Source organism: Clytia hemisphaerica, unplaced genomic scaffold (assembly GCF_902728285.1).
Source record: "Clytia hemisphaerica strain Z4C2 unplaced genomic scaffold, Clytia hemisphaerica genome assembly, whole genome shotgun sequence".
Taxonomy (NCBI): Eukaryota; Metazoa; Cnidaria; class Hydrozoa; order Leptothecata; family Clytiidae; genus Clytia; species Clytia hemisphaerica.
The window spans coordinates 1862063-2101349 of record NW_027104356.1 but is presented as its reverse complement, the minus strand read 5'-3'; the positions used below and the strand labels follow the sequence as shown (position 1 = coordinate 2101349).

Sequence of the window (239287 nt, the reverse complement as noted above, 5' to 3'; positions counted from 1 at the left end):
ACTCCTAGTTAAGAGTTTATTAATGATATCAAGAATTAAAATGCAACAAAAATAAGTACTTTTCTTTCGTAACATAAACAAAATTATTGTTTACTAGTAACTATAATAGAATACACTTTAACCATGCATGGATAGGGGCCGCGGCTCCACTTTGAAAGTAGTAGGTGTTAGGGTGATAGGGTGATAGGGGCGTAGTTTAGTGTCCCTTAATTAGTGTCTAAGGTTGGCGCCGACGGGAGAAAATTTTTGAAAATTAGCCCTTCTAGACAGGTTAAAACACTTATGGCTAAATCTTCATGATGCACCGACAAGCACGGAGACTTAGAAAAAATTTTGAAACTTTTCAATACTTTACCACGGTTCGAACCTACATGTTTCCAATTACAAAACACGTAATCTATACCACTAGGCCACGACGGCTGCTGATTTTCCGAAATTCAAGGTTATTTATAGAGTGACATATATAGTATATATGGGTGAACAGACCTCACGAGTTAGGAGGCTAACTGTTATGATCGCCACTCCTCCAGGAAGACCCCACACACGGGTGCACCACCGGAAGGGTGCACAGCCGTCTGGGTGCATGTTAGGGATGAGCCTGCTGCCTATCCCTAACAAAACGCTGCGCTCGCCTAAAAAGTGAATATAAAGGAAAAATTGATCAGAAAATGGGACATATTTCTAGCGGCCTTCTTAGTAAATAAATATAAAACGGTTAATAATTCTACTCTACAATAGAATAAAAAATAAAACTGTAGGTATATAACAATAAAAAGAACGGCCCTAAAAAAACAAATGTTTTGATATTTTTCTAATGAGCCTTCGATTCGAATGTTTTGATGTTGATTTCATCAAAAGAATGGCAAAAGAGAAAAACACACAAAGAGAGAAGAAAAAATATTATATTGCTGAAAGATATAATATAAAGAATGAGAGAAATTGAGCTTACCTTTGATTATAGAGTAAATAACTTTGACTATTGTTTACTAAGGTTTACTGTCGATATTTTTCCGACTTTTTATGACTCAAAAAATTTTTTTCTTCAAATATTGAGTTTCAAAACTCAATTTAAAATTGAGTTTTCTGGCCGTATAACGGCCACAGAAAAGTGCTTGGAATTTTCACTGTGATGACATCATCAGCTGTAGCGGGGAAACAGATAGTTTTAAGGAAAAGGTCTTTCCTAGGAAATCTGATCTATTTCCCCATTTTTCAAAAAAAAGCTCTCTCCTGGAAAAGGGAAACAGATATTTTGGGGAAAATGGGCTCGTTGGCTGCTTCTGACATGCTATGACAAAAAGTATGATTGATAAACTTGGTGGAGTTATCAAAACAAATTTGTTGTCAAAGAGATTTAACAGTAAGTTAAAATACAGGCCAGATATCAACAGTCCCATGTTCCAATCGTCCCAAGTTAGAGCAGTTGACGGTATATTAAAAAATGCTCTGGGATAGCATTGAACTGCAACCTGCTAAGTGAGGTAATATTATCTTAAAAGGGCAAGAAATTCTCCAATTGGTTGCAGTCTTTTCCATAATGTTCTAGTTCTATTGAATTATCACATAATACATTCAGTGAAGTCAAGTTTGAAGATATTCTTTATTAGAAAAACAGTTAAAAGCAGTCAAAACGCAATTTACCTTACCTCCTGAGTTTGTCTTTGTTATGCTAAGATATAACAAACCTTTGTCATGCTGTCTAATTACAAAAACCTCCAATCACAACTTCTCCGCCATCTTGTTTCACTTTAAATGCCTTGTTTTAAAATTCCTTAGCTACATTATATGTACGGAAAAGGTTTTCTCCAGGTTTTTTCAATCCCGGGATTAAACTACGAGGGCGGTTCCACCCGCTTATTTTTCTTTCGGCGTTGAGCGCCCCGGGGATACTTAACAATAAAAGAGATTTTAAGATTAATGTTGAAAAGCAATTTTTTCGATAATTTAGGCGATATTCAACAAAAAATAAGGTGGTTTTAAATCTTTGACAAATTGGCGTTTCTTTCTGTTCTAAATATGCAAATCACGTTGAAAAAAGAAATATTTCCGCCTTTACTTTCACTTTGCTTTCGTGTTACGCGATTCCAATTGGAGAAAGACTGCTCGCTAACAATTCTGATTGCTGTAAGTCTTTAGCTTCGGGATTCCGATTGGATCATTTACCGCGTCCGGTTAAATTTGATTGGTGAATTGTTTCTGAGCGTGAATTCTGATTGGATGAATACCTGAAAAGTAAACAATAGTATGTAAGTATTTTGCTTATCAAAACCTAAAGATTTCCAGGGGGTTTTATTTACTTTGCATGACAATAATTAAGCCTACAAAATACCAAGAAAAAAACCCAACACAGAACAGGTGTATTTTGTAATGTAAAATATGATAGCGTGAATCTTTTTGAAATTCTATGTCAGGATTTTTTCTCAATGCCCCGTAACTATGCCTGGGGTACCCGTTGCTAAGACCTTATGTTAAAAACGAAAGCAATTACGGCAAAAAGTAGCGATTTTCGTAATACCTCAAATATTGATACTTGACTGTACTGACATTATGTAAATTATTGTGATTTTAAACATAAAGGATAGAATAAAATAAATAAGTTAAAAACATTAGCGCAGATGTTGTATTGAAAAGGTTGAAGCATATAAGTAGGTGTGGACTCAAAATATCAAAGAGCTCTTCCAGAAAATGTTGTACATGAGGGGTTGAGGATATCCGGGGGATAGTAAAAAATCTACAAAACTTGCCTTGACTAGGGGGTAAACTTGCTCTGTTTGACGATAATTTTTTTTGTTTGAGCTGGTTTGAGGGTAATTTTGACTATCCAGGTGGTCAACTGATGCATTCCGGATGGGTTAGAACTGCTGTCCCTGGCTTCAAAGTCACAATGCTCAGGGGTGAATTTTGAATATTTATTTCGTTTTCTGGAAAAACCCAGTAATTCATAGCTATAATTTAATTAGTTAAGGATGTGTTACAAGTTTTTTACTCAAACTTTTATTCAAAGACTTGGATTAGGAGATATAGTATATAATCTACAGACAACTTTTCACATACTGTGAAAAAAACCCATAACTTTCTGGATCTGTAGACTAAAATTGAGGAATTTATGTTCAGTTATTTATATAGTACTGTCATGTTTTTTTCTCTGCATGTGAATTCGGTTCGGTTGAATTTGGGACTTGTTTTCTATCATGTTTTCAAGGACATTGCTAATTTCAAATACCTAATATTTAGATTATTTATAAGATAACAATCATTATGCAAGTTTTTGACTTTGATGACAAAAATCTTTTGATATGTGCATTGGTTACGATTGGAATGCAACTTACCTTCTTCATCGTTGCAGCAACGTTCAAATTTGATAAAGTCACTGACTTTGCTGGTGGCTCAAATTTCTTAGTCGTTGCAATATTGACTTTCGTCTTATCAGAGGTAAAATCTCTCAAATTGTTCATCTACAACAGTATTCTTAGAGTATCAGGGAGGTCAGTACTAAAATGTAAGACATACATTCGAGTACTAAAAGGATTTTCACAAATTTTTAATATACCCCCACCTATTTTTCGAAAATGTTATTTTAGTACACAACTAAAATTATTTTAAGCAATTTAACGTAGATACCACCTATTTTTTGCCCTTTTACGGCTTTAAATTTACCAAAATGGGGTCATTGTTACAAACCTAGTCGAATTTAGTGCATCAATCTGCAAAATAATATAATTTTATTACTAAACTGTGCTGAACTGTACATGAAAATATATTTAAAAAATATTTAAAAATCGGAAAAATTGAAAGATTTCTGAAGATTTTTTCGAAAATTGAAAAAAAATCAAATTTTTTTCCAAATTGTTAAAAATGCTCCTTTTTTGCTGACAAAGGCTAAGATTTTCAAAAAGGGTAAACGTACTTGAGCAGTACCACCACGTCACTGTCTGGTTTAGCCTAGAGTATTGCTCTTACACTCAATCATAAAGAGTTTGCAAAGTAAAATACAATACTTTTTCATTGTTGTTTTAGACTTACCACAAACGGCAGATTGCTATAACCGTACTTGTAGGATGCTGGGGTCTCCGTTTAACTGGTTACCTGTTTTATCGCATACTGAAAATCGGGGAAGACAAGCGATTTGATGATCGTAGAGAAAACCTTTTAAAATTCGCAGCATTCTGGATCTTTCAAGCCTTATGGGTGTTTATTGTCAGCTTACCTGTTATGTATATCAACTCTCCATATGCTACTATGATACCAGACGAGCTGAAAATCAGTGATTATGTTGGGATCGCTTTATTTGCTGTTGGGCTTATCATCGAAACTATCGCCGATCAACAGAAATTCAATTATAGAAATAATCCTGTGAGTTAAAGAAATATTAATATACAATACTCTGATACTCTTCTACTAAGATGTTTGGGACTTTTCAATAACTTTCTTATTATTACAGTTGCAACTGAGCGGATCAATATTTTAATTCAAATTACAGAAATGTCCTAATAATAGAGGTTCGAATTAGTGACTTGATGTAATTGGCTGTTCTATTGACATTAATGTGCTTTTTTATTCTTAGGATAACAAAGGACATTGGTGCGATACTGGTCTTTGGTCTTGGTCACGTCATCCCAATTACTATGGAGAGATCCTTGTTTGGTGGGGTGCTTTTGCTGTCAGTGCTGAAATTGCTGTCTATGACAGTAAACTATGGACGTCAGTTATCAGCCCCTTGTTTTTAATGTCAATTCTGTTGTTTTTGAGTGGAATTCCACTGTTGGAAACTAAAGCTGATGAGAAATATGGCAGGTAAGACAGCATTCATTTTTAAACTTTGGGAAAGTACATCGATGATATGGAAGACATGTTCAAAACTGCTGGAAATATGTTTGTAGCCTATTGTTGACGTTTTTCAAAACAGTCCTAACCCCAACTGGGGATGTAAAAGAAAACGAGAAATGTTAATAATAGTTTATCATCTGTTGGAGGTTCTCTGTATTGATTATTTCCCCTTCATTTCTCTCATTTTCCAGCAAGGAAGAATATATCATATACAAGAAGCGAACAAGCCCCTTGTTATTGTTACCACCCTACCTCTATCAACGTATGGGCAAAATCATCAAAGTGATGTTCTGTTGTGAATTCCCGATGTACAACAATGTTTCGCCTACTGAAGAGTACGACCAAATGAACAACGCTTGAATAGATTTGTTCACTGTATGGTGGCGAAAAGTAAGGTTTTTTGAACCTTTCCCACCTTGTATGATCTCTTGTTCTTTGTTTTATGACCCATGGTTTTTCAATTCGTACTATTTTGAAAGGACGAGCTGAACGAAACTTGCTAAATTTATCTATTGGATTCAACATTTTTGGAATGAACATTAGCTGGTGCTAGACGTGTAGCATGTGTTGCGTTGTAGCTTAAGTTCTCAGTGATATATATAGAATTTTTTCTGATTGAAATTGGCTCTCGTAAATTGTGATTTTTTCTTATATATTCGAAATTCGAAAATTTATGCACGAAAGAGATATGTATGAAACTTTCGATCCAAATTTGCAAATATGCAAATCTCGATGCGCATCTCAGAATCTTTTCAACAAATCAAGTTGTTCTTCTTTTTATTTTACCCTAACTATACTTATTTTATCCTACATTTTCTATCCTTTTATCCATATTTTAACGTATTTATCCTAATTTGCAATAGGACTTGACTGCACAATATTCTAATTAACAAAATGTCATAAACTTTTCAGTTCTTTTTACCACTGAAGATATCGTGTGTACGCTTTTTCTTTTATAAGAATAACTTCAGGGTGAGATTTCGGGTTTAAAACAATAGGCCTATTGTTTAGTTTAGAACAATAGAAAAATAATAATAATAATGCTCACCCCCAACCAAAGTACGCCATAGCTTCAGCCCCACCCCTTTACTTTAAGAAATATTTTGGCCTTTAAAGAACCTGGGGGCTAAAATTACTAAATTGTTAGGGGGGCTAGATGATCTGACTGAGACTATGGGGGCTGTTCAGCTAATTTCAAAAGATCTCTTATCTTACTATTAAATCAAATATAAAAAGCAAAAGATTTGTAAACATAAATATTAATACAAGTAAAATTTAGTTTTCATTTATCAGTACTGTACTCGCATATATTTTTTATTGACTCTGTACTGGGGCGGGAGAACATAATTTTTGGGGGGGACCTGAAGTGTTAGGGGACCTAGCACAAGGCAAATTGTTGGGGGGACCTTACTTTGTTGGAGGGAGTTAGAAACCTGGGTGAAGCTATGTAACACAATTCTTATAAATAAAAAAGCGTGTATTAATTTTGGTGTGTATAGTAGTTAATTTGGTGGTTGCCCAAAATGGGATTTTTGGTGGGTATTTAATTTGGCGGATGGCAGAATTTGTAAAATTTGGCGGGTGGGGAAATTTTTAGGCACTTGTAAATAAAGATACTTGGTATTTTAATAGCTTTTACCTAAAAATACTAATTTTAGATTTTTAAATTTTCATCCTAAATAAATTTGCCGGGTATCTAATTTAGCGGTTTTACCAAATACCGCCAAATCCGCCTAATTTAATCCCCGTCCATTCAGTTACCATGCTTCTATGCATTTTCAACGGCCTCAAAATCACATTTTCATGTTATATACTGTTTGTATATTCGATGATATTTTCTGTTAATATTTTCTTATTCATAGTATTTTAGGGGTCTTAGTTCAGTTGGTTTCTGTACACCTATTTTTATACACCTAACAATACCTTGTACATTGTAGCACTATATACAATATAAATTGATTTTAGTCTTAGCGAAGAAATAAAAAATTCTACCCAAATCAACTCAGGACGTTACAAAAACATGTTTTCAATGCTCATGACCTTAGGACATTTTTTTAGAAGTCACCTTAACTCTTTTATTCCCATGCACCCAAATAGAGGGTACCCAACTTTGACGGGCTATATCTCCTGAACTCTCATTTGAAAGAGAATGGAATTTATTAGAAAATAGGTTGATTTTCGGTTCCCCCTCTCCCTGATACTTTTGATTTTTTTTTCAAAAAGTGCAAAGTTCTTGAACTGAAAGGGTAAAATTATATCCAGGTATATCTTACATTTCAAGTCTACTTTATCAACACTAATTCAAGAAAATCGTTCAGATATCAACTCTTACACTATCAGAAGAAATGCGACGTCTAATGTATATATATTTTGTAAGCGCTCAGGGACTCGGATGTAAACACTTTTGACATTTGACATCATTTCACCTTGGTAATTTTGAACAATTTTCGTTTTTGCCACCCTTACTATTTCCCTAAAATTTCAGCCAAAATTTTCAAATTTTAGTCCAAATTTCAAGAATTTATGACCCTTAGAGGGAGTCGATTTTTGATTTTCGTAATTTTGAAATCCTTACATGTTACAGAGACATGTGAAAAAGGGACCCTTACCGCACATACCCGGCAATCCATTTGCTTAAGTACTCCCCGGATGTTTGATTTGCTTGCAAGTTCCCAAACAAATCCTTAAAATATAACAAATTATATATCGTTGAAAAGATAATTCAGAGCACTATGATAGTTGAGAAAAGTTATTTTAACAACTTTAGAAAATGAAGATTAAAAGCGATAAGGAGAAAAGGAACTTTTTATTCTTTAGTGCTAAAAACTCCATTTTTGATATTGAAGCCTCTCGATTTCAGCTATATATTTAATTTTCCCTTAAAGATCTTTCATTAAAGCCTACAGCCTCTGAAAAGTAGCTCGTTGGAGCCAAACAACCCCGTTTTTAATGTTTATTCACTCCAGTAGGCAACCTTCTAAGATATAATTTTCTATGGTATAATTTTATGTGAAAAATAATTGTACATCTGAAATCAGGAAGCTTCGAATGTTCTTATGTTCTTTGATTTAAAGAAAATGTTATGAACTCAAAATTTGAGTCTTATAGATCTTCAATCTCTTTTTTACAGAAATTTTCTGTTCGAAACTACCTTAAGTGGATAAATTTTGGCGGAGATTAAATTTGGCGAATTTGGCGAACTGTGCCAAAATTCGGCAAATTAAATCCTCGCCAAAATTTCCAAATTCGGCAATTCGCCAAATTAAATTCCCGCCAAATTTAACAAAAAGAGAATTATGTGAAAAATCACAACTTTTTAGTATATTTTTGAGTAATTTTCACCCATTTTAGTGTGACAAAATTTCCAATTCACCAAATTATATCCACGCCAAAATTTATCCAATTAAGGTATGTACGTTTTAAACGGTTTACAAAATTAAAAAAGTGATGTAAATGGCTCTGGGTACGAGCATAGAATTACTATCAAATAGAATAAATACAAGCTTTTTTCCTTAAAATGAAGCGTGTCTGTGTGAGGTCCCTTAGTTGCAATGGGAATGCTATTGCACGTGTTAAATGATAATGTGTTTTCTTTGTTCTAATCGTGTTTTAATTGCATATTTTCTCATGGTTGGTTGAATTCTTTTGAATTTTAGAAAATTATGCACATAATTCGACTATTTTCAAATGAAAATTGGGGACACTGCGGTCCCCTAAAAACATATAAGAGTTATATAGTTGAAATCAGCTCCTTACAAAGATTCACCAGTGTTGAAAACTATTTGAAAACGCATTTCTAAGTAGAGATCATTTTGTGTCAAGGTTTCACCTAAATTAGTTATTCCTTTCATGTAGACTAAAATTTAATTTTTAAATTTTGGAGTGAAAATAGATTGAGTCACTAAATTTCAGATCCTAAAATTTCAGATCGAAAGTGAAAATGGATTTGTAAATATCAAAAAATTTTCAAAATTTAAAGTTTGTGTTCTGAGAAAAAATACCGTGCAAACATAGCCTTATAGAGAGATTTCTATCCACGCTCATGTTTTTGAGAAACTGTCTTTACGACCAATAATCACTTTTAACAAAAGAAATTTGAATAGATGACGAAGTAGCCCAAGGTAGATGATATTCTATCCGATAACATTTCACTGGTACGAGATTGTCAAAAGACCTTTTCACAGATTATTTTGAGCGCAACGACTGCTTCGCTTTGAAACTATTACCATGTTAACTACTTTAGGCGTTCATACTTTCGCGAGCAGAAACTTTCGCGAGGACTAAAAATCGCGAAATTCACGACATTTACTTTAGCGAATTTAACGGAAAAATATTTTTCGCGAGCATAAACTTTCGCGAATCAAGACGTAAATTTGAGAGTTTTCACATGAAAAAATGGCCTAGAGGGACAAATACTTCTTGCATTGGCTTGAAAATTTTTATCATTTGACTTATTAGTTTTTTAGCAGGCTAAAAAGTGCCATAAAAGTTACATTTTATTCAAAGTTTGAAGTTTTGCAGATTTTCTACTTTATCAAGAATTTTTCGCGAGCAGAAACTTTCGCGAATGGTCCTTCCTAGAACTTTTAAGACATTTACTTTCGCGAAAAGGGCCAAAATTCGCGAAAATCGCAAAATTTTCGGCTCGCCAAAGTTTGTACGCCTAAAGTATATTCCTTGAATTTTCAAGTTTTACTCTCATAAATAGAGTAAATTTCTTCTTAACCCCTCTGGGGGATCAATTAACATATAGCAATATTTTGAAAACGAGACGCTCCATAAGCATAATTTAATGGTTAAGGGGCGAAAATCGATACGTAGTTTTACCTCATTAAAATACGGGTCTCATTCGAAAAGTTGATAAACTGAGTATACCTCCCCTCCCTCAACAACCCTTAAAATCTTGTTTAAACCAAAATATCATCCCCACCACTTTACACACATGAATACAGCTCATGAATAAAACGAGTCAAATTTTGATTTTTTTGGCTTTAATATAATTTCCTTATCTTTTCTCAGTAGAGGTTTTATTTACAATAATGTTTGCCAAAAAGGGACAGAGTTACACATGCGATAGCAGAAAATGGATGTCTACCATTGCAAGAGAGATAAATCTATAAAAATTTTACAATGATGATTTTGAAGCCATTCTCGAATGGTTTATGTCCATATTCAAACAGAAATAAAATATTTTTAATGAAAAGCTTTTTGCTATAACCAAATCCTTAAAGTAGTTCATTATCTTAAAAGTTAAAAGTTCAATTCAGAAGAGCTTCATAAATCAAAAGTACAAAATAAGCAACCCGAAAAAAACGAGATATAAAAAAATTCGATAATAAACAAAAAGGACAAAAATCACAAAATATCTAAAAACAATGTTCAAGCAACCATACTCGGTGCTATGTTGTGATTTGCAATTAGCTGAGAGAGCACTGAGAGTTTGAAATTGCCCAAAATTTTAAGATAAGATTTTGATAGTTAATTTCATTTTCCCGACCAACCAAAAAGGTTGGTAAAAATTATCTCGGCCACATCTGTGTAATAATTTCTAGGACTACGATACTCTGAAAATATTGTGAAGAAAAAATCTCTATCAAAGATGAAAACGTGAAGCAGGCTATCAGTGGGATTGAAGGGATTGGTTGCTTGAACTGTGGTCTGATGAAATGAGAAAGAAAATTGGTTCAAATTTACGGTTAGACAGCGTACACCGCTAAACAAAGAAGTGGTGAAAATCTTGTTTCATTCTCCTCGTTTACAGTTCCAATTTTCTTTGTCACATCATCACTACACGCGTATTATAAAAAATAATTCTTTTTAAAACTTAACTTAAATTATTCTCATTATTTAAACTATTTTCTCTAACTTTAGAATAAGTGTCATACAGATTTTTAGCATCAATAGCTAGTGCATGCGCAGCAGCAAGCATAAGGCGTTTATTTTCTTGCCCCAACGTCGTTTCTGCGTATTTTTGTGCCAATTTCATTTTTGCAACGAGTTCTGCCATATCACTCGATAATACTTTATGTGCCATCTCGATCTGAAAGGGTAGGTTTTAAAATATAATAATATGATGTAGAGCTAAAGCTCTGAAAATCTGGAAAATTTTCAATCTACAAGAATTGTATTACAGAATTTCACCCGACCGTAGATTTACCCACGTTTTGGGGATTGTCTATATCTAACTATGCTGTCTAAACGGGTAGGAGCAGCTGAACCCGACAGAATATCAGATAGTTTCAATTTATTATAAATTCTTTACAGCAATTACTTATAACTAATGTTTACTTACCTCTTTTTGTGCTGACTCAGGGATATTTTGGACACCATTATCGACTTCAGCAAGAAGGTCACGTAAATTTAATCCAACAACCTGAATATTCAAAAGTCATGTTTATATTAGTTGTTCAATCATTGCTCGTAACATTGAAAATTTACGAGGCCCTCTAGACTATCTTAATCAAAATTCCATATAATGAGCTTGAAAGCATACGCCAAGTTTTTATACAAGCAAATTCTCTGAGAATGAAGAAGCTAAATACCTTGACGAGGTCGACAAATTCTTCAGGTTGCGCATGTTGGACGCCCGTATTGAACTCGATAACGGATTTGACAACGCTCGTCGTGTGTTGATAAACGATATCATTTGCAGGTAAGACTTCTTTCGCTCGAGATGAACGTGCCGTCTCCGTATTTCTACGCAGCATGCCGGGCGAGTCTCGTGATTTAGGCCGGTCAACAGCACTTATCGTTTTGGAGCGTCTCATTGCTGCCGGGTCCATGTCGTCGTTTTTATGTTTTTGAGGGCGCGCATATTCGTCGTCGGAATTTGAGGCCTTCGCTTCGCTTGATAAAGATCGTTCGGGTTTTGGTGGTGGCGGGTTATCGTTTTTCGTTTTGAGCGGAGGCGCAGGTTGTGTTGGGCGTTCAACTTCGGTTGGTGACGAGGGAACGGGCGGCAGTGGACGCCCTTCTTGTGTTTTTGGGCGTTGCTCGTCTGTTGAAGCCATCGGTGCCTGATGAAAAATTAAGATGCACGTTCGATTTTAGCAAACTTTCTGGGGCAGACAGTCGAAAAATCACTTTCGTAAATTCGAAGAAAACATATTTTATGAATAACTCTCGCGAAACATTGGATAAAAATGAGAATTTTCAAACAAAAATGACAAATATTCATTCAGCCCTACCAAAACGGTTGTTTATTAACTAGGAGAAGGTATTATCGGCCAAAAAATATCTTTCACGATTTCCAAATATTATAGATTTTTATTTTTTACCGAATTTTGATGGAGCCCGAAATTTATTGGACTTTATATTTGAAATTCAAAGAACCGGACGAGAGAGCAAAATACACTTACCCATAGCGGCATACTGGCTCTGAAGGGTGCTGAAAATGGAAAATAAAAGTGTCAAGGTTGGTTCATAGATTGTAGTGTGAATGCAAAGTGTGTATGTGCTGCGTGAAATGAGTTTGGATGTTTAAGACAGGGAAGTACAGCATGTGAAGTGGGTTCAGGTTAGTATGTAGCATGATAATGGAGGGTGGAAGCATGCTGATGATGAGGTAAGAGGAGTTGAAGGGTAGGAGGGAAGGTGACGAAGAAGGGTGGGAGTAGGACACTTACTGTTTCTTCGAAGGTGGTTAGTCGATTGTCGTAGGTTCAGTGCTATAGTTATAAGGTGATGAAGATGGTTAAAGTGTTGGAGCTTTCTATTTCACATACACACGTTAAAATGGTCCAGAATTAAAATTTGGCCTATTTAATCGAAATTTAATCCAGATTTAAGCTTAATTTTTTGCGCTAATCGAGATTTAATAAAAAATTAAGCTAATCGGCCGCTAATCCACTTTTGAACAACCCCAAGTTGGCTTCTGCTAATCCTCAATTGACAATTTTCTTATAGAATGAAGTATAACCATAGAGGTCTGCGAATCAGGCTAAAGCTTAAAGATGGAAAAATGAGAAAATTAATTTCGTTTGTTCTGAATAGGAAACGAAAAAAACCCGGTGTTTGTAATTACTGACTGAGTCTCGCAAACGACCATAAAGAAATCGAAATTTTCTATAGCTGGCAAAATGTTCATCAGAAACTTTAAAGAATACATGTTAAGACTTCTATAAAAAGAATATTCCAAACTCTTACATTTTGCGTTTTTGGTTTGTTCCATTTTTCGATCCCATACTTCGGAAAGTCTGTCTTTGTCATATTCTGTTTTCTCCTAAAATGAAGCGAGGAGATGCGCTATAGAATTCCGGGTTGTTGTTAGATTATAGGAAAGTCAGAACCAACCAAAAAAACCTTCATCCTTGATTGATGAAGTAAGAAACACTTATTCTTCTACTTGTGCCAAAGTGGAGAAATAAAAAGTTAGGATAAAATTGGGAAAAATTTTGCGGAAAAAAAAACTAAATTGTCCATACAAATCTTTAAAATCTATAGGAGCTGGTTATCAAGATCGCGGTAAACTCAAGATTGGCTAATTCTTATCTGCAAGTTGATATAGCGCGCATGCGTTGCATCCTCAATGTTGAATACGAGCGTTCTAGGTAAGACCGCGAACCGTAAACATCAAAATTAGAAGTCTACGCTCTGAATACCCAATCTTAAGTGAAAAACGTGAAATTTAGCGTAGAGTAGGCTTATAAAGTAAACGAATTTGTTGCGGACACGGATCAAATTTTGTGGGAAATTTTGGAGAAGGAAACTGATAAACAAACATAAGAAAATGTTTCTGCGGTTTGCGGTGTTTTTACTGCCAAGTGAACTTCAAAAATAAACATCTGTGCCGTTTATAGAAGAGGAGGGTCAATATCTTTCGAGTTTTCAAGATGTTGGTTAGAAACTAGAAGTGTTGCTCAACTCTGTTTTGATCGTATTTTTCACAATATTGGGTATTGTTTATCATGGGTATAAATATTCATTCATACGCCCACTAGATAGCATTTTTTTGCATTTCGATTTGCGTTTATTCTGATGAAAAGTTAGGAATCAGACAAGGGCTTGTTTATGCATTTCATACATAATTGATTTCGATGAAACCATGGAGGTAATAAAAATATAGATGGAGATACCACGCCTACTATTCTATTGTATTGTATCGTTGATAGCAAACTGTTGCTTTGTTGCTTTGGGAAAAAGCCATTAATTTTACTTTCACTCATGGGAATACTTGAGTCGAAGAGAATTTGAATAAAATCACGCTACATTTTTAATTTGTTCATTGTGTGATGACAGTTTCGTTGATAAAACATAAGAAACCCTTGCAAGAATAAGCACAGAACATCGAATTTGAAATGTTCGCTGCTCAGGGAATCCTCGGTAAATTTTGTCAATTTTTACATATTTACTAATGCCAATCTTTCAACTATATTCTATAAAAATTTTGAGGCAGCTGCTATTTTAAATCTAAAGATATTTATAGCAAAGAACCTTCCACAAACAACAAAGAATTCGCAAAATTTGAAGAAGTTTACCTCTCGTAAGTTTCCCGATAAAATAAAAACTTCTTTTAAAACTATAAAGAAATCATTACTCGAAAAAAACTCGCATTTTACCTAAAAATACGAGGTTTCGTTGGGCAGAATAACTTTACTTTAGTTCTTATAATCTATATCTTGACTGATTTTTGCTATCAAGGATTGGTAATAAAAGGAGGCCGATTTGAAAGAAATTTCTGAAGGGTTTTATGACTTCTCTGGCTATTACAGAAAAGTTGTTACTCCATCTAACTTTTATTACCTCTATGATGCAACTTACCCCATTATAGGAATGTCGTTTTGATAGCCTCGTTTTGGAGTCCACTTCATCAGTAGTAGAAGGATCAGTAGTAGAAGGATCAGTCGGTGAAGAAGGATCGCCTTGTGAAGCCGTTTCAACGTACGCTTTCTCGTCTTCACTCTTCAACCATTCGTTGTCAGCGTCCGATTCCTCTTTCTGCTGACGTAAGCGTTCTTGAAGATGCTCTTGTTCTTGAAGTGTTTTTCGAATTTGTTTGACTTTTTCTTCAGCATCGCGTTTTTGCTTCTCCTGGTGTGCGAGAAAGACATTTGAAATGATGGTTACAAAGGGTATTTTGAAAGGCCTTAATCAACTTCAAGACAAACGTGGACTTTTATTACAAATTTCTGAGGTACACAATATACTTTATAAGAATATTTACAATGAAACTGGCCAACAAATTATTATACCGAGCAATGTACCAATGCTCAACAAATGTGCCAAATTTTTGCCTGAGTTTTGGTTTGATCAAACCTAAGAATACCGATAGGATATTTCAGGATGATTCTCCCCAAAAAGTTAAGATATTCTTTAAAAAACATCATTGTTATAGGAAAAAAAGCCTGTAGGGTGAACCTTCGCCAAGGTACATTTATCTAGATGTCATTCAAATCATTGCAACGCTTTATTTGATGGTGGCAAAATGAATGTGACCGAGTATCAATTCAGCCACACCCCTCAAACTTATTAAGATAAATTGGTAATTAAAAAAGATTTTATCCAGAAATGAACAAACTAACGAGCTATAATGTCCCATTGTTTTGATGGAGGAGGAAAACGAAAGAAAGAATCGCCTCCTTCTTCCATAGAAAATAAATGGAGAAAGAGAGGAAATGAACAATTAGTTTCATGCTATTTTCGATGCCAATTTTAAAACGTTATGGATGTTCTGAAACAGTTACGATATCATTCATGTTAGTAAATTGTTTGTTAGCTCATTTCATGCGAGCCCACAAGGGAAAGAAAAGAAGAAAAAATTCTTTCCATAAAAGTCTTTCATAAACTTTATCAACCATCGTTTTGAGACCTTTTCGCTTCCTGTAAAACCATTATATGCTTGCATTCTGAGGTTTTTTATTGTTCAGGGTATTCATAGAATATATATTTGCCAACCCGTTACCATTTCGAAGTCTCGGGACGGCTTCATGAAGGTTATTTACAATAAACATAAAATAAAACCCGCAGAGGCTAGATAGCCAACTATTACTTTATGACTTATCGTTCATTTGTATGTGTGAGAAAGTTGTGATTTAAAAATCTGAGAGTTAATCTCATAATAAATCAAAAGACTACTTACGTAGAGCGCGTATAAACAATACACACAACCCGAAACATTCATTTCGCGCATGCGTTTTACAATAACTGAATGCAACTGCTTTTTCAACGTCAACCCAAAACTCGCTTCCAAAGTTTTCAAACGTCGACAAAGTGTCGAGTGTTGGCTTATGTTATGCAACATCCCTTCTCCACTGTCGGAAGATGATGACGAATTTCTCGTTTGTTGTCGGTGAAAGTCGTTCAAACGAGAATCAGACATTCGACGAGGAGGTTTTATCGGTTTTAGAGAGTCCTTCGATCGAAGGGAATATTTGCGATAAAGGTATTGACTGAAATTATCCAGCACGTATTTTTGCGATGGTGAGGTGGCCACTTCGAAGGCTTCATCATTTTCAGCGTCTGAACTATCGGTGTCTAAGGAAACGTTCGATTTCAAAAGGGATGAGAAACTTGTCTCTAAATCATCCATCAAACTGTTCAAACGCCCCACCACTTCATCACTGTCCGCACTGCTTGAGCGACCGTTTCGCCCACGTGTCGGCAGCGTGAAATTGTAATCTGTGATGTTGATCCGTGTTTTCTTTTTGACCGCTCGTATAATAGGAGCGGTGTTAGTTCGTGGGAATTTCATACGACCGGTAGATGAGTCAAAGTTGTTGTTATTATTATTAGCAGAAGTCATTTTATTCATTTTCTCCACCGAGATCAAGTTGTTTTTCAGTTCCAAGAAAAGCTGATTTAAATTCATCAACCCAGTCGTGGTATCTTTGGTCAGTGATGTTGTATGTAATGTATCCACCATGTTATATCGTGTTGTATGTTATCCTGTAATGTTTTATTGCGTTGAAATCACATGTAGATACTCTAACAACCCCACCATCAGACAAACAAGTGTAAGATGGTACAAGAGTTACAGACAATCTTCTTTGAACACCAATACAATTAGAGGAGACGTTAGCAACGTTAATTCTCTCCTTTTCAATAATTCCTTTTTATAGATCAGTCATAAATCTTTCTTGCTTTCTCTTAAAAAAATCAATATACACGACGTCTAAAAAACACAGTAATAGGAAAGTGGGGAATGTTATGAGTTTTTTTGAACTGATTGAACAACGGTATAAATCTCTTTTTCCTTTTATTAATAATACCACTACTATATAAAACAACAACCCCTATGAGAAAGATTATACAATACTAAACCAAAACAACTAAATTTTCTTGGCTACAACTCGCTTCCTTTTCCTACCCAATCAGAAAGAAAACTAAGTAACATAAACGAAAACGAATTGAAATTGATGCTGCTTTATACCGCAGGGAAAGTTAATGAAACCGCACTGAAATTACTTCGTCAAAAGCTAATGGCTTTCTTAGGGTAGGATTGATGTCACAAACTTAACCATCATGAATAAGCAGTTTAGTAATTCGGCAACAAAAATCATTGTTTATCTTTCAGTTCATTCAAAAGACCTTCTTCCTTTCTGGAAACCACAGCACATGATCTGACCTGTAAAACGTCCGCTATCAAACGAAAGGAAAATTCAAACAGGATACAGTACTCCCATTAGATGGTTTCAAAATGTATTTTCAACTGTAAGTTTCGACAAAAATCCTTGGGAATTGGTCGAATTATACTAACATCTACGTTAACACCAATAAGAGCACCTAACTTATCGCGAACAAAATTCATAACATTTCGGTGTCACGTAAAATGTTTCCATATTCAAGGTCGATCTCTAAACTATATCTATTGCATTGTAACTTACAATTTTAGTTTAGCACCCATTGATAGCAATCGATACGCTTTAGCGTGGAGTGGGAATGGTGCGAAAACCACACGAATAAACAACAACTTGAAACTCCTTTAAGTAGTAAGTCATCTATCTCAATATATTTTTAAGCAAAAAAATTTAAAACGCAACATGGACAATTGAAGACTTTTGAAAGGAGACTATTATTTGTGATACTTCAAAATGCGAAAACACCATTTCTGTATACAGCTGTATATCAAAAAGCCACAAGTCAAAGCTTTTTTGGAATTCTAAAGACCACGGAAAACGAATCTTGTCAGAAAAATATACGAGAAGATCGACTTCAATCTAAAATCTATTTGTGTAAACCAACCACTGAACAAGTTCTATATGTGATATTGCTATTGCCAATTGAAGGAAGCTTGAAGATCGTGGAAAATGAGACTCGTTACTGAATGAAATGTTCAATTAAAAGACTACAATGAAGTTCAACCACTAGTAAATTATTCAATTACTTAAGTAACAAGAATGAAGAGAGCTACATAGTAAACTCTGCACCAATATCATAAAAACATTACTTTTAAATATAGGCAATCTTTTATAATCAACAAATTATATACTGTAGAAAATTGATCGAAATCAGCTAATCACCGAATAAACACAAGACCGATATACCATATCATCACATCAAGTAAGTAATAAAAGTTTAAATGGATTTCGCCCAACTCTTTTTACTCTCTTCAATCTGTCTCATTTTCCCAACTTCTAATCTAGATGTGATCAGTGATGCACAAAATGAAGTTTTGTCTACCAAGTATAAAAACAACTCAGTTTTACTTTTGCTCATGTTTTTTTAATTAAAAGGCGGTGAAAGAGCTTTTTTAAATACCTGTGTATTAAAGAGTATAGAAAAGACATTCCAATTGACAAAGAATGACACATAGAGAGCAGTGCGGTACACTGATGAATATGAACAGTCTGTGAACTCACTGACAAAACAATGATAACGGTCTCAACCAACAAAATCACTGATCATCTATTTGAGTCACTGATGGTAAAAAAGCTGTGAGAACAGACTGGTTATCTTTAGGATAATTCAAAGTCGACAAGCTACTAAGCTACTTTAGGGGTACTGGGCCGAGCGCAACTTTTCACCCAACTTAAAGTGATATGACAGTATGAGCCTAAAATGGCAAAAATGAGCAAAATATTTGAATGGATGACTTTACTTGAGTAAATTAAAGGGTCAAATGAGTTGATAGGCTGTCCAGGCTGAAATAAATTCAGTTTAAAAGCATTGAAAGGATAAATAGTCATATTAAAGTAAACGAGTTCTAAATTGTTAAATGAAAGGTGGTCTAAAAAACAGATCCCCCAAGAGGAAAACGTCATTTCCAAAAATCTCGAAAACGATACCTTTGATGCGATAAACACCATAAAATATAAATACCCTCCAACTTTCTAAAATCATAATTTACAGTGTACAAATCAAGCTCAAGTCAGATTATCAGGACTCTACGTTATGAAATCTCTCAAAGTAACAAATCAAAATAGAAACTTCTGTAAGTATCAGAATGAAACTGCCACAATAAAAATGCTACGGTTGATAATTACTATGGAAACTCTTAAAATAAATGGAAGCAATGACTTCTTATGTAATTGTCAACTTATTGAAAATTAATAAATTAGGCGCAGGAAATTGGAACTGATATTTTAATGTCTTGCAAATAATGTTACAGATGGTGATTTGGAAATAGTCCAGCGATTATGTGCCAAAAAAATACTCACGAAAAAGCTACATCATCATCTCAAAAATCTTCCCTCGAAAACGAGCTCAACAGGGACGAAGCTAGACTACTTATCCAATCTGAGCATTCATAATCAAATCACTTCTAATTCATTTGAGCCCCTGAATAGTGAGAAACAATTGATACAGATTGCCATTTAATTTTTTATAACAAAATCACGTTCAAAACCAGGAAACACCGACTATCAGTAGTACTCTTACCAAACTATTTTAAAACCACCAACTCAAAGCCAGGAATATCCTACAGAGTTCGTAGATCACCAGAAACGAAGTTCTAAAAAAAAGGAGTCTGTCGTGTTGTGAATACATCCTTCGATTCAATATGTAACATCATTATATGTATTTATAATACAAAACATTATACAGGAATACTGATACCGACATCTGTTGGTCTATTTCTCTTCATACTAAATTCAAACTCACGATACGAGAGAACAACAATAAAAGGAAATCAAAAAGACAGAATCAGATTAAAATCTGTTACCATTCAACTGTATAAGAAGCTAAATACGAGAGAATGTATACTATAACACTGTTTCTTGTTTTCCGTTAGACTAGAGTCTATAAAAAAAAGCTTTAAGTAGACCCGGGCTAGTTCACTACCGACCTGGTCTTCCTAAGTCAATTTGGATTCTAAAATAAGAAGGCAGCGAGTGTGTACTTTGTCAGTTCAAATATCACTAACAACTAAGAATATGCAAAGCCTCAAAACCATAAAAACAAGTTTACAGCTAGGATATCCGGGCTACAGTTTCATACATGTCTCCATAAATAAAACTGTTTCAATCTCCTGCTGGTTTAACAAGATCAATGCAACATGAAATTCTGATCACCGCCACTTTCTTGCAGAGAGCATGAATGAAATTAATAACATGCCATGTATCAAAATTGCTTATTTTTTTTCTTCCCACTTAATTACACTCAATTAAATTATGATCAGTCACACTCCCAAATGAATCGAGGAAAAGAAAAAAATGGCGAAGACGCAAAAAAGTCATTTTGTCATCATCATCATAATTATATAGATCGCGAAAAACAAAAATTTCGTGGGCTGTCTATCCAGTCAAACCAATTATCTTTTTTGGAAAATCAAATTTAAGTAGTTAGTATTCAGGGGAAAATGTCAATCAGGAAAGTCAAAAGACACATCAGAGTCATTCGGTCAACAATACGCAATTGTCTCCAAAACAAGGTTACGAAAAAAACAACTAGATTTAGCTTCTCATTTTTTTTGGAGAAATACCCAAAATATCTCCAACAACCAAAATGATAAAGTATTCTAAAAATATAATTTCGAATGTGAAAACAACATGTATTAAACATGTAACAATATTTCAGCCAAAAAACAATAACAACAACCATCAATTATCATCGGTTACTTTTGAAGTTCATTGGCTGTAAAGAAACATCGGTACAGGTTTGGAATTCCTTAAAGATCTCCTTTTTGATCAGCAGTGAAAAGTTGGAAATGCGAAGCGATAATTATCTTCACACAAGTTTATGTTCGTCTCTGAAGTAGAGGGAATGGAGTAACGAAACTGTCCAAAAAAACTTCAAACGAGATCGAAATTCAGACATCTTGTCCTTTAGTAGAACAGTGAATATAATTTAGAATCATAAGTATTACAGTATTAAGAGGACCAAGAAAGGAAACCAATTCAATGCGCAAGCCAAAATTTTCAAAAGATTTTACTTTGATTCATCACTTTGATCAAGTATATATCATTCTTTACATTGAACACTACAACAATTTTGAATTTCTCAGTGATGTGTTTGGCATCATAAGGTAAGATACAGAGAAGCACAATCGAAAGCATTACACAAAATCAACATCACAGAATCATGTTCACAAGCCAATAAGTTAATTGGATAAATATAATGGAAGAAAATTATACCAGGAAACTATATGATCATTAGTAAGATTATGACGAAGTTCTGTTCCAAAGTAGTAACAATGGCGTAGAAACAATGAACATCGAAAACTTGTAAATCTTGATCACAATGCACTGACAATCGCAGAAGGAAATGTTATATTGACCACTAGACTAGATTGAACGTGAGTGAGAAAATCATTCAGATGTAGGATCGGGGTAGGAGAGGTGTTTGAATTTTTAGAGGAAAGATGGTTGTCTACTTTAACAAAGAAATGAGAACCATCAATAGCCCTCGCAACAATAATTCTAAACCATCTTAAGAAATCATTGCATTGAGTTTTAAACATTTTGAAGTTAAAGTCTGGTATAGACTGACTGATCGTTTGTGCGTTAACTCGCGCCATTCAAACATGGCAAGGTAAGATAGTTCTTACATACACTTTTTTTATAAGAACAACTGTTAAATTAACGAGTCTCAAAATCGCCAAAAAATAGAAACAAATTAAGAACAATGCTGAGCCTGAAATTACTCAATTTGAAGCAATTTAGGGGTCAAAGTGGTAAAAATTGGGCATAACGCCTAAAATACCACAAATTACACCTTTCAAAATAAGAACAGGATAAGAACAATTTAAGCCTCTAAAAACTTCAAAAAAATAAGAACAGCCGAGTCTCAGCTAAATTTTACTGGCTCTTATAAAACAAAGTGTACCTCAATAAAGTGGACACTCAGGGAGTAGTGAGCCTCGTGATTTTCTCTACAGAGGTACGAGCTGACCTTATGACAGGGAAGCTTTTTCGAAAACAAACAAACCCACACTCGAAGGATTCGCAATACAAACATCATAATCGATCTTTACACAACAACAAGATCAATACAAAGTAATCATAAAACTATCGATAGAACGGTAAGAAAATACCATACAAAGTACATACTCAACTTGAAATATCAAATTATCCCCGAGCTTATAAACAAGTCCTTGAACTTCACCTGAAAGGATGTGTCGCCTGACTAGATCTTCTCATAAGAAACATCTTTAGGCTGTTATGCATCATTTACTGTTTTCCTTTAGGTTGAACAGCGACCTACCAGCCCGAATCAATTGAACAAAACCAAATTCCTCAATAATACTTGTCGATTTTCCATCAAAAAACGATTTCCATTTTCATGGATGACAACTTTGATCAAACTCTGGCACTTGAATGCGAATACAAAAAGTCTGAAAAACATTTTTTTCAAGAGCCTTTGATTTTAAATATACAGAAAGGAAAAAAGGCTTGACAAAAAGCTGCAGGTGAAATTCCAGTAATTCCACAGGTAGTCGGGAAAAATCAAAGTCCCTCCATAGTAAGATGATTGCATGTAAGCAACAATGCTCTACAATAAAAAATCACAGAACCACTGCTCTCATACAAAAGCCAACTGTCGCTATCAAGCAACCAGTATAGATTAATATTGTCAGATTTGAATTTTGTTTGACAAAACGAAATGCGATAAAATACACAAAACAAAATAGCCATGTAATAACAAAACATTACATTTGAAAGAAAAATCATTTTTATCTGATTTCTAGTGTTACTACAGTTACAGTTATAATACGGTGATTTGGTTCGTTCGTTATCGTGTTGCTCGTTTTGACCATGATAAGATGTCTACAAATTAATAACTGATCATTGAGAACCAGGTCATATCTAAAAATCAAATAAGCCGATAATCCCCGTTTTTCCCTCGATCGGAGAACCGGAAAAGATTTTGAACCAAACAACCAAAACATGCAGTCAGCCTTGAACTGAAAGTCCACTGAAAGTCATAAAACTCAAACTAAAGAAAAATTAATTTAGGCTCGTAAGTTTTGTTGTTTGTATAAAAAAGAGCGATGGCGATAAAATTACATTATGACTTTGACTTGACAAATATATAAGCTAGAAAAGGAAAGGCATTTCACAAGTGTTACAAAACCCTCGATACCGTTAGAATATTATTTATCCATACATCACAAACAGTTATCTGGCTTCAAATTTCCATCCATCATATGTAGACAAATCATCGGATAGATTTTTTTTCTTTCTAACCCACTCAATTTGTTCTCGCGCGTTTAAGCACAAATCCATCCAAACATTAAAATTTTCTAAAGTCACACGTATATGTGTCTCAATGTGCAAATAAAAACCGAATACTTTATCTTCTAGAGCCTTCAAAATATAGAGGGTAGTCTTTTATTGAAAGGGATTTGGAAATACGAAACTCGGTATACGAGATAGCAGATCAGAAGTTTCATTTTTTCTATTTTTTGTTGTGCGAAAAAACGACATCAAAACGAGGAAGGGCGAAAATGATTTTTCTCATTATTTCAATTTCTTTTGATAACTGAAACTGTATCTGCGTCAACTTTTATGGAATGGTATCTGTGTGTACACCAACCTATTTGACACACATGTCATTCGAGCAATGAGAGGAAAAGTAATCAACAGAAAACGAGTGAAGACACGTTCGATGACAATCTATACCATGATGATAGAAATACACAAGGGGGAAACTATTCATCAATTTCTCCCACAACAACACAGAGAATTCCAAACAAATTGAAGTTTCAACGACCATAAAACCCATTAAAATTTGTTCTTGAGTCTTGACAACGTTGAACTTCTTCCATAACTTGTTTTTTTCGGTACACTTTTTTTTATAAGAACAAACTATATAAGAACATAAGGCTTCGCTGGCCAAAATGTTTAGAGCAAGTTAAGAATATTTTAAGGCTTTGTGGACTCAAAAACACCCTATTTCTTAGGAAAATGGTCAAAATAAGAACATGTTAAGAAAATTTTTAGGCTTAGAACTAAAAAAGTTAAGAACATCCGAAGGCTTCAAAACTTTTTGATTTTCTTATAAAAAAACGTGTATTGACTTCTATAACCCTTCGAAGCCGAACGTTTATACGATCAACAGAAAAGGTCGATTTACCATATACCCGAAAATTTTGCCGGTGGAAAAAGTTATTTCGAACGAAGGAAAGTACTCCCTGGCTCCCAAGTATTTGGACTCAACTTAACCTTTACATAGTCTAGGTAAACGCAACAAATAATATGAATATAAAACAATTGAAAACATTGCAAGAAGGGTAAATTTTGCAGAGGACCAGACAAAACCAGCAAACAAAGATCTTAACACCATTTTCACAAATACATTCAAAAACTTTCTTCCATTTTAAAAACCAAACCAGTGAACATTTCTTCCTTTCTGTGAAAAAAATTCATGTCTAATAGAGAACAAAACAAAAAGTAAATTAAACTAAACAACCTCCCAAAAATAATTAGAAATATGAAAATTAGACTGCACTGAAGCGAAAGTTTATTTGAGAACCTGCTCATACATATAGCGTCAGTAATTCAAACATAGTTGAAGTTCAAAATTTACTCTCAAGTTAGATAGAGAGGGAGGTCTTTCACCCGCTCTACAAAGTAGCCCTTTTTCTATTCACAGTAGAAAACTTTTTTCAAACAACTCGTAAAATATAGAAATATCGTTTGACACCTTTTGAAATATGGTCGTCAGATGAAAAAAAAAATAACAAATAAGTATCCATCTTCCAATATCTTCCCTTCGAAAAAACATATGGTCCCTTTTCATTCAATCACTGACCATATTACAGGTTTAAAAAAGTTTTCAGCTACGGTTTAGAACTTCCTCAGCCTTTATTTATGGTAAAATTTTACGCAACCTTCAACCATAGTATTGCACTCTTCAACTAAACAACGAAAAACGAATAATCTTTCAGTATCCCCTTTTATACATTCATCAATGTCAAAATGGAAGTAAAAAAATCAAAAGTGACACACATGTCAAAAACTGATAGTTCTCAATAACCGAAGTAAAAAACTGAATAGGAGTTCAGAGGCTGAAAAATACAACAAAGGATGCATATTGATCATTTGAGCCAACAAATACCAAAACAAAATTGATCTAACGGTTATCTCTTTAACATCTTGCATAAAGACTGAGCAAGCACAGAATGCTGAGAGCGCTTACTATTAAGGTCTTTGAGAGCAGTCTGTTCCTCTAAAGGATCCTGCATTGTAACACGCATGCGTAATTTGTCGTTCTTTTAGACCACATGTAGTTATTTCCCGTGATAAACGAATGGGAATGAATCGCTAGGGGTGGTACAGTCACTTTCGGTCGGGGTTGTGGACGGCGAAATATGTCGTTTTTTATGAAATTTGTCGTTCTTTTTGTCTATTTTTAGAAATGCAGGATTCTTTAGTTAAACCCCCTCTTGAGAGACAATCTCGTTATGAAATATAAACACGTTTGGACAGCAGGGTTTTTAAATCTTCTAAATACTTGCAAAGAACTTTTGGGGTCCTGTAAAAGAATGAGCTTCTTAATTCTGTGACTTTTGCATAAAACGTTACGTAGGTGTTTAAGAGGTTTTGACAAGATTAGAAGTTTAGAGTTGACTTGACGTTAAAAATTTTCGCTTTAGAAATTTTAAATGATGAATTGTACATTTTTAGGGTAACGAAGAGTCAACTACAAAATAAACGGTTCTATACCACGAGGTTTATAAAAACGAGGAAGATACTGATGACCCCGAAACATGGTAAAACATTGGGTATTTATTAGAAAAACGGTGTCAGTGTATCTTTTATGAAAACTTAAAACACAATAATGATTCTTATTCTTACAACTCTGTAAAATAATTCAAATTCCAGCAAAGATTTTGAGAGAAAGAAAACCATACTAAAATACCACAAAAAAAATCCAAAAATTAATACCACTTAAAAAGACCACCAGAAAGAAAACTAGGTATGTCACAGAATACAAAAAATCTGCTAAGTTGAAATATCATACACATGAAAAAAAAAACACGTAGGCAGCAAGAAAAAACAATAATGGCGACAAACCGAAAAAATTATAAATTCATAAATTCATATTTCTTTCGAGAACTTGTCAACACAAAGTTTTGGACAAGAAGCAATTCCTCAGCAGAAATTGGATGATATCCAGTTACATGTGAACACACCCCAATTTTTTGGATTAGGATACGAATCAAAAGAAAAACGAAGCTTGTATTACTAATTGCATGAAAGTTGGACAGATTATAATATTAATAACGAAGTTTTTCTTTCAAAAAAGCAATTAAGTTGAAAGATGTACAATGTATGATTTTACGATCAAGACAAACTCGCACAGCGTTTCTAAATCAATTTAGCAAGAATAGCCTCGTCCTTTTCATACCTTTAAAATACACCACCCGAAAATTGATTTGAATTGTAATGATATGTATCATTAATCCCATTAAGAATCGTGACGATTTCGAGTGAGGACCGACAGCAGGATAATGTGTCCAGGGCACACAATAATATTTTTAAGAGATTGAAAATGGCCTCATCATTGATGTAAAAATAGAACTTCCAAAGACTTTCAAATTTTAAGCAAAAAAGCTGAAACCTTTCTAAACCTAATCTTTCCAACAGTTTTTATCTGAAATATTTTGAAAAGTCGAAAACAGGCTAATTTACGCTGCCTTAAAAAATCTTTCATCCAATTGTATCCATTTCTTTAGATTTGATTGAAAAAGTTTTGTACACATGGAATGATCCAGGAGGTGTTGTCGTGTATGAGTAAACAAAACCTAGCTAATGACAAACGCTTCATGCAGATGATATTTCTACCATGGAATGAGATGCAAGATGATTACAAGTAAACAAGCAAACGACAAGAAGAGATGTTTCGATGGAATCTCAAGAGAGCATCTAGACAAATAAGTCAATCACGATCGCGATTAAATCGGTTTCCATGCATGGTTTGTACAGGCAGTTGTTAATATTAAAAAAAATTAATCGTTTTGGCAATCTTGTTGGTATCCCAAGGGGGGGGGGCTCATATGGTCCGACCCACGGCATGTGCGGCCCTTAAGGGTAGGTTTTTCGAAACCCTCTAAATGTAAGGGTGTACTTTTGATAGAGTGCACTACAAGGGTCTTCTTTTAGCAGGATCAACGTAAGGGTGTTTGGGGACTGTTGAATTGCAAGTCTAACAATAAAATCTGATATATCTTCATAGTGTCAAAGGGGGGGGGACCAATTTTCCAATTTTGAATGGGTGAGGGGGGAAAATGAAAATTTGAATAGTAAAGGGGGGAAAAAAAAGAGGGGGAAAACATCGATAGTTGGCAAATTTGGTGGGGGGAAGTGTGAAGTCACTTCAACTTTATCTCAGCAACCAAGGTCAGTCCACATGATATCATGTGATTAGATCATGATTGAAAAATTAACCAATTTTCGTTCTATTTTGTCTAGTATTCCTTTTGCAGCAAAATTTTACGTTTGTGTCAGGTTGAAATTTGAGAAATTTATATCGGTATATGGGGGGAACTGATATTTTCAGAATTTTCTGGGGGGAAAGCAAATAAGAGGGGGGAACTAAAAAACCGAAAAGTCATAGGGGGGGGGGAAAGAGGGGGGAGATTAAAAAAAATCAAGAATTTGGTGGGGGGAACAAACCCTGGAGGACACTATGATCTTTATGGTTTTGACTCGCACCTATTTTGATTTGTTTTGCACATTGTGTCGACATCTCAGGCTCATTTTCAGGTGGCTCCAGCAAGACAATATATGAAATCAAACTACAAGGGTCTTTGGTAAAATGCACTGTAAGGATACCTTTTCACTGCTCAAGGATCCGATTTTGAAAGCTATTTTTTTGGCGGCACATGCCGTCGTTTATCAGTCGAGTGCCCCCCCGGGTTGGTACCTTAAACTGAGGCATGTTCCTTTGTTTCTTTATAAAAGAAGCCCAAAGAAACACGAACAAACAGCACTTACTTGTATGTTATTAAACCTTGAGCTTGCCCAAGACATCCTTTGTTTATGAGGGTCCAATAGATTTTTATTGAAAGGTCTGGGGAGAGAACTTGTACAAATCGTTTTAGTGGTGTCGAAAGCTTGCGGCGATTGGTTCAAACTCCTTGGAAGTGTCACTGATTTCGCGTCTGAAACATCGAGAGTGAAAAAACTGTAAACTCAAACACACATTTTTGTTTTTGTAAATTGGTTAATTTGATCATGTTTGCTTAAAATGCAGCATTGTGTGTTAAAATGTCTTGTGAGTCAGTTGACATCCTTTTAAAAAGTTCTTTTCCACATACAGTATTCTTCAGAAACTATACTCTACAACAAGAAGAGAGGGTAGCACAATGACTTATCTATCCTAAGGTAGGTAGCTTCTTTGCCAAGAAAAACGACTCGATCTCTCAATACATTTGTTTAAAACAAGGCTCGAAAATGAGATGGTTTGGTAAAAAATAAAGGGGCTACGTACCTGTGTTAAAGGGAGTCGGTCTTGAAGGCTATAACAAGATAAAATCAAAGACCAAAACGTATAATATTTTTAATTTCGGTTACAACCATAGAGTTCAGAACTAAATAAATCGTGCAAATTGAGATTCCATCGATCTATGAAAGCTCATTCAAGATGAGATGATTTTTAACAGAAGTTTTGTAGTTAAGGAATTAAAAGTCGTTAGACCTTAACAGGATCATTCCGTGTTTATTTTCTTAGAGTAAAGACTCTAAACGTTATCTAAAGATTTTCATGCAAAACATCCAATCCACAGAAATGATTTTAAATATCAATTATAGAATATTCATTCAAGGATTCCAAGATCTAATATAATGTCTATATAGAGCCGTGCATGATACCAGTCTAACTGAAAGATAATACAAATTCTTAAATGCTGATTATTTTCAGTTATCTGAAATTCTTCACGAATTTTGTTTAGTGCACGTGAAAACGAACTGCTGCATAAGAGATAGAATGACATGTTGGAATTATTTACAAAAGATTGGAAGAATTGTTGAAAAAAGCCCATTGTTGAAATGGCTGAAAACGCCAGCATTAATATATGTACCAAACACAATCAAGGAAACAGTAATCCAACAACGTTTCGAACCATTCTAACAGAATTCTGCGAAAAATAATGCAGTGAAAATATTACCTTTGGTGGAGCAAGTGATTCATCTTGACCTGAAGGAAAAGAAGGAAACATTTCATCAGATAAGGATAACACTAAGAAGGCTGAAAATTTGATACAAGGCTTTGTCAAGGGCTGAGATAACGTATCGTAAATACAGTGGAGTCTTCATAACTCGGATGTCTCCTTAGCTCAAACAAGTTTAATGGCCCCTTCAGTTAATAATGTCTTATAAACCAATCTCCATAATTCGAACAAAATTTGTGTTCCCCGTGCGTGTTCGAGTTATGGAGACTCCACAGTATTAACTATTCTTTAAGACTTGAACCAAACAAAAAGGTGACCAATAAATCAAAACAAAACAAAACCACCAAAATATACGACTTTAGAAACTGTTTTTGCTTACATTATCACATGTTATATGGCTAGCAGTAAAAAAAATTAAAGTCTAAATCAATCAACGACTTTGATAAAGTCCGAAGAAAAAGCTTTAAGAAAAGAGATAAGCTGAAGTAATTTGAAGAAATAATAAAAAACTAAATTGGTAATCAGTGACACCTCATTAGTTCTTTAAATGCGATTATAAAGAGACAAAGAAACTCTTCTTAATTCTACAACTTTCCCAAAAACAACTACTATCATTTCAAGAAGTTTTAGTAGGAGCCATTCCTTGACCAACTATGGTCGAGCTAACTATTGTAGGCTAATAAGACTTCCAAAGACAGGTAAATAAAACTACTAAATACAATAAAGTATAGGGAGAAGGTTCCTTTGGGTCATCGTAAATTATAACAATCTGAATTATCGTAAATTATAACAAAATAAGACGTACCAGGAAGTTTTGCCCTTCGTTCGTCGTGCTTCTTCTTCTTCTGTTGTCCTGAAAATCTCTCTTCATGGACAATCGACCTACAAAATTATGGAAATGAAAGTTGAAGGTACAGATGCATATTGAGATTGTTCAGCTAATTCCGCATATTATATGTCAATTCTTCGATTATAATAAATTTATTTCCTATTTCAAGCTACAGAGTTTGTTCAAATAGTTGAAACGCTGTTGAATTTTCCAAACCATAAATAATAATCTTAAACTATAAAGGTGTGTGAAGTAGTCTCGCCACAAGGAATAAAGTAAAATCTTCATACCCTAGTTTAGTTTTCAATTCTTGAAATGTGGGTCGTTTGGACGGTTCGTAATTCCACGCATCAGTCATAATATGATACAAATTAATCGGACAAGTCTGTGGTAGGGGTAACCGTTCCCCGTTCTCAATTTTCCCGATCACTTTTTCGTTCGGTACACCTTGAAAGGGCTTGACCCCGTACATGAGAATCTCCCAACAACATACACCAAACATCCAAACATCTGATGCCGATGAGAACCGCCGAAAATTAATGGATTCGGGTGCCATCCATTTGATTGGAAGCTTTCCCTTAGAAGCTTTGTAATAAGAATGATGGTCTTCGATACTCCTGGAGAGACCAAAATCTCCGAGTTTTATGGTGTTGATGTCTGATACCAAGATATTCCTGGCTGCTACATCTCTGGGAAAGAAGAAAATGTAACCAAGTGTTAATTCATCTTCATGTTGAAAATTTTTGCTACATGGTGGTAGCTGGTTTAAATAAGGGGTAACATGGATTTGACTTTCAAGATCTCTAAAGTTAAATTTACTGAAAACAAAAATACAGAGACACGGGACTGAAGTGAAGCTTTTTTAGCGACCAGAAAACTGCCATCGCGCGACCGTGATTGATGGCCTCACAGAGTCGATTCAATTGTCTTTCGAATGTTGACGAAATCAAAAATGACGATGGAGTGCAATTTGGAAAGTGAGTTAGGTTAGCCATTGTTTACAAAAAGGTTTCGATCAAATAACACGATTATTTACCTGTGGACGAAGTTCCTGCTTTCCAGATAAGAGAGTGCAGTACATAATTGAAAGATATAAGTGACAAGTTTTTCGATGTCTGTTTGTAAACGATAGTGTTGAAGGTATGACCGTAACTGTAAATAAAATTACAAAATTATGAAACAGTTACGAGTTATAAATATTTCGCGTAAATCAAGGGTGAAAAGTATGGGCCTGTTTTGAGAGTCGTTAAATCCACCGAGCATCAACTCACAGGCTCGGCTTCGTCTTCGTAAGAGTAATAAAAGCTTTTAAACAGACCGGTGCTTAGTTGTCAGCCTAGAATAGTCTCTACTCTGGTCTGAAGACAAGTAATAGGCCGTTTCACGGTCGAAAGGAAGTTTATTATTTTTGAGTCTAGCTACGGGAAGGCGTTAATCAGTCCTGATTGATTACCCTGATGACCTTATGAATGTTCAACCTCAACATAAAATTCTAAATTTTATCACGTGCAGAATTTTAACCGTTGATTGATATAAATCTACAATTGATAACCTTTTACATAGCACTTTCATCTCTCAACATAAGAAGACTATTACCTCGCCATGGGGTGCCAGCTCCATGATGATTCGTATAGGATTCGAGGAGACTATCCCAATCAATTTGATAATATGTGGATGGTCAAATTGTTTCATTAAATCTGGAAAAAAATCACCATTGCTTCTTGGTTAGACTTAAAGATGTTCTTTTTCGTTTATTATTCGTAGTTTGAGAGAATGAGCGGAATTTGAACTTCGAATTGGGCATAGATAATGGTTTAACAAAAATCTCTTTCCTCGACGCCTTAATGGACCAATAATTCCAGTGGAATAAGACATATACATGTTCCATCAGATTAGAATATGTTTGTTTCATGGGAAAATGTCTGAAGTCAGTACTTACATGCTTCTTCTAGGAACTTTTCAGATCTGGTGGCATCTTCATTTTCCTTTTCACGATCTTCACGATATGTTTTGATGGCCACTGATGTAGTGGTTTTCGTTTTCTAAAGAGAACCAAATAGAAGATGAGATTGAAGAGTTTAGTAGTTGGGTTTCTCATTGAAGTAAAATATCAGAAGCATCCCCACCTTTAACAGAGCTCAACACATAAACATCAATAGTCTACTTTCAAAATATTGTACGGCAACTAAATAGAGCATTCCCACAGCACAAAAGAAATCTTTATATTATTTGGAATTAATCACTCACTGGTGAAGTGTACATTCCTTTATAAACATCTCCAAATTGTCCCTGTCCTATGATGTCTTCCAATTCTAAGGAATCTCCTGCCACTTCATAATCCTTTGCTACGAGAAGAAAAGAAAAAAAGAATATTTACATAATATTCAACCAAAGACTTGCAAGTTAATTGATTAGATTCTCTACATTTCTTAAAGATAAATATGTAACATTTTGGAGAAAGATGCTAATCGTTGGATTGAAAAGTAGACTACTAATTTGCACAAAGTTCTCGATTAATCAACAGTGCTTAGTAGAAGAAACACTTCAAGAAATCCTTTTTAAAGAAAACGTTTCCATACCTGCCATAGGATGTGCATAATCAGCATCCTCATCGTCATCGGGAATTTCTGCATAGTCAGCATCTGTAGATGAATAAGAACATAAAACACTTCGTACGGTTACCTCACCACCATTCATTAACATCATTTTTCATTTGATCATACAACCACAATCATCTGCAATCTTTCACTCACTCTCTTACACTTTCACTTTTGATAGAAATTTCTTGTGTTTTGTTATGTTCCTCCTTTTTTCTCATTTTTCTCTTTAATGTTTATGATGGTTACTCGCAAACCAAAAATGTCATTCCCATTTCTTTTCAACTCTCTCCACACACATATAATCTCGACTAAACATTAAATCAAATTATTATTTCTTCGATTTTTTTTCTTAAAGTCTTACAAGATTCTTGAATGAAGGGTGAAGAAGAACATCAAAATTGAAAAAGAAGAGAAAAGAGAAATAATAAAAATATAGGAAAAGCGAAATTGAGATTATTTCTCTGTATGGATCCTCATTTCTAAAAAAAATCATAGGAAAAATAGAATGAAGAAATTTAAAAATTCATAAAACCTATAACAACAAAACACAGGCCTTTCCTTCATTATAAAAGGAAAATGATTAATAAGAAACGATCTTTTTCACCTTAATATGAAACAGAAGACAGGACAAAATTGTAAACATAAAAAATTAAACAACATATTGTTGTCTTGGAAGTGTTGGTTTATCGTTTGTGTCGTTTCAACGATGACGTGTTTTTTGTTTGTTTTGTTCAACAAAAATTCCTCGTTGAGGAAAAGTCGGAAAGCAGTTTCAAATTATTTTGACTGATATGGTTGAATTTACATTCAATTTACATGAATTTATCTGTCAATAATTAAAACTTAATCGAAACATTGACATCATGAAAAGTTTTGCAAGTGATCCATTAACACTTAGTTAATTTTAGGGAGTTTTTATAATCATGCTCAATAGTAGTAGATGATTCCACCAAAGAATGCTCGATGACCAAGACAGAGCTTTATAATATGTGCAAGAAAAAGAGAAGATGTATGTATCATAATTCAAATTTTGTTTTTTCTTACACATTATATTCATGCTTAAAATTCTTTAGAAAATACTAAACTAAATCAAAAGAAGAATAGTTTGGAGTCCACAAAAAAATATTAACTTACTTGAATTGTTGAAAGAATTGTATAGTGCGGAGCCACCAGAGGCTCTATGGTTGATGATACTGACAGAACTTGAATCTGTCGTCCTGAAATGTGAAGAAAGTAGCTAAAAAATGCCAATGTGATTATCTAATGGTCCTTGACATAGGGATAAGGACTATCCTGAATTCGCAACATCGATGATAAAGAGTACTTTTCAATAACTTTTTATTCTTAAAAAATTAGTTCATAAAATAAATCACATTGGTCCTACCTTAAATTATAATTATGAGAAAAAAAATCTTACGGTCTTGCAGGTATCGACGGCAGTGTCCTGTAACTATCTAAAAGTGGAAAAAACAAATACCGATTTGCATGAACAAATCAAAAATAAACATATTGACCAAAAGTGAAAAGTAATAAAGTAATTATGAAGGATAGAGAATCCATGTTGTATTCGTCAGTGGAGTGAAAGCAAATACAATCAGTGCCAAAATATATTGGCCATTTCGGGTATTTTAACGTTTTTCAGAATTCAAAGCTCAGGCAAGAATTACAATTTCAGTACTTCCACTTTGTTTCAGGGGATTTTTCGATTTGGGAGGGGTTAAGTGGCTTCCAAGCTATGTTCTCAGCCATATTGGAATATTTTTGAGCTTTTAGATCCTGAGATCCTATGTAATGTGAAAACTCTACTTTCTAACCATACTTACCGGAACTCCCCTTTTGTGCCAGATATTTTGGCACCAATTGTAGACACGTACCTGCTCTTTTGGTGATCAGAGTTTGTGGTTGTTGCATATTAAGAAGCATACAATAACCATCGATAAGATCTGCAAGCTCTGTTGCTTTATTCACATTATCCACTGTAAATATCAAAGGCTAAGGAAGAAAAGAAGAGAAATTCAGGAAGATCTGATTCTGGAAGTTTGATAATAACCTAGCATTGAATAGAACTTAGTGTAAAACTCCTAAAATGTAACCAATGGTTCTAAAAAGCCAAGGGAAATGTCACACTATGTTTTAACAGTATCAAAGCATACTTTTTCACTGAAATCAATGGTAAATTCGGAATTGTAACAGTAATTGCTGCTAAAATTTGGAACATACCTCAGTACTACCTTCAACTTTAATATTGAGTGTAGCTTTTCCTGCAACTGAACCCATCTTTGAAGTATAAATAGACTGGATTTGGTTGAAGTTCGCCATGTGGGTAATCTGTAAAAAAATGGTTTGATATACCGGGTGCGCCACAAAAAAGTTTCTCTCTTTAAAACTAATTTTCTCGAAATCTAAAAATTTTAAAAGAACCATTCCTATCCCATTGGAAAGAAGAAAAATAAACTTAAATTTTGATGGGTCATTATTATTAAATTTGGTTCATTAGATCGAAAGTTATGCTCAATCGAATAAAAAAGTTACTTTCTGAATGTGCTCAAAAACGTTAAAAATTGACCTATCAAATCAAAAAGAAGCATAATTACATGATGCATCAGTAGTTTCGTTTTAGTCATCAAAAATTATAATTAGTTGTCTAAATGACCTTTTGTTAAATAAAGGATAGTTGAATTACATTAAAAGGAAGAAAATTTGTCGAAAAAAGCCAAAAAATCTTGTAAAATTCATCAAATACATCAAATATTGGTTTCGAGGTACATCCAGCCTTCATAGACTTTATCCAGTCTACAACCAAAAATCTGAAGAAAATCTCGGTAAAAGTAAATTATAATGATTTTGATGAAGACTCTAAACCCTTTTGACCCATCAGTTTCAAAATTTATGTGTTTAATTACTGAAAAATGTTCTTAATCATGTAAAGCCTATTGCGATTGCTAGTTTTAAAATAAAACTTTGATAGGTCGATTTTTAACGTTTTCGGGCACTTTCTGAAAGTAACTTTGTTTTTCAATTGAGCATAACTTTTGATCTAATGAACCGAATTTATTAAATGACCCCTCAAAATTTAAGTTTATCTTTCTTCTTTCCAATGGAATAGGAATGATTCTTTTAAAATTTTTCGATTTCGAGAAAATCAGTTTCAAAGAGAGAAACTTTTTTGTGGCGCACCCGGTATCTTTTAAACAAACTTAGAAGTAAAACCAGGAGAAAGTGCCTAAAATACAGACAATGTATAAAAAGTTAGACTATTCAATTAAAAGTGTGAGAATATATGTACACCTCCGCATATCAAAATTGCCTATGTAGAACATAGCTCTCCTTTTATACATGACTTCGCTTACCTTTGAAGCTTGTTCTGGTCTGTAACTTATTCCATCACTTGGACCGACAAGAACTTCGACAGGTATTGACCAAGCACCCTTAAAACAATGTTTAGTAAAATTTATCAAATATGTCAATTTTAGGTGCACAAAGAAAAACAAAATCATATAAAAGTGTAAGGTAAATATTTGGTGATTTGGTCTAAGTTCAATTTTATTTCAGTACAGTACTTAAAAACTTTTTTAATTTAACAAGTCTTACCCCAAGTGAGCATTTATAAACCTCCAAATCAAATCTGTAAACACTTTTCAACAGTGTATAAAACTCAAAGCAGCACGTGTCCTCTTTAAATTCAGCATATTGTTTGAATAGTTTTTGTATTCCTTTCCTGATGTCTTTACTCTAGAAATAAACAGACAGACGATGATTACATTTTCCAGCAAGGGACCTGACTAGCTGAATAGATCCACACTACAAAGTACCAAAATTTAGTGTATTTCATAAAGTAATTGACATCAATAATATCATAATAAATAATTACCTTCATCGTATCAAGTACTTTGTTTGGTAAAAATCTTTGCAGACCAATTTCTTTCCTGTAAGAAATTCAAATGAAACATATTAATCTTTAAAATATATCATTATGAAACACATTAACAACAGGTTTCTCAAAGAAAAAGAAAATTCATTAGAAAAATTCTTACTCGATAAAATCGAGATTTGATTTCTTATCCAAAGCCACTTGTGGCATGTTATTGAAGAATCGTTTCATTTCCAAAACACCAAGTTGAAATGCCAGATCAATGTCCACACTATTAGCAATTTCATTCATATAATCATGGCGCACCTAAAAATATATATCAAACTGCGTTAAGAAAGAACAATCTGATGCAATTATTCATCTGGCTGTCCTAAAAAGGGACGTGAGTATACTAATTTGATTTTATTTCATTTATAACTTACAATTCAAATTATAATCCCAGGGTAATATTCTACATTTATTGTCCTATGCTAATAAACAGTTAAGAACTTGACCTAAAAATGCTACAGTCATCTCAGGACAGTAAATACTCCATGTGTACAAAGCGTAAAATGATGAACATTTTATTGTTTTGTTAACTTACTTGATCATAGAGGAAATAGAAAGTCGTTTTGTCAACACCATACAAGTCTTTGATTACGACTGGCAAATATCGGATTCTTAGCTTGTATCTAAAATGGGGAATTCAAAATCAATTAATGTTACAAATGAATATATCAAAATTTACAAGTAAGAGGGGTATAAAATTGTCTGGAAGCACCTTAAACAGAAATAAAAGAATACCTTTCAGAAGCCAAGTCAAGGCTTTGTTATAGTTCTGCAATGAGAATTCCTTTTAAGTCTTCAATTTAATACAACTTACTTCCATGTATCATCTGTGTTTTCATGGCGATGTTTGGATTTGATTTCAATCATGGTCAATGAAGGATTAAGCCAGTGGAAATTTTTTGTTTCTGAGTTTTGTAATTTGATGCCATAATATTTTGAAGTCAATGGAATATTAGCACCTAGTCTTCTGATGACAATTTCAATAATACTCTGAAAGAAAAAGTTGCAAGTAATCTTACATATAGAAATGCCCACCACATCATCACAATGTTTTTAATTCCTTTCATTACAGTGCAATACAAACCTGGTCATATTCATGAAAGGTCAGACAGCGTTAACTATGCCAAAGAGGGAATGTAATTCAGCTGTTATTTTACCATATTCCATGAAGAGGGTGTTTGGCTGGTGCTTAGAATGGTGTGAAAAGTGGTCTGCAGAGAAATATGAAATAACATACTAAAGCAAGGATACAATGTTACCTTGAGATCTGATTGATCACCAAACTTGACAGCTCTGAATTCTCCATTTGGTAAAAAAACATGCAGAGATTGACGTTGTGTTTGATCAATCCTAGTTGGGCTGATCGGGGCACCAATGCCGTTATTATTGTCTGGCATTCTGTCAATTAATCATTTACAAACATCTTTCAATATATTTTTTATAATAGTTATAAATTTGTAATCACTATAAAGAAAAATAACATTCTATCAATTTTGTGAAAAAGACAACTGACATTCTAACAAATTAGAAATATTTTGATACATTTTGGCCCTTTATTGAATTCCAATCAAATATCAATTACTTTCTGGGTGCATTTCTTTCTTAGTTTAAAGATTTCTATCATCATAAATCTCTAATAAAAATTGTCTACATTTGCTACACGTTGATAAAATCAGCAGTAAGCAGAAAAAAAAAGTTAATACAATTTTAATAATAAGGCTATTATGACTTCTTTTGCAATGGGAAGTATATAAATCAATGTTAATATAAAAGTATTTATTTGCTTAACAGCCCTGTTAGCAATTTGCAGAAATAGAGTTTTGATATCTTCATAAGCCTTTACGATTATTCAATATTTTTATGTAGAACCCCATTGTTCCATTAGAAAAAGATAAATATACATTCTTGGTGAAACATAAACTTCATGATTTAAACTGTAACTTGAATAATCATACCAAGGATAATCTTTTTGAATAAAAAGCCATTTAAAATGAATTAAATTGTAAAAAGGCACTAGTTATAAATTTTAAAAATGTTATACTGCCTTAAAATTTATCAGGACATAAAATCGCCTTTTTTACAAAAATAGTGAACAGACAACAACAAACTAATGCTTTTTAGGTCTGGGTTATCAGTAAAGTGAGGTCTACTGGCACATAAAAACGTAAGAATACTTCAGATGGTAAATAAAAGCATGAAATTTGGCACAGATAATCCTTAGAGGGTCTAAAACTTAATTTCAAGCAGTAACACCAAATTTTGTCATTGGGCCACCTACCAGGATGAGGTCATCAGGTGGCCGGGCAAAAAAATATTTTTTTGAGAATAGTCAAAATCTGATAGTATCATCAGAAAGAACATAGAGCTCTGATAAAAATTGAGGTATAAAAGATACCTTGCAAACATTCCAATCAATAGTTATGAAGGTTAAAAGTTATGTGATGACGTCATCATAAGCCTTTCGAGGCAAAACTTAAGAACCTCATAATTTCAACAAGTTGACCAAATTTGATGTTTTATATTTGAATTCATATCAACATACATACTTTTTCTTATTATGATGCTCAAATTGAATTAAAAGCTTTAAATCCTACAGAATACTAAAACATAGATTTTGAGATTTACAAGGCAAATCAACGCACTGTTCTCCCTACAGGAACACAGTGTACAACCAATTAATTTTTTTGGATGTTTTAAGCTTTCCTATGTCATTTAGATCCAACCATCAGAAGGAATATCGAATCGAATTCTGACAGGGATCCATGTATAAAATGTGAAATTTGGTTAACTTGTTCCAAAATTACAAGGATTTCAATTTTTGCCTGGAAAGGCTTATGATGATGTCATCACAAAACTTTCAACTTTCATAACTTTTGATAGGAACATTTTCAAGGCATCTTTTATACCTCAATTCTCATCAGAATTTTCTGATCTTTCTACTGGGACAGTCAGATTTTGAATATTTTCAAAAAAAATAATTTTTTCGCAGTCACCTGAACGTCATCTGACAGGTGACCAGGGGATAAAATTTGGTGTTACTCTAAGGGTCATCTGTGCCAAATCTTATGCTTTTATAATCATCTGATATATTTTTGTGCTAATAGACCTCACTAGTAGCTTAAAATTCAGTTTCAAACAAGTGATACTTTTATGAACCTACCCAAATAATCTACAGAACATTGAACATTGAACATAAACGTGAACCTATTAGAGCATAAAACCCTAAAAACCTTAAGAATTAAATTTGCAATCTAAGAAGGCTTGATATCTATGATACCAATCCCCCATGATCTGACAAAAATAAGTAACAAACAAATTTTAAAAATTCATATTTAAATTGCAAAAATCATCTCCTAAGAGTCCAGCTAAGTTTTCCAGTATTTGATTTCTAGTAAAAGATTTTATTTTTTGAGAAAAGGAGGTAAGTCACTTACTTCTTTTACTTACTTCTTTTTATAGCCTGAAAAAATTTCTTGCAATATTTTGGAGTTTATTTTTTGACAAAAAGTAGTAACTGTAGAAGTTTTTGAGTCTGGATACCCAGGCTAGGTTTTGATCAAAATATTTGTAAATTAAGCAATTCTGAGGATATCACTACCTTACTGTGTCTTTATCTCACAGAAAATGACTCTTTAAGTCATACCTTTTCATGGAATAAGGTATGATTGACAAAGATTTACCTTTTTTAACAACTTTAAGCAAAATCGAACCATAAGTAAAGAAATTTACAGATATTATTATATATCTTGAAATTTTTTGTATAAACCTTTTCTTGAGAACAACGTTATAATAATGGAATAATTAAAACTCAAGCATTTAAACAATAACAACACACTGATGGAAGATTTAGCAAGAGTGTGTACTAAAATTTTCATGTCAGTTTATTTAAATAAAAAAATTAACATGAGCATGACATTGCCTTTAAAGAGGACGTCAGCCCAAATTTTTACACCAAATTTTTTATTACATTTCAAAAAATTTAGAACAAGGCAATCAAAACGAGCTATATTATGGACAGTTTTTTTCTCAATGTGTAATAATAGACCTTTGAAAATTTCCCTTCTTTTCAAATCTGTGATGTAATGAATGTGCTTTTCAAAAGATAAAACTTTTGTTAATCAAGATTTTTGGTAAAAGGAGAGAGCTTTCATAATTATTAAAAACGTTGGAATCGAAAAAGACCAAATTCAAGGTATCAGATGGATCAAGTGATACTTTATCGACCAACAACCAATTACTATTTTTAGGTGCAATGTTTATTTTTTAACATTGCAAATTGTTTAGTGGTCCCTGCAGATTACAGAAAACATAATTAAGCTGGAAAAGTAACATTGTAAATTCAAGAAAATGAGTAAAAAGTACAATTTTGTGAGTGTTTGTACTCAGTTACCCATTTTCTTGGGCAACTCCCCCTTAAAATGAGCTAGAAGACCCAGTTTTCAGTATTGCAAAGGTATACTCTTTATGCTCACCATGATTTTTGTAACCTTTGAGATTTTCTTTGAAAATTCCTATTATGAAAATTATGGGGTCCTGATATTTAAGGATTTTCAGTCCAAATTTGAAAAATTGAATGAGAAAGCAATTTCAAGAAGCATTATCTCACTATTGAAGGCCTCAGCTGATTTGCTTTTTTCTTTGTAATAGAATATGGAACAAATAATTGATACTTAATGAAAATTCAAGCCCTAAAGTCTTTCAGCTGTCAAAAAATCATGGCCTGTATGGGAAGCTTGGTCAATTTTAAACAAAATTTTATGCAGATTCAAATTCAAAAATCAGTTTTACTGTAATAGTCTGTTTGACCAAGGTTGCATCCGTTTTCAAAATAACTGAAACCCACTATTTTACTCAAGCTTCTTCAAACAGGGCAGGAAATTAAGTTGCATGTGGGCATACTCTGGTGGACAATGATAAGCAGGCATTTACAAGTTTAAGCCCATAGAGTTAAGTGTGCAATTAGAGGGATTCCAGACTGGAAATGGTGCACAGTACGCCAAATATATTCGGAGTGAGGCAGTAATTACTTTTGACGTATTGGCCTAAGGAACAGATATAAAGTAAGATATTGACGTAAGCCAAAGCTTTTCAAGATGAGATCCTAATCGCCATCCTAACACCAGATTATCTTATGCCAGGATTATTAAGCTCTGCCTCTCTGTCGAACGCCTTTATAACGACGTATAGTGTAAATAGAATATCAAGCTTATTTGGAGCAATTTTTAAGCATGAGAAAATCAAATATCTCAGGGTTTTCGGTTTTTGGCATGGATATCAATTTAAAATAATAACAATTCGGCGTGGACTTTGCATTGTTTCTACACTGGGAAGTATTTCATTCTCAGTCAGACTGAATATATCTTAGTTCTTTTTCGCGTTTAGTTTTTAAGTCTTTAAAAATGCCTACCTCACTTCAGATTCAAGCTTCTGTTGTCCATCTTTTAGAAACTTAAAAAAACTAAACACAAAAAAGAACTAAGATCATTATTGAAAAAGAAATATCAGTTTCTTTTAAGTTGAGTCTCGTCACCAACCTTTTCGTAGTAAAAAACATATATAGCAATTTGGTACCATGGTACAGACCATCACTAACCTTTTCACAGGCAAAAGAACAGAGATTTGGTACGTATCGTATCTAACAGTCAATATTTTTAGCCAAATTAGGAACATTTTTCTTACTTTTACCAGGATTCCTAATTAGGAAGAAAAAAATTCCTAATACACCTCATCGGAAATTCCACCTCCTCGCGTTGTTGCTACGCAACACTTTTTGGGAGGAAAACAAAGCTGGATATTGCGGTTTTAAGGCAAAAAGCCTTACAAAGCACCCAAAATATTGATGCCAAAAGAGCCTCCAAATCAACTGAAGAACCACCGAAGTTGTTGTTTTTCTCTTTCTTATAGCTTCTGCTAGCATCTTGAAAGCTTTGTTTTGTTTGTTTTTACAAATTCAGAGTATTTTTAGGAACATATTATAAACAAGCCAGATATAATATAAGCAAATGAGTTCTTGTTTTACGCGGGAACTTTTAGCGCTTCTCGCGCTACCATTTATGTTTACCTCCCAATTTCAACCGATCCATTTTAGCCCGATTGTTTTTGTGGAATTTCCGATAAGGTGTATTAGGAAGAAATATTTAAAAGTTTAATATCTCTGAAACGAGCTACATTCGCAAATTCCAAGTATGACCAATAGATTTGGTATACCAAATATGATAACTGTGCAAAAAATTGAAAAATTTCATTTGCGGATGGTGGAATTATTAACGCCCCAAAAAAATAATTCCAAATTAGGAATTAAACGAACTGCCATTTTTATTATCAAGAAGAAAAACAGAAAGTGAGTTTTCCAGGTTTTATATATAAGATGTCGATTTACCGGGAGAAGTGAAGTTTTTTCTAGGAATCATAGCTCGGTCCCCCGAGCATGTCAAGAGCTCAATCTTTCTTTCCCACCTAAATGGTAAGAATCTTATGAAGTACTTTTTAACGTGCGATTTTTTCTATTTTTGGAGAAAATCTAGGTATTTGCTTAATATTCCTAATTAGGAATTTTTTTCTTCCTAATTAGGAATAAGATTCCTGATTAGGAATACTAGTAAAAGTAAGAAAAATATTCCTAATTTGGCTAAAGGTATTGACTGTCTAACCTTTTTATAGGCAAAAAATTGCAATTCAGTACGCACCGTCCGGTACTCAACTTAAAGAAGGCCGCTGCCAGTGTTTTTTCCAAGCACCCAAATGCCCCTGTTAGACGGTGGCATTAAACTCAATTCAAATTTTGTGCAGTTCTTCAAAAATGGTTGAAATTTAGCAAAATCAAAAACATGAACGAAAAAACCGACAAAAAGCAAGAAAAACAACCATTTGAAGAAGCTAAACAAAACCAAACATGCACTCTCACCTCCTGCTCAGATGACGATGACCAAAACCGTCTAAAATGCCGAAAATGCCACCGCATGGTACACTACGAGTGCACACAATTACCGCTTTATCAGCTGCAAATTTTTGCCAACACTTATAACGAACAATATCTATGTCAGAATTGCGTGCGGATAACACGATCTCTAATGAGTAAAATAGGTGAGAACTCGTATCATATGATGCAGAGGGAGATTGAGAAGAAGGACGACGTCATTAAAAAGCTCAACAACCAGCTAGCCAAGAACCGCAGCCTTAAGAACGATATCGAAAACATCTTAACCAATAAGATGGCTGACTTTGAAATAAAAACCAAGCAGATTATAAAAGAAGAAATAAAACTAACGACGAATTACATAGAAAAATCATCAGAAAAAACATACGCTGAAATAACTAAGAAACACAAGGATAATATCAAATCAGCAGTGAGAGAACACCAACAAGAAAACAAGAATGAAGACAGAGACATCGAATCAAGAAAACGAAATATTATTATACATGGAATGATGGAATTAGAGGTAGATAACAAAGAGGAACAACAGGAACAAGACAGAATAGATATTGAAGGTATACTAGGTAACATTGGCGTCCAAGATATCAAACCGTCCCACCATCATCGCATTGGACAAAACAAAAAAGGGCTAAATTGGCGTCCAATCAAGTTGATCTTAAAAAGTATAGAGGAAAAAGAACGGATAATGCAAAATCTGCATAAGCTGAAACGATTCAATGAAATTGGTGGCTTTAGCATTACAGACGACTTCACCATCAACGAAAGAAAAATTATTAAAGATATGTGCCAAAAGGCGAATAAGATGAATTTAAAAAATGATGATTTCGTTTGGCATGTAAGAGGAAGCCCTAGAACAAACCTTCGCCTAGTTCGAAAACCTAGGACAAAGACCAAAACAACGTCTTCTCTTCTGTCCATATCTTCTGACGACTGGACGACAGATGAAGAATTAGACAATTTATAAATCTAAAATTATTTCGTAGAGGTCGATAGACCTGTGAAATATAATTCTATGAATGAATAATAAAATTGAGTTCATTGATAAATTCTATAAATTCATTCAATTTTAACCGTTTTAAAGTGCTAGTTAAGACAAAAATATGCTCAGCTTTCTGAACCCCCCAGCAGGGCTAGCCCTGAACCCACAGGGCCAGACGTAATTAATTTTAAAATGACCTCCTTTGGGTACCAGCTCCTGTGGGACCAATCGAGGCCTCTACGGCCCTCCATAGCCCTTCGGACCGCTTCGGATACCCTCTGCCTTGCTTTCCCTCAAAGCCAGCACCCTTCATCAGTCATCCGAAGCCTTTAAAAGGCTTGGAAAGGGGGAAAGGCTTGAAAATTGGTCAAAATTGGGAAAAAATGACCTCCTTTGGGTACCACCGCGGACGGCCCCTGGGGGTCCCGGCCGGTATGCCAGGGGGTCCGATCAGTGCTCACTGGTCAGGGGGGATGTGAGAGTACACGCCTGCACCGTTGGGGGTCCTTCAAAGTTTCTCACAAATGCCGGCAAAAATTGCCAAAAATTACCTTCTCAATTGAGGCTGCTACACCCCCTTCTCACCAGGAAAAATTGCCGGTGAGACCAATTGAGGCCTCTACAACCCTCCACTGCCCCCCATAGCCCTTTGGACCCCTTTGGATACCCTCTGCCTTACTCTCCCTCAAAGCCAGCACCCTCCATCAGTGCTCCGTAGCCTTTAAAAGGCTTGGATAGGCTTGAAAATTGGTGAAAATTGGTCAAAATTGGAAAAAATGACCTCCTATGGGTACCACCGTGAACGGCCCCTGGGGGTCCCGGCCGGGAGGTTCCGGGGAGTTTGATCGGTGCCCACTGGTCAGGGGGATGTGAGGGTACACGCCTGCACCAGCGGGGGTGCTTTAAAGTTCCTCAAAGTGTTGTCAAAGGCCGGCATAAAGTGTGATCGAATTACACGCAAGTGGAGCAGCCTAAAGTACGTTGCCCGGGTTTTTTCAAATTTTTGTTCGATTAAACTTGACAAAGTTCGATCAATTAGTTCGATTAATGTAATCAAACTAAGGCGGTCATCGAAGAATTGTTCTATTCGCGTCACCCGCCCGCATTAAATTTTCCGCTGATTTTCCGGTGCGGAGATGCAGAAAAAAATCTGGGAAAAGCAATTTGTTCTTTTAAAGTATAGCTTTTTCTCAATTGCTCTGACGACCATCGAAAAATTGTTTTGCTCGCGTTACCACCCGCCCTGAGTTACTGGCGTGATTAAAAAAAACCCGGGAATGTTTTTGACCGCCCGTCCGCCCGCATGCATTTTTAACACCCGTTGCACGCGAACAGAGCATTTTTTCGATGACCGCCTAATCAATTAGTTTGATTAAGCTTTCAGCAATGATTGAACAAACTGTTACAATGGAAATTATCCAGCGCATTTTTTATCTTCTTATCTTCTTAATATTCAATGAAGCACTCAAAGTTTACTGAATTTAAGCACATAAGATATTCTTATAATTATTGATGTTCACTAAAACACCGTTCGTTGTGCGCTGCGGTGGAGTGTATGACGTAAATCGCGCGGTAACTAACTCGCTTTTTGTTGGAAGATCATGTTGGGTGTTTTGGCGTTACCACCCTCGAAGCTAGCGGGCGCCCCTGTCTTTCCGCAACTCTTTCCACCATTTTAGATGGCCATAACAATAGATCCAAAAGGGCGCCATAATCTTGGAAGATAATTTGTTTTGGTCTCCAGCTTTGGGAAGTAGCAATGTTTTTGGTTGTTATTGATGGAAAATAGTAAGAAACTTAAGTTTACAAGTGGCATTTAGTTTTTGCTGGCTTATAGAATGGCAGGATCCTGGATGGTTTCCCTAACTGTTGGTTGAACATTAATCGACCAACAAAGTTCGATTAAGCTCGACAAAGTTCGATTATAAAAATACCGTTCGATTGGTTCGATTAATTACGTCTGGACAGGCGCGGGGGCTCAAAAAGGCACCCCCAGCCTCTGATTGCGGCTTACGCCTTTGTTAAAAACTCAATTTGAAAGTACAAACGGAGGCAATGCTTGGTGCTTGGAAAAATTACCTGGCTGCTACCAACTAGCAACTTGCAAATTGAAGTGCGAATTGTGAGGTAGGTTGAGTCACTTAATCATCTTTGAAGCAATTTTGTTTTGACGTCACTTGCCTACCTACCAAAAATATTTTTACTTTAGCTATGTCTCTTTATTGGGGGGGGGGGGCGTACGGTTTCACGGTATCCGGGATAAGGCTTTTTTAAACACGGGATGACGGTATTTGTGAAAAAAAACTACGGGATGACGGGATTTCAGATGACCCACGGTGACGGTATTTGTCAGATTTCAATCTCGGGATACGGTATTTTGAGTAAAAATCTACGGTATTTCGGTGAAAATCATAGAAGGACGGTACATCCGGTACGCAATTCTCACCACAACCAGAGAGTTAAAGTGTAAACGGGGCTTTAAGTATTCGAATACTTGTTTGACAATGTTCTTTATATTGCATTGAGGACTACAAACGTCTTGTATAAAGATCCGGGGGGGTACTAGGGTTGGCGAATGAGGGGTATGTGCGGACGGGACCTCCGAAAACCGACCCTTAGAGAGACTGATTTTTGAAAAAAGTCATACCCTTAGAGAGACTTTATTACAATTTTTTCTCTGGAAATCAAAAAATTTCCTAAAGATCCTGAATTTTCCGACCCTTAGAGAGACTAATTTAAAATTTTCTGAGAGAGACTTTGAAAGGTGAAAAAACCGACCCTTACCGTCCGCACATACCCATCATCCATTTTTGCCTAAGTACCCCCCCCCCCCCGGATAAAGATAGCATCAACAATAGTCCACACAGCAACGTTTTTGGAGGCAATTGGCAAATTATTGAGAGCATTCTCTATTCATGAGAAGAAAGGTATGACGTGTTTGTTTGTGCCATCTTAAACCTCCTCTTTTAAATCTTCAGTGTGAACTACCCTATTACAAAGGGGGAGGGGTAAAGCCAACCTCGTTCCCTGCGCATTATCAGCTTTTTTATGCTTACTGATAGCGCTAGATAATACCCTGGCATTGGCTGGTGTCAATCAGTAACGTAAATAAAGCCTGGGATACACGGGGACGAGGTTGGGGTAAAGCTTTCCCAAAAATGTAACCCAGCTGGCAAATAACGTTGTTTCAACCCGGGGGGCACTCTAGGTAAGTGACCTACCGGACGTGCGGCCCTTAAGGGTAGGTTTTTTGGACTTTGGAAAGTGCACTGTAAGGGTTGATTTGTGAGCAAGTCGGAAAAAGTGCACTCTAAGGGTGTAAAATACCAGATTTTGAGGTAAAATTTGAGAAATTTCAAAAAAAATTTCCCTGAAAAGGGCAAAGAAATTCGAAAAATTGTACTGTAAGGGTCGATTTTCAGCCAATTTTTCCGGCACTGTAAGGACGATTTTAGAGACATGATTTTTGGCCGAACGTACAGTCGCTTTCAAAATCGAGTTCCCTCCCCCCGGGTGTTTCAACGTCCATCTAACGTTCATAACGTCCATATATAACGTTAACAAACGTAGCACGTTGTGCCAGCTGGGAAGGTATAAAAATAAGGCAGGTAGATTTTTATAAAGATGCGGGTAAAGGGTTTTTAAGGGAATTTGTAACGATGGGAGACAGAACTTGTAATTTGGTAAGTATTTAAAACATTACCCAAATTAGGGAGCAACTTGCATAATTATATGTACACAATTTGTTTTGGCGAAAGTTCTTGAAAAAAGGTATTTTTCTTGGGACAGGTACATCCGTACATTTTATGATTTACCATTCCATGCACGTATCGTTTAGTCGAATATTTTTAAAGCATTTTTTTCTAAGAAGTATAATCGTTTAATGCTGAAAACACCACATATTCTAGGTGATTACGAACTCAAAGCTCTTCCGAATGATTAAAACTTATTTCACAGTCACGTCATATCATTTCTGGATTCGAGCAAGTTATTCAGACCAGCGGAAACAATGTTCCAGCTGTATTAACTGGTCTCAGGGTTCGTGTCTACAAAGTCGTTCGTGTCATTGCAGCTGACGGAATGGTCCATTACGAGACTGATTGAGAATCTTTCGTCGTTTAAATTCAACAACGCCAACATTCTGAGCATGATGAGCATTTTCATTCCACCACACACGTGAAACATGTTCTAATGAGTCAGCATCAATATGCAAGAGAATTCATGCGTGCAAGAAAGAATCTCTCAAGCGAACAAACCTTGGTCGGCTCATTATTTTACCAGTAGAAAGGGGAGTTGGTATCCTCCTCCAGAAGGAAGTTTCACTTCAAAACGTTGGCAGCGCTCCTTCCGAAAAAGAAATCTCTTATCCCAATGGAAAACAGAAAGTAAAAAATGGGCTAACAATTTATACGAAAGCAGTCGACAAGAACGGTACGTCAAGAAACAACCATGGCGAAATGGGGGACATTACCACACATTTACACAACAAAACGAGTGAAGTGGTTGAGTCAACAAAATCTTATCAAGAGTCGACCAATCAAAATTAACTCTAAATTGTTGTCTCAGGATATTGTCTTTAAGATACTGTCTGTATATAATATTCGTCTATGGTCCGGAAAAACCTCTAAATTTTTTGGTACACAGCCCAAACATTTTGAAAAGTTGAGAACCTTAAGGAACTAATTTTGCCGGGAAACTTTTTCACTTTTTTCGTTGTTTTTTTTTCGGCAAAATCATAATCATACGGTTGCGAGTGAGCTAAAACTCTTTTACCAGATAAAGGGTCATGATTTAAATCTTTGGAGTTCATATTACCAAACTATCAAGTTTGACCAAGGAACTTTCTTGGTTTTACGAAAATTCTTCACGGGATCGGTATTTTCGGAAAAAAACCACGGGATGACGGGATTTCCTCGAAAAATTTACGGGATGACGGGATTCCAGATTGCCGTACGCCCCCCACTTTATTTCTAGTTAGTTTATTAATCTTTTTAGCACAATGCTGGTTTATTTTAAAATATACGGCTTGTTGAAAATATTTTACAATACGGCTTGTTGAAACCCCATCCCAACTGGTCGGTAGCTTGAGATTAGAGCCCATCTAAAAGCTCCAATACAACTGGTTGAGCATAGCAAATGGCTTAAGAAAGATTTGTGGGCGGTGGTGGTGATTTTCTTTGCGGCTGGATATCTCTCTTTATTTTTTCACAAGCATAGCATAGGAGAAGAATAAAAGGGAAGCATCATCTTAAATCTGGTATTGGAAAGACACAGGTAGTATATAATTATGAATCCGAGTATACCTGTGTGAGGCCGATTGTGTTATTGCTTTTGTTGTATTCGTCAGTCAAGCACTTGAGCACTCGTTTCCCCGTTTCCAGCAGCAGTAAAAAAGCAAGCGGATTTCGATTGATACAACCTCTCACAGCAAAGCTACCATTTTTGTTTATTCGATCAGCCATTCGGCTCTGACTTTTTGGTCAGCGGTTTCAGGACAAGCTTTCCTATTAATTACGGCAGACTGAAGAAAATGCTAAACATTGGTACTATTTTTTTAACAGTCTGCAATTTTTCATGAATTTCCTGGTTCTCAGCTCATTAATTTAGTGCATTCGGTCATGTTTTCATTTTGATGTAAACATCCAAAATGGTAGAAAAATTTCTTAAGAAGAGAAAAGTGATCAGGCTGACATCAGACAAGGAAGGGTGAGTGTGATGTGATTGACGAAGCAACCATAATCAATCAATCAATATTGAAGCTATGAAAGTTACCCCTTGAAAGTGTGCCCCCTGCCCCCCTCACTACAAACACAAAAAATATTCAAAATCTAATAAAATTTAATCAAGTAAATCTTGCTATAGACTAAATGAGTTAATGAAAAATTTCTGTAACGCAAAGCTGCGGTTTCGAGCGCCTGCAGAGAGATTTTTCCCTGCAATACAGGTTCTGCCTGATTGGCCAGCTTTCGGCGTATTAATACTTAGCAGTACTTTCGCGCGCATTTTGATAATTTCGATATAGGTACTGCAATTGCAGTAGTTTTCATTTGTGCTTAGCCTACAAAGGCTTATAACGGTACATATAGTGCTGGTTGACAAAGATAAACAAACATTGACTGTAAAAAATCATATACGAGAAGAGAGTTTGTCTTTATTAAAAGAAAAATATTTTGCCTGTGCGTTAAAAAGATATGGTCAATTAGTACAAAGATTGCCTGTTTTCTCCTTGAATCTCGAATTCTGTTTTTTGAATAATCTGCAATTGCAGTATATGAAAAATGTAAAAGTGACGTTTATGCTGCAATTGCAGTATACCGCAATTGAGGGATATCCCTGACTATTCTGTGTCAGACTAATCTACCTGCACCAAGCTCTATAATCTTAGAACTTTGTGAGGTGAGGTATTTTTTGTTTTTTCTAAGATTATGAGCTTGGATTCCCAGGCTACTATGAAATTAGCACTACCTTCCAATAAAACCCCATCCAAAAAAGGATTTTACGTTCGAATCAAAGAAGTCCCTACAGTTACTTTCGACTTTTTAACAAAAATAATTCTGACGTCAATTATTCAAAAGATCGTGTGACATAAATTTTCGAATTTTAGAAGGTGTGGCACTTTCTACGAAAAAGTTAGTAAAAATTAAGTTTTTAAATAGTCAATGCGCAGGTAAAAAGCGGAGGTCATTCGTGCAAGAAGTGGATATAAGTTTAATATAAGTTATTGTCCCGTAGGTTTGGATAATCACATGATTGTTGTGAAATCAAAGCATTTATTATTTGGTCTTTTAAGGTGCACTATTTGTCGACCTCAAATTTGTAAATACAGTAACATTTTTTATATATTTTTCATTCTTATACAGTGATGATACATTTGACGCTCTCAATTTGACGTTTTACTGCTCAATAAGTTCCCGTTTTCAATTAAATTGAAATCGCCTTCCAAACTTCTTGAAGAAACTCTCATGATCGACATTTTATTGTTTAATAAGCTAATTTTATTCTGAAGATTTCAAATCATATTCTCACATTTGATTTGAAGCGTAAAAAGGTATTAATGAGAAATCTTCCAAACTACTCGATGTACTCCAAGAACTGATTCAAATTCCCCTTAAAATAAAGTTATAGAGCATCAACAATACCATCTTTATCATCCTAAAGGATTTTGATGCGCAAGCTAAACCGGCGTTTGCGACCCATCAAGGTGAAAATATTCACTTCTCCCTCCAGGGCAAAAGTTGATTTCCCCCATCTTCCTGGGGGGATGAGCCCATGCAATTTAATAGGTAATATTTGATTGACTTTGATTGTGTTCGAATAACGTTCGATTGGTTCAATTGATAGTTGATTAGCTATGTTCGATACCGTCTAACTTGGGACTATCTGACAAAACATGGGATGGCAATTCAGCCACCATTTCACCGAACCTCCAAAGTCATTTGATTTGTAATAATAATAATAATAATGTTTTACAGATTTCCAGGCCACCGTGCAAGCACATGGGCCTCTATAAATCGCTCATACATTGGTTTGGTTTATTACAAAGGTTAACTTCAAACAGATATGCAACAATAGTGACAGTTTCAATCATACTCAAACATTTTCTCTTTCCAAGCTAGACTGAGGTTTTCTTTAAACTCTTGTATTTGAGTAATGAACGGCGTATTAAAAGATACATGATTTCTCTTTCGCACCGAGTAGGCTTTTAAATCAAAATATGAAAAAAATCCGTAGTGGAACACACACAAATGTCTGAACGAAGAAGGCCATATTAGTGGCAAAACGATGGAGCCTTTGACAGCACTCGTGCGGCAAGTTATACACTCATTATTTGTTAATCCAAAGAAATATAAGAGTACTTCTTTGGTTAATCCCATATGGCGATAGGCGGTTAGGGGGTTAGGCGGGGTGCGTTCTCTAATTCTCCAATCTGCGTCCGGTCATTTTGAATGAAAACAAAAAAGTTAAAAAGAGCGCGCCATCAGTGAAAGCTATCGTGACATGTTATGACAGAAAGTATGATTGATAAACTTGGTGGAGTTATCAAAACAAATTTGTTGTCAAAGAGATTTAACAGTATATAAGTGAAAATACAGGCCAGATATCAACAGTCCCATGTTTCAACCAACCGTCCCAAGTTAGAGTAGTTGACGGTAAGTTTTATTGTAATTAAATATCCCACACTCCTTTAGAGCTTTAGCGTGGACGCAGCCACTGGAAAATCAGATAGCAGTGGGCAAGTATAGAATTAGTGCCTTGGAAATTGGAGGATCGATCGGTTCTAAAAATCACAATATTTACGTCACAAATTTACTCTCCTTCGTTTATTTTCTCCATCGTAGAGTCAAAACAATAAAAATAAAAATTTGAATACAGTTACTCAGCCAAAAAAGGTTTTTTATTCGTTCTTTTTAATAATAATGCTATACAAGTTCGCAGGCCACCGTGCGAGCACATGGGCCTCTATGAACTGCTCTTTGTTTGGTTTACAATTTTCTTAAGATAGAGTTTTTTCCTAGGGCTCCCCCTGACTTTGAATTTAAAGTTTGCGTCCTTTAGTGAAGTATTCATTTCTTGGGCTTTCATACACCACTCTCTGATTGTCTTCCTTTCACTGTTCGTAAGATTTTCTGTCACCCGGAAGGGCAATCTTTCTCCTTTAGTGATTGCTCTTAACACTGTATTTTTGTCTTCTTCGTTTGCAAATCAGACTTTTATTGGTCGATAGCGTTTTTCATCTTCCTTTTCCTTCGAAAATTTCCCGATTCTTTGAGTTTCTTCAATCTTTATATTCCTTAAGCGTAGTTTCAAAGGTAAGACTTTTTCATTTAGATATTCTTCGTCGTAGATTTTGGTTGACTCCTCTGAATCTTCAGTGGATTCGTCAACACCATGAAGAATTAGATTGCAGGCCGTGGATTGAAGCTGTCGCTCCTCCTGTTTTTCCCTTTGAAGTACGTTTTCTATGTTCTTCTCGATTTGCCTCGACGTGACTGCTGCATAGCTTTGTGATCTATTTTCTCCTTTCTTCTCAATGATGTCTTCCATCTTCTTTTCGATCGTTGCCATTCTGGTCTCAAAGTTATCCTTTATTTCTCTGATCATTGTACTAACGTCTTTGGACTTTAGTTGAGTGATTTCTACGTCCTGGGCTTTCATTATATTTTCGCAAGCTTTTATCTCCTTTCGGAATCCTGAAACTGTTGATGTTTCACATGAATTGACCCGTTCCAATAGATCAGGAGTGATCACGACACAATTTTGACAAATAAAAGCTCTCGATTTGTATGTTAGACATAACTGGATTTGATAGACGGGGAGCTTTGAACAAATGTAGTGTACAATTCGATTGCACTTTTTACATTCAAGTGTGTCTTTGGATCTTCCTTCTTCACTTGTAACACATTCAGATGGGCTGCAAAGGTCGTAAATTGATGCTGAATTTGGTTGTTTTCGTAGATTTTCCTGAATTTTCTCAACCATATTTACATCTTTTTTGCAATCACTTTTTTTTCATGGTAGGTATTTTCTCTAAAAAAATGGTAAAAATGGTATCCCAAAGCTGACGTCCCCTTTAAAGGCTTCCTGAAGACTTCAATGGAAGAACTTTAATCATTATTCCTTATCTATGTTTTGGGTTCTTGGTTCAGTGTACTGATAATTCCTAAATAAGCAGTATGCTCTTTTTAAATTATTGCGTTCAATCACTTATGTCTCTTATATTTAACAAAAACATTTAACATCATAGAATAATAATCAAAGGAATGAGTAAAGGAGATTTCGGAATCAGCTCAAACAACTATGGAGCAGTCTACCATAGATCATCTGCTGTCCGAGACAAAGGTACCTTTTGAGAAAAAGGCTTAAACGTAGTGGTCTAAGAAAACGGCTATTCTTTTTTAGAATCAACCTTACAATCTAGTTTTTATATTTATAAAAACTAGATTGCTGACGTGTGGAAAGGAATGTCGGCGTGACTGATCCTTTTGTTTCGATAATAACATCAAAGCGGGAACTAATTTTCTTCTTGTTTCTTTCTTTCCTTTTTCTTTCTCGTAAGTTCGCGCTTTCCCTCCAAGTCTTCAAGTGTGGTTAGCTCAATCGGTTAGAGCGTCTATCTCACAAGCATGGGCTTCCGAGTTCGATCCCACTGGGTGTCAAATTTTTCAATTTTTCAAATTTCTTTTTTTAATTCTCTTTCTATTATAATGAAGGTCAATCAAACAAGTAACTAGCATATATTACCTCCGCTCTCTGTGTAAGGTTTAGATAAGCTATGATAGCATCACTTAATAAGAACTTTTTGAAGTTTTTTTTTTCTTCAATCTTTTTTTTACCACAAGCGATTATTCAAGGCTGAGATATAGAAGAACGGGAATAGGTGTTTGCGCCTGCGTTTGGTGACTGACAGTTTCAGTTTCAGTTTCACTACTTTCACTTTCACTTTCAGCCAGCGAGTGAGCGAGCGATTCTTTGTAAGAGAATCGTCAAATAACTTCTTTCAGAATCATTCTCGTTTTATACTTTAAAGACAGAATGATAATTGATTTCCGGGTCAAAATGTTTGACACTTGATCCAATCGTTTGCTTATCTTTCTTGCGTGGTCGTCATTTGAATTTCAGTATTCAAGTCTTATAAAATACGGTTGTTATAAGGGTATTAAACTCCTCACTAGGAGGGAACAGATCATAAATTCGAATTGAACGCGTAATTAGTAATAGCAATTAACATTACATAACGCGTCGATATCTCTCCACTCTCATGAATTGTGATTCAAAATTAAAGTGATGAGCACAAAAACAAAATCAAGAATTGGAAAATTTGTCACCCGGCGGGATCGAACTCGGAAGCCCATGCTTGTGAGATAGACGCTCTAACCAATTGAGCTAACCACACTTGATGACTTGGAGGGAAAGCGCGAACTTACGAGAAAGAAAAAGGAAAGAAAGAAACGAGAAGAAAATTAGTTCCCGCTTTGATGTTATTATCGAAACAAAAGGATCAGTCACGCCGACATTCCTTTCCACACGTCAGCAATCTAGTTTTTATAAATATAAAAACTAGATTGTAAGGTTGATTCTAAAAAAGAATAGCCGTTTTCTTAGACCACTACGTTCTTAATTCTTTAAAAATGATATCAAGTTATTTAAGCCTCACAGGCTCTAAATTTTGTTTTATAATTAAATCACTAGCGAGATTGTTGTTTCTGAACCAGATCTGTGAAAGTTATTCTTGTCTTTCTCTTTTAGATAACTTCAATGGCTTGTGTGATACGGTTAGCGGAAAGATATTTGTAATTAACAAGAACAGTAAGTAGAATAAAAATTGCCTGAAGATTTCAAATAATGTTACTTTTGCTAAGTATATTTTCATTTTATCAGTTTCTGATATAAGTCAGTCTGAGAAATCCTTCTAATTGCACGCTTAAAATTCCGAGATTTAAACGCGTAATTGCACGGCTATCAAATTGTAAGGTTTTTAAAAGTGTTTTTACCTATCAATTTCATGTTCCAAATAATCTAAATCAGTATTATAATCATTGCTTACATTGAGATACATCATTTACAAGTTATTAGAAAAGAAATGAAAACACTTTTCGTTTGTGCGAGTTCAAAATAGACGAGTTTTCTCGGAAAAAAATCTGGTTTGCTTGGTCAATTTTACGCAAAATTTTACGAAGATTCCAATTCAAAAATCAGTTTTTGTCCGTTTGACCATGGTTCCATCCGTTTTAAAAAAAAGTAAGCCCCACTATATTGCTCAAGCTTCTTCAAGCAGGGCGGAAAATTAAGCATGCAATTGCACATGGGTGGACTCGGGCGGACTATGATAAGCGCGCATTTACAAGTTTACGCCCGCGGAAGTTAAGCTTGCAATTAGAAGGATTTCTCAGACTGTAAGTTAGTGATAGGACAGGATAGGAGAAATTGAAATCCTCACTATCACATACCAAACTTAGGAGCCAAACTAGAGTATTTTGTCACAGATAATAATTATGCAATGTCAAATAAAGTTTCCTCTTCATTCAACTCTCTTCAATTTTTTTATCTATTTAGTTTCCAAATTAGAAAATATATCAAGAACTATTGATGTCATTGATAAAGAAAATGAGAAGAAAATGTAAGATTTTTAAAAGTCATCCAATTACATGTACATACATCCTTAGGAAGGTTGTTTTAAATTCCGAAAACCCCAAAATGACAGCATATAATGTATATTCCCTAAGGGCAGTTTTTCCAAGGACTTGAAAATTAATTGTAATGATCAACAAAAATAATTGATGAAAATTAAATGACCTAAATGACACAAATCTGTATGACACCAATATGAAATGGTTGGTTTGCAAACTCAGTGATTTCTATTGTATCTTAAGATAGAGGATTTCTTTTTGATTTCAGACACAATTTATCACAAGATACAAACAAACTTGCAAATGAAACTAAAGAATGTTTTCAGAACATTTCAGAATACACAAGAGCAGGTCGTTTTGAGCACTTGGATCATAGACAAGTATGACTTATTTACTTTTGTTAGTGTTAAATTAAAACTAGACTAAATGACATGTGTAATCACTTTGAGTGAGATTCTTGATTTGTAATTTACCGAATGTTAAATTGTTTATCTAAAATTAAAGGATTATTTTGTTGATTCTTTAGTAACATTTCCAATATGAAACAGTCTGTTAATTATTATGATGATTTTTTGATCGCTGTTATCATAAAATAATCATGAAATAACCTTATCTTCTTTGAAAATTATTTTTCTCAGCAACAATACAATCTACTTCAAGATAAACTTGTACGGGAGTTTGAAAATTCTCTGTCAAGATATCATGCAATTCAAAATGTAAGCCTTATTGTTTTCATACCTTGCATTTAAAATTTTTTTTTAAAGAAAAGGCAGAGAATTTATTATCTTACCACTTCTCATATTTTTCTCAGACTCTAAGTAAGAACATGATTCAAACGGTTAATTTTTTAAATTTTTTCTTACGTTTTATAGGTTCTATCCCTAAAAATGAAAGAAGTTATCGAAAAAGAAGTCAGCGTAAATAAGGTAAAGATCATTTTTTAACTCCCAAAATTTTTATGAGAAAAGTTTTTAAAGCGTCAAACTAATGAATTTTTATTTTACTAATGAATATTGTAGTTTAGCATGTGGGTATCTAAATTTAAGAAAAAGTAGGGTGTGGCAAGAGAAACTGTAACATCACGTAGCTGTTATCCCATCATCATTTAACGCCTATATATTGCTATAACACTTATTATCCTATTATAGACGACTCCAGTCTAATAAAATTGACAAGAAAGGGTTAAGTTTGGTACGTACCTATCATGAGGTATCCAGTTCAGAATAACTCTGCAATGATAGTAAAGTAAAAATAATAAAAAAATGTTCAATGATGTAAATAACCGAAATTCTATTAATAGATGTTTTTAAATTATTCTATTCCGCAGGATACATCAACACTGATTGACATTTCAACGAACGAAGGTGGATTCGATGATGATGATGATGACGAAGAATTACTAATAGACCATCAGCAAGAACGGTATGAATTAACAACACTAAATTACACTTAATGTATTAAACGTTTTTTTATAAGAACAAACTATATAAGAACATAAGAACAATTTTAGGCTTCACGGACTCTTAAACACCCAATTTCTTAGGAAAATGGACAAAAATATTCAAAAAGGGCGAAAACATGTTAGGAACATTTTAGGCTTAAAACTCAAAAAGTTAGGCTTCAAAAATGTTGGATGTTCTTATAAAAAGAAAACGTGTATGTATTTAAATCGAATAAATCAGCAAGTATTTATTACAGACCTCAGGTTTATTTACGTTTTAGCTATAGAAAGTGTCCAGTGATCAGTTGGATGTACTTCTAGAACGATTTAAGATTGAAATTCAATGTTTATTTTAGAATACCTTACTACACGAATATTACTAGGCAAGTATTCAACGGTCTTGAAATTAACACGCAAAAAATTAACACAAATTTTGTTAGCTTTTTTCAAGGACACCACGGCTGGTTTTAATTGAGGTGGTTTTTATTAACACAAAATTTTTCAATTCTTGTTAATAAAATGACTAGTAATATTCGTGTAATAAGGTATTACTAAAGCTAAGGCTTAACTGATATGTTTTCTAAGTGTCTACGGTGAGATTTACATTGCATTGAAAGCACGCAACTAATTGCAAAATGTAACACGTCGTTTTTTTCCTGCAATCCTTCTTCAACGCAATAAAGCAATTGTGCAGAAAATTGCATGTAGATGTTTTAAAACATTTGAATATACAACCATTTTCAAGCGCCTGATACAATTGCATTGCAGCTTCCTAGAAAACACATCAGGTAAATAAGGAAGCTATCAAAAGAAGTACATTTTTACCCTTTTATCATGGTTTTTCTTTAGAACTCAACAGATTTTGCAGCACGAAGAAGAATTAGAACAAGTCAGAGATCGAAATCAACGAATACAGCAAATTGAGGTGAGTGCTTTAGCTCTAGTTTAGACGGCCCACTTTTTGCCCTGCCTATTCTAATTGTGAATTAAAGAGGGCATAAAGTGGACTGTCTAAAGTGATGCATAGCCCTCTTTTGGCGTCAATGCAATGTCTTCTTTCAATGTTTTCTAAGCAAAAGTTTTAACTGCCAACTTTGTGCCCACTTTCTGCCTACTCTAACAATTAGAATAGGCAGGGCAGAAAGTCGGCCGTCTAAACTAGAGCTTAATTTATTTACTAAATGAATTTTTTTTTTTAAAGCTCGTTGAAAGTTTATGAAAAATTAATCGTCCAGTTCAGCCCATAGAAATCAATTTCAACTTCTAAGGGTCAATGAAAGTTACGTGGATAGCATGATCCTGATTTTTAATGGTATATTTCTTTCAGGAAGATATATTGAATGTGAACGAGATATTCCGTGACTTGGCCACCATTGTCCATGAACAAGGGGAAACTATCGGTATGAGGTATTCTTTAAAATTACAAAAAATTACAAAAACAAAGTAATTAAATTCGTCACCAGCCGCGTAAAAATAAAAAGATTTTTAAAAGTTTTGACCACCAATGATCGTATAGTTCAGCCATAAATAAAGGCTCATGATAAGTAAGATAACCTTTTCCCGGAAACCAGTGTATTGATATCAATATGAAAAGAAAACATGCGCATTCCAGCATAATGAAAAAAGCAATGAATAAATCCAGTACACTTGCGTCATAAAACAAATAAAACGATGCGAACCCAAAAAGAATAAGAGTCAGGTTAACATGAAGAAAAAGGAAATTCATATAAAAACGTTTTCGATCATTTTCTTCTTCGCGATTGTCCATGTCAAAACCATCACGAATCTTCCACAGATATGTATCATTTTCTTTAATTATCTCCCATTGTTGAAGATGCAACGTCTCCATCGAAAAGTTTCCTCTCTGCAACATATTTATAATATTTTCTTTACATTTTTCAACATAAAACTCATTAAATTTGATGCCGTCGAAAGGGATAATGATGATTTCTTTTAGATATTTCATTAAATCTTTGAGCATACCGCAAGAATGCGAACTTATTATGTACGTCACGAATTGAACTGTTCTCAAGCGGAAATTCGGCAATGACCTACCATTTACAAGACCATCCCTAAATATTGACATTACTCTATGACATTGAAACGACTGTAGAATCAATTTATCAATATTGTAAAGTTTCTCTATAGCACGTTTCAGGGGTTTCTCGGCTTCAACTCCATACCTGATCAAAATTTTTTGCACTTTTTGCTCTGTACAACCTAGTAATTTTGATATGATTTTATCCAAAGATTCAGAATCATAAGTTTGTGAATGTAGCAGATGGATATTTTCGACTTGACACAGATGATGCAATATACTATCGATTTTGTCCGAATGATCTACTTTAGATAATGCTACAAGTAGAATTTTTTCTTTGAATGCATTTCCGTATGATTCGAAAAAATGATTGATTCGCGATATGCTGCGACTGTTTGTTCCTTGTCTTATAAATAAATATGCATTTTCATAGCAATGATTTACATCTGCAGAACACCTTCCTGAAACCGTTTCATTCATCTTCTTTTCAATTGGGGCTTCTAACTTTATATACTCATAGGTCAAAGCAATTTTACGTAAATCTCTAAAATGATTTGAATTAGTTACATTTTGACACGGCTTAAAAATTTTTGTAGCTTTAATCATTGTTTTTGTAAAGGTTTCTAACACCTTTTGATGTGTTCGATCAGAAGATAGACACGAGCTTGACAATTCTTTTAATGGTATACCAAATTTACAAACACCACTTTTCTTCATCATGAAAGCCAGTTTTTCCACGAACGTCAAGCTGCATAATTTATTGACAATATATCGATGCAAATAATGTTTCGGAGCCCAGTTGAAAGAATTACAAATGTAATAATGGATAGGCAGCTCCAAATACGATAAATATTTCCGTAGCTCAATGTATATTTGTCCCGTCCTTATGCATAGCTCTTCAAATTGAATAGTGGATTGCTTAAATCTGTTGAAATCGTATGGTAATTCCAGTAAATAGTGTCTGACATCAGTTTTATTTTTGAGATCGCAACGTGCCAAATAAACTGTATAGCTTTCGTTGGATTGGAGAGGGTTACAGTGGTCTAATATACTATTTAATATGTAAAATTTCGGAGATTTTGTACACAGCACGTATGTTAGATTTGCATTTCGATAATGTCCGATTGGAAGAGCTTTAAAATATTTTAGATAAAACAACGAAAGTGCTTTTTGGAGTAAATCAGGGTTGCAGACACCAACCATGGGAGGATCCAAGTTATTTCGGTATTCAAATAAAATTTCCAGAAACGAATCATTCCTCAATGATCGGTCCGCAAATGATAGCTTCGAGACATTTTTTATGCATAGGTTCATATATTTCATAAAGGCGATGACGTTTTTGGAAGAGTTGGAAGGGGATAAACATCCTCCACTTAATCCTGCATAAAGAGGTGCTACCCCAGAGTAAATAGTTTTTGATAAAAGTTCATTATCATCTAGTCCAGGTTTGAAATAAAAAACAGCCGTTAGAAACTCCTGCATCATAATGTGGTAAAATTGAAGTTTCTCTCCCATACTGGTCTTTACTCTGTTGATGAATCCAGAGTTTTCCATCAATTGAACGACTGATGCGTTCTTAAACTCAGACACGTCAATTAGTACCTCTTCTTTCTCTAATGTAGTCTTAGCTACTTTCGACAATTCTTTGATTAGCCCTTGTACGATAGAGTTTTTGAATAGTTCGATTTTTTCACTTGGGAAGAGACTTCCATTGACTGGGCGAAGATGTTCTTGTATAAACAGGCTCAACTGTAAGATAAATAGAGGAGTGACAGTTTCTATTTCTTCAAAGCCATCTGTATTTTGGTGTAGTTCACATAGAGACCACAAAAATGCTGGTGTTTTTGCCATCAACTTTAAGTTTTCATGTTTTTGTATCGCAACAATCAAATTTTCAGCTTTACTTTCATTTAAATTGAAATAGTTTTTGATGTATTGATTCATTTGTGATGTATTGAACCCAAGACCATTCAAACTTTTGATGGATAATTCCTTAAATTTGCTTCTCAATTGGTCACATGAAGACGTTCTACCCGTGATGATCAGATTCCTTCCAGGTAAATAGTTTGATTTGATCAATTCATAAAAACCAGATGCAACAGAGCTATCTCCACTTTGATGTTCATGGGAAAGTGTTTCGTTCAGCTTTGCAAATTCATCCACACCATCCATCAAAAAGACCGTCTGATCGCCAATACTATCAAGATCAGATATTTCCAAGCCTTTGAAGATCATTTTGAATTTCTTTGATAGAACCTCTTTAAAAGATGTGTTTGTATAAAGATTGAGCTCTCGAAAAGTCAATAAAAAGACAAACTTGATGTCTGGCCATATCTTTCCTTCTGCCCAATGTAGAGCAGCTGTTTCAAGCATAAAACTTTTCCCAACGCCTCCTGCCCCCTGTATAAGAACCATGTTATTTTCTCTGCTTGAATCCAACAGTTGATCTATGGTGACTTTCTGATGGTGATCCTTAGCCTCAGAATCTCGATTGCTCTTTGAGAAAACATCATCAGAGTTTTCTTTGGTTGCAATCATAAGCTCAACGTAAAATCTTTTCTTGTTTCGATAGACATTGTTTATTGTTTTTAGGTTTTGTCGACCAATGGTTTCAATGTAATGCTTCTTCAGGATTTTTGAAGATTTGTTCATTTTCCTCTCTAGAGTTACCGAAGACTCGTTTTCGAAAGCTGAAAAAAAATTATAATCAATAATGTTTAAAGCCACTATTTTTCATTCTATTTTATTTTCTCACTGTCCACAGTCAGAATGATACCTTATTATAAGTTGTTTACCGTAAAGATTAATTCCATTATTATTGGTAAACTAAACTGAATACTTTTTAAATTTCTAAACCACTTTGTAACTGCAGTTTCAATCTATAAATACTCAAATAACCAAATTGATGATATCGAAGCTCGAGAAAACTTACTTTGATCTTGATAATAAACTGCGAAAACGATGGTAATAAGGATGGCCAAAAATATCCAGTACATCAGTGATTGGAGCTTGTTTACATCTAAAAATCAATCACAAAAGATGATTAAACTCTATTCACTTCAAGTGTGCAATAAAGTGAACTTGTTATATCCTTTAGTGTTAGAAACTCTATCTTTTGTACAAAGGTAATTAATTTGAAGCCACCGGAGTGTCCATCCGTTCGTCTGTTAACAGCTTTTCTCGGGATCGGCTGATTAGTTTTTTCAGATTTTTTGCACAAAGATACAAAACGACAGTAGCCAAAAAGTGACGGAGCCCGATTTTAGAAAATATGAAATATGCCGGAATAAATTTTTTTTTGGCATTTTCTTGAGATTTCATCATTAGTGTTTTCGATTTTTTGCACAAGGGTGCGTATTAACAATGCCCAAGGGTGCGTATTAACAATGCCCAAAATGTGGCCGAGTCGGATTTGTCAAAAATAGCCGTTTTTGAAAAACATTATTGACAACAATGCCCACCATCAAGCATGATTCAATTGTCAACAAAACTGATTTTTTAAAGCTAGAACTTTCTAAAAAATTGCCGGAACAGCCGATTACCGCCGGAAAAACAGGTTTTTCTTGAATTTCTCGAGCTATACTTTATATTTTCCCATGAAATTTTGGACACTGATGCAAAATAGCAATACATAAAATGTGACGGAGCCTGATTTTCGAGAAAAACCGCTTTTTGGCATTTTCTCGATATTTCAGGATATTTTACAATTAGTTTTTTCTGAATTTTTGCTCATAGATGTAAATTAGCAATGCCTAGGATATGACCGTGTGTCGGCCGTTTTTGCAGATTTTCATTTGATTTTTTCGTTTTATATCTTTGTTTTTTTCAAACAAAAACATTATTTGTAAGAATGTCCACGATTAAGCATGATTTAATTTTCAATGAAAAGTACATGGTTGTTAGTGTTTGTAATTTCAAGGTTGTTAATGTTTGCTTTTAAGTTGTTAGTGTTTGCAATTAAGTTGTTAGTGTTTGCATTTTAGTTGAAAGTGTTTGCAATTTTAGTTAAAAGTGTTTGCATTTTAAGTTGTTAGTGTTTGTAATTTGAGTTGAAAGTGCTTGCAATTTAGTTGAAAGTGTTTGCATTTAAGTTGATAGTGTTTGTAATTTAGTTGAAAGTGTTTGCATTTAAGTTGTTAGTGTTTGCATTTTAAGTTGATAGTGTTTGTAATTTAGTTGAAAGTGTTTGCATTTAAGTTGTTAGTGTTTGCATTTTAGTTGATAGTGTTTGTAATTTAGTTGAAAGTGTTTGCATTTAAGTTGTTAGTGTTTGCAATTTAAGTTGTTAGTGTTTGCATTTAAGTTGTTAGTGTTTGCATTTTAAGTTGATAGTGTTTGTAATTTAGTTGAAAGTGTTTGCATTTAAGTTGTTAGTGTTTGCATTTTAGTTGATAGTGTTTGTAATTTAGTTGAAAGTGTTTGCATTTAAGTTGTTAGTGTTTGCAATTTAAGTTGTTAGTGTTTGCATTTAAGTTGTTAGTGTTTGCATTTTAGTTGACAGTGTTTGTAATTTAGTTGAAAGTGTTTGCATTTAAGTTGTTAGTGTTTGTAATTTTTGTTTGTGTTTGTATATTTTAATATGTTTGCATATGTGGGCCACCGTATCTTTAGGAAAAGTGGAATTTGGACTTCATCAACAGATCTGTTTTACTTTTTTCATATTCTTCTTAATCTTTCATCTTCATATTCTAAAGTTTTTTGAAGTATTTTTCAAAATATTATAGTGCTCTCAATTATCTTTTTAACGTGTTAGGATTGAAGCATTCTTCGAAAAATTACAAGCAAAACAAATATTAGTATAAACGGACTGTAGATATAAAGTAAGATATATTTATCAGTATTATTATCGAGTAAAACGGAATTGCCAAGAACTATTCTTTCGAATGAAAAATATTTTAGCTGAAAGAAAGCTGTAAGAAGGATTATGTACTATGTAAGGATTGAAAAGGACTTTAAAGAAAATTTAAGGTTCAAGGCTACCATTAGCCATAATCTTCACGGTAATTTTTCGGGGCTATTAAAATTTCCGTGTGTAAAATTGTCTTGGAAGACGCCAGCTCATATTTATAGTAAACTCTCGTATTCGAAATTCCAGGGCAGCTACCAATTTACTTTGGAAACTGTATAATCCCAAATAGGCGTTATTTGAATTTTTCGAAAATCTCAAATATTTTAGTTCTTAATTTCTAAAATTTTTCTATCAAAGGTTTATTTTTTATGTGGATGTTTAAAACAAGTAAAGTTATAACCTACCTTTCTTTTGCTCTATTCGGTTTCTTTCAATCTCTGCTAATATATACCTAAAAATTTTAAGAAATAAAGTAAAGTTTCTCGAATCATGGTGGAAAATAATATGAGCTTCCAATGGCAACTTTTGGAAATTCAAAAATCAGTTCACAACTTGATTTTAGTGAACCTCGAGTGATTGGGTAAGCGTAAAAGGGTACAACAAGACTGACCTATTATTCAACTGTGAAAGTCTATCCAATGAACATGTCTTCAGGTTGACGTATTTCCCGGTGTTGATACCACAGCTAACAACAAATTGTATAAACGATGCCCATTTCTGATTAAAATCGTTATCACTCATTGGTCTTTGTCCTTGGTGTGAGATCTCGTTTCGCCATTGTCTAAGCCCCTCAACTTCCTTTTTATATTTCTGTTGAAACATGACTTGGATAACACACGCATATAAGGTGATATCAAAATTCGAAATATCAGTGGCATGATTTTGAGGAAAGATCAATCCATATTGCTTTCTGCTCAATACAGGTTTTTTTCCTTTTTGTGGTTTCATTAGTTTTTGGAACTCTACCTGTTTAACCTGTAAATCTTTGTAGAGTTGTGCACCATTTTTCGGTAAATTTTCTCGATGATATAAGATATCTTCACAAATTTCTAAGCCAGCTGTTTTGATGAAGATATTTAGGCGGATGGAGTTTTCCGCATCTGCAGCTATTCTCTCAGCAGACATTTTCTTGGACTTGAAACCTATTTGAATACTGATGTTTTCTTTCTCTGTACCAATATCTTTTGGAATACAGTAGTAGATTGAAAATTTCAAATACCAAATGTCAATTTTTTGATTTTATTCGATGATTGATTTTCTCTTCCATTAATATTTCAGATGGCATTGACGGTATTGAATAAGAACATTCGAACAATTGATGTTCATCTCATTTATTTATTCTGCGGTTCAGCATTATCACAACTAAATTTTTAGCGTTTCTGTTATGAATGAGATGAATTATACAGTGCTTAATTCTACATGTTTTTTATAAGAACAAACCATTCTAAGCAAACTTGAATTACTGTAAAGCAAATTGCGTATCTTTTTTCTGAAAATTGAACAAACTATATAAGAACATACCCAGCTGGCACACAACGTTGTTTCAACGTTTATCTAACGTTATATGGATGTTGTGAATGTTAGAAAAACGTTGAAACAATGTTGTGTGCCAGCTGGGTAAGGCTGGTAAGGCTGTGATGGCAAATATATTAAGAACCTGTTAAGAACTAGGCATACCAAGACTTTAAAACACCCAATTTCTCAAGAAATCGCACAAAATTACACACAAAATGGTGAAAAAAGAACATTTTGATAACATTATTGGAAAGCATATAGCTGAAATCAATGAAGTATAAGACCGAAGGGTTAGAAGCCAATCTCCTTGGTAGGATTTGAAACCACTATAGTAAATCTTACCATATACAAATTCCAGATTGAAAGTAAAAATTTCCGCTAGATTCAAAAAATATTAGACCACTCGAAAACAAAGAAACCGCTAAATTCAATCCGTCGTCAAAAATACAACGTATATTCTAAGGCTTCACTTTTTCTTGCCTGAGGAAAGTTTAAGATTCGCTTCTAGCCCTTCGGCTTATACTTCATTGGTTGAAATACGATTGACAATATTTTTCACACCAAACTATACTTTTTCTATTATACAGATTCGATTGAAAGTCATGTGGAGTTAGCCTCCGTTCAAGTACACGAAGGAAATAAACAATTGCAGCGGGCTAAAAATTATCAGGTAATTATTGTACAGTTTGTCACGAAAGAAGCGGACAGGTTTTTATTCTCATTCTCAACTTCAGTTGAGCTAGAATCTGACAATGTATGTGTGTGTGTATGTATGTGTGTCTGTCCGAAAACTTTGGGGCAGGCTGGAGACTTCAAAAATGATCGGATTTGGCTGAAATTTGGCACACTTGTTCCTTGGGTGAATATCTGGGGGTCTACAATTGGGCCTATGAATAATTTGAAGCCACTGAAGTTGAGCCCAGTGCGTTGCGCACGTTCGACTATATAAAGCAAGATCTTAATAATCCATGCCAAATTTTATGACTTGCATACTTAATATTTCAATTTCAAAAACCTATTCAATCATCTTGGAAATTGAATATATTTTAGGGATACACTGTATTAGTGCCCTTCACGTAGTAAAGAAAAACAAACTTCAGCTAAAAAAAACTAGGGGAGTTTGGTTGGTGTGTTATTTTTCATTTGATTATCAATGGGATACTAAATAATTTAAAGATATCTAATCCAATTAAAAGATACTTTCAATCAATTATAATTTTTAATTAATTTGTTTTGTCTAATAATGTCATCTGTTTACAAAATTTTACCCAATGGAGTCCGAAGGGCTAGAAGCGAAGTGATTATTGGTCGTAAAAACAGTTTCTCAAAATCTGAAGCGTGGATAAATCCATTGTAAGGGCATATTTGAACTGTATTTTTCCTCAGTCCAGAAAGATTTCATTTTGAAAAATGTTTGATATTTACAAATCCATTTCAGCTTCGAATATGAAATCTTAAGAGTTGAAATTCAGTGCATTCATTAACTTTCACTTCAAAAATTATAATCTTAGTTTCAATCTATACGGAAGGAATGACTAATTTAGGTGAAAACTTGACACCCAAATTTCTTTCCTTAGAAGTGCGTTTCCGAATAGTTTTCACCATGAATCTATGAAAGTAGCTGATTTTTATTTGTATTGATGGGACCGATGTGCCCTAAATTTCCATTTGAAAATAATTAAATTGTGTTCATGATTTTTCGAGAATTCAAAAGAATCTGATCAAGCATGCAAAAAAAAATGAAATTATTATTACACACGTATAATGAATTCCCATTGCAACTAAAGGGACCCCTTATTACAGACACGCTTCATTTTGAGAAAAAAAAGCTTGTATACATTCTATCTGATAATAATTGATAATTCTATGGTTTTACCAACGGATTTGACATATTTTCTTTCCTTTTTTCTATAGAAAAGTGCACGAAAAAGACTATGTTGTATATTGGGCGTGTCTTTAGTGGCTGCAATAATATTAATTCTTATAATATATTATTCTGTAAAATAGCTCATTTAGGATTTCAATTATTTTTTAATTTCATGATTCTTAGGATTATTTAAAATTTTCTATCTTTTTTTTTTCATTTACGGGACCGATAGATTGGTAATCTAGGTAGTCTATAACATCGAGTTATTAAAGCGAAGGGGGTTGGAGATAAAACTCTGGGAAATGAAGCCACCTATTTCCCATCCGAATCACGTGACTAAAAGTAGCGCAAATCCAAGTGATTCAATTTTTCTTGTTTGAGAAAGATTGAAAATTTCATTAAAGTCTCTCGGACTTTTACCTTCTTAAACTATAGCGTACTTTTCAACGGCTTCAGAAAATCTTTTATGATTTATGTCCTTAGTGAATCTAGCCCTGGTCCATTTGAACAATAATTCATTTACGGGGTAGAAGTGGGAATAAATATTTTTCTTATACCGTTATTAATTTTGTAAATTTGTTATAAATTTATAAATAAAAAGAAAATTCTTATTTTTATCGTATATAAGTGATAACTGGTCAATTTTAATTTATAGGTAAATTAGCTTTCCTACTAAAATCCCTTAAAAATCCCCATACCAATTGAAAATTTGGTCAAAATATAAAAAGTTGTTCCAAGATTCATATCATAATTCCAGTTTTTTTGTACAGTAAAACCTTCAATTAACGGACACCTCTGATTAGCGGACAATATTTTCCCGGCCATTTCCTTGTCAAATCCTCAATAAAAAAGTTTCCAAAAGGCGGACACTTAATTAGTTAGTGGACAAAGTTTTTTGCACGAAATGGCCAAAAGATCTTCTTTTTCCTCTCTAATTAGCTGACATCGACGATCAAACTTGGTCACAGTGAAAAAGAATTGATTTATCCTTACTCTTTATTTCTTAAACAGTTCAAAGTTTCATTGAAAAATTGCTTATAGACCTTTGGAGCGCTCCCTTTATCCAGTCGGCGAAATTGCTTACATCAGTCATAACGATAATAAATTACAGGGACCTCAAGAGTACTATGATTTTCATAAAAGCTAAATTATTGCATTAGAATAATCATTCTTGTTTTTCCATGTCCTCTAGTGTCCCTAGAAAAGCACTTCGGATCAAAAGTTTACATACTCAACTCCTATAGTACCTTATACTAAAATTGGAGCACAGAATTGAAAAGTTTCTAAAAAGCGGACACTTCTAATTAGCAGACACTCACTCTTTTCCCCGATGGTGTCCGCTTATTGGAGGTTCCATTGTGCATGTTTTTTTTAAAGGTGGCGTTTTCCATTGCATCATGGTTATTCTTAACTTAACTTTTGGGGAAAATATCCTAAAACAATCATCCTAAAAATATTCTTACTCTCTTACGGTATTCTTAGGTTAGGATTCAAATTCAAATTTCAACTAAATTTAATATGTAATACCATGAACATATAAACGACTGGACATTCATCTCCTTTGTTTTTTTTTTCACTGCTAGCTTCGTTGCCGCCTCGTTAAAAACATAAAATGAAACAGTAAATTTTGATGATATACCTCTTGGGAATACCTCGCTAACAACGTCAAAACTTCGACAAAAGTCTCTGTCTTTTATCTATATCATAACCAAAGATTAACAGAGGCAAAATCCCCGGGGGGGGGGGGGTACTAGGGCAAAATGGGTTACGGGGATGCTCCGCTGGTCAGGGTACCTTTTTTAACCTCCACGAGTCCCAGGTAGGGTCGCAAAAACACCAAAATATAAAAATTAGTCCCTCGTAGGGTGCCTATTTTTTAGATAATTTGGGGAAAAAGTAGAAAATTTGAGAAAATTTTGGAATTTCAGTCCCATTCAGGGTCACTTTTTTCGCAAATTTCGAGTCCCACGTAGGGTCCATTTTTCGAAACTCAGCGGAGCACCCCCGTCGGTCGACAAGGGTAGTACCCCCCCCCCCCCCGGGGCAAAATCATTGCATAGAGGTTAGTTTGATAGAGGTATAAAGAAAGACAGGAGATGAATTTGTCGGTAATTGGTCGTTAAAGTCTTTTGATTTCTTTTATGTAATAAATCAAAAGAAATTCTAGGCTCGCCCGAAGAAATACGACTTTTTAGTAGAACTCAAGTTTGCTCTGAACATTCTTACTATCAGCATCGAAGATTTCTAGCCTTCTAATATACGAGAATAAAATAAAATTTAGCTCCACGAAATAAGTTTGCGTTCAATTTTGTCATCCATTAAATTTTGTTTTGAAAAGATATTTTCTCCAGCCAGAAAATAAAAAGTTATGTATAAGCACACAAAATTTCAGACCCAATTTGTAGACAAAAAGTCGCTGGAGAATTTTGGAGGAAAGTATTAAGCAATAGAGTTCACCTTGAAGAAATTGTTGATCGAAAAATCTTGTCATTTGATGAAGGATTGCAAAGTTTACAGGCCTTTTTTTAATCCAAATATTTTCTTACACCAATGTCAGAAACAATGAATCTCGTCTCATCTTATTTCCAACACTTAAGTTAGCCAATAAGATTTCACCTATCAACAAAAGAGCTCATTAAAAATGCACGATATATGAGATTATGAGCATGCATACCTCGTATTTTTTTTAATCGTAGGGCGAGCATGGTTACAATAGCATACTTCTCCTGTTTCTTTATACCTCTATGATCATTGTCAGCTTGTCAAAACTCCGACTAATATTTCTAAATTTTGACTTAGAAGTGTCGAATAATTTTAGAGAGTGTCACATTCAAATTTTGATATTCTTATGACACAGGCTTTTAACTTTAATAAGCTATTTTTTTCAAGTCATCAAAAAAATTATTGGAGTGACAAAAGTGATTCAAAAGTATACACGCAGTTGAAATTCTGCATTTCAGAGGTGAAAGTGTTGATAAAATATATTGTAAACTTGTGAAAAAATTCAATAATATTTTTTTCGTGAATTGGAACTAATGTTCAAGCTCTATTAATCCTTTTACCTGAATAATTCAAAGAAATAAAATTATGACGGAATATTGTCGGATTTTTCAAATCAATTTTGAAATACAGGCGGCAACGAAGCTCGCTTCAAAGAGACAATGAAAGATAGCTGTCCAGTCGTTTATATGTTCACGGTAATACTTAAAATGAAGAAAAAAATTGCATTTCTAAATTTTATAATTGGTTATTTAACATTTAACAGTTAAGAATCCTCTAAAATTGGCATTCATAGGTTCAGTTACCAAATTCTATGATGGTTAAAGATCATAGGCCCAATTTTCAGGATTTCTTTTCATAGTATTTTTGAAGGAACTGTCAGTCATATATGTACGCCTTTTTTTCTACATCTGCAGTCGAAAACTTCTTCACAATGAAAAGAGTTTAATGCTAGTTTTTTTGTTCAAATTCCGTTGTCCTTTTTTCCAATCAAAATATTTCTACTAGTCAATAAATAAATGATTAAATAAGTACCAAAATATTAAAAATTTACTAAAAATTTACTGTTAAATCTGAAACTGATAATAGGACCAAATAGGACCATATACACGTTTTTTTTTTTATAAGGAACACGTTTATAAGGAACTCGAGGCTGAAAGTAGTCCAAAAAATAAGGAATTGTTAAGGAACTGCTCAGGCTAAGAATAAGAAAACAAGTTCTAAGGAACAGTAAAAGTAAGAGTTTTCACTTGAACTAGCTATGTAAATAAGGAACTCAAAAGGAACTTTGAGGCTGAAATTTTCTGTAAAAATAAGGAACTCCAGGCTCAGAGCAAAGTTAAGGTTCCTTATATAAAAAAAAACGTGTACCATACCAAACACCAGTGTCCGAAACATGTGTATGTATTTATAAAAGATGTATGATCTATGTATCTTCAGTATGAAAAATAATTGTAAAAAAATTACTTATTTTCTATCTTCTTACCAGAACCAAATAAAGCAAAAACGAAAGTTCCTAAAAATGAAACTAAAGAAATAGTGAAGTAAACGTTACTCCATGCTTTGGTCGCTTCTAAAATGTGTCCAACGAAATATACTCCGATCATCCCTGCAAAAAAGAGAAGATATATTATTGTGTGATTTTTGAAAATGGGTCATGCAACGTAACAAAATCTTAGATATCTGCAAATTCTCGTAGGTGAACGAATCTCGCCTTACAACCCTGTCTCAGTAACTGAGAGGGTTTGTAATTCAAAGACTCTTTCTTTTTTCTTATACTCATATATATACTTCTTATAATCTAGCAGAGAGTGGTATTATGGCAACACCTGAATGACATTATGCTAGTTTACACAAACCAATATTATCCCGTAACAATTATCGCATCAATATTTCTGTATTGCACAGATTATAAACGACTCCTAATGGTACTTATGCTGATACTCATCGTTCAGTGAAAAGAAACTCACAAGGGAAAGAAATAATACATGTTAATAAAAGTACCTGTCAGAGCAGCTATAGTGTTCATGAATCCAAACAAAGAGCCAGCTTGTTCGGGAGCTAGATCTTGAGGGTTCATTGCCAACCCGACACTATTGGTTCCTAAGCAACCAATCATTAGCGTCATATGAAGCAACGCTGATTCGAACGTCGTAACTCCCGTTGCGAAACGAAAGCATATCAAACCTGCTACTGCACCAGCCAGTGTCTGTAAAATAGAATTTTAAATGTTGCAAATTCTAAGGATGACTTGCGAAACTACTCTCTTTTCAAGACGCCCTGTTTTCATTTTGAAGTGAATATGAGGATTTGTAAGTTCTAGTTTAGTACTGCACATTTTTTACCCTGCCTGTTCTAATTATCAATGAAAGCTGGCAGAAAGTTGGCTTGTGACGTTAATGGAATGGACTTTTCATTGCTAGCTTTTTGCCCACTTTTTCCACCTCTAACAAATCGAAACTAGAGCTGAAGGGTATTTTCATACGTTTGATGGAAAAAGATTAGATGGAGTTCTAAATTTGGAAAGCATAATAGCTAAAATAATTAGCTCAATCTGCTTAATAATCTCTCAAGTATGCTGACTGCCTTGTGGCCTCTGCAAGCGTGGGGTCTACTTTAAGAAGTTAGCCCGGGGATGATTATGGCTTTTTGATTCAGTCTATTGAGTTTCAAGCCCGAAGGGCTAGATGCGAAACTTTAATCCTTCTCAGGCAAGAGAAATTGAAGCTACTTATTTCCCATCCAAAACGCGCATAGAACGCGCCGTAATCATGACGACGGATTGTATCTAGCGGTTTTTTTGTTTTGGAAGACTACATTTTTTGAAATCTAGCGATAGATTTTAGTTTCAATCCGGCGTTTGTGTAAAAACTACGCGCGGGCGTTCAGGATGTGAAATAAGTAGCTTCATTTCCTATCCAGGAATCTCGCCTCTGGCCCTTCGGGCTTGAAACTCATGATTCAGTCAGAATTAGACTCTAGTTTAATAAGAAGTCGACTCTCTCTCTTTATATTTGAGGTGAGGAGAGTTAACTTTTTCATTCATCAATAGTATGAAAATCTCATTCGATTTAATCTACTTAACTTATTAATTCGATCATTAGTTTGAAAGAAAACTGAAGAATTACGTTAAGAAGTTTAAAAAAAAATACGAAACTTTAGAGAGTAAGAAAAGTGCAAAGATATAACAATGATTGAAAGCAAATACGATATACGTTATGGCGAGAAACTTCTTATTTGTTTAAGTCAACACTTACGAACTAGAGTTTGCGAAACCCGTTGCTAAGGAGACTATGGAATGTTCACCATGTAGCAAACCTTAAAAAAATGTGTTGTTTTGGAAATGGTTTACAAGATGACGAATAAGAGGGAAGTTGATTTGAAGAGACCAGAAAATCGACAAAGTCAACGCTCAAAAGGAAAACAAAAATTAGAAATACGGCCAGTGGATCGAGCTTATTACGAATCGTTGATCTTGCACGATCGTTGGAACGTCGGTAAACTTTACGCAGATAACATGTTCGAAGGACAGAAATTTCGTAAACAAGTGAAAAACATGGCTCACCATCGAGCCAACGAATTATATGGTATTGATCAAGAAATCGAAGAGATGAAGAAACGCATCGAAGACATCCTCTTACAGAAAGACAATTTGAAATATTTACCCACTGAACAAGAGATTAAGGAAATGAGACAAGAGAAACAGCGGAAGAAGCGGGTTCGTGTTATACCGGATCCACGTCATCAATCAGTGGTCATTCTACCACCTATACACAAAACAGTCCCTGGTCGTAAAAAGAAATCACATGAGAAGAAAAATAAAAAACAGAATACCAAGAAAAGGAAGCCTTTGCACGCTCCAAAACATGTAAAGACACGAATGCTTGAAACTCCTAGACAGCGTCGTTATAAGAAAGAATACGTGGAACACGACACGCCGTCACTAGCCTCTGCACCGACTTCCGTTCTGTCTAATTACCCGGCTAGCGTGCGTATGTACTACCCTTCGTCATCAACTGTATCTATAGACGACACGTCGGCATTAACAAAACAGACACCTTTTAAATACGGCTTGTTGTACGGCAAAAGCTCCTTTGATATTCACGAAAAACAAGACAATAAGAAAGCCAGTTACAGTAAAAACTTTTATAACGAGAAAGACTTTGATTCGACGAAAGCGAGGTACATTTCAAGGGGACTGAGAAGCAGTAATCGTTCACTTGCTTCTTAAAGAAAATGAATTAAAAAAAGTTTAATTTAATACCATAAACTTACCACGAAAAGTTTCCGCAGTTTTGTTGTAGACCAACCTACGAAAGTAAAAGACAATGGACGGTACATTCTTTCTACTTGTAAAACTTTTTGTAATTTTTAAACATAATTTTCTTTGAATAAACATTCATTTCATTTCCAATGAATCTTAAATCTTTTTACTAGTCATGGCCGATTCAAAGAAATTTAGCTTTAAAGCAGGGGGGGGTCAAGCAGTTAGTACAAGACATCATGCCTACTAAGTGATTCTTTGGAGGAAAGAGGCCACACCACCACCCTTTGACAGTTAGTATGAAATATACTAAGTGATTTCAAAGGAAATTCACTAAGGACCACCCCTTAAAACCTATCAAACGAGAGTGTGATATTTACTTTTTGTCAAACCATGTTCCCAAAATTGTTTTGAAACAATTTGATTTGGTATGATGAATTAAAATGAATCAAAAATTTTATTTTAACACAACGCTGTACAGCGATATATGTACAAGAGTTTCAAATAACGAAGTACTTCTCAATTGATACAATAATGAAACACCGTAAACCAAAAACATAAACATAATATGTAGCGTTCAATCAAGGCAGAAAAAAATACTTTTTCATGATTTATAAAGAACAAGATTACGAACTTTTACAATTTCAAAATCGATCTAAGTCAAGAAAATAGTAGCTTCAATGTTCTACAGATTTAACTTAGCTTATCAAATCTAAACAGATAAAAAGGACAATTTCAGCGTCATTACTTTTTGTAAGTTTCATATGAATTGTTTTATAAACTACATTATACGATTTCAAAATATATGAACTCCCATACACGCCGTAAAACTAAAAGAAAAAAGTAAAACCAAAATAATTGTGTCTTGGACATCAGAACCAGTTACATTTTCATTATTATTTTCATTTTCATTATCATTTTTGTTCTCGTTTTTGTTTTCGGTTTTATTTTCGTTTTTATTTTTATCCATTTCCTTTGTCTTATTTTTTTCAAATATCATAAATTCCTAATATCGGACTCTCACAGAGGTTTGGCAAAAGCAAAACATTCGAACATTTCTAAGAAAAAGATGCATATTAGACAAAATAATCATTTCATTAAAAATTATCACTACAACATCAAGCTTTATTCCAACACCGCGTCTATTCTACTAATAACACAAATATCAAACCAATAAGTGTGACATCATTTAAACACAAAACTTTTCTTAAGTACAGGGAATTACCCTACGAACATTAGGGGAAAATCAACTGACTTTTTTCTTTTATTTATCAATCTATAGTTAGGGAATTCCCCTGATATAGTGTTTAACTAAAGGGTAATACCAAACAAACTCCAAAGGGGAAGACTTAAATGTCTTAGGTTCTTTGATTTCTCTTATGGAGGGGGATTTCCCTGATTGCTTTTAGTATTTATTTTTAATATTTTTCTAGAAAAGGTAAAAAAGTAGCACTTAGTATTCATTTGTACTAACTGTTTTCCTAGATTTTTTACTTGACACCACCCTAGCAGTCACTTAGTACCATCAAGTACTAACTGATTTTTGAAAATTTTGTAGGTATACCACCACGGTACTAACCGGCATGATGTCTTGTACTAACTGCTTGACCCCCCCCTGTTTAAAGAAGTAACTCACCTTTTTGCAAGGCATGGTCAGAAAACAAACCAGCCGCATTTTGAAAGATGAAACTCGCTACCCAGGGTACCACATTAAATAACCATCCCTATAAACAATACAGACAATTCAACCTTGAAAATTACACAAAAAAAATATTTCTCCGATTCTTCTTTTTTATAAAATTATATTTTCGATTTCAAGATGGCATTTTATTCTTGGTAAAGATTTGAAAATTTAACAAAAAGTTTACGAAGCGAACAAACTAACCTTTCCATCAGGGAAATGCTCGGAGAAATACGTGGGTGACCACGACATCAAACTGGTGAAAACAAACGACTCTGTGCCAGTAGTAAACGCCAGTGCCCTAAGTAAATAAGAGGAAATCAACGTTACACATTTTTGAAACCCAAGTGATTTTATTTGATGAGAATTTCTATTAGAAACATCTAACCAGAACACCTCTATCGATTTTTCAAGTGAGACTAACCCGATAGATAGCAGGGTTAGTGAGGAATAAACTGTTATGATAATATCGGAAAATTCCGAGGGAAATGAATGGGAAGTATATTCTTACCAAAAAGCTTTAGATTGTACGAAAATTCTCCATGAGGTTTTCCCTTGTTTGCCAGCTGATGAGCTACTGATACTACTGATCTTCCTGTTGATGACATTTTCTTTCGTATTTGCAAGCCGTAAAACCATCACCCATAACACGCTCAATCCACCCAAAAGATAAAATACTGATCGCCATCCGTAGAATTCAAGGAGGAGTGAACCAGCAACTCCGTTCAAAACGTTTCTAGATAGAGAATAACATAAAGTTTTGACGAATAAATCAAATAAGCATCATAAAACTGCCAATAATAGTCTTTTAACTTTAGCAGTTCTTTAGCCTTGGTAAAAAAAATTGACGGGAGGAAAATCAGTTAGACAGTGTGTAACGTGTTTTTTGCTGAAAAAAATACTAACAAAAATGACCTTCAATGTTTTCCTTTCTTACCCAAAAGCGGAGCCAGAAGCGGCGATAGCAAAGACAGAATTTCGATGAGATGGATGAACACGACGTGATAACAAACTTGCAAGTGCTGGGAAGTGGATTCCTGAAACATAAGACAAGACATTGTTGGTTTAGAGCTTGACATCTCACGCTTTTAAGGATAATATATTATAGCTCCCGACACTACTCTACACAAGTGAAAATTGGTTGAATCATTGCATCCCTGTTTCACTGGGACCTGTTGATTTCCTTAAAAGCATGAGATGTCAAGCTCTAAACCAACCTTAGTGAGAACACAGAAATTTGGTCACAGATAGCAAAGAGTTTAGTATTCAGAAAATGCAATTTAAGGTTCAAAAAACTCAAATCTAACATCATTGAAGTGTTTATTAAAACAACGATTCAGTCCTCGGGTTCCACATGGATCCGTAGCTCAATCGTAGAGCAAATGCCCGCGAAAGGCATGTTTTTGAGTTCGAGTCTCGCCAGGATCCGTTGATTTTCCAACGGTTCTGATGGCTGGTCAGAAGACAACATGAGAGCGACTGTATTCACTTCATTGTAATACAAAGGTTAGATTTCATGATAAAAGAACGTATGATATACCTTGTGCGACACCAGAGAGGGCACGTAGGACGATGATACTCATAGTATATGGCATGTGAAAGACACCTCCAATGACGGGAATGAGGAATGTGCAGATGGACCATACAAAGGCTGAGTAGAACAACATTCGATCACCTCCATAACGGTCGGCGAGTATCCCGCCTGCTATTTGTGTGATGATGTAACCAAAAAAGAATGTGGACATCACAAAACCCTAAGGTATAAATTTGATGCGGTGGTAATAATTATTCCCTGATTTTATAAAATTATTCTTTAAAATTAATTGGAGTTTTCGATAAGATTTTATTCGAAAGACAGTTAAATTTAATAAAGTGGCTCCCCTTCCTAACTTTTTACACCATCTGTCATCAGTAGATATTCAATTGTAAATGTGAAGAAAAACTAAATCTTACAGAGACTTGTTTATCCCAGCCCAATTCTTTGCTCATATCAACCACACAAATACCAACACTTGAACGAGTTGCATAAACCAGCAAGCAACCAAAAAATAACAGAAATGTCCATGTTTGACGTCGTCTACCCACCCAATGATTTGGGTCATACTCCATTTTCGTTTCGTTTGTTGACAACAAATTAGTCCTTTCTATATGTACTGCTTCATTGTAATCTAACAGTTCAAAATCTTCCTCCATTGATTCTTTCATTTCAGAAATATTTCAGCAAGGTTCCAATATTTATAATTTTTCCTGAAGCTATTTTTTTGAAAGTCTCTCTTCAAATCATCAACAAGATAAAGTGTATTATCTTCCGATGGTTATTGCAAAATGTTGTTTAGCATTATCATCGAGTTTCATCAACAAATTAACTCAATCAAATAAAGCTCATACAAGTGAATTGTAATTATGATTTTCATCGTCATAAATAACAACTTGTGTTTTAAATGATACTAATAATCACTATGAGAAGAAAAATAAGACAAGTTACTTTATTATCTTTACCATGAAAAAGGAACTAAGTCATTATCAGAAAACAATTTTTCCAAAAGAATGCTGCGAGATTTAATTAGAATTCATGTTATATTTAACCAAAACAATTTGTGGCATCAACTGTCTACTCAAAGAAAAATAGGGAATCTGATAAATTTAGTATCAAGGGGGTATACAGGTGCAAAACTTTTTAAAAGAGAAAGCTATCAAATTGTCATTGAAAAAAAGGTAGCTAGAACGTGTTATATTTGACTGCTATGGTGTGAAATATCTATCACAAAGCATTCGATTATCAAAACGTAAATCACATCTTTTCACATCTAAATTTTTTTCACTCTAACAATATAATGAACAAAAATAAAAATTTTTCTATAACAATAAACATTTCCCTAAATTAGATATTTACACCGTTTTTAACATTTTTACATAATTACTATGAACAGCCTATCAGATGTTATTGCTCGATTAGCCCTGTGACTGCTATATATCAATTTGAAGATATTTTCAGAATTATGTCACTTAAGCTTTTGTGTTAAAGAATTCATCAAGATAAAATTATTTCAGTTCAATACTTATTATGAATGGATAGTCCGCCCACCAGCAAGTTCAACCCTGCAACATCTTTAAACAGCAAATCATCATCATCATCATTATTATTTTCATCTTCAGAGTCACTTTCATCTTCAGAGGAAGAACTGTCATCAGTTGATGTGTCTCCTGACAAATAATCATCACTACTGGAAATATCGTGACCGCTGTCTGAAGAATCAGTCAACTCAACTTCACCTTCATCATTGTCACTACTTAAGGTGCTGCCTTCATCACTGCTATCAGAATCTATTTCTTGTGCTTCTTTTAATGCACTTGCAAACTGGATATAAGTCTCGTTGTTTGGTTCCAACATCAACAAAGCTTGACATAATACAAGAGCATCATGATAATCTTTACGCATGACAGCTGCGATAAATTCACCTGCTAGCTCTATTGGAGCCTGCTGTAAATAACCATTTGGCGCAGCCGCCGCCATGTTTGGGATTGAAATATAAAGTAAATCTTGTCTCACATTAGTTTTCTAAATGAATCTCAAATAAAAAGCGTTATTTCCTTAAGCTATTGGTGTTGTATAGTTTCTTTCTAAAAAGTCTGTAATGGAAATTAAAAAGATGTAACTTTTAAAAGTTAAACAAAACTTGAATCTAAATTATAAAATTTTGCTTATGAGTTCGTTCAAAAGACAATAGTGCAAGTATGTGAATAAAAACAAAAAAGCTGGACCTTTGAAATAAAACATTTTGGTAAAAATACTGTGCTATATACAGTGTTGTTGACCGGTTACTTTTTCGAAGCGGGCTACACGACTTTTTGCGCAATGCAATTGGTTCTTTTCGCATGACGACGGGCCTACATTGTCCAGAGTTGCCCGTCGTCAGGAAAATTCATTGTGACGTCACTTTTTCAAAGGAAAATGAACAATGCGTTGACATCATTTCTCTCATTTTTTATCTCTTTTCGCTTGTTTTTTTTCGCTTTATTTCCCTATTTTTCCTGGACATAAAGCGCTAAAAATCAATCGAAGCTGAAGGAAACGGTTAACAAATACAATAATGACCGGTTTTTTCGGGCTGTACTGAAAATATTGCCCTTGGTCAAGTAACAACCTCGCAAGCTCGGTCGTTACTTGACCTCGGGCAATATTTCTCAGTACAGCCCTCACTAACCGGTCATTATTGTATTAGAATCTCTCTATCTCAACTACCCCTATCTCACATTTCAGGGGGTACAAAGTTGGGATAATGGACCAGTGCTGAAAATGTGTACTTTCTTCTTTTTTTGAATCTAAAATACATTTCAAAATCTACTTTTATTCTAAAAAGTGTTAGTAAAATGATAATTAACAAAAGAGTGCCAATTGTAAAAAACAAAACAAACAACAAACACGGTCTCTTCTAATGATTGCTTAACCCTTCTTGCTGACAGCTAATCAAATTTTCACCAATTAGAATGCATTTTATATTATATGGTCCTTCTTTTGAGCCACTAAAAATGTCACTAACGCTAAAATTAAAAACATTTATTGTCAAAAAATTTGAAAAGATGTGAGATCTAACATTAAACTGCATTGGATGTTTTATAGGACAAAGCAATAAACAATGACAAAGGGCTTCAGATGAATAACCTTATTTCACAGTTGGAAAGTTTTTGTGAAATATGAAAAACTTTGATCTCTGCAAAAGGGAGATAATCCTGGATAATCAAAGGATTTTTCACAACCTATTATCTAATAGACCAGAATACACCTAAAATATGATTTTTAAATGCAACTTTCGAAATCTCCAACAAAGCATTTGGTTCCTTGGAAGGTTAAGATAGTAAATTTCCACTGAATAAAAGACTTCACACCATCGATACTGCTGTTGAGAAGAATTATTCTACTATCAGTCTCCTCCAAAGCGCTAAGGGTTAATAGGTGTATTAAAAACTCCAGTTAAACAACAACACATTACATTATAATCCGGGGGCAATCATATGATCTGGCCTACGTTATGTGCCGCGCTTAGGGGTGGAGTTTTTCAGCATACTAAAATGCACTGTAAGGGTGTGTGTTTCCGTGAGATTGCATTGCAAGGGTCAAATTTTAAAACAAATTCAAAATGATTCTTAAAAAGAAAGGTTTTTACTTCTTGTTTGTTTGAAAAAGTTTCTATTGTCTGATAATTACAGCTGACAAGAATAATTTTCTCAGTTTTTCTTTGAAACAGAAAATTTCCCAAGCTTCTTCTTTCACGCAGATTTACAGCTGAGAAATATAGTGCACAATAAGGGTTGGGTAAATTAAGAGAAAATGCACTGAAAGGGTACCTTTTCCGCCATATTGAACTGCACTGTAAAGGGTACCATTTTGAAAAGCAGATTTTGCGCGGCACATACCGTCGTTTCGAAATCGAGTGCCCCCCCCGGGATTATAATGGATAATTCTTACAAAATGTGCATTGAGTCGATTGAGTTTTTCTTATCATTGTTTTGATGCTCGGTCAGGGTTTTTAAGTTAGTAGGAAAGTTAGTACCGTAGTACAGTGGTAGAGCATCCGGCTACGGTTCGTAAGGTTGTGGGTTCAACCCCCAGCCGGGTCATACCAAAGATTTCAAAAATGGTACTTGATGCCTCTCTGCTTGATGCTCAGCAATTAAGAGAAAGGATCAAGGGTAAGTGGAGAAATCCAGGGAGAAAGAGTGGCGCCCTCCCCTACCTTTGGGTAGATAGCTATCGAAAGAGGAGCCTTCGGGTCGCCTCCGACTGCGGTCGCAGACTTACTACTACTTAGGAAAGTTATTATATCATTTTCCTACTCTTAAGTGCCAAATAAACGGGGGGGGAGGTTTGAATAAACGGGGGGGTTAGAAAAAATTTTCAAATTAAATAAACCGGGGAGGGGGGACCTAATAACCGGGGGGTTAACCCTAAAAAGGGTCAAAATAGTCTATATTTAGGCTTTTTTGAGTAAAACAAGAAACTTTCCTTTTGGTAGCAGGAAATTTTTTCAAAAATTAATAAACGAGGGGGTCCTAATAAGGTCCGGTGGGTTGGAAAAAAATCGAAAAATTAAAAAAAAAGCGGGGGGGGGGGGCGTTTATTTGGCACCTAAGAGTAACTTTCCTAATTAAGAGAGAAGAGAGACTTTCCAATTCAGAAAAGAAAAATTTTCAAGTAAATACGTCCTTGAGGAAAATTTCAAATGCAATAGGGGAGCCTTCCAAACTCAAACTTCCCACAGAAAATGTCAAATGGACGTTTAGCTTAGGGGGAGGGTATAATTTGGTGACATTCTTTTGTGGAAAAGAAATTTTCACCAGAAAAATCAATTTTAGAGAAGTTCATTCCATCCCAAACGTTACTTTGCTATGTTTGTTTTTGATCGCTTCAGCTGTTTTGAAAACCAAAACAAACAGCCATATGTTTATGCCTCAGGTTCTCTTTGTTTGACGACCCGCAGGGCCCACAAATTTTTGCAGGCAGCCAGTTTTTTCTGCCGCTTTATATTATGGAGATAAAAAGTTCCAAGATTATAGGCATTACAGTCAAGTATCAATATTTGAGGTATTACTATTCTTGATATGCGTAAGTCATTTTTCTAGCGGAAACACCCTAAAAAAGCCGGGATTTGACCTCTCATTGTTACTAAAATAGTCCAGGAAAAAATGGCCAAAAACCCACCTTGAACGGAACTTTGTGAACCATGGTTTTTTAGCTTCCTATGTACCTATAGATTACGGTTTGGGATGGTTTTCAGGCTGAATAGGTGATAAAACCCTAAAATTTGACCTAAAACGGGGTCTTTTGCTCAATCAAGGGTCCCCCCTTTACTAGTCGATTTTTCAAAGTGCTCAAATGAACAAACTTTTGTGCTAATCTGATAGGGCTCGCGAAGTGCTGAGCAAGAAAATGGGGTCATATGTTTGGTTTTGAACATCCGTTGCGGAGCTAGGGCCCGCCAAAGTCGTCAAAATGGCCGTTTTAGCCCTTTTTCTACTGACGTCAGCATTTTTCCTTCGAATTTTTAGGCATTTCTGACACTTTCGCTGGATAGCCCTGAAAGAGTACTTCAAGAAAATGGTATGGTTTGTTGGGTTACAAATTGTAGATCTCGAGATAATTCCATTTATAGATCTTACAAATCCCATAAAAAGTGCTGAGTCAGCAAAAAATTGCACTTTTCAAAGAACTTCCAACTGAATTATCTCGAGATCTACAATTTGTAACCCAACAAACCATACCATTTTCTTGAAGTACTCTTTCAGGGCTATCCAGCGAAAGTGTCAGAAATGCCTAAAAATTCGAAGGAAAAATGCTGACGTCAGCAGAAAAAGGGCTAAAACGGCCATTTTGACGACTTTGGCGGGCCCTAGCTCCGCAACGGATGTTCAAAACCAAACATATGACCCCATTTTCTTGCTCAGCACTTCGAGCCCTATCAGATTAGCACAAAAGTTTGTTCATTTGAGCACTTTGAAAATCGACTAGTAAAGGGGGGACCCTTGATTGAGCAAAAGACCCCGTTTTAGGTCAAATTTTAGGGTTTTATCACCTATTCAGCCTGAAAACCATCCCAAACCGTAATCTATAGATACATAGGAAGCTAAAAAACCATGGTTCACAAAGTTCCGTTCAAGGTGGGTTTTTGGCCATTTTTTCCTGGACTAAAAATAGAAACACAGAGGTCAAAAAGCGGCTTTTTTGGGCGCTTCCGTTAAAAAATATGACGTCATCTTGACTTACGCATATCAAGAATTACAAAAATTGCTATTTGTGAGGAATTTTTGTAGTAACCAGTTTCGTTTTTAACATAAGGTCTTAACAACGGGTACCTCGGGCATAATTACAGGTCATCGAGAAAAAATCCTAAAACATAGAATTTCAAAAAGATTTACACTATCACATTCTGCATTACAAAATACACCTGTTCAATATTGGGTTTTTTTCTTGATGCTTTGAAGGCTTAAAATTATTGCCATACAAAGTAAATAAAACCCCTTTAAAACAGCCAATCAGAATTTGTTAGAGAGTGGCAGGGATTTTTCCAAGAAGCACCAAGCAATGCCTCCGTTTGTACTTTCAAATTGAGTTTTTAACAAAGGTGTAAGCCGCGATATCAGAGGCTGGGGGCGCCTTGAGCCCCCCTGTGGGTCCAGGGCTAGCCCTGGTGGGGGGTTCAGAAAGCTGAGCATATTTTTGTCTTAACTAGCACCTTAAAACGGTTAAAATTGAATGAATTTATAGAATTTATCAATGAACTCAATTTGAATTGAGTTTAACAGTTTAATGCCACTGTCTAACGGGGGCATTTGGGGTGCTTGGAAAAAACACTGAGTGGTGGTGTCAGATTCGCGTAAGGGGTCACTCACATATCGATTCTTCCCACGACTAACGTCAAATTGACGCGAAGGGGTGGGTGGGTTAGAGTCTTTGACGCTAAGAAATTTCACCAGAAATATCGATTTTTAATACCTTTTATTCCGTGACAAAAGTTACTTTCCATATTTCTTTTCCTCCTTTTACATACCTAAATATTCGTTCGCTTCGCCATTTTACAGAAATTTTAACCAAAACAAACGGCCCGATGTTTATGTCTAATTTCCTTTTGTTCAGACGGTCCGCACTGCCTGAGCAAGCCGTAGCGAAAATAAAGATGGCTGACGAAACAACAACAATGAAAGTGAAGCAGAAAATTTAGAGTTTCATCGATTTTTGATAATTTTTGAACTTTGACGTTAAGAGGTGGGGGTGGGGGGGGTTTTCAAATTAGCGTCAATTTGACGTTAGTCGTGGGAAGAATCGATATGTGAGTGACCCTAACAGGAAAGCGAAAGTAAAGGCGGAAGCGTATCTTTCTTCGACGTGATTTGCATATATTATATTAGAACAGAAAGAAAAGTCAATTTGTCATAGATTTGTTTAAAACCACCTTACTTTTTGTTGAGTATCCCCTAAATTTATCAAGCAGGCGGAACCTCCCTTGCAGTTTTATCCCGGGAATGAAAAAACCTGGAGAAAACCTTTTTTCATACATATAATGCACCAGCTTTAGGGATTTTAAAACACGGCATTTAAAGTGAAACAAGATGGCAGAGGTACCGTGAGATCAGATAACTTGCATCAGTAGAGGCAAACATGCATAGCCCTCAAATGAATGACCTTGAGTTGAATGACCTGTCTGGTGATTAAAATACAAAGTTAAATCAAAACAAAAATGGTAGAGTAGAGTTGCGAGTGGAGCTGCATGGTTCAGTTGTTTTGAAATTTTGCTGCTTTGATTGGTCTGTCATTTGATGGCTATGCAAGTTTCTCGGAATGTTTTACAGCAAGAAAGGTAAGAAAAACGGGAAATTGACCAATTTTTAATGAATTTGTTCAATGATCTGTATGCAGCTCAGTACAGTAGCCAATTTCATTTCAGATAATATAAAAAAAGACCTCCTATACTGAAAATTGAAATGCAAAAATATAAATTTATAGTATGACCTAGATATACAATCATATTTCTTATCTGGGTACTGAAAACACGAACTACCTTCAAAATATCGATTAGTAGATCAGTACAGTCGGCTTCTATCAGAGAAAAGTCTAGCATACAATTACGAAATATAATATTACAATATGATATGCATTCACAGAATCATGCTTTGATCAGACGTAATACATAATATGTATAATAAGACAACATCTCAAGAATATAATAATGATGAGCCCGACTGACTACTGTATGAATGTTTTCTTCGCAATTCTACCAGATTCTACCATTTTCTAATTTCCCACGGACGTTTAGTCGTTTTCACGATTTATCATTCTTACTAGCTAATAGCCAAGGCCATGATGCGCCCGTTGCAATGTTTTTCTGGGAAACTGACGTCGGTTAGTGATAACCAAGGAAACAAAAAGCAGGAGGCCCAAATAATTACAGTTTCTGTAAACCATTTCAATGACATGTTAAATGAGTCAGAAAGTTGAAATAAAATTTGCTTTTTTAAGTTTTATTTATAAGAACTGCAAGGAAAATGTGTAAAAACAAAACAATATATAGTTTTCTTAAAAATCACACAAGAAGTTTTCTTTGCCACTCCTTTATGGTCCTTGTACAGGAAAAAATAAATTTAGCAGCTTCCAAGTGTAGAACACCTAAAATCAATATACAACAACAGAACAAAAATCAATATTTTTTTAAAACATAATTCACTCAAAGTCATCTAGAAGAAATTTAGTTCAGTAAAACATAAATAAAATATAAAAAAAATATAAAATCGATTATCGATTGCAATCAATGAGTAATCTATAAAATATTGATTGCATTAATACATAGTTTATTGAAACAATTGTGAGTATATATTAATTATCTATCGATTGCGTTAATGTATCAATTAGTTATTAAGTCAGTAAAAATCAATAGGTAATCGATGTAATGTACTTAAATTGATACTGATCGACTGCAATCGATATTTAATCATAATTGATTATTTATCAATCATAATCAATAATCGCACCATCTGGATTTTTGTCCATAATTTGTTGAAAAATACTTTGGTCTTACTTAAATCAAATTCCAGTAACACTTTATCATAATAAATGATCAATAGCAAATCGCAGTGGTGAAAAACTCAAACCCATGCATCAATCGCAATCGCAATTAATAACCACAAGAACTGGATTTTGTCCATAATTTGTTGAAAAATACTTTGGTCTTACTTAATCAAATTCCAGTAACACTTTATCATCGGCCTTATCATAATAAATGATCCAAAAGTTCATCAAATCATCCATCGTCTTCAATATCAAATCGCAGTTTGGTGAAAAACTCCAAGGCGACAATCAAAAATATGTTCCGTTCGCGTCAGCCGACTGACCAACTTGGCAGCTTGGCAGACAAAAATTCCTAGTCAGACGAGTCAGAAAATTTTCGGAATTTTTCATCAAGCGAACGAATAAATATTAAAAACTATACTTTGAAACCATTTTCCAAAAAACCCTTACGACTAAATTTACTACCGACCGACCGACTCAATTTTAAGAAGATTTTTGACGCGAACGGAACATATTTTCGATTGCCGCCCATCCCATGCATCAATCAATCACAATAATTAATAATCGCAACGTCTGGATTTTTGTCCATAATTTGTTGAAAAATACTTTGGTCTTACTTAATCAAATCCCAGTAACACTTTATGATAATAAATGATCTAAAAGTTCATCAAATCATCCATCGCATCATCGTCTTAAATATCAAATCGCAGCAGTGGTGAAAAAACTCCAATGCATCAATTGCAAATCGATAATCGCACCGTCTGGATTTTTGTCCATAATTTTTTGAAAGATACTTTCATCTTACTTAATGAAATTCCAGTATACGATCTAAAAGTTCATCGAATATTGTTCATCACATTATCGTCTTCAATCGAATTGCAGTGAAAGCCGCCATAATTTGGTGAAAATTACTTCTCTCTTCTTCTTCATTACATTTACATAGGAAATGTATACGTTAGGATACTTCATCCAATAATCCATCCATAACTTTCTCCAAGCCCAACAGGAAAATATGTTTTTTATTGCAATCAACCGCATCATCATGGAATCCATAACAACAAACCAAAACAAAGCAAAAAATAAGTCTCACTTTTGGTAAAAAATAGTTCATAAAAATCAACGAAAACTAAAGCAAATAAAGTCTTTACACGATGCAAAAAGGCATGTCCCTGATGCAAGAATTAATTTGCCAAGTTAGAGGTAATTCAAAAAGATGAAACTTGCAATGCCAGCATGCAAATGATCAAAAACACTATCGCTTCGGTAGCCATCTTGAATAACCTTTTAATGAATCCGATCGGAAGAAAGATAGGAAATCGGGGAAATACTACGAAAAGTAGTTTAATCGAGCAAGGTCTTGTCTCTGTTAACATTAACATGCGTCAAAAAAACACAAAATAAAAAATGAATGATCGAGAACAAACATGAATAATCGAGCCGGAAAACTGAATCGTGAGATTTTCCCTAGCTACTCCTCATTAAGGCGCCCTTGACGGGCGCAATAAAAAAACGTGTACGAAAAACCGAAAAACCGCGAAAAACGCTAAAATTAAAACCCGCGAAAATTAGTTCCAATAAGGTCGAAAAAAGAAAATGAAATTGAAGACATCGAAGAACCCGGGGGAGGCGGGTAGTAGTCTTGACGACCGACTGAGTTGTTTCACTGAGGTTCAAAAAATGGACCCTGGACACGTTTTTTTTTTTAATTTTGTCAAAAATGACCCTGAATGAAATGAAATGACCCAAAATTTTCAACTGTTTTCCCCAAAATCTTCCGCATCGATTTAATGTTTTTGCGACCCTACCTATGACTCATGGAGGTGAAAAAGGTTCTTAACATAAAACACATTTTCAAATCAAAATTTCTCTTCCCGAGTCCCGAAAATTTTTTCATATTTGTGTAAAAGAAGGGGGGGGGGTCAAAAAACGAGTTTCTAGTTTTTTAGCTAAATAATATTATCTAAAGAAATCGACAAATTTTAACATTTTCTCGATTCTCCTTTCAACCAATTGCTTTGTGCTTAAGGGCCATAGTGAATTTTAATATTTGTCACGTACAAAATATAAATTTCTGCCTGATGTAGTAGCTAAATAAACTTTGACATGTACTAGTCATTTTCTTTTAGGCCAACTATCTTTGAGGTCTTTGAGTCTGAAAATGTAAGAATCGCAAAGAAAAGACTTTTGCGACTAAGAGTATTTCAACTTTGAAGAGCTTATTGAAAAAGCTTTTGTGGTAGATGGTGTACCGAACTAAAAATTTATTTTCGGAAAATTTTTCTAAAAGCTTACTTGTCTCAAAATCTTGAAAAAAGTGCTTTTTGACCAAGAAAATTTTACCGAAAATTTTAAAATAGTTCAATTTTTTGCAGACAGTTTGAAAAGATTAATTACCCATTAAAACTTTTTATAAAAGAGTGTGATGCAACATATTATTAACGTCCTTTTAAAGTTCATAACGTAATTTTTGCAATTGAATTCTTAATTACTTCTAAGGGATTTGATTAAAAAGCAATTTGTAAGGGCAATTCTTGGTTAAAAGTGTAAAGGAACCTGAAACATAACTTTTATGCTCAAAATACCAAAATCAATTTTTTGACCCGGGGGTGGGGGGGGTACTAGGGTTGGTGAATGAGGGGTATGTGCGGACGGGACCTCCGAAAACCGACCCTTAGAGAGACCAAATTTTAGTGAAAAAGTGACCCTTAGAGAGACTTTTTCGAAAAATTTTCCCTGATTTTCAAAAATTTCCTACCCTTAGTGAGACTTTTTTGTAATTTTTTCTCTCAAAATCAAGATTTTTCCCACCCTTAAGCTACGGGGACACGGAAACAATTTTTATGCGATTGCAACAAAAATATTTTTTTGTTGCAATCGCATAAATATGTTTCACTGTGTCCCCACGTTAAATCTCCTTGATTGGCAACTTTTTTCACTCAAAGTTTTTGTTGCTGAAACAAAAATAAAATTCAAATCGATTTTTTCACTCAAAGTTTTTGTTGCTGAAACAAAAATAAAATTCAAATCGATTTGAATTTTATTTTTGTTTCTGCAACAAAATTTTCATGTTGCAAACGAGAATCATACAAAAACCCTCGTGTCCCCTCACCTTAAGAAGATTCCTTGAAACATTTTTTTCATTTAGCCAATCAAATTCGTTTATACAACTCAAAACAAATTATACGGAAACAATTTTTATGCGATTGCAACAAAAACATTTTTTTGTTGCAATCGCATAAATATGTTTCACTGTGTCCCCACATTAAATCTCCTTGATTGGCAACTTTTTTCACTCAAAGTTTTTGTTGCTGAAACAAAAATAAAATTCAAATCGATTTGAATTTTATTTTTGTTTCAGCAACAAAAGTTTCATTCTCATAAATTTTGTTTCACGTTCTGGAACCCATGCGACATGGAAACAAATTTTCATGCGATTGCAACAAAAAAAATTTGTTGCGATTGCATTACTTTGAAATTTCCTGATTTTTGTAACCCTTAGAGAGACTTTGAAAGGTGAAAAACCCGACCCTTACCGTCCGCACATACCCAGCACCTATTTTTGCCTAAGTACCCCCCCCCTCCCCCGGGTTTTTTTACTATAGTCCGAGGCCTTAATTTGGTTAAAAAAGTACCAGCTTTGAGGCTGAAAGGGTTGAAGGTTTTAACACAAAAGGTTTTGTTGAACACAATGCTATCAAGGAAATTAATGAAAGATAAAAACAAGAACAAATATAGGATTATACCTTATTTCAACACAAACACCAACCTCTTTATGTAAAAATATATTTACAGTTATGTTATGAAAAGTTTTCTAAGGATAGTTCGAATTCTGATACATTTATCTTCTGAATTTTTTAGTAAATTATCTAATATATTGAAATTTAAAAGACACAGCTGGGCCCCGAGGGATAGAAAGAATGGGATGGTAGTATATCACGCTGAATTTTTTAGTAAATTATCTAATATATTGAAATTTAAAAGACACAGCTGGGCCCCGAGGGATAGAAAGAATGGGATAGTAGTATATCACGCCGATCGGAAATCATTATTGCATGTTTTTGCAACAAATTTTTGAATATTGTAACGATTTATTATAAAACGAGAGCCCCATTTTCCCAGTGAACTTCAAGGATGAGTAATATTATCACTATAAAATACTGCCCGATAATATATCTGATAAAGCACCTTATTGTGTATGAATAAAAATGTTATGCAAATAAAAAATCTAATGTTATAGTAAACCAATAGCCCTAATCTCCTTCTCGTCCTTTTTCCATCAATACGTCGTCAACATGTGTAGGGTGTAACACCTTCATCCTAAAAAAAGAATAAATTATCAGTTGATTTTCTACTTTTAAACCCTGTCTATAAAAGTCATTCCTGAAATAGGTTGACCTAACACAATATATCGTATTGGAAATTCGGATACATTTGTACATGACCAGTGTACTCTTATACAATCGTTTGTTGTTTGTAACAGTGTTGAACGAGACAAAAAGAAAAAAGAATTGGCCAATAAAATTCAATAACAACAATATATCTTAAATATATTAAAAGAAAACGAACTCACATGCAAAACCAAAATGAAAAGGTTAATCAAAAATGTTTGTAATCGGTAGCGGTCAAATCTGACGTGCATGGGAAACAGTGCAATAAGATAATGAAATGAAATTTGGTTAATCAAATTATTAGATGATAAGTATTCCATTAAATTATATACTATAAAAATATGTTATCTAAAAAATACTACCCCAGACTATCCCTCTAAGAAAATTAATATACTTGACTCTCGCTTATTAGAACTTTCTTGATATGAACTAATTTTCTCGTCCATGTCAAGGAAAAGCGCTCAATTTGTGATTTGAGCAATTAAGATTTCCCGTGTTCAAATTACCGAGAGTCGACCGTATCACAAAATGATGCATAATATCAAATTTGTATAGAAATGTTAATTTTCCCTATAAATTTCCCTAATTCAAAACGAGAAGGCAATCAGAAGTTAAAAGTTAAAAAACCCTTCAGGTCATTCAAAAAGAACAAAATAACCTATGTGTCTAATTTCGCGTTCGAATATTAATTGTGAAAATGGATCCTGAAGACGATCAAAAAACTGAAATGACTAAGCAAATCATTAGTGTATGAATGTGTATGGATGGAGTGAAGATTCCCAAAAAGTTAAGAACGCAAATACCCCGAGTGTTTCAGATCAAGGCCGAAAACACAGATAATAATATAAGATATAAAAAAAAGAGAATGGTACGATGAAAGAAGATGCAATAAAATCAATCAATCAATCGGTATCATTTAGCAAAGAAGTTTTTACTTTTTGTCAGCCTCGTCTGGATAACCAGCAGCGCCGCCATCTTTGCGAAGGATGCGGTTAATCTGTGCAATGGACAACCCTTTAGTTTCAGGGACCACAAGGTAAGTGAAGGCGAAGAAGATGACCAGTAACACGATGAAAGGGATGAATGTGTACGGGTGGACCTTGTCCTATGGAGATGTTAACAAGTTTAAGATAAAACCAGTGGATATTGAAATTTATTTACCGGTATAATATGAGGAGAATTTTGGTTAAGAGAATGACGGATAAATAATACACCTTTTCATAAATTACGTTACAAATCACTTGACTCGTTTTGAAATTTTTGCCATGGTAATTGACTCCCAGCGGATTTGATTGACTCCCAGCGGATTTTATTAAAACTACTTCCTATTCATAAAAAAATCATTTATTGTCTCAAGAGACATAATCACCATGGTAATTGTTTGAATACGAGGCAAGTGATGTTCGTGACGTAATTTATGAAAAGGTCTATTTGCCTTACATTTTTCTCCGCAAAAAAATAATATTCCATAGGTCAAATTGTCCAAATTGTCAATAGACAATTTGAGTGTTTGAATAATTAACTCTTAATAAAAGGCTGCATAAAGATTGAAGAAATGGTCTAATATATGTATTTCTAATCAACTGACGAATGCTTAAGCAGAAAACAATCTTAATGTGGTAAACTCGACTCAAGTATCGAGCACTTATCTTAGTGTGCAGAGAAGAATGAATATGATGATATCCATGATTCTAAACTCAACAGACGATCAGAGTGAAAGAAAATAATTTCTATAGTACAGAATGGTCAGAATGGTCAGAATGGTTGAAAAACAAGATGGCTTACCTTAATGACAGGGAAAAGTAGACCAACCACGAAATTTCCAAGCCAATTCATTGGTCCAGCAACACTAACAGCAGCTGATAGAGAATTCTGGGAGAACAATTCTGCTACAATGAACCATGGGATAGCTCCAGGTCCCGCTTGGAAGAACACCACAGCTCCGAGTGTGCACACCACTCCCAAGATTGGAGCCCAATCTTTTTTATCCTAAAATTGAGAAGTTTAGGGAGGATCTAAAATGATTATTCCTAAAGTTAAAATAACTTACTTTGGTTTACTCATTTTTGAGAACCAAAATCTTCAGGCTTTGTGGTAGAGAAGTAATGCGATAATGGTCATAAAAGGCCCGGTTAAGTATGAATTTCATTATTGATTTTCAGTTTTGCCCGAGGTTGTAGCAAACCTGTAAAACAGATTTTGGTGAAAAATAACCAGCAATGACCAAAAGATTTAATGGGATTTTTAGTCGTCGTTTTACGGGGAAAAAAATAAAATTTTTGCAGCCGTTCGGTAGTCTGTATTATCGAAATCACAAGAAAATAGAAAATATCAGTCAGCATTCGACTGTAGTAAAAACTATCCACGTGCTCAACATCGTTATGTAATCAAAATCTGCATAAATTATCATCGTTACCATAGTTTTATAAGTTTATTTTGAAAGAAGTCACGATAAATAAAATAAATTGACGTCAAATCAAAAGATATTCGATTCTGACGTAACGTAAGTTAATAATTCCTTAAAAAAGCAAGGAAGAATCTGACAAATTCATTCGACGAACGTTTTTTCTTCGCAAGTGGTGCGCATAAGCAAATAAAAATGGATTCAAAAATCGATAGTAAGATGAACTTAGCGAGGGATTCCGGTTTAGAGCGCTCGATATCAAGTAAAGTGTTTCGTAAGAATGGCGAGAAGAAGAAGAAGGAAGAGACGGAGGATACAGAAAAAGAGTATTTGGTCAAAGTGGAAGGAGGGCCAGTTAGTGCTTTGCGCCAGGTTAAAATTCTTATTAGTTTCGGATACTTTAACATAATTATCAGTCTATTCGAGTCTATTATCCTTCTTGGCTACTTTCTAGGTGGCGTACGCTCGATTCCCACCATGTTCTAAGATTCACTTAGTACGTTGATTTACTTTAGCCCGACTCAACCCATGCCATGTAAGGGAAATTGGGTACTATAATTTTAATACAAGAGTGCCTGTAGATAATCAAAGTAACAAACAACTTGAAAAGTGGGGAGGCTCGAGGCTCAAAATGAGATAAAACTTGCTAGGAATTTGAAAACAAAATCTCATTTGCTTAAAAGTAGGGAGGCTATCTTCCTGCGCTTTCGCCAGGCCTGAAATTAACAAACGAAGCTAGCCACAGGTTAAGGCTACAGATATAAATTAGTATTTCTAGTAATATACAGTTAGAGAGATTCAGAATCGAGTTTTTGCTAAACAAATCAGTCAACCGAAACGCTAGGTCTCCGTGCCAATCAAACTATTTTTCACCGATTACTTACTTTGAGTTCAATGAGATCTTAAGTAGGTGGGTTCCAATCACTTGAAAATTTTTTACATGTGCAAGAAACCTTCCGTTATATTAATGATTTCCAAATAATACAACTAGAAAATTCTTTACAACACTTCAATTTTATAAATTGCGTAATAACTCACCAAAGCCAGACAGTTGATTGTCTATTTCTACGTGAAGCAAAAAAAAATCTTTTATTTGAAACAACAACCCATTTCCTTCTAGGAGGCTAACGCCGAAACTTCAACCGACCAATCAAACGATTTTGGCGAGGGAAAGAGTTCTCATGCTAGAGAATGTACCGCCGAGAAAATAGAGCATTTGATGAAAGAATTGAGTGAGCTTAAGAATGCTCAAACGACTGGCGAGGCTCCTTTCGAAGATGTCAGCGAGCGAGTAGTGGCTTTTTTAGAAGAAGCAAAAAAGCAAGATAACATTGCTAAACCAAGAGCGAGTAGGTGTGATAAGGAACTTGTGGTAGCAAAAGAATGTATTCTGGTTGCAAAGAACTTCATCGCAAACCAGAAAACCAAGTTGAGCTACTTTGAGGAAGCGGTCAAAGACAAAGATGTCTTCCAAGAATTTATCAAAGAGCAGCACACGAAATTGCACGAGAAACATTTACAAAGTGCAAGAGACTGGAGAGATTTGCACAGAAAATATTTTTACAGTCATCAAAAATTACGCAACCAATGCGATGACTACAAAATCACAATAGAGTTAATTGAGAAGGCTGCTGCCGAAAAAATCGCAAACCTCCACCTCGCATATGAAAGTGATGTCATGATGTTGCAAGAAATGTGCACGAACAGAGACGTAGTAATTTCTCAACTCGAAGAAAAGAGCCTGGAGGACTATAAAAATGTGGACGCTTACGTTGCCGAAAAAGTCTTGGCTTTCAAACGTAATTTTGAGGACGATGTGAAAAAATGGGTAGTCGATCGACTTATCGGTGAGACGGACTCAGATGAAGATCCGCAACTCCATTCCCAAATCAGTGAGATGAAAGAACTCTTGCTGATGACAGAACGTAAAAACTCGACGTATAAAGAGGAAAACTCTAATTACAAAGAAGAGCTGTCACAGCTGGAAGAAGCATTTGAAAAAATAAATTCACGCAACGAGGAGCTGGAAATGAGACTTAACTTGGTAGAAGCTACTAATAAAGCCTTAGAATATAAAATATCTGATCAGCACGCCAAAGCAGCACTTATTGAATTTAAAAATGCTGAGTGCAAATCAAAGATTTATAAACTAAAAACGAAGTTGAAAGCTTACGAGAAGGAGAAAGAGCAGCACGAAGAAATTCTCAAGAGCGTAGATGACGATCGACACATTGAACGAACGATATCAATCGAACAAGAGCTCAAAGAGAACAATAACAAGATTAAGGAGATCATCTACGATTTTCAAAAGGAGTCCAAATGCTCCGGCGTAGAAAAGGTGCAAAAGCAAAGCGAATCCCCAGATCGGAAGGATGTGCTCTCTACCAAAATTGCCCCATTTGAAACAGCATTAAAGGGAAAATCAATAAACATGGGTAAGTTTGAGAGTTTTCAAAATTTTCTTTTTGCATTCTTATCATTCATTTGACAACTGTAACCAGTTTTAGTTAGTTTTATATTTACATAACTTTCCGGTTATGTATCATTACAATTCCTATAATTCATCACAAATGGACGTGCTAAAAATTTAAAACTTAATTTTTTCTCAATTTTTGACAGCTACAACCGAGAAAATAGATGACGATAAGTACTGCCAAGGACGCACAAAACAGAACCTAAAAAACAATGTCTTAGAAAAATCAGGATTATCGGACAAATGTGAAGGTATTTCTACTTCAGAAGCTGATGTTCAGATGGTTAGTAAATCGACTGAAAAGTCCAACGAGGAGGGGCAAGTTGAGTTGTTGGAAGAAAAAATTACATTGTTAGAGCGAGAACTCAATGTTGCACACGCAAAGATCTTCGAGTACGAACGAACACAAGGCTCGGGCTTACCTTCCTTACAAAGCAAACCGTACGATGAGTTTCTGGACGGAGTTCCACTTGACGTCAGGCAACAAGAGAAAAAAGTGAATGTCGAAACTGAAAACACAGATTCAGATAGCGAAAGCACAAAGAGTATCGATGATACCGATGGAGAATCAAACCTTGATTCCGAGTTCGACCACTGTTTGGCCGTGATCAAAGACAGTTTTAGCTGGATCGCGGTTAGCTCGTCAGAAGACGAAAACTCTGACGACGAATGGGAAAACGAAAGTCGCATCTTTTACAGGTTCGTCAGATTCATATTATTGTGATTTTTTAGGCTTGTCTATAAACACAAACAACTGCTACTATGCTTATCAAAAATTTTATAGGATCAATAATTGTTCTTAATTTTAATATCATTTTTTCTTTGAAATTTCAGTGACAACTTAGATCTCGCTAATCTCTCAGAAGACCATCCCGAAGAGATGGATAGCAAAGAAAACGATGTCAACGACAGTGTTCCGGTAACAATTTTGAAACGTGACAAAACCGAGGAAAAAGATTAGAGAATGGGTCGAATTTCAAATATTTTCAAATTTAATAGTTACCTTATACATTACTTTATTATTGATAAATAAATTTTTTTCCAAAGAATATAAGAATTGCATCATCCTTATTTGAATATATACCGTTTTGTACCAATTTACAATGTTGTAATGTTTCGGTTAATTCTTCAAGTATCTTTTATATACATAAAAGCCCCCTCTCGTAACTCTAGATTTAGACCAGTGATAGAAGTGATAAACGAAGACTAGCAAGATTTTAGACTAGCCACCTGTTTAGTTGGCATTTCACAGAAGAGAGTGTCAAAATGGTTAACTTGGTTGTTGTTGTTGAAAATGGGTCCATTTGTCAAATATAAGCGAAAGAAGAGCTGAAAATGGTTTAAGGGTGAGTCTTGGTACTTACAATCTGTAAAATACACACCCCTTTTCTGGAACATAGAGGAGCTACCCGGGGTACCTTTTTTGGATTTCCTATGTCCCGCTAAGGGTCGGAAAAATCATAAAATCAAATTTCAGTCCCACTAAGGGTCGGAGAAATAAGATAATTTCAACTTTTATCCCTGGAACGATCGAAATTTGGTCAAAATTGATCAAATTAGTCTAAATAAGGATCGTTAAATCGCAAAATTTTCCTATTTTTTCTCGTTTTTAGTCTCGCTAAGAAGGGTCCGAGAGTCGAAAGTCGGGCGGGAGTTACTGGAGCTTGTGAGTATAAAATAGGACCAGTGATCGCTCTTAACAATCTGAAGAAGTTTACCAGAATTCAAGTCTGTCACCATCGGTCACCTTCGCCGTTGGTATTTTACAGACTCGTTAGTATTTGACCTAAAAAGCTCGACATAACTGCTGGTTCAAATTCATTACAACAGTAAGCAGTAAGCTTCTTTTATTCATCAATACCTAACACTGGTCTAAAACTATCGTCCGAGTATCTTAAAACCAAAGATAGAGCAAAGTTTGATAATAAGAAAAGTTGTGCAATATGAAATAGCATACCTCAACGTATTTGAAAGCAACAGTGGTGACAGCATAGAGGACAATCATTCCACCAAGACCAACCAACAATAAAAAGCGTCGACCTTTCTTATCGACAAGTACCATCTGAAAAGAAAAGAAAAGTAACGAGTCTAGTTAATTTAAATTTTAAGGGAAAATAATTTGATTTGGGTTAAACAAGTCTTTTATTGTATAAGAAAGAGTGTGATCCCGCCAAAACTTTCTCCAATTATTCTGCTATTTGCCGACATAATTTCTCAAAAAAAAATTTTTTTCAAGGACTTTTGCTGCTTGCCAAAATTACATTCCTAAAAGTATATCATATATCACGAGCACTCGAAAAATTTTTAAAACTTTTCAAAAATAAAATATCCAGTAGATTGAACACCTAAGGGAAGGCCAGTAAGAGAATGTGAATCAGCGAGCGTGGATATGTAAGAAATTTAAGATTTCTATGAAATATCATGAATTTTCATGAAAAGCATTTTGATTGGAGTGAACTCAGGTGATAAGGGAATTTCAAAAGATACTCACACAAACTAGAGTCATGATAACACTCAAAGCACCCACTCCACAGGATGCTTTCTGACTTTCTGGAATACTTAAACCAATTTCCTTGAACAATTCTGTCGAGTAATACAAAATCTAAGAGAAAACAGATATTCGAAATGAATTGTTTGTTGTTAGCGAACGGGTACTGATACTCAAGATAAGCTCATTTTGCACGCATGGATTCGTTAATTCAATTCTTAAAATATGTTAAAAATCGATAATGGGTTCAGAAAATTTTTGGCATGGGGCTGGAGGATATAGTGTCCGGGGGATATTGAAAAACTTTTTCCAGGGGGTAAACTTGCTCGGTTTTGGGGTGATTTTGCTGTTTTAGGGTAATTTGAATGTCCAGGGGGTCAACTGATGCTTGTCCGGAGGGTAAGACCGGGGGGGGGGGGGGCGTCAAAAGTGTGAATGTCCGTGAGGTAAATTTCCAAAAAATGTTATATTCAAATTTTTTTCTGGAAAAGCCCAATTCGCCGGCTGACTAGGCAAGAATAAACACCCCTCCGAAAGATTGTCTAATCAACAAAAGATACTGTTGATTTTTGGTGATTAGGACAATAGATTTAATTAAATTGGCTTCGGAAAACCCCTCCCCCGAAAATTGCCCCCCAGAAAATTGCCCCCCAGAAAATTGTTGAAAGCCAGCTCGCAAAACAACACTAATCAAAACAAAGGTTTATGATTAACGCTTTTTATGAATTTTTGAAGATAGTCTCAATGATGCTGACTGTTTCTTGTGATGCTTCCTTCTCAGCGTCCATCTAAATAGTTAAACATACAAAATGTAGATGGATATTGCAGATAAGTATACAGGGGGCATGGGGCAATAGGGGGCATGGGGGGCAAGGGGGCAATTTTCTATTTAAACTTCTTATGAGTTTTAATCGCTGAAAACTTCAACCTGAAATGCGGGAACCTTCCTTCTAAATACGAGGGCAAGCAATGTAAGCAGGGTTTCACAGAAAAAGTTCTCCAGTAAAACGTGCTTTAAAAAGTACCTTTATCTCTTGAATTTCTGCTTGGACATCATCACTACCTCGCAACTTCTGCAAATCTAAAAGTATAGGATGTCGAAGGAAAATACAATCGATCCAGAAAACACTAATCGACTACATCGGTTGATTCAATAAAAAGGTCCCCATTTCCAGAAAACATGGTTAAAATGCCTTTGGTAAACTACAGATTTCCTTTAAGTTAACGGTGAAAACAAAAGGATACTATTACCCTTTCGAACTAATTGACGGCAGCATTCAAACTTAGGTCAAGGAGAAAGTTACTGCTTACTAATGATAGCATTGGCTTCATCTTTCTTGATGGCGAGAAGATATCGTGGACTTTCTGAGCAAAACGGTAACACGCAGAGCTGCAAGACACCGATTACTCCAGTGATTGCAAACAAATAAGGCCAACCGTTTTCATTACCAAGAATCTAGAAAACGAAGCAAAATAGGTTGACATTCCCCTTTTTGTTCAACCTCCAGATGGAGTATGAGTACAAAGAATAGCCCATTCGATGCAAATTTAAGTGCTTTGTAAGAATATAATTTAGTCTGATCCAATGAAATAATATAAGAAGTCTGAGAAGTTCTTACCTCTCCAAGACCAAGAATATTTCCTAGTAAAAGACCAGACACGATTCCAAATTGGTTCAAAGTACCAAGCGAGCCACGCAGATTTATAGGTGCAATTTCAGAAAGATACATAGGTGCAACGACAGTGTTCACACCTGAAAGTTGAGAACAAATACATCAGTATTGAACATTACCGCAGAATTCTGTTATTCTCTATGATCATTTTCTAACAATATCCTCCCAATAATAACTGAATTTTCAGCAGAGTGCAAACCTCTACAAACATTCAAATCATTTTCGTGGCTCGGGTAGATAAAGAGTTTTCGCAGAGGTGCACCATAAAAAGTATGAAAATTGAATACGATAAATACACAACAAGGATATCATGACACTAACCAGCATTAATACCAACCAAAAATCTTCCAATCACCAGTATGGTAACTGAGTCAGCCATCTTTGTCACACCAAGGAAAATGCCTCCAGATATTGCCAGTGCATTGTTAAGCATCAATGTTCTCTTTCTGGGGGTGGAGAAAATTTTATGCAATAAGGATAGAATAATATTTGTGACTCATTGGTCTGAACATATACTTAACTTTTAAAAAAGAAAATTGAAAAAAAAATCAAATCTAAATTATCTGGTCCACAGGTCAAAATTGATGCAAAGTTTGACATTCTAAATAGAACTGACTAATCACTTATGAAAAAGGCACTTCCTGACCCTGTCTGATTTTTAAAGACAGTGGCTTTTAGTAAGTGTAACCACATCTATATGACCAGATATGAAATCTTTTAACCCATTTCTTAGTAAATTGGTAGTTAAAATTAGCGGTTTTCATGATTTTTTGAATCTTTTTCAGAATTTTTGCAATTTTTTAAAAAGAAATTTAAATTTTCTCATTTAAAGAAAATTTCCCAGCACTCTTGAGAAAAAAGGTCCTAAAAAAACTAAAATTGGTTGGTCTCTGCTGTGTCTAAATGTCCCTAAAAATTTTAGTACATGGCTACTAAAATACCACTTCTCTAAAATGGGGTAGTGGTATGCAAAAAAATCTATAAAACGGTTTTAGTAATTCATATATATGTCTGAGATTTTAGTACCAACGGGGGGGGGGGGGGTATGGATAATTTGGGATCATTTGTAAAATGTTCTTTGATAACATTGATATTGATGCAGAAGTTTTTACCAAAGATACAAGTTTATGTATTTTTACAAAACTTCAAGTCAATTGGATAACTATTCCGAATCTATAAAAAGTTTTTATTTAGCTAGAGTCCCTTCCCAAAGTTGAAGGATGAAGCTGCATGAAGTGTTCTAGGGTCTCGATATTTTTTTAGGTTAGATAAATCATTATTAATAGATTTAATTTGTCTATTATTTACTGATACTTTAATTTAAAAGGAAAGAAGTGTGAAATACCTGCCAATAGCTTTTGCGATGTAAGGTCCAATAAATGCACCTCCCATGCCACCAACAGCAAATATTGCCACTGCAAAAGGCCAAAGAAACTCCTTAAACCTCTTGACATTTTCAAAATGTTTCTCAATCACCTAAAATTTGAAAATGAGTTTTCAGCGTTATGCATTATCCAAATGTTTTTAATGCTTATTATATTAAATCATTATATGATGAAAATCAGAGATCTGACCTCAAGAAGAGCAAGTGTTGAAAATACTAAATAAAATAAAACTAATATTCTTTATAGTTACACAGATATACAGATTTAAAACCTTGCACCTAAGCTCATCTGAGCTCATATGCAAAAGCTTAAATTTACCAGAGACTAAATTTGGCCAATTACACTACAGCATTGAGAGAACATTATTTCTATGGTTAACGCATCTATTACCAATAAATGTATTGATTGTATGCTTTATTTTGATGTAAATGGAAATTCTAGAACAATTTTTGGATTTTTTTCAAGAATATTAGCACAAACAATTTTTGTCGTACACATAACAGGTACAACCCCTTTATTCTATTTTTTGAATTTTCATGGCCTCTGTTGTGGAAAGAATAACAAGGTACTTCATGCTTACTGATTGTGGTGCATTGATGACAGAGAGATTGTAACCAAATTGAAGCGAAGAACCAGCAAAACAAACAATCGCTCCTAATGCCAAGTGAAATGTCAGTTTCCCTTTATTACCAGTAGATGAATTTGACGGTTCCACCAGCACTAGAGAAGAAAAAAGATTAATAAATCACAAATAAAATTTTATAAACTTGATTGTAAGCCCTGAATCCAGCTTAATTTAAGATGTATATGTATGTAATAGTTTATTTCAAGTTAACAAACAGGTAGCAACAAGGACTAATAAAAGTTTATACGCTACTTTACAATTTGTAGGTTAATTACAAAAAGCCAAGCCAACCAAATATATTCTGCATGGGCATGATGTAGGCCTCCACTGCTTCATCTTTTCCTTAAAAATACTAAGATCTTAACTATATCTTTATACTCATCCTGGATTAATTCCCAAATTTTTGGCCCAAAAAGTGAAAGGGACTAAATAAACAGACTTTATTTCTCTTGATCTGAAGTAAAGTGTTTTGCAATTTACTTTAATATTTTTATCATGTATGAAATTGGCTTTAGTTATATCTAATATATTATTTTTACATTTGAAAAGTTCTATTGCTAACAACTGAAGATTTTTATGATGGAATTTGATGGCACCGTCTTCCTCTAAAAGCTGCTCAAAAGTACCGTAGAATAGTCTAATATTAACACCCCTCCTTTAAAGTCGACATCAGACCTGTAAAATAATCAAAATAAACCTTGAATGAAATTCTTGGTATTATTCTTATCAAACAAGTTCATCCATCAAACTAAAAGTTCAGTAAACATTGCAATTCTTTCAATTAAAAAAGCAGCCAAATTATACAGTAAGCAATTTTACACAACGTATGAAACATAAAACGCATGCAAACTTTAATAAACTTTCTTGTGCCCATCATTAAAATTGTACAACTTTATTACGCTTCAAGTGACATGAATAATTTGCACCCTTAGTCAGCCTGGTTTCCTCTTCCTTGTTTATCACAAACACACGCTCTAGGCGCTAAGAGGCCCACGCTAATGGCCAGTATGGCAGTCATATCAGGGGGGGTTGGTAGTAAAATCTCAGACATAATAACATTTACTACGGTGGTGGTGTGATAAAAAATCGAAAGAAATTTTTACTACCAGGGTAGTTAAATACTAAAATGGGTGGTATCTTTGTGTTAAGTGTTGAAAAAATTTTACTACCTGGGTAGTTAAAACTGGTAAAATTAGCAAATTTTCGCTATTTTTGTAATTCTTTTAATTTTTTGGATGACTTTTCTGAAAAAATCTGAAAATTTTAATAATTTAAAAAAATTTTCTGTTGGAAAGTTGTTTGCTGCAAACAAAAAATGTGACTCCCCAAGCGATTTGAAGTACACAAAAGTCCGATCGGCTAAAGCGGGTAAAAGACCGGTCTCATAGCGGGCGAAGTGAAATTTCAAGCGGCCTAACATTTTAGAAGATCGGCCATGAAGCGGCCAATGGAATTTTTCCAAGAACGGCCTCAAGGCCTCTATTAGAGGCTTTTTCTTGATCGAGAGACCGGCCAAGCGGCCAGCGACCTATTTAGCGGCCAACGGCCTATTTAGCGGTCAGCGTCCTATTTGGCGGCCAGCGGTCTATTTAGCGGCCAGCGTCCTATTTAGCGGCTTTCTTTAGGGATCTTCTCAAAGATATAATCGATTTTCGTTTATGTAGTTTGATTAATGACTCGACTATTTATTCTCCTATATTCAATTATTTTTAATCTCCCATATTCGATTATTTAATCCTTGTTGTATTCAACTAAATAATCCTTTTTCGCTTATATCTTAGGGATCTTCTAAAAAATATAACCGAATTTCGGTAAAATCGGCTGTTTAACCGAATCGCTTCGGTAAAAAGTTTAACTAATTCGGTAAAAGTAATTATTGAATTTGGCTTAAGCTTGTGGAATTCGGTTAAAGTTTTACCGAATTTCGGCTATAAAGAATTTTACACTGTCTAGAATAATAATAGAGAATTCCACTGACTGAGACGGGGATATTAACAAAAGGATCGTTCGTGGTGAGACAGGGTTGTCTTGAAAATTGTTCTTTTAACTACTTACATATTCTGAATTTGTTTATCTAGTATTTTTGAATAGCGAAATACTTTGCTCTCTTACATTTATTTTCAAATCATAACAACGAACGAAGCAGAGTGCAGACTTTTACTAAATGTTTGTTTACATTGAGCTCCCTCTGCGTGTTTTCCTTCCTGTTATCACTTTTACCAAAAATAGTGATGAAATACACTCCTTCTGAGTGTGTCTCTTTCTTTTCACGTGATTTTCACTTTTTCTCTCTCGCATTCTAAAAGTTGCATCAAGCATTCGAAACATCACAGATCAGGAGCTTGTGACAAATCAGGAGCTTATAAGAAAGCAAAGCCTGCAAGATGCCCTTTTGGAAGCTTTCCCCCTTCTCTACTGGGGAAGCAATCATTTCATTTTATTTTACAACATTTGATGGCTTCTTAGGTCCTTCTTTATTTTGAGCGCCCTCCCTTTTATCTTTTTTTTGTTTTGCCCTTTTTGATTTCTGAAAAAATCTTTCTTTGTTCCAAATGTACTTGAAAATGTAAGTAAATTAAAAAACAAAGCTAAGGGCCGCTAATGGCCGCTAAGGGTCGCTAATGGCCGCTAATGACCGCTAATGGCCGCTAATGGCCGCTGGTGGCCGCTATGTCCGATAAGGGCCGCTGTTAGCGGCTTAAAACTTACTATGTGGCCGCTTCACTGTGGCCGCTTTTAATAAACGGCCTCGCATCGGCCTTCTTCAATATCCGAGCGGCCCAAAAGGTAAAAAGACCGGTCAAGTAGAGGCCAAAGAAGATCGGTCTTTTTACCGATCGGACTTTTATGTACTTCAAATCGCTTGGGGAGTCACAAATACTCAAAAATTTTTGTCAATATAAAAAAGACTAATTCTAAGGGCAAAACATTAATTTTTGCACTAAGTGAAAAATGTGTCACAGAAATAATCATTTTTGATGACTCTGTTGGTCGTTAAATGTTGAGACAAACGATTTTATTACTTTTTCTAAAGAACGCGTCATCCCTATTGTTAAAAAATAACCAATCAGTTAAGCATCTTGTAAGAACTCCAGCTCATCTCCTTCCAAGAGTCTGGGTGGTGGTATGTAAAAAATCGTAAAAATCCTTTTACTACTCATATATGTCTACCGACTCCCCCTGGTCATATTGAAAATTCAAAAGGAAACCGGGTTCTTTTTTAAATTTTCGGTTCACGGTAAAAAATTCTACTAAAAAATTCCTTGCGTGCAAAATGTTGTTTTGATTTGGATATCTTTGTTGAAAGCATGCTAATTAGTTTTTTAGTGATGACTACATTGTTAAAGTTTTCTTTTCAAACATCAGTAATAACACTTCACGTTTCTCATATATCAACAATCTGTGACATGATAGGGAAAGTTCAATTTAGTGGCATAGATTTACAAAGCTCAAAGGGCTAGATACTGTGCTTTTGCTGAAAAGTGTACCAAGATTAGGTAGGAAATCCTACCTCAGTCATGCGACATTACAATAGAATTTCAGCGCTTGACCAATCAGAAGCTTTGCAGGTTTTTGAAAACAATAGCAGCAACATATTTTTGCAATATTCACCTAATAAATCTATGGATTATTTACTTGTGTTACTTGTGTAGGAGTTCGAGCAAAGTGCTCAGGTAAGATTCTTGATGAACCACGCCTCTGTTTGATCAATCTGTTGAGGGAAAAATAATCTCAGCAGATATTTTTCATGTCAAGTATAGTTTAAATTAGCTCTCATGCACCAGTATATCCATGAATTTGGGGTTCCCCTGGGATCAACTTTAAATGAGTGTCAAGGGCATTTTTAAATTTTTCAGTTGGAGTGTTTTTTAAGTTTCTTATGCTCTTTGGCATTGCATTGAATAGTTTTGTACCTTGTACAGAAAGAGTGCAATCTCTAAGCTTGGATGTTTGATTCTTGGAGATAGACAGTTGGCACAGCCGACCGAGCAGGGGGATTTTCGTAAGCTTTTATACTGCTATTCACGTTAGGTACTATCCCTTCTAACACCTTCCAAACATAGATGATGCAATAGCGTTCCCTTCTCCTTTGAAGGGAAAAGATTTTGGATTGCTTGAGACACTCCTAATAATTGTTTGAGGTGCCTTTTATCCTTCTAGAAAGGATTTTTGAATGTCTTCAAGTCTCTGAATGAGACCAACATACATTCAAATGACCGCAATGAAAAAGTTCGCAGTATCCATGAGGTAAATTTTTTGCTTTTTGAATGGTTGAAATTACTTGTTCTTTAAACAAGCAATCGTTACTTATCAGGATTCCCAAATCTTTTACAATAATTTTTCTTTCAATGATATTGCCTGATGGTGATGTTTAGTTTGTTTGGTCCTTGATTATTTGATTTTGACCATATCCCAAGAGTTCAAATTTTATGTCGTTAAGTATCATATTATTGTCGTCTGTCCATTTGTAAATTTGTAAATTTTCTCAGATCTCAAAGTCAGATTGCAGTAAGGCAACATCTTCAATTGTCTTGACTTGTTTTGTTGCACGGGTGTCATCAGCAAAGGACTTCACAAAGCTGTTTAAGATATCTTTGTCAATATCGCCAATGAGTATAAGAAATAGTATAGGACCCAGGACACTTCCTTGAGGAACTCCTGATAAGACATCTTGTGGTTTTGACTTCACACCATTTACAAGCACTGACTGCTTGAATTGAGCCATTGTAGTATTTTTCCATCAATTCCTAGTTGCTTCATCTTGTGTAGGACAATTGCATGGTCAACTTTATCGAAGGCTTTCAAGAAATCCAGGTAGACAACATCTGCATTTGCTTCTTCTTCAAGTACCTTAAGTGGATAAAATTTCGCGTGGATTAATTTTCGCGACTTTCGCGAATTTTGGCCATTTTCGCGAAATTTAGTCCTCGCGAAAAGTTTAAAATCAGAGTTTTTGCAAAAACCCCTAGGAAAATGAAAGAAATTAGATAAAAAAGTGGCCGATTCGCGAAATTTTGTCCACGCGAAAATTTTAGATTCTCGATTCGCGAAAAAAAGTCCACGCGAAAATTAATCCACTTAAGGTATATTCAATATCAAGTCATATTGTTCAAGTAATTGACTTAGACATATGAGCGCCCACTTCTAAAGGCTTGGAGGAGAGTGGATAATTCTTCTTTACATTGTTTTAAGAGAATTGCAGGAAGGCCGTCAGGACCAGGAGCTGCACATTGAGATAACTCATTTATTGCTTTGAGAAGATCATTCTCTGTGACTTGAAGGTCTGGGATGTTGTTTACATTGATTCCATTATCTTGGCGTTGTGTTGTTTTATCTGGTTTTGGAACACTGAAGACTTTAACATATTGCTTTGATAGGATTTCAGCCATTTTTTTATTACTTTGTGTCAGTTTACCATTCTCATTCATGAGAGGGCCAACTTTTGCTTTTATCTCTGATTTCTTTTTTGCATAGGAGAAGAAATACTTTGAATTTTTCTTTATTGAGTTTATTGCTTTAGTTTCCCTATAGCGCTTGGAATCTTTGAAAGACTTTTGCAGGTCCTTTTCTATTTGAAGAAGTTCCTTTGTTATTTTGCCTTTCTTTAATTATTGTGATGTGCATTTTGTTAGTCGTTTTGTGATTTTCCTTCTCCTTTTTGTGAGTGAACGGCGATATCTATCAAATTTAGACTTTTTCTTGGTATCCTTGGTTGTTCGAGCTGGAATATGGCTTTCACATTTGTCCAGGCAAATTTGGTTGAATATCTCTAGGATTTCTTGTGGATCATCACTGCTTAATTTGTCATTCCAGTTAATTTGATTCATGTCATTTTTCAGCTTTTTCCATTCAATTTCATCTGAGAAAAAATTCAATGCGTTGAATTCTGAACGAGGTTCTGGTTTGTCATCATTATTTTGTGGAAAATTCTGAACATTAAGGTTGGTTGATACCATAACAATACGGTGAAGGCTTATTCATAAACGCGAGAGACATATATCTATTTTTCGGATCCGGCATGCGGGAATAGTGTCAGGACCTGCAGGCGACCTGGTGGGGTTGGATATGGGTGTAGTATGGGTGTAGTTTGGGTGTGGTTACGTATCAGATTGGCTAGGAATTGGGTTATTATCATTTAGGGTTAAGGTTGGAGCTTGATAAAAAGCACTCTTTTGTGGTTTTCTCTTAATATAGTCTGGTCTGTAGTTTGTACAATATAAATAGCCTTCAGAAACACTTTCCTGGCACAAGTCTGTGGCGCAGTGTATAGGGCATTGGGTTACCAAATGATGGAACTTTGCATTTAGTGGGTTTGAATCCCACCGGTGATGATCATTCGGTAAATTCATTCAGTCAGTTAGAAAACATAGAAAATAACTCACATAGAACAAGGAAGTCAGAAAAAGTATGAATAAGAGACTGGAAAGTACGAAATAAGTCCAGATATGTCTTTTGCCTTTGTGAAGAAGCCACGACCTAACAATACTATGATGTGATTAACTCTGTAATACTGGTATAACTGTGTAGTCATCAGTCAGGATTAACCGCCTAAATAGAAACAAATTTCTTGATTTCTAAAATACTCCTAAGACATTTTTTATTCTAAGCTAGGAACATTTTCTTTCCTCTCCAAATTTTTCATTTCAAAACAAAGTCGTAAGTTCAAGTTATGACTAATAGATGTAATAATACAAAGTGGTTTCTTTTTCCAAAAATCAGCACTGGTCCAGACTGGTCAACATCAGGGTGGAAGGTTGGAAAATCTTATCTTTTGTAAAAAATATCTTAAATAGGAACATTTTAAGGCTCTCTTTACTAAAAAACGGGATTTGATGTGTAAATAGACCATTAATATAATAAGCAGTGGAATCTGCCTGGAAACTTTAATAAAATGCAATAATTCAATACTGCATTGACGAATCTTTCTGAAATTTAGAACACAGTTAGAAAAATACTGAATGAAAACATTAGATAATAATTGATACATGCGACTTTTTTTAGTTTTAGTGTAAAATAAAAATCTCTAAAATATTCTAACCTTAGAATAAAAAATATGCCTAAATAAGTACCTATATCCTAGATAAGAGTATTTTTGAAATCGAAAAATTTGTTCCTATTATTTTAGGCAGTTAATCCTGACTGGTCATGAATATGATTTTCATTGGTGGCTCAAAAGTCAGACAGTTGTCAAAAGTTAATCATAGGATCTTACTTGACAGTATAACTCTTACAGATGTTATAATGTCTTAAGTACCGTGAGATCAGGTAACTTGCATGAGTGGAGGCTAACATGCATAGCCCTCAAATGAATAACCTGGCATAGTTTCTACCCCCCTACATTTAGGGGGAGGGTCTTGGGTTTTGATGAATCAAAAGCAAGGGGGGTGTTAAAATTATGACTTTCCTAAGGGGGGTTACCAGTTAAGGGGGGTCTTCTTACCTAACGGGGGGGGGTCTTCTTAGATACCGTAGGATCGTCTAATATCAACATGCGTCTTCTAATTTCGTCATAGCTGTAGGCTGGTCTTCGAAATAAAAAATCAAACATAAACAAATACATACCAAAGTTATCAATCAATCACTAAATTGTACTCTCCCTGGGGGGTCTTGACCCCTCTAGAAACTATGGACTGGATGGTCATTAAAATACAACTATTATGCAGCTTCATTTGCAGTTCTACTCTAACATTTTTGTTTTGATTTAACTTTGTATTTTAATGACCAGCCAGGTCATTTATTTGAGGGCTATGCATGTTAGCCTCCACTGATGCAAGTGACACAATCTCACGATATGCTTATGGATTAAACACGACTGCTTTCCCCAATCTCTTGCCTTGAAAAATAGTGGAAAATCCAGGAAAAGTAAGTTGAATCTTAGGCGGCAATCAAAAATATGTTTATGTACAAGAAAACCTGATTCGGAAAGTTGGTAAAATTGTCTAAGTTTTTTTACAGGTTCGCAGGTTCGGATCTTTCCCATATTTTGGCGGGAATGGGCAAACGAAGCATGTCTTTGAATCATTATTTTTTGTTTACTTAACCCACATTGAGTCCCGTTCAAGTTTTTTTTATATGTACCCTTGTTGAAATTTTCATGTCAAAATTCAGCAATGCGGTAAGGCCAATAAGGACCCCTGTTAAGTCCGGTGTAAAATGAGAATTTGTTTTTACCACCGGACAATCTCTACACCAGACTTAAGGAAGTTGGATGTCCGGTGTCGGAGAAGGATATTTCTTTCCTCTCGACCGACAATCAGAAGACAGGACATGACCAGTCCGGTGCGCCCGGGTGTTTCTTAATTTATTTTTTCATAAATGACTGGCATCCAAAATTCCCTGTATGCAACACCGGACTTAACGGAAAGTCCGGTGTAAAATAAGAATTTGTTTTTACCACCGGACGACAATCTCTACACCAGACTTAAGGAAGTTGGATGTCCGGTGTCGGAGAAGGATATTTCTTTCCTCTCGACGGACAATCAGAAGACAGGACATGACCAGTCCGGTGCGCCCGGGTGTTTCTTAATTTATTTTTTCATAAATGTCTGGCATCCAAAATTCCCTGTATGCAACACCGGACGGACACTGGACTCAGTGTGCGTCCGGTACGTAGCGAAAGGCAAGGATACTTTTTGCCACCGGATAAATACACCGGACAGTCCGGTGCGTCGGCAGGGTCCTGGCCAATACCCTGGGGGCCGAAAATAAGGGCCGCTTTAAGGTTAACACATGCGCGCGCACATTTGTTTAGCAAATTATAGATGGCGGCACAAGATTCTGTTGATTGCCGACTTGATTCATCTGGATTTACTAGATCTTAAAAATCCGACAAAATTTACTACCGACCGACCGACCAAGTGACCGACTGGATTTGAAGATGTTTAGGAAAAGGGAATCTTATGCAAACTTTACATGACTGAGCAAAATAATAGAGCTAGCTACAAAATATCAAAAAAGCAAGAAGCTTCAGGCTTCACAACATGGTCGTGGCTTCTTCATAAAGACGAAAGACAGATCTGGACTTATTTCGTACTTTCCAGTCTCTTGTTCGTAGTTTTTCTGACTTTCTGTTTTTTTGTGAGTTATTTTCTATGTTTTCTAACTGACTGAATTACTTACCGACAGATCGGCACCGGTGGGATTCGAACCCACTAAATGCAAAGTTCCAATGTTTTGAAACCCATTGCCTTATACACTGCGCCAAGGATTCATGCCAGGATAATGCTTCTGACGGCTATTTATATTGTACAAACTGCAGACCAGACTGTATTAAGAGAAAATCACTAAAGAGTGCTTGTTTCGAGCTCCAACCCTAACCTAACCCTAAGCTGGCTTGTAGACCTAACTCTTCATACAAAAACTACGGGAAATGCATATTTGGACTTTGTACCCTATGCTGCACACAAGCACTTAAGCCAAAGTCTCGCAAAGGCGGGACAAAATCAGTTTTTTTAAGTTTGCAAAAAAATGCCACATAGGAGAACTTTCAAATTCAGTATGTGAATAGAGCAGTAAAAAATACAACTTTTCTATTTTTCCTTTTTTTTGCAAAAGTTCTAGGAATGAAAATAAAGGGATAATGATAATTGAATACTATCCATTGATGATCCACGGCACTATTGTAAAGCTAGAATCGCTTTGAGTACTCTTTGCTTGAGAAGTGATTGACAGATTGAAGTTTTTCACCCGTGAGGGAGATCGCGGGCGTTCTGCGGGCGTTCTGCGAGCGTTCTCAGCTCAATCCTCGGACCGTGTTGAAAATGGTAGACTCAGCAGTGACAGATCATTTCGATGGAAGTTGTTGGAATGATTACAAGACTCTTGACAGAAAATTCTTTGTTTTATTGTCAATGATGACAGTGTCGTATTAATTTTGTTAGATCTGACATATTGATGTTTGTAAGTGCATTTTATAGTTTTGATTTCCATCAAAGAATCATTTTCTGGTTTTCATGTTATTAGATGAGGACCCTGCCGACGCACCGGACTGTCCGGTGTATTTGTCCGGTGGCAAAAAGTATCCTTTCGTTACACCGGACGCAATAAATCCGGTGTCAGTCCGGTGTTGCATACAGGGAATTTTGGACGCCGGACATTTATGAAACAAAAAATTAAGAAACACCGGACGCACCAGACTGGTCACGTCCGGTGTTTTGATTGTCCGGTGGAAAAAAATATCCTTCTCCGACACCGGACATCCGACTTCCTTAAGTCCGGTGTAAAGATTGTCCGGTGGTAAAAAAAATTCTCATTTTACACCGGACTTTCGCGTGTCCGGTGTTCGTTAAGTCCGGTGCGTCGGCAGGGTCCTATTAGATGCTGTTTTAGAGCTTTAGGTCTACACTGTAAGCCTAACTGATAATAACCCAATTCCTAGCCAATCTGATACGTAACCACACCCAACTTACACCCATACCCAACCCTACCAGGTTGCCTGTAGGTCCTGACACTATTCCTGCATACCGGATCTGAAAAATAGACACATGTCTTTCGTCTTTTAATATGAAGAAGCCTTCACCTCACAACATAACACACATTTTTGTTTGAAAGTGTAAACCTCGTCAAAAATAACTTACTTGGAACAGCTTGGGACTGTTCAGTGGACAATTCTATATCTGATTCATCCATCATGGATTCAATTATGATATTGATAAAGGATGACAATCCCTTTTTACATTTTCTAAATATCTGACAGACCTGCCTGATCGCTGTTTATAAGGATCAGCTTGCCTTTTGCAGACTTTCGGTGGTTCAGTCGCTGTCAGCCAAAGCAAACTACGAGATCCGTTAATAACATACTATAGTCTTAGAATTCTTGAAAACCCTCCCTTCTTTATGTTATAACATAATAGGGATCCCAACATAATACACACTTTATACAATTTTGAATTTAATAGTACATTCATGCGGAACACGATGGAAAATTGTTTTTATAAGATCGGACTCTATAGGCCATTTCACAGTCGCAAAGCGTAATGGGTAATCAGGACCACTGCGCGCTAATAACGACTTACTATTGGTCCAAAGTTTTGAAAAAAATTGAAGATTTTTGCGTCTAGCCAACGGGAAGCCGTAATGGAGGCGCAATCAGTCCTGATTACCCATGATCCATTTCGACCGTGAAAGTGTTATCTCCGAGCAGATTCTGATTACTCCGCGCTAGTGGCACACTTTATACTCATATGGGATAAAATTTCGCGGATTTCGCGGATTTTGGGCATCATATCATCCGCGAAATTAATCGAATTAAGTCCCAATGAAAACTTAGAAAGGCCTTATCCTTATTTTTAAACAAAAAAAAAATCAAGTGAACTACTCTTTGAATGTTTACTGGCATTAAAGGAGCGCTTAACCCTAACCCTAACCGCTTACAATAATAATGCGTTATTTAAACAACCAACATGTAGACTATTCGAAGTGAGGTGGCTGGCGTTGGTTCCCTTAAATCTAAAGTAAATTCTTATCCCCCTTTGGCACTTTGAATAACCGGTCATGATGTGACAGTAAAAAGCACAAAACTGCAGAATCAAGTCCCCACGAAATCTTAAATTTCACGGATGGGCTCAACCGCGAAATTCGATCCCGCGAAGTTTTATCATATCAGAGTAACCTAACAAAGGCAATGACCAATATAATGGTAAAATGGTCTAGCTTCGTAAGAGGATCTATCCAGGCATCTATCTAAGCAGTTCAGATCTTCTTTTATCCAGATTCATCCAGATAATTATCAAATGAGGTTGATTGGTCGAAGCAAAACAAACGTAAATAATAGACATAACAAGACGACTTGAAGTCGAAAATTTCGCCTAGAATTTGAACTGCATGGAAAAAACAAGAAGTAGAGATTGAAGCTAATCTGAAATCTACTTTGCATCGAGCCTTAATGAAACAATTTTACACGAACAACGAGGCTTAAAATTGCTAAAAAAATTAAGTCCGATTTAAGAACAATTGTTGTTTAATTTTTAAGAACTCTTATAAAGTATATGCTTATAAGAAAAATAAAATATGTACATATTGTGCGCCATCCCTTGTGTACTTTGTAAGAACTAATTACCGAAAGGTATATCACCGTCTATCAAGAGTTATTGATTTGATTCTTATAAAGTAAATGCTTATAAGAAAAATAAATATGCTCATATTGTGCACCGTCCCTTGTTTACTTTGTAAGAACTTATTACCGAAAGGTATGTCACCGTCTATCAAGACTTATTGATTTGATTCTTATAAAGTAAATGCTTATAAAAAAATAAATATACTCATATTGTGCGCCAACTCTTGTTTACTTTGTGAAAACTAATTACCGAAAGATATATGGCTGTTTATCAAGAGTTATTGATTTGATTCTTATAAAGTATATGCTTGTAAGAAAAATAAATATGCTCATATTGTGGGTCATCCCTTGTTTACTTTGTAAGAACTAATTACCAAAGGGTATATCCCGTATATAAAGAGTTATTGATTTGATTCTTATAAAGTATATGCTTGTAAGAAAAATATATGTGCTCATATTGTGCGCCGTCCCTTGTTTACTTTGTAAGAACTAATTACCGAAAATTATGTCACTGTCTATCAAGAGTTATTGATTTGATTCTTATAAAGTATATGCTTATAAGAAAAATAAATATGCTCATATTGTGGGCCATCCCTTGTTTACTTTGTAAGAACTAATTACCGAAAGGTATATCCCCGTATATAAAGAGTTATTGATTTGATTCTTATAAAGTATATGCTTATAAGAAAATAAAGAAAAAATCCAAACTGTGAAGCTAAAGACACAAAGATATATGACGTAATCCAAAGAAAACGCGCGAAAATCGTCCGTGGTTATACGAGCGTGTAATTTGTAAATTAAATTTAGTGAGTTCGTCCACCGTATCAATAGTCCAGGGAAAGTGTGCTAAAAATGAATACAATTGTGCACTTTTGACTAGAAAGCATGAAATTTGGTACAGTGGTACCTTAGGGGGTAAGAAACATTTTAAGCCTCTGACCCCCTTCCGAAACACCTGTTTGTGTATTTTACAGACCAGAATGCCTCTCAGGCACGAAAAAATTTTTAGTCTTCAAAACATGTCATATGATATATCGTTGTAAAGGTTTTCTCACACTGATTCTAAAAATCATCAAGATATGTATCTCAAAATGGACTGGGTCCGAGTTATGAGCTACAGAAGTAATTTACAGACCAGTCTGCATGCCCAAAAAAAAATTTTATTTTTGTTCCAAAACATGTCATATCATATACCGTTGGAAAGGTTTTTTCATATTGATTCTAAAAATCATCATGATATGTATCTCAAAATGGACTGGGTCCGTGAAATAAGCCATAGGAGTAATTTACAGACCAGAACGGCTCCCGGGCATACAAAAAATATTTTTATCTCCAAAACATGTCATGTTATATACCGTTTGAAGGGCTTTTTCAGATTCTAAAAAACATCACAACATGTATCGGAAAATGGACTAGGTCCGAGTTGTGGGCCAGGAGCCATTCTGGTCTGTAAAATACTCCCATGGCCTATAACTCGGACCCAGTCCATTTTGAGATACATATCTTGATGATTTTTAGAATCAGTGTGAAAAAACCTTTCCAACGGTATATAATATGACATGTTTTGGAGATAAAAATATTTTTTGTATGCCCGGGAGCCGTTCTGGTCTGTAAATTACTCCTATGGCTTATTTCACGGACCCAGTCCGTTTTGAGATACATATCATGATGATTTTTAGAATCAGTATGAAAAAACCTTTCCAACGGTATATGATATGACATGTTTTAGGACAAAAATAAAAAAAAATTTTCGGGCATGCAGACTGGTCTGTAAATTACTTCCGTAGCTCATAACTCGGACCCAGTCCATTTTCAGATATATGTTGTGATGTTTTTTAGAATCAGTGTGAGAAAACCTTTCAAACGATATATCATATGACATGCTTTGAAGATAAAAAATTTTGTTCTTGCCTGGGAGGCATTTTGGTCTGTAAAATACACTAACAGGTGTTCCGGAAGTGGGTCAGAGGCATCAAATGTTTCTTACCTCCTAATGTACCGCTGTACCAAATTTCATGCTTTCTAGTCAAAAACGCACAATTGATGCACACTTTCCCTGGACTACAAGTACTTTCGTTTTCTAATTTTTCGTCCGATGACACCGCCACTGAATGCCTATCGTAATACTTTCGCTAAGGCGAAATTAATAAAATAGACTAACTTCTCATTGATTAAAAAAGAGGGCATAGGGACGAGGTTGTGCTATACCCTTTCAACCAAGCGCTCAGGCCTTTATTATAGAGGGAGGTGTTTGTAGGGGTTCGAAATACCGTTTTCCCGTCAAAATTTTGGCCAAATTCCGAAATCTCGAAAATTGAAAGAAAAAAAATAACACCGTCACTAATAACACCGGTGTGTAGAGGTTAAAATACTGGAATATCCCGTAATACCGTACCAAACAAGGGATACTTTTATGGACCTACCTGGTTATGCATTTAACACATATATAATTGATATCTACGTGAGCGTGACCATTAAACAATCATTCAGGAACACAAATAGTGACGATCTATCAAAATTAGTCGTTTGTTTCTTATAAAAAAACGTTTAGAAACCAAAATTTCATGCTCTTGAAATATTCTTTCATATTCAAGACTTTATGAGCAAAAAAAACATTTATCTCATAAAAAAATTGAGTAATTTGGCTAAGAACATTGATGTATGCTTAATAATAGTGGTTCTTATAGATAGACATGCGTTTTTAGGCAAACAAAATTTTTTTGAAAAAATCTGCTTGAGCCATATTTTACCTATGATGGTACCCTACTTTCATGCAAAAAATCAGTAAAAGTTAATGATCCAATTTTTCAAAAAGTCCAAAAACCTGTCTTTTAGCCGTTTTTTGGCCCAAATTTGCCCAATTTTTTTTTTTCGAAAATCGGGCTCCGTCACATTCGAGGGTTTATAGTTACACATCTTTGTGCAAAAAATCAGAAAAAATTAATGAGCCAATCACGAGGAAAGCTAATAACGAACGAACGAACGGACGAACGGACAAAGGTTAATTTATAGGACCTCCATCCCACCGGGGTAGGTCCAAAAAGGGGCGATCCCGTCACACCGTAAAAGTACAACCCCCTTTATATTGTAAAACCACCAAATTTTACCAAATCATGAAATATTTCTTACACAATGCAATGATTTATTTGTGAAAGTCTAGAAGAAGAGTGTAGGAGGAAGCTTACCCTTACTTTCTTGGGATGCATCAATAATGGTGGAATAATTGGGGAACGGGGATGTCTCCTCGGCAAAGTTTTGACTTTCTCCCTCACTCATGTTAATAATGTTGAAAAAATATTAAAAACAGTAACGAGAATGAATTCTGTCAGACGCACAAGACATAAACAAGATTATGTCGACATTATTTCTTATGTTCCATTGTACTATTTTTTTTCTCAATTTGTTTTGATAAGTTGCAAAAGAAGTCAAGAATGCTCCCGCTCGAGCCACCACACTTATGTAATTTTGAACATTCTGGAAGTTTGTCGAGAAAGAAACAACAAAAAACAAAACACTGTGCTTCAACTACACGCTTCAACTACATGCTTTTTCGTTCATTAGACTATTTATGACTGAAATTAGGCAAAACATTAATAGTGAGGTATGTTAGTACAAAAATACTTCAGATAGTGATAAAAGCATGAAATTTGGCACAGACAATCCTTAGAGAGTTGTGGTGTAGTTTTTCCCAAGAGGAGTATTTGGTAACGTGATCAAAAACTGAGAACATCGATTTTTATAATCGCTATTAACAAAGGAAAAAGTTAACAAAAAGTTACAACAATAGGCTTCCAGACCAGGGTTTCTATGTGGACTATGATGGAACACATCAGTCAAACTAAAGCTTTGTGTGAGTAAATTTTGCCCTTATACGAAGAATTGCATCCAACAGTGCCGTAGGAAGTAATTTGATATCAGGGGGCTAAAGTTTTGTGACACTTCGAGAACCAACCATGGTTTGGCCCGAAGTGAGAACTTTTTGAATTTGGTATATCTAGAATGCCTAATAATGCACTCAAAAAAGCAACAATAAAAAATTTCTGTATAAGACAAAAAGGCAAAACTTATCCTTGAAAATTTTATTGGGGGCCTTGCCAACCTGGTAGCTACAGCATTGAACAATAAGTAAAATCAAGCCTTCTCCGAATCTTCAGAGTCGGATTCAGTTATTATGACGCAATTAAGGAAAAGCTGTTTTAGCCGCCCTTCTTTGCAGTAAAAAAATTCAGATAAGAAAATCATTTTTGGAAAACTTGAAAATTTCTCACCGACAGTACTGTTTGTCTTTGAAGAATATGAAGCTTCGAGTGATTTGGAATTCTCCATCTCAGTCTGCTGATTAAATTGATCCCAAAAATGCTCCCCCTTCAATCTTAACTAAATCCAAACACCTTTGAAAGGTATGCAATCCTTGATGTTTAGTGCTATCTGATAGTAAAAAAAGAAGAAGACCCTAAATTTTGTAACTTAATAATCGCAAAATGTTATGTAAACTTTGATATGGATTTGAACATGGCTTTTTCTCTTCTTTTAACAATAGTAAAGTAGGAAAATATGATATCTGAACGTTGAAATTGACTTAGCGCGTGATTTGACTAATGTTTCGAAGAGAAAATCAACATTTTGGGACATGATTGATGATTAGTCGAGTATAAGCCAAAGTAAACATGAGATGGCAAATCGTTGAATATTGCAAAGGTAGCACTTTCTCTATGATAGCTTTCATCATTTTGTTATTTTTAAACAAACTCTAGACTTGCCCGTGAATAGTTGGAGGGAAATTGAAATTATTCTTGCTTTTAGGTGCTTAAGACCGCTTTGACGAGAAACTGTAAACTTAGGATTAAAAGTCACACTGGGGTTAAATCATGCACTCTTTTTTGTAAGCATAACGTTTATAAGCATACTTGTGCTCAAACTCGGTAAAAAATAAGCATAATACTAAGCGTACCTCCAAGCTGAAATGCAAAAAAAATTGTGTAACTTTTCTAAAACAATGACCTTCTTAGGGTTACGTTTAAAGCTGTTTTAGCTTTCTTAAACCAAAAGATTTTCGCCTGCAGCGCCAAATTACAAAAAAACTGTAATTCTTTGAGCCGAATCAATGTTCCGACTTAAAAATCTCCATAAACCCAAAGAAAATTAACAAATTGAGGTCTAAGCATATAAATAAGCATAAATTAAAGCTGAAAATAAGGTTTTTCTAAGTATATCGAGCCTGGACCCGATTTTCCTGTATGCTTATAAAAAAGAGTGTATTAGTCAATCAAAATTTTATTATTACTTGAATATAAACAGTGAGCAAAATTTGATAGTTTATCACTCCTTTCAAAGGAAATCGATATAATGGTATGGTGAATCAATTATTAAAAAAGAATGAACTCAAGAACTTTACCTCTCAATGCCCACAACTTATTGATGCCACAATCATTCTCGAAATACATAGCATGGCTCGCCCCCTCCCCACTTATTTGGGGGGGGGGGGTGTAAATCTAAAATTGGCCTAAAAGTGGGTGGGAGCTGTCTCATTTTTTAAATTCAGGGGGGGCCTAAAAAAGTGGGGGGACCTGAAGGGCTGCACTAAAGTTCTGGGGGCTAACTACACTAATTAAGAAATTGTAAAAATATTTTTTTGTTTGGTTTTAATGTTCTGTTTTTAAATATTCTACCGTTTTATTTTTATCTGCGTGCGAGAGGGGGTGGTACACAGATTTCAACTGGGACCTGAAGCTTACTGAAAAGTGAGGGGACCTAAAACTTAGGGGGGACCTAAATTTGTTGGGGGGACCTAGAACCCCATTCGGAGCCATGTTTAATTTTAGTGTATTTTAATGTTTTTCAGAATTTAGAGTTCGGGCGAGAATTGCTATTTTAGCACTTCCACTTTCTTCCATTGAATATTTCGATTTTAGAGGGGTTTGGTGGCTTCTAGGCTATATTCCAAGCCTCATTCGAGCAAATTTAAAAATTTATATTTACCACAGGATCTTACTAAAGTAATTTGCATTCCAAAATTCGAAGACAGCGCACGCGTACTTGATCTATTCAATGATTAAGCGTCACCGATATTTGACTACCGGGGTTTACAAGCATCTAGATAGACCTAACCGTAAAAAGCAAAACCATCAAAATAAAAGGATGAATGATTTTACATATTAAGTTTGACAACCCTAAAGGGCTAGAGTAGAACCTTTTTCAAGCAACGAAAAGTGAAGCCTTAAGTTTGCCCCGCATTTTGGATCACTTGTTTGGGATGGAAAATAAATGGTTCATTTCCCATCCAGGAGTTTCGGATCCAGCCCCTTCGGTGCTAAGAAATTAATGATTTTACAGCTTGTATGTTCAGGCTAAGTATGAAGGAGATCAACCATCTTGGAGAAATATTCAAACTCTTTAAGAAGGTCCAAAATATTGTAAACCATCCAGGAAAAAGCATTCAGAATAAATGGCTGAGATTGACAGTAAATGATTGGGAAGGGCTCCGGCAAATTAATGTTTGGTGTTTCTAGACTTTTTGGGTATCTTTTATTCGTCTAATATCTCCTCAAGGAGTAGTGTTGAATGAGATGTTGGAATCTTACGATTTAAAAAGCACTTTTCAAAATACACCCAAAAGAAACTATTAAATACACATCTGTTCTAAACACGGTTTACTTCTCAGTCGAGACTTGCTTGTTAAAATGACACCTCTGTCGCAGTGGCAATCAGAATGTTTTTGCCATGGGAGGTAAAATACGAAAGAGCTATATTTAATGTCAATGCTGATGGACAATGCCATATTTGAATGGTTTGGGGGTTTTTATATTCTTTTGTATACAGCTTGCAATCCAGTGGGATTCTCGAATTATAATCATAAGTGGGAGCCCGGGGGGAGGGGTACTTAGGCAAAAATGGGTGCTGCAATCTTGCTCGAAATATATTGAGACTTTAGTGTATTTAAACGTTTTTCAGAATTTAAAGTCGAGCGAGAAATACTAATTTAACACTTCCACTTTCTTCCATCGAATACGGCCAAAAAAAATTTTCCGAAAGAAACTGCTTCGGCCACTTTTTAGAGAACCTTGCCCTCCATCTTTATGCATAAAAACAGAAAAAACTAATGAAGTCTAAAAAACCCCATTTTAAGGCACTTTTTGGCCCAAATTTGCCCCAAAATTTTTTTTTTCGAAAATCGGGCTCCGTCACATTTTGGGAATCACCACTTTGCATCACTGTGCAAAAAATAAAATAAAACTACTTTAATCGTATAAATTTTAGCGAGACTAATTTTAGCGTATATTAGCGAGCCAGGAAAATCTTGATTTTTTTGGATTTATTTTAGCGAATCACGATTTCAAAAAATTTCGCGTGGATAAATTTTAGCGAATACTTATTGATTGAATTCGTTTTGTAGCATTTCTTTGCACTTTCTATTTCTATTGATAAAAATGTATCAAGGCAATATAACCAGTAATTTCGCGTGGATAAATTTTAGCGATCTGGCGATTCGGCGTGTTTTAGCGAGATTTATTTTAGCGAAAACAGGGAAAACTCGTTAAAACGCTAAAATTAGTCTCGCTAAAATTTCTACGATTAAAGTAATGAGCCGATCCCGAGAAAAGCTTGTAACAGACGAACGGACAACGGTCAAATTAAAGGACCTCCAGGTAGGTCCAAAAATCTCTCTAGGGTGTGTAAACCATTTTACATACCCCTAAATAACATACATAGATACCCATAAAGTCGAAGAAAATTTTAAGGGGCACCTTTCTACTAAAAATTTGGTCTCTATAAGGGCTGTAAAGGTCGGCTTTCGGAGGCCCACTCCGCTCATACCCCTCATCCGCCAACCCTCGCCCCCCCTCGGGGTGGGGAGGACATTTTAGTGCAGCTTTCCAACGGGAATAACATTTCAGGGTCTCACAAGGTTTTAGACACGAAGATGAGTAAATATAAGAATTAATTTCCTTTTAAATGGAACTGACCTGCTGTAATTCTTAGTCGTAGAAAATGTTTTAAGTCTGCGTTAAGCGTGAAGGCCGGACTCCACTTTCCCGCGAAATGGGTGACAGTTTTTTCTTAACCTTTTTGCCTGAAGAAAAGATTACGTCATAAAAAAGTTTCGCGCAAACAAAAAGAAAGTTGAAGGAAGTTCTACTTTTTTATCCGTTACGTCAATTTCGACCAATGGAATTTCTCCATTTTTCAACCAACCAATGATCTTACAAAAACATCAAAAAGTTTTCGCTCATGTCGCGCGAAAGTGGAGATCGGCCTTGAGTTTGACAATAAGAGAAAATGTTCATTTTCCGAAACCAATACAAGGTGTCCTGAATGTAACAATGAAACGCAAAACGCAAAAATATGAATTTTATTGACGTAATAAAAGACACAAAGATTTGATTCTGTGAATTTCCTTTTTTTAACAAGACATTAAAGAACGTCTCGTATCAAAGAATGAAAAAGTGATACCACAAGATTTTTTTCCACTGTAGCAATACTCAAACACAGTACTTTTGATCAAAACACACTGTAAAATGAATGAATAAAGTCTTTGTGAGGAAATCTTTTTAATGAAGTGTTGACTTTAGACCGAGTTTACATCATGAAAAAAACTTTCTGAATAAGATAAGTCATCATGCGTCTGTGCAAGTGTAAAAAGAGCCTAAAATAGCCAGCTAGTAGGATCTAGACAATGAAATCATTCACGTACTTAAAATTAAATGATGTCTGATCCGTGTAGAAAAAATATCAATACATCATCGCTTTTTAAACAAAAGTTTTTGAAAGAAAGACAAAATTTAACTTTTGGGTCCTAACCCAAAATTTTATTTAAGATCCTCTCATTTTCATTATTTTGGAAGTATTCCGAAAGTATTTTCTTATTCCTGAAAGGCTGAGAATGTTCTTGTAATCCTTATATTTTGGCCCTCGAGGCAAATAAATGTTCTAACATGCGATGTTCTTTTTAAAAACATTTAGTTGAATGATAGATGCTTTCCAGAAGTACTGTCATTCATAAAGTAGGCAGCTTATTGACGTTTTACCGTGACCTGTTCCAACCTTGACACCTATTTAAAGTATTAAAATAACAGAAGAAAATATGATAACGCACATAATCAAAACAATGAACTTTGGCGATATAAACTTATGACTTTTCAAAGCAAGAATATAAGAAACATCAGCAGAGTGCACTGAAAAACTTTTGAGAAATATATGAACTAAAGTACGAGATGAAGTTGTTGAAATTCGCTTTCGTGTTTTTGTTGGTTGTCTGTTTATTGACAACAGAGGCTGATGCTAAGAAGAAGAAAAAGAAGAAAACGAAGAAAAACAAGAAGATCATTATTGACAATTTCAACCGAAGAACTACAACGACAACGACAACAACTGCAACTACACAAAACCTCCCTACAGAGCTTCCAATAACAGAGTCACCAGAACTTCCCAAAGATGAAGGACCACAAATCTACGTATCTACTATTATTGTTATTATTATTATTCAATCTATATATGCCTTCCCATTCTAATTGTTAGAGTAGGTAAAAAGTCAACAAAACAAAATTTTGCCCTGGAACTTTTTGCAAAGAAATCATCAAGTATTCATAACTAGAATAGGCAGGATTATCGACGGTCTAACTAGAGCTAAGTTACATCAACGAGCAACACTTTCCTCAAATCCTATCTCACTCAAGACAATCAAGAACTGAGATCACATTTCAATAGTGCGTTAAGGCAGCTTGTAAGAGTATTTTATGTAAAACCCTGTCCCAATATTTTCGAGCGGCATGTAAGTATTACCTTAATATTTATTCATGTTTAGGTTCCAGGAGATATTCTCGATAAATTATCCAATGCTCAAAACGATGTTACAAGTTTTGTCAAAAGTTTCAAACCAGTTGGAGTCCAGCAAAAAGGTACAACGACTTATTTAATCTCAAACTTTCGTCAAAAAACGCAAAAATAAACTTTCATAAACCAGTCATTTTGGTTACCATTTTAATGATTTTTATTATAATTATTTAAAAGTTTCTATCTCGCCTTTTCGAGATGTTGACGTACAGGGATTAATTTTCCTTCCCTTGTAGGAAACGTGTTGAGTTACATTACTGGTGGTGAAAGCAATGAAGTTATCAAATGGGCCAGTACCAGTAAATATTCAAAAATTCATGATATTCATGACCTAATCTTTTCTACGGAAACACTTTGGTTTTGGCCAGTAATGGCCAAAGAAACTTAAGAAACTTAAGCTAAAGAAAAATTTGCCACTAATGGTAAAAACCGGGCTGTTTTTATAGAAAACGTTAGGTAATGAATATCATGAATAGAAAAATACGATTAAGCAAAAGTCAGTCTTTGTTACGAAAGAATGACACAATAGTTTGTTGTTGTATTTTACCACGAAAAGTATGCAAACCCACAAAGACAATAAATTAGTCAAGGTGGATCTTTATCTAATTATCAGCTTGTAAATAATCATACTATATGGCTAAAATAGTCGAGTCACTGATCTCTTAAATATCTGACTTCACATTCCAAATATTTGACAATTTATCACAGGTGATACAGGGTGTAAACCAAGAGAAAAACTTGAATGCATCGAAGAAAATAGTTACCTGGTATGGCCTGGAATTCAAAAAGTGATGCGATGTGGAGAGTGCTGTGTTTTACCAGGACAAGTATGCAAACCTACAAAGAAAAGAAAAGAATACCAATACTTCTTCAAAATCCCAAGTGATGGTAAATAAGCTATTTGGGTGATTTTAAGTTCGGAAAATTCACCAAGAATCATTCATTTAATTAATGTTAATGTTATAAAAGTAAAAATTAAACTTGCAAAGAAACTCTTCGAAAAAAAATATTTTAAATATCTGGACGAACTAAGATCAGCCCCCCTCCTTGAAAAATGAAAAAACACTCCATTAGACCCCTGGAAATGTTCGTCCACCCCCACCCCCTGTATGGATATAAAATGGAATGGCCTATTGTCACTCTAAAATTCAGGAGAAATTTTTCTCGCAATGCCTAAAGAGGTATTTCTTAAAGAATGTTATAACAACTGAAAATCATTTCTGACCTTCTTTGTCTCGTCAGGTTCGCCTTGCGTCCCTATCAAACGTGAATTGACCCATCATGAAGCATGTGAATGCCAATGCAGAATTTCACCAAAAAACTGTACACAAGAACAAACATTCAATAAACATCATTGCCAATGTGAATGCAATCTCAAGCCACAACCATGTCCACCAGGAAAAAGTGTAAGTCATTGTTTTGTAATTATTGTTATCCTTTGAAACATTTAAAGTTGAATTGTTTAAAGTTGGAATCAAATATCATAAAAATGTAAATACCGGGTGTCCCAGAAAAAAGTCCCCCTATTTGAAGTGAATTTTCTCGCGTTCTATGAACTGTTGAAGAAACGATTCATTTGCATTGAAAAGAGGAAGGATAGACTTAAAGTTTGAGGGGTCATTTTGTTAAATTTGGTCAACTAGATAAAAAGTTGTGGCCTAAATGCTAAAAATTTACTTAAAAAAAAAAAGTTAAAAAAAAGCGAAATTTGACAGACAAACCCTCAAAATTTATTTTTATCCTTCCTCCTTCCAATGCAAAAGGATCGATTCTTTAACAGTTTACCGAACTCAAAATAATTCACCTCAAAGAGGGGACTTTTTTCTGAGACACCCGGCACCTTTTTAATACACATAATTCTTTCACATGTTTCTCGCAAGGCTAGTTGAACAGGTTTTAGGAATTTTAAAGGATCTTGCAAATTTCGTTGCACTTTCGGAGGCTCAATTCGGTTTTAATGGCATCCTACTATCAGTTCTGTTTTTTTTCTAAAGATTCAATGGAATTATTGTTTAAAAATTTGAGCATGTCTTACAAGCCCTCATTTCTTTGCAGTGGTCATATCATACATGTGGCTGTGCTTGCAATGATAAAGAAAGAGCCTGTCTAAAGCTATCAAGAAAGATGATCTGGGATGACCGCAATTGTGAATGTGTTTGTAACAAAGAAAAAGAAGCTTGCACAGAACGTGGAAAATTACTGGATATGTCTGATTGCAGGTGCAAATGATATAACGGAATGACAAGGCACTACCATTGCACTATTCGAAAGAAGATTCTTTGAAACTTAGTATCCAGAGATTGAGAACGAGATTTTATGACACAGTCGGTAAAAATGTAATATTGTTTAAATGAGATATTTCACTCAAATTATATTTACATTGAATTTGAAATATTTTCTATAAAAAAATCATCACATAAATTTCTAAGGAACATACTTTTTTCATCGATTGTTTCATTCAAACCATTTCCTTTCCCTCCATTCTAACATAAAATCTTCGATCTGTTGAAAATAGAAAGAAAAGAGATCAATAGTAAAAAGGTCGCAGTTTCTTTCAAAGCAAAAGGTTCAGTAACTATCCCAAAAATCATTTTCTTATGTTTCTATAACTAATCATTGAAGGTCACCGAACTATAAACGACATAATTTATTCATGGTCAATATTCTCCCTACTCTGTAACATAGTGTAACTCGCGTTTATTGCTTTGTAGTACACTCTGTGTGCATTGTCTGCTTGATAAAGAAATTCCCGTACGGAGACCTCGGTGATGAAGTATGATTTACAAATAGCAACATTTCTCTCGTCGTCTCCTCTCTTCCACCAACACTCGATCGCAGCAGTCGGTTTGAAAAAATCTCAAATGGGAAAAGACAATGACAACAAACTCTCTACGGCAATGAATTTTGAAATTAGCCGTAGATACTGGGTCTGTATACAGACAATATTCTCCCAGGGAAACAAACAAAGCAAGACACTACAGGGGGTCCTGAAAAAAGTACAGTGTCACTTTGCTCATTTGAACAACCCATGTTTGGAAATTTCTTACTCTGTTTAAGACTTACTTTATCCAAAAGGTCGTCATCGAACTCGATCTTTTGTGATTCTGACATTCTCCAAACAGCATCTACTGCCCTCCTAAATATAAAGTTGTGATCATGATGAAAAATGTTTCATCCCTTGATTCCCAAACAAAAAAATGACTGGATTTCAGTACAAACTAATGAAGCAAGTTCAAAAAACCCATTTTTTAGAAATTCTCATTTTGGGTATCATTCTGTACCATTTTGTAAAAAATAAGACGAACGAACCGACAAACGAAAGGGCACGAGTTAAATTATAGGACCTCCGAAAAAGAGATTCAAAATCTATCAAGAGCAATAGCAATAATAAAACGACCTCTAATACTGCCTTACTACAAAAGTATTTGAAGTTAGTCGTTTGAGCTATCCTGGTAATACAAATATACTCGAACCCTAAGACATTTTAAGTTTCTGTTTGAACTTTGTAAGGCTTTCTTTTTTCTTAGAAACAGAGATAACATACTTACCAATCATCATATTTCATTAACAGATGGAATGCTTCTTCAAAAAATTCTTTGCCAGGTTCTGAAGGGGGTTTGGCATAGTAAACTGCCTGTATCTATAATAGAAAGTTACATGTTCTAGCTTAAAAAGTTACTTTATCTTATTTTGTCTTACTTTTTGGTGATTTTCCAGTTACCTTAAGAGATAAATTTTTGGTGGGAAGAAATTTGGGTGAATGAGCCTATTCTCCAATTTTGGTGCAATTTGGCAGAATTTATTTTGGCGATTTAATAAAATTGCAAAAATTGGCGAGAATCAATTTTGGCTAACGACCCATTTTTTGTTGAATATTTAAGCTTAAAAGGATGAAAAATAAGGACTAGTGTGAAAGAAATTTAAATTTGGCGAGAATTGATTTTGGCCAATGGCCTATAAATCTAAATTTCTTTATGCCAAAATTTCTTCTTTTGAGGTAAATTCTAAAACTGTACTTTATGAGCTTTATAGTTTCATATCCCTTGAATTCACAGGCTTATTTTGAATAAGCACCACAGACATTTATTTAATTTTTTGAGGGTCGTTTTTCATAGGGGCATTTATTAAATAATTTATAATTAAGGTTGCTTTAATAAAGTGAAAGGGATGTAGATGCAGGTCGAAATCAGTTTGGATAATAAAAGATAAGAATTATCATATCCAAGTTTTCCTTCATAACATACAACCTTAAAGCCCCTCCAGAGGGTAGCGATTTATTTGAGGGGGCAGAACAGAATAACTTTAATCAAAAATCCTCACAGTTACTTGATTTCTTTTCAAAAACCCATTCAAATTATTTTTGGGATTTAGTTTCTATTCCATTCTATTTCAATTATGCTAAGCTCCAGAAGGTAGTAAGATCTGTTCCACTTTTTCAAGGCACACTGTATGTATTCTATGAAAAGAGGTTCTTTAGGGAGAGGATGTATATCTTATGGAGTTATTTTTTGAAAACCTCAAGAATCACTGAATCTCAATTGACCCCTGTGAATCAAATTATTCTAATAAAATTGTAAAGCACTGGAATCTTGACAGAATACAAACTATGAACTTACTCTCTCTAATAATTCTGCTCTTTCCAATTTTTCCTGGTCGCTAACAATCTAGAATGAAAAGGAAATGAACATTCGGCATATAACAATGTTTTCTATCAAGGAACTTTAATAAAAATGACAGATATTACATATCTTCACTATATATATTTCTAAAGTTTCTTGATTCAATCAAGTGATTTATTGTGTCACGTACATCATGGAGGTATAAAGAAAAACAGGAGTTGAATTTGTCGGTTATTGGTCATTAAAATCTTTTGATTTCTTTTATGAAATATATCAAAAGAAATTCTAAAGCTCACCCAGTGAAATAAAATTTTCTAGTAGAATTCAAGTTTGCTCTGAACATTCTAACTATCAGTATTGAAGATTTCTAGCCTTCTTATATATGAGAATTAAATAAAACTTAGCCCCAGTATCAAGCAAGAGTTCACTTAGAAGAAAATATTGATCAAAAAATCTTGTCATTTGACGAGGGATTGCCAAGCATACGGGCCTTTTTTAGTTCAAATATTTTCTTACACCAATGTCAGAAACAATGGATCTCGTTTCATCTAATTTCTAACACTGAAACGAGTCTATAAGATTTCACCAATGGACAAAAGAGCTTATTAAAAATGCACAATATATGAGATTATGAGCATGCAAACCTCGTAACTTTTTTAATCTTAGGGCGAGCTTGGTTATAATAACATACATCTCCTGTTTTTCTTTATACCTCCATGCTTACATGTAGTCATTTTTCATAAAACTTAATGAAGTAAACTTATATCTCCAGGCATTCAAAATCGGCATGATTGATTTAAAAAAGGTTAAACTTTTAAAACAAAAAACATAATTTTAGAAGACAAATAATTACACTACAGGTTATTTTTCATGCCTTTTATTAATCCAAATTAATCCATTAAGCCAGAATTATGCTGAAAAAAAAACTTTAAATCACTGGCAAATCACTCAGAAAAATGCCCTTTTCGAGTGCCAGTAAACCCAGGTCAGTAAAAGATATGTGCATATTCAGTACCTATGTTGTTCAATTAATGGGCAGTAAAAGTAATGGGCAACTGGTACAAATTTCTTTGTGACTTGACGTTAATTCAATAATTGATCATAATACAAACGGCAATGTTTTTTGGATATAATCTGGCTGAATTTATTTTCTAAATGAATGTATACAACACAGCCTGAGTAATTCAAACAATAACATGGCTAGTTATTTTTGTGTAATAAAATAGGATATTTTTACCTTAACAGGTGTTGAGGGGAAAAGCCATTCAAACCAAGACTGTTTAGCTTCTTCTTCTTTTAAAATTTCTTCAGTGACTTCTGATGCATATCGCTTTTGCATAGATGAAACAAGTGATGTTCTGACAAAATCTGGAAAAAGAAGAAAAAAGTCTGAAAGAGAAATGTAGAAACATTGAATAATGTACAGTAATGTAAGTACTTTCAATTAATTTTCTTGGGATCGTCAACTTGATTCAGGTAACTCTCATCCTTGATATTGCAAAGACATCCTGTATGACTGATGTTGTTTTTTCTGAAAGTTGATTTCCTAGTGTGACTAACTGTCATGGGTCCTAATTATTAAGTTATAGGATGTGGTGCAAAGCAGGAAAATTAAAGATGTACTACCCCTCTGCAAAAATCCAACCAATCGAGAGGCCCTCTACGCAACCTTCAAGGTCAGAAGAAGCTGGTCATAATTTTCTTATGGGTATTGCAAACCTCTGAAGGCCCTTGAAAATTAACCATCTGAGAAAAATAGTTCTCCCCTGGAAAATTCTACAACATGTATCTTGTTGTGCAACGGAAAGTCAAAAACCAAATTTTCCTGATACAACCCCCTATTTCAACTGTCTTGCTAGTCTGTTGTCGTTCCCAGCCCACTCAATCTTGTTAACCATAGCATACTAAAATCTTGTCATAATCTTAGTATACTAAGATATAACATTGTTAACATCTTTGTAAGGTTCAATTCACATACAAAAGTTTCCAGAGGCTTCTCAACAATGGAAAATGCTCCTCAACAAATTCTTATTCTTTTAAGGGTAAAAACAGCCATAAATCTAAAAAATAACCGTTTCGTTAGAAAAATTCACCGTCCTGTACTGTACTGTAATTAAAAAGGCTTCTCAATCAACTCCAAAAAATTCTTTGTCGCTTAGAAAATCATCACGCTCTTAGCACACTAAGACATCAATCTCTTAACCTACTATGACCTCTTACTGTACTTACCTGTATAACAATCCAAACATTCCCTTAACAATCAAAAGTGCCAAGATTGCAAAAAAGTGGTTTTACTGCATCAATTTCTGAATTTTTGCTATTTTGGCGCTTTTGGATTGTTCTAGGTAAGTACAGTAGAATAGTACCTACAAGCTAATACGAGTCAAATATCCTAGTATATCAGAGAAGATCAGAGATCTGACCTCAGGCAACTACTTTTTTATTTTCTGGTTTACGGGCTTTTTGAGGTAAAATTTTGGAGAGGAGGATGGAAAAAAAATAAAAATAAAATTGACCTTTTTATTTTTTTTATTTTCTTTTTTAGAATCTAAAATCGGAGGAAATAAAAAAATAAAATTTTATGAAATTTCCTATCGATTTTAAATGAAGACAAAAGAAGTAAAGTGATTAATAAAGTCTATAGATAAAATATGACTAAAAATAAACTAAAAATTTCTCTTGAAAAAAAAATCTGATCTGTTCAAAACAGTACAAAGAAAAATCGTTATAATAGCAATTTTATAGGAAAAAGAAAGAGACTTTTAAAAAAGAATAGCAGAAATGGTTTATTATTTGTTCTCTACTTTCATTTTAACAATGGTTTTCAGTTAAACAATTTAATTAGCCTTTCATCTTTCATCTTTTTATACCTACTCTCAAATTTCAACAGTAAAATCAGAGAAAGGATTTTAAATAAAAGAGATTATAAAAAAAGAAAGAAATGAAAAAAAAAGGAAATGGGAAGAAAATCCATTGGGGAAATTCCATTAAAATAATGGGGAAGTTCCCTGGCATTGGGGGAAGGATCAAAAGTATCTTCACAGCTGTGTTATATCATTAGGATATCTAAACCCTCTCTCTCATTCTCTTCTTTTCTGTTTAAAGAAAAGTCTTCTTTTCTGTTTAAAGTAAAGTTTTTTTATTTCTTTCCTCATTTTTGCATGTCGGAGGAGAAAAAATAAATAAAGGTTTTTGAAATCTCTATTTTATTTTTATTTCATTTAAGCAAAAATAACATCGGCGGGCCCGTAAACCAATAAATAAAAAAGTTTTTGCCTCAAGGAGAGAAAATGTTGAAAATACTAAATAAAATAAAGATGAAACATAAATTTAGAGGTCGTTATATACTCCGTGGTCCTAGTATGTTATGGTTAAACGTGACTGCACTCTTGAAGATGCAAGGACCTTAAGAAAATGAGATTGCATATTCGTCAGGTCGTTTGTTTTCACCCATCCCTTTAAAGCTTCAGCGTGGTGAGCAGGAAAAAATCACAATCTGATCTGAGGTTAGCTTATACTTATGATGCTTGCTGTATGCTGTATAATTTTTTTATGAGCGATGTTAAGATTTTTTTGATTGCAATTTTTTTGATTGCAGCTATATTACATTACAGGGACTAGCCGAATGTTCCTAACTGCCTTAATGAGTATAATAATGTCTCTTCTGTTAAGATACGTTGATGGGTTTATAATCTTTGTGTAAACTTGCATATATTCGATTATTTGATCTCCTATATTCGATTATTTAATCCTTGTATTCGATTAATTAATCCTTTTTCGCTTATATCTTAGGGATCCTCTCAAAAAATATACCCGAAGCAAATTTCGGTAAAATGGTTTCGGTTAAATTTGGCTGTTTAAGCGAATCGTTTCTGCAAAAAGTTAAACTAATTCAGTAAAGTAGTTATTGAATTCGCTTGTGGAATTCGGTTAAAGTTTTACCGAAATTCAGCTATAAAGAATTTTACATTGTCTAAAATTATAAATAGAGAATTCCACTGACTGAGACATATTGTAAAACATCTTGTGTTATTACTGACTTCGACGCACGCTCCACCAAAGGAGCTTTTCTTTGTGTTTAATTGCTGCTGAACTGACGTCATTTTCCCAAATGACATGCGGAATTTTGTTTACATTTAAAATGAATAGTTTATTTGATACACGTATTAATTCCCAAATGACTTACAAGAATTTGTTTGTAATTTATCTAGTCATTAGGGATTTCTAGCTTATCTAGAAATCCCTCCTATTTCTTTTGTATGATTGTATTCCCTAATGACATTGTTAGATATTTTGACATGTTGATATGCTATAAAAGCTGTGGAAATTTTCATTTAATCAGAGAAGGTTGTGAGGGTAGCTCACGCCACATTTTGAAATGGTTTTTTAACAGAAGAAACTTATATCAAATCATTGAACAACCTCACAACACTCATTCTCTACATAAAGATTTCAAAATTAGTAGCTGCATAATGATGAAAGAAGAATGCTGCTTTCTTGTTAAAGTGTAAGATCATATTTTCTTATTCTTTGGTTGGTTCGAGTCAAGCCACGTTACCTTGGTCCAGACCGCTGCTTGCACGTCGGGACAACTGCTTCGACTCTTAGTTTGGATCAATAAGGAGATCTGGTTGTTGGATCAACGGAGATTGCTGGCTGGTGGATCGAGGGGATTGCTGGCTGGTGGATCGAGGGGATTGCTGGCTGGTGGATCGAGGTGATTGCTGGTTTGGTCAACGGAGATTGGTTGGATTCGAGTCGAGCCACGCTACCTTGGTACAGACCGCTGCTTGCACGTCGGTACAACTGCTTCGACTCTATCTGCAAAGACTTCGATTGCAACAGTAAGACTCTATCTACATCCGAATACCTTTGAAATCTGCTTCAAGTTTTGCGACTGAGGACAACCTGGTGTTCCCAGTTCGAGTCAAGCCACGCTACCTTGGTACAGACCGCTGCTTTCACGTCGGTACAACTGCTTCGACTCTATCTGCAAAGACTTCGATTGCAACAGTAAGACTCTATCTACATCCGAATACCTTTGAAATCTGCTTCAAGTTTTGCGACTGAGGACAACCTGGTGTTCCCAGTTCGAGTCAAGCCACGCTACCTTGGTACAGACCGCTGCTTGCACGTCGGTACAACTGCTTCGACTCTATCTGCAAAGACTTCGATTGCAACAGTAAGACTCTATCTACATCCGAATACCTTTGAAATCTGCTTCAAGTTTTGCGACTGAGGACAACCTGGTGTTTTCAGTTTGAGTCAAGCCACGCTACCTTGGTACAGACCGCTGCTTGCACGTCGGTACAACTGCTTCGACTCTAACTGCAAAAACTCAACTGCTTCGACGCTGTCTATCAAACGTCACGTCGTCAACATCAACTGAGCCTCGTTGGTAAGGCTCTGTTCACACTTTCAACTTTGTTTTGTGAAGTGTTCAACTCATCTGCTTCGACGCTGTCTATCAAAAGTCACGTCGTCAACATCAACTGAGCTTCGTTGGTAAGGCTCTTTTCACACTTTAACTTTGTTTGTGAAGTGTTCAACTCATCTGCTTCGACGCTGTCTGTCAAACGTCACGTCGTCAACTCAACTGCTTCGACGCTGTCTGTCAAAAGTCACGTCGTCAACTCTACTGCTTCGACGCTGTCTGTCAACGTCACGTCGTCAACCTCAACTGAGCTTCATTGGTAAGGCTCTGTTCACACTTTCAACTTTGTTTTGTGAAGTGTTCAACTCATCTGCTTCGACGCTGTCTATCAAAAGTCACGTCGTCAACATCAACTGAGCTTCGTTGGTAAGGCTCTTTTCACACTTTAACTTTGTTTGTGAAGTGTTCAACTCATCTGCTTCGACGCTGTCTGTCAAACGTCACGTCGTCAACTCAACTGCTTCGACGCTGTCTGTCAAAAGTCACGTCGTCAACTCTACTGCTTCGACGCTGTCTATCAAACGTCACGTCGCCAACCTCAACTGAGCTTCATTGGTAAGGCTCTGTTCACACTTTCAACTTACTTTGTGAAGTGTTTAACTCAACTGCTTCGACGCTGTCTATCAAAAGTCACGTCGTCAACTCAACTGCTTCGACACTGTCTGTCAAAAGTCACGTCATCAACTCTACTGCTTCGACGCTGTCTGTCAAACGTCACGTCGTCAACCTCAACTGAGCTTCATTGGTAAGGCTCTGTTCACACTTTCAACTTTGTTTTGTGAAGTGTTCAACTCATCTGCTTCGACGCTGTCTATCAAAAGTCACGTCGTCAACATCAACTGAGCTTCGTTGGTAAGGCTCTTTTCACACTTTAACTTTGTTTGTGAAGTGTTCAACTCATCTGCTTCGACGCTGTCTGTCAAACGTCACGTCGTCAACTCAACTGCTTCGACGCTGTCTGTCAAAAGTCACGTCGTCAACTCTACTGCTTCGACGCTGTCTATCAAACGTCACGTCGCCAACCTCAACTGAGCTTCATTGGTAAGGCTCTGTTCACACTTTCAACTTACTTTGTGAAGTGTTTAACTCAACTGCTTCGACGCTGTCTATCAAAAGTCACGTCGTCAACTCAACTGCTTCGACACTGTCTGTCAAAAGTCACGTCATCAACTCTACTGCTTCGACGCTGTCTGTCAAACGTCACGTCGTCAACCTCAACTGAGCTTCATTGGTAAGGCTCTGTTCACACTTTCAACTTTGTTTTGTGAAGTGTCCAACTCAACTGCTTCGACGCTGTCTGTCACACGTCACGCCGTCAACTCTACTGCTTCGACGCTGTCTGTCACACGTCACGTCGTCAACTCTACTGCTTCGACGCTGTCTGTCACACGTCACGTCGTCAACTCAACTGAGCTTCATTGGTAAGGCTCTTTTCACACTTTCAACTTTGTTTTGTGAAGTGTCCAACTCAACTGCTTCGACGCTGTCTGTCACACGTCACGCCGTCAACTCTACTGCTTCGACGCTGTCTGTCACACGTCACGTCGTCAACTCTACTGCTTCGACGCTGTCTGTCACACGTCACGTCGTCAACTCTACTGCTTCGACGCTGTCTATCAAACGTCACGTCGTCAACCTCACCAGAGAGCTTGTTGGTTAGGCTCTATTCACACCTCAACTTCGAGCTGTCAAGTCAACAACTGGAAACAATCTGGTGTTTTCAGTTCGAGTCAAGCTAACGTTACCTTGGTACAGACCGCTGCTTGCACGTCGGTACAACTGCTTCGACTCTAGCTGTCAAGTCAACACATCAACAGAGAGCTTGTTGGTCAGGCTTCATTCACATTTTCAACTTCGAGCTGTCAAGTCAACAACTGGAAACAATCTGGTGTTTTCAGTTCGAGTCAAGCTTAACCGCTTCGACTCTAGCTGTCAAGTCAACACATCAACAGAGAGCTTGTTGGTTAGGCTCTATTCACACCTCAACTTCGAGCTGTCAAGTCAACAACTGGAAACAATCTGGTGTTTTCAGTTCGAGTCAAGCTAACGTTACCTTGGTACAGACCGCTGCTTGCACGTCGGTACAACTGCTTCGACTCTAGCTGTCAAGTCAACACATCAACAGAGAGCTTGTTGGTTAGGCTCTATTCACACCTCAACTTCGAGCTGTCAAGTCAACAACTGGAAACAATCTGGTGTTTTCAGTTCGAGTCAAGCTAACGTTACCTTGGTACAGACCACTGCTTGCACATCGGTACAACCGCTTCGACTCTAGCTATCAAGTCAACACATCAACAGAGAGCTTGTAGGTTAGGCTCCATTCACATTTACAACTTCGATCGTCGCTGACAAAATCAACTGCTCACATTCAAACACCAAACGATGTCTGTCACTAGTGAAACTGGAGACCAGATGTCTGTGGATCTGAAGATATCGAGTCTTCGCAGAAAACGAGGAGGAAAGAAAGGCTCAATAACCAAACGAATCAACTTGATTGAGGAAATCATGAAGATGAATGGCAGTCGTACCAGAATTCGCTCATTGTACGACTCGATGATTCTTGTTTTGGAAGAAGCTCACGTCATCAACCAAAAACTTGAAGATCTTGGTGATGATACAGAAGGATGGATGGATGACATGAAGTTTCAAACCGACAACATCAAATCAAAGATCGATGATTATCTTGAACTGCTAAAAGATAATCCCCCGTCGGAAGCTGGTGGATCAGATTGGCTACTTGGGAAATTCCTCCGAATGGACGAAGCACAAAAGGAAATCACCAAGGAGCTTGAAAATTTGGCTCCAATAACAACACAACCTGCAAGCACACTAAACGTATCTGCACCAGGATTTCAACCCAATCCAACATTGCCACTAACAACTATGGTTAATCCATTCGTGACTACCATAGCTCCTACTTGCACAACATTTTCCAATGCATTCGACAAATCGACGTATGTTCAACCACAACGTAGAAGAGTGGATCCATCACCATTCCAGATTATCAGTACCCCAAAAAAACATGCAGCAAAGGATACAGTACCAAAGAATCAAACAACTACAGATCACTCATCTATACCAATCAACTCTAACAAGGTCGATGCATGGATAGATGAGCTCGACATCAACAAACCACCGTATCAACTGGCTGGTAATAAAATGGAAGATACACTCGCCACATGGTTTGTACAGCAAGGTCTACCAAGGATCAGAATACCATGGTTTGATGGCACTCCATCAAGCTACGTAGAATTCATAACCAGTTTTAGAGATCTTGTCCACAACCAAGGATATTTGACCACGCTTCAGAAATGCATCTATCTACATCAAGCTGTACGAGGGGAAGTCAAGAGGTCGATCCAAGGCTTCAGAAATGACCATGAAGGCTACGTCCTTGCACTCAGAAGAATAAAGTACATGTTTGGTCAACGATCAAGAATTGCAGAGTCCGTCATCACAAAGATTGTCGACTATAAACCAATTGGCAACAGAGATCAAACTTCGCTCACCGAGTTCTACTACACACTAAGTGATTGCTTGGTGACGCTACGAAAACTAAACTATGTTTCCGACCTATACAGCACAGACATACTCCGACAAGCCTGCACCAAACTTCCGCAGTACCTGCTACATAAATGGGCTGATTATTGTCTTACCCTGAGAAGATCCTGTGAACCAAATCTCACCCACTTGGAAGCCTGGCTTCAAGAAAGGATTCTTGCATCCAAAGACTCTTATCTACCAAGAAAGAATGACGATAGAAAGGATCACAGGGACCATAAAGATCAAGAGATTCAAGAAATGGACAAGGACAAGGGAAGCAAAATCAATCAAATGACAATGGCCATCGATCAAATTGGTCTGGCAAAATTGGAGATGGAAAAGGAACAGGGCAACAAGGAACAAAAACAAAATCCAAAGACAACAAGTCAAGCAACAAATGCTACTTATGCAAGGATGAGCATCAAATTCACAAATGTCCAAAATACGTATCACTGGATCAACCAGAACGCTTTGAAATGGCAAAGAAGTTGAATCTTTGCTACAACTGCTTGAAGAAGGATCACTTTACTTCAAAATGCAAATCAAAGAACAATTGTTTTAACGCTGGTTGCGATGAACGTCATCATACCACGCTACATGAATACTTCACTGAACATGTAAAAGAATCATTCTCAGGAAACACTCAAGTTGTTGAACCATCTGGTACAGTGTATCTATCGGTCGTTCCAGTAAAGCTTCAAGGACTGGATTCTTCATCTATCACTACCTACGCACTTTTGGACACAGGTAGTCAAAGCACTTTGGTCAGAGATGACGTTGCCAAGAAACTCAAACTGAAGAAAAAGGACAAGAAGATCACCATAACAACAATCAATGACATTGGGACAAAAACTAAAGTCAAAGAAACGTCAATGCGTGTCGAAAACAGAGACGATGGAATCGGTGTCAACATTGACCACTGCTATATTGTGCCAAAATCAAGCTTCCACATGCCAAAGCAGCAATATCCTTCAACAATGATGAAAAAGATGAAGGAGGAGAAAGGCATAAAACTACACAATGCTCTTTATGAAGAAATTGGAATTCTCATAGGAGCAAACGTTCCATCCGTCCACATACCCTTGGAAGTCAAGGAAGGAGAAAATTCCGAACCACTGGCTATCAAAACAATCTTTGGATGGACCCTCTTCGGTGCCAGTGGACAACCAGAGACGGTATCAATGAACAGAATTGTTATCGAACCAGAAGCTGATCTCCATCACTGTGTACAAAGAATATGGGATCAAGACTTTATTACAAACCCATCAGACCGTGACGAAGCCCTATCGATAGAGGATAAACGGTGTCACGAAAAGCTGGAATCGGAAACTGTTCTCGCTGATGGAAAGTATCAAGTACCAATGCTTTGGAAGAAAGATGTAACACTTTCAAACAACCGTACTGTGGCCGAGAAAAGATTCCACCAACTTCAAAACAAGCTGAGAAGAGAACCAAACCTTCGAAAGCTTTACGACCAAAGTATGACCAAATATCTTGAGATTGGTTATGCGAGAAAGATGACGTCAGAAGAGGCAGCTACCGAACACCCAAGAACATGGTATCTGCCGCATTATGGCGTCTTCAACCCAAACAAACCAGGCAAAATTCGTCTTGTGTTTGATGCAGCTGCAAAGTTTCAAGGAACAAGCTTAAACGATGCTCTATACACTGGACCAGACCTGCTTAACAATATGCTTGGAGTACTGATGAGATTCAGAACACACCACTTTGCATTTTCCGCAGACATTGAAGGAATGTTCAATCAAGTGAAAGTCAACCAAGAGGACACACAATCATTGAGGTTCCTTTGGAAAGAAGATATTGACTCACCTGATCAACCAGACACCTACCAAATGTTGGTTCATATCATGGGTGCAACATGCTCACCAACGTGTGCCAATTATGCTCTAAAAAGATGTGCAAGGGATCACTTAGGAGACTTCGACCCAAGCACCATTGAAACAATCTTACGATCGTTCTATGTGGATGACCTATTAAAATCTACAGAAAACATCGAAACTGGTCAACAACTTATCAAAGAAGTTATCGACATCACAAAGCTGGGCGGAAATCGCTTAACCAAATTCGTTAGCAACGACCCAGAACTACTCAAGAATGTACCAGAAGAATTGATATCACCTTCAGTAAACATTCAGATGGAAGATGGACAAAATCATTCTACTAAAGCACTTGGCATCACTTGGAATACCAAAGAAGATGTGCTAACATTCCTGCCAAACATTGTGAACGCTTCTTCAACCAAGAGGGGAATCCTTAGCGTTGTTAGCTCACTGTATGACCCACTGGGGTTTCTTTCACCTTTCACCACTACTGCAAAGATGATACTACAAGATGTATGGAAAGATGGCACAAATTGGGATGAACCAGTCAACTACGAAATTCAAAGAAAGTGGAACAAATGGCAATCTGGCCTATCCACTATCGACATGTTCAAGTTGGAGAGATGCTACAACATTCCAATATCATCCAAGATTCAACTACATATCTTTGGCGATGCATCAGAAAACGCCTATGGTGCAGTTGCTTATCTCAGAACAACCACAGAACCGATCAACGTTAGCTTTGTATCAGCCAAAGGAAGAGTTGCACCAACAAAACAAGTTCCTCTACCAAGATTGGAATTAAGTGCAGCAACAATTGCAGTACGATTATACAGATTAATCATCAAAGAAATTGACTTGCCAATCGAGGACAGTCATTTTTGGAGTGACTCGACACTGACCCTCCAATACATAACAAATGAAAGGAATCGTTTCAAGACCTTCGTAGCAAACAGAGTCTCAGAAATTCGAGAAGTGACACAACCTACACAATGGCATCACGTTAATGGTGAAGAAAATCCTGGTGACATTACCACAAGAGGAGTCTTCAGCGTAGAAGAACTACTTCATGGAAACAAAAAACGAAGTTGGCTCAAAGGACCATCATTCTTAATGGCAGACGAATCAACTTGGAAGGACAAGAAAATTGAAGAAATCGACCCTGGTGATACCGAAATCAGAAAAACCTTCATTTCAATGATTAGACAGGACAATTCAACCTGGTTACCTTACACAGATTACTCAAACTTTAACAAGATTGTACGTTACATGGCTTGGGTTCTTCGTTATACCCGTAACCTTCGAGCAGAAGCTAAAAGGAAACGTGAGAATTCCAAGAAGAAACGTGACAAAGGAAAACCTTACCTAACACCAGAAGAAATCAAAGCTGCAACAATTATCGTCATCAAGGATGTTCAGCTATCAGAATTCGATGAAGAAATCGATGACCTTACAAAGAAACAGGAAGTTGAAAAGGAGAGCAAACTCTATCAATTCAAACCATTCCTGGACAAAAATGGCATCTTGAGAATCGGCGGTAGACTTAAGAATGCCCCTGTCTCATTTGAAGCAAAACATCAAATTGTTATCCCCAAAGGACATGTTGCGTCACTTATTGCTGAGAAATATCACAAAGAGAATGGTCACAGTGGTGTAAATCAAACCTTATCCGAAGTTAGACAGAAATATTGGATATTATGTGGAAGGCAAGTAATCAAAACAGTCATCAAAGCATGCGTGGAATGTCAAAGATTTAAAAACAAACCTGAGATTCCAATGATGGCTGACTTACCTAACAGCAGAATGCAACTCAACCAACCACCATTCACCAACACTGGTGTGGATTTCTTTGGACCAATCCTCGTTAAACAAGGTCGCAAACGTCTGAAGCGCTGGGTTTCACTATTTACATGCATGACGGTCCGATGCGTCCATCTTGAAGTTGTAGAAAGTATGGAAACTGACGATTTTTTAAACGCACTCCAACGCTTCATCAGTCGCAGACAGAAACCAAGGAAGCTGCTCTCGGATTGTGGCTCAAACTTTAAAGGTGCGGTAAACGAGCTCAAAGAAGAACTAAGAAAATTGAACCAGCACAAGATTGGGGAATTTTGTTCACTCAGGGAGATTGAATGGCAATTCAACCCTCCATCGGCGCCACACATGGGTGGAGCCTGGGAACGACTAGTTCGAACCGTCAAAACAAGCATGAAATTCACCTTGAAAAATCTAATATTAACCGAATTTCAACTTATGACATTCATAACTGAAGTGGAAAATATCGTGAACAGTCGTCCACTAACTCCAATCAGTGAAGATCCTAAAGACTTAGAGGCACTAACACCGAACCACCTGCTAAAAGGATTCAACAACGCAGAAGTCCTACTCAATACAGACAAAGATTTGGACATAACAAAATGCTATCGCAAACGATGGAAGCACATTCAGATGTGCTTAGAACACTTCTGGAATAGATGGAGATCTGAATATCTCCCAACACTGACAACAAGAGGCAAATGGGTCGAAGAAAGGAGAAACCTGCAAGTTGGTGATATGGTCCTCCTGCACATGGATGCACCAAGAGGACAATGGCCACTTGGTATTATTGTGGAAACAATACCCGGACGAGACAATCGAATTCGAATGGCGTATGTAAAGACGAATGCTGGTACATACCTACGACCCGCTTCGAAGATTTACAGACTTGAACTTCCCAACGTTCGTTAAGGGGAGGGGTATATTGTAAAACATCTTGTGTTATTACTGACTTCGACGCACGCTCCACCAAAGGAGCTTTTCTTTGTGTTTAATTGCTGCTGAACTGACGTCATTTTCCCAAATGACATGCGGAATTTTGTTTACATTTAAAATGAATAGTTTATTTGATACACGTATTAATTCCCAAATGACTTACAAGAATTTGTTTGTAATTTATCTAGTCATTAGGGATTTCTAGCTTATCTAGAAATCCCTCCTATTTCTTTTGTATGATTGTATTCCCTAATGACATTGTTAGATATTTTGACATGTTGATATGCTATAAAAGCTGTGGAAATTTTCATTTAATCAGAGAAGGTTGTGAGGGTAGCTCACGCCACATTTTGAAATGGTTTTTTAACAGAAGAAACTTATATCAAATCATTGAACAACCTCACAACACTCATTCTCTACAAGACAGGAATATTAACAAAAGGATCGTTCGTGGTGAGACAGGGTTATCTTGAAAATTGTTCTTTTAACTACTTACAGATTCTGAATTTGTTTATCAAGTATTTTTGAATAGCGAAATAGTTTACTCTCTTACATTTCTTTTCAAATCATAATACAGAATTGGAAAGCAAGAAAAATGTCTAGAGAGACTGAATAGCGAAATAGTTTACTCTCTTACATTTCTTTTCAAATCATAATACAGAATTGGAAAGCAAGAAAAATGTCTAGAGAGACCAAATATCTTGAGGTTCAGCCAAGCCCACAATGACCCACAACGAACGAAGCAGAGTGCAGACTTTTACGAAATGTTTGTTTACATTGAGCTCCCTCTGCGTGCTTTCTTTCGTGTTATCACGTGAACTTTTACCAAAAATAGTGATGAAATACACTCCTTCTGAGTGTGTTCTCTTTCTTTTCACTTGATTTTCACTTTTTCTCTCTCTCTTTCTTTGAAAAACATTGTACCATTCTAAAAGTTGCATCACATTCGAAACGTCACAGATCAGGAGCTTATAAGAAAGCAAAGCCTGTAAGATGCCCTTTTGGAAGCTTTCCCTCTCTTCTACTGGGGAAGCAATCACTTTATTTTATTTTACTTTACAACATTTGATGGCTTCTTAGGTCGTTCTTTATTTTGATTATCCAATTTTGTTTTGGTAAAAACAATGTTTGACTTGAGAGAAAAGTTCTATGATAATGACGGTGTAAATCGTGAAGGATGTCTTTGTGTATAAGAAATCCAAGGAAGAGTTAATCTTTTAGAATATTTAACAATTCAAACTTTTCCAAACAAAACATTCAATCTCTTATCTAGCCATTTAAAAAAAAACCCGGATGTAAAATTTGAGTCCATTTTTGCAAACAGAACAATAGAGCAGAATGTAACTTGTAAGAAAAAAATGTTGCATTGACCAATCAAAACGCCATGATTGACGTTTGCGAACAGAACAATAGAGATAGAGCAAAGAATGTTTTCTTCCTGCTTTTATATGACGTAATGACGTATTCTTGTGGGCGCTCTCCCTTTTATCCTTTTATCTTTTTTTTGTTTTGCCCTTTTTGATTTGAACATGAACACAACGATGTTTTTGAATGAAAAAAACAACCAGTTATATGGAAAAAGTCCAATGAAAATCCAGAAAAACGGCGATTTCCGGCATATTTCCGGCATTTCCAGCCGGAAAAATTTTTTTCTCAAAAATCGGACTAGGCCATGTTTTGGGCATTGTTAATACGCATCTTTGAGCAAAAAATCAGAAAAAACTAATGATAAAATCTCGAGAAAATGCCAAAAAACCAGTTTTTTCCGGCATTTCGGCCGGAAAAAGATGTTTTTCGAAAATCGGGCTCCGTCACAATTTAGGTATTGACATTTTGCATCATTGTGCAAAATTTCATGAAAGAATATAAAGTACAGCTCAAGAAATTCAAGAAATACCGTTTTTCCGGCGAAAATCGGCTGTTCCGGCGATTTTTAGAAAGTTCCGGCTTCAAAAATCTATTTTATTGAAAATTGAAACATGCTTGATGGTGGGCATTGCTATTAATAATGTTTTTGAATGAAAAAAACAACCAATTATATGGAAAAAGTCCAATAAAAATCCAGAAAAACAGCGATTTCCGGCATATTTCCAGCATTTCCGGCCGGAAAAAAATTTTTCTCAAAAATCGGACTAGGCCATGTTTTGGGCATTGTTAATACGCATCTTTGAGCAAAAAATCAGAAAAAACTAATGATAAAATCTCGAGAAAATGCCAAAAAACCAGTTTTTCCGGCATTTCGGCCGGAAAAAGATGTTTTTCGAAAATCGGGCTCCGTCACAATTTAGGTATTGATATTTTGCATCATTGTGCAAAATTTCATGAAAGAATATAAAGTACAGCTCAAGAAATTCAAGAAATACTGTTTTTCCGGCGAAAATCGGCTGTTCCGGCGATTTTTAGAAAGTTCCGGCTTCAAAAATCTATTTTATTGAAAATTGAAACATGCTTGATGGTGGGCATTGCTATAAATAATGTTTTTGAATGAAAAAAACAACCAATTATATGGAAAAAGTCCAATGAAAATCCAGAAAAACAGTGATTTCCGGCATATTTCCGGCATTCCCGGCTGGAAAAATTTTTTTCTCAAAAATCGGACTCGGCCAAGTTTTGGGCATTGCTAATACGCATCTTTGTGCAAAAAATCAGAAAAAACTAATGATGAAATCTTGAGAAAATGCCAAAAAAACGGTTTTTCCGGCATATTTCCGGCATTTTCGGCCGGAAATGATTTTTTTTCGAAAATCGGGCTCCGTCACATTTTGGCCATTGCCATTTTGCATCTTTGTGCAAAAAATCAGAAAAAACTAATGAGCCAATCTCGAGAAAAGCTGGTAACAGACGAACGAACGAACGAACGAACAGACAGAGGTTAATTCATAGGACCTCCACCGGGGCACCCGGAGGTAGGTCCAAAAAGCAACTGTGTTGAGAGGTTGATAACAGAGGAAAGTGAGTGGAAATTAAATTAAAAAGATGTGCGATAGAAGTACTTTATCGTGGAGAGATCGTGGAATTGTTACTCAAACTAAGAAACTTTAAGATGATGCGATAATGTGATTCACAAAAGGATTATTCTATCATTTCATAATTTATGATGCCCCTTGGTTGATCAAAAATCCTTAAAGGTAAGAAGAATTATGCAGACATTAGTTGATTTGACTACAGCTTTTTTTAAATATTTGTTCTTTTGTCTTTCAAATCTACAGTAGACAAAGGCTTGTTTTCGCTATTTTTGGTCTACGTAAGAATAAATAACCGATATTCGACTATGTTTTGGAAAAAATTTGATTATATTTTGGAATACCTTCCGGCGGTTGAATAATCGAATCAAAAGGATTAATTAATCGAATAATAGGATTAAAATTAATAGTCGAACCGAGGTGACTAAATAATCGAACTGAGGAGACTAAATTTTTCGCCTAAATTCGATTATTTAAGCGAATTTATTTTTGAGAAGATCCCTTAATGATATCTTTTTGCATAGGTTTTGCATATTTTTCAATGACAATGTAATCTTGCCACGGCAGTTCAACCACCATAATTTTTGCATAAAATTCAATTATCAGTCAGGACTTCCTTTCAATTTATCGATATTACGTATGCGGCAGTGCGGTGCTAAATATTTTGGCTTTCGATTTCAAAAGTTTTCTGACATTATTGCGACTGGGACGACTCGGGATTTATGTTTTGAAGGTGAGTCGGTCGGGCGATGCAAACAGAACATATCATTGATGGTCGCCTGAATTAAAAACTGCAAAAAAAACTGGAATTTCCAACGCATAAAAAATCACTTTTATGATTTGCAGCCAGGTTATTCATTTGAGGGCTATGCATGTTAGCCTCCACTGATGATGCAAAAGTCCAGATGGTACTAATCAAACGTTCGATTGTGATTGAAGTAATCAATAATGATCGATAATAATCGAAGGTTGTCAGTGACCACCTATCGATTTTATTGGATCGAATACTCACTCGACTCCAGATTATGGCATTTTCTTCGACCATTTTCGATTTGTTCCATCATTTCGATTACTTTTCGCTTACTTTCGATCATATTGAATACCTTCGATTGTATTGAGTACTTTCCAGCCTTCGATTTTATCAAATATGTTTCCAGTAGCAGCGCGTCAAAATAATCTGAAACCAAGTTTACTTTGACAATTAAAACACACAATTCGCACGCAAAAATTACTTTCGTTTTCTTCGACCAATCAGAATGCGCGATGGCACAAAAGGCACAAAAAGAGGCGGGGAAAATGGCTGGACAATAAGAGGGTCAATTTTTGACGGGGCTTCTTTTTATGCTTTGGTTTTAGGTCAGTTTTTTTGTTTTTTCTTAAGATATATCATAGTAATTGCTTATCGAAGTAATCAATTGGTTATCGAAGTTATTGAAAGTACAATCAAAGTATCGAAGTCTTCGAGTCTTCGAAGGGTTGTTAAGAAAGTGATCAAATACTCACAAATTTTTTGAAATTTTGGTACTCAAGATTCGATTGTTAATCCATAAGTGGTTGTTCGATTACTTCGATCATTATCGATTACTTTGATAATCAAATTTATCAATTAGTACCGTCTGGAAGAGTTACCGTCAACTGCTCTAACTTGGGACTATCTGACAAAACATGGGACGGCAATTCGGCTACCATTTCACCCAACCTCCTAAGTCATTTGATTTGAGTTGATGAACGGCGTATTAAAAAATACACGATTTCTCTTTCGCACCAAGCAGTCAGGATCTCCTTTCACTTTATCGATATTACGCAAACGGCAGTGCGAGCTAAATTATTTTGGTTTCGCTTTCGATTTCAAGCAAAGGAAAAATACCAATCTTCGTACAGTGTAGCTCTAAAGCTCTAAAACAGCATCTAATAACATGAAACCCAGAATATGATTCTTCAATGGGAATCAAAACTATAAAGTGCACTTACAAACATCAATATATATCAGATCTAACAAAATTAATAACGGCACTGTCATCATTGACAATAAAACAAAAGATTTTCTGTCAAGAGTCTTCTAAACATTCCAACAACTTCCATCGAAATGATCTGTCACAACTGAGTCTACCTTTTTTAACACGGTCCGAGGATTGAGCCGAGAACGCAGAACGCCCACAAACTCCCGCGCGGATGAAAATCTAATCTGTCGATCATTTTCTCAAGCGAAGAGTACGCAAAGCGATTCTAGCTTTGCGATAGCGCCTCGGATCATCAGTGGATAGTATTCAATTATCATTATCCTTTTATTTTATTTTCTAGAACTTTTGCAAAAAAAAGGAAAAATAGAAAAGTTATTTTTTTTACTGCTCTATTCACATACTGAATTTGAAAGATCTTCTATGTGGTGTTCTTTTGCAAACTGCAAAAAACTGATTTTTATCCCGCTTTTCCGGGACTTCAGCTTAAGTGCTGGCGTGCAGCATAGGGTACAAAGTCCAAATATGTGTTTCCCGTAATTTTTGTATGTCGTATAGAGCACTAAAAAATACCCCCTTTCTATGTTTAGTTTCTTCTACCTTGGATTATAACTGAATATATCTTCAAATAACCTTTGTCCGCTACCAGCCTGCGTGGTAATCTTTGCTCGCTTCAATTCCGCGTGTTAAAAATGTATGCAGGCAGGCGGGCGGGCGGGCGGGCGAGCGAGCGGGCGGGCAGATAAATTCCCGTTTTTTTTTTAATTACGCAAGTAATTCGGGGTTGGGTGGTGATGCGAAAAAAACAATTTTTCTATGGCCGTCAGAGCGATTAAGAAAAAAGCTATACTTTAAAAGAACAAATTGCTTTTCCTGGATTTTTTTCCGCTTCTCCGCACCGGAAAATCAGCGCAAAATATGATGAGGGCAGGTTACGCGAATAGAACAATTTTTTGATGGCCGCCTAAAAGCTATGCAATTTATGTTTGGATTTCTAGAACAGCCTAGACTAATGTTAAATTTCGTTTCCGCGCAAATTTGTCACATTTTGTCTCGATAACCTCATAACTACGGAACTTATCATTAGAGGCAATCGAGCAAGAACAATAGAAAAAATCGTTATTTGGATCTGTAGAAAAATTGCAAAATAGAAACTCGCTTAAATTCACAATACTGATTCTTTACCCCGAAACGAAACTTTTCTATTTTGTAAATCTTTCTTACACTTCCCCATACGTAAAATATAGAGTACTTTCGTTTTTCCCCCAAACTTGCGAGGAAAAAATGTTAAGACCGCATGTTGTCCTCGCGGACTTTCCCAGCGTAATTAATTTGTGTGATGTCATTATGTTATTGTTCTCTTCTCAGATTATTACTGACGGCACTTCAATCGCTTACGGGATTGGACAATGGTTGACAATAGATCGTGACGTATACAACAATTCGATGACGCGGACGAATGAAAGTTCATTTTGGGTGGCTTGATAACACTCGTAAATTCTTTATTTTTCTAGTGTATTTTGTTTTTTTCGTTTTAGAAGAAATACTATGCGGTAGAAAATAAGGTTTTATACTATTATTCTTAAATTTGATATTTTGCATGCCTATTATAAAGAAAAATTCGTAAGTGGGCGGAAAAATAAAAACGCCTTTGTTTTGAACGCCCGACTGCAAAAATCTTGGGATTCTGGGACTTCTTTTGAGACGGGGGTTAGACATGAAAACAAAGAGTTAGGTAGAATAGTAGAATCGACTTTTCAAACTTTAAATACAGTGTAAAGTATTTTTGTAATCAAACATTATATTTAGCAAATATATTGAAAAGTAATATTTCGTTATAAGCAAAGATAACTTGTTCGGAAATAAAAAGTCTTCATTCTTCGACCCCCGGATTTTTCATCGCATAATTTCTACGGGAAATCGAAAGTAATTTCATTCGGCTTGTGATGTTTGAGAGCTTGGATGTTGGGAAGCTGCAGGAATAAAGGTAAACAAATTATAGTCTTTTTTTTTGAAAGAAAAATTAACATTAGTCTAGGCTGTAGAAAGCTTACCCATTCATTGTCAATATATTTTTTATTTGAAAGTAATCTCTTCATGGAATAAAAAGATATAGTCCAATCTTGTAGGGTCATTTTTCAAAAAAATTTGCCAAAATCGATTTTTGCATTTCGCCATTTTACCCTACGCAAACGCACGTGGCGGCCTGTATGCATGGCGGATGGAAAGGCGAAATAAAAGGTCTTTTGTTGGAATAAGAAAGATAAAAGAGGTAAGTCTAGCTTAGCCTAATTAGCAGCTGCCACACTGGTGTTAAAGAATATTAATTAGAGCTTAGTTATATTGAAAACAAAACACACATGCAGTTAGGGAAACCATCCAGGATCCTGCCATTCTATAAGCGAGCAAAAACTAAATGACACTTGTAACTTAAGTTTTTTACCATTTTCCATCGAAAACAACCAAAAACATTGCTACTTCCCAAAGCCGGAGACCAAAACAAATTATCTTCCAAGATTATGGCGCCCTTTTGGATCTATTGTTAAGGCCATCTAAAATGGTGGAAAGAGTTGCGGGTGGTTGCGCCAAAACGCCCAATATGATCTTCCAACAGAAGGCGAGTTAATTGCCGCGCGAGTTACGTCATGCACTCCACCGCAGCGCACAACGAAGCGTGTTTCAATGAATATCATTAATTATAAGAATATCTTATGTCAGTGTAGACCTAAAGCTCTAAAACAGCATCTAATAACATGAAAACCAGAATATGATTCTTCCATGGGAATCAAAACTATAAAGTGCACTTACAAACATCAATTTGTCAGATCTAACAAGATTAATAACCGCACTCAGACACTATTTGAAAAAGTCAATGCAGCGTCCGGTGGTGGTCCAAAAAGACACGTTTTCTAGTGTTTTCCATTAAAAAGGCTGTTTTTAGCTAGATTTTAGTGATTTCAGGAGGGGCAGCATCCGATAACCGGACGCCAAAAGGGCATGAAAAATGGCCTGGCACTGTCATCATTGACAATAAAACAAACAATTTTCTGTCAAGAGCCTTGTAAACATTCCAACAACTTCCATCGAAATGATCTATCACAGCTCAGTCTACCATTTTTAGCGCGGTCAGAGGATTGAGCCGAGAACGCTCCGCGAACTCCTGCGCGGGTGAACAACTTCAATCTGTCAATCATTTTCTGAAGCAAAGAGTATGCGAAGCGCTTCTAGCTTTACGATAGTGCCGCGGGTCATCAATGGATAGTATTCAATTATCATTATCCCTTTATTTTCATTCATAGAACTTTTGCAAAAAAAAGGAAAAATAGAAAAGTTGTATTTTTTACTGCTCTATTCACATACTGAATTTGAAAGATCTTCTATGTGGCGTTTTTTTGCAAACTTCAAAAAACTGATTTTTGTCCCGCCTTTGCGGAACTTTGGCTTAAGTGCTTGAGTGCAGCATAGGCAAAGACTAAACATGTGTTTCCCTTAATTTTTGTGTTAAGAGTTAGGTCTATACTGTATGTGCTTACCTTCTCAGTAAACTTTGAGTGCTTCATTGAAAATGAAGAAGGTAAGAAGATAAAAAATGCGCTGGATAATTTTCATTGTAACTGTTTGGAGGACCCTGCCGACGCACCGGACTGTCCGGTGTATTTGTCCGGTGGCAAAAAGTATCCTTTCGCTACACCGGACGCAATAAGTCCGGTGTCATTCCGGTGTTGCATACAGGGAATTTTGGACGCCGGACATTTATGAAACAAAAAATTAAGAAACACCGGACGCACCGGACTGGTCATGTCCGGTGTTTTGATTGTCCGGTGGAAAAAATATCCTTTTCCGACACCGGACAACCAAATTCCTTAAGTCCGGTGTAGAGATTGTCCGGTGGTAAAAAAAATTCTTATTTTACACCGGACTTTCGCGTGTCCGGTGTTCGTTAAGTCCGGTGCGTCGGCAGGGTCCTCTGTTTGGTCAATCATCGCTGAAAGTTTGAAAAAGTTTTTCCGACGCAAAAAAAAATCTCAGCCAATTAAAAGCACAGTTGTGCTTATACTTACTACCGTGAGAGGTCCTAAAGCCGACAGCCCAGCCTAATTCCGACCCCCCAAATAACTGTTATGAAAAAAAATTCTATGTTTACAAACATTCCCTCTCCAAGTTGAACGATAAACTATTGCTAGAACTCTCGAAACAAAACATCTAACAAGATAGCTGTAATGTCAAGATGTCAATTAGTAATTAAAAAGTGCAAGTTGTAAAAATAATTACCTTTTATTCTGGATCAGTTGCTCATGTTTAAAACGATAACAGTTTTGTAATAAAAGTGACTTGTGCGGGAAGAATACGAAACAACTTGGACTGGTTTCCATCAAGAAACAAACAGACTAAATTGTAAAAATGGCGCGAAGTTGAAAAAAGGGCGGATGCGGTAGCACTAATTTGAATAACAAACATCGAATCAATGAGGCGGCAACTATCAACGCCCTCTTTACCACCTATAAGTCCGGATGTTTATTTACGAAAGGCCCGCAATCGGACAGCTCGTCATTTAAGTGTACTCTTTGACGACATATATTATCTTTACTTGCAAGGTGTCATGTAATACATAATAATTGTAATATACGTCATCTATTTGTATTCTTATCCTGTAATATATAATATAATGTAATATACGTCGTCTATATGTATCCTTACACAAAGTCCCAGCCCCGCAATCAAGCCAAGTGCCAGTGTAAAGTAATAGAAACCAGGCTTGATTACGTAACGTTTCAAAATGAGCACGCTCGTACACAGACCCCTTTTATATTTTTGTGTGCTTTGGAAAATCAAAACATCTCGTTACTTTCTATGATGCTGTTACTACTGTTGTCATTTATGACGTTGTGCATATTGCAATAAAAAAAATATGTTTTGTTATAAGAAGCAATTATTGTTATTTGGTTCAATTGGTTCAATGTATCAAATCTCTCAGTTTAGTTGACACTTTGGTATCTTCGTTGCGTCACAGCGAAAGGTTTGTTTTTATTTTAGTTTGTATCTTTGAAAGACCCCATCGGCTTTAGGCTGGGCTGTCGGCTTTAGGACCTCTCACGGTATGTTTGCTACATCGTCTAAGCTAAAAAAAATGCGAAAAGACACGAACGCCATTTTTTTATGAGTGATGTTATGATTTTTTTGATTGCGGCTGCGTACAGGAACTCGCCAAATGTTCCTGCCTAACTGACATGATTCTGTCCAAAGTTGACAACACCCTCACCCCAGCCCAGTCTGGAAAGGAGGAAAATGTTACGCCAAAGCTGCGCCAACTTAACTGGTAAAAGTTGAGGGCAGCAGATCTCAAACCTCAAATCTACGCCGGATATCTCCGGCGCACAAGCCGCAATAGACCTTTTTTGAAAGAGGCCACCTTGTTGAATAATTATGTAGTCCAGCAGAAAAACAATGATAAAACCATGCATAATTATTACAATATGCATGATACAGTATGGCTCTATCATTGTTTTTATAGCTGGACTACATAATTATTCAACAGGACGTCCTCTTTGAAAAAAGGTCTATTTCCAGACTGGCCCTCTCACCACACACACACACAAAACAGTTAGTCACACTAGGAAATTAAGCTTTCAGAAAAAACAACATCAGTCATCTACAGGATACATTTCAACAACAAGGATGAGAGTTACCTGAATCAAGTTTGCAAGACAATATTAATTAAAACTTGAAAGTCGGAAACAAAATAAACCGTGCAACAGCCAAAATCAACCAACCAAAATTTGTCATTCAATTCCCGAGACAGCGCTTCGATTTTTAAGGCCTTGTTTATACGCTAAAGTAAAAACAATTCCGCACATGTAAATGGGTCATTGCTGAGGTCCGGCAAAATTTCCGGGAGATAGCCTATCCGGCGGTGCGCGGATCTAGGTGGGTTCCGCCTCCCCCGTAGATCTTTTTCTTGGGAAGTTGATCTTCAAATTAGTTTTCAAGGTTGGCTTGGCTCAAATTTTTTCATCTATGGCTCAAATTTTAGGCAATTTCTCAAAGTTTTTGAAAATGTTAATTTCATTAAAAAGCGCCGGGTTATTTTTTCACGAACCCCTTTAGAAGTTTTGCGGCGCATTTTTTTGCTTGAGAGTCAAGTAAACGATATAGCGCTTTCGCAGCATTAATCATTGATACGCATTTTGGCGGGACCCTAGTGTGACTAACTGCAAAATAGCTCTTACTTAGTACACAATTTCACTAATGAAAAACATATACCTGGCTTATTAAGCTGCCTAGCAAAATGCCTCGCATTGCCCAGTCTTTGAAGAACTAAGGTCAGTTTTGTTGCCATGATTGGCAGAAGGTTCGAGTTTCGACCGTTCGGGACGAACCGCTGATGTTCAACTTTGTTGGGAGAGGATAATTACAAGGTCTCAAAAGAAGGTTGTCTACTGCTCATTCCGACATCGACTTATAACCTGACTGAAATTCGAGCCGTTACTAGCAACCCTGCGGGGCCCAAGGCGCCGAGTATGCACCCGGCACAGTGACAAGCCGTTACTAGCAACCCTGACCCTACCTAACTGTTAGTTAATCAATTCCAAACAACAAAACCCCTGGAAAATTTAAAATGTCGGAATGAGCAGTAGACAACCTTCTTTTGAGACCTTGTAATTATCCTTTTCCAACTTTTGTTTTGGTTAAAAGGCTACTTTATAGTCGGGTTCAGCTTTGGTATACTCCGACATCTAAGATCTATAAAATTGCATTACCCGCTGATATAGGTATATAAAGCTGATATAATAGCATATGGAATTACTGGAAGATATAACAACATCAATATTTGATTATAAGGCATAGTATCTACAATCTAGCCTCGGATAGCTAAAAGTTGAACCCGGCTGTTTCAGAGCGTCCGTAAAATTCATCGATTTCTAAAATAAAACTTGGAATGGACACCTAACATTCGTCCTTGTGAAGTAAAACTCCAGTCTTTATTTTAGAGTTCGCTGGTAAAATAATTCTATCCCATTTTCTATCCTCACAATCGGTCTCGGTATTTCAGTGCAAGGACTTTCAGTAAAATCTAGACTATAAAACTAAAGATTTTAAGTATTGAATATTCAATTTATATAAATTTAGTCAAATAATACAAAATTAAAACAAATATTGTTTTGATTCAAGTTATTATGAGATAAAGTTTTAGCCTTAAAATGATGTTTATTATAAAATTTAATTTAATGCTACAGTCCTTAATTTAAGTAATGGAAGATATCTAAATGTCCGGTAGCGACGCATGTAAATAATCAAGAAGAACATGGCAGCATGCTTTTCACGTTGCGAAAGCATTGGAAAAAATCTCTATTTGCTGCATGCTCGATAACCTATGCTTTCCACTACGGCTCACAGAGATTTAGGTATTTTCGTTTTCTTGATTTTATTTTTTTCCTTCTCTCGTTGCCATTCCCGTCTTTCAGTTACATCAATATGCCTTCTTACCTGTCTTTAAAAATATAAATAAAAGTAATCACGGAAAAGGACGCGAAAAAAAAGACATAAGTGTGAGAACAGAGTAATCAAACTCGTTAGAAAAAGTACCATTAGAAGTCATTAAAAATCAACCTGAATGAATGCAATCGAAATTCCAGAGAACTTCAAAATTCCCAAACAACATTACATTACATTACATTACTCCTCCCATCACATAAGTTTTACAATACACCTTTCCCGTAATTCGTAAAACTAATGCGCGCGCATTATTCATAGTGTCCTCCCCCCCCCCCCCTTTATAAAGGGGGGGGAAATCAATTTTCCAGTTTTGAATGGGTGAGGGGGGAAAATGAAAATTTGAATAGTAAAGGGGGGAAAAAAAAGAGGGGGGAAAACATCGATAGTTGGCAAATTTGGTGGGGGGAAGTGTGAAATCACTTCAATTTTATCTCAGCAACCAAGGTCAGTCCACATGATATCATGTGATTAGATCATGATTGAAAATTAACCAATTTTCGTCTATTCTGTCTAGTATTCCTTTTGCAGCAAAATTTTACGTCTGTGTCAGGTTGAAATTTGAGAAATTTATACGGGTATATGGGGGGGAAATGATATTTTCAGAATTTTCTGGGGGGAAAGCAAAAAAGAGGGGGGACTCCATGGGATTAAGGCGGGGTCAAAATGCTTGCAACGTTACAAATCATTTTCAGAAGCTCATTTTGGGCTCAAACGAAGCGTATGACTAAGTAGAATAGGATTCAGTCTAGGCAGATGTTTTTTCATTTTGAAATTTTGCGTAATTCGTAAAAATCCTCAATTTTGCGCTATTTTGATGACGTCATAAAAATTGAAATTCTAATAACTTTTGATAGAATCATCGAAATAATTTCAAACTTTCACCAAAGATGCATTTAAATGCAAATTTTCAAAAGATTTCAAAATATTTTCAAAATGTTGATGACGTCAGCATTTTTTAAGGATTTTAGTTTTTTGGCTAAAAAGTGATGACGTCATCAAATTTTATTAAATTTTTTTCTAAATCCTAAAAACATTAATAATATGCATCTTTGGTCAAAATTTGAAATTATTTTGATAATTCTATCAGAAGTTATTGAGATTTCAATTTTTATGACGTCATCAACATAGCGCAAAATCGAGGATTTTTGCGAATTACGCAAAATTTCAAAATGAAAAAACATCTGCCTGGACTGAATCCTATTCTACTTAGTCATACGCTTCGTTTGAGCCCAAAATGAGCTTCTGAAAATGATTTGTAACGTTGCAAGCATTTTGACCCCGCCTTAATCCAGTGGAGGAAACTAAAAAACTGAAAAGTCATAGGGGGAAAAAAAAGAGGGGGGAGATTTAAAAAAATCAACAATTTGGTGGGGGGAACAAACCCTGGAGGACACTATGATTATTTTGATGCTCTCCACCGTTTGGTCTCTGGAGGTAAACAAACCCGTTTTTGCCTGCGTTCCCTTAGGGAAAGTTGGTTTTTTGAGCTTTTCTTAAGTTCTGTCGAACAAAATTCCCTCAAATTTTAGTATGTTCAATCTATTCATGATATTATACTACCCTGAAAATATTTTGCCAAAAGAAGATTGCTGTCAAAAGTTAAAGGCTGAAATCCCACTTTCCCTAACCCCTCGCAGGCAAAAACGCGTTTTTTACCTCCCAAACAATTTTATACACAACGGTGGAGCGCATATTTTCCCGGGTCATTTCTGAGAACTTTGAATTACGGGAAAGGTGTATTACGTCAGAGTAGACTACGCTCGCCACCGAAGAGGTTTATTTGGAAAGGGTAATTATATTTTATTGTTATTTTATTGAAAGTTTGTGTCAGCCTTTTTATAATGAGTGAGACATACGTTCTCTGATTAGGCCGATGAAATTTATATATGAGTTTACCGTCGGCCGCCCGCATCTCTAAAAAGCACCCGCATGAAAATTTCATTATTTTCAAAATTCATAAATTTTTCATTATTTCCATATTTCTTTACAACTACAACCTCTATCTTTGGTTAAAATCGTCTCTACGCATGTTTACACGGGTAAACAAAGAAGATTTATTACAGAAAATGCTGCCGCCCTCAATCCTACAACTGCAGTGGGCGTCCATATATCTGCCAAACCGCCCTGACCGCCATTTTAGTTTTTTGCAAAATCTAGCGCCACTCTAGCAATCGATCTTTATTTTTCGTTCGCAAAAGATGCGAAGGGTTGAAGCGAAGCAAAATTTTTTATTTTGAGAGAGCACGATTGGCAGAAATGGTGGATAAGGTGCTGTTGGGAAAATAATGAATAATGAATAATGAAATCATGCCGCATCTATTTTTGGGTAAGTTAACGACGGTAAACTCATATGTAAATTTCATCGGCCTTACGCAATTTTCATATTGACATTTTCAACGCATTTTGATGTAACTGTCTTTGGGACATTCCGGAAAACCCATCAGTCTAAACTTAAACTCCTAGCTACATTGCTATATCAGGATTAGAAACTATAGCCAGACGATCTCAATCGAACAGAATCGACGATCGAACCAGTCAAACCAAATCGAACGCAATCGACCGATTGAAATTCGATTGTCGAACGTAATCGAATCTCAATCGAATATTACCGCAATTTTCAGATTCGATTGATATTCGATTGCGTTCGATTGATGTTCGATTGCGTTCGATCGTCGATTTATTGACCCCCGGATTGTTCATCACATAATTTCTACAGGAAATCGAAAGTAATTTCATTTGGCTTGTGATGTTTGAGAGCTTGGATGTTGGGAAGCTGCAAGAATCCAGGGGATGTCAATTGAAAAATTTGATTACCAAATCAATCGAACTTAATCGAAGCCAATCGAATAATTGATTTTCGATTAGCCGAATTGATCAAACGCCAATCGAATTTCACATTTTTTTTTGATTGGATTCGATTACCGTTCAATTGGTGTTCGATTGACGTTCGATTAGTTTCGATTAGCTTCGATTGCATATACTTTCAGATTGATTCGATTAGTTTGATTAATGTTCGAAAGAAACTTTGAAGGTGAAAAAACCGATCATTACCGTCCGCACATACCCACCACCCATTTTTGCCTAAGTACCCTCCCCCCTCAGGAATTAAGCAAACATTCTTCCGCTAACTTCTTTTGGCGGGAAGGGAATTTCATGGTGGTGTTACAAAAATCTTCCAAATTTTATTGCCCCGCAAAATTTAAACCTTTTAAAGTAAAATTGAGGTTGATTGAACGTTAATCGCAGTTGATCGAACGTTAATCGAAGTTGATCGAACGTTAATCGAAGCTCGTCGAACCCGATCGAAACCAATCGAATTTCACATGTTTTTCGGTTTCGACTAGAATTCGATTGGCGTTTGATCAATTCGGCTAATCGAAAATCAATCATTCGATTGGATTCGAGTAAATTCGATTAATTTGATTGGTTCGATTGGCAATCGAACGTTCGATTGACATCCCCTGGAAGAATAAAGCCAGACAATCTCAATCGAACGGAATCGACGATCGAACCAGTCGAACAACAATCGAACCAATCGAATATTACCCAGAATTTTGACGTTCGATTGAGATTCGATTGCGTTCGACAATGGAATTTCAATCGGTCGATTGCGTTCGATTTGGTTCGATTGAGATCGTCTGGCTATAGGCTAGTCTTACCTCTCTTTTATCTTTTCCTTTACAACAATACAATGCTGACAAGTTGACACAACACATGTGTACATGTACATTGACAAGTAATCCCTGAGATAAGTTTTTATAGAAATCTGTAGCAAAAACGAAAGTGGTCTCTTCTACTGATTGCTTCCCAGCGCTCCCTTGCAGCTGTTTATCAAATTTCGACCAATGAGGTTGCCACATTTCAAAGGGCCCTTCTTTTTGGCACCCATGGCCTTTTAGCGCCTTGCACGACAGGCGGCTGTAAAATTCCACCCTTCATATATTTGTTTCAATCCGTGATCCATGGTTTAGGTTTTTTCTCATCTTCAATTTACTGAAGAAAGTGGGAATTTGATGCGAGAGTTAGATTGTCAACAAAGTGCCGTAAAAAATCATTGAATAAAAGAAGAACTTTAAATCTTAAATATTTTCATTTTGAAGAATAGGTGCAAAAAAGTCTAACATAGAAAAGTTTCATTTTTCATTGCATTAATCGAAATGGGGGATTTGGAAAATTTTCTATGTTTAGTTTTTTGCACAAATCCCTGTAACTATGGGCGAGCACCCTGTTGCTAAGATGTTGGCTTTCAGTTTTCAGATCATGGCAGATTTCGTCGAGATCTCGGGGGCATACTTTTGCAAAATGCGTCGGAAATTCCAGTATTTTTTGCCGTTTTAATTCAAGTGCCTTGGGAATACACCTTTCCCGTAAATCGTAAAACTAATGCGCACGCATTATTTTGATGCTTTCCACTGTTTGGTCTCTGGAGGTGAACAAACCCGTTTTTGCCTGCGTTTTCTTAGGGAAAGTTGGTTTTTTGAGCTTTTTTTAAGTTTTGTCTATTCATGATATTATACCACCCTGAAAATCGCTATCAAAAGTTAGAAGCCGAAAACCCACTTTCCCTTTAACCCCTCGCAGGTAAAAACGCGTTTCCTTACCTCCCAAACAATTTTAATGGTGGAGCGCACATTTTCCCAGGCCATTTCTGAGAACTTTGAATTACGGGTCTGAAGGACCTAGGTCGGAAATAAGCAATAGCCCTCCCTCCACAGTTCTCGATCAGCCATTGGAGTACCCAGTTCCTCAATCTCTAGCCCTGTTTCCCGTTTCAAAATATCAAGAAATGTGCGCTTTCTCGAGCGCCTATCAGTTTGGCTTGGCTCAAATCTTTTCATCTACTGCTCAAATTTTAGGCAATTTCTCATTTTTTTTGAAAATGTTAATTTCATTAAAAAGCGCCGGGTTATTTTTTCATGAATCACTTTGGAAGTTTTGCGGCGCATATTTTGCTTGCGAGTCAAGTAAACGATACAGCGCTTTCATTGAATTAATCTTTGATGCGCATTTTTGCGGGACACTAGTGTGACTAACTGCCTAGGGCCTGCAGGACCAAAGTAAAATTTTAAAAGTTTGAAGTTTGAGAGCATTAGACAATTAGAGTGCCATATCTTGTTTAATTTATTACAAGCTTTCCAAGCGAGACCTTTCCTAATTTTAAAATCGTTTTCAGAGCTGTTAATATGAGAGCCAAGATATTTGAAATCCTTCACAAGTTTGATATTGACACCATTCTTGGAAGTTAAAGGGAGAACATTTCCTGAGGAGCTGATAAGTTCAGTTTTTCCAGTATTGCAATAAAGACGGACTTGACTGGCCGAAGTTTCAAGTGAGTGAAGAAGACCTTCAAGATTTTGAATAGTCTCAGAAACTAAGGCAAGATCGTCAGCAAAGTCAAGATCAGTCAGAAAAAGGCCGCGATTACGCCTGCGCAGGGGAGCTTTGATTTTGATTCCCTTGTCATTAGATAAGTCAACAGAAATTCTTAAAACATAATCTAAAACAATGATAAAAAGAAAGGGAGCTAAGGTGTTACCTTGTAAAACTCCAGCATGAATATCAAAAATATCAGTGTCTTCGTCAGCTGTAATGACATTTGCTTTGGTGGAGACGTAAAGTGCCCTGATGGCTGAAATAATCTTTTCCTGAATGCTGTACAATTTAAGAATTTCAAACATTTTTACACGAGATATGGAATCAAAGGCTTTTTTAAAGTCCACAAAGCAAATAAAAGCATCTTTGTTAAGTTTTTGCATTTCTTCCAAAATACGCCTGATGGCTAAAATCTGTGTAAGAGTACTTCTTCCCTTCCGAAAACCATTTTGGTTTTTCCTTAGAAGAGGATCAAGGACCCGGAGCGGTACGTTTTAAAAGAAGTTTATTGTATATTTTGGCGGCGATAGGCATAAGAGTGATGCCTCTGTAGTTAGATGCTAAGGTCAAATCACACTTTTTTGGAACTGGAATGATACCACCAGTTAACCAAGCAGAAGGGGGAGTTAGAAACTCAAATGTGTGATTACAAAAATCAAGACGGGATCTTTCCAAAGCAGAGTTGGAATACATCACATAGAACAAAAGAAAATAGCAAAAGTTTAAAGGAATTACCCATAGCCACCATTTTTGCAACCATAGGTAATCACAATTTTTCGGAAATGGGAATCCTCGTATCGAATGAAGCATCTTCTGAAAATTTCCTTCTTACCCATAAATGCGAAAATGAAAAACGAAGAAGCTTTCGTTTTCTGATCGTCTTTTTAATCTGGCATGAAGTGTTATGAAATTCCTTATAGAAAGACACATTCTCCTACGAAGAGGTGTTTCAAAAAAATAACATAGAAAAAATTTGTTATTTTGATGATACAATGCTTTTATCCATCAATAGAAGTCGGAAGCGTGATATCATAGTTGAAGTAATGAAAATTATTGTTTCAATACTGACAGTTTCATGTCTTATTCAAACAATCCTCAGTTGAAAATAAATTTTATAAAAACTAAAGTTCCGTTGCTCTTACAAAAACATAACATTGCAGGGTCTTTGTCAAAAATTGACGTCATTTTAGTCCTTGGTGTCGTGAACTTTTAAAGTGAACTTGTTCACGTGGCGGCATTTTGTAATCAGTTCATTTCTAGAATTCAAAAGCTTGTCAGGGTTCGGAAATTTAGCGATTTCAAGTTTCTCCGCGAGACAGAGTGAGCATTTCAGTGACCATTTCAGTGACCAACGGTTGAACGGTGGTTTTCCATGTGATTTTTGGCGATAGGTTTTTTAGTTTTAACCTCTCCTTTTCGTAGCGGTGGTTTGCGAAAGAAGAATTGTGGTTTGCTTACGGTTATTTGTACGATTGTTATTTGCGATATTAGGATTGTAGGATAGCTGGATGTTGTAACCACCATCTTTCAGTGCCTTTTCATACGGCTTTGTGTTCTTTCGATGAATGGTTAGACAGTCTTTGTTCGATAGTTTTCGGGATTTGCTTGATCACGTTCGGTGGATGGTTTGACTGTTTGTTAAATGTATTGAATCTTGTTGTCTGGTTTTGAGTACGGCTTGAAAGTTCCGTCATTCAAATTGAACGTAACGTCCAAGTAGTTAACAACTTTCTTGTTGCATTCAATCACAATTTCCAGTCCGTCCCCGTATTCATGGAACTTCGACTGCAGATCCTTTTTGATTCGTTCGGATTTGTTGCCATTAACATTTCTGAAAACTGAAGGACCATCGTCACGGTAGAGTCCCAAGTTGTTAATGTCGTACGTTTCACTTAATTTATGCTGTAAATAGATTCCAGCTAGCTCACAAACTTTAGCACCGTCGAACGCACCCATGGTTACGTCAAACAGGTTACCATTTTTTTCATCCAGGTGGATTTTGTGCGTGGTTGATAATTCTAACGTCTTTTGCTGACAGATTAGTGATGGTTTTGGCAAATTCGATAGCGTTGGATAGAAGATTTTTAGAGATCGACGGATAAAAGTCCTTTATGTCAAACACTATGAATTTGTGGTTCTTTTTATCAGGTAATGCTTTGAACCATTCGATAGCCTCATTGGTGTTCTTCCATTGGTTTATTTTGAGTTCGTTTTTTACCCTATCGAGGATCAATTTTGCGAGCTCATCTCAACATAAACCAATGGAAGAACACCAATGAGGTTATCGAATGGTTCAAAGCAATACTTTTGATTGTTTGAATAAGACATGAAACTGTCAGTATTGAAACAATAATTTTCATTACTTCAACTGTTATGAAAAAAATTGTTAAAAAGTATTTCATTTTATCTTATAACAATTTCGTAAACTATGTCACAACCACCTCCACTGATGCACAAGTTACCATCAACTGCTCTAACTTGGGACAATTTTTGGTCAAAACATGGAACTGTTGATATCTGGCCTGTATTTTCACTTACTATTAAATCTCTTTGACAACAAATTTGTTTTGATAACTCCATCCTTTTTGGACCTACCTTAAGGTAGTGTCCTATAAATTAACCCGTGTTCGTTAGTTAGTTCGTTAGTACGTTAGTTACCAACTTTTCTCGAGATTGGCTCATTCAATTTTTCTGATTTTTTGCACAAAGGTGCATTACTACCGGGTGACCCACGAAAAAGTTCAGACGTTTCTCGACGTCTTGAGGCCGAACAAATGTCCCAAAGTGCTTGGAGTTTAGATATTTAGAAAGTAGATATCCTAACTTAAAATTTGAGCTATCACTTTTCAAATTTGACCAATTTGTTCTCTACTTATGAGCTTTTAAAGTCAAAATTCACTTTTCGGAAAGTGCAAAAAACACGTAAAAAAGGGGTATCAAATTTGGTATTTTTAGACGTTTTTGATATACAGTTTTTGAAAAAAATCTGAAAAATCTACAAAAGCGCCAATTTTTATAAAAACTAGTCTTGTTTTAAACAAAAATTACTTTTAAAGGTGTTTTTATTAATAATTAATGTCATAAAACTCGTTAAATAAGTCAATTTGTAAGTGATTTTCTAATTGATTGCATAAATTTAATACCTCTTTTTTACGTGTTTTTAACACTTTCTGAAAAGTGAATTTTGACTTTAAAAGCTCATAAGTAGAGAACAAGTTGGTCAAATTTAAAAGGTGATAGCTCAAATTTTAAGTTAGGATATCTACTTTCTAAATATCAAAACTCCAAGCACTTTGGGACATTTGTTCGGCCTCAAGATGTCGGGAAACGTCTGAACTTTTTCGTGGGTCACCCGGTATAAACCCTCGAATGTGACGGAGCCCGATTTTCGAAGAAAAAAAATTTTCCGGCCGGTAGAACCGGAAATTTCCCGAAAAAGCGTTTTTTTGAGATTTTCTCGAGATTTTATCATTAGTTTTTTGAGATTTTTTGCGCATAGATGCACATTAGTACTGCCGAAAAGGTGTCGAAAACCGTTTGCGGAAAAAAAAAATTTCCGGTCTGTAGAACCGGAAATGTGCCGGAAATCGTCGTTTTTTCACATTTCCGTCACGTTTTTTCAACTTATTTAATTGTTTCTTTTCAGAAAAATGTTCTTTATGATGATGCCCAAAACTTAGCATCGTTTGATTTCCAAAAAAATCATCCTTTGAATCCGGAACTCCTTAAAAATCGCCGGAACAGCCGAAAACCGGCGTAAAACGGTTTTCCTTCATTTTTTCAACTTATACTCGACAGATTTTCATGATTTTTTGCACAATGATGTAAAATGGCAATGCCCACATTACTTCCATTAAATTCTAATTATTCGTTTTATAAATAGGTAGGTCCATTAAAGTATTAATTGTTAACTTTTTTGTTTACATTTAAAATGACTGGACGCCAATTAGAGAATTAGAGAGTGTGTAACTTGCCGCACGAGTGATGTTAAACGCTCCATCGTTTTGCCACTTATTTGTTCTTCTTCGTTCCAGAGACTCGCGTGTGTTCCACTACAGATTTTTTTCATAATTTCGATTAAAAAGCCTACTCAATGCAAAATCGAATTTGTGTATTTTATAATTTCCCGTTTGCATTGACTCAAATTAATGACTTTGGGGGTTCGGTGAAATGATGGCCAAATTGCCATCCCATGATTTGTCAGATAGTTAGAGCAGTTGAAGGTACATCCTCAGGGCTGCAAATAATAATATTTTCAGTCAATCGGACATCATGTCTGACAGAGATGAAATCCTGTCTGTCAAACTCAAAATCCTGTTGGTCATTCAGTGTATATTTTTTCTAAAATTATGCAGTCTTGAAAGTTACGGAGAAAGCGAGTAGGTCAAATAAAAGTGTCCTTGGAACAATTGATTACTGTAACAGAGAAATTGATTTGATAAAAGTTAACTTAGAAACACCCTTGAAAGTTACGAAGATAGCGAGTCAATAAAAAAGTGATTTTAGAAGCACCCTTGAAAGTTACAAAGAAAGCGAGTCGATAAAAGTGATCTTAGAAATACCCTTGAATTGAAAGTTACGAAGAAAGCAAGTTAACAAAAGTGATATTAGAAAAACTCTTGAAAGTTACGAAGGAAGCGAGTTGATTAAAGTGATCTTAGAAACAAAGAAAATTATGAAGAAAGCAAGTCGATAAAAGTGATCTTAGAAACAACCGTTAATAAAATTACTAGCTCAATTAAAGTAAACTTTAGAAACACTTTTGAAAGCTACAAAGGAAGCGAGTATTAAAAGAATAGGCTAAGTAAGAGACAGTGGTATAAGAGATTTATTTTCAACTCTCAGATTAATGGTTTATTCCACTTTTCATTTGGACATCATGACCGACACAAAAGATTTTCAGTTGGTCAAATGGCTTTTTCAGTCGGACATTGACCAATGACCAACGCTTATTTGCAGCCCTGCATCGTGGAATCCAAGGACTGCGTTGACGCGGTCAAGTTTACAGTTTAAATGACTCCTAGACTAAGGGAATTGTGGGTAAAGTACCTAGGCATCTCTGAAAGTTTAATAGGTAACCTGTAGTTGATATCTTTGAAGACAAATATTAATATTGTGAAAAAGACAAAAGAAAAGGGCGGAAGAAAAAGACGAAAGAAAACATGCCATATGCAGCCATTCCATTACCTATTGTGTATAAATCCATTCTATGGATTCCTGTTTTTATGAGGTTACAAGAGATAAAGCTTTTTCTTTCTGTCTAGAATTATACAATCATATCTCCGCAATGTTATCAAATTGATTGCGCAAGGAATTAGTGGATACTAGGAAAGATTACACTAAGGCTGGACTTAAAAAAAAAAAATTTATTGCCATTTTAAAGAATATTTTTTTTCCTTCAAAAACTTCAAACAATAAAAAATCAAAACTCGTATCTTGTTTGTCTCGAGCATAAGAATCGTATATTCCCTGCTAGCACTTCTGTTTTTTATTCAAAATTATCTTAATGTAAACAAACTGTTAACCCTTCCATGGACGAAAATTTCATATATCGCCAAAATAAAAAAAAATTCCGACTGATCGACCCACCTTCAAAATCTAGGGTCGGGTGACGGCAAACCAACAATTTATTAAGCCCAGCCTAAATGAAAGATAGTATATGTTTAAACAACTTTTAAATAGTGACATTTTATTGGCTTCTTCACTTCCAATATTTTCGAATATAATAGAATATACAGGCTATATATTTCCAAAATTGATGTCACACAACAAATTTGTTGACAATTGAGCATCTTCTTTTTGACGTTACGTCACAAAATAAATTTATAATGAGTTATATAAGTTATATAATTTATTATAAGTTAACACCTTTGAAAAAAAACTACTAAGAAACCAGATTTATGAGCTTATATGCTGGAATTATGTTGGAAAGCGAGTATTTTTTCAGGGATGAAAGGATAATAAACCATTTATTTGGATGTAGGAAAAACAATAAAAGTTCAAATTATTCCAGATTATGAATGACATGTCTCAAATGGACTTTTATTCCCATAATTCATTTCCAAAGTTGATGCTGGTTGATGGTATATTTGAAATCTAAAGGACAGAAGTTCCTGAGGGGGGTATTTTACATGCTGGTTATTAAATAAATAACTAAATAACCATAAGACAAACTTTATCTATACCAGTTTAGACTACCAAACTCCTTGCACAAATGATGTAAATTCCTTAAAAATATTAAAAATTCGGTTACGCTTCCTTTTTGAAATTCTCAGACCATTGCTAACCCCATTATACATGGGGTACAACTATTTAGAGTAAGCACATCATGGTCTTTATTACATTTTGGTCATCTTTGGTATTAGACATGCAGACTGCGTCATTTGAAAATCCATTATGGGGTGTGATTAATTGCACAGACATTTTAGGTGCATTTGGAGATGTACGCCTGCTATTGCACGCCTAAAATGATGCAGCCTGACATTGAAGCCATTCTCTTTTGACAAATTTGAACTTCTTTTTTAACTTTGCTTTTCTTTTAGGGAATATCTCACAAGAAGGAAGTACTTTTTCGCTGCACAGGTTTGTTATTTAAAAGTTTTTCATCATCTTTCTTCATCTCTCATTAACACAAACACTTTTTGAACCTACCCCGGTAGAGGTCCTATAAATAACTGTTGTCCGTTCGTTCTTCTGTTCGTTATGAGCTTTTCTCCAGATTGGCTCATTCAATTTTTCCTATATTTTGCACTTGGGTAAATTTCAGCCAATAAACGGCTAAAAAAGGGTGAAATATTGAATCATTAATATTTTTTTTTCTGAGTTTTTGCATGAAAGTAGGGTACCACCATCATCATTAAAAGATGGTTGAAGCAGATTTTCAAAAAAGAATTTCTTCGCCTCAAAAATTGAATATTTATCCTAAAGAATTACACTTTATAAGCATACGTTAATGTTTTAGCCAAATTACTCAATTTTTTAATGAGATAGGTATTCTTTTCCTTTCAATCTTTCTGTAAAGCCCGAAGGGCTAGATGTTGTGCTTTAACCCTATTATTATCAGCCTTTCTTGGGTTTTGTATTCTCAAGGGGGGGGGGGTGTTTTCCACCAGCCTTGCATAACTTTTGATCTAGAAAAGATACGGACTTGAAACTTGGCAGAAATGTTCTCTACCACAAAAGGAGTTCATAGAAAGAAATTTGGGTTGATGACGTCATCATAAAGATGACGACGTCATCACAAAGTTTCACAATTATCGCTGACCAATGAAAAAGCACTATCAATAAAATGGCAATTAAAGTTGAACGAATGGAGATTTTTCGATACTGTTTTGAATTTCTAAAAGCAAAAAAGAATATCTTTAACATATTTGCCGGTTTTTAACATACTAATAACCTGTCAAAATTTGAAGTCAGTTGGATGCCCAGATCAAAAGTTATGCTAAATTTAAGATTTTAGAATTTTACAGGGTTTTAGCTGGATTTTATGATAAGCCTGTACAAAAGAAGTCATAAAACTTGATATGGTCGGTGTATAATTGTAAAATTTGGTATACATCCTGCTAATAGGATTATATTAAAAGTCAGAAACTTTCAGAGTGTTAAAAAAAAAATTTAATGAGCTATTAGCAAAAGAGTGCCAGCCTGGTGGAAAACACCCTCTCCCCCTGATAAAAATAGGGTTAAGCTCTTCCAAGCAAAAAAAGTAAGTATCGCAAAAAAACATCACTGCTATTGTTTTCAAAACCCGTAAAGCTTCTTATTGGTCATGTATTGTCACGTGACCCAGGTAGGATTTCCTACCTAGCCTCTGCACACTTTTCAGCCACACTTTTCAACACGCCCATTGGGCTTTATAAGTCTATGATACCACCCCAATGGGCACGAAGGACAATCAATGATGAAAACAAACAACTAATTTTAATAAATCGTCACTATTTGTGTTCCGAATGATTGTTTTAACGATCATAGATCACGTAGATATCAATTATATGTGTGTTAAATGCATAACCAGGCAGGTCCATAAAAGTATCACTTGTTGTAACATTAAAACCACAACAGCAGCAAGTTTGACCAATGATTAAAGGTGTGTTAGACGCAACATTTTCTGCCATTGCATTTCTAAAAATAGCAAATGTTCTAGCAAATGTGAGCAAATTTTCACATGTTATGAAAAAAATTTGAATTGAGATATCTTTCATAACTTTTTCATCAAAGAAGCGCCACCCAAATTTCTTAAATGTTAGTAGGAAATGTTATCTGTAACAACTATTAAGATTTTTGCTAAAATTTTTATTTCAGAAATTTTTTAAAAATGTGGAGAGAAAATGTTGCGTGTAGCATGGCCTTTTAGGCCTTTAAGTTTCTTTACTTTATTCATGACTATAGTTATTCTATAGACTTTTCGGCATATAATGACTAACCTACAGGCATCCTTTTTTTAGAATTATGGAGAGGCATTTATAAGCCCTCTAGACAAGCCAAGAAGACTATATGTCGTTTTGAACCCAGCTGCAAGTAACAGGTAAGTTTGATAAATTAATTCATTAAACCACTTCCTTTTTAATAGGGATATAAACCAGGTGCTTTTAAGTTTTACAATATAGATATTTCTTACTGATCTTGCCGAACTATCTTATTACACGAATATTACTAGTCAAGTATTCAACGTCCTTGAAATTAACACGGATTTTATTTGCTTTTTCAAGGACACCACGGCTGGTTTTAATTAAGGGGGTTTTTATTAACACAAAATTTTTCAATTCGTGTCAATAAAATGACTAGTAATATTTGTGTAATAAGATATTGTCTAACTATCAAGCTATCTATTGAAAAAGATTTACTCTATGCCATTATGAAGTTTTTCAAAATCACCAAAATATTTTTAATACCAAAGATGTAAATCGAAGAGAGTGAGTGATCAAAAAGAAATTTTGTTAAATCTTTTGCTGACGTCAGCACTTTTTATCAAAAACGGATTCTTGCAATGATAAAGAGTGAAGATTTAAAGATTTTAGGTTTTATAAGTTTGAGTGACGAAAATTATACACCTTTTCTAAAACAACTTATATCGCTTTAGAAAGGCCAAGAAGTTATTTCAAACAAATGCAGCCCCATTATTTTATTTAGCTGGTATTGACGTCACTTACATCCAGGTAAAAGTTTTTGCTATCGGTTCAAAGTATTTTATACTTCTCCTTTCCACTTCTCTTTTAATGTTAATAATGCCAAATAAAACTCAAGTTCAATGAGAAAGAAAAGACCATGTCATAATTCTAAACATTTTTACCTACTGCCAAATTAGTACTGAAAGTGATTTTGATGCAAACCTCGAAAAATATCAAAATATTACTATGGATTTCCTCTTATTTCAGACTGACTATGAAGGGCATGCAAAAACAATAGTAAATTATTTTGATCCCACTATTGATGGTATTGTTGTAGTTGGAGGGAATGGAACAATTCAAGAGGTATGTTCTCATTCCATGATTTTCCCATGAAAATTTTAAAATATTACGTTGTTGCCCTGGTATAATGTAGACTATTTATTTGTTTGTTTCTTCTATCTTTATAACCCAAAATGGTATTATCTATTACTGTAGCATTAGCATTTTTGATGAGAAAGCAATAGTGAAGTCACTTAAATTCTCAACTTCAATTAAACTAGGATAAAAAAAAGCTTGTCTATTTATGTCTCAAAACTTTAGGGCAGTCTTGAGACCTCAGATTTTGCTGTAAATTTAAAATATTTCACATTGAAAAGCTGGAATTTTTCATTAGATTGCACTTTCCCCAAGAACCTACAAAAAAGTTAGCCCAACCCTTTTTTTTAATTTTTCTTGTTTTTGTTTGAAGCCTTCTCTATCCTTCTAGGCTTTCAAACAAAATGCAAAATCCTTTAGAATTGACCTTTTGCATATTAAATTTTAACATTATTTTGTTTTTGCATAGGTTGTGACAGGAATCATGAGGCAGGATGAAAAGGTATTATTTTCCTAGCATAAACAGCGGAGGCTCAATGTAATTAAACGAAGAGAACTTTGTTGAAGAGTTTCTTTTACATAATTTCACCACTAGTTTTGTTTTTATTTCAGAACCCAGTCATCAACATTCCAGTGGGCATCGTACCAACTGGGGAACAAAGCAATGCGCTATTCAAAAGATTGTTCGGTTCAGATGTTATCAATGTTAAGTGAGTAGTTTCTCTTCGCTAGCCACAAGTAAATCTAGGCAGGTTAATTAAATGAATAATAAAAATTTAATTCTTCTACAATTTTCAGCACATTGTCACTCTTTTTTCTTTGGAGAAAATAAGTTCTTTTTCTAGCCTAGAAATTAAAACTTTAGCAATAACTTTGGTGTTTATTGTACTGTCATTAACTTCTTTTCTTTGTCACAGAGCTATATGTGAATCTGCGATGGCTATCATTCAAGGTCAAAGTTCTCTGTTTGATGTTGTTGAAGTAAAGGTAAATTTTATAATTAAAAGTTTTGAATTTTCCGTTATGTAGAAAATTATGTCTATCCATTGTAACTAAACCAAACCCACTTTTTTACGCCTTTAGACGGATCAGAAATCAGTTTTTGCACTGAACAGTATTCATGTGGGATTACATCAGCAAGTGAAAGAAAGATTGGACGAGTAAGAATTATTAATCCCTTGTTAAAATATCATAAGTGTTGTTATGTTAAGATTTTTATTAAAGGTTTTCAGATTCAAAACTATAACTTTAAAGGTCTTTGAAGTACTGGTGTAATAGGTTAGGCAGGGTTAGGACTGAATTATGGAACTGAATTTCTCCTTCTTTCAGTGGCAAGTATTGGATTTTGGGCCCATTAAAAAGATACTTTGCTTGTGGCTGGAAGACGATAAAGGTGAGAACTTTTGGATTTGCACATATAAGGTTTGTTTAGGAACTATCTTTCAGGAATTCATTGTTAGTTTTGATTTGGTCTACTTTTAGATGATCTTGTTTTCAAATCAAACCAACTTATTTCATCATTTATAAAATATTTCATTAATCTTTATAAACTCTATGACATCATTTCTACGACCAATCTGTCTGAGACTTTATTTTAGTCTTTTCACTCATTTTATGGTGGGGTCTGCTTAATCCTAAAGAATTTCGTCTTCTAAAAGAAGCTTTATTGCGCTGGTCTTTTAAGGATAACTTTGGAATTTTTTTCTAGAAGGCCCTGTCTTAAAAAGAGGTCTAAAACTTATGAACCCCAAATTTCTAGCCTGGTATATATTTCATTTTCATACTCGAGTTTTTCAATTTCATTAAAGAAAAATTTCTTGACAATTGAAAGTCAAACTTTTATAAAAAACGTGTACCTAGTTACTTTTGATATACTGAAAAAGGACGAAATCAACTCCTCAGTATTTGTAATTTTTTTAGTAAGGCCTAGTGGTGAAAATAAGGCAGCCTTTTTGTAACCTTTTTTATCAGAACAGATAGGGAAAGAGGCATGGGAAATAAAATTAACAAAACTATTTTTTCAAGCTTCGCATTTAGATTATTTTCTTTCTTTTTCCTAATTAAAGTAATCCCCGCCAGATAGGCTCGCTATGTTACTATATTATCATCTTCTGTTTCCAGAATTGGCCTCCGATCGAAAACGGTATTTCAGTCACGTGTAATAAATGCTCGCCTTTAAGCAGTGCAACGCCCCAAGAACAACCAAACAGTCATCTGAGTAAAGCTGCTTGCTACACAGATAAAAAACTAACTCAAAAGGAGTCAGTAGGATCAAACAAAATTACCACCTGTGGTTTAAGTGTATGGCTGACGGAGCTAGATCAAGTAAGGCGATTTTGTTTTCAAAACCAAGACCATCTTTTGGGCTCTTTTTTTTCTTTTTGTTTCAAAATAAAATTACTATAAAGTAAGGCTATTGTTTTATTGGGTATTGTTTTAAATACTGTTTAATAAACGGGCCCACTGCCATTAGTCAAGTTTTTCAGCTACAACCCCTGGGTTGTTACAACTCTATTTGTTTATATCCTCTGTTGTCAAATGAAGTCCTTCATTTTTCTGTCAAAAGCCTGGCTTTAGAGGACATATCTCCTACTATTTGCTTGCAAAGTGTTTTAAACAAAAAAATAATTTTCTGCCCGTCGCGCGCCGGGCGAGTACATTGTTTGGAAAATAATTTATTAATTTTTCTTTGTCAGCGTGAGAAGCACGCCTCCTTCCTATACAATATAGTCTCTTCAACTCGAACCTCTATAACTCGAATGTCTCCTGAACTCGAATAAGTTTTTTGTTCCGTTCAGTTAACAATGTCTCATAATTCCTACTCCATAACTCGAAATTTCCTTTTGACTCGAACAAATTTGTGTTCACTGTCCGGATTCGACTTATAGAGACTCCACTGTACCACAAAGAAAAAAAATATTTAATTGTTTTTAAGTAAGAAGGAGGAGAACGTTGTTTTTCCTTTTGTTTTAAAGATGCTGTATAAGTTAATGTTAAATCATGATCTCAAAATAAGAATTTCCTGATATCGTTCGGAACATTGAGTTTAAAGTAAACGAAATTTTTTTATCTTCAATCCAAAATCCGTGTCGTTTTCACAAACGCCAAATTGAGTTAAATCGTATTACCATATTTCGAAAATGAGCCCTGTAGAAATGAATGAAGCGCTTTATTCAATCCGCTCTTTAAATTTTTGACCATAATATAATTCCAAATATTTGGAAATCTTAGAAGGCTTCACTTTTTATGCTTTGAATGTTTTTAGATTACATTCTAGTCCTTCAAGTTTTAAAGATCTAAATTGATATTAAATGTTTTGACTTTTACTTGTGAAATTTCATTTGCTGCAACAGTGGTTTTCGAGTATGATTTGGTTGACGCAGGTCATGATAAAGACGATCATAATCTAATTATTTAAATAAAATGACTTATAAAAAAATTACATAAAAATATTTTAAACCAAAAATTAAAACTCTATCAATTAAAAATATAACATTTTATTTACATTATAATTTACAAGTAGTAAGAGATATTTATATAAATTTGTTTCTTTCTTTTTGTTAGAGGTCATCATTCACGGTTCAATACAACGCTGACGAAGTTTCGAAAACTGAATTCATACAACATGGGTATGTCATTGAAAAAAATCTTGCATTCAAGCTGATTTGAAACTTCGGATATTATACATTACATCCTTGTCTTTTCTCTTTGGAAGTGCCTATGACACTCCTGTTTGTAACGATATTTAGTGTTTCCTTAGTGATGTTATTTTTGAATTTTTATTATTTCCTTTTTTCAGCGCTCAATGGATCAAAAACAAATATAAACATACACCTGCAGGTAACTTCAGATTACTGTCATTTTTGTTTGAATTCTATCATTGTAAGTATTTCGAGCAACTTTACGATGCATAACATGATTGTTATGAAACTCATGACAACTGCTTTTTTTTGTAGAGTACAAATTCAAGCGACCTAGTCCTTTTTGAATTGAAAAGTGAAAAAAAAACTTAGTTTTCTGGAAGTCTGATTCAAATAGCTTCATTTAGACTTTTTGGCCTACCTAATGATATCTTAAAGATCAGTTTCCTTATAACCTCGTGCTGTTTAAAGCCTACACAAAGATGTCATTTCCTAGTTGCATGTTATTTGTTTTGCAATTAAGGATGAGCTAATGAGGTCACTAATTGCCCTTAACTCCATTAAATTTGCTAATAACGTTTCATGCTGAGAAGCACTAATCGTGTTTCAGTTTTTGTTTCAACCTGAGATAAACAACTTTTTTTGTTTTGTTGACAGATTTCAATTCTTATATTTCCGTGTGTAAGATTTGTATGAACGAGATTTTTCTTTTTGACTCTCCTAGCAACCTGTTAATCTCAGAATGCGCCGTTATTTTGAAATACGATTAGACCTTTTCTTTTCTCGTACACATTATTCAAACAATTAATTCTCAACAGCCAATTTCGATGAGAAATTTTGAACCAGCCAAAATTTTGCATAACATAAAAGCTGTAAGAAGTTTACGAGTTTTTGATAAGTAGTTACTCATACATCCCAAAACAAACAAACAAACAACAGTGTTTTCACAGACGTGAGCAATACATGTAACCACAAGTGTACTCCGCGGCCGAGCAATAATGATGATGATGATACTTTTCTCCACTTTGTCGTGCTTGTATAAAATCAGCATCACATCAGTGCACAACTGCTATGCTTCGGTTGATATATGGTCAAACTTTTTAAGAGAGTTTCAACAACCTTGGTCATACCTTCTTCATCAAAAGCTGAACATTCCAGAAAACCAACTGCGTTCAAATCGTCTGCTAATTTACAACCGTCTTCGTACGAAACAAGCTTTTCATTGTCCTCGTTTAGCCTGGTATCACACTTATTCCCTATAACCAGTAGGTCGACATCTGGGCTATATTTTCGTATTTCACTTAACCATTTCGTCTTAATACTGTCGAATGTCTTGTAAGAGTTTATGGAGTATATCAAAATGATCATATCAGTGTCTTTATAAGCGATCGGTCTGTAATCGGTTTTATAACCAGATACTATTCCATCCCATAGTGTAATTCTTGTGTAAGTTTTGGATTTACTTTTAGCTTTGATTTCATATTTATTACCCATAACTTGCTCCATGAGGTAATTTGGTCCATTCTGCATGTTCTTTAACATAGAAGATTTACCAGTGTTGGAGTCACCAAGCAAAATGATTTTTCTATTGATCACTTCTCGCTTTTTTCCCATTTTGTGTTTAACCAGATTTTCAAGAGATCCAAATGAATTGATTTCTTCAAAGTTGCTTTATTGTTGTAATTGTTACTTAATGCTGAAAGTAAAATAAAAAAATAAATTTTATATCGTCAGAACTTCTTTCCAGTTTTTTATTGCTGTGGACAACACTAAAACTAGCAAGAAAATCACATGAAAATACTCTACTGATAAATTTGATAAGGAAGCAGAAAAAAACTTTTTCTAAAGCTTTGATAAGCATCATCGTCATCATCATCATTATAAAGCAGTCACTGTACTGTCTCTTAGTATTGCCACTAACAACCCTCACCAAAGCCAATCTAAATCTATGTAACAAGTTTTCGTCTCAATAGTTCCCTTGTTATCATTAGTTGTTATATCCTTTAGATATTGTCTTTCTCCTTAAGCCACAAAAGATGACGTCACTACTGCGATTTTTCTACCACAAACAACTATTCTTTTTTCATCTCCTGTACAAGAAACAGATCAAGGAGGAGATAAACACTCTTTAAAACTATTTAAAAACACTGTCTATATCAATATTATAAAGTATTCAAACCAAACAGGATCCAGGCCGAACAAGCGAGTTTTTCTCATGTCAGATTTGTTTTAGCGACTGTTAAACACACTGATGAAATATCCACAAGGAAACTGTTAAAGTTATATTGCTTTCTTGTGCTATTATTACAACGCTGATGAAAGCAATCATAATTATCCCTCATTGCATAATTAGCATACCACGTTTTCATACTTTCGATTTCGAATTAAGATAAACCGCATTACCTCTGTTTCATTTATAGCACCCTCTCTGCCTCACAATAAAGAAAATCTCGAAATAACGTCTCTATCTAGAGCTTTTGATCACCGCAACGAGAACTCAATTAGAGAGGAAAAACCAATTCATTACAGCACACTTGAATAAGAATACTCTTATCTAGGGTGCCATGTTTCATGCTGTTTTTCTTTTGATCCGTCGTGATCAAAACACCCAATTACTGTTCTCTGTATTTTTACATCTATGTAAACAGAAAAGTAGGGAGAAAAACGCAGTGTGGTTATAAATGCAGTTTTTTTCTGTTTATAAGACCACTTGTTGTGGTTTTGTTTACAGTGTATTTACTAATAGTAAGAACACTATAAAAAATCATCGTGCGATTAAATAACCTATCTATTAATAAGTGCCTAAACATTACCTCCAGCAGCTTTATATTGAGTGTAAATTCAAGTCGATTACAAGCTAAATCCTGGCTTGAGACACCTATCGAGGGTTTAAATTCCATTAGTAATCAAAGGTAACAATGCAAATCTTCTCAGGAGAGCTCGAAATACCGAATTATTAATAGAACGTTTATTTATTGAATTTGGGTCGATATTCCTCTGCAGGTCTCTCGAATTCCTCATTTAGAACGATCACCAAAACAGCTTCTTGGCTAGACCGTTTTCCAAATAACGAAATGGATCTAATTTGAGCTTTACTGCTAAACACAATGTAATGTTTTTCTTCAATAAAACTAATCTCCGCATAAATTTTCAACTTAACTTTTTTTCCAGACCATCTAAAAACAGTGATATGTGATGAGCTATCAATAACACTCAACAAAGGACAGGTATTCATTTCACTCAGCGATTCTGACATTTTATTTCATCTTGTGGACTGTCTGCGCTTTGATACCAAAAATATCAAAAAATCTTCAAGCACCATTTTAAGGAAATCTGTAATGAAATAATGTACATGATTCTCTGCTTGACCTAGTTTAAATTTTCTTAAATACAAGCTCTATATCTTTGAAGGTGCTAAGATTTGCTATTCAACTTGCCTACATAAAGATTTCACTTCTAGAAAAGATGTGAATACATTTTTTTATTATGTTAATCTTGTGCCCTGGTTTTTTTTAAACGGGTTTTTAAAGTGCTTAGCCGTTATGACAACACTTTGAAAACATTGTATACCATCCAAGAAAAATGTTTGATATTTGACTCCTTTCATCCAAATATTGACCTTATGACGTGACAAAATCGTTTACTTTGGCGTCTGGGACTTTGAAAATCATTTACCTAATCTTGGCCTTGAATAATCTTACGTCTGTGCTTACGTTTGACTGATTCGCTTGTGAAATATCAACGTAGCCCTCTAATCATCTAACTCAAAAACGTTTTAAATTATAACATGGAACGCAATGTGAAACCCGCTGTGTCAGTCACCGACTCGTTTCAAATACTGTAATACTTTCTAAAAGCTAGCTTTGAGTAAAATTTTACATGGCTGTGTAAGTCCTATAGTTCTTTCCCGGCCAAACCCGAATACCTATAATTTCTTTATACTTTTATAGGAATTGAGTTATGATATAGACGGAGAAATATACGATGGTCGACCTATTCATGTTTCTGTTTATCCAAGGAAACTGCACATGTTTGTCCCTAAGAAATAAGAATTCCCAATTCCTTCATCATTTTATAATTTAGCATTCTTATGTATAGAAATAAATTTTTAATAATCAAAGAATGCTACCTTCTGACTTTTTATTGACCTACAGAAAAGTTAAACCTTTTGTACTGTAAGTATGGTTAGAATTACTTTATTCAAAGACCAAGGTAAGGTAAATCTTTGGTGTGGTGTTTTTTTTTTAAATTATGGAACCGCTTCTCCGACTATCTTTAAAACTACCTCGTTTACTAATATTTTTAGATTTTATAAACAGAATATTAGAAAAATGGATTTCGAAATGTTAAAGCAAATCATATCTTACCTACATTTGGAGAATGCTAAGAGTACTCTTACCTCAAAGGAAATGTATTCGCTTTCTCTTGAAAGACTTTGATCAAAACCAAGGTCTACTACTTCGAAATCATCAGTCAAATCAAGTTTAATGTTTCTTCGCCATGTCTCGTTATCCCGTCACTCAGTTTTACATGCAGGAGATTTTCTATGTTCGTGGCTCGAAACTTTGGGTATGATACCGAAGCTTAAACTTCTACATTTGGATATACTCACAGTCCAAAAGGTTCACAATTATCTTTTTTGGACGTTTCTGTCGTAATTCATACAGAAGTATTTAAAATGATAAAGAAGAGACTTATTTTTCTGGAGTCTTGATTACTTGAAGATGTTCATTGATAAAGTTTTCATCAGTGAACTGGATTTAGATTGTCTTCAAATTAATGATGGGAATTTCAAGGGAATTCTTAACACTCTGGTGACAATGGAAAACTGTCAAATCATCTTTACCGGAAAGCAGAAGTTGTTTTTTATGCTTACCATCGATGATTTGAAGCTAATTGTGGAGAAAGATGTCAAGGTTACATTTCTTGACAGTTCTTTTTTAGATACTGGGAAAGAACTTCATGTTAATCGCAGCTATTAAAATTAGCTGAAGTCCTCAAAACAATGAGACATGTTACTGACTTTTGTCTTGGTGAAGAATTTGACGGTCGCATACTGCCAATGGATTTATTGGCCGATTTACCGTTTCAAGAAGTAAGGAGTTTGAGCTTTAGCATGCAAGGAGAAGAAAATATTCGGCGTACCGTCGAGACACTTTCAATCATCATGTCTCTAAAGAAGTTTAATATGCAACCAGACGGTTATTTGGGCGTGTACCAGTAAAAGAGTTGAACTTGATTGCTCTAGATTTGAGAAAAGACAACTTGGATGAATTTAGCCTGATTCTGCAGGAAATGGAGATCGAAGAAATTGTTTGTAATGACGAGGAACTTGAGCATTTGGAAATAACGATCAAGAGTTTTGGGCTAGGTGGTCTTTATAAAACTATTTAAGAAATTTTTTTCTTCATTTTCCTACTTTAAGATAAACAAACTTGGCTTTTTCAGAACTTTGTTGGCTTTGTGCTCATACCTTTTGTATATTTTCAACTTGTATATATACGCTCTTCCCGCCCTTCGATCATTTTCGAGAAGACATTTCAAGATAATATTTAAAAACCTTTTTTGTCTTTGTCATTTTTATCATTCTTTTTGTGCATGGGCGAGTGGGTGCCTGGGTAAAAAATCTGCGTCGGTGCGTGGGGTTTTTTCCTGCGTGGGAACGGTGGTAAAATTAATTTCTGCGTGGGTCGAAAGATGCATTTTTTTTTGCATGGGTCAATTTTCTGCGTAGAAATTTTTTAATCATTGTTTGTCCCTTGGTATTTATTTATGGGGTTCGTGTACTTTTGTCGGAAATCCCTTGCAACCTTGCGATCCAGGCCATATCAGGCCCGGGGGGGGGCATTGGGTTTGCGGACTGACGGTATGTGCGGGCCAAAAATTGGCTTTTAAAATTGCACCCTTACAGTACAGCAAAAATCAGTGAAAATCATACCCTTACAGTGCATTTCCCCCCAAATTTTCGATCCCTTTCGTGCAAAAAATGGTCAAATTCTAGCATTTTTGGTCAAAATATCTAGATTTTTCAAGAATTTTCTAAAATTTCTACCCTTACAGTGCATCTCCAGTTTTTCCGACCTTTACAGTGCATTTTAAGCATACTGGAAAAGTTGCCCTTAGGACCCGCACATACCCGTCGGTCCTTTTGTCCAGCTGCCCCCCCCCCGGGTATCAAATGAAGAGCCAATTGTAAAGGGAGACGCCTTTTGCTCTCCTTTTATATTATTTAACCTAGGGGTAGTTTCAAAATCACACACAATATTAATTCCCGCAACAAAATTTACCAACGCACCTGCGTAATTTAACAAACTTTGTTAATTGGCAAGCAAAGCAAACTTCCACAACAGTAAATCTTTCCTCGTAATAAACTGCAAGCGGAAGAGAACATATCCAGCATTTTGAAACATTTTCTTATTAATTTTCAGAGAATTGAAAAATAATAGAAAAAATATTTATCATTATGGGACGATCATCGAAAGACAAACGAGATGTGTATTACAGACTAGCCAAAGAAGGCGGATGGAGGGCGCGAAGTGCCTTCAAATTATTACAGATCAATGAAGAATTTGACTTATTTACGGGCGTTAAAAGAGTTGTTGATTTATGTGCCGCCCCCGGTAGTTGGAGCCAAGTCCTTTCACGAAAATTGATTGAAGAACGAAAAGAGGAAAGCGAAGAAGCAAATGATGCGAAGATTGTAGCGGTGGACTTACAAGCTATGGCTCCTCTGCCAGGTGTCATTCAATTACAAGGTGATATTACCAAGGTATGTCAATCTTTATCATTGGATTTTACAAGTCTTTGTAATTGGATTAATTTGCACGTTTTTTCGCTAATTGAGAATCTAAAATTTTCACGGGCCAAGTCGGCCTCGTTTTCATCCAATTTCTTTTATTTTCGTTGGGGTTTTGCGGATTTTATATTTTTCGCGAGGACTAAAGTTGCCAAAATTCACGAAAATCGCGAAATTTAATCCACGTAAGATAGCTTCCTCGGAGTACATTCTTTGAAAATACAACTTGATTATAATGATATGTTTGTAGCAGTAGACAATGTTTCTTTTTCAATCAAGTTTGCTTAATTATTTTTCCTTTCGAAAATTAGAAACGAGGAAGTAACTTGGAATGAAATAAGTCATGAAATATTTCACAAGTTTTGGCATTTGCGTATATTGTGTGCTCTTTTTAATATCATCGCCTTCCTTTTCATGAAGAAAAGAAATGTAAAAGAATTGTTGCAAAAGCAAGCAAGGGATCGATCACTGTTAGCTTCTTCCTGATCATCATTATCTACTTTGTCAACTTTTAAAATTCAAGCTGTCAGTCTGTTCCTCTAAATAATCCTGCATTTTAACACGCATGCGTAATTTGTCGTTCTTTTAAAACACATGTAGTTAATTCCCGTGATAAACGAAGGGGAATGAATCGCTAGGGGTGGTACAGTCACAGTGAAATTTGTCGTTCTTTTTGTCTTTTTTTAGTAATGCAGGATTCTGTAGATAAACACAGATTCATTTATCATCTGAAGTAGACACAGGATGGAAGTTTGATTATGTTTATTCAGGAGTGGCTTATTAAGGGGTCGTTACTGTTTATGTTATTAGGGCTCCATCTTCCCAAACAATCCAAAGAATCTACAATAGAAAATATGAATAAGACCTAGTTTAGTTATTTTACTGTTGAAAAATCTACAAATTCAAAATTTTGATTTTTAGGTATCAACAGCAAATGAGATTATTAAACACTTCGAAGGAGAACCTGCTGATTTAGTAGTATGCGATGGAGCGCCTGACGTCACTGGTCTTCACGACATAGACGAGTATATTCAAGGACAATTATTATTGGCTGCTTTCAACATTACGTCACACGTTTTGAAAAAGGGTGGGAATTTTGTAGCTAAGATTTTCCGTGGAAAAGACGTGGACTTGTTATATTCTCAGTTGAAATTATTTTTCCCTGAAGTGACAGTTTGTAAACCAAGAAGTAGTCGTAATTCTTCCATAGAATCTTTTGTTGTTTGTTTAAATTATTCGCCACCTGATGGTTACACACCCACCATGGCTAACCCGCTGTTGAACCAAGATCTTGATTACTCGAGGTAAGTTTCGCAAACTAGGAATAACGCGTGGATAATAGGTTTCTCAATTATGAATCTCGATAAGATTTTCTCAGAGAAAAACTTCCAAATCGAAAGTTAAAAAGTGACAAATGATTTATACAAAAGGAGCGAAATATCGAGAAATAAAGAATCAACTTACTTGAGTAAAGTAACTTCAGTTTCTTTATACCCCGATATTTTGCTCGAATTTTTTCTAATTTATTTCACTGTATACAGAATGAGCTATTAGGTACTTGTGATACACTCTTCTAGCTTTAGATGAACAAAATATTATTTGATTTGTTTTCTTTTCCAGTTTACAAGGTATTAACCGAGTTGTAACTCCTTTCATGGCATGTGGTGATTTGAATTCATACGATTCCGATATGACTTATCCTCTGCAACTTGAAGGCGAAAAAGAATACCAACAACTTCCTCCGACCCAGGCCCCAATAAAACCACCCTATCAAACCGCGTGTGATATGAAGAAAAAGAACTTGTTACAAAACGAACAATCAAATGTTAAAGAAAGTAGTAAGGACATAGTGGATGATGAAAAAGCTGTAAGCGAAGGGTAGACGTTATTAGTTTTAGGTTCTGAAACAGGGGGTCATGTAGTTACTGCAAGACAGCACCACCCTTTTTAGTTGCCACCTATTTCTAGTAACTGCTTTTCACTTAAAAATATTTGCTGAAGCACCCTTTGCGAGCCTTTTTCCTTAAATTTGGTCCAAATCAAAAAATTTCAGAAAAATCGTATGAGAAATAAAGAAAATTTTGAAATTTCGAAATTGTTTGGAACTTTTTCTCAAATTACCATTTTTAGGGAGTTCCTAGTAATTTAGCAGTGACTATGCTAAAATTCATCAGACACTTATGACAATGTTCAAAACCCACAGTAAGAAATGTTAGTGTCAAATAGTAATTGAATGACCCCCCTTTCTGAAATCGTTTAGCACTTTTATTTCACTAAGACGCTTTACACATTTTTATAAACTTAGTGATAAATTTTGTGACCTGATTATTTCTTTCTGGTTCAAATATGCTCAATTATATTTTTACGTTATCTTTGTGTGATATTTTGGACTTGTTGATGGCGCATTTGCTCACTTTTTGACTTTTTTTAATTCAATTTTTTTTTTTAATTTTAGAGCTAAAATTATTTTAAGATGCTTTAAAAACTCTCGAATTAGTCGTCTCTGGTTTCGTCTCTTGATGATTTTTGAAAGGACAGTCAATTCAATGTTTTAAAGTTTTGTACTATGATAAATGCTTAGGCAAGAATGCTTATGTTTTTGAATGAAATGAGTCTGCAAACGTTATGCTTATGAAAAATATGTATTTATTTACTGTATCGTGTGAATTTTTTTGACTCCTTGTGGTTTCTTCATTCGAGATGCTGAAATATTAATAATTATCGTGATCTTTTCAAACAGTATGAAATGAATGGCTAGTATAGATAGGTGGTCAACTTTTTGGTTTTGAAGATGAAATATTTATTATGGAAAATTATCAATGATAAATTTAACGAACTTAGCACCCCCAAGAAACCGACCATTGTCTATTCATTGCTGCCCAGGTAACTTAAAGAAAAACAGTTACCTTTTTCGAGCAAATATAATTTTTGAATATCTTTCAAAATATTTTGGGAATCAATTATTTATAGGACCTGAAGAAAAGTCATAACTTGTCAATAACCTGTTTCTATTAATGACACTCTTACTAAAGTAGAAAAAACGTCTGGGTCATTGCGTGACCATATCCATTCTAGTGATTTTTTCAGGTGGTTCTTTGACAGATTTTTCATTTTTATGACGACTTTAGATTCACATCTTTTTGTAGCAATAGGTTGGTAAAATTATTTTAAAGGCTAACATTTTTATTCTGGGTAGTCTTAGTAGATCCATTCAGCAGGCTTACATATGTCATGACTTTTTTTATAGTATAGGTGGTACAAATGCTTATTGAAGTCAGTTTCTTTCTGATAATAATAATTTTTCAAATTTCTTTTAGAAAATTAATTATCCAACATGGCTAAGAGGTTTACAGATTTGATCCTCGCTTACCTCCACCTGAGCGCTGTTTTCACACACAACATCATTCGCTCACCATCAGATGGTTACAACCAGGCGCGTTTTGTGTTAAGACATATCAACAAAGTTCATGCGACCGCGCATTACAGTCAATCGAACGTCACCTGTATCGCAAAGTGTGTCGATAAATGCGTGACTGACACTAACTGCAAATCGGTCAACTTCTTTCTAAACCAGGACTCTGATACACTACCGGATGATATTTGTCAATTGGTATCAAGTGACCTTACTGATAAATATGAATATACGGAAAAGCCTGGCTGGAAACATTATGACACAGGACGTAGTGTTTTGACCAGAATCACGGTACCGGCAGGTTCAGGGTGTATGTTCCCAGAAAGCGGTTCAGATTGTTCCTACGTTAGTACCAACAGTTTGGAGCTCCGTACGGGTGATGAGTGTAACAGCGTACGTGCCTATTTTGAATACGATCGTGATGCAGGTAATATATCCGTTTTTCAAAAAATCTAAACTTTTTTGTACGTATTTCAAAAAGATGATTTCCTGTCCTTATTTCAAGACTGCGTAATGAATTGAAAAGTTATGGGATTAGAAATAATTGATTTCTTATAGAACTTGAACTGGTGAGAGTACTTGTTTATGAAATCTTTTTTTTTCTAGGTACTTTGAAACACTATTGTTCGGGGCTTTACGTTTGCCCTAACAGTATCCCTACAACAAGTTATATAGCGGCAAAGATTCAATCACTCTCATCATCTTATAAATGCCAGGGTAATTTTTATAAAGCTGGTGATGAACAGTATAAATGGAGAACTAACTTCGGTAAGCAAATTTATTTCATTTTACTTTTGTATTTATTATGACTCAGAGGTTCCTACGATTACATTTGATTTGATCTTCTTTTCTGTACACCAAGAACTCGTACGAATTTGGCATTTTCACAACAAAATTAACGAAAATTTGTCGATATCTGCCCTTTTTGTCATTATTTTGTTAAGTGTTATATTGGTGTAATAACGTAAAGATTTTTAGAATCTTTACCGGGGATTCAAAATAAATCTGTCAGTATTTTGACGTTGGAAACCCTACTGCTCGCCTACCGACCCTTAGTATCAAGCTTTGACTCATACAAATATTTATATTTCTTTTAGATAACGGAATGGAATTCAAAGGGGTTTGCTTGTACGTTAATGAATTGGGTGTCAACCACAATTTTGATATCAGTCACGCAGCATGCTATGACGGAAATACAAAACACATGTTTGCTTACGATTTTGGTGAGTAGCAATGTTTCCCATCCCCTGTTTTTTGAAAGAACTGATGAGACAGAAAGAGACTAACTATCTAATGGGAATTTCTCACTATTTAAGGTGATTTTTTAATCCGCCTTGTCATCTTTTTCAGATGACTGGACGTAGATGCACCTACCAAATTGTAAAATTAAGTAAAATAGACAAACTTTAGAGTGGTTCTAATTATTGTGTGTATATTTCCTCTGATCTTCGATGTGTTATAGCTTCGTTTTTTTCACAACACTGCTTCTCATTTTTCAACAGAACAAGGACCAGTTAAAGCCAGTATTTACTATTCAACCGAATCGCATACCACATACAGTGGTTTTGTGGACTACATCAAAGGGAGGATTGATTACAACAGCCCACCTCGTGTTGAATACCTCAATGATTTTTCATGGTTTCTGTCGTCACCATGGGATCATGTTGGCATTCGCTTACAAGCGGCATTCCGTGCTCAAGAGACTGGTGAATATACTTTCACTATCCAAGGAGATGATTACGGTGTGATGTATATCCACAGTTGTATGACATGTACTGATTATGTTCGAGTGGCTCGATTCACCATTTCACAATGTTTCAATTGTCCAACGTAAGTTGGTCTAACCCTACCCTATTCAATATTTAGTTTCTAAGCACTTTCCATGTCAAATATTTTATATAGAGCCGAAATGTTACCAGTATGAGAACCTTTAGATCATGTTCAGACGTTACGGTTTCGTATCGTTCCGGCATGGTTTCTGTTACGGATCGAGAGTGTTCATATTGGTTTCGGAACGTTTCGGAGCAAGAAAACGGAGCAGTTCCGTTCCGATGAAAAAAGTGGAGCGAAATCGTTTCGATCTGTTTTGCTTTGTAACGTCTTTTTTTTGACGTTTCAAATTTTGACGTTCACACTTGTTTCGGAACGGTCTGCAGATGGTCTCAAAGAGCTTTGAATTTTGAATTTCGCAAAAAATAGCTATGTACGTCGTGTTACCGTAACATCAGTTACCAGCTGGCTTTCCTCCCACCACTCTTGAATGCCTCTCTACAAATTTCATGAATCCACAAATCCACAAATAAACCTAGTAGCATTTCCTACAAAAGTTGTTTGGGGCGTTCCTAATGTGGTATGGATTTTGTCTTTTTTTTTAACAGGAATTCAGAAAGTTGGCCGATCGCAATGGAGAAAGACACTGCTTATTACGTGGAAGTGTTTTTCTTGGATACGGGAGCGGACGACAATCTCAATATGAGAATGACCACGCCTTCTGGTGTCAAACGCCCGGTTAGTTTCAATGATCTGGAACCGTGGGCGCCTACATATTAAGAGAAGAGTAGAAGAGAAATAACGACGAGTAAGGTTTGACGAAAGATTTTTTCGGGAAGAAACAAATTGTGAAATATAATAAGGGCTGAAAAAGTTTTATCAACTTGAGTAATTGAACCATTGAATGTTATGTATAGATCACTGAAAGCCATTGATTGATTGAAAAAAAGTCCTGAGGCGTACGAAGTTTTGCTTTGTTTGTGTTTGGTAGATCGATTCACTGAAAAACTGAATATTATCATATAAGCAGATACAGAAAGGTAGCATTGTCTATATATATTGAATTGGATCAGACATCATAAGAGTTTGAAGTCTTTTGTTTGAAGAGACAACTTAACACTCTGAATTCCTTTTAAGGGATTTTAGAATTTTGTTCTAGCACACTTTTTTTTGCACATTCTTGATGTAGAAACAGGTAAAAACAAAAAGTATGAGCACAATTTTATTTCATTTTTCTTTATTTTTAAATGTATTATTTAAACTATTAGTAAATGCATGATACATAAACATATACAGTATCATACAAGCTCAATTAGGAATAAGAGTATTTCTCCTTAGTCGAGTTGTAACTCCACCAATTGTCTTCTTCGACCAAGCTTTAGGTCCACTTCCTGTCCATCTTGTAAAAGGGCATCTGTCCACTCGTATACCTGCGAAAAATACAGTAACTTTCATCAATTTACCAAAAAGGTGGAGTGTAGTATAATTCAGATCAAGAGTACCTATTGCACTAATTGCCTCTTTTGAGTGTCTCTTTTGAGAATCTTTCTCACTCTACGCTTCTTCCAATATAATTTATTTGGCTATTTATTATTCAAGTTTTATCCGTGATTCTATATCAGAATGTAACGATCATATTTCCTTGGAGATGTTTCTTTGTTTATGTCAAACTTACCATTTCAGCCGTTGGTCGTTCTTTAGGTACCCAATGTATACAATAACTCACTAAATTCTTCAATGTGGCACTACTGCCTCCTGAACGCTCAATGTGTCTCAAGATTTGCATATAAACATCTCTCAATGTTTTGCCCTTGGACTTGCTTAATATTTCATGAGCTCTCTCTTGTGTTATCATTTCTGCCATTATTATACCCATGCCGAATACATCATTAGCGATACTACATCGATGACCTTGTCTTTGCTCTACACTCATGTATGGATATAATTCTGAATGTTGACTGACTGACTTTGCTCTGTCTTTCTCTTGGACATAGTTGAAATTGCAAAGCTAGAAGAAAACGAATTCGATGAGACTTTTATAGGGGAGTTAATGGACGGAAATAATACAAGGTACACTGAAGGTTGGATAGGTTTTTACAAGTTTGTTTTCTTACATATTGTTGTTGTTAAAAAGGTTTCGATTGCGATAAGTCTCACAAAAAGTCAGTCGGTGGTTGGCGGGGTATTTAGTATTATATGTACCACATTTATTTGAGGTGAATTCAACCGCAAGCATATCAACGATTTATCTTACTCAAGTTATATTTGAATATATTTGTTACCTTAGCATCCAAATCTCTTCCCAGAACCACACTGAAGCTTGCCACCGCACAGTGCAAATACCCTTTACCGTGGATGTATCTCAAAGCATTTGAAATATCTCTGCAAATAGTCAGTACTTCCACCTTTTTGATTGGTACTTTCGTTTGGAATAAGACTCGGTGAAGAAAAGCATATCCTGGTGCTTCGAAGATGATATTGAATTCCTCGTCTACACATGTCACACCAAGGATTTGTACAAAATTCACATGGCTACCGAGTTTCCTAAAAACGAGAAATAATCGAGCTTCGGATAGCCTGTTAAAATTGATTTTCAAATTCAGTATGAATGGGACCTGCAGTAAAAATGAGACCACTGTTACTATTGTTCAAAACCTCATAACAAAGCCAGTCAACCGTACTATGTACCTGAGTGTAACTTGTGTTAATCTTTCACTCGAAAAAGTAAACAAACTGGTCAATTACTGTTGAATTTGCCTCTTGAAATAACCTTCATGCCCTTCTACCTACGAAAATTCCCTCTAGCTTTGACTTTGAAATCAGGATTATTTTTGTCATGTAAAATGGTTTAAATTATGAACAGCAATGAATTTCCATAGATATTGGATCTGTTCACTCATTCTGGTTCAGAGTGTCAGGGTTTCCAACCTACCTTAAAGCGATGACCTCATCCCTCAACACAAGGGCATCTTTTTCTTTATCTTGATACTTGACCATCACGTTCATACCATTGAATGTTCCATGACAAAAATTCAAATGTGCTCCACGTGCCAGTTCTATTGATTGGTCCACTTCGATCTGATCGTTGCACAGATATGGAATTTCGTCGCATATGACGAACTCTTTGAGAAATGCACTGTTCGATATTCGTTTCTGAAATGAAGAACACTGATTTTCAAAATCGAACCATTATACTCTTAACTCATTTCATGAGTTATCTTTATGATGAGCACAATCTTAGGATGTTTAAACCATTGAGTTTAAAACCCGAATAGCTAGAGTAGAATCTCTAACCTTTCCCAGGCAAGAAAAAGTGAAGCCACTTATTTCCCATCCAGAATGCGACTAGAACGCGCCACAGTCATGACAACGGATTGTATGTAGCGGTTCCTTTGTTTTTGAGAACTGTATTTTTTGAAATCTAGCGATAGATTTTACTTTTAATCCAACGCTTGTAAAAAAAACACGCGCTGGCGTTCTGGATGGAAAATAAGTGGCTTCATTTCCCATCCAGGAGTCTCGAGTCTAGCCCTTTTGGGCTTGGAAGTCAATGGTTGAAAATCATCGTAATCTTGTGAAATTGTAGATTTTATTGCATTTCTTTCGAAGATTACGCCAGCATGAAACACCGTGTAGGAATTGTAAGTTAGTTTTTTATTTCTTAATATTTCATTCGAACATTTCGAATTTTTTTTTAGCACTTTTTGATTTTATTTATTTCACGAATATCATATACTATTATTACTGTAAATATGATTAGTGCGTAAGCACGGAACTCTGAGTGGTGTCTTTTTAGTTTTTAATGGAAGACAACTTTTAAAATATTGACGAATATATGATAGAAATTGTGTAAAACCATATAGCTATTTCTACGTTTTTAATTGTCCACTCTTGCTTGCTTAGAACTACAAAAAAGAACTTTTAATTGGAGACGAGACTTACCGATTCGCTCACATGCTTTTCACGATTTTCAGCTACAAAAATAAATAAATAAAATATTAGTTTTAAAGGGATAATCAGATGGTTTAAGATATTTGGCCTGTAGTAACCTTCTACGGTCTTGAATAAAACCTCCAAGTATTTTGGTCTAACTATCTTCCAAAGTCGAGTCGATTTGAAATTACTGAAAATGGGTTCTTACACGGTTCTTTCGTTGTAATTCTCACTAAAAGCAAAAAAACTTTTAACTAATATATCTCGATTTAGGAAGATAGTTAGGCAAAAATATTTTGAGGTTTTACTCAGGACAGTAGAAGTTAACTACAGGTCAAATATCTCAAACCATCTGATTATCCCTTTAAGGACAGAGTATGTAAAGTTTTCCGAACAATATCTATCGGCTTATCTCAATCTAGTGCTTCCTGGTAGGCGATTTTGAGAGCTCTACTTTTAAATTGTAAACTAGTAGCTACTAAAAAAATCATACATTTGTAACAACACACTTACTAGCTGTTCTTAATAGTGAACCCAATCTTGCTTGTTCTTTTGGCGGGATTGAATCAAGAGGTGATTCGTTGGTTGGATTGTTTGCTTCACGTAGGTCCGCACCCATCTCCACTAAGAACACTATACTGGAAATACACGCAGCGCGACATGCGTAATGCAACGCTGTGTATCCTTTACTACATTTGCTGAAAAAGGAAAGATTTGTCAAATCATTTTTTTGACTGATAAAGTTGTAACACTATCATGATTGCATAATAAAGGAACCATATCTACCTTATACTTTCGGACCGCTTAATCGCGCCATTTAATCTATCCAGTTAGTTCAAGTTACCCCGGGCTCCATGCATAGAGATAAGAAATTATTAGGAGAATAGTTCTTTTGTTTATTGTTTTTCTACTATACTCTCTCCAGTTAGAGTCTGATTAACAGTAACCAAGATAAATTTATTTCCAATGCTGGAAATATCTTGAAAATATGATATTTCCATATACATTATTAGTAAATATGAAAATATGACTTCTATATTTCCAAAGTCAGGACTGAAACATCGTATTTTAAAAATGTTTTTAAATTTTGGAAATATCATATTTCCAAAAGTTGGAAATATTTCCAAAAGTTGGAAATATTTCCAAAAGTTGGAAATATTTTGAAAATATGATATTTCAATGAATTTCAGATTTGGAAATATCATGAAATATGATATTTCCTAAACTTTGGAAGAAAATATCCTAATTTATTTGGAAATATAAAAAAGTCATTATTTCCATATTTACTAATAATGTATATGGAAATATCACATTTTCAAGATATTTCCAGGATTGGAAATCTCTTATTTCGCCCAGTAAAAGATTCTCATTTTATTTGCGATATTAACTTTTTTAAGGCTCGTGCAGATAAATGTATAGAAATAGAACTAGTATAATGAAATCCACTTACGCATTAATATCAGCACCGTGTCCAACTAGAGCTTTCAACGCAACAGTATTTCTACTCTTGCACGCAACATGGATAGGTTTTCGTCCTTTGTCCAAGTATCGATTCACGAATTCTTTCGTACCACCGTGTCCTTTCAGTAGTTTTTCAAAGTTCTGCTGGTTTTTGTTTTCGATAGCTTTGAGTAAATTTCGAAAACTCCTTTGTTCTTTTCCACTATTTGGTGAAGTTCGAACCCCATCCATTTTTATTTAAATGTTACTTCTTCCTGTCACAAAGCCGTTTGTTCTTTTGTAAATCTTACTTTCATTTTAATTTTATTTGATGAATATATTTGACGTCAATTTTACAAATTTTTTGTTTTTAATGAATTCCTGAGAGGTTTCGTGCAATCAAATAAAAGTTTTCGTGATGTTTTCCTTTGTATGTACTTTTTACTGTACGCTTTCCTTAAACTGTACGCTTATTCACTAATATTATTGGGCTATATTACACGGTGAAAATCCTTATTACTTATATTTTCGGATTCTCGTTCTATGAGAAACATTTTGACACTCCTTCGGGTGAAAATTTTGATGACATGATATCACAAAGACGAACAGATGGCTCTACAACAAAACATTATATAAAGTTTTCGCATGCATACTCTTAGCTTCCAAATAAATGGGGGATTCGAACAAACGGGGGGGGGGGAGGTTGGAAATTTTGGAGATTTAATAAACGGGGGGACCTGATTGCCGGGGGAGTTGGAAATCGTACTTCTTCAAACCCAAAAATAAGGTATAAATATAGGCTAAAATTAGGCTATTTAATTCGCCACATATCACTAATTCGTCTTCTATTGTTATTTTCTCTTTTACGTCATAATCTATGCATGAATAATCGCATAAATTGTTTCTGATCGACCTTGAGATTTAAAAGTGGTTTCTACTTGCTTTTTCGTTTGAATTATATTGTTTGGTAACACCTTTATAGCTTTTGAAATGAAATAGATTGACGGCCGATTTGTTCTTATATTCAAAGGTGTCAACAAATGAAACAAGAAATAGTTGATGGTCGATCCCTCCTTTGTTTAAAGGTGTCAACAAACAAACTTTAGAAAGTGAATGGATGATCGCTTCCTTATTCCGTCTAGCAAAAATGATACAACACAATAGGGATCTCAATGTCTGAACCCGTTTTTTATAAGAAAAACTTTATAAAAAATATACTGTATGAGGATTTTAAGAAACGGCACAAGAATACCCACAAAATGGTGGAATCAATTTTGATATTTTATTTTTTAATTAATTTTGAATAACTTAATTTTCGCGGTGATCTATTTGTGGAACTTCTAAAAATCTGAATTATTTTCTTATAGTCCTTATTTCTTTATAACAAGTCAAAATGTAGAAGAAAAAAGTTTTTTCATAATCAAAAAAGTCACAAGTTCTGGGACACTTTCGTTTTCGATAGATCGCTATTTCCTATCCTCATCACGGTTGGGATCCCTCTAATTCAGTCAAACCGGTTACCGACCGCCGTAAAGATTTTGATAATATTATCAGGATTAAAACTCCAAAGAAAGAACATCCTACAGCTTCAAAAAAATTTAATGTTTTTAGAAAACTCATTAAAAAAACGTGTATTACTTTATATCTCGTCGGGCGTTTCGGGCGTGAATACACTAATAGAGCAAGGCAGTAACTCCTCTTCACCTGAACTTATAGTTGTCGTATGATTTTTTTGATATCAGATGAAATTATAGGACGAAATGATAGAAGTGAGGAGAATTTCAATGAAAGATGTGATTAAGCAATTATTGATGGCGTTTTGAGTGAATAATATGAAAGTGTTTACTGCGGTAGATAGCGTGACCATATAGTGAATGTTGTTTTGGCGCGAAACTATAGGCATTTTTAATAATTAAAAAAGGCGTGACCAAGAAATGTTTAGTGTCTTTGGACAAAATTACTGACATTCCTTACGAGCAAAAAAGCGTGACTGAGTAGTGTTTTGTCTTTTTGGTGCAAATAAAGGACATTTCCAATGATAAAAAGGCATCATCAAGTAGTGTTTGGTCTTTTTGGTGCAAAATTAAGTACATCCCCAATGAGTAAAAAGGTGTGACCAAGTAGTGTTTAGTGTTTTTGGTCCAAATTATGGATATTCCCAATGAGTAAAAAGGTGTGACCAAGTAGTGTTCAATTTCTTTGGTCCAAATTAAGGACATTCCCAATGAGTAAAAAGACGTGACCAAGTAGTGTTTAGTGTCTTTGGTCCAAATTATGGATATTCCCAATGAGTAAAAAGGTGTGACCAAGTAGTGTTTGGTCTTTTTGGTACAAACTAAGGACATCCCCAATGAGTAAAAAGGTGTGACCAAGTAGTGTTTAGTGTTTTTGGTCCAAATTAAGGACATCCCCAATGAGTAAAAAGGTGTGACCAAGTAGTGTTTAGTGTTTTTGGTCCAAATTATGGATATTCCCAATGAGTAGGCGTGACCAAGTAGTGTATCGTGTTTTCAATCAAACTATAAACATTTTTAATGAGTAAAAAGGCGTGACCAAGTAGTGTTTTATTTTTTCAGTTCAAACTATGGACATTTTTAATGAGTAGAAAAATGTGGGCAAGCAAAGAATTTGAAATAAGATTTTCATTATTTATGAATATTTTTTCCAAGTAATATGAAGTAACTATGTAATGAATATTTTTATCCAAACTATGAGAAATTATAATGGGTAAAAATAAGTGACCATGCAAATGTTTACAAAAACGACAGTGGCCTTTTAGGTGAAGATAGTAACAATTTATTTGTTACATCTTTTACTTGTCAGCATTGGTTCTATTTTCGACCAAATTCGCGTAAATTTCAAGTTTCGCGTAAATTTTAATTGGTCACAACTTTTCTTGACGTGGTGAAAATGTTCATTCTCTGTCAATATATCCTAAACAAAACTTTGTCACTTACACCGAAAACAGCAAACACTACTTAGTCACGCCTTTTCCCTCATTAAAAATATTCAAAACTCGAACAGAAAACACCAAAAACTACTTAATCACGCCTTTTAACTCATCAAAAATGTCACACCTCAATCCAAAAACACCAAACATTACTTGGTCACACCTTTTTACTCATTAAAAATGTTCAAAACTTAGACCAAAAATACCAAACACTACTTGGTCACGCCTTTTTAGCCATTACAAATGTTTACAAGTTGGTCCAAAAACGCCAAACAACACTCGCGGTCACGCCTTTTTACTCATCAAAAATGTTTACAAGTTGGTCCAAAAACACCAAACACTGCTTGGTCACGCCTTTTTAGCCATTACAAATGTTTACAAGTTGGTCCAAAAACACCAAACACTGCTTGGTCACGCCTTTTTAGCCATTAAAAATGTTTACAAGTTGGTCCAAAAACACCAAACACTACTTGGTCACGCCTTTTTACTCATTAAAAATGTTTACAAGTTGGTCCAAAAACACCAAACACTGCTTGGTCACGCCTTTTTAGCCATTACAAATGTTTACAAGTTGGTCCAAAAACACCAAACACTGCTTGGTCACGCCTTTTTAGCCATTAAAAATGTTTACAAGTTGGTCCAAAAACACCAAACACTGCTTGGTCACGCCTTTTTAGCCATTAAAAATGTTTACAAGTTGGTCCAAAAACACCAAACACTACTTGGTCACGCCTTTTTACTCATTAAAAATGTTTACAAATTGGTCCAAAAACACCAAACACTACTTGGTCACGCCTTTTTACTCATTAAAAATGTTTACAAGTTGGTCCAAAAACGCCAAACAACACTCGCGGTCACGCCTTTTTACTCATTAAAAATGTTTACAAGTTGGTCCAAAAACACCAAACACTACTTGGTCACGCCTTTTTACTCATTAAAAATGTTTACAAGTTGGTCCAAAAACACCAAACACTACTTGGTCATGCCTTTTTACTCATTAAAAATTTTCAAAGCTTCAGACCAAAAACACCAAACACTACTTAGTCACGCCTTTTCTACTCATTAAAAATGTTTACAAGTTGGTCCAAAAACACCAAACACTACTTGGTCACGCCTTTTTACTCATTAAAAATGTTTACAAGTTGGTCCAAAAACATAAAACACTACTTGGTCACGCCTTTTTACTCATTAAAAATGTTTACAAGTTGGTCCAAAAACACCAAACACTACTTGGTCACGCCTTTTTACTCATTAAAAATGTTTACAAGTTGGTCCAAAACACCAAACACTACTTGGTCACGCCTTTCTACTGATTAAAACTGTTCAAAACTTAGACCAAAAACACCAAACACTACTTGACCACGCCTTTTTTACTCATTAGATATGTTCACAGTCAGCCTTAACACTGCTTAGCCACTTCTTTTTTTAAAATGATCAATTAGCAGTATTTTATAAAAAATGAAAACATATTACTTTGTTACGTCGTTTTACACCAGATTCCCAAATCCTTACTAAGATTCTCGTCACTCTTACGAGATTTTTCAGCCTTTTTCCCGGTTTAACTGGCATTAGATTGAAAAGGACTTTGTTTTAAAGGTGCGGAAAATCATGTCTTTACTTTCGATACTTTTTGAAGTTTATTTCTCAACTACCTGAAGTTCTGACTATTTTCCGGTAGAAAAGTAGCAAAGGAATCTTAGGTTGGAAAGGTAGTCTTACGCTAAACAAAAATAACACCTTTTCGGCCTTTCGAAATATTCATATTTTGTCATAATATACGAAGCATAACTTGATCACTTTTAACCCGCTCTTTTTGAGAAATTTAGTGGGAAAATGTTTTCATGACGTCATAATTGATTGAGATGTATTAGTGCTAATTCTATAGCTATATTCCTCCAAGAGAAATGTATCAAAATTTGTCAGTTTAACAAAAAAGAATTATGTATCGACTTTTGTGCTCTTATAAAAAACATATCTATTATCTAAAACAAAAAGTTTTTTTTTATTCCACTCATCAAATTCACACCTTTTAAAGATCAATTTATTTGTTATATAATATCACACTTGAGGGATAGAACATAATTGAGGTCTGTTTGTTTATTCTCTCGTGTATAAATTATTAGAAAAAAGAAAAATATGAATGGGTTACCGGTTAATGATATGTGGCGAAGGAGTGCTATGCACACCCCCGGGCTTATTTCCCCAAAAATGGAAAAAAAGACATATCATTTAAGATTTTTTTAAGCGCTGGTAAGTTATTTGTTGTAAATTGTATAAATTTGATGATTTTGCTGCCTCACAATTTTTCTATTGTCAGTATATTCGCCTTGACATACCAAGGGGAACACTATTTAAAAAAAAATACTGAGCCTGAACTACAACAAGGTGTTGGCGCTTAATTGGGAAAAGGTTATCATGGTTGAGAAACAATATAACGAGTAAAAATTTTTGGTCACATCCACTTCAATAAAATCACATCTTAATTTATTGTAAGGCGTACAAACTTTCGCGAAATGTTTTTGGCAAACTAGAAAATCCTGTGTAAAACATCAAACTGTGAATGAAATAACGTTTGTGGCATTTTTATGTCTGTTAAAAGCCTAATTAGTCAAAAAAAACAAAAGTTTCAAGCCAATCCAAGAAGCGTTTTCCCTCTAAGCCATTTTTTCATGTGAAAATTCACCTAACGTAAACAGCACGACAGGAAAAAATCATGCAACGACACCTAACGTTCCATTGAACGTTACTCAGGAACTACTCTTTTCCTTCGACAGCAAAATATATTAGGAAGTCTCTTTCTGATTTTTTTCGTCCTGAAAACATAAAAGATAGGGTTAACACAACTTGGATTCACCGTAGCAATTAAAGTTCCAAGGAAGAATGCAAAGTCTCTAGGATCATCAGCAGTTGATATGGCGCTGCCCACCATAATTAAGATTATACCAAAAAACACGAAATGAGTCAATAACAAGATTAAAACGCTTTTGATTAAGCTCCGTTCTTGATTCTTCATTTGTTTGATGGTTAAGTTAGAGACTTCGGAATTGGAAGGATTACTGCTCTGACATTTAGAAGTACTGAATGATACCAAAATCTTTGTCGATCTTCTCTTTTGGCGGTAGACCAAAGTATAACTTATGATTAGAACAAGAAGAGTTCCTACAATATGCAACATTTGTGTGATCCCGAAAAGTGTTGGATAGAAGAACGATGTGGAATTAATGATTCCTTCGAATACCCAGCACATCAAAATCAACTTTATAATTTTCCCTTTTTCCATCCAAGAATCATGTTTGTTCGGTAAAGTAATCTTCATGACACGTTCCAGTGAAAGCAAACTGAGGTTCAATAAAGACATGGACAGTAGAACTCCTGATATATAACGAATGACCGATGCTTGTATAGGTCTCCCGATAACAAACTGAATGCCTGATAATGGCTGATATACCAAACTAACTAAAAGATCAGAAATAGCAAGAGATAAAATGAAGATGTTATGATCTTCCATGGATGAAAATGACATAGTTTCTTTGTAAAGGCACCATATAGCGATAAGGTTTCCTGATCCTCCAATAAATGTCAACACAAAATGACTGATGGAAATCATGAACATATTCATTGTGCCCTTTCTTTGATGTCTCCTTGACTTGTTTAAATGTATGAAGGAGAATCGATAACTTGATGAATCCCGGATTGTTCTCTCCTTCTTATGAAACTGTCCAGAAATATTGAGACCAGTGTTTTGAAATGTATCCCCCAGCCGAGTCTATACGATAAAGATTTACTTGAGCTTTTATGAAGCTATCAACCACACTCAAGTTATGTTCAGTATTTTCAGTGTTTGAAGACAAATACAATATTGGTCTGTTTTAGAACAAGAAAGAAGCAATCTAATGTCATTAAACAGCGAACATCCCGGTCAAAGTAATTTGGCCTTCTCTTAAATGAAGCAAAAAAAGCTGATTCAAACTACAGAGCTTTGTCAGTTAAAAAAGAATATGTTGCAAAATATAGTGTTATTTGGAAATACGCTGGAGAGTGTTATTTTATGAATAGCATTTCTTCAATAAAAGTTAACATTCTCAACGTCAACGTCCCTGATTCTCATATTATTATCACAATAATCTTATCTCGCACCTTTTTTATCTCAAGATTTTAAAATGAAAAGTATTGTAACGTTTTTCCATTGCAAAGACTGCAAAATTTAATCCCTTTTATATGCATTGGTCATTTTCTTATTTCTCTTATTTTTCTCAATTTACCTCTTGCTTGTAGCACCTGCAACATTCACCATTATAGGCCGTGGCCAGTGGATTGTTATTGTTTCAAAAATAAAGAAAAAATTCAAAATGTCTGGGACCAACTTTTTGATATGTTTCTTACTCAATTTGAGGGTGCTGATTCCAAATTTGAATGTTACCAAGCTTGAAAACCCGCAGTTTTTGCGTAATTTGCGATTTTCTGCGTTTTTAGGCAAAATTGTAAGCCCTGAAAATGTGTGATTTTTGGGGGGTCTTCAAAATCAAAAAAGACTTATACCACGTGATAGAGCTCTTCAAACTGAGCAAAAAAATGTATTATATCAAAATATCAACTTTTCTAGATCAAAAGTTATAGACGATTTTATGGTCAAAAATTGGGAAATTTGTGGAAAAAACAGGGAATTTCCCCACAATCTGCATAATTTATGCAAAATTATAGCAATTTTTTACCACAAAAACGCCCATAACTTTTGATCTAGAAAAGTTGAGACTTTGATATAATACATTTTTTTGCTCAGTTGGAAGAGCTCTATCACGTGGTATAGGTCCTTTTTGATTTTGAAGACCCCCACAAAATCATGAATTTTCAGGGCTTACAATTTTGCCTAAAAACGCAAAAAATCGCAAATCACACAAAAACTGCGGGTTTTCAAGCTTGGTAACATTCAAATTCCGAATCAGCACCCTCAAATTGACCAAAATCAATTCTAAAAGCTTGGTCACGGACATTTTGAAAAAAAGTGAAACGTTTTGGTGGCACTGGCCATGGCCTATTAGTACTAGTAACGTAATTCACCCTGTCCCAATTCCAACTACTCTTCTTTCAAACCCTGGTATGCCTAGCACTAATTCGCCACATATCACTAATTCTTCTTCTATTGTTATTTTCTCTTTTACCATATTTAGATGTGGTTTCTACTTGCTTTTTCGTTTGAGTTATATTGTTCAGTAACACCTTTATAGCTGTTGAAATAAAATAGATTGACGGCCAATTTTTTCTTTTATTTAGAGGTGTCAATAAATGAAACAAGAAATAGTCGATGGTTGATATTGTCCTATGTTTAAAGGTGTCAACAAACAAACTTAGATAAAGAATGGATGATTGCTTCCTCATTCCGTCTAGCAAAAGTAATTATGACATGCCATATGTCGTTTTATTATTTTCAGGGAGGATGTTTCAACATCAATATTTCTCGACATTTCAAAGTAATTTTTTCGCGAAGTCTCAAAGTCATATTTTCGCGAAGTCTCAACGTCATTTTTCTCCATATTCCAAAGTCAACTTTTCGCGAAATCTCGAATTCATTTTTTACGACATTTCAAAGTCAACTTTTACCTGAGATCTCGATGTCTGAACCCGTTTTTTATAAGAAAAACTTTATAAAGAACATACTGTATAAGGATTTTAAGTGTGTAGAAGAAAGAAGTTTTTTGATAATCAAAAAAGACACAAGTTCTGGGACACTTTCAGAGATTGCTCTTTCCTTTATTTGTCACGGTTGGGATATCTCTAATTCAGTCAAACTGGTTACCGATCGCCGTAAAAATTCTAATAATTTTTTCAGGCTTAAAACTTCAAAGAAAGAACATCCTAAAACTTCAAAAAAATGTTAATGTTTTTAGAAAACCTCAATATAAAACGTGTATTGCTTTATATCTCGTCGGGCGTTTCGGGCGTAAATACACTAACAGAGCAAGGCAGTAACTCTTCTTCACCTGAACTTATAGTTGTCGTAAGATTCTTTTGATATCAGATCAAATTCTAGGACAAATGATAGAAGTGAAGAGAATTTCAATAAAAGATGTGATTAAGCAATATTTAATGGCGTTTTGAGTGAAAAATATGAAAGTGTTTACTAAGTTAATGGCGTGACCATTTCTTGATTGGTGCTTTGGCCCGAAACTATTGGCATTTTTAATAATTAAAAAAGCGTGACCAAGTACTGTTTAGTGTCTTTGGTCCGAGTTGTGAACATTTTTAATGAATAATAAGGCGTGAACGAGTATTGTTTTTTGTTTTTGGTCCAAATTATGGATACACGTTTTTTTTTTATAAGGAACCTTAACTTGGCTCCGAGCCTGGAGTTCCTTATTTTGCTAGAGAGCTTCAGCTTCAAAGTTCCTTATCGAGTTCCTTAGTTACTTAGCTGTTAAGTTTGGATTTGCTAAGTGTGTAGCTTCTTTATCAGCATTTTTTGTTTTTTTGACATATTGAGGGTGTTTCAGCAATATATTTTCCGTCTTTTTATTTAGGTTGTTGTAAATGTGTGCAAGTTCAAATTGAACTCTTGCCGTTTCTTAACTTGATTTTTTATTCTCAGCCTGAGCAGTTCCTTAACAATTCCTTATTTCTCAAACCATTTTCAGCCTCAAGTTCCTTATAAACGTGTTCCTTATAAAAAAAAAACGTGTATTCGTAAGGAATAAAAAAGCGTGACCAAGTAGTGTTTTGTGTTTTTGGTCCAAATTATGGACATTCCTAGTGAGTAAAAAAGCGTAACCAAGTAGCGTTTGGTCTTTTCAGCCCAAATAATGGATATCCCTCTAATGAGTAAAAAATCGTGACCAAATAGTTTTTGTGTACCGTGAAAAGCACAGATCGAAATCATATATCGACGATGTGCCGACGAATAGAGATTCTATTCAGCGCGCAATCAACGAAGACAAAAGTAACCATGACGACCATCCAAGATCTTGGATGAAGCTCAAAGTTGATATTTTTATTCCCGTCGTTGAAAACACAACTAAAAAATATCACCAATGCTTTTTAAAAAGAGTCAGTGATAGAGAATCATAACATAAAGTTTGTCTATTATTTCGATTCAATTAAAGTGACATTTCCATAATTAATAGTTTAGTGATTACTGTTATACAATTGGGGATCATGTAAAAGATTTCTATCGAAAGAAACTCACTTCAATTACACTTGGAGGTTTCTGGGGAATTCGTAAATAGTAAACTGCATACTGATACAGTCTGCTAGACATTAATATGGTAATATTTGCTCTTCATCTTTGATTTTTTCTACAGTGATTAAATTGACATATGCGCGATAAAATTTCTATTATTGGTCTTCAGAGGTTAAAATATTCTTTGAAAACTTAACCTCTGACACTATAGTGTTTGTGTTTTTGGCCCAAATTATGATCATTCCTTACCTAATGAGTAAAAAAGCGTGACCAAGTAGTGTTTGGTCTTTTTGGTGCAACTTCCCAGAGTTCTGGCTATTTTCTGGTAGAAAAGTAGCAAAGGAATCTTAGGATAGGAAAACTTTTCAGCCTTTCGAAATATTTATATTTTTGTGATAATCTACGAAGCATAACTTGTTCACTTTTAATAACCCGTTCTTTTTGAGAAATTTAGGTGGAAAATGTTTTTTTAGACGTCATAATTGATTGGGAGGTATTAGTGTTAATTATAGCCCCATTATATAGCTTAATTCCTCCAAGAGAAATGTATCAAAATTTGTCAGTTTAACCACAAAGAATTATGTATCGACTTTTTTGCTTCTTATAAAAACATATCTATTACCGAAAACAAAAAGTGTTTCTTTGATTCCATTCATCAAATTCACACCTTTTAAAGATCAATTTATTTGTTATATAATATCACACTTGAGGCAAAGAACATAATTGAAAAAACATAAAAAAACAACGGGAGTTTCTAAACATCGACCAGAAATTCTTCGTCACGGATAGTCACGTGACTTCGAAAATTGCTCTCGCTGTAAAAGTCTACCATTTTGAATCGGGTGAAAACATTGTATATCGTTCAAGCCTGTTCAAGCAGTTTTGGCCTGAAATTGTGTGGAACTGACTATCTCAAGATGCCAAAAAACTGTTGTGTCACTTATTGTCATAACAATAATTTGAAAAATCCTGATAAGAGTTACTATCAGATACCAACTGATCCTTCGAAGAGAGGAAGATGGTTAAGAGCAATCAATCGTGTTGCAACAACACCTGATGGTAGAGTGATTCCTGGAAAATTATGGGCACCTAATTCTGTCTGGACTTATGTTTGTTCTGATCATTTTATTAAAGGTAAGTGATGCTCTGGTCCAAAAGAGTCCAAACGAAATCATTTGGGGTAGAAAATTAGGATGTGTGGGAGTGTTTATGTATGTCATTTCCCTGTATAACATGTCAAATTGTTGTGACTTGTTGTGATTGTATACCTGCTCTCCATGGTGTAGATATTTTTATGTAGCTACTATAGCTGTAGCTTAAGTATTATTCAGTGATAAATCATAAATATTTTTGATTTTTTTAAGAGAGAAGTGTGTGTTGAGACAAGGTACCGTAACTTGGTCTTGTCGACATCCCTCCTCTAATTCCGACACCCTTTTTATCAGCTGATTTTTCTTTGCTTAGTGGTCAGAGAGGAATAATCCTTTTTATATCAGTGATTCAAGCTTTCATATTATTCCTTTCTCTAAAGAAGGGTGTCGGAATTTTAGACGAGGGATGTCGATATTAGACCAACTTACGGTAGTAAAGGTGAAAATAATTATCCTTTCATCTTTATTATTATTAACTGAATTCTTCATTTTATTATATAATATAGGTGAACGATCACTTGTGACATCCGACCCTGATTACGTACCATCTATTTTTCCAAAAAAGCCATTGTCTTCAACCGCGTCCAAATCGCCAAAGGCTAAGAAGTACAGAACAGTTGCAAGTCCACATCGTCAAAAGCTAGAGAGACATCAAAGGAAAGTTTTACGCCAGTCAAAAACTAAAAACAAAGGTATATTTTTACTTTGATATTTTTTAATTTAATTTGTTTACAAAAATCCACTGTTATTTTGTATTTTGGTAGGTGTTGGGTTACTACCGTGAAAAGGGGTAACTTGCATCAGTGGAGGCTAACATGCACAGCCCTCAAATGAAAGACCCGGCTGGTCATTAAAATACGAAAATAAATCAAAACAAAAATGGTAGAGAAGAGCTGCGAGCAGAGCTGCGTATGTGTATTTTAATGACCAGCCAGGTCATTCATTTGAGGGCTATGCATGTTAGCCTCCACTGATGCAAGTTACCCTTTCTCACGGTACTGGCTGATTAGCAGGGAATTAAAAATCAGGTTTTCTTTCAAAATTCACTAGACACATAATAATAATATAATAATATCTATCAGAGAAAGCTTTTTGTTTCAGTAATGACAAGAAGAACATATAGTGTTCCTGACTGAGCCATTTTTATGCTTTTAACTCTTTAATTTTTGGATCTAGAAATGTCACGAAGGCTACGACTTCAAAGCCCTGATTTCCAACCGACATCTCCAATCCGAATGCCAGATCAAAGTCAAGCCGTTCCAAATATAAACGAGGAAAATGAAGGAATAAGTGATGACATCAAAATGCCTGATGAAAATGAAGCTAAATGTGATCATTCCAGCCATAAAAATGATTTACATTCTGAAGAGCTAAAACGAATTTATGAGGAGATGAACAATTTGCGTTTGGAAAGGGATCAATTGAAAAAAGAGAATGAAGAATTGAAACATTCAATGGCATCTTCTGGACTGAGATATCAGGCTATTAATGATGATGAGGCAAAATGCTTACTGTTAACAGGATTGAAACCAAAGGTTTTAAAATCTGTAATTGATTATTTGAAGAAGGCTCGTAGCCCTTCCCAGAAACCACCAAAACATTCAATGGAGGACCAGATTTTGCTTACCATCATTAAATTGAAGCATAATCTTGTTTTTGAACTACTGGCTCTGATCTTTGGTGTTTCACTAACAACGACCATAGACTATTTCTGGAGTTGGATTGATATTATGTACATTAATTTGAAACGCCTCATTAAAATGCAAGATAGAGACAACATTTTTCGAACTATACCGGCACATTTCAAGTGTAAATTTCCAAGGTTGACATCTATAATTGATTGCTTTGAGGTATTTGTTGAAGCCCCTAGCTCCCTTTTAGCAAGAGCCCAATTTTACTCACAGTACAAGAAACATACAACCATCAAAGTTTTTATTTCGTGTACACCCCTTGGTGCGATAAATTATGTATCTCAGTGCTATGGTGGTAGAGCTTCTGATGTACAAGTTGTGAAGGAGTCTGGCTTCCATACTTCTAAGTTTCACATGCCTGGTGACCAAATATTGGCAGATCGTGGCTTTACCTTGGTTGAGGAATTTGCTGCCGGAAGCTCTACAGAATTGCTGATTCCTGCCTTCACGAAGGGAAAAACTCAACTTTCAGCCAAAGAAGTAGAAGTTTCACACAAGATAGCATCGGTGAGGATTCACATTGAAAGGGTAATCGGGCTATTACGTAATAGATACACTATTTTGAAAGGAATAATTCCCTTACGACTAATAAAAAGTATTAAAGATGAAAACAGTTCTTCAATAATCGCCAACTGTGACAAATTGGTTGTTGTATGCTCAGCCCTGACGAATTTGAATGCAAGTATAGTATTTGATAAGGATAAACCACTACCAAATACTAGATTGATATCTGACACTTTGTAGCTGATTGCTAATCATGCAGTGTGCTAATGTACAAATTGATACACACCTATGAACTGTTGATTGGATCTTGGATTTACTTCAACGTTTTTTTACATTAACTATTTTTTTTATTTTTTTATTCAGAGAAAATGTGTATCATGTGCAGATGTGTAAAATGTTTATTTTAGTACAAATTCCAAATCAAAGTAGTTTCATTGGTGAATTTCAATAGAATATCATTGAAAATATAATTTTAGATTCTATTCTTTTTCTGCCCAACACTGCAAAGTTACCCCGAAGTAGCAAAAATAAAATACTGTAAATTGTTTTGACTCTTTTTCGATGACTTTACATCAAAATACTTTTGAGTGGCATTTTGTAGTGTAGCAATTTGTTGTTGTTTAATAGAAAATGTTCCAAAATGGCTGTCTATTTGAGAATTTCCCAATAAATATGCATGAGAAAGGTTTCACTCGGTGCCAGGTTAAATTAAAAAGTTGAATCAGCTTTTCAAAATTGATGTGAGGGAGGTAAGGATTTTTGAACAGTTGACCAAATCAATCAAAACTTGTTTGTTAGGGTTTCAAGTAGTTTCAGGGTACATTTTCGGTAGTTTTTACTAAAAATTTTCAAAGTTGATCGGTCAATTATCCTGGTAGCTCTAAAGATACTTAATGATTCTCAATTCATCTTGATTTATTTGCAGGGTAGTGTGTGGAATTGGATTGAAAAGCATACCTTAAAGGAAATAAATTGACGGATTTGTCTGAAATTTGTCAAATTTTAAAAGTTCCTGCCAAATTTAATTTATTTGGCCATCTGCCATTAGCATTCATTAAAATCTGGCCAAATTTAATTTTTTTAATTTTATGTCCGATTTTTCACAATTTAATCCTTAAAAGAACACGATATCAAATGTGTTCACCCTGATTTTAGATTTAAAAGTCTGTCATCCGGTAAATTAAATTCCTGCCAAGAATAATTTTTTACCGTGATCCGCCAAATTAAATTCCCACCAAAATTTCTTCCCTTAGGGCAAGTTTTCCTATCTTGTTCAACTTATGCCTCAATAGCCGACAAAGGGACAGGAATAGGACAAAATAGTAATTGAACAACATGAAATCAGTCTTTCTTCAAGTTTTATCTCTCAGTAGATTCAAGAAATAACATTTGATTACAAATGGAGCCTTAGATAGTCGATCAATCAATAAAAAATATAAACTAGACATAAAGGGTGTTCCAAAAAAAGTTTCTCTTCCGATCAAATGGTCGATGAATCAATAAAAAATACAAATACAAAAAAGTCCCTCGAATTTGAGCAGAATAGAAAATCAATTCTTGCTTTTTCTACACGGTTTACAACTCCAAGTTCCTGGTTTTGCAAGTGTTTTTCTCCCAACACATTTGGGGTGGAAAAATTTGAAACAGGTTTTGCACTTCATCATGTAATCTTCGTCATTTGAACAAATACTACATTTCTCACCATCCTCAGGTGTATCATCTGGGATAACTTCTAACTCTAGTTGTCGAGTCAAAAGTTCGTGTAGAATGATGCGCTGCCAAAACATGTCACAATGATAAACTTTTTCTCCGAGGAATTCTAAGTTTTTATCAATGCGTATAGTAAGATACTCTTTAGGGGTCCAAACAAAGAAATCACAATAATTTGTATCAGTTGCCAACATTTCGAGTTGCATCTGGTAGTAATATTGATGATCTTGTTCTAAGTAATAGCTTCCAGTAGCTTCACAAAATTTCACATAAAAATTGTCATTGAGAATTTCTTGCTTCAATGAAAGATTTTCATTGTTACCTATTGTGTACGGGCATTTGACCTCCACTACCCCATATGAACAACAGGAACAATAAACAACCGAGTCAGGGGAAGCCGCAAACCATGGTAAAGGAAAATAGATTGACAAACCAAATGATTTCATATCGAAGTCACTATGGGTATAACAGTCCAAACAGCTCATGATTGGTTGGCAATCACCAACAATATAGTTTGGATTGCCTTGAGATTCACAATATAAGGCTAATGCTTCGGATTCGTTATCTCGTCCCCAAACCAGAGGCCTTGCATTGATACGTTTGATCTTATCTGAACAAATTCCTTTTATGACGTTTTTGTTGAAATTATCAGACGTTGATTTACAAATTTTCTGAAAAGTCGATCCAGTTATTCTACCAGCTCTTTGCTGGTACCATGCAAAGCTTAATGATTGGTTACGTGTAGCTTCCTCAACATACACATAAGATTCTAATGGCACTGCCTTTAGGTCTGCCATTGTTTTTTCAACTAAAAGGTTATAATCATCAAGAGCTAAATTCACGTTGTTTGAATTGTACAAGTATCTAAGCGACTGCGGTAACTTTGGGCGAGTTTCTTGTGGTGGATTTTGTACCACAAATCTCTCTTGGTGTTCCCCAAAAAGACTCAATGCCACAGTTTCTGGTGAGTGCTCTTTGACATTCTTTAAGAAATCTTCAAAATAGTCAAGTTTCACAGCTTTGAGTGGGGGTGTTGGTTGTTCTGATGCTTTGAGCTTTGCTTTTGCTTTGTCAGAGTAAATCATGATGTTTGCAACTAAAGCACCGTCAATATTTTTAGTAAAATTCTGATTCCACAGCTGCGGTAAGTCAGTTGGGGTAACCCTTGTAAAGCCGATTCGAACTGCTGCTTCCATTTTGAAGAGGATTGCTCCAACGTGTGAGCATGTTTCATCCAATCTAAAATGTACAATAATAATTACTGTAATGACAGGACATAAAATAATTTTAATGGTGTACTGTAGTTCTAAAATTTTCAAAGTTCATCAACAAGTACCAACAATCAACCATGCACAAAAAAGTTAAATGTGCATAGTTGAATGAAGGGTAAACAAATTTTCTTTCTGGTCTTCAAAATAGATTTACCTCGCTACAAAAAATATGAAAAATACATGTCAGTTTTAGGTAGGTTTATCTAACACTTACCCTGCCATACATTTACAGTGACCATATACAACGCTTCCAGAATTTTTCAACACAACCCAAGCAGAATGAGGTTTGTTGGTTGTTTTGTAGGAAGGACGTACATCAGCAATCACAAGAATGACATCATTGACTTTCATGTGCTTTATTTCCTGTACCCAGCCGGCAATGTAGAATTTAAATGCTTCTAGTGATTTATACTTCTCCATAGCCTCTTGAGAGTAAATTCCTGTGTAAAAAAACAAAGCATCATATAACTGTTAGGATGCCATGGACAGTGACAGGGTATGTCCAGGAACAGACAGCTGCTGTGTGGTGCGTGGATTGCAGTTCGGGCAAGTCTAGCTACTCAAGTGCAGGCCGGTGTCCAGGGATTGACAGGATACAAACACAATAGAACGTAAAATAATTCATTGCTAGAAAAATTACATACTTGGAGATTTGATCAAATAATGATAAAGGTGCGGATATGTATGCTCTGGCCATTGAGTTGGATCAGAAGTCCATTTTTGTTCCTCCATTTGCAATTCAAAGGGACAGCGTTCCAGACCTAAAGTAAAGTATAAGTATAAGTAATGACAAGCTCCCATTTTACAACAAAACTTAAAGTCATAAAAGCATATATGTTGCTCACTATGTGACAATATAAATATAAACAAACAACATAAAACAGAGTTGCTATTATTCAAGTTTTCAGCTTTTTAACTTACCAATAAGTTCTAGTTTTTGTTTATATCTAATCCTTGGTTCTTTTTGAAGCTTCTCCATATAATTTTCTGATGAAATGGGGTTCGTGGTAACCTTTTCAGTTGCATTTTCTCCCATCTTGGCTCTTCTTGGCTTGCTTTCCAACTGAAAAGCCACGAGATTTCAAGATTGTTTTCACCCAGTTCAAAATGGTAGACTCTTACAGCGGAGCATTACGCAATGTTGTGACGTCACGCCGTGGCCAAGAATGGCGACCACGACCAGCGACCACGACCGGCGACCAGATAAATTTGGGTTATCGAGTTTTTCCTCTTTCTCCACGTAGAGTCTTTCTCTTATATGATAATTTATTTATCGAATTGAAGAGTAAAGCTCATCCCTGTCTCACTTACAGTGATTATAAAGCCACATGCAAAACGTGTAGAGCAGCCATTTCAACGCTCTTGGAGCTTGAGTAGAGCGTCAACCTCTAATTAACGGACACTCTAAAAGGCGGACACCTCTGATTAGCGGACAATTTTATTTTCCCCGGTCGTTTCCTAGTCAAATCCTCATAAAAAAGTTTCTAAAAGGCGGACACTCAATTAGTGGACCCTCTGATTAGCGGACAAATTTTTTCGCACGGAATGGCCAAAATCCTCTATTTTAGCTCTCCAATTAGCGGACATTGAATAACAAACTGGTCACAGACGTCCAAAATTGAAAAAAAAAATTAGATATTATTTATTTCAAGCACTTATTAGTCTTATTATTCAAATTATTTCTACAAATTTCCAGTTTTCCCTCGACTCATTCAACGAATTTAGGTGGGCCAAAGAAATCATAAATCACTGGTACTTCAAGTCCGTACCCACAACCTCGATTTAACCTCTTGCCAGTCACTCGAGCTCTTCTATGGCCTAAGTGTCTGCAGATAAGTACTTTAGACCCCAATTTTGTATTTTCGACACCCTGGGATGGCCTAATTTCAAAATTAGAGCTCCAAAATCAAAAGTTTCTAAAAGGCGGACACTTCTAATTAGCGGACACTAAGCGGACACTAACCCCTTTCCCCGATGGTGTCCGCTAATTAGAGGTTCCACTGTAATTGATGAGATTGATATCTCTAAAACTGGCCTTCCCAGCTTTTTCCTACTGACAATATCTATCTATTCATACTAAAGGCCTCATTCGGTAGAATTGAAATATTTGGTGTACAGGCATCACACTTAATTGCCCTGTCAATATTTTTGTCAAAAAGTGTCACTTTGTCTAGTAAATGGCTGGTAAAGTCAAAAGTCACTTTTAGTATTCTCTAGCTAGAGTAATTTTCAGCCACGTGCTATGCCCATGCTCAGTGGTTCATTTGAAAGCCACATCAGGGCTCGATTTGGATGTTCTCTACAGTGGAGAGAGCAGGTAAAAATGAAAATTATTGCTGCTTCAATGCTGCTATTGTTTTCAAAAACCCGCGAAGCTTCTGATTGGTCAAACGCTGAAATTCTATTGTAATGTCATACGTGAATCTAGGTAGGATAGCGGACACGCCCATCATTTTACAACGGGCGTTGACAGGCGGTCTAACCAGGTGGAAACGTACTTTTTCTCTTTTTGCGAAAAAAGTTCGATTTCCTAGCTTTTTCTTACATCCTAAGCTTTTCTGCGAGACAAGAACCCTCGCATTTGTTTTGGAAGCTTGTTACATCTAAACTACTTGAGAACATCATGTGATCGAAGGGTGATACACAACACAAACAAAACCAAGTTGACAAGGTGACAAATGAGACCATGTAATTTGTAAGCATTGTATTGGGAAATAAAATTCTTGCATTTTCTTTTGGCCAAGACGTTTCCACACCCAAGAAGCATCATGCTGGAGAAAGCATTTACCTTTTTCCTGCTAGTTTCAGCGGTTTTTGCACAGGTAAAAAGTTTTTTGTTGTTTAATTGAATGCGAATGTTTTATTCTTTTATAATTCTTTAAAACATATTTATATTTTCAAGAGACCACTGAAAGATAATGTGAACAATAACACACCTCAAATACACCCCTTACCGTAGGATCGTCTAATCTCGACATACGTCTTGCAATCTCGACACCGGATCTGTAAAATAATCAAAACAAACCTTGAATGAAATTCTTGGTATCATTCTTATCGAACAAGTTCATCCATCAAACTAGAAGTTCAGTAAACATTGCAATCCTTTCAATTAAAAAAACAGCCAAATTATAAGCAGTTTTACACAACACACGAAACGCATGCAAACTTCCTCGTAACTTTCTCGTGTCCATCATTAAAATTTTACAACTTTATTACGCTTCAAGTCACGTGATAAAAATAATTCGCGCGCTTAGTCGACCTGGTTTCCATTTCCTTATTATTTATTGCAAGCACACGCTCTAGGCGCTAGGAGGCCGCGTTAAACTTCTATGCGCCGCACCTAGCACACCCGGTCCCTTTTCAAATTCATAAGGAAACCGGGTTCTTTTAATTATTTTCGGTTCACGGTAAAAAGGTCTACTAAAAAATCGCGTGCAAAATGTTGTTGTGATTTGGGCATCTTCGTTGAAAGCATGCTAATTAGTTTTTTAGTGATTACTACATCGTTAAAGTGTTCTTTTCAAATATAAGTAATAACAGTTCACATTTCTCATATTATATTAACAATCTGTGACGTGATAGAGAGAGAGAGAGAGAGTGCAATTTAGTGATTGATTGATAACTTTGGTATGTATTTGTTTATGTTTGATTTTTTATTTCAAAGACCAGCCTACAGCTATGTCGAGATTGCAAGACGTATGTCGAGATTACACGATCCTACGGTACACGATAAGTGCAAAGGACTATTATGAAGTTTTATTGTTTACTGTCTTCATTAGAAAATAAAAAAATACAACCCATATTATGGGCCATAAAAAGTTGTATGGCCGGACGAAAAAATACCCCAAATATTTTTTGGGCCATGTCCAGGCCAAGTCTGGGCCACAAAATTTTGGATTTCCTCTTTCAAAAACCTGGGTTAAGCCAGTTTGTTAGACCTTTCAGAAAACGCTAGGTTATTTTCTCATTAATCCCTTTATGTATATACAAGTTTTGCCACACATTCTTCACTATAATTTTCAAATTATTTAGCAGCATTATTTAGCCGTTAAGGCAAGAGGGATCAAGGCTAATGCCGTTAAGAACCAGTTTGCAGAATATGGCAAGCAAGGCTACACTCAAGGAAAAATTTCGGAAATACCAAGCTCCACACTGGAAGAGCCCACGTGATAAATTTTTGTCCAGACAAGGTGCACCTATACTTCAGAAATTGGCCCAAAAAAGCAAACAATTGCTAAAATTAGCTGCACTTGAGGAGAAAATAGCAGAACTCTGCACTTGGGGTTAAAAACTGTCTGCACTTGCACCTGCACTCAACTTTTTTCTAGTTGTGCACTTGAGATCTTCCCTAAAAGCAAACATGCCACACTCTGCAAACTGGGTTAAGAACATTCGAAAATTGAAATTAGTCTTCTTGCATCTTATTGCCTTTTATAAATTTGCTTCTAAGAGCGAGATCGGCTGTCTTTGTCTCTTCGTTAAAGAATTTAACATATTCCATGTACAAATGCACTTTAATTTTGTCAATCTTGTTCACGCATGCGGATGGTTTTTGTACCTACCTGTTTGTACTTGTTTGTGGCTTCTGCTTGAACAGCTCTTCCAAGCAGTGGTATGTCCAGAACAGTTGCAAGGAAGGTGTCTAATTGTTTTTTGAATACTTCTTTGGGGCAGTTTGTCAAATCTCTTAATGATCTGGGAAGGGTGTTGAACAATCGAGGGCCCTTTTGGGAAAAACTTTCCCTCCAGATATTTTTCTGTTTAATATTGACAGTTTTTAGATTGAAAATTCTCCCCAATCTCTGATTGATGTATGGAAGGAAATCTGAGGAAATGCCTCCTTTTCCTTCATCATAATGTTCCAGGTGTAAATTATTTGATAATGCTATCTCCGTCTTTCAAGGCTATACAATTTTACTGATTTTAGTTTTTCCCAATAATTAAGATGTCTGAGGGATGGAATGCCATGTGAGAACAATTTGTGAACTTCTTTCAGTTGCTGGACAAGACCATGTTTCCAGGATGACCAGAGTTGAGAACAGTAATCCAAATGAGGGATGGCTAGTGCTTTCCATAAAATCAATTTTCCTTGATTTGAGTGTGCAGTATATCCATGCACTGTGAGAACTTTGCTTCGCTTCAGTGTGTCGTTTTTCCCAGTGCTCAAGTTTGAGACCATTCAGCTGCATGTTGTTGTCTTCTGTTCATTTATAGACAGTGTCTAGATCATTTTGTAGATGATAAACATCCTCCGGTTTGGATATTTCTTTCATCAATCAGGTATCGTCTGCAAACGCTGCCAATATAAAATGAAAGATGTTGTTATCAATATCTTGAATCATGATAAGGAACAATAGCATTCCCAGGACCCTTGTGGCACACCTGAAATAACCTCTATTTCTGAGGACAAGGTTGAGTTTACTGAGACTCTCTGGGTTCGATGAGTCAAAAAAGATCTGATCCATTCGAGGAGTTTACCTTTTAAGCCATTTTTCTGAAGTTTGTGCAACAAAATGGTATTGTCTACTCTATCAAAAGCTTTACTAAAGTCTAAATAGATAACTTCAATGTTGTTTCCATTATCTAGATAATGGGTCAGTCTTTCCGTGTGTTGAAGCAATTGACTAAGACATGAGCGGCCTTTCCTAAAGTCATGTTGATTATAGTTATACAGATTGTTTTCTTCTAGATGATTCTGCATCTTGGCTTGTATAATCTTTTCAAAGACCTTTGAAATTAGGGGGAGATGTTATTTTGCAAAAATGGCATAGGTTCTTAGCCCATTTGTAAAAAGTTGCCTTTAGGTATAAAAAGAAGAAAAATTCATGTTAAAACCCTGTGGCAGATTTTTCAAGGTTGCCACGGGCAGGGTGCCACCGCCACTCCGCCAGCAAAATCGAAATTTCAAAAATTTCAAAAACATAGTTAAGTGGCCCCTCATTTGAAAGATATTTTCATGCTGATTAAGAAAATCAATATTGTGAAGTGGAATAATACTGTCACAAAAAGTAATTCCAGAAAGTTGATAAAATTTTGAGGATTTTGCTAAAAACGCAAATTTTTGACCGTTTTTCATTAATAACTTCTTGTCAGAGTGTTTTTTACCCTTACAATATTGATTTTCTCAATCAGCATGAAAATACCTCTCAAACAAGGGGTCACTTCACCATGTTTTAAAAATGTTTTAAAATTTCGATTTTGCTGGCGGAGTGGCGGTGGCACCCTGCCCGTGGCAACCTTGAAAAAGCTACCACAGGGTTTTTACATGAATTTTTCTTCTTTTTATACCCAAAAGCAACTTTTGACAAATGGGCTTAAAAAATTAGTTCTAACATCTCCCCCTATTGAAATGTGGGATGTGAGGGCAACAGGTCTATAGTTTTCAGCAAGTTTTTAACGTTAAGTGTTATTTTTAGGGCGAAGCCCCCACATTCTAACACTCATTTAAATCTTTTTTCAGAAAATTTTTACTAGCACACTTTCCATAGTAAAGATGAAACATTTAAAATCGTGAATATTGAGTCATATTATTATGGTAAAGAAATGACTATTGAAATAGCCTGACCAAAAGTGGAGTTTCTACTTCCAAATGAAGGGGAATTGACATTAGATTTTTTATATATCAAGACATAAATTTTATAGCTTTTACCAAATATTAAGTAACATTTAGGATAAAAAACATTTTTTCCCCGACAGGTAAATGCCTTTTAGAAGTTTTGTTCATTTAAGTACATTTTGAGTTTTTGTATCTTTTGAAATCTACCTAGTTTGCACCCCCCTTTTTAATAAGTAAGTGATTATATGCACAAAAAATATAAGGAAGGAGACCACCTTATAGTCTAGCTAATCAAAAAGATAGCCAATCTTATCATTTACTAATGATCACAGTCTGTTTTAAAGTAAATATATATACCACCAAAACACAAAAGTGTGTGATGTTTATAAAGACATAGTTATATTGTTATATTGTGAAATTTGGGGGATGGGTATATAGGGCGATGAAATAAACTTAAGGGGGGTTCATACCCCTCTGCAAACTATTATCTATTTTCCAATAAATGCTCCTTATCAACTGTCGAACTATTGTAATTAGAATAAAGACCTTTCTTTTTAATAGATTGAAGAGCCATGTAGACAAGATGCTTATCCTCCACCTGAAAAGTATGTAGTTATTCAAAATCTTATAATAATAAATCAACAAACTCTATAATTTGTTTAGTAATTTTTGTATTGTGAAAAATCTTTGTGCATCCTATAATTTTTGCATGTCTAGTACTTGGATTCTTTTGAGTGATTTTAGTAATTAAATTAACAGGATATAGGTATTACTTAGCTTTCACATATGGTCCATCTCAACCATTCAAGCTATTCTGGTGAATTTCTTTATGAATTGAAAACTGGAGATTCTACGACTTTTCCACTGCCTTCGTACTTAATGTAAGATTTCTTATAATGAAATAAACTTTCTCTTTTTCGGTTCTTATCAATTTTAGCTCTAAAATCAAAACGGTGGTTTTGAATCTTGATTCTGCACCTGAAGAAAGATGGCCTCACATTGTAGGTCCATACAAAGAAGAGGTATCTTTTTAATTAATGTCTCTAAGTTGGATGTTTTTTGTATGTTAAAATTTTTAATTGCTTGTTTTTATTTTATATAGCAAGTGCACAATTTATATCCATCCCTAATAAAGAATTCCAGGCATTTTTTAAACCAGCTTGTTTTGGTCGGAGTTCCATTCATTACTTATTGTAACACCTTCTTCTCACCAAACCCTCTCACAGACCCGGTAGGATTTTTTCAGTCAGTGGAGATAAAAATAACAAACTGAAACTCTATGGGGATTGATATTCCCATACTTTATATCTAGGGATTTCAATTCTTTTGTTTTGAAGTCAGAAAATTCAGTGAGGGTGGGAAAAATAGCATTATACTTTACAATGAGGTTTAGTTTATTTGATTATTTTCAGTGGGGACAAAAATAGGAGGATAATTTTCCACCGGCGACCTTATTTTGGACAAGTGGGAGGGGGTCCCAGTGGGTCTGTGAGAAGGGTTGTATTGTAAATATTAATGTTGTTTTTAGGATGTTTATCATAATCTTTTATGACCCTTCATTCTTTTACAGATGGCAGATTTGATTGGTGTTATCAAGGATTTAGTTCCTGCCAAAGTTATTAATTTTGTTGATAACTACTTTGTAAGTATTATAAAGTTTAGTTTGTCTTATAGTTATTGATTTGCAAGGTTCTCATGTATCTATGTACATAACCAGTAACCATTAAAAGTCCTTTTGATACTAAAGGTGACTTAAAATCAAGATTAAATTGAAAGAACAGAAATCTTCCCAAAATTTCACTTCAGCCCTACCCAGAATGACATATCTTTTAACCATATTGGGAAAGAAATCTTTAAATTGTGTTCCTGTGATGTCATTTTCTTCCTTTAGTCAATAATAATCAGATAGGGCACTGATATTAAAATTACACCACACCTGTGCCGTCCGAGATGACTCTGCTATTATCCACAATAGTTCACTATCAATAGATAGAGGAATAAGATATAAACATGACATGAGATTCTTCAAGAAAATTTGGGAATTACACACAAACAAAATAGAAAAGTGTAACCTGGTATAACTCATTTGATCAAATTCAAACAATTATTTGCTCTCTCCTATAAAGAAATTTACTTTCGTTTTGTTTTGAAGAGAATTCGAATTTCTTTAATTAAAATGAGGTCGTTATAATTACGTTAAAGAAGAAACAACAAAAGAAAAGAGAAAAAAAAGGAAAACATAGAGGCGGGCAAGCTAAGGCAGAAAATATAATTGCTAAATATAGATTGACCTTCAATTTCAAAACAAAGTTGGAATGAAATATAAACAAGACTATATCAATCTGCAACTCAAAGTCATCTTTTGAAAGAACAAAAACATTGCTTGCGAAATTGAAAGTAACACACAAATAAAATGCAGACTATGGCTATTGATATAAAGAGTATATTCTTGATATTTTTATCTCTAGCCCAGTATTTTAACAAGACTGCCCGAGCCATATGCAGGGGAAATCAAGGGTGTTGCAGATGCTACAGGACTCAATCTTGGTAAGGGATGTCATTGACCTCTTTTGCTTTCTCATTCATGGGATTAAATTCCTAAAAACACCTAAGCTTCTTGATTTTAATTGCCAACTCAAATTCGATTGTGACTTATTTCATTTATAACAGTTTATATTGAAATAATGATGTTTAATTATTAAAAAGTAATTGGAAATATGACAGCTTGTTTTGAATTCTTCATATTTTTTAAGGTGAATCTCTTTTCTTTCTTTAGGAGAGGCAATATTATACAATATCTTCTATGAAATTTTCACTGCATGCACATCAATCGTCGGAGAAGATGAATCAGGTAAAATATTAGAAATTTGTGAAAATTGTATCTTCAAAAAATTGTAGGTACTATTGATATGAGGTAAATTTTTCAATTTGTTTTCTCCATTTTAGGAAAGCTGTACCATGCAAGAAATCTTGATTTTGGATTGTTGATGGGGTATTCAAATTTTTAATTTCAAAAAATTACAAAATCTTTTCAGTTTTTTTTCTAAAAGCCGACTCTAATGTTTAAAAGAAAAGACTTAGTGGATAGAACAAATGTTTTTTTATCTTATAGTTGGGACAACAAGAATAACACTTGGGCCATCACAGAACGTCTAAGGCGAATGATGATAAATGTTGAATATCAAGTAAGAATATTACTTCTGTGATCCGATTTTCATCCTCTGATCCTTAAATCAATTAAATTAGCAACTACAAATAAAAGTGTTGTTCATTTAGGAAAAAAGTTCTATGTTAGAATCTTTTTGATCAAAGTTCAGTTTAATAATGAAATTCTTTAAAATTTGTAGAGTAATGGCAAAACTGTCTTCAAAGCTGTCCATTTTGCTGGTTATATTGGTATTCTGACTGCTGTCAAACCTGTAAGTTTTGAGTTTTCTTGCTGTTCGTGGCAAATAAGAAGGGAATTTTTCGTTCTGAAGTATGAGAGATTTCCTAACTATTCATATATTTTTTAGTGAAGTGCTAAGAGACGATTGTTTTGATGCATTCTTTTAGTATTTTTTTTCATCCAATATAGCAAACCTTCACACTTACAATGAACGAACGATTTGCCTTGGATGGTGGATATGTTGGTAAGTCAACGTTTACTCTGTTGATTTTTATTGAAAATAAGGATAAGGATTTGTTTTGAAAATCTTGGATTTAAAAAGATCCCTCTTTACATTTGCAAAACATCAACCGTTGAAGAAGAGCAACCTTCTGAAAATAGTCTTAGGTTTTCAGTTCCTGTCTTGAAGGTCCTTTCAAAGCTAGACTTTCGAAACTTAGTGCAGTTTGATTATGTTTGAGAAGTAACATTATTTTACTTACTCAGCACCCTGAATGAATAAAAATTATTATTTTTGAGAAAATATCATTCATTATTTTCCAGGTATTTTTGAATGGTTGCTTGGAATATCTCAAGGACAATGGATGGGATTTTTAACCAGAACCACATTACTAAACGCCACTGAGTAAGTCTACTCCGATTACCTTAAATCTCTTTTTTCTCATCGTAGAGGCTAAGTTAACCATTTCTATCAATCACGAGGCAATTTTGTTACACTACGCGATTTTTAAGTTACTCCTTCCAAGAGTAGTAACCATGCAATACTAGCGAAACGTAAATGGGTAGAATTTCATTTTTAGTTACCAAACAGCAGTAGATATGTTATCAAAAACGGAGATGCTTGCACCTGCATACTTCATTGTTGGCGGAACCAAATCAGGTGAAGCTACTGTCATCACCAGGTCCAGACAAAAGGCTATCGACACTTGGAAGTAGGTTACTATAAAAAATTCAACCTTTCGAGTAATACACTGGGTCGAATTTAGGTTCTCTTCTTGAAGAGCTCTTTTAATTTTTCGATTTGAAGTGTTTTTGCCTCCTAGATGATAATTTGAGCCTTCCTCATATTGTGATTAATTCAGGTTGTTCAGAACGAAACTAAAAAAGAAAATAACCCTGAAGAACTGTTCTCGCCTAGTGTTCCCTCTGAGTTATCTACAACTGAATGTACCATCGTTCTTCTCTTCACAGTGAAGCTTTTAGTGACCAGTCTTTCATTATTGTTCAGGATGGACAAAAGTAAAGGAGAATGGTTCTTGTTGGAGACCAACTACGATCATTGGAAGAAACCACTTTTCATCGATGACCGACGAACACCTGTGAGACTATTTCTCTGTTAATCTGTGATTTATCCTTCGAATCTCCAAATGGCTTTTAGTACCATATCAACATACATTACCCTCATATTACCCTTAAAACGACATACTATTGAAAAGTGCTATTCTTCCATCTCCTATCATTTTGATGGCTTTACTTTTTGTTTTAAAATTCTTTCTCCAGGGAAACAAGTGCATGAATGAAGTCACTCAAAAGGTTTGTTTGCTATTCTAATGTTTTTCAACACAAAACTGTTTTATGAACCCCTAAATGACAAAATGTAATAATGAAATCCAAAAAATATATCATCATTCTAAAAATATTATCTTGTATTTAGGGCATGGGTTTGAAAGGACTGTTCAATGTTTTGTCTACTAAACCAAATCTCAACAAGGTAAAACTTTCCTCTCCTGTTTATAACTTTTTGCTACCATTCTTTGGTCAATCATTACCATCACTCGTTTTCTCGGATCAAATATCTTTTGCTACAATATGCCATTTCTATGAGTTATGGGTAACCAGGACCACTGTGCTAACGACTTTTTTGGATGTTTTTGCGTTTGGGATGCAATCTCAGTGTTAATGGTCAATGCTTTGAAGAACTATTGCTTTGGATGCAGTTAGCTCTTTTTCAGAAATTGTAAATTGTATTTTTTTCTTCTTATAGTTAACAACATACACAGCCTTGATGCAAGTTGACGCTGGCTCCCTCGATACTTATCTCCAAGACTGTCCCGATCCTTGCTGGCCCTGGTAGACCATCCGAAATAATATTGATTTTGTGTCCTTTTATTTTCGTAATTTTATTTTGTAACTTTTGTTTTGATTTTGTTTTTGATATTTAATGAGACATTTTTGATCTTCATCAAGCTTTTGATTCGTGGAATCTCGAGTGAAGTGTATCGAAAGCTTTTGACTTTTTAAACCTTTGTATCTTAACGATTGATACTCGAGCACTGACATTTCTTTAAGCTTTAGAACTACTTTCACGCTTTTATTGTTCATAACAGTACTGAAACGAAGAGCAAACTCACACCCGTTTAAATATATTCCAATATAGAATTATATCCTCAGAAAGATAATCAATTCCTTAGTAGTATGTTTATAATTTATTCTAATTTTACGAGGGAGACGTTTTATTTTACAAAATTGTGTTTTATGGATTTTATAACGATAGAAGATATAGTAATTGTTCGGATTTTCAAATTTTATTACACGTCAACTTCCTTCATTTTGCTCGTATCATACAACACAGTAGACCATTTTCATTAAAGGGCCAAATCTGACAGTATCTTCCTAAATGAGTTTCAAACACACCATGGACAGTATTGTATTTCACTCAAGTCCTCAGGTTAGAGAGTCATTATGAATCGTTTTACCTTCCACTATAGAATTACATTAACAGATAAGATATATCCTTCGAAATGTAGTCAATTTCAGTCTTTCCAAAAAACTCCTGCGAAAGCATCAATAGTAAACACGATTGCTAGTCCAAGTTGATATGTCATATCTGCTGCATGTGTAAGTTAATTCCATATACTTGTAGACATCTGGACACGGGTCGGAAATATCAAAGAAAGCGGTAGATGCTGGAATCGTACAACTGTTTATCTTCTCACAGACTTGCTCAACCCTCCAATGAATGTAATCTTGATCTATCCCTTCCTCGCATTTCTTTGTGTGAGTCTTATTTAACATTACACCCTTTTTCTGTTTGTAAGGACAATCTTTCTTATTCTTACGTCCCCAAAATGCATCCATCAAAATGATCCCAAAATAAGGGTGACAGGAAAGTGATGAAGTATCATTTTCACATGTCAAAACTTTGATTTCTTCTTTCGCTTCAATCGATTTGTGCATAAACAACGTCTCGAAAATTTTGAACAAAACAATTGCGTGAATAAGATTTTGAGGAAAACCAATAAGCATTGCTTCGATAAATAAATTTCAATTTCAAAATCATTTGCATCACTGAAACCTGGTGTAAAAAGGATGAAGCGAAAAGCGAAGAAAATCAAAGCAAAAAAAGTTTCTCTAAATATTCTATTCCGGGGTATAAAGTTTTACACCAAGCTAGACCGCATAAGAAAGGGGGAGGTTTGTGTATTTTCGTGCACGAATCTCTCAATTATAAACGTAATGAAACTCTTAGTGTGAATGATAACGATTGTGAAATCTTAACAATGGAAATAATAAATAAAGTTGAAAATATTATAATCTCTTGTGTATATAGACAACCATCGGGTAATTTAAAAAAATTTAAACAACATTTAAAAAACCACATCTCTAATAAGAATCTGAATAACAAAAGCATTTATATTGCCAGGTGATTTCAACTTAACCTTCTTCACTGTGAAACTAGTAAACACGTTAAAAACTTTGTAAATACTCTTCTTCAACATAACCTTGTACCGACAATAAATAAGCCGACAAGAATTACAACAACACAATACATTAATCGACAATATTATTACAAATGACATCACTAATAACTTCACAGGTGTAATCAAGTGTGACGTATCTGACCACTTCCTTCCCAAACTTTCTCATCTGTCAAAAAATGTAGAAACATTCAAAAACGAAATGATTTTTTCTAAACGTTTTGTTGACAAAAAATCAATCAAAAAATTCTGTGATTCGTTAAAAACTATGAACTGGGAACTTGTAACAGAAACCAATCATGCAGAACATTCTTATCATATTTTCAAAGAAATTTTCACAAGATGCTATGACAAATATTTTCCAAAAACAGAGATCACGATCAAACCAAAAACACTGAATTTTCCATGGATGACCGAAGGCTTGATAAAATCTTCCAAGCGAAAACAAAAACTTTATGATAAAATATTTAAGCAAAAAAAACTTATGATAATGATAGCATATAAAACTTACAAAAGATTTTGAAAAAATTAAAAAGAAAGCCAAAAAGATCATTTTCGAAACGCATTATTAAATTCCAAGGGAATTCAAAACAAATCTGGAATATCATCAAAGACATAATCGGAAGGTCAAGATCAGCTATACAATTTCCACAAGAATTAAAATAAAAAATCGAATTCTCAGTCAAAAACCCGCCATAGCTGAAACTTTCAACGATTTCTTCTCCTCGATAGGTAAAAACCTGGCGTCAAAATACCTAATTCTAATAAGGACGTGTTATCTTACATTGAAGACTATGATAAAAATATGTCTTCTGAACCTTTGACAATTGAAGAACTTGACCAAGCTTTCAAATCATTAAAATCCAACAAAAGTCCAGGCATTGATGAGGTTGATACCAACGTAGTGCAAAATGCATACGAGATAATAAAACCTTTTCTTTACCACATCTTTGATCTCTCTCTAAAACAGGGGATTTTCCCAAACGACATGAAAATAGCAAAAGTAACGCCTATTTTTAAAAGTGGCGAAAAAGACGAACCGGGAAACTACAGACCAATTTCAGTCCTACCTTGTTTTTCAAAATTACTTGAAAGAATTATGTACAACAGACTTTACGAATATCTAACAACTAACAAACTCTTATACCAAAAACAATTCGGCTTTCAACGAAAACACTCTACAGAACATGCACTACTAGGACTAATAGACGGGATTGCTGACTCTTTTGAAAAAAATGAATTCACTATTGGTGTCTTCATTGACCTATCAAAGGCCTTTGATACTGTTGACCATAACATACTGACTGCTAAACTTGAACGATACGGAGTAACTGACAAAAACTTAGACTGGTTCAAAAACTATTTGACAGGACGTAAGCAATGTGTATCATACGGAGACTTGACTACAACACCAAAAGCAGTTGAGTGTGGTGTCCCACAGGGATCCATACTAGGACCACTACTTTTTCTCATCTACGTGAACGACCTCCACAATGCATCTAACATACTTGACTTTATACTGTTTGCTGACGACACAAACTTATTTTGCTCAAACAAAAATCTAAAAACACTTTTCGAAATCGTAAATAATGAATTAACCCTTATAAACGAGTGGTTTATTGCCAATAAACTATCCTTAAATGTTAAAAAGACCAAATATATATTATTTTGCAAACGAAATAAAGTAGATGACCTACCTCTAAGGTTACCATCTCTTTATATAAATGATACTCAAATTAAACGTGTGTATGATACAACTTTTCTTGGAGTAATAATTGATGAGTCTCTAAACTGGAATAAACATATATCAAGCATCGAAAATAAAATCTCTAAAAATATAGGTATCTTATATAAAGCTAAACAGGTACTAGACATAGATTCCTTAAAAAAACTATACTTTGCTTTCATTCATAGCTACCTTAACTATTGCAACATAATATGGGGTAGTACTTTTAAAACTAATCTTAAAAAACTCTATAGTAAACAAAAACATGCATTGCGCATTATGTTTGGTGTAAACAAATTTGCTCCAATTAGTCATCGTTTCAAAGAATGGGCGCACTTATATTTATCAATTAAATATCTTGCAAACAATTTCTTTATAGTAGTGTCAAAACCAAGACTTGCCCAAAAGCGTTTTTACCCAATTCCCGACAATATAACACAAATAAAAAAGATATTCAAAGAATGCTTTTAAAATACAGGACGCGAAATTAGCCGTAAAAAGGTTTGCAATCAAATACCGGGGTCCATTCATGTGGAATAATGTTCTTAGCAAAGAACTCAAAAAATCCTGCACAGAAAAATCCAAATTATGTTTCAATAAATCAACTAAAAAATATATAATGAATCTTGACATTGAGAAATATTTTTAATACTATCGTAAAAACTCGAAATGTCTCTTTGTTAATAATTTTATCTTCTACTTCTTTCTCTTTTTATTATTATATAAACCATATTACATTTATACTTTTTTTCACTACTTAGTCTGTAAATGAACAAACTTCGCTTCAAGGGGTTAGGTGAAAAGACAGTAATGTCTTCTTCTTACTCCTGCGAATGTTTTTTAGTTTAGGAAAGATTTTTACTTTATCAAAATTACGTTGTACTATTTTTAGATCTTTTTATCATTGCAAATACTATGCTACAAAAAAAAAAAAAAAAAAAAAAAAAAAAAAAAAAATAAAGTTACTGGAGTTATCATCGCAAATATACTCAGATTTCTTTTTACGCTTGAGTGCATTTTCAGAAAGACTTTGGTTTGTGGGCGATTCGATTTCCGTAGGGGCGGAGTGAGGGCGGTAGTTACGGCATATCTTATGGAAGCCGAGAAGGGTCAGCGTGCGATTTCTTCCGAAAGCTGTCGAGATTTCTTTCAAGCTGTCGGGATTTCTTTCAAGCTGTCGGGATTTCTTTCAAGCTGTCGGGATTTCTTTCAAGCTGTCGGGATTTCTTTCAAGCTGTCGCGTCCCCAAAAAGTGTCGCGTTCCCAAAATGTCGTGAAAAAGTGTCGCGCTCCCAAAAAGTGTCGCGTTCCCAAAAGTTGTCGCGTTCCCAAAAACTGTCGCGTTCCCAAAAGTGTCGCGTTCTCAAAATCTGTCATGTTCCCAGCCAGAGACAAGACAGAAATTGTTTAGGGTGATTCCCAAAATAACCGCGGGAATGATGATAAACGCAGAATTGGGAATCACCTGCGCGGGAGAATATTGTGGGAAGCGCCAGTTCAGTCGAGCCTAACTGTAATTTGTGTGCCTTTTATTAAATCAAAACCTAATGAACGATGAATCCGACTGACTATATTTATTTCAAAATGGCGGATCAAGTGAAAGCTTGTTGTCACAAATGTGGCTTTAAGCCCACTTGATGGTGACATCTTTTGCATCCAGTGTGCTGCAAAGCTCCGGCGAGTAGTTCCTGAAGACAGTGAACCGTCTGTGGAAGGAAATGTGCCATTGACATTTTCTGGTTTTAAAAAAGAAAAGGAAAAGCAAAGAACTGCTTTTTTTTCAAAAAAAGCAAAGAAGAATGACAAACAAGTTAATGATGGTGATAGCCTCCCTCGTGAAAATGGTACCCGGAAAGGAGCTTCAAAAGATGTGAAGATTCAAGTCGGTATAATGAAAGAAAAGCTGGTGCTTTTGTTCAAGAACGTGGAAGTAGAGTGAATGTTCAAGTTAATGAACACTCAACAAGGGATGCAGTTTTAGATGCTGCCCTTACAAAAATTTCTCTTACGAACCAATACTTTTGTCCAACTGATTCGTATTCTCTTTGTTATTCCGATGGAAGAGTTGTTAATACAATCCCAGGAACAGACAAGCCGTTCAGGTTGGATCGTTACCAGGAGTGGTTTGGGAAACCCTATTCAAAAGTATGTCTTTTTGTATGTCTTCAAATGGAATTGCTTCAACATGATGAAATGTCATCATCATCATCAAGTTTTTCTCAATCTGATGAAGAGATCTCCAGCTTAAGAGGCTCAAAGAAATCCAAGAAAAACAAGCGATCAAAAACTGTTCAAAAAAATCAAGATCCACCACCACCCCAACAACGTAAACTGCCATGTCCCATTTGTAATTCCGAATTCAGCATCTCAGAACTTAATGAACATGTAAATAAATGTTTAGAAGAAGAAAAGACACCATTAATGATAGCTCAAGAAACCTTTTATGATGAGTATGATGATAACACACAGTTTATCGACTTGGTAAATGATGAACACCAAGAATCTGAGGTTGAAAAAGCACAATCAGTTAAGGAATGATTTCTACATTTCGGCCTGACCAAAATCCTGATGTATCAATTGTACTAAATGTGAGAAGGGGCTATGAGTTTACAGACTTTCAGAAATTTTTTTCGAAAACGTGGAACAAATCAAAGATTGGACAGGTTTTAAAAATCAAATATATTGGAGAGCCAGGAAAAGACACTGGAGGGATTTCCAGAGAATTTTATTCAGGTATATATCATATTATAGAGTATTGACAGGTTTTGTTTACAAATTTTGACTGTTCCTTTATAGACCTTTTCTCAAAGAGGCCACACCTGTTGAATAATTATGTAGGTACTCCAGCAGAAAAACAATGATACAGCCATGCATAATTACTGTATCATGAATATTGTAATAATTGATGTATTGTTTTTCTGCTGTGAAGATAACAAAGCAACGTCATAGCCTTGTGTAGATGAAGGAGGAACAAATAAGTCTAAATGACAGTCGGGTTGACAACACATCATCCCAAAGTCAACCAAAGGAACCATGGTTAATAGTCAAATTTTTATTAGTGATACAATTTCTTTTACTTCAGAAGCATTCAATCAAATTTTAAAGAGGTTTTTCAAACCAGTGACAGATGGGATACCTTTAAATGGATTTGAACCCGCTGTTGGATACATGTCTGTCAGTGATGGCACTATGATATGTATTGGTCATCTTTTTATATCATCCATTGTTTGTAGTGGACCAGCTCCAAATTTTCTCTCACCTTGGGCGTACGAATATCTAGTTGGTGGGATAGAAAACACAGTACTTCATCCAGAATCATGCAGTCAAAAATTTCAACAGGTTCGAATTCTCTATTTTTTGGGAATGAATTCTCAACTTCACTCGAGAATCTGACAATGTCTGTATCTCTGTTCTAAAACTTTGGGGCGGACCAGAGTTCTTTCAGTGTCTGTAAGTATGTATTTAACTATCCTTTGAGGGACGCTTGTAATAACATTCATCAAATTTTCGAATTTCAGATCCACCAAGCCAAAAACGTTGAAGAACTAAGAAAAATGTTATGCTGCGATGAGGGAATTGACCTATTAGATTCTATCGGTTTTCAAAGAAACCCGGCAACTGTAACAATGAATGATCAACAACTGGTCCTAAGGTACACATTGTAGTATCTATCGTAACTTATCTATCTTAACTCAATTTTTGCTCATTATTTTTTGGTGTCCTGTTGGTTTTTAGTTCCCCTCCTTAAGGCATAAAATCCACTTTTTGCAGGGTGCAAAAATAAAATAAATTCTTGGACTTGCAAAATATGCCTCTGGTTTGCTTGTTTTCCAAATTTAGGTCTCAGTACTTTTGAGTGCCTTACTTATAGGCTTACAAACGGGGTAGATATGTTATCAAAAACGGAGATGCTTGCACCTGCATACTTCATTGTTGGCGGAACCAAATCAGGTGAAGCTACTGTCATCACCAGGTCCAGACAAAAGGCTATCGACACTTGGAAGTAGGTTACTATAAAAATTCAACCTTTCGAGTAATACACTGGGTAGAATTTAGGTTCTCTTCTTGAAGAGCTCTTTTAATTTTTCGATTTGAAGTGTTTTTGCCTCCTAGATGATAATTTGAGCCTTCCTCATATTGTGATTACTTCAGGTTGCTCAGAACGAAACTAAAAAAAATAGACCTGAAGAACTGTTCTCGCCTAATGTTCCCTCTGAGCTATGAAACTATTAACCCTGAAGAACTGTTCTCGCCTAGTATTCCCTCTGAGTTCTCTTACCTCTGATCAACCATCGTTCTTCTATTTGGAAGTTTCATAGTGAATCTTTTAGTGACCAGTCTTTCATTATTGTTCAGGATGGACAAAAGTAAAGGAGAATGGTTCTTGTTGGAGACCAACTACGATCATTGGAAGAAACCACTTTTCATCGATGACCGACGAACACCTGTGAGACTATTTCTCTATTAATCTGTAATTTATCCTTCGAATCTCAAAATGACTTTTAGTACAAAATTCAACATACATTACCCTCATATTACCCTTAAAACGACGTACCATTGAAAGTGCTATTCTTCCATCTCCTATCATTTTGATGGCTTTACTTTTTGTTTTGATTCTTTCTCCAGGGAAACAAGTGCATGAATGAAGTCACTCAAAAGGTTTGTTTGTTATTCTAATGTTTTTCAACACAAAATTGTTTTATGAACCCCTGAATGACAAAATGTAATAATGAAATCCAAAAAATATATCATCATTCTAAAAATATTATCTTCTATTTAGGGCATGGGTTTGAAAGGACTATTCAATGTTTTGTCTACTAAACCAAATCTCAACAAGGTAAAGCTTCCCTCTCCAGTTTCTAACTTTTTGCTACCATTCTTCGGTCAATCATTACCATTTCTTGCTTACTCGGATCAAATATCTTTTGATACAATATGCCATTTCTAGGAGTCGTGGGTAACCAGGACCATTGAGGTAACGACTTTTTTTGATGGTTTTTGGACCTACCCCGGTGGGGTGGAGGTCCTATAAATTAACCTCTGTCCGTTCGTTCGTTCGTCTGTTCGTTCGTTCGTCTGTTCGTTCGTTCGTTCGTTCGTTCGTTCGTTCGTTCGTTCGTTCGTTCGTTCGTTCGTTCGTTCGTTCGTTCGTTCGTTCGTTCGTTCGTTCGTTCGTTCGTTCGTTCGTTCGTTCGTTCGTTCGTTCGTTCGTTCGTTCGTTCGTTCGTTCGTTCGTTCGTTCGTTCGTTCGTTATTAGCTTTCCTCGTGATTGGGTCATTAGTTTTTTCTGATTTTTTGCACAAAGATGTATAACTATAAACCCTCGAATGTGACGGAGCCCGATTTTCGAGAAAAAAAAATTTGGGGGCCAATTTGGGCCAAAAAACGGGTTTTTTGAACTTTGTGAAAAATTGGATCATTAACTTTTTCTGATTTTTTGCATGAAAATAGGGTACCATCATAGGTAAAAGATGGCTCAAACAGATTTTTTCAAAAAAATTTTGTTGGCTCCAAAAACGCATGTTTATCTATAAGAATCACTATTAATAAGCATACATCAATGTTCTTAGCCAAATTACTCAATTTTTATGAGAAAGATGTGTTTTTTTTTGCTCACGAAGTCTTGAATATGAAAGAATATTTCAAGAGCATGAAATTTTGGTTTCTAAACGTTTTTTTTTATAAGAAACGAACGACTAATTTTGATAGATCGTCACTATTTGTGTTCTGAATGATTGTTTAATGATCACGCTCACGTAGATATCAATTATATATGTGTTATATGCATAATCAGGTAGGTCCATAAAAGTATCACTTGTTTGCGTTTGGGGTGCAATCTCTGTGTTAAAGGTTTAGTTTTAAATATTATCGTTATTATATATTATCGATATCGTTTGCTTACTCGTCAATTTTAATTTACAAGCTTATCTATTATGCTTATATCAGCATAATATAACAATAGGCAGACACTGTCCTGATATGAAATATGTGTCTGATATGAAACAGGAACACTCATGTAAAAATAAAACCTTAATGCTTTGAAGAACTACTGTTTTGGGTGCAATTAGCATTCAGAAATTGTAAATTGTATTCTTTTCTTTTTATAGTTAACAACATACACAGCCTTGATGCAAGTTGACGCTGGCTCCCTCGATACTTATCTCCAAGACTGTCCCGATCCTTGCTGGCCCTGGTAGACCATCTGAAATAATATTGATTGTGTCCTTTTATTTTCGTAATTTTATATTGTAACTTTTGTTTTGATTTTGTTTTGATTTTGTTTTTGATATTTAATGAGACTTTATTGATCTTCATCAAGCTTTTGATTCGTGGAATCTGCAGTGAAGTGTATTTCGACGCAAGCTTTTGACTTTTAAACCTTTGTATCTTAACGATTGATACTCAAGCAGTGACATTTCGTTAATTTTTAGAATTGCTTTCATGCTTTTATTGTTCATAACAGTACTGAAACAAAGAGCAAATTCGCACCCGTTTAGATATATTCCAATATAGAATTATATCCTCAAAAAGATAATCAATTCCTTAGTAGTATGTTTATAATTTATTCTAATTTTACGAGGGAGACGTTTTATTTTACAAAATTGTGTTTTATGGATTTTATAACGATAGAAGATATAGTAATTGTTCGGATTTTCAAATTTTATTACACGTCAACTTCCTTCATTTTGCTCGTATCATACAACAGAGTAGGACCATTTTCATGGTAGCGCAAAATCCGACACTGTGTTTTCCCGAATGAGTTTAGATCACAGCTTGGACAGTATTAGGCTTCCACTCAAGTCCTCAGGTTAGAGAGTCATTATGAATCGTTTTACCTCCCACTATAGAATTACATTAACAGATAAGATATATCCTTCGAAATGTAGTCAATTTCAGTCTTTCCAAAAAACTCCTGCGAAAGCATCAATAGTAAACACGATTGCTAGTCCAAGTTGATATGTCATATCTGCTGCATGTGTAAGTTAATTCCATATACTTGTAGACATCTGGACACGGGTCGGTAATATCAAAGAAAGCGGTAGATGCTGGAATCGTACAACTGTTCATCTTCTCACAGACTTGTTCAACCCTCCAATGAATGTAATCTTGATCTATCCCTTCCTCGCATTTCTTTGTGTGAGTCTTATTTAACATTACACCCTTTTTCTGTTTGTAAGGACAATCTTTCTTATTCTTACGTCCCCAAAATACATCCATCAAAATGATCCCAAAATAAGGGTGACATGAGAGTGATGAAGTATCATTTTCACATGTCAAAACTTTGATTTCTTCTTTCGCTTCAATCGATTTGTGCATAAACAACGTCTCGAAAATTTTGAACAAAACAATTGCGTGAATAAGATTTTGAGGAAAACCAATAAGCATTGCTTCGATAAATAAAGTTACTGGAGTTATCTATCGCAAATATACTCATTTCTTTTTACGCTTGAGTGCATTTTCAGAAAGACTTTGGTTTGTGGGCGATTCGATTTCCGTAGGGGCGGAGTGAGGGCGGTAGTTACGGCATATCTCGATCCATCCCTCCGTTTAGAAGATTGGATTTCGCATTCTACAATTTTCAAGATGGCTGCTTTCCGCATGGCCGACAGCCGAAATTCAGGATAAAATTGGTAGTGTTATGTAATATTCATTGCTGTCTATAACGTAACATTGATCATTTTTGTGGAACCCATTTTTGTTTGGAGTTCTTAATAGTCTTTTGATTTTATTTGCTTTCCCACGTCCCTCCAGCACGTCCAGCATGTTCTGTTTTCATACACATCAACAGGAAGACCCTCTTTTTTTCCAGCTCGGCGCTCAGGCTCAGGGCACCAGTTGTTCAAGCGCATCCATTACTATAGGGTAGCGTGAAAATGGGGACAGTCGTGACTATAGGGCAGCAGATCGATTTTCTTGTAATTCGATTAGAAGAAATGATGGAAAGGGGAGACGGGGGTTGCTTCACTTAAAAAAATCACAACTATTTATATTGGTGATTTTTTATTCTTATAAAATGTAAATATTAATTTGATTTATTTATGTGATATCAAAGAAAGAAATAATGAACAGAGATTAAGAAAATTCGTGTGTTTTCTTATTTAAGTCTAGTTTTTAGGTGACTCTTGATACTAGGGTAATTCCATTTCATGCATTAAAAATTTACTTTAGAGAGAGGGCATTCTCTTTTGCCGTGACCCTCTGAGGCAGATTCTTTCACTCGTGATAGGTTGGTGCGTAATTCACAAAAATCTTTACCCTCATTAACTGTGAATCTGGGTTAATTTTAGTCCTCCTTATTCGTGATTCGCATGACGAGCTGATTTGTTTGAACTTTTTCAATAAAGCCGTGACTCTGGGGCAATCTTCATTTTCTTCGTGATACATAGATGATATCTATCCGAGGGTCGATATTCAAACCTTTTCTAATAAAGCCGTGACTCTAGGGCAATTTTCAGGGGTGATATCTATCCAAGGGTTATGATTTTCGAACATTTTCTAATAAAGCCGTGACTCTGGGGCAATTTTCATTTGCTTCGTGATACATGGATGATTTCTATCCAAGTGTTGATTTTTGAACATTTTCTAAATCTAATAAACCCATGACTTTGGGGCAATTTTCATTTGCTTCGTGATACAGGGGTGATATCTATCCAAGGGTTATGATTTTTGAATCTTTTCTAATAAAGCCGTGACTCGCTGGGGCAATTTTCATTTGCTTTGTGATACATGGGTGATTTCTATCCAAGTGTTGATTTTCGAACCTTTTCTAATAAGGCCGTGACTCTGGGGCAATTTTCATTTGCTTCGTGATACAGGGGTGATATCTATCCAAGGGTTATGATTTTCGAACATTTTCTAATAAAGCCGTGACTCTGGGGCAATTTTCATTTGCTTCGTGATACATGGATGATTTCTATCCAAGTGTTGATTTTTGAACATTTTCTAAATCTAATAAACCCATGACTTTGGGGCAATTTTCATTTGCTTCGTGATACATGGGTGATTTCTATCCAAGTGTTGATTTACAAACATTTTCTAATAAAGGCGTGACTCTGTGGCAATTTTCATTTGCTTCGTGATACATGGGTGATTTCTATGCAAGTGTTGATTTTCGAACATTTTCTAATAAGGCCGTGACTCTGGGGTAATTTTCTTTTGCTTCGTGATACAGGGGTGATATCTATCCAAGGGTTATGATTTTCGAACATTTTTTAATAAAGCCGTGACTCTGGGGCAATTTTCATTTGCTTCGTGATACAGGGGTGATTTCTATCCAAGAGTTATGAATTTTGAACATTTTCTAGTAAAGCCGTGACTCTGGGGCAATATTCATTTGCTTCATGATACAGGGGTGATATCTATCCAAGGGTTATGATTTTTGAATCTTTTCTAATAAAGCCGTGACTCTGGGGCAATTTTCATTTGCTTCGTGATACATGGATGATTTCTATCCAAGTGTTGATTTTTGAACATTTTCTAAATCTAATAAACCCATGACTTTGGGGCAATTTTCATTTGCTTCGTGATACAGGGGTGATATCTATCCAAGGGTTATGATTTTTGAATCTTTTCTAATAAAGCCGTGACTCTGGGGCAATTTTCATTTGCTTCGTGATACAGGGGTGATATCTATCCAAGGGTTATGATTTTCGAACATTTTCTAATAAAGCCGTGACTCTGGGGCAATTTTCATTTGCTTCGTGATACATGGATGATTTCTATCCAAGTGTTGATTTTTGAACATTTTCTAATAAAGGCGTGACTCTGGGGCAATTTTCATTTGCTTCGTGATACATGGATGATTTCTATCCAAGTGTTGATTTTTGAAGATTTTCTAAATCTAATAAACCCATGACTCTGGGGCAATTTTCATTTGCTTCGTGATATATGGGTGATTTCTATCCAAGTGTTGATTTTCAAACCTTTTTCAATAAAGCCTTGAATCTGGGGCAATTTTCATTTGCTCTAAGATACAGGGGTGATATTTATTCGAGCATTGATTTTCTAGACATTTGTTAATAAAAGCCGTGATTCTTGGGTAATTTTTTTGCTTCGTGATACTACAGGGATGATTGTATTCAAGCATCGATTTTAAAGACATTCTTTAAGCTGTGATCTTAGCGTTATTTTTCTTTTGTTTGTAATACAGGAGAAGCAGAGCCAATTGTACATTTTTAAAATGACTCCAGGACATTTGATGATTTTACTTCTTCATTTCCTAAAACACATTGTGACTTAGAGGTCATAGGTATATATTATGATAAGCGCTCCTGTATTTCATGTGAAAGGCGGCAGAGTAAACATTTAAACCGTAGGTCATTCTTATTCAGAATTCTGATACTTACCTTAAGAGAACCAATTTTCGTGGGAGCTAGTTTTTGCTTTTATGACTAAACCGCAAAAATCAGAACCTGCGTCTTTCTTTCCTTAATATTAAAGTCGAAATGAAATAACGGAATGACATGTATACAATATAACACCGTAGTCCCAGCCCAAAATATCTTCGTGCAATAGTTTCAAAAATCAAATACAGACAAGAGAAATCTCAAATTCACTTTATATTATATTATATTTTTCGCCTTCCTGGGACCTGGAGGTACCAGTGTGCTCCAAAAGCCTTTAAAGGCGCTATATCGAAAAATACCATTGACAAGCACAGGGGGGAAAGCTGTAAAGTATTTCTTGATATAACTCCTACGGCAGCAATTTCCTTGTGGATTTAACAACCCATTAATATTTATAAAGACTTTTAGAAGACATTTCCATCTGAAGGTACCTTAAATCGTGTGAAAAATATCGGGGAAAGTGACAAAGGTTTTCCCTATCATTTCATCACTCGACAAAACTTATACGCGACTAACCTCTAAAAGATTCAATTTTTAAGCCTTATTCAACCAAAACTAGTGTTCGAACCTCGAATTACAAGATTTACTTTCGATCCAGTAAAGGAAACCATCTTATTTGAAAAATTCAGTATCTCGGACATACCCGTCATACCCGTTTACCATTTACTTGTTATGTACACCCCTGTGTCACAGACCCGGTTGAACTACACCCCACTGGAAAAGTTGGCCAACAAAAAATAATTCCCGCTGGAAAGAAATACTGTAAAATTTCAACCCCACTGGAAAATTGCCCTATAATCTTTTATCCCCACTGGAAAAAGAATGCAGAAAAAGAATTTGCGCTCCAAAACCCTTTTTTTGAGCTGAAAACATTCGTGAGAATCGAGACACTTCTTCTACAAGACTATTTCCACTTGTGGTGGTTTCGTTGAACTTTTTTGAGTTGCGGTACCAGTAATCAAGGTAAGAAATTATATTCCTTTTTTACAAATTTTTCTGTTTTTAAAATAGTTTGGAAGACTCTACACATACTCTTGGGTACCTAATAGATCTATGGGAGGATTGGAATAGACGGAGAGGAATCCAAAAACTTAAAATTTTTACGTACGTACCAGCTATCTTGTATAGCCCTAGGTTAAGATAGCTTTAGTATAAGGTTTTTGGTTTGTACATTTTCTAAGAGTTTTTTTGTGTTTTATCGTTTGGAATAGCAATCTAATAAGTAGAAATCGTCGCACTCATATACGCGTCCTCCACCAACGTCCCCTGGTCGTTACACTAGGAAATAAAAAAACTATGTATTTTTGCAAAAAGTGGGGAAACATACCTTAAGGGAAGAAATTTTGGCAGATTTTTCGCCAGATTAAGCTCTTAAGTTCCCGCCAAATTTAATTCACGCCAAATCTAATTGTTTTATTCGTGCCTCAAATGTGTGCTATTTCAAGCCTTACAACAGGTTTTTTTAACTTTTGGAGACCGGACAAAGTTCGTTTGAAAAATAATGCGCACCGGACAAAGTTTGTTTAAAAAATAATGCGCACTGGACGTATGGGTGCATGTCACTAGTCCGACAGTAAAATAGTCCGAATCTTTAAAATAAATTTACAATTAAGAAGTCTTTTCTCCGACGTCACTTTTGTCCGAAAACGAAAGATTTTAGAGTGTCGAATGTTGAATAAGGGTTTTTCACTGAGATAATATAAATATGTTAATTTTGGCGGCATTTTCACACAATTAGAAACAAAGGACCAATCAAATTTGTGTAAAGATAATTTATAACAAAAAGAATGCACCACCTTTAAGGGTCCCTTTTTGCTTGTTCAGAATTACAAGGGTTTTAAAACACAAACTTTAATTCTTCCAGCCCTCCAGCTTCCCAAAATTTAAGAAAAGTCCGGTTTAGGGGCCCAACCTCAAAGTCTGAACTTTGGATTTTTATAAGCACGTGGTTGCTTATAAAAGATGAACCCCCTCTTCGCCGATTTATACAATGAATATGTTTTTTTTTACTCGTTGTCGGACAAAATTGTTGTCGGAATACTGACGCATTCGTCAAATCCAATGTCGGACATTTTTACTGTCGGACTAGAAAGTGTCGGACTACTGACGACCTCCCAGACGTATATAGACCTTATTTTAAAGAGGCAGCCATGTTGAATAATTATGTACTCCAGCATAAAAACAATGATACAGCCATGCATAATTTTTTTAATATGCATGATATAGTAATTATGCATGGCTGTATCATTGTTTTTATGCTGGAGTACATAATTATTCAACATGGCTGCCTCTTTAAAAAAAGGTCTATACCAGACCTGAGTCCGGTGTGTGACCATTTTGCAGAGTGTGACACATTTGCTCAAGATGTTGAGCTCAAAATCTCAAGGTCCTAAATTTAATTTGATAGAAATAAACTTTTTCGGGTGGTCCTTGAATTTTAGCTGATGTCAGCAATTACGTAATTTTTCAAAAAGCCTTCAGCAATAACTTTTAATTTATTGGCTTCATTTTTAGATATAGGTTGTATGCTGTTGTATATACTGTAATGTTTTTCTAAGGGCCAGGCCCAATTGATAGTTTGGTTCGTGTCCTCCGACCGACTGTAAATTTTTGAGAAAAAACTGTTTCACTTTGAGTCGGAAAAATCAAAAAAATTTTACCTCCTATTCACATGATAACTACTATCTCTGCGGTTCTTTTTTTATAACTGACTGCTTTGATTCTGCTATAAACAACATCCACTTCGCGCACAGAAAATGTCCCGGTGTAACCCGTACTTTAAAACAAATATCAAGCACCTAAAAAGCAGCGAGTCACAACTGTATTCCTTTAAGCACACGCTGCGAACGCATGGTTTCAGTCCACTTATCAGGTGCCCCCATTGAAGCATGGTGCCCCCAACGAGTTAGGTCCCCTTGAAAAATTGCTTTGAGTTAGGTACCCCTATTCAGCAGATAATTTCTTTGAATTGACACTTTTTGTTCTTTTGTCATTCCTAAAATCATGCTCACGCATGAACGCCTGCTAATAAGCTTTGTTGTTATGCTATAAAGATGGCGGCTGTAAATCAAAACAATCACATTAGAAAAATATAGCAAAAGATGGCGAGATGGGAAACGAAAGAAAAATTGGATGGGAAACTAGGTGCAGGGGTAAAAAAATTCAATAATTTGAAATATTTTGAAATATTCGATTTGGAAAATATAACCAGCCCCCAGAGCCTCCATCAAGACAGCTAGGTACCCTTAATGAATAGGTAACCCCAAAGAATTGCAAGGCATTAGCCCCCTCTACTACCCTGGCCTAGGTGCCCTTCAGATTTCTGGGGGGGGCTGATACCATGGAACGCCTTAATCTCCAATTAGAAGTTATCTTGCGATCGCAGCGCGTGCCTTTGTGGATCCGGGCTTTAGGCTATTTCTTTACATTCGTGGTTGGATTCTAGAATTGCGCGATTGCTTGAGGAATTTCAAAATTTGAAAAAATGTTCCAGTTTTAGCTACCGACCGACCGACCGACCCATTTTTCAAAGCTTCTAGGACACAAACCAAACAATCAATTGGGCCTGGCCAAGGCGGTCATCGAAAGAATTCTCTGTTCGCGTCGCTATGTTAAAAATGCATTCGGGCGGACGGTCGGTCGAAAAAATTCCCGGTTTTTTTAATCACGCCAGTAATTCAGGGGCGGGTGGTGACGCGAGCAAAACAATTTTCTGATGGCCGTCAGAGCAATTGAGAAAAAAGCTATACTTTAAAAGAACAAATTGCTTTTCCCAGATTATTTTCCGCATCTACGCACTGCAAAATCAGCAGAAAATAGGATGAGGGCGGGTGACCAGATAGAACAATTTTTCGATCACCGCCTAAACAAGCATGAAAAATGCTTTCCAACAGTATGTAACATGACATACCGTGAAGTCAGGTAACTTGCATCAGTGGAGGCTAACATGCATAGCCCTCAAATGAATGACCTGTCTGGTCCTTAAAATACAAAGTTAAATCAAAACAAAAATGGTAGAGTAGAGCTGCGAGCGAAGCTGCATAGTTCATTTGTTTTGAAATTTTGCTGCTTTGATTGGTCAGTCATTTGAGGGCTATGCATGTTAGCCTCCTCTGATGCAAGTTACCTGACTTCACGGTACTTTGGAGACAAAAAAATTCATTTTAGCCTGGGAACCTGTTCTGGTCTGTAAAATACACAAACAGGTGCCGTTTTTTTGGGTCTGAGATTTAAATCCATTTTTGACCCCTAAACTACAATTGCGCAAATAAGTCTATTGCTTATACACCTTTGTGCACAATTTTTACACACCAAGTATACCGTACTAATAGTGCAACTGAGAGAGTCAACTGAACATTTACAGTCTTGAAAGAAGAAGAGAAAGGCTGGAAAGGTACAGAATAATTTTACACATGGTGCATGCTAGAAGATATTACCCCAAATTTTGATTATAACAATTATGCAGGCGGTCGTGTGCATTCCTACACAAACCATAGACTGGGTAGAAAATGTAATTTAAAAGCTGTTAATGTCAAGCATAGAAATTTTTGGAGGGATTGTCTCTAACAGGAAAGACCAAGACTTTCTAAAAGTCTGCCAAAACTCCTTGAAAACCTCGCAACATGTACCAAACAAACTTTTAAGCAACATCTTGACCAATTCCTCAATACACTGCCAGATGAACCACTGCTTCCTAATTATTTCTAGTTCAGGAGAGCTGATTCCAACAGTGTATCAGTAATGGTCAATCATTGGAATTTTCACGAATCGGATGAGTACCATAAAGTACAAAATCAAAAACAAAATTAAAATTATGATTGGTTCAATTTATCAGAGTATATGTAGTAACATGAATGCCAGAATAAATATGACTCCTCAATGGGAATCAAAACTATAAAGTGTACTCACAAATATTATTTTATACGGGGGCAAATCTACAGTTTTGAAAAAAATTATAAGTTCTACCATTTTAAAAACTTAAAAAATAGCCATCCCTGCAGAACATCCACAAACTCCCTCACCGATGAAAAAAATTTAATCTGTCAATCATTTTCTCAAGTGAATAGAATGAGAAGCGATTCTAGCTTTACGATAGTGCTGCGGATCATCAGTGGATAGTATTCACATTTTCATTTAACCATGAAGGTAATAAAGATAGATGGAGAGTCAATGCCTTTTGTTCTATTCTGATTTATCATCGGAAGCAAACAGCTGTTTGGTTGCTTTGGGAATAAGATGAATTTTGGGTATACTCGTGGGAATATTTAAGATGAATGAAAAGACATTACATTTTTAACGAGTACATTGAAATATAATAGCCTTGTCATGAAAAATTGAAAAAAACTTCACATAATAAGCACAATACTCTAAACTTCTAGGGGAAGCTGCCCATAAAGCCATCGATAGATTTAAAAAAGAATTACGTGTTACGATTAGGAACCTTGTATCGATCATTTTGTCAGAGTATGAAAACCGCTGCCCACTTAGACGTGAAGATTTTAAGATAAGAAACTTTCAATGATAATGTGATGCGACTCTCAATGTTCACGAAATGCCGGCCCAAAAATATATCCTTATGAAATTAATATACCTTATTGGTATATATTTTCGCGTGTTACAAATTTTCGCGGGTACTTAATTTCGCGAGTTTTTTGGTCAATTTTCGTGAAATTTAATACTGTTTAAATTTTTCAAAATTGCAAAATCGCGAAATTAAATACACGCGAAAAAAAATTTCTTAGTATTTTGTTAGTATTTTTACATCAAAAACGTTGTGTTTCAAGCAAAATCTGTCTTTTTCTTGCTTTATATTCCCACTTTCTGAAAATACCTAGTTTAGTGAATCGCGAAATTTAATACACGCGAAAATTTTCCAGAAGTCGGCAATCGCGAAATTTAATACACGTGAAACACGTTTTTTCGAAAAAATTTCGC

General features: G+C 35.2%; 17 protein-coding genes across 21 annotated transcripts; 10 read left to right on the top strand and 7 right to left on the bottom strand.

Annotated features, from left to right (window-relative positions):
* The first annotated feature begins 3198 nt into the window (after nucleotides 1-3198).
* LOC136818158 (uncharacterized) lies at nucleotides 3199-6828 on the top strand. Its single transcript, XM_067074518.1, has 4 exons — nucleotides 3199-3432; nucleotides 4018-4353; nucleotides 4565-4794; nucleotides 5019-6828. Exons 1-4 carry the CDS (start codon nucleotides 3259-3261, stop codon nucleotides 5185-5187), a joined length of 909 nt encoding a protein of 302 aa, XP_066930619.1. The 5' UTR covers nucleotides 3199-3258; the 3' UTR covers nucleotides 5188-6828.
* A 3733-nt stretch (nucleotides 6829-10561) lies between these two features.
* On the bottom strand, nucleotides 10562-38131 carry LOC136818202 (focal adhesion kinase 1-like). 2 transcript variants are annotated; one of them, XM_067074560.1, is made up of 28 exons: nucleotides 37925-38131; nucleotides 37480-37655; nucleotides 37201-37288; nucleotides 36781-36923; nucleotides 36618-36672; nucleotides 36338-36478; nucleotides 36097-36174; nucleotides 34967-35074; nucleotides 34621-34738; nucleotides 34164-34200; nucleotides 33881-33963; nucleotides 32726-32788; nucleotides 32394-32491; nucleotides 32086-32188; nucleotides 31743-31843; nucleotides 31183-31298; nucleotides 30437-30835; nucleotides 30123-30199; nucleotides 29315-29343; nucleotides 28639-28666; nucleotides 28143-28309; nucleotides 14587-14856; nucleotides 12973-13048; nucleotides 12453-12494; nucleotides 12186-12214; nucleotides 11370-11843; nucleotides 11120-11200; nucleotides 10562-10867 (listed from the first exon to the last, which is right to left on the bottom strand). In XM_067074560.1, the coding sequence occupies exons 1-28, from the start codon at nucleotides 38060-38062 to the stop codon at nucleotides 10652-10654; spliced, it is 3534 nt and encodes a 1177-aa protein (XP_066930661.1). In that variant the 5' UTR covers nucleotides 38063-38131; the 3' UTR covers nucleotides 10562-10651. The 2 variants fall into 2 exon arrangements, with proteins under 2 accessions (XP_066930661.1, XP_066930662.1); XM_067074561.1 differs by lacking the exon at nucleotides 12453-12494.
* A 16012-nt stretch (nucleotides 38132-54143) lies between these two features.
* Nucleotides 54144-75333, top strand: LOC136818155 (syntaxin-7-like). Of its 2 annotated transcripts, none has more exons than XM_067074514.1 (11): nucleotides 54144-54418; nucleotides 55826-55885; nucleotides 56633-56696; nucleotides 56975-57086; nucleotides 57345-57422; nucleotides 57579-57632; nucleotides 58034-58128; nucleotides 58997-59072; nucleotides 59475-59547; nucleotides 67137-67158; nucleotides 74858-75333. In XM_067074514.1, exons 1-11 carry the CDS (start codon nucleotides 54340-54342, stop codon nucleotides 75144-75146), a joined length of 1002 nt encoding a protein of 333 aa, XP_066930615.1. In that variant the 5' UTR covers nucleotides 54144-54339; the 3' UTR covers nucleotides 75147-75333. The 2 variants fall into 2 exon arrangements, with proteins under 2 accessions (XP_066930615.1, XP_066930616.1); XM_067074515.1 differs by lacking the exon at nucleotides 74858-75333 and adding an exon at nucleotides 68464-69064 and having other exon boundaries at nucleotides 54157-54418; nucleotides 67137-67219.
* LOC136818284 (uncharacterized) lies at nucleotides 59604-66159 on the bottom strand. Its single transcript, XM_067074665.1, has 4 exons — nucleotides 65645-66159; nucleotides 65439-65485; nucleotides 63118-63204; nucleotides 59604-62875 (listed from the first exon to the last, which is right to left on the bottom strand). Exons 1-4 carry the CDS (start codon nucleotides 66157-66159, stop codon nucleotides 59604-59606), a joined length of 3921 nt encoding a protein of 1306 aa, XP_066930766.1.
* LOC136818154 (voltage-gated purine nucleotide uniporter SLC17A9-like) lies at nucleotides 72372-79319 on the bottom strand. Its single transcript, XM_067074513.1, has 9 exons — nucleotides 78814-79319; nucleotides 78401-78614; nucleotides 77798-77897; nucleotides 77372-77596; nucleotides 77065-77161; nucleotides 76816-76903; nucleotides 75191-75225; nucleotides 72920-73124; nucleotides 72372-72524 (listed from the first exon to the last, which is right to left on the bottom strand). Exons 1-9 carry the CDS (start codon nucleotides 79063-79065, stop codon nucleotides 72379-72381), a joined length of 1362 nt encoding a protein of 453 aa, XP_066930614.1. The 5' UTR covers nucleotides 79066-79319; the 3' UTR covers nucleotides 72372-72378.
* A 247-nt stretch (nucleotides 79320-79566) lies between these two features.
* On the bottom strand, nucleotides 79567-80783 carry LOC136818183 (glutamate-rich protein 2-like). The gene has a single exon (XM_067074539.1). The coding sequence runs from the start codon at nucleotides 80372-80374 to the stop codon at nucleotides 79913-79915; it is 462 nt and encodes a 153-aa protein (XP_066930640.1). The 5' UTR covers nucleotides 80375-80783; the 3' UTR covers nucleotides 79567-79912.
* Nucleotides 80784-86096: 5313 nt separating this feature from the next.
* LOC136818215 (uncharacterized) lies at nucleotides 86097-98643 on the top strand. 2 transcript variants are annotated; one of them, XM_067074580.1, is made up of 4 exons: nucleotides 86097-86213; nucleotides 95331-96645; nucleotides 96830-97382; nucleotides 97518-98643. In XM_067074580.1, the coding sequence occupies exons 2-4, from the start codon at nucleotides 95430-95432 to the stop codon at nucleotides 97642-97644; spliced, it is 1896 nt and encodes a 631-aa protein (XP_066930681.1). In that variant the 5' UTR covers nucleotides 86097-86213; nucleotides 95331-95429; the 3' UTR covers nucleotides 97645-98643. The 2 variants fall into 2 exon arrangements, with proteins under 2 accessions (XP_066930681.1, XP_066930680.1); XM_067074579.1 differs by lacking the exon at nucleotides 86097-86213 and adding an exon at nucleotides 94376-94582.
* Nucleotides 92014-118296, bottom strand: LOC136818311 (solute carrier family 2, facilitated glucose transporter member 3-like). Its single transcript, XM_067074693.1, has 12 exons — nucleotides 118095-118296; nucleotides 102810-102949; nucleotides 102190-102320; nucleotides 101166-101290; nucleotides 100791-100924; nucleotides 100483-100627; nucleotides 100197-100252; nucleotides 99897-99959; nucleotides 99175-99285; nucleotides 98641-98745; nucleotides 93592-93795; nucleotides 92014-92911 (listed from the first exon to the last, which is right to left on the bottom strand). Exons 1-12 carry the CDS (start codon nucleotides 118183-118185, stop codon nucleotides 92738-92740), a joined length of 1479 nt encoding a protein of 492 aa, XP_066930794.1. The 5' UTR covers nucleotides 118186-118296; the 3' UTR covers nucleotides 92014-92737.
* A 5742-nt stretch (nucleotides 118297-124038) lies between these two features.
* LOC136818149 (uncharacterized) lies at nucleotides 124039-127172 on the top strand. Its single transcript, XM_067074508.1, has 6 exons — nucleotides 124039-124361; nucleotides 124712-124805; nucleotides 124977-125039; nucleotides 125449-125628; nucleotides 125983-126146; nucleotides 126796-127172. The coding sequence occupies exons 1-6, from the start codon at nucleotides 124122-124124 to the stop codon at nucleotides 126967-126969; spliced, it is 915 nt and encodes a 304-aa protein (XP_066930609.1). The 5' UTR covers nucleotides 124039-124121; the 3' UTR covers nucleotides 126970-127172.
* LOC136818150 (uncharacterized) lies at nucleotides 127078-154611 on the bottom strand. The gene is made up of 7 exons (XM_067074509.1): nucleotides 154525-154611; nucleotides 154111-154239; nucleotides 130597-130727; nucleotides 129357-129404; nucleotides 128289-128380; nucleotides 127804-127876; nucleotides 127078-127242 (listed from the first exon to the last, which is right to left on the bottom strand). The coding sequence occupies exons 2-7, from the start codon at nucleotides 154184-154186 to the stop codon at nucleotides 127195-127197; spliced, it is 468 nt and encodes a 155-aa protein (XP_066930610.1). The 5' UTR covers nucleotides 154187-154239; nucleotides 154525-154611; the 3' UTR covers nucleotides 127078-127194.
* Nucleotides 154612-155118: 507 nt separating this feature from the next.
* Nucleotides 155119-177962, top strand: LOC136818222 (acylglycerol kinase, mitochondrial-like). The gene is made up of 15 exons (XM_067074588.1): nucleotides 155119-155252; nucleotides 167259-167298; nucleotides 169161-169240; nucleotides 169796-169871; nucleotides 170091-170186; nucleotides 170668-170700; nucleotides 170811-170908; nucleotides 171116-171185; nucleotides 171282-171358; nucleotides 171528-171591; nucleotides 172320-172523; nucleotides 173763-173827; nucleotides 173998-174038; nucleotides 177011-177066; nucleotides 177790-177962. Exons 1-15 carry the CDS (start codon nucleotides 155161-155163, stop codon nucleotides 177886-177888), a joined length of 1191 nt encoding a protein of 396 aa, XP_066930689.1. The 5' UTR covers nucleotides 155119-155160; the 3' UTR covers nucleotides 177889-177962.
* Nucleotides 177963-180246: 2284 nt separating this feature from the next.
* On the top strand, nucleotides 180247-183131 carry LOC136818221 (tRNA (cytidine(32)/guanosine(34)-2'-O)-methyltransferase-like). Its single transcript, XM_067074587.1, has 3 exons — nucleotides 180247-180608; nucleotides 181557-181939; nucleotides 182256-183131. Exons 1-3 carry the CDS (start codon nucleotides 180303-180305, stop codon nucleotides 182515-182517), a joined length of 951 nt encoding a protein of 316 aa, XP_066930688.1. The 5' UTR covers nucleotides 180247-180302; the 3' UTR covers nucleotides 182518-183131.
* Nucleotides 183132-183186: 55 nt separating this feature from the next.
* On the top strand, nucleotides 183187-186899 carry LOC136818220 (uncharacterized). Of its 2 annotated transcripts, XM_067074586.1 has the most exons (6): nucleotides 183187-183787; nucleotides 183953-184474; nucleotides 184654-184815; nucleotides 185145-185270; nucleotides 185550-185877; nucleotides 186426-186899. In XM_067074586.1, the coding sequence occupies exons 2-6, from the start codon at nucleotides 183970-183972 to the stop codon at nucleotides 186595-186597; spliced, it is 1293 nt and encodes a 430-aa protein (XP_066930687.1). In that variant the 5' UTR covers nucleotides 183187-183787; nucleotides 183953-183969; the 3' UTR covers nucleotides 186598-186899. The 2 variants fall into 2 exon arrangements, with proteins under 2 accessions (XP_066930687.1, XP_066930686.1); XM_067074585.1 differs by lacking the exon at nucleotides 183187-183787 and having other exon boundaries at nucleotides 183799-184474.
* Nucleotides 186900-187144: 245 nt separating this feature from the next.
* On the bottom strand, nucleotides 187145-191649 carry LOC136818219 (probable serine/threonine-protein kinase DDB_G0280461). Its single transcript, XM_067074583.1, has 7 exons — nucleotides 191201-191649; nucleotides 190264-190448; nucleotides 189760-189791; nucleotides 188750-188970; nucleotides 188100-188361; nucleotides 187493-187825; nucleotides 187145-187247 (listed from the first exon to the last, which is right to left on the bottom strand). The coding sequence occupies exons 1-7, from the start codon at nucleotides 191440-191442 to the stop codon at nucleotides 187152-187154; spliced, it is 1371 nt and encodes a 456-aa protein (XP_066930684.1). The 5' UTR covers nucleotides 191443-191649; the 3' UTR covers nucleotides 187145-187151.
* Nucleotides 191650-202130: 10481 nt separating this feature from the next.
* Nucleotides 202131-204962, top strand: LOC136818310 (uncharacterized). The gene is made up of 3 exons (XM_067074692.1): nucleotides 202131-202445; nucleotides 202969-203154; nucleotides 203639-204962. Exons 1-3 carry the CDS (start codon nucleotides 202229-202231, stop codon nucleotides 204895-204897), a joined length of 1662 nt encoding a protein of 553 aa, XP_066930793.1. The 5' UTR covers nucleotides 202131-202228; the 3' UTR covers nucleotides 204898-204962.
* Nucleotides 204963-210234: 5272 nt separating this feature from the next.
* LOC136818240 (acid ceramidase-like) lies at nucleotides 210235-220105 on the top strand. The gene is made up of 16 exons (XM_067074615.1): nucleotides 210235-210460; nucleotides 214756-214799; nucleotides 215132-215216; nucleotides 215765-215836; nucleotides 216663-216741; nucleotides 216971-217045; nucleotides 217141-217186; nucleotides 217307-217379; nucleotides 217542-217613; nucleotides 217772-217826; nucleotides 218126-218207; nucleotides 218383-218514; nucleotides 218811-218901; nucleotides 219083-219115; nucleotides 219237-219293; nucleotides 219567-220105. Exons 1-16 carry the CDS (start codon nucleotides 210407-210409, stop codon nucleotides 219654-219656), a joined length of 1140 nt encoding a protein of 379 aa, XP_066930716.1. The 5' UTR covers nucleotides 210235-210406; the 3' UTR covers nucleotides 219657-220105.
* A 5442-nt stretch (nucleotides 220106-225547) lies between these two features.
* On the top strand, nucleotides 225548-229302 carry LOC136818239 (acid ceramidase-like). The gene is made up of 8 exons (XM_067074614.1): nucleotides 225548-225739; nucleotides 226089-226345; nucleotides 226525-226658; nucleotides 226878-227009; nucleotides 227363-227453; nucleotides 227633-227665; nucleotides 227787-227843; nucleotides 229115-229302. Exons 2-8 carry the CDS (start codon nucleotides 226175-226177, stop codon nucleotides 229202-229204), a joined length of 708 nt encoding a protein of 235 aa, XP_066930715.1. The 5' UTR covers nucleotides 225548-225739; nucleotides 226089-226174; the 3' UTR covers nucleotides 229205-229302.
* The last annotated feature ends 9985 nt before the right edge of the window (nucleotides 229303-239287 follow it).

Excerpts from the sequence above, each read along its gene's own strand:
- LOC136818158 (XM_067074518.1), top strand. The coding sequence starts at position 3,259 with ATGCAAGTTTTTGACTTTGATGACAAAAATCTTTTGATATGTGCATTG. Across the intron at positions 4,354-4,564 it reads TCAATTATAGAAATAATCCT|GATAACAAAGGACATTGGTG; the intron begins GTGAGTTAAAGA and ends TTTTATTCTTAG. Across the intron at positions 4,795-5,018 it reads GCTGATGAGAAATATGGCAG|CAAGGAAGAATATATCATAT; the intron begins GTAAGACAGCAT and ends CTCATTTTCCAG.
- LOC136818202 (XM_067074560.1), bottom strand. The coding sequence starts at position 38,062 with ATGCCAGACAATAATAACGGCATTGGTGCCCCGATCAGCCCAACTAGG. Across the intron at positions 32,492-32,725 it reads TTATGCACATCCTATGGCAG|CAAAGGATTATGAAGTGGCA; the intron begins GTATGGAAACGT and ends TTCTTCTCGTAG. Across the intron at positions 12,495-12,972 it reads ACAAACCAAAAACGCAAAAT|CACTGAACCTACGACAATCG; the intron begins GTAAGAGTTTGG and ends TTATAACTATAG.
- LOC136818155 (XM_067074514.1), top strand. The coding sequence starts at position 54,340 with ATGAGTAAAGGAGATTTCGGAATCAGCTCAAACAACTATGGAGCAGTC. Across the intron at positions 57,087-57,344 it reads AGCACTTGGATCATAGACAA|CAACAATACAATCTACTTCA; the intron begins GTATGACTTATT and ends TATTTTTCTCAG. Across the intron at positions 59,073-59,474 it reads AACGAATACAGCAAATTGAG|GAAGATATATTGAATGTGAA; the intron begins GTGAGTGCTTTA and ends TATTTCTTTCAG.
- LOC136818284 (XM_067074665.1), bottom strand. The coding sequence starts at position 66,159 with ATGTCTGCTGAGAGAATAGCTGCAGATGCGGAAAACTCCATCCGCCTA. Across the intron at positions 65,486-65,644 it reads CTTTCACAGTTGAATAATAG|GTATATATTAGCAGAGATTG; the intron begins GTCAGTCTTGTT and ends TAAAATTTTTAG. Across the intron at positions 62,876-63,117 it reads AGTTTATTATCAAGATCAAA|CTTTCGAAAACGAGTCTTCG; the intron begins GTAAGTTTTCTC and ends ATTTTTTTTCAG.
- LOC136818154 (XM_067074513.1), bottom strand. The coding sequence starts at position 79,065 with ATGAAAGAATCAATGGAGGAAGATTTTGAACTGTTAGATTACAATGAA. Across the intron at positions 78,615-78,813 it reads GCTGGGATAAACAAGTCTCT|GGTTTTGTGATGTCCACATT; the intron begins GTAAGATTTAGT and ends TTTATACCTTAG. Across the intron at positions 77,898-78,400 it reads CCTCTCTGGTGTCGCACAAG|GAATCCACTTCCCAGCACTT; the intron begins GTATATCATACG and ends CTTATGTTTCAG.
- LOC136818183 (XM_067074539.1), bottom strand. The coding sequence starts at position 80,374 with ATGGCGGCGGCTGCGCCAAATGGTTATTTACAGCAGGCTCCAATAGAG.
- LOC136818215 (XM_067074579.1), top strand. The coding sequence starts at position 94,406 with ATGGATTCAAAAATCGATAGTAAGATGAACTTAGCGAGGGATTCCGGT. Across the intron at positions 94,583-95,330 it reads CAGTTAGTGCTTTGCGCCAG|GAGGCTAACGCCGAAACTTC; the intron begins GTTAAAATTCTT and ends ATTTCCTTCTAG. Across the intron at positions 96,646-96,829 it reads GGGAAAATCAATAAACATGG|CTACAACCGAGAAAATAGAT; the intron begins GTAAGTTTGAGA and ends AATTTTTGACAG.
- LOC136818311 (XM_067074693.1), bottom strand. The coding sequence starts at position 118,185 with ATGAGTGAGGGAGAAAGTCAAAACTTTGCCGAGGAGACATCCCCGTTC. Across the intron at positions 99,960-100,196 it reads CAGAAATTCAAGAGATAAAG|ATGGACGCTGAGAAGGAAGC; the intron begins GTACTTTTTAAA and ends TTAACTATTTAG. Across the intron at positions 98,746-99,174 it reads TTATCATGACTCTAGTTTGT|ATGGTACTTGTCGATAAGAA; the intron begins GTGAGTATCTTT and ends TTTTCTTTTCAG.
- LOC136818149 (XM_067074508.1), top strand. The coding sequence starts at position 124,122 with ATGAAGTTGTTGAAATTCGCTTTCGTGTTTTTGTTGGTTGTCTGTTTA. Across the intron at positions 125,629-125,982 it reads CTTCAAAATCCCAAGTGATG|GTTCGCCTTGCGTCCCTATC; the intron begins GTAAATAAGCTA and ends TTGTCTCGTCAG. Across the intron at positions 126,147-126,795 it reads CATGTCCACCAGGAAAAAGT|TGGTCATATCATACATGTGG; the intron begins GTAAGTCATTGT and ends ATTTCTTTGCAG.
- LOC136818150 (XM_067074509.1), bottom strand. The coding sequence starts at position 154,186 with ATGGCAACAAAACTGACCTTAGTTCTTCAAAGACTGGGCAATGCGAGG. Across the intron at positions 129,405-130,596 it reads TCCCCTCAACACCTGTTAAG|ATTGTTAGCGACCAGGAAAA; the intron begins GTAAAAATATCC and ends TTTTCATTCTAG. Across the intron at positions 127,877-128,288 it reads TTAATGAAATATGATGATTG|GAGGGCAGTAGATGCTGTTT; the intron begins GTAAGTATGTTA and ends CTTTATATTTAG.
- LOC136818222 (XM_067074588.1), top strand. The coding sequence starts at position 155,161 with ATGCTTTTCACGTTGCGAAAGCATTGGAAAAAATCTCTATTTGCTGCA. Across the intron at positions 169,872-170,090 it reads TTGACGTCACTTACATCCAG|ACTGACTATGAAGGGCATGC; the intron begins GTAAAAGTTTTT and ends CTCTTATTTCAG. Across the intron at positions 172,524-173,762 it reads GGCTGACGGAGCTAGATCAA|AGGTCATCATTCACGGTTCA; the intron begins GTAAGGCGATTT and ends TCTTTTTGTTAG.
- LOC136818221 (XM_067074587.1), top strand. The coding sequence starts at position 180,303 with ATGGGACGATCATCGAAAGACAAACGAGATGTGTATTACAGACTAGCC. Across the intron at positions 180,609-181,556 it reads TACAAGGTGATATTACCAAG|GTATCAACAGCAAATGAGAT; the intron begins GTATGTCAATCT and ends TTTGATTTTTAG. Across the intron at positions 181,940-182,255 it reads CAAGATCTTGATTACTCGAG|TTTACAAGGTATTAACCGAG; the intron begins GTAAGTTTCGCA and ends TTTCTTTTCCAG.
- LOC136818220 (XM_067074586.1), top strand. The coding sequence starts at position 183,970 with ATGGCTAAGAGGTTTACAGATTTGATCCTCGCTTACCTCCACCTGAGC. Across the intron at positions 184,475-184,653 it reads TGAATACGATCGTGATGCAG|GTACTTTGAAACACTATTGT; the intron begins GTAATATATCCG and ends TTTTTTTTCTAG. Across the intron at positions 185,878-186,425 it reads CAATGTTTCAATTGTCCAAC|GAATTCAGAAAGTTGGCCGA; the intron begins GTAAGTTGGTCT and ends TTTTTTTAACAG.
- LOC136818219 (XM_067074583.1), bottom strand. The coding sequence starts at position 191,442 with ATGGATGGGGTTCGAACTTCACCAAATAGTGGAAAAGAACAAAGGAGT. Across the intron at positions 188,971-189,759 it reads AAAAGCATGTGAGCGAATCG|AAACGAATATCGAACAGTGC; the intron begins GTAAGTCTCGTC and ends TCTTCATTTCAG. Across the intron at positions 187,826-188,099 it reads GAAGAGATTTGGATGCTAAG|CTTTGCAATTTCAACTATGT; the intron begins GTAACAAATATA and ends GTTTTCTTCTAG.
- LOC136818310 (XM_067074692.1), top strand. The coding sequence starts at position 202,229 with ATGCCAAAAAACTGTTGTGTCACTTATTGTCATAACAATAATTTGAAA. Across the intron at positions 202,446-202,968 it reads TTCTGATCATTTTATTAAAG|GTGAACGATCACTTGTGACA; the intron begins GTAAGTGATGCT and ends TATATAATATAG. Across the intron at positions 203,155-203,638 it reads GTCAAAAACTAAAAACAAAG|AAATGTCACGAAGGCTACGA; the intron begins GTATATTTTTAC and ends TTTTGGATCTAG.
- LOC136818240 (XM_067074615.1), top strand. The coding sequence starts at position 210,407 with ATGCTGGAGAAAGCATTTACCTTTTTCCTGCTAGTTTCAGCGGTTTTT. Across the intron at positions 218,208-218,382 it reads ACATTACTAAACGCCACTGA|TTACCAAACAGCAGTAGATA; the intron begins GTAAGTCTACTC and ends TTTCATTTTTAG. Across the intron at positions 218,902-219,082 it reads TCGATGACCGACGAACACCT|GGAAACAAGTGCATGAATGA; the intron begins GTGAGACTATTT and ends TTCTTTCTCCAG.
- LOC136818239 (XM_067074614.1), top strand. The coding sequence starts at position 226,175 with ATGTCTGTCAGTGATGGCACTATGATATGTATTGGTCATCTTTTTATA. Across the intron at positions 227,454-227,632 it reads TCGATGACCGACGAACACCT|GGAAACAAGTGCATGAATGA; the intron begins GTGAGACTATTT and ends TTCTTTCTCCAG. Across the intron at positions 227,666-227,786 it reads TGAATGAAGTCACTCAAAAG|GGCATGGGTTTGAAAGGACT; the intron begins GTTTGTTTGTTA and ends TCTTCTATTTAG.